General features: G+C 43.4%; 2 protein-coding genes and 1 long non-coding RNA gene across 21 annotated transcripts; 2 read left to right on the forward strand and 1 right to left on the reverse strand.

The window, feature by feature from the left end:
• Window positions 1-109,503: 109,503 nt before the first annotated feature.
• OSMR (oncostatin M receptor) lies at window positions 109,504-149,880 on the forward strand. Of its 5 annotated transcripts, none has more exons than XR_006739730.1 (19): window positions 109,505-109,617; window positions 117,991-118,079; window positions 123,037-123,191; window positions 125,631-125,802; window positions 127,974-128,249; window positions 129,774-129,903; window positions 130,695-130,840; window positions 131,682-131,824; window positions 132,109-132,265; window positions 135,332-135,408; window positions 136,915-137,155; window positions 139,145-139,330; window positions 140,150-140,254; window positions 141,146-141,319; window positions 142,202-142,372; window positions 144,581-144,662; window positions 147,135-147,207; window positions 147,429-148,672; window positions 148,703-149,880. XR_006739730.1 is itself a non-coding variant. In XM_045571544.1 (19 exons), the coding sequence occupies exons 3-19, from the start codon at window positions 118,004-118,006 to the stop codon at window positions 147,945-147,947; spliced, it is 2,883 nt and encodes a 960-aa protein (XP_045427500.1). In that variant the 5' UTR covers window positions 109,576-109,617; window positions 117,703-117,802; window positions 117,991-118,003; the 3' UTR covers window positions 147,948-149,880. The 5 variants fall into 5 exon arrangements, 4 of the variants coding, with proteins under 4 accessions (XP_045427502.1, XP_036266846.1, XP_045427500.1 ...); XM_045571544.1 differs by adding an exon at window positions 117,703-117,802 and having other exon boundaries at window positions 109,576-109,617; window positions 147,429-149,880; XM_045571546.1 differs by having other exon boundaries at window positions 109,504-109,617; window positions 132,112-132,265; window positions 147,429-149,880.
• Window positions 121,668-122,825, forward strand: LOC123651194. The gene is made up of 2 exons (XR_006739731.1): window positions 121,668-122,075; window positions 122,768-122,825. It is a non-coding gene; the product is annotated as an uncharacterized LOC123651194 (long non-coding RNA).
• Window positions 149,881-151,438: 1,558 nt separating the features above from the next.
• RICTOR (RPTOR independent companion of MTOR complex 2) lies at window positions 151,439-238,370 on the reverse strand. 15 transcript variants are annotated; one of them, XM_036410944.2, is made up of 40 exons: window positions 238,254-238,304; window positions 238,050-238,097; window positions 216,916-216,951; window positions 216,205-216,302; window positions 204,707-204,771; window positions 203,399-203,530; window positions 200,904-200,967; window positions 196,045-196,171; window positions 194,561-194,730; window positions 190,210-190,277; window positions 188,057-188,124; window positions 186,425-186,507; window positions 184,171-184,258; window positions 183,572-183,662; window positions 183,395-183,461; window positions 183,179-183,259; window positions 181,063-181,163; window positions 179,234-179,399; window positions 178,851-178,952; window positions 178,679-178,725; window positions 176,389-176,524; window positions 175,786-175,985; window positions 175,494-175,620; window positions 174,936-175,100; window positions 174,717-174,793; window positions 174,245-174,323; window positions 172,819-172,928; window positions 172,266-172,353; window positions 171,447-171,539; window positions 170,794-170,900; window positions 169,833-170,062; window positions 167,540-168,548; window positions 167,181-167,252; window positions 164,164-164,341; window positions 161,676-161,760; window positions 160,682-160,915; window positions 159,134-159,289; window positions 158,696-158,819; window positions 155,862-156,000; window positions 151,439-155,745 (listed from the first exon to the last, which is right to left on the reverse strand). In XM_036410944.2, exons 3-40 carry the CDS (start codon window positions 216,920-216,922, stop codon window positions 155,671-155,673), a joined length of 5,109 nt encoding a protein of 1,702 aa, XP_036266837.1. In that variant the 5' UTR covers window positions 216,923-216,951; window positions 238,050-238,097; window positions 238,254-238,304; the 3' UTR covers window positions 151,439-155,670. The 15 variants fall into 15 exon arrangements, 14 of the variants coding, with proteins under 14 accessions (XP_036266837.1, XP_036266833.1, XP_036266836.1 ...); XM_036410940.2 differs by lacking the exon at window positions 216,916-216,951 and having other exon boundaries at window positions 238,254-238,370; XM_036410943.2 differs by lacking the exons at window positions 183,179-183,259; window positions 216,916-216,951 and having other exon boundaries at window positions 238,254-238,370.
• Between the last annotated feature and the right edge of the window lie 5,423 nt (window positions 238,371-243,793).

Consider the following 243,793-nt stretch of genomic DNA (forward strand, 5'->3'; position numbering starts at 1 on the left):
CCCAGAGACTATAAGCAATGTGTGGTAGGTCTTGGGCTTAATATTTGTATCCCCAATAACAGACACGGTGCCTGGCCCATTGCGGGTGTTCAGTGAAGGCAAAAATGAGTTAAACACAGTCCTCTCTATCTTGCTGCACTCAGGTGAATTTCGCCATCATCGTCTCTACCTGGACAACCATCATTTCTTACAAGTCTCCATCCTGATTATTTCATCTCCCAGCTCTGACCCTTCTATCTTCCTCCTTAAAGGGCCATTGCTCCCCAATTCTGATCTGGTCCCTCAGGGGGCAGGTGCCTATGGAAGCAGGGAATTTATATTGTGCTTATAAATGGTGTGAGGCAGAAAACTAGCCTATAAAATGGAACCCAGACTCCTCATCATGGTTCCAAAATGCCATGTGATCTGGTTCCTCTTCAAACCTCCAAACAGCTTTGGACCGGGCCATTCCAAATTTCCGCTTTTGCATCTGAGCTCTCCTGCATTCATGTCTCTGCTAGGAAGGCATGTTATGAAGTCTTGGATTCCTTTCTTTCACACAATCCTCACCCTTCAAGGTCCATCTGAAGTGCCACCTCCTCTGTGACACCCTCCTTGACCCTCTCCATGTTGCCAGGATGCTATGTGTCTATTACTCTTCCACTTATGGTCCAAACTGCTATTCCAATTACCACATTTCATATTGATGCCATTCTGTGCCACGTTATGGAGTGAGATGTTGACATCACCACCTCACATGGGTAAAAAATCCTTCATGAAGATGGCAGGTGTTCATCTCATTCATTTTTGTTGTGTTCCCCCTGCTCACTCCCTCCTCTAGCCCTGAACACTTGGCACAGTTCTTTTTTTTTCTTTTTTCTTTTTAAAAAAATATATTTTATTGATTTTTTACAGAGAGGAAGGGAGAGAGAGAGAGAGCTAGAAACGTCGATGAGAGAGAAGGTGTGAGAGAAACATCGGCCAGCTGCCTCTTGCACACCCCCTACCGAGGATGTGCCCGCAGCCAACGTACATGCCCCTGACTAGAATCGAACCCGGGACCTTTCTGTCCACAGACCGACGTTCTACCACTGAGCCAAACCGGTTTTGGCTGGCACAGTTCTTGACTGTCAATATTTGTGGATCCAACGTGCATTTTCTCAGGGTAAGCAGCTCTTCCTTAGCTCACAGTTACGGGAACTCACCATTCCCTCCCGTTGTGAATGCCAGTTCTCTGAGCCTCTTGCTTCTTCCTTTCCTCCTACCATTGACCTTTGGCCTTATCTCAACTTGAATCCCCAATTCTTCACATTTCATATTTCCTTGCTAGAACTTTCCTTTGCTGGGAAAGAAACATTTACCCTAATCACTTTGGGAGTTATTTTAGCATGCTCAAGATGTCCTCCATCTTATTCTGCTGGGTGTCTCAGACCCTGTACCTGCTTTTTATAAGAAGGCAGCCACCCCCCCCCCCCCATGTACCTGCCCTCATATGTTGAGCCATTAATGCCTCTCTCTCCACCTCTGCCCTCTCCCTGCCCTCATCTCATGTTTAGATCTCGACGCTTTAGAACTTCTTATCCTCCATCCCCCATTCTAAGGTTATCTCCTCAACACAAGAATGGAAGCTGACTCCTCTCTCTGATTAAAAACCTCGCCCATGCCGAAGCCAGTTTGGCTCAGTGGAAGAGCATCGGCCTGGGGACTGAAGGGTCCCGGGTTCGATTCTGGTCAAGGGCATGTACATTGGTTGCTGGCACATCCCCAGTTGGGGGTGTGCAGGAGGCAGCTGGTCGATGTTTCTCTCTCATCGACGTTTCTAACTCTCTATCCCTCTCAATTCCTCTCTGTGTAAAATTAATAAAATATATTAAAAAAAAAAGAAAAAGATAAATATCTATAAAAAAATAAAATAAAATAAAAACCTCGCCCAGATAAAACTCTGGCCCTAGCATTACATCCTCCTCCAGAACTAGTGTCACTGCTGCCTTTGATCACATTTATTTTACAGCATCCATAAAGCAATAAAAGATTTCAATCCGCACACTGTGCAAACAGTTGGCTGCAGCCAGCCATAACTTATGAAGATAAAACTGGCTCCTGGGCTATTAGATGAGGTGGGTGGTAGCGGACGCTTCTCCCGGGCTTGTCCTGTCCTCCCACCTTCTTCCTAATGGTTCCTCTGTTGCCTGGTGCTTTGTGTTTGCTCTTGCAATGTGCTTCCTCTCCATTTGGATTCTAAGTGGGCCTTCCTTTCCCTTTCACGCTCTTTAATTGCCTCTGCCCTGCACACCCTGGTCTGCACTGAGGTCTCAGGTCCCTTCTCGGTGCGGTCACTAGATTTCATGGGCCCATTTACTGCCCTGTGTCCGCAGAGGGAGAACAGCGTGGAGGGCCAGAGTTCTGGCTGGGCGTCAGCCTGCATTTGGGTGCTCTGCTCTGCCACATTGTGAAATCACGGGCAAGTCCTTTAACATCTCTGAGCCTCACTTTCCTCATCTGTGAAGCAGGGGCAACAGGAGTACTTGGTTCATAATGAGCAGTGACACTAGCTGTCACTGTCTTCGACAATTTGACTCCATCACTTCGGCAGCTATATAGATTCTTATTCAATCACCCACAACCACCACCATGCTTTAAACTGGTGTGTATGTGTCTGGCATGGGTTGTCATTGGCAAAGAAAAAAAAAAATAGTAGGTTGTACAACTATCCCTGTTTTGAACCATTTGGCCCAAGAACGCAGGGGTATGTTAGATTTCGGGGCCGATTTAAAAACTTCGAAGCCCCCCAGAATGCTTGTAGAGTCTGTACCTATTTTGCAAAGATCCCCTGAGAGTATAGTGGGCCACCTTAGTGCCCACGAGCAGCAGGATTGGGGGGTGGGGGAGTGGAAAGATCCAGAACTCTTCTCACCCAGTCTTCCAGGAACAAACAGCTCTAACTTTCAGGGGAATCCCACAATCCATCAAAGCCCTCACAGTGGGCCCAGAATAAGCACAGAGCTGGACAACATGTGTCCCCAGCCAATTTCCCAAGGACCCGGATGCGAGGTCTTCCATTTGGAGAGGAAAAAGCCCAATTCAGAAGGTCAGGTGACCTGGCATCTGAGCTGTGTAACCCCCAGCAAGTGAACTGCCCTCTCTGGACCTCGGTTTCCTGATCTGTGGAGGAGATTGGTCTCAGGAGCCTGAGCTAGCTGATTAGGAAGATCTCCATCCTGAGCATCTGTGATTCCACAGGAAGCTGTTCCTCAGCCAGGCTAGGCCAGTGCCCCAGTGCAGCAAAGACTTCAAGGATCTTCTCTAACTCACAAAGCACGTGCACCATTCTTACTTTAGAAAATATTGCCAACTAGAGAGGGGCTCCTGCTCCCTGACAAGGACGCTGTTTGTCTGCACGTGTCCCGTGCAGCCTCCGGGCCAGTGTGTGCTGGGATGCTGTGCCCACGCACGCCTTCCTCCCAGAAGCTGACCACGCTCAGCTTGGGAGCAAAGCTTTCTATTTATTTCTTTTCCCAGCGCTTACCTGCCATTTGCAGTGTGCCAGGCACTGTTCTAAGACTATTCATTTAAGGTCCGTAACCATATGAACAGAGAGTTTTTATTATCCCCAACTGAGGCACAGAGAGGTTAAGTAAGTGGCTCAAGTCGCACAGCCAGTGGGTAGCTGAGCCAGCTCTTAACCCTGCACTGGGCCGCTGCTGTCAGCTCCAGGCACGTGGAAGGAGCAGTGGGCACCCCAGACACCCAGCTCTGACTCCCTGCCCACCTGGCTTCCCGATTTGGCTGTTGCCAGTTTCTAGGGGCGATCACAGCGAATCTCTTCGCAGACCCTTGCTTGACCTGCAGGGGCAGTGGTGTCTGGAAGAGGCTCTATTCCTACAGCTGAAATGCGGGTCGCAGCCTCACTCTGCCTTTACTGCTTCTGAGGCTGCAGGTACCTGAGGCTCAGCGACAGAGGAAACCCTGAGACCACGAGTGGTGAAGTGCCTTGGAAATTATAACACAAAAGACAGATTAAGGGAAAACTGGCAGCATCCAATCCGCTGCATGTCCTAGTCCTTGACTATATACACTGGTGGAACTGATGGCAGATACACACACTTGTATCTGAACTGATGGCAGACAGAAGCCAAATGGGAATTAGGAGAGCACACTGGGGGTGGGGGGGGAGGTGGGGGGGAGGGGTCCCGGAGGCAGCTATCTCCCTTCATCTTGAGAGAAACTCAATCCTACTCCCCTGGGCCTCTGTACCAGCCAAATGACCTGCTCTCAACAGGCACCTTTCCCTCCGAGACGCTCAGAAGCAGGATGCGCTGCATCCCACGTGTGTATCCTGTGGAGCCGGGTGGTGAGTGGGCCAAGCACAGGCCTGAGCTCTGGGCAAGGCCGTGCGGTCAGTAGGGAGTGGTGTGTCACCGAGGCCAGCAATTCCCTCGGGCTGCCCTGTGAGCTTGGTGACAAAGGCTAAAATTGGTGCCAGGCAGAGCCAAGCTTTAGCTAACCCTAAAGAAGAGCTGTCCAATACCTCTCCCTTTTTATCCCTGAAACCAGAAGCTTCAAATCAGTAACCCCTGACTCACCCCAGGTCTGAGGGTAAGGCCAGCCCGGAGGTCCCTCCTGATGCCAGGGGTGAGCTCGCGGGCCAGAGCTGGGCTCGGGCGGGGCCCGGGCTTTGGGCACGCAGCTCCCGCGAGGCTCCGCTCCACTGACTCAAAAGAACGAGTCTCTCAATGTGGGCAGTGTCCCCTTTTCAATGAAAAAAACATTTCTTGAATAATAAAATAAACATGTCCCGCTGGCTGAGAGGAATCCCTGCGAGCTTCCAGGAACCAACATTCCCCGGCTCTTGTTCATGTTCAGAAGGGAAGCCGGGCCGGGCGCAATAGTGGGGACTTGTCGAGCCACATCTGGTCTGTGTAAGGTTACGGAGTGGGCCCAGTGGGGCAGCGAGGGCTGCTGCAAAACCACAGGAGACTCAAGGAAGAGAAAGTGTGGGATTGAGGTGAGAAAGGCACAGTCAGCACCAATGAGTCCCCAAATATTTTTATAGGAAGGTTGCACACACACACACACACACACACACAAAGAAAAACACATACACACAACTCTCCCCAAACTCCCCACAAGCCCAAACAAAGCTGCAGTGTGTCCCCATTTACCGCAGCCTGGTCATCACACCCTCCAGCACGTTTACAGTTAGGCTGGGACCAGAGGGGGAGGCACTTCCTATAAACAAAGGCTGTCCCCTCCTCCCTGCTCCTGCCCTTCCCTCTCGGCACAACTAGGAGGTCAAGCACCCGCTTAACCTTTTGTATTCATTAACATTTGGCTCCCTTTTGCAAATGAGGAGCCAGAGTTAAAGGACACGTAAAAATGACCAAAATGACCCTTGGAACTCATGAAGGAATGCTTGCAAGCAGGCCGAGGGCACCCACCTAGCCCCAAAGCTGGGTCTGTGCACAGAGCCGGGGTGGACCCCGGCTGTAGGACCGGAGGTGTGGCTCTCCGGAGATCCCAGCATCACTTTGCCCACCAGAGCCCGAAGCGAGGGGCTACAGTCTTGGAAGACAGTGTTCAGTGCGAGAGATGGTGGAAACTCAGAATTCTACCCACAGCCAGACAGGGGGAAGAGAATTGGATATCCCTTCCGAACCCATCCTTCTCTTCCCAGCCTTTGCTCCCCAAGAGGGAGACTTCTCAGTCCATTTTCCCTCCTGTTTATTTTATGTAAGTTTCCCCTAACCCCAGAGTTGAGCTCATTTCCCTTTGCCTCCCCACTTCCCACCATCCCTGTAAGCTCTTATGTCCTCGATCTCTCACAAGGAATGACACGGCTCTGGTTTGGCACTTCATAGATCATCTCTAGTTGTCCCCTTTGTTATATCCACATCTCTCTCTCTCTCTCTCTCTCTCTCTCTCTCTCTCTCTCTCTCTCTCCCCCCCCTCCCCCCCTTCCCTCTCTCCCCCCCCCCCTCCCTCCCTCCCTCTGCTATGCTTGAGTTCAGTTGCATCCATACATTTCTCTACCACAAGCCATTGGCACCCATCTTTCACTTTCCCGTCTGCCTTATTCTTTGCCTCTTTGGTGCATCTTGTCTCACAGGCCCTCACAGGTACTGGGAACCCTCTCCACCTCTCCAGCAACTCATGGACTCCACAGGAGCTGGTCATACAGCTGCTGTCTTACCATCTGTCACCCCACAAGGCAGAGGATTTTGTTGTGATGAGTATTTCGTGCTTCTGTGTGATTATAAATTGTGCTTCCTTCAGAAGACTGTATGGCAGTGACTGTCCATCTATAGCATGTTGAAGTATCACTTGGACACTCAGTAAAACAGATTTTGGTTGCCACCCAAAGGAACTCTTGGTGTGAGGTTGGCCTAGAAACCTAAGCTGGAAGACAGCACCTTGAGAAAGTTACTCTCAAGCTATTCCATGTAGAGCAGGTCTGGGTCACCCATGGTATCAAACTACTGAGCCACCAGCTGATTGAATAAAATGACTGGGATTTCCATTCTAAACTGGTCTTCTAAATCAGCCTGCCTTACCCTGCAGGGTTAAGAATTGTTACCTGGGCCCCTCCAAGACAAATGACTGCCACAAAACACAGCAGGAAAATCCCTCAGATTCCAAGCTAATTGACAGAGATTCCAGAGATAGCTAGTAAATACTTCTTCCTTCTCTATTGAGGATCAGCAAGAACAATCGTTGGCTCTCAGCCCACCCAGCAAATATCATTCCGCCCTAGAGTTCTCTGCAACCTTTCAGCGTCTTACTACATCTATGAGAATAGAATTTCTCTAAAACAGAGTTCCAAGCCTAAAAGAGCAAATTTTATGGTACCTGGAGGCAGACCATTCAGATGTTTTAAGTTCATTTGGCATGGCTGAAAGAACTCTCACATTTGCAAAAATATCAAAGTTCATTTTTGCCTCCAAAGAGCTGAAATATAGCTCTGTTTTCAAACTCTAATGAATTTGGCATGAATACTATTTCACAAAATGTGATTTTTTTTTAAGACTAAAAAAAAAAGGAGTGTGAACTAATGTAATAACAGATTTCAGAATGCCAGAATGCTGGAACTTAAACAATGCTGGACATTACCTATTACAGACACAATTTTTAAAGGCAAGAAAACCAAGGAACAAAACAACAATAAAAACCATAGTTCCCAAAGATTACATTATCCCTGGTGGAGGGTTTAAGGAAAATATAAACAAATTACTCATAGGACAATATAACGTAAAATACTTTTAATGGGGCAAGATGTTCTATGAATACAAGGTGTCATAGAGATTGTGACAGAAGGAATGACAGACTTGGAAATGGAAGACATGAGTCCAATGTAGCCATCTTGGCCATGTAAGAACTTCAAGATCCTGGGTAAATCATGACTGAGCTTAGTGTCTTCATCAAGGTGATAACATGGGTTGTTTTAAGGATGAAGTGAAGCACTGCATGGGTAAGTACATTATAAACTCTCAAATTCTATTAGCTCAGTGAAAATACTCATAGAGTTGCACCCAGATGGCCTGCTTAGAGGTAAGTCTTCGTGTCCCCTTACTTTAGTCCCTCTGCCTAATCACCAAAGTCTAAATCCTGGTTGTTTGTGGCCTTTTTGTTTTCTCTGATCCAATTCTGTCCACAAACAAACAAACAAACAAACAAACAAAAACATAGAGCACCCTTGGCTCAATGATGCCCATTTCCAGTCTGGATCCAGAACAGAAGTACAAGTGGATTGCTTCCATTTCTGTCTCCCAACACCTAACACAGTTCCCCAACCTACAACAGTTCTTCAGTGCTTATCAGATTGTACTGAAGGGAAAGAACAGAATGGGAGGGAATGAAGCGCAGAGACACACCTCTCCCCCCGTGTCACATGGGAGTGAGGGTGGGGACTACATATTTTCGCCATATTTTCTCATAGAATTCCCTCAATTCAGCCTTCTGGCTCCAATACTTGTTATCATTGTGGCCTTTTAGACAAGTTACATAGCCTTGGTCTCATCATGTGTAAAATGAAGATAAAAACCTGCCCTCCTTCAGTGTTCTTGTGAGGTGTGTGCAAATGAGAACTCATCATGGCACATTACCTATTACAATATTACCACTATTAGCGCCTAAGTGTGACTCCAAAGCCCTTGCTTTGTGCTGCCTTCCCTCCTCTGCTCCTCCTCCTCCTCCTCTTGGACCTTTCCTCACTGGCAGGCCTCCCGTTGCCCTTGGCAGCACTTCTGATCCCAGTAACCTGCATCAGAATGATTTGAGGTTCTACCCATATGGGTGGAGTCAGACTTTCTGGAGCCAAGGCTCAGGAATCTGCATTTTCACAAGCGGCCCAGCTGCTTCTTCTGTACCCGAGGAGATCAGAGCCACTGAGCCAGGCTGTCCACTGCTGCCCCTCCACTGCTCAGTCCTCCCCACCATCGCCCCTTCTCCCTGGAAGTGGCCCGAATCCATCTTGCCACACATCCTCCCCCCCAACCCTGTACACCCCCATCTGCTCTTCCAGGACCAGAAACACAAGACTGATGCCAGCTCACTGTGTGCACTCACCATTCCAATTCTCTTTGATTAATGGCTTATTGAAGTAATGGCCCATCTTGCCTGAGAGGCGGGCCCATCAGAGAAGGTGTGGGGGTGGGGGAGAAGGGGCAGGAGAGGCAGAAGGTTAGGCTACATCCATTCCATACGCAAGACCCACCAGGTACAAAGATGCAACAACTGACCACCTAGGACACATGTGTCAAACACAAGGCCCGCGGGCCAAATCCGTCCCGCCAGGCCTTGCAATGTGGCCCGCACCGCGCTGTCATCACTGCACTCCGCTGCGTTTCCATCACAATGACAGTTTATGACTGTTCAGTAAACCATTCGGCCCGAGATTTAGGCTGGATTTTAGATTTTGGCCCCTTCTCTGATTGAGTTCGACATCCCTAACCTAGGAAATCGCCGTCTGCACCAGCACCACGCCCACAACGAGAACCCAGCAGAGCAAGCAAACAGAGGAGGAGAAAGGAAATCAGTATTGTTTGTGTTCGAGTTTTATCTTCTCTCACAAGCACAGTGGATCCCTTTCAGAGAGGAGGCCAGGTGTCCTTTACCATCTGCTTTCACTTAACCCAGCTCTGCAGAGATCAGTCAACCAACCGCTCAACCCCAACCCATGCCTCCACCGGAGCGCTTCCACCCTGCCCCTCAGGGGCTGCGAACACTGATCCTGAGAGCGGAACCCCATGGCTCACAACATTTCTGGTTTTCTTATCATGATGATTTCTTTCTTTGCTCAGTTTTCCTCTTAAAAGTGGACTTAATCTCTGGTTATGTAAACAACTCCAGATACTCTAATTCCTGAGAGGATATCAAAGCTCTGCACTTGAGTAGGGGAAGGACTTGAGGGGGTGGGGAAGAATGGAAGGAAAACAAGGATTAATTATTAAACGCGGGATTCTAGAATTCACATGCCATTTGTCACTTTGCCTCTCTGAGTGCTCTATCCCCATTAGAGGCGGTAAGAGACAGGCTTCTCACCCTGGCAAATTGGCTTAATTATGTTTTCTCTCTCCTGCAGTGGGTAGGTTTCCATGGACTGGCTCAAAAATGCACTTCCTCTGGGTGTGTCCGCTTCGGACGGGAATGCATTGGCCCTGCCTGCTATGATCTGCTGCAATTTCATATTTTACAAACCGGACTTGGAAACACTTAACAGAAAGCAACATGCAAACAGGTGTGAATAATATGCTAATCAGCTCTACCACCCAGAATCCTAGGAATTCTGTAATAACAGAGCGGAGACCCTGCTTGCTTCAGGCGTCTTCAAACTACGGCCCGCGGGCCACATGCGGCCCGCAGAGGAGCCTGATCCGGCCCGCCAGGTTTTTTGGGCAGTGAGCGCAGCCGAGGTGTTACAGTAGGAATCAGTAGTTCATATAGTCCGGCCTTCCAGCTCTCTGAGGGACCGTGATCTGGCCCCCACTTTAAAAAGTTTGAAGACGCCTGCCTAAACTCTATTTTGCTAGCTGGAGCTTGGGGTAGGGGAGCAATTCAGGGCCGGGGAGTCCAAGGAGATATGAGGTGATAGAAATAAGACATCCCTGATGTCCTCACTGTTCATATGAGGGCAGGTCCTGATGTACCCACCACATTTTCCATGCTGTTGAATCCCTGGAACACGTTTAATGTTATTATCACAGAGGGTTCAGACCATGGGTGTTCTGACTCAGGGCTTGGAAATCCAGTCTTTGCAATCAGAGGTGTTGTCCTCCTGGCACTGAGCCCAGGTGGGAACAACCCAGGAAAGTCATGTCCCACAGCCCTTCTTAGAACTTGGGAGAGTCACCTATGTCAGAGGCCAAATTATCCCCAGACACCATCTAACCCACCTCTCCCATTTTACAGATGGGAAAACTGAGGCCCAATGGCCCAGTGTCACCATACTACAGTGAGCTGGCGGCTACACAGAGGTAAGAATGGGGCCCTCTGAGTTCAAGAACCACCATGTCGCTCTTTAAGAGTTTACAAAGACTAGAGATGATGTGAACACATTTTATGAAGTCATCATCATCTTAAAGAAGAGAGAGACAAAGGGGGTAAGGCAAAGAAGGAAGCTGCATCTAGTAGGGGGCAAGGAGCACAGTGGTCTGACTTCAGGCTGTGAGAGAAGACACAATATGGATCAGTCACAAGGTTGATGTGTGCACTTGAAACTCACCCGACCGTGCTAAGCCTCGGCCCTCTTCCTTAGAACAGAGCTAAGTGCCTACTTCTCAGGGTTGTGTAAGGATTACAGGGGATAATGCACACACAGGCCCTGGCACGCACATGCACACACACACACACACACACACACACACACACACAGTGCTTCATAAGTGTTGGCTCTTGTTATAATAACCCTGGTGCAGACATCCAAGGACTGGATAAACTGCCAAGCCATCAGTCCTGGGAGGCCTGTCCTTAAGGCAAACTTCCTCCCTGCCAGCTCCTCTCTTCCAGCCCTGGCTCCTGGCTGCCCAGCCCGCCCCCACACCTCCAACCCAAGGACAATCATGACAATCTTAGCACTCAGCTCCACGCACCTTTCCAGAAGGGTGGCAAGGCACAGGTCAGAAATGGAGCTGCCAGCGGCCCTGGGGTACAGGGTGCTGGGAAGGAACAGGACATGGAGAGGAAGGAGAGCACCCGCAGGGTCCCCTTCAGCTGCTCTCGCACTGCTGGGGGCGGGACTAGGCAGAGAGGAGAGGGAGTGTGAATGGCCAAATCGCTTTCCCCTTTCCTCCCATAAGCCATCGGGCGGCCTGGGGGAGTGTGGAGGCTTAAATTCTCCTCCCAGGCCCATTAAAGCCATGTCCCAAAACACTGGTTCAAGTGGCATTCTAATCACTGACTCTGTCCTTGGTCGCTGTACAGCGACTATTAATATTTATAAAGCTGACCCGGGTTCCACAGAGAACAGAGCAAGTCACATTCATGTAATTTTCATGAGAAATACATCTGATCTGCGCCTCTGAAATTCGGCCACACGTCCTTTGTGCATCTGAACCCACACGCCTTGGTTCCCATCTCTACCCGAAAACCCTGTGCACTCTGCTCCCTGACCCCAGCTCTGCACTTTTCCTTTCGAGTCCCCATTTATCTTCTTGCGAAACACGCGCCCGAGAGGACAACAGGATACCATTTTCTCAGGACAATATTTGTTTTGCAGAGTGTATTCCTGACACTGGACACCACCCAGCTGCCGGGACCCTGGAGGCGGAGAGGCTGAGGTTCTGCCGCTGCAGTTCAAACCCCAGAGCACAGCGGGCCGTCTCAGTTTCAGAGAAGTCATTCTGTCTTTTTCCTGCCTGGACGCTGTAGCTGACCCCCCCAGAGATAAGAACAAACAGAATGTGTTCTGTCTCTCCCCAGATCGCTGCCTCGGCATCTACTCCCACTGCAAGCTTTTCAGTGTTTGACCGACACGTTTGTGAACACCCCCCAGTGGACTGGGAGAGTTTGGTTTCATCTCCAAGAAAACTGGCGTTAAAATAGACCTTTTCCCAGCAATAATAATCTCATTTACGATAAATTATTCTATTCTCAGTGACTCGGAGGAGCAGGAGAGCTTTTATGTAACAGAGAAGCCATTGGTTTCCGAATAGGGTAATGCACATTTCCATATTTTTCTCATCCTTAATGCAGGGCCCACTGACAGTATTGGAAGAGAATGTCTTTTTAAAGCAAATTTATGGCAAATGTGCCGCCCGCGCCATGGCGGGGCGCCCTGGGGAAGGGAGCAGGGCAGGAATGTTCGAATTCGCATTGACGCGCATAAAAGAGTGACCCCGACAGAGAAAGACATGTTCCTGGGCAAACTGAGAAGAGGCGGGAGACCCGATTCCATTTGGGCCCCATCCTTCACTTTGCGGGCCGTACCGAGTTACTGTCATGCTTCATGTCTCCCGTCGGAGATGGGGGGCGGAGGGGAGAGCAGAGGCTGGGAAAACCTGGATGATGCTAGGAAGAGAGTGAAGTCAGAGCCTTTGCGTGTTGCCTGGGAAGAGGGCTGCTTTGAAAAGGCAGAGCATCGGAAGCAGGTAGAATGGTCTCTGCCAGAAGTTTGACTATTTTCATGTTCTCAGTGTTCCGTCCAGAGCTGAGTGTTTGGACGCCATCTATCTGAAAAGCCGCTGTGATGGGGGTTCTTGATTGGGAAGCTGGTGTCAGGGTAAGGAGCGGGGGATAGGGTCAGATCCAAAACATACATGTCCCTGGTTCTGTGACTCTTGGGGCAGAGCCCGTTCTGAGAAATCTCCTTGGGGGTGTGATTCAGATACGCGGCTTGATTAAAAACTACTGCATCGGTATAAGTGTGAGAGTTAACCTCAGCCACCTACACTTATTACAAGAGATAAGAAAACATGTTCTTGAATAAACCATCTTGCACTTCTGGGAGAAGAAGCCAGCTCTCATGGATAGCTTTCTGGTGTCCTTTTAATAAAACAGTCTATGCAGCCGAAACCGGTTTGGCTCAGTGGTAGAGCGTCGGTCTGCGGACTGAAGGGTCCCGGGTTCGATTCTGGTCAAGGGCATGTACTTTGGTTGCGGGCATACCCCCGGTAGGGGTGTGTAAGAGGCAGCTGGTCGATGTTTCTCTCTCATCGACGTTTCTAGCTCTCTATCTTCCTCTCTGTAAAAAATCAATAAAATATATTTTTAAAAAATAAAACAGTCTATGCATTTTCTGTGCATTAGTATTATTTATCTATAAGGGATTTCTATTGCTGGCAGTTAGTTCAAAGTGGATAAATACAACAGGGCTGGGTGAGGAGTCTACAGAGTGGGGACCTAATTTTAGTTATGGTCGGATGAACTGTTTTGGCCTCAGAGAGGTCACCCAACACCCTTTTAAGCACCTAAAAAGCAGAGAACAAACATAACAAGAGGAAAAGTAATAGTCAGTATGGGGATGACTAACAGCAAGAGCTGGAGGAAGTAACACATGCACTGCCTTTGTCCTATGTGCCAGGCACTGTGTTACAGGCTCACACTGTTAGAATGGACACCTGGAATAGCAACTGTCTAAGGATGCTGGGACCATGAGGACCAACGGCTTAGATGTACTCTCACATGGTAGCTAGTAGCCGTGGGTAGTTTTAGTTTGGCCAGTGTTTATGAAGATGTGCTGTAAGTGTAAACCACACACTAGATTCTAAAGGCTTAGTACAAATAAAAAGAATCTAAGTGATGCCAGTTAAGGTGGTGACCAAATTCCCTGGAGTCATTTTCAGGACAGCCCAAGGACCTGGGACCATAAAGAAAGCAGAGTAAGCAGGTAGCGTGGAGTGGGTCTGCACTGGATGACTTGGTAAGAAATCCTGGTACAATATAGCTACTTAGGGTGTGGGCTCCGGAGACCATCTGCCTGGGTTTGAGTCTCAGATCAACCACTTCCTAATTGTGTGTCTAAAAGCACAGTTTCCCCAGCAATACTAGTAAAATTGCTTAATCCTAGAAGCCACCTCAAAGAATTGTGAGAATTCAATGAGATGCATGGAAAGTGCTTACTAACTATGCATAGTGAGTCCAGCAATTTGTATTGGCTGTTGTAGGATAAAGTTCTAGCATCTGGCTCATCCCCCTCACCACAGTCTTTCTTCCATTGGTAGAAAGAATCCTTGGGTTTGAAGTCTAGCTACTTTGAAATGTAGAATTACTCCAGAGCAGTGGTCACCAACTGGTGGTCTGTGGACCACTGGTGGGTCCATGAGGTCCAAAAGGTTAGCAACTGCTGCTCCAGAGCAAGCCAGCTCTGTGCTGGGGCAGAGGGGAATGAAAGAAAAGGGCTGCAACCTTGGGCCTTGTTCCTCAGGAGATGAGAGGAATTTGAGCTACTTGAGGACGTCTCCTGGATACTTAGTGCAAGAAGTTGGGGTGAGTGTGGCCTCCCCATGCCCATGGTAAAGGAAGAATCCTTTGCCCTGCATGGGCAAGCCATCTCTCTAGGAAAGAGGACGCACCAGGTCCCCAGGAGATCTGATGGGCACAGCTCCAATAGCCTGGCAGAGCCAGCTGGGAAGTAGGAACTGTGCAGCAGGTGCCAGGGTGGCTGGGCCAGTACGAAGGGTAGAGGCAGAATGGGAGAGTTTCTGCTCATAGTGGTCAAGGAGTGGCATGGTCTCAGGCCACAGGGGAGGAGAAACAGGGAACTTCTGGAAGCTTCTTTAGTGGAAATTCATTCTTTACAATGCATACCCCTCCACTGCCTGTCCCTGGAAGGGATGTTTAGAAGCTAGCATGACTTAAGTGTGATTTTCCTCGACTTGGTATACCTCCTCAGTGTTCCTCTAAAGCACAGGCCAAGATGACCACAGGGAGGACATGTTACTAGTGGTTTGATAACATGTCCTCCCTGTGATTGGCCAATGGAAACCAATAGCACTTCAGAATGTGAGCGTTGGCTGCTTTGTGGCATTGTGGGAGTCAAGTGGGAGTTCACCTTGAATTGGAACTAAGGAGAAAGGGAGTTTGGGGCCAGAATTGTCTTTCCATCTTTCCTGTTTCTCCACCAAAGATCACATGTGACAGGCAGCTTGGACACAGCCGAGAGAAGCAGGCAGGCGCCTGGACATTACTGGCATGGATTATAACACCCCATCGAGGAAGAGATTCTCTATCACAACAGGGAGGCTCAAATTAGTCAGAGTCTTGGAGCTGTCTTCTGATAAGTGAAATGTAATCAATTATGATAACTTCTTTTGGGCTGCTACATGTCTTGTTCCTTTCCTTTTGTTTACTCTGGATTACCACTGAGGTCAAGTGCGAAGTTGTTGATCTCACCCCAACTGCCCAGGATCCATGAGCACATCTGCGGCCCAGGACACAGCACGCAGATGGCCAGCTGTAAAATGTGGTGCTAAGTGAACCAAACCACTGAGGAGACACAATCTGGCAATAACCTTCAGCCAGGAGAATGTGATTTGTGTTTGTTAAAGTGACATTTTAGAAAGAGATATGACAATCTGGAATGTTGAAGCAACTTCAGTTCTCTGACATTGCTGGTGGGAATGTAAATAAATAACAACCACTTTAGAGAAGTGGCCCTATCTCTTAAGGCTGAACATGTAAATACATTATGCTCCAGCAATTCCACTCCAGTGACTATGCCTAATGGAACCATATGCACGCACGCATGCACACACCAAGGCTCCTGTACAAGAATGCTCATAGCACCCAGCCGGTGTGGCTCAATTGGTTGACCTTCATCCCATGCACCAGTCATCTGTTAGATTCCTGATCGGGGCACATGCCTGGGTTGCAGGCTTAATCCCCAGTAGGAGACATGCAGGAGGCACCAGTCAATGTTTCTATTTCTCTCCCCCAACCCACCTTCCTCTCTCTGAAAAATCAATAAAAACATATTAAAAAAAAAAAAAAAAAAGAATGCTTACGGCCACACTATTCAAAAAGCCAATCTGTAGACACCTCTTTTGCACAACTTCAAAATCCGCTGGGCCCCACCTCTGCTGTCACTACTGATTTCCTACTGGTTTCAGCTTCTAGCAGGTGCAATGAGTAATGTCTTGCCTGCACCACACACATCAGACTTCCTGCAATGCTGCTTCTCCGACTTGGGATTTCCCTGGAAAACTTACGCATGCATGACCTGGCAGAACAGGGGAATGTGTTCTCAGAGGAATGCAGGTGGGACCATCCTTGGCCAATGGGCAATGGAAAGAGGATTCTACCCGCTGTTTCCCCTGGTGAGTAGTTCTGAGATGCATTTCCCCCATCCCTCTTAGAAGATGCTGGTAGGACTGAACACAGCTAATCGCAGTGGTGAACTTAGCACATCCACATGCTGGCCTCCCGCGCCTCTCTTGTCACTCTCCATGGCTGGCACACCTGCTCCCAGGAAAAACATCTCCAAATAAAGCGCCTGTCACCAGGCACACTTCTGTCTCGGGCTCTCCTTTTGGGGAAATCCAGGCTAAAATAGCTCAATTTGGCAAAACCACTCAATGGCAAAATGAGTAACTAAAGTGTGGAATATTTATAAAAAGACTGTGGAACTCATCCACAAACATAATGTTGAATCAGAGAAGCTAGCTTCCATTGATTCAAAGTTCAGAAACAGGCACAATCCCAGTGGGAAGAAGTCGGGAGAGGCTGCCTTTGGGGAGGAAGGGGCAGGACTTGGGAGCGGCTCTCGGGGCTTCTGGGCATTCTGGCGATCTTCTCTCTCCTGAACTGGACGCTGTTGAGTGGTCCTCACTTTAGGAGACCTCCTTGGGCTGGGCTTTCAGGGTTGGCACATTTGTGTTATACCTGGGTTTTAGGAGTTCAGAACGAAGAGATAGTGAAGACTGACCCTTTTCCCTCACTCAACCACAATGTGCAAGCTTGCGCCAGGAGGAGAGCCATTGTTACCCTCAGTCTGTGACCAGAGATGCAATTCCAGCTCCTTCCCTAGCCAGGAGGCAACATGACTAAGTGAAGATGGCCCAGCAGGACTGTGCTTTTCTAAACAGGGTGCGTTCTCTTTAGTTTGAGCCAGGGAAGGGTGGTAAATGGGCACTCAAAAAAAAAAAAAAAAAAAAGCAAGGAAGCAAGCAACAAAAGGAGGGAGGGAAAGATGGAGGAAAAAAGGAAAGGAGATGAAGGAAGGAGAGGAGAAGGAAGGCAGATGGAAGGAAGGAAGGGGGAAAGAAGGAAGGAAGGAAAGAAAAGAAGGAGGAAGGAAGAAAAGAGAGAAAAGAAGGGAGGTCCAGGTCGGACAGGGAAGGAAAGAAAAGGATAAATAAAAACCCTAGTTTATAGTTCGGCCAATACCTATGGTATAAATAATCACTATGGCTGATTTAAGACTATCAACTATTTAACAATTGTCTCACAACCTTTCTGAGCACTTTGCAATCAACTTCTGTGAGCCAGGCTGAGCTGGCCCCAGCACACCGCCAGCTCTAGCTGCCATGTGTGAAAATGGTGCAGTGTATCCTTATCTTGGAATTTTTCAAAAGAAGCCAGAAATCTGGATTTGTATGTGAAGAAAACTGATATTTAAATGATATCGACTGGTTCAAATTTTTCAAAAACACCTTATAAACCAAGAAAACAACCCCCATCTGCGAATTAGATTTGACCTCATAGAATGTCAGCTTTTGACCTGTGGTCTGCAGACCAAGTCCTTAAGCACCGACACTCTCGCAGCCTCCCTGATGCAGCATGGCCCTCGCACGGAGCCGGGGCTCATTCTGAGTGGCAGGATGGTGCAGTGAGTAGAGCTCTACCTGGGGGTGGGAAAGCTGGGATCCAGTCCCAGCTTTACTATGGAACGTGCTTTAGTTATACTTGGGCCTCAGTTTCCCCATCTGTTTTAGAATGCCTTCTGAAGAGGTTCTTCTCAGAGCAGAACTCCCAGGTTTAGATAATGACCATAAAGGCATGCCAGGCTTGCCTTTGGGATGAGACAACCTTGCCAATGTGGCAAAAATACTTCGGGGCCAGGTCGCTGGGCTGACATGGCAGGCGAGCAGGTCACTGCTTCTCTTTCCACTGCCACCCCTGCCCATCAGAGAGCATGTGAGGCCATTGGTCTAACGATGCCACTGGCTGCGGGGAGTCCTGTCCTGAGGCGCCGCAGAACGCAGACTCCTCGATTCCCAGGGACAACACGTCCACGTTCCTGAAGGGAAACGGGACAGCAGGAAGGTCTGAGCCTTGAGTCTGTCAGGCCTGGGCTTGCAGCCTGGCTCTGCCACGTACTGACCAGGGACTTCACCCTCATGCTCTGAGATCCTCCCTCGCAGGGATGGTAAGGAGCAGCATCAGCTGTTTAAAAGGTCTAACACAGCTTCTGGCACCTAGTGCCCAATCAATGCTCATCACCATTATCATCATCATGATTGATCAAGGCATCTATTTAGAGGTGCTGGACAGCTGACGGCCCAGATCGTCATTAAAATTTCATCTTCTGTCTCCTTGTGTTTCGTTTGGTCTCTGTTACTCTGTTATTTTAGATTTGCAGCCAGAGCTAATATTTCTGCACGATCCAGACAGGTCTGGACACGGATGTTCTGATCGAATCCAAATTTATGAGCCCGGGAATGCTCCCTGGGAGACGCTGCTATGTATCCTGCTGGAGAAATTAAAAAACCAGTCCCAACCAGCTTCAAACTTTAAATATCTGAGGAGAAAATTAGGTGGTTTAATCTGTGCTATTAATTTATTTTAAAGTAATACATATAAGTTTCTTGAAGGCAGGATCAGTAACTACATCAGAGTTTGAGATAAAGAGAAAAACCAGCCATACCAAGCCTGTTTTCACTTAAAATGTGGCTATTTTGTTCACGGAGCATTTTTTCATTGGTCTTGGTTTTTTAAGTATTGCATTAGTGTGTTATATTGATCACTGCATGCTCTGGCATCCTTTACATTTTGTACTTCCTCTCCTCGTCCCCACCCTGCTCACAGTCCTGTGACTGCCCAAAGCCAACAGCCTCTTCATAAAAGCCTTTTTAATGTTTTTTGAGAATTTCTAGTCGCATGCACTCAGGATTGTGACTCAGGCCTCCTCCGATAATGAGCGAGCTGTCAGGAAGCCCGGGTCCAGCTTTAACCTGACGGTGAGAAATCACTTGCGTACAGTTCCAGGCGTCTCTGAGACTCTCTCTTTCACTTTAAAATAAAGGCGCACACATGCATAGATATCACAAGGTTGGAACACTAAATGCTGACTAAAATACTCCTTTTGACCTCTGAGTGTTTTTGGCATCCCCGGTGAAGTGATGGTAAAATGGCACACACACACAAAAAAGGCAAGGAAGCAAGCAAGAGAAGGAGGAGGGAGGGAAAGGGAGGCGGAAAGGGAGGAAGAAAGGGAGGAAGGAAGAAGGGTAGAGGGAAGAAAAGAAAGGAGAGGCCGGCAGGGAAGGAAAGGAGAAATAAAAGCCCTAATTTGTAGGCTGGCCAACATGTAAGGAGCATCAATGCATACAACTGTGTTCACAGCAGCTGCCTCCACTGTATTCACAGACTGCCCTGGCCAGGACACAGACCATCTGGAAGGCTGGACAATTAGGCGGGGAGGCCACTCCGCAAAGGCCCAGCGCTGATGATGCTGCAGGAGAGCCTGCTGTCACAGCCGCAGGGCCTGCCTCAACTTCCGCACACCCATGTCCTCTGTCACCCTCCTCAGAGGTCTCCCCTCCCTACACTGAACTCTGCAAACTTCTAATCGAAGTCTTGCATGGGCATCCGAGGAGGCCCCCGCCTCTCTCCGTTCGCAAAGGAATGTGGAAAAATGAACTCCTGGCACTTCCTGGGGAAATGGAACCATAAATCTGATGAGTTTCAAGCCGAGGGGGGGTTCTGGAAAGTGCCGGGCAGCTGTGTGGCATGACGGACGTCCACTGCAAAGCGGGGGTTTTGCAGGCGCAGGCCGCATCCACGGGGATCCGCGCGCACACGGGGCGAGGGGTTACATGGACACTAGGAGAATCGCCTCCCGGTTCCCTGCAGGCATGCTCCAAGCCACCCTCTTCCCTGCCCCCCCCCCCCTCCCGGAAGCGGACGTGTTTGTGAGAACTCGGGCTGAGATGCTCAGGGCATCGCTCCCGATGTCCCCATCATCCCCTCACACCCTCTGATTTCCCCATTTCCTTACCGTAATCGGGCAACAACGTGCCGGGCCGGCCCCACGGGAGGCTCTCTGGACGTATTAAGTCTGAAAACGCTCGGGAAGTGCATCTGCGAAGGCCTGCAGCCAACTGTCATCACGGTCAGCTTACAGCACTCTCGCAGGCAGCAAAATATTTTCAAGTTCCCAGATCCTGGCCCCCGCCCATCCCTTTATTTCCACTTACCTAGCCTGGCTGGCTCCTCCGTAGAGGCCTCACAAAAGCAAAATAAATCTCCCGCCTGTCTCCTTTCTGTAGATTACAGGCCCGGCACCAGCACAAGGAGGTGTGCTGTGAAACGAAGCAGTTCCTGGGAGCGCTCCCTCCTCCGGAGGAATCAGTCAGGCTCTCTCTCCAGAGCTTCCCCCTCTGCTTCTGAGAACTGCCCGCTGGCACAGCCCCTCACCTTCACCAGAACGGACTTCTCACGCCCTGCTCTTGTGTGAAACTTGTGGCTGCTTCACTGTGGGTGTGTACGTGTGTTTATGTGTGCACGTGTGCATGTAGGTGCGTGTGTCTGTGTTATATTGTGACTTGATGGACATTGGGGACCAGGACACATCTCTGCCTTTCTGCCAACAGTGACTCGAACAAATGCAGCTAATGAATATTTTTGGAAGTGACTTCTAGTTCTTAGGCAATGATTTTTCTTTGCCTTTTCCTTCCTTTCATCATAAATTAGATGTCTTTTTCCCCACAAAAACAATGTAATAAGGGCTGATTATACCCTTAGGGTAACAGCACAAATGGCCATTCAATTAATAGTATCGGTGAAAATGGCTTATCACAAAGGAAATACATAAGTAAGTCCTCTTTAAAACACTACCGAAAAAATATAAACAAGAATCCTAGGGAAGAAGTTGCTTTGGAAAATTCTGGAACCGGCGCATGCCTGGAACTCAATGAGCAGCAGGTACTTCAGGGAGAAGGAGGCAATGGAAGCATCCCGGGGCTGCTTAGCGGCTCGACCTACACAGCTCTGGCAAACCAGGAGACGCCAACTTTGGTTTCGTTTCATCTAATTTCACTCCCAACAAAAAGGGAGTTAAATCAGTACAACTATTTTTAGGTTTATTAGACTTAACACAGCTTGTCTTTTGGCTCACAGATGAGACCAAGAAAGAAAGAAAAACACATTTCAGCGTAAAAGGCAAGAGTTGGAAGAAAGTGGGAAGACATCAAAGTGCATGTTTCATGACATGCAAGAAAGAAATGAGCTGGCATGGAATTAGTGGAAGTAGGGAAGTTCTTATAACCCTTCTGTTGAGTGTGTGGCTCTTCCTAGAGTCAGCGGGGCCCGATCACTTGAGCCATACAGAACGTGGGCAGTGAGAAGAGCGTGGGCTGTGATATGCATTCTTGACTGGATCCTTCTGGCTACTGTGTTAGTTGGGGGTCAAGACTGGAAAGTGAGCAATGGACTGGCAGCAGCAGGAGAGGCAGTAGAAGTGGTCATTTGGATACGTTTTTAGGGTTGAACCATTGAGATTAGCTGATGGTTGGTGGCACCTTTAGCCTTGTGGGTTAGTTACCAATAGGAGAGTAGAAGGTAAAGTAAGGAGGAAGCTCTTTGGCTGGGGTATATGGAAGATGTAGAGCTCTGAATTGTCCTACGTTGACTCCCTGTGGCCTACCTGCAGGGGGTGAGTGGAGGGAGCTTCAGGATGCTTGACCAGACTCATCTCCTGGCACAATAGGAGAGAAGATTCATCACTCTAGACTTTCATTCAACAAATAGCATTTATTGCATGCCTACTGTGTACCAAGCACAATGCTGACTCGTTACAAGCTGGTTAACAAGGATCCTGACCCCATGGAGCTAACCCACTAGCTACTCAATTGCTTTATGGATATGAGTATAACATCTCTGTGCATAATTTGTACTTTCTTTCTTCTACTCAATTTTTCTCAAATGCTTTCCTTTCTCTGAGGTCTATTTTCACCTGTCAAAGCCCTCTCAGGTTCAGCTGTGGGCTTCCTTCTTCATGAAAACTTCTTGATTTCCTATCTTCAATTTTAAAGCCCTTTTGATACCTTTCCTATAGTACTCATTATTCTATAATAGAATATACTTTTTATATACATGACTTTCCTCTCTTACTAAACAGTAAATTCACTGAACATGAGTCTTGCCACTCACCTGTTCATTGCCCATAGCACATACTTGATAATCAGGAAGTTACAAAAGAAAGAATAAATACATCTTCCTAAAGGAGAGAGTGCAAAAATAGAAGTGCAGAGAGTCAAGGGCTTATGCAGTTTGATGGGGGTAGAAGCAAAGGGAATTCAGAGGAAAGACAGAGAAAGAGCAGTGAGGAAAGAGCAGATGAAGGAAGAAACAGTGCCAAGGAGGGGAAGAGCAGTCACCAAGTGAGTCTCTGCCAGGAGAGGGGTGCTGGGTACCAATGACAGCACACTGGGTGATGGGACAGAGGCCAACTTGCAGGAGGCTAACAAATAAATGCTGTAAATGTGACTGTGACCAAATTAGCTGAATTTCACTATATTACTATTATCTGCAGGAGTTAATTGCCATTCAATACATTTCTATTCTCAGGGTCCAGGGCAGGACACAGAATCTACTGCAGGCATTTCAGTCTGGAAATGCTGCAGAAGCAGAAGTCAGGGAGCTGCCAATAGACTTTTGGTTTCAAGATCAACGCGACTTTTGGTCATATCCAGAGAACAGGCTGCTGCTGCTACTGCTGCTGCTGCTATTGCGATGCCCACCACTGCTGCTGCCTCAAGCAACCACCTCGCCCTGTGAAGCTGGGACCTGCTGTTCTAACACTCAGAACAGTTGGAGTTGACCCATTGACCAACGCCTAGAGGACAGCCTCTGCTTCACATCTTCCATCCAAATCCCATGCAAAGGCAGCTCCCAGGAAGACCCTAATTCTCATGTAGAGCCCCAGCTGCAAGGAAGCCTTGGAAGAGTCATTTTCATCCTTCCAGCCTCTCCACATTAATGGAGGGCAAAATGGGGGTTGAGAATACTCATCCAAACATGTCCCACAGCATCCCAAGTGGCCAGCTGAGAGGTGAGAGCTACTGCCATGTTACTATCCCTTGGAGTGACAGTTGGCTGTGCAGGAAGTCTTTCCTACCTCCTGCCTCCTACTTCAGAATTCATGTCTCCCTCCTGTGCGATTTCACAAAATGTTTTTCTTATAATATTGATTACATTCACCTAGAGTATGCTGCTCTTCCTCGCCAGAGTACACATATAAAGGCTTGTGTCTTAGTCTGTTCATGCTGCTCTAACAAAAATCCCATAAACTGGATGGCTTATAAGTAACTGAAACTTATTTTTCACAGTTCTGTAGACTAGGAAACCCAAGATCATGATGCTGGCAGGTTTGGTGTCTGATGAGATCCAGCTCCCTTACTGATGTCTGTCCTCTTGCTGTGACCTTACATGGAGAAAGGAACAAGGAAGCTCTCTGGGATCTCTTCGATAAGAGCATGAATTTCATTAAGGAGTGCTCTGCCCTCATGCCATAATCACCTCCCAATGGCCTGATCTCCTAATACCATTACCTTGGGGATTAAGTGCTAACATATACCCTGTTTCCTCGAAAATAAGACAGCGTCTTATATTAATTTTTGCTCCCAAAGATGCGCTAGGTCTTATTTTCAGGGGATGTCTTATTTTTCCATGGAGAAGAATACGGTACACCTTTATTGTTAAATAAAAATAAAGGAAATTTATTACCTGTATACGGTACGGTAGTACGGTAGTTGTCAACACAAACCAGACAAATTGTGAATCCCACAGTACCAAGAATTTACTCATTTATTCAATGACAATCATGTCATCATCTTCTGGAACATCATCCTAACAATCCAATTCCTGAATTTCCTGGTGAATTTCTTGTGTCTCCATTTTTTTTCAGAATCAGTGGACCAAATCTCTCATGTTTAGCCTAGGGGGGCCTTATTTTTTGGGGGGATGCCTTATATTTCACTCAGAAGGAAACCTGTAAGTAGATCTTATTTTCGGAGGATGTCTTATTTTCTGGGGAGACGCAAACACTAAGGCCATCACAGCTTGGAATGGAGTTTAGTCATAGATAGTTCTCTGTTATTATTAATGCTAGAGACCCAGTGCACAAAAATCATGAGTGGGTATGGTCCCTCCAGTATGTGCCCCAACTGAGTATCAAACCTGAAACCTAGGCATGTGCCTTGACCTGGAATCAAACTCAAAACCTTTTAGGTATAAGGGATGATACTCCAACTAACTGAGCCAGGGCTGAACAGTACCTTCTTACATAATTTGTAAGCATTTTTCCAATTCCTTGGCAAACTGTCATAATCCTAAATGTCACAAAATACCCATTCTTTTTTTCTCTTTAATAGTCTATATTTCAGAGGAGTTTTATGTTCACAGCAAAATTTAGCATAAAGTACAGAGTTCCCATATATCTCTCCCCAGCACATGCACAGCCTCCGCCACTATCACCCTCCAGCAACACAACAGTATATTTGTTCTAATACATGAACCTACATTGACACATCATAGTTACCCAAAGTCCACGGTTTACATTAGAGTTCACTCTTGGGGTTATACATTTGATGGGGTTTGGCAAAGGAATCCACTGGCATAGCATGGATACAAGCAGCTCTACTGTTCTAAAAGTCTTCTGTACTCCACCTATTCATCCCTCCCTCCCCTCAGCCCCTGGAAACCATTGATCTTTTTACTGTCTTCCTAGTTTTGCCTTTTCCAGAATGTTAAGTAGCTGGAAGCATATACTATACAGTCATTTTAGACTGGCTTCTTTCACTTCGTAATATGCATGTACATTTCCTCCGTGGCTTTCATGGCTCAGTTTTTCTTAGTGCTGAATAATATTCCCTTGTTTGGATGTGCCACAGTTTACTTATCCACTCTCCTACGTAGGGCCTTTTGGGTGCTTCCAAATTTGGAAATTATCAATAATGCTGCCACAAAAACCCATGTGCAGGTTTTTGTGTGGACATAAGTTTTCGGTTCCTTTGAGTACATACCAAAGAATGCAACCTCTGGATCGTATGTAAGAGTAGGTTGAGTTTTGTAAGAAACTGCCAAAATCTCTCTGCACCATTTTGTATTCTTATCAGCAATGAATAAACATTCCTGCTACACACACACACTCACACACACACACACACACACACACACACACACACAGACTTTCCTCACACCATTCCTCCTGCCCCCATGAACATGCTTCTGGGAAAATAACTAGGAGCACTACTTTACAAAATAAAAAAAAAAAGTGAGGACATGTATTTTAATGCTTAATTTTCCCTGAGTGACCTGAAGGTTATCAGACCTCATGGCCCCAGGGAGGGACCGACTCCGGGCTGCCAGCGGCTGACTGGCTGAGCAGGATCTGCGGCCACACAGCTGCTCCTTGCTCGGCATTTGGGGGAGCATTGCTAAAGATTGATGGAGGCTTTATTGAAATCAACATCCACTCTTTTGTCCCATGCAAGGCCTTGATTTGGCTGCCAATATTTTTCAAATTAGTTTATGATGAGTTGCTACAACACCCTTTTAGCAAGCTGAATTCTATTTACTGAACACTAGATGAAAACTGTATCCTGGAGATCAACTATGTTGAATGTACACTCTTTAGCCTCCTGTGCGGCTGCCCAGGACGGCCTTCAGCATGTGGAGGACACGGAGCGAGCCCTTGGGGAGCAGAAGCCAGTGCCCTGGCGGGGAGCTGGGCTCTGGTGCCTGGACATCCGCACGGCTGCCCTTTGAGGAGCAGCAGTATGGCATTTTGTGCATTTCAAGAGCGCCCAAGGCATTTCCTTAGTGCCATGGGACCCGCTGATAAGGCACTGACGGCTGAATTAGGAGACACGGCCCAGACGATTTGGTTCTCTCTCTAAGGGAGGTGTCCACTTGGCCGGTGGGTAAGTGGAGTTCCCGCTGGCAGTGGCCATCCAGTACTGAGGGCTCTTGACATCTCCTTCCCATGGGAATCTAGAGCAGAGGCGAGGCCCCGGGGAGGGCTGCTGTGAGAGCGGGCTTTTGTCTTAGGGGAGAGACTGTCCCAGAGGTGGGGAAGGAAATCTGGAGCCATTCAGGCAGACAGAAGGGAGGCCCAGTGGGCCCATGGATTCCCACGCCAGCCAATCCACTTTCCTGTGCCAGTGCTACCCCCACCCCCTCATTTGTCTCCTCAGATCAATGCCAACGCCGGGGGGACAGGGGGGCCTCTTCCCGCCTGCTTGTCTCGGGTTGAGTTGTGAAGCTCCTCCAGGCCTCTCTGTAGCAGACATTCATCCCCTTGGCTGGAGGAGCATGGCTCCCGGGAAGCCGTGTGGGCCCAGAGCCAGGGCGCTGAGGAGGAGGCAAGTTGGACCGAGAAAGAACTGGGTCCCATGGCAACCCATCAGGCTGTGCTAGCTCAGAGCTGCCCCACCAAGGCCTTGAATTATTCATCAGCTTTCACAGAGAAACAACAGGCAGAGGCGGCTCATCTTCTCCAGAACGGACTGTCCTACTCTTTGACCTTGAAATTCACCATGGGCATCCTGAACTCTCCCATGCACGTTGGGGAGGGAAAGCAAAGTACCCCCCCATCTTCCCTCTCTGGACCGGCCGGGCCCTGCTGATTCGCGTCTCTTCCTACTTAATCGTTCACACCGAGCTTTGTGGCTTCCTCTTCTCTCTGACTATCAGGCCAGGCAGGTTCCCAGGCCTCCCCTTGGATGACCTTGACATTCAAATAGGCACCAGGAACTGGGACAGAAGCCCTGCTAACACTAGGGCCACGCTCAGTCCCCAGACTTTCCTGGGCCCAGACTCCTGGGCTGGACAGCCCCTTCTCAGAACAGAATTGGGAGGAACAGAAGGGACTTTGTCCCCATCATCGCTGAACTTAAAGCCTCCTCCAGCCCCACCCCCTCTCTTTCCACCCGAGTCCTTGACTCCTACTTCACCAAGGAAATAGGATCCATCAGGCAGACCCTGCTTTCCTCCTCTGTCTGGACAGTCACCCACATAGGCCCCCACTGCCTTCACACCATCACCTCCTCCTTTCCTCTAAAAGCATGCCTGCCCCCAGCTGTGCCCTCTGCCTGAAAGCTCTGCCCCTGTGCTAACACCCTGTTCGCTGGAGTCCAGTCCCCCTCGGAGGCAGTGTGGCGTGCTAACCAGGGAGCCACAGGCTCGGGGCCAGCACTGGCATTGCCACCTGCCCATCATGTGACTCGAGCTGGGGCAGCTGCCCTCAGACTGGGTGGTTAGACATCATCCGGGTCTCTGTTAATCAGGGGTGCTGCTGTCCCTGCACCCTCACTAATGGGAGCATCTGCCAAACAGAAGTCTTAGAGCAAAGCCTTACTGACAATCAGGCATGGAACTGTCACCCCAATCCATTTTTGTAAGCTTGGTCGGCCCTGCTCCATATCAGAAACTCCACCAAGCACCTTGATGAAAGAGTCACTTCAAGGTCAATGAGACAAGACTGACAGCAGGCCCAGCCAGCAAGAAAGGGGAGCGATTTGGGGAACAGTCTTCGAGGAAGTGTAGTAGCAAAGAGGGCAGACCTCTCCCTGTGCCTCGGTTTCCTCATTTTGACAAATGGCAACAATAATGATATCTACCTTATGGGGTGTTAGGAGGATTAAATGTGTTAATACACATAAACCCTTTAACATGGAGCTAGGCACACAGTAAGCACTCAGTAAATGTAGTATTACATTTCTCTGAACTCATCCATCCCCATCAACCCACAGAATTTCTACCTAGATCTGCCTTTCCCTCAGGTCTGCCCTCTTTGCTACTACACTTCCTTGAAGACTAAATTTCACTGTATGTCTCTATCAATCAATTCTACCGCAGCTTTCCACTTAATTCTATCTTTTCATCATAGTTTCTTATTTAATTCCTCAAACACTTGTTAATGTGCTGTGTGTAGTGTAAGGCTGGTGGTTAAGGATATATTGGACAAAATGTGACTCTTTAGACACTCATAATAGAGTTAGAGAAAAGAATGCATAACTGTAAATTTCTTGAAGGCCAGAGCCTCATCTTAAAATGTGATTTTAAAGCAGAGGTAGGACTGGTCATTTGTCACAGATGGAAATGACTCACTACCTCAGTAGAACACGCATCAACATCTTAATATTCCTAAGAGTATTGACTTTTAAATTAGGGAAGACCGAGCAGTGCAGAATTCTCTCAATTTAAGGACATTTTATGTTTGTCATCAAATACTTTCCCATGCCTTAAAGTCCAACAAAAAGCAAAAATCCCATCAAATAACCATTTTAGTAAAAGTTAACATTTTCTCTGAGCAGTAGCAGAATCAGTTATTGTCTAACTTGAATGTAAGAGCCATTTCTGGGACTCCACTGGGAATGTTCTCGGTATAGGGGCAATGGGTCAGAGTCTAGTCAGTATCTGGGCTAAGCTCTTGAGTTAGTTACTGTGCACCTCCCAGCAAGCTCAGAAAGCAACCCCAAGATTCCATGGGAAGGTCCCTTCCAGGGTATGGTAGGAAGGTCCATCTAAGTCAGTGGTCGACAAACTCATTAGTCAACAGAGCCAAATATCAACAGTACAATGATTGAAATTACTTTTGAGAGCCAAATTTTTTAAACTTAAACTTCTTCTAACACCACTTCTTCAAAATAGACTCATCCAGGCCGTGGTATTTTGTAGAAGAGCCACACTCAGGAGCCAAAGAGTTGCCTGTGCTCAAGAAAGTGTTTAAGAGTATCAAAATTGCAGCATTAATGTTTTGCCTTAGGAATCTGAGCGCATTTGGTGTTTTATATGTGGGGACATTTAGGATAATTTGATCTATTTGAGTTATAAATAAGTCAGTGTTGAAATTTCAGTTTAAAATGTTAATTAAGTAACAATAATTTAGATTCTTGATTTCAAATAGAAATCTCACTGTTTTATACAGTATTGAAACGTCTAAGAAAAATTAAGCTTCACCACACTGATAAGATTGTGGCTTGTTCATTCTTTAAGAGGTTATTTGTATGCTCAGAATTTTTTTTTAAAGCCCAACAACTAAGGTACTAAGGTACTTAAAAAGAGAATCAGATCCAGAGACATAGAAGCACTGAACAAACCATTCAATCACAGAGGGAAGGCAGGAAAAGGTGAGGGTGGGAAGATGGGGGTAAGAGATCAACCAAAGGACTTGTATGCCTGCACATAAGCATTACCAGTGGACACAGACAGTAGGGGGGTGAAGGCATTTGCTGGGAGTTGGGGGGAGTGGCCAGGAGAAGTCAATGGGAGGAAAACAAGACATATGTAATACTTCAAGTAATAAAGAATTTAAATTAAAAAGAGAGAGAGCCGAAACTGGTTTGGCTCAGTGGATAGAGCGTCGGCCTGCGGACTGAAAGGTCCCGGGTTCGATTCCGGTCAAGGGCATGTAACGTGCTTGCGGGCACATCCCCAGTGGGGAGTGTGCAAGAGGCAGCTGATTGGTGTTTCTCTCTCATCCATGTTTCTAACTCTCTATCCCTATCTCTTCCTCTCTGTAAAAAATCAATAAAATATATTTTTAAAAAATAAATAAAAAATAAAAAGAGAGAGAATCAAATGTATTACATTTGTACACACAGTTTAAAACATTTCAAGTAGTTTAACTGAATGTGTAACTGATGCAACCTATCAATCTAAGGCCTTCGAAAAGGATTTTTAAACTGTGCTAGATTTACAGATCTTCAACTATTTACAAGGAGAATTGAAGACGGAAGACTGGAGTTTCAGATGTGTAGCTTGATGAGTGTCCCAGCTGGAGTCCAGGAGATGAGGCAGACAGAGCCTGCGGCTCCCACCCGGGGTCCCTGTCAGTCCAGAGGAGCCTGCTGCCTGCCAGCCTGCCGCCCTCACTGCTCCCGTGGCACCTGCTGCTGGCCCAGCCGACCTTTCGGCCTTGCCAATCTTCCTGACATCAGTGGCCCTGCCTTCTCATAGTAAAGGGCCCCTCCTGCCCTGCTTGGGGAAGAGAGAGGCAACAGCTAAAGGGGATGGATGAGCCTCTGCCCCCAGGAAACTGGAGGGCGGTAAGCAATCCCATGAGTTTCATTGCTGCGGCCAGCGGTTCATCTGCTAAGTGCCCTGGGAGGGGTGGTGTGTAGGTAGGTGTGTGGGGTTCCTCCTGGTCTGTGTGGGCTCTCTGGGGCCCCCTCTCTCCCACCCTATAAAACAGCCTCTGAAACATATTCCGAGGCAGCCATTCTCAAACATGCTGGTCTCAGGACTCTTTAGCATTTTAAAAACTATTCAAAGTCCCAAACAGCTTTCATTACATCTGCCAGGTCGTATCTACTGGGAGAAAAATTAAACGCAGGAAAATCTTGAAAACATACGAATTCCAAAGCACACATTCCATTTGTCACCAGAGCAGAGATGTCATCGAATGTCATGGAGCTCTGGAAAATTCCACAGTCCGCTGGAAGGAAACCAGAACATGTCACCCCAAAATGTGCCTCTTTGGCATAAAAATTATTTTGAGCTGAAGGCAATTAGGAAGCAGTAGGCCCAGAAAAAGCTCTCCCTTTTCTGCCTGAAGGCAGGGACCGAAACCTCCTTTGACCACTGGCGAATTCCTCAGCCCAGAGAGTCTGCAAGCACACCGGGTCCAGCTGCCCTCTGCTCCCAGTGGCTTATTCACCATCCCGCTCCTTGCCCAGTCCTCTGTTCATCGGCTCTTCACAGATGTATAGTTGCTTTGTCTAAAAGGTTTACTGGTAAAAGCTTCCCACTCTAGGTGCTTTTAAGGCTTTGTTCTCTCGTGTAGGAGCCAGTGTGCATGGAGACATTCAGTATAACGTGTAAGCTTTTCCCCTGCTAATGTGTCTGGGTGAGTTTGATTTTGAGACCCAGCCAGGGAACCTACCCTAACAAGGCTGACGACAACTCCTTCCCGTCCTACGCGCTCTTAGAGGATAAACATGTAGAAAAACCGAGTGTCTCTCCCTGGGACACTGTGTTGACCTCTCACCTTGAGGACCACGGTGACAGCCTCCCATCATGAAGGCAATGTTCCGTTTCATGAAGAAAAAAAAAAAAAAGCAAAAGAGAAGGTTGTTATTTTAACTTTTAACTGGAGATGCCACTCCACACTCGCTTGCTGTCTCTGTGGCCTCAGAGCTGTGCGGACCACAGGCGGAGAGAGTCCGAGAAGTCCATTCCCACTTGCCAGCAGGCTGTCTACCCAGGCCTCAGGGGGTCTCTCTCGCCAGGCCGGGCCCACAGTCAGCTCCAAGACACAGCCTGTCCTTGTGAGACCTGGGCAGCCACGCAGCATGAGTTCTGGAGCCGCCGGGAACTGGCTCTTATTTAGACCCCAGAACTCAGTGTACCTTCTGCCCAAACAGCCTTCGCTGGCAAACATCTTAAGAAGTGGTGAGTCTGGAGAGCTGCAGGAGAGGAGAGCGAGAGGGCCCAGCAGGCAGCGCCAGCAGATGCTGATGTCAGGAGAGGGGTGAGCCATCACCACAACAGGGCACGGAGAGCCTCCATCTCTGCTGGGAGCCCGAGCACACGGCAGCCCAAGTCCCGTTCCCTGGGGGGCCCGGGGCGCTAGGCCATGAAGGCTGTAGGATGGTCCATGTCTCCTACATGCGCCATCATGCACTTTCAACATCACATCTTGTCACTCAAATGCGGCTTCACCAAGATGCTAGCGTCGGGGGGCTGGTTGGCTCCCCCAGGCCATGTCCCACTCCCTCACTAGCAGAGCTGTGACTGCTATAGAAGGAATGGCGGGTACACTTACAGCCAGGACTCAGGAGTCCAGTCACACCCAAGCAGGCACTCTAGAGGGTAAGCGTGTCCCACCCAGGGTCTCTCTGCTTCGGATTCCTCGGAAAGCCAGTCAAGACAGCACTCAGCAAGGCAGAGGCAGCCCGGAAACGACGATGGACCTCCCACACCATCTCCTCCCCCCGCCACCCCAAATCAGAAGAGCAGACACCACCTTCCCACCTCCTCCCCTTTCTGCATTCATCTCCCCCACACACGTGCTCATCCTGCAAAATGCTTTGTTCCCGGATCTCCTGGCATTTTGGAAAAACTAGGTATCGGCCTCACATATTTTTAAGTCCACATATAAGATTTCTATTGCAAGTTTAAGTCATTGATAAATATGTAATTTCTGACATGTTCACTTAACATTATGAAATCACTAGATTAAATGTGTTGAATACCCGCCTTCATCTCTCCAACAAGCTCTTTAACATGACCAGCTCTGTAACAGCCAGACATGTCATTTATTATTCCTTCTGGCACTCACATTTCCAGCCACGTTACCCACAGAATCTTAACACAACATACTTTTAAGCTCAGCAATTTTTTATTGATCACTATATCATAATTCTCAGCAGAAACATATGTATTATAAGCTGAAATTTTACATATTGCATTTTTTCTAGATTGAATATGATTATTAGTTCAAAATTGAAAAAGTTAAGATTTCTTCTCATCATAAAACTCTATATGTTAATCAATATTCTAGATTGACTTATCATTACAATTTACATTACTATGTAATTGGATAAAATAAAGTAATTATAAAATTTTAAAATAATTATTACACATAAAAAAAGAAAACTAGTTTTTAAAAAAAGATTAGCTTGTTTATCATGGATGAATACTGCTTATTGTGAGAATAAGATGATATTTTGTGGAAATTACCAGCACCAAATGTGTGGAAAAGTTGAAGCAAGCAGGAGAATGCTACCCACATTTAAGAAACAAATATGGATTTATAATACTCAACAACCTTTTGTCATAAGCTGAAGGAATCTTTCCCATGAGTCAGAGTCAATGTCTGAGACAGTATTCCATATAATTTACTTTAATTTGAAACTAGAATCTTAATCCTTCACCCCCTACTACTTGAAATCAACACAGAGAATGTACTTGAGATGGAGACATCCTCTCTATTTCAAGTTGCCCCTCTGTGAGGCGCTTGGTGGACTGTGAGCCAGTGCTGACAGGCGGTCCTTGCCTTTGAAAGGGGCAGTGGAGGGCACTGCGCAGAGAGATGGGGATGAGGACCAGTGGGACACCAGGCTGTGCCTCGGAGGGATCAGTGTTAGGAATGAGGAAACTGGTTCTAGAAACTGATTCTATAAGCATCACGCACACCACATGCTCCCTGATGGGACTGTGTGGGCCCTAACTGTGAGTTGCTCTAGGTCGTGGCCAGCAAACTCATTAATCAACAGAACCAAATATTCACAGGACAACAATTGAAATGTCTTTTGACAGCCACATTTTTAAAATTTAAACTTCTTTAATGCCACTTCTTCAAAACAGACTCGCCCAGGCCATGGTATTTTGTGGAAGAACCACACTCAAGGGGCCAAAGAGCCACATGTGGCTCCCAAGCCGCGGATTGTTGACCACTGTTCTAGGGCAACCTCTGTCCATCCTCTGTCCCTTCACCACACCTACCCCAATGTTCATTTCATCAAGCAAAAGATCTAAAGCCCCCTCCCCTTCCCCCACTTCAATAGGCAACTGAGAGCCACTTCCTCCAAGTGCCAATTGCTCATTTCTTCTTCTCCCTCTCTCCCACCTGCAAGCTTCCAGCACATACATTCTCCATCCCAGGGACCTTGGATCTTGGTCACAGTAAGACATGTGTGAGATCTGATGTGTTGAGAAGGTCTGATGTGTTGCACTTGTCAGTGAACATGTCAGAAATTACAGATGTGTTGCACTCTGAAGGCAGACACTTCCTAAAGGCCTGGCCCTGGTTGGTGGAGGAGGTGCAAACACTCCTATCTACTGTTCGGCATCCTTTCTGCACCCTTCCCCTCCCCCGGAGCCAATTCAGCAGGTCAGGGTTTCTATACACAGCAAGCTGCAAGTGCCCACCACGCAGACCAGAAATGCCTTGAACAGAACCTCAGCCTGAGGGGCAGAGCTAACTTTGGCCTCTAGCTCAGAAGGCTCTCCACAGCCCAGCTTCTAGAGGGAAATAGGAAGGGGGCGGGTTTCTCCAATATGGTCAAGACATAGCATAGATTGAGAAGGTACAGGGTGAGCAGCTCGGGTATAAGAACTGAAGACCCAGCCTGGCCCACATGGCTCCATGGCTGAGCATCCATCGACCTATGAACCAGGAGGTCACGGTGCGATTCCCGGTCAGGGCACATGAATGGGTTATGGGCTTGATCCCCAGTGTGGGGTGTGCAAGAGGCAGCCAATCACTCATCACTGATGTGCTCACATCTCTCTCCCTTTTCTTCTCCCTCCCTGAAATAAATAAAAAATAAAACAAGTAGCCAAAGCCGTTTTGACTCAGAGAATGGAGTCTCAGCCTGCGGACTGAGGGGTCCCAGGTTCGATTCCGGTATGTACCTTGCTTGCTTCCGGGCACATCCCCAGTGGGGGTTGTGCAGGAGGCAGCTGATCGATGTTTCTCTCTCATCGATGTTTCTGGCTCTCTATCCCTCTTCCTTCCTCTCTGTAAAAAATCAATAAAACATATTTTAAAAGATAAATAAAACAAGTAAATAAAAAAAGAACCAAGGACCCAGCGGACCCACCTCACCACACCCACTTGTTTCTGCCGCTTCACAAGAACAGGATTTGGAAAGGAGACAGAAGGTACAGCCAAGCCTACTTTCCATGACAAAGGCGAAGAAGAGAGACTTAGGCCTTATCTCTAAGCAGCAAAATGAGACTGCCTTGGCAGCCTCCCCATCTTTGCCAGACTCCACTTCTTCCCCCCACCCCAACTCTCTGAGCAGGGATGGTTAGGCTGAGGGGCCTCCCTCCTGGCAACCCTGGAGGAGGAACGCCCAAGCACCTAGGTCCCCCGCGGTTCCTCTGACTCACAAATCCTGGGGTTCCTCCTTTCCAAGAGATAGCCTGGCAATTCCAGGCGTGTCCAGAACATTCCAGAGGTGGAGTGCTGGATCTGTTGGGTGCTTCTGTGGCTGTAAAAGAACTAACTCCTTTATCATGCTATGGAGGTGTGGTTAGTAGGCTGCCTCATAAGGCCACTAGCCACATTATAGCATATTATGTTAAACAAAACGTGGATGACTTCTGTGGAGTAGCAGACTATTTCCATGTACTGAGCATGAGAAGTACATAGTTGCTCCAAATTCACACAGCCCAGGTCTGACAGAGAGGAATGGTGAACTCGGTCTCTTTACCTGATTCCAAGGCCACAGTTGTCCTGGGTTTCACTCTGCCTCTCAGCTCCTAGTCCAGGCCTGCCATCTCCGGGCCCCCTCCTACCTCTCAGCCTCCTTTTCCTTCTACCAGGTAAGAACCAAATATAATACATAATAGTCAACATGGCACAACCGAGACACTACGGACCTGAACACATTCCTGCTGTCCTACCTAGGTCCATATTGCCCTCTCAACCTTGACATCCACCCCTGCCCCATTCCCTGGCATTTTGTCACTCCTCCTATTGCCTCCTGTATGATCCTATTGCTTCCCTCTATGGCAGGACAGGGTTCTTCCCAACCAAACCCTCTCTCTTAGAACCCTGTTTCCTCTCCAGGAAGGATATAAAAGCAGACAATGCAGCTGACGCTTGGTGAAGGTAAGAAGACAGACAGCATTCCCATTAACAGAATAATACACTGGGATAATGCAATTAGCCCACATCAGCAAGAGCAAGTGGGAAATTTTATTTTTATTTGGTCAGACAATTGTTGGCTGACTAAATGATGCACTCTGAAGCTCAACCAGGAAAGATGGTTTTGCATGCCTATGTCTTGTTATAAGCAGGAACCAGAGTAGAAGGGGCAGGGGGAGGGCAGTGAAGGCAAAAGACAGAGAAGACCTGGGGAGGGACCTAGAGGGAGAGCGGGGCTGCTCCGGAGCCCCACCTGAGGTGGCCCCACCACGGGCTGAGAGGTAACCTAATGTTAACTCTACACTCTACAACTAGAACAGACCTCACATGAGAACAATTAACTTGGGTAAATTAACAAAGGAAAAAGGATCGCTCTATTTAGATGTTAAATGGAAATTAAAACCATGAGGCGCCATTTGTCAACTAAATTCTAGAGAAGAAAGAAAAAGGATAAAACTCAATGGTCCGTCTCCAGGAATAGGTGGGCCAACAGCACTGTTACGCACGGGTGCAACTCTGCTAGCTCACCTGCCTCAGTGTCTCCATACCACTGCCCAGTGGTCCAACTCCGAAAGCCTGGAAGACACATCATAGCCAACAAACTCAAAAGTCAAAGTTATGAAGACGATGAAATCCAAAACTGCCCAAATAAGGGGGAATGGTAAATGATGACATAGTAATTTGATGGAGAACCGTTAGCCATTTACAATAATATGTGACAAATATTATTGTCACATATTATTGTAAAATAATATGTGACAATAATATAAAAATACCATGGGATAATTTGCAAACATGCTTGTAAAATAATTTTAAATAAAACAATACTTTAGGGAGCTGAATATGCATGGGGACGACAGCTGTCACATTCTGGCTTCCTGCCCAGTCCTGTGCTTTAGTGGGTTCAACACATCCATACTGCTCCCAGATCTGTCCACTGCAAACCCCTCTCCCAGATCTGCCCACCGCAAATTCTGTTCTCCCCCTTTGTCTCCACCCTTACAGAAATGATCTCTTCCTCCTCCCTTCTCCCTTTTTTTCCTCCCTCCCTCCTCTTCCTTCCTCTTTCTTTTCCTCCTCCTTCCCCTCCTTCCTCCTCCCTTCTCCTCCACTCTTCTCCCTCTTCCTCCTCTCTTCTCTTCCTCTTCTTCTTCTTCCTCCTCCTCTTTCTTTCTTTCCTTACTGGATTTTGGGGTTTGGGGGTTTCACAAGGCAGTTCCCAATTGAACATCTCAGGTAAACAAAAGGGCTTCTATGAATCTTAAGAATACTGTTCCTAAACAGAGAGGCCAGTCACAGAAAGAATTATAAATGTGGTTTTGGAGCATGTAGTGGGCTTAAGTGAAAATACTATAGCACCCAGAACATTTTAAAGAGAGCCGTACTGAACATAAAACATAGAAACATCTGTAACAGGCAAAACTATGGAGACGGTAAAAAGGTCAGTAGTTGGCGGCCGGGGTTGGGGGGCGGTCGGGAGAGATGAACCAATAAACCGCACTGCATGGAGGGTTTTTAATACTCTGTCTGATACCACAATGATGGTTCCAGCCATTACACACACACACACACACACACACACACACACAAACCAGAGAACCTACAAACCCAATAAAGAATGTTAACATAAACTATGATCTTAGGTGATTATGAGAAACAGGTTCAGAAAGCTACTTGGGAGCCAACACAGGCTATTTCTTATGGAAAAGGAAGGTTGTCTCAGAAGGCAGAGCCAAGAGCCATGACAGAGGTGCCAAGAGCAACGGAGAACAATGGATCAGGGCCCTGCCGGGCTGCATCCTGCTCTCAGAAGAGGAGGACTGGGCCACATGTGCCTGGCAGGACTCCAGAACTTTCTGAACCCATGCCCACCATGTGTCTTCCTTTAGGTTCCTTTTTGAATGGAAGTATTTACTACCATTGTCCTATCCCTGTCTCCCATTGTTTGTCGAACATGTGCAGAGCATGCAACTTGTCTCATTTATAGGTTTCTGGGTCCAGAGGAGCCACAGCCAAGGAACTGCCTAACCCCCATTTGGAATTAATAGAAATCATAGGATCTGAGCCTCTGAACCTGGTGCTATAGTTGAATGAGATTTGCAGGGGTCCTTGGAGGAGGGGATATATTTTATATATGAAAGGCGCATTAACAATTGGAACTGTGGGGAAGGCTGTGGCTTACTTTCGTGGTCACAGCCACCAGTGATTCATATCTTTAGGGAGCCATTGCCCAGGATGACTTTGGGGTTAGCCATGTGACTTACTTTGGCCAATCAGACGTCAGCAAAGGTAATGCAAACAGAGGCTTGAAGAGACATGTGCTCATTGGAGCTTTCCCTCTCTGCTGCTCCTGTGGAGTCTTCCCACGACCATATGGTGGAGCTCAATTTGGCCAAATGGAGGATGAGAGATCACATGGAGAGAGGCCCCACACTGTCCCAGCTATCCTGGCTGAGGTCTCAAAGATTTGAGTGAGTCCTACTCCAGCCCAGCTAGTCCAGACTACAGGAAGCATCCAGTGATCCCAGAGAATCATGTTCATTGCATCAAGTCATTGAGTTTTAAGCTGGCTTTTAAACAGCTAATAAAAGAAGTCTTAAAGGGGGTAAGTCCAGCATATGAATGATGGGGGGAGGTGTTACTGAGGTAGAGAAACCTCTGGGAAGAATGGACCCAGATGTACAGTTTCCCAAGACAAATGAAAGTTTATTCACAGAGAGAAACCATGCTATGGTCCATGGGGAGCCAGGATGAAGAAGAAAATTCCAGAAGTCAAGTCCAATGGGAAAGTATGGAGCATGAGCAATACATTTGTGAGTCTGTGGGATTAAGAAGAGGCAAACTGGTGGGAGGAATGAATGGGTCAGGATAAGAGATTCAGAAATAAAGCTTTAAACAAGAGAAAGACACAGGCCCTCTTACAAAGCAACTAACAGGAAATTAGCATTATGTACAATAGAAATGCTAAAACAGAATCTATGACGGTGTGACCCTGAAATCTGCATGCTTAACAAGCTCCCCAGACATTTTTTTTTTAAATCCTCACTTGAGGATATATATTATATATATATATATATATTATTGATTCTTAAAGTGGAAGAGACAGAAAGGCAAAGAGAAACATCAATGTGAGAGAAACACATTGATTGGTTGCCTCCTGCATGACCCCAGACCAGGGCTGAGGAGGAGCCTGCAATGAAGGTATGTGCCCTTGACTTCATACAAAACTGGGACCTTTCAGTCTGCAGGCCAAGGCTCTATCCACTGAGCCAAACTAGCTAGGACTCCAGGAATCCTTAAACCATAATTTCTTTTCAGTGAACCCCCTGCTGGAAGGGCTAAACTTTGTTATGTTGCCAAAGTTCCCGTTACACCCTTTGCTTGATCACCTCACACATAACCGAGGATAATCAGCATTATTAAATCTAGGTGCACCTTAGAATTATCTGGAAAACCTTAAAAAGGATACATAGCCTAGGCTCTACTGCACATGAGTTCAATATGAATCTCTGGAAGTGGCATCTAGCCATCAGTATTTTTAAAACTTTCCAGATGATTGGATGATGCAGTGAAGGAAGACTCTGGAAGAGTTGATGTAATCCCTAAGCCAAGAGCCCATCAGGTTTCTGAGAAATGAGTAATAAATCTCTCTAAACTTCCTCATTTTCATGTATTTTGCGATTGATCACAAGGATATTAAACTAAAAGAGCAATGCTAGGAATTTGGTGACTAATGGCTAGCTCTGAGTCAAAAATGAAATAGCACTTATTTTCATGATGTAATCCAAGCCAAGCGAACATTAACTCAGACCCTATGAACCAGTGAATGTGATTCTCCGGAGAGTGTGAAGTCAAATTATCTATGAAAAGTTATTTTGCTTAATCTGTTAAACAAGATTTTTATTAAAATGTCCAAACTATTAAAAAAAAAAAAAAAAAAAAAAAAAAAGACCTGGTTATAGAAGTGAGTAAAGCCAACCTGATATGTGAGACAATAAGGAGTAGTGGGGAGCTGTGACAGTCAAATGTGCCGAGCTAGGTGGGAGGAACTTTTGCACCAATCAAATGTAAAAAGAACTGAAGGGCAAAATATGAATGCCTGAGTCATAATAGAAATCATTTTAATAGGGAAGTGAACATAAGTATAGCATTGCAACAGTTAAGGGGGGGCAGGGAAGGTTTTAAGGAAGGGATGGCCACTGAGCCAAACTGGCGAGGGCTAAAATAATTTTAACGTATTTTGAACCTTTCCAATTGAAATGACTTCATTTGCAAATATGTTACAAATATAGTACAAGACTTTGTGTACTCTTTTACTTAAATTAATTAATATTTTTTAATCCTTACCTGAAAATATGTTATTGATTTTAGAAAAAGAAGAAGAGACTGAAAGAGAGAGAGGACATCAATGTGAGAAATACCAATCATTGCTTCCTGTACCCACAAAGGATTACAATTGCAACCTAGGTATGTGCCCTGACCGGGAATCAAACCTACAATCTTCGTGGTGTACAGAAAGACACTCAACCAACTGAGCCACTTGGGCAGGTTATGTGTGCTCTTCACCCAGATTCTCCAAATGTTAACATCTACCAAAAGCTCTGTAAAATAATCAAAATCTGGATATTTTTCTCATAAAATGCTTTTATGTAATTTATAGATCTTATTCAAATATCACCTAATGTTGTTTTTCTGGTTCAAGACCTAATCCAGGATCACACTTCGCATTTTGTTGTTATGTATCCCTAGTTTCCTTTCATTTGGAATTATTTGTTTTCATCTTTTATGACCTTGTCATTTGTGAAGATTGTTGTTCAGTTATTTTGAAGAATGGTCCTCAATTTGGATTTGCCTGACATTTGCTCATGATTTTAAATTCAGGCTACATATTTTTAGAACAAATACCACAAAGCGATGATGTATCCATCTGAGTGCATCGTGACTAGAGACATATGATGATGACTTAGACCATTAAAGTGATGAAAACTTTGATCAATAAATTAAGGTGGTGCCTGGCATGTTTCTTTATTATAATGTCGCTACTTTCCCCTTTGCAATTAAAAAGAAACTTCTGAAGATGTAACTGGAGAGCCATCCAAGTGAAGAGGGACTGGCTCTCCCCTCCTTGGTCCTTGTCATGCTCGTGATAAAGAATTCAGATGGGTGACAGAAAGCAGTGTTAAAGCAAAACAAACAAATTTATTAAGGATACACTTGTCATAAAGCACAAGCGGGCAACTCAGCTAATCTGAGTGCCCCACCTGGTAGAGCTTCAAGATTGTTATACTTTCCCCCCTTACAGGTTTCAAGGTTCCCCTGCCAGAGAGACTAGGTTTCAAAGTCGCCCTTTTACGTTGTTGTGAACTTTCCCAGAATTTATGAGAACATCTGGTGACTTTATCTTGGCAAGTTCCAAGACTGCTGACTTCTTTGCTCTTTGCTCGGTGGTTGAGGTAAACTCCTCTTTTTTTCTTCCCCTCCACCCCCTTCCTCTCCTCCTGCCCTAGCAGCTATTGATCTTGCTTAATACAGAGATACTTTGAGACTATTAAATATCCTGTTTCTCATCATAACTTGTCCACTATTTTTAGCATTTATTGATGAATCTTATTACTGTGGTAGTTGCCAAATAGTCAAAATGGCTCCAACTGTTCCTGTCTTTACATCTTCATCCTCTGATTCTGAGAGGAAGAGCAGAAAAAATAACTTCAATATTAGGATTGCATGCCAGTGTCCCAAGGTTTACCCTGATTGGACTGTTTAGGTTACATGACTATCCTAAACCAATGATGAATGGGATATGTTTGGCCTACACCAACCAGTGCCCACACCATGGGTAATTGAAAACAGCATACCCTTAGAAAGAGAAATGCGTATTCTGGATAGAAAATTAATAACCCATAACCAGGCCTTTTCAAATAAATTTGTTACCTGCTTTTTAAAAATAACTGCATGTTACCTTTCTTTAAAAACAGTACAGTCTCTACATGAAATGATCTTATTTTTAGGTCTCTCTTTGGATAATGTAAAGCTCCATGAGAATAGGGACCTTATTTGTCTTGTTCATTTCCCTTGTAAGACAATGCCTGGCATTCAATAAATATTTTCTTAATGGATGAATGAACACATTGTGTTTATCTCGCATCTCTGAGACCTTCCAGCATAATGTCCCAAACCTCTAGGGCATGAATAGTTCATTTGAGATGCTTGGGCTTACAGCTTCACAGCTGGTAGATGGGTGTCCAAAACCTGAACTCAGACTTGCTGACTCCACACATTGTGTATTCCCAACTATTCCAAGCTGCTCCAATGTGTTAAAATAAGCCCTCAGAGTTTTAGCACAGCTGTGTTCAGAATGCATGTAGGAAACACATAAAATATGATGACAGCTAATGTCCAAATAATAATTTGGAAGATTAACAGGAGCCTTAAAAATGAATTGATATTTTGCTTTTCTGATCTGGCGCCATCAACATACTCCAAGTTAAAATCATATCCTGCCTAATAATATATGGGAGAACGGGACTGATCTGTTGCTGGTTAGTTTCTCATTTCGCTATGGTAATAATATAAGCACAATCCAATGTTGTTTATTGAATGTTGCCTTTATTGAAAATAAACCCTTTTTGTCTGATACTGTTAGTAGAGAGACCTGGTCAACAGAAAAGAGAACTAACATTAACTAATTGTCTGCCATGAGGTAGGTACTTCACTCATTCATTCACTTGCATCTGTTCATTTGTATCGACTCACTGAATGCTTACTGAGTACCTTCCATGTGGCAGGTATCATACCAGGGGCTGGGGACACAGCATTTAGCACAGGTTAGGGAGACATTGTAGTGTATTGGTTAAGATAATGAACTCTTTAGTTAGAAAGATCTGGTTATTTTCATTTCTATCTGGTCACTATCCTCATCTTGCCTTAAAATTAGTAGAGAAAACAAACATAAGTTTACACTTAATTTCCCCCAAAATGCTCTGAGATAAGTGTTATTTCTCCCATTTTATGAGCAAGGAAATTGAGAATTTCAATAGTTTGTTCAAGCCCTCAATTAGTGAGTAAACTAGACAAAATTCAAAGGTATCTGAGTCAAAAGCCCATGTTCTCTCCAATGATCTGGGTGAGAAATTGACAGACAGTTGGTTTTCAACCCTTGAGAGCTTTCAGACCGTTGGTTTTCAACCCTTGAGAGCTTTCATAAATTACCAAAACCCAGGACTCATGCTCAAATGCAATTAACTCAGACTCTCAGGGTCAAGTCTCCCCAGGAGAGTCTAATGGGTCTGATTCTTCCATGTACAGCAGCAATTGTCAGAATGAAACAGGTGTTGTAAAAACAGGGACATTCCAGAACTTTCCTCCACTGGGGCTCATGGTCATCACTGTGCACTTTAGGGGAAAGGTTGATTCAGGTCGCATTCCCTTTGCCCAAAGCCACCGCCCTGGGGTTATGAGATGCAGTGGACTGTCTATATGGCATCCCCAGGAACTGCATGAGGGCTGGTGTACGAGGGTGGTGGGAATCCAGTCTCCCTCCTCGACATTGAGTTGACAGATAGCAGCATCCTTCACACACAGAGGAAGGAGCAGCCTGGGATATGTCCCAAACAAATGCAGCTGTTCCTTGTTTCTGGAGAGGAGGCCAATAACATTTTGTTCCTTGGGGTTCTCAAGAATGAAAATGTGTGCATAGCTATAAAAACAAGCAAACCCATAGGGATAATTATCATACTAACCGACATGTCATACTTACTTAAGTAAATTAAGTGATAATATATATTTAGGTCTGTATCCTCTTACGGACTTTATATTGAGATGCACTACAAAGAGAGGAAGAATAGTTCATTGGTCACTGAGTACTCTCTGCCATTCTTCAGTCACTCAGCGTCAAGCAGCTCCCCAGACCAGGTTATTTCAAAGACACATCTCAGAGTCTAGTCCCCATAAATGGAACCTTCTCCTCTCCTATTTGCTCCTCCTAGCAATTCTGTGGAATATGTGGTCAAGTAATCCCATCTCCATTCTACAGAGTTGGAAACTGAGGCTTAGAAAGGTAAAGCAACTTGTTCAGAGACCAGAAAATGCAGTCTATTTTCGGGCATATATCTCATGATTTTCACATGTGCGGTAGCCACAAGGGACAAGTGGCTCCTGCATTGGACAGTGCAGGTCTAGAATATCTCAAGGCAACTTGTTAGACTGATGTACTTACTACATAAAATCAGTTTGATGATGCGTTTTCATTATTTGAGGTTTAATTTGCACAAAGATGGATTCTGATTTAACACGAAAGGTAGGGTTTTGTTGGGTAAGACAGTAGAGTTTTTTTTTTTATAGAATTCTGCTATTGCCAGATACTGTGTTTGGCTCTGGGAGAATGGGGGTGAGAAAACACAGAGCCCTGGAAGCCTCTGAGTAGAGATGTTAAGAAAAGAATAATGATCTATCTGAAATTCTGGGAATATAATTCTAACTGGGAGCTCTTGGGAATTCAGGGAGAGACATTGCATGATGAAGATAATTTAGAATTAAAAATCAGCAAGTATTGAAGCTCCTATTATGAACTCTGCAACTCTCATGGGTTGTGGGTGATACGATGAGCATAAAATAGATGTTAAGGATCTATAAGACTGATATATAAAAGAGCTGTCTTGGTTTTGGTCCTCCCAGTGTTCCCCATGAAGACAAGGATTTGAACTTAAGTCATTTATTTTAGAGGCAATCTCATAAAGCCTGATAAAGGAGTAATAAGTGAGACAGAGAAGGGCAGCAAGCCAATACAGGACGCATAAATGAGCTAGTGAGTACTATAGACAAGTGGCACTCCACACAACTGAGGATGCTCCAAGGGGACGTGTGAAATGGCCTCAGAATCCACTCACTGAGAGGCGCAGGAGCTGGGGTATTTACTGCCAACCCAACCCCTCATGGGTTAAGAGTGTCTTCTATGGCATTGCCTCCTGGCACTTCTGACCCACATGCCCTTGGGCTGAGCTCACTCCTGCTTCTAGGAAACACCCCAGGAAAGGAAGGAAGGAAGGAACCGGAAGCTATGGGTGTGCACGGGAACTATCAAAGACAATTCTGCAGCAGGGATCCAACAGTGTCTGCAATGACCATTAACACTCCTAAGTGCCTACCATACCAGACAATGTTCTAAGCACTTTACATGTATTAACTCATGCAGCTGTATGAGGTAGGTACCTATTACTATCCCCATTTTTAAAAGGAGAAAACTAAGGCACAGAGTGGTTATGTAATTTTCTCAAGGTCCTTTAATTCAGAAGGAACCGAGCCAGGCTCTGGGCTTGATGTCTTAATCACTGTGCTCTTAGTTACAAATACCAGGGATTCTCTTAAAATCAAACCCGCCTTTCAGAGAAAGGCTCCCCAGTCATGCTTTACAAATACTATGCCTTATATTTCAACAGAAAGCTTGCCTTTCAAGGTCTCAATTTTACATTCTGGACCATCCACCCAGCTCTTAACTTCCAAATGCCCACAGAGTAAGTGAGAGAGAGCTCTTTAAATCCACAACTAAACTAGATCATGCTATCAAAGATAGAGGTCGGCCAAGGTATGTGTAATAGAAATAGAAGAATATTTTTATATGGCAAAGATCAAGACTCCAAAACTGTTCATAAAACCACAGGAGGCAGAGACACCTCGCTCTCCAGTCCTTCCTCAGATAACTGAAATGTCAATGGGCTGGACTCTCCGGGAACAAATTCACTTCTCCGTCCACGGATCTCCATCCTTCTCTCTTGGGGTCTCTACTCCTCTCACTTTGATGGTATCTCAGTCTTATCTATTCTATAGTTAGTCAAGATCAAGGATATCTCGTTTTCAGGTACTAAAAAGACCAGTTTATTTAATCCAAAACTTTAATCTTTCATGTATTTCAAAGTTTCTCTCCTCCCTCAACACAGGCCTGACCTGGGATCAAATACTTGAGTTAAGGAAGGGTGGAGGGTATTGATCAGTTATTCACCCTAAAATTCCTCCTCTCTCCCCATCCCCCAACTTACTCTGATGCTTTGAACTCCTCCAGAACCAGGGCAAGGGGAGAAAGGAGAGGAATGGGGGCAAACAGCCTCATCTGACCAGCACTGTAGCAATATGGAGGTGGTGGCTTCTACATGGCAAACCTTGGCCTTTTTTTCATCCAGCCCTTTAGTGGGTTTTTTTGTGACCTCCTTGCTGGGGACATCTGCCTGAGAGAAATAATGCCTTCCAGCTGGCCATTCAGGATGCCCTCACTCCTAACTCCATAACAGCTGACCCACCGATCTCTTCCAGCTGGTTTGTATAGTCTCTGCGAGCAGACCCCTTGGGTGGGGTCATTTCAAGGCAACCAGCACCTGGCTTTCATCTGAGATGACCCCTCTGTCCTATGGATGACAGAATGACCCCCGCCCTTGCCACCAGAGAAGGAAATGTTATTTGCTCTCCCTTCTGCCCTCTCTCTTCATGCTATTACTGGGAACAATCCCATCAATCTTTTCCCCTTGGACTTCTGCTGACTCTAAGCCCTCCCAGCTGTGTCGCACACCTGTCAAACTTTCCCAGGAATTCTCTCTGAACCCAGGGCAACCTCGGATTTCTGCAGTTATGGTGGGTGAGTGGGCAAGACTTAGTCTCATCTCCTGGCCAACACCCCAAACGCCCTACCTTCTCCTACCTCCCATCACACGTTTCGTTTGAGTAGGAGTGTTCTGGGTTCAGAAAAATCCTCTCTCACTAACCTCCTTTCGGTATTGTGACGGCCTTTTCCATTTGCAGGTGAAGGTGGGAGTTGCATGGTGGGTGGCAAAATTGGTTCCATCCTCTCATGGGACCAGTCAGTTTCAGAGCCTGAGCCGAGAGGACCATCTGATTTCCTCTGGCCACCTCTCTGGGCTGGCTTAACTGCAGTCACATGGACAGTAATCATATTATGTCAAGATTAGAGGCTGGTGCATGAAATTTGTGCACCGGTAGGGCCCCTATGCCTGGCCGGTTATCAGGGCCAATCAGGGCCTTCTGGCTGCCAGCTCAGGGCCTCCATTCCCCAGATGCCGGCTGCTGGCAGGGACCTTCCTTTGTTCAGTGCTGCCTCCTGGTGATCAGCACACATCATAGAGAGCAATCAAACTCCTGGTCTCTCGGGCAAACTCAGGAGGGGACACTTTGCATATTGGCTTTTTATGATATATATATATATAGATGTCTTCCAACATTCAGATTTCACATTCATAAGCTTAAGCTTTTGTTTGCTGTGTTTTTCTAACCATAGGACAATTCCTAAAATTGCTTGAAAAGTGGGGGAAATACCTTTCTTTCTTCTAGGGTGTATGGAAAAATCAGCCAGGTATAACCCAGAAAAGCATTCCAGGACCCTTAGTTCCATCAGCATCCCAATCATTTCCCAGTAGGAAAGTCTTAACAAAAGTGTGCTGGGAACACAAGCTTTGGAAAGCAGCCCCTGCCTCCTGCAGTGCTCAGCCTCAGAAGAAACGTAAGCAAGCCGAATCCCCACTCGACATAATTGCTATTTCTATTCCTGGGGGAAGAGAGGGAGGGAAGTACCCAGAGAATATAGTTTCAAATGCTTAGGGAAAATTCAAATTCAGAGAAATCTCTCTCTCTCTGCTATTATAAAATCTCCTCCATTTGAACAGGGTGATCTCTAAGCCTTTCTTTCCATCATGTTTTCTTCTTAGGAGAATGTGTGTGAACCATTATGGCTGTAAAACTACAGGACCGGACACTGATCCTTGCAGGACTTTTTGCTGGAAGAGAACAAGGGCTTCGGTTCCCTGGCAGAGTCATCCTACTCAGCCTTAGATTTTCCTGTCCACGTGCAGCCAAGCCTTGTGCTTTGCTGGGTAGAAGGTCCGGGTCAGTCTTCATGGAAGATTTAGGCACAGCAACCCAGACTCAGGGGGCACCCTGCAGTTCCCAGAGTCCCTGTCAGACAGGCTTCTGCCTGGCCAGGGAGCAGCCCTCTCCATGGACTGGCACTGCCCCGACTCCCACCCCCACCGACTCACCTCTCTCCCAGAGCCAGAGCTTCTGGCCTGGGCCCGGAGGGTGGCAGGATGCCCAGGCCGAGGGACAAACCTTCCCCGCCCCCATGTTCTCACATGACATCAGTGGGCACAAGAAGTGCTAAAGTACAGGAGGCTGCTTTAATGGCTGTGATTTAGTCTCTCTGCCATCAAATAAAATAAAAGCATGCCTTCAGCCGAAACCGGTTTGGCTCAATGGTAGAGCGTCGGTCTGCAGACTGAAAGGTTCCGGGTTCGATTCTGGTCTAGGGCATGTACATTGGTTGTGGGCCCATCCCCACTAGGGGGTTTGCAAGAGGCAGCTGGTCGATGTTCCTCTCTCATCGACGTTTCTGACTATCTCTCTCCCTTCCTCTCTGTGGAAAATCAATAAAATATAATTTTTTAAATAAAATAAAATAAATAAAAGCATGCCTTCAAACAATATGCTCCCTTAATAATATTGAACAGAATACTACGGAACAGCGGCTATAGCTCTGGTACCCAGCTCAGCACCTTCCTTCCAAGCGCTGTGCCGGGTGTTAGCTCACTGGGGCCTGAGGCCCATGGGGGAGATGGCACTAGTATTCTGCCTCCCTCCTCCCCCCGTGAAGCCATGGAAATGGCCAGTCACTGGACGTGACCTGCCTGAGTCACAAAGCTGGTTACTTTCAGGGTCTGCACTGAAAGTCAGGCTTCTTCCTGCTCAGAGACCTTGAGGAGAAGAATGCTGCTTAGCAATTTAAAAAGCGGTTATTTCCTGATTATGGAAGTAAATTGTATTCGTCAGAAAATTGGAAAGATGCAGAAAGCACTAGGAAGGAAAGAAAAATCACCCAGATTCCTAGGTACAATGAATATCCTGCCTGCTGTTGGCATTTGGATGTGCAAGCTCACACGTGCCGTTTTAAATGGGTTCATACTTGTGCATGTTATTTTTTAGTGAAGTTTCTTTCATTATCTTTATAATGGCAAATGCTGTTATAGAAGACCCAACACAGCAAAGCCATCCCATAATCCCACTCACGGAAAGGCCAGCACCAGAGAGAAGTCTCATTGGATTTGACACTTAGAAAGCCCATAATGCTGCAGTGTGTCTCTCAGGAAAGGGGAAGATGATGCAGGGAAAATGAAGGAAACCACATCCTGACATTATCCTTAGTGAGAATCTAGCCTGATTTGTTTTGAATGAATATCTCTTTATTTCTGCTTCCCTGCTCATAAATATAGGCAAGCGTTTCCAATTAATTTTACAAGAATATTTTCAGGGTCAATAATAATGGCATTGGCCTGGCTGGTGTGGCTCAGTGGTTAAGTATCAACCTATGAACCAGGAGGTCACAGTTTGATTTCTGGTCGGGGCACATGCCCAGGTTGCAGGCTCGATGCCCAGTGTGGGATGTGCAGGAGGCAGCCAATCAATGACTCTCTCTCACCATTGATGTTTCTGTCTGTCTCTCTCCCTCTCCTTTCCTCTCTGAAATCAATAAAATACATTTTAAAAAATAATAACAGTATGACATCGGTTGGGAATTGTAAATGCTCTGAAAGAAATCAATAGTCTCCAGGCCATGAGCACGCTCAGTTAGTTCGAGTTTCTCCTTGCCAGGCCAGACCACACGGAATCTGGGCTCCCTGACAATAGGAGAAGGTGGTTTGGCCAGAGATACACACTCCAGCTCGATCTCGGCCAGAGCATGAAAGGAGCTGATCGCGGAGAATGTGGAAGCTCACGTTCCTCTGCACAGTCAGACCCACCGCAGCCACACCCATGCCAGGTGCTCTGGCCTCAGCGGGGAGCAGCGCTTTCTCCTAGGGCCTTGGCACTGGCTTTTTTTTGGGATCCTTTTGCTTCCTGTTTGGTTTGCTGATGAATCGCTCAGGTGCCTTGGAAGTGGCAGCTAGGGTGCGGAATGGCTCGCCATCTGGCTCCCTCACTCTCTTAATGCCATGGCTGCCCCTATGCAAACGGAGCAGACACAACGGCCTAAGTAGGCAGCCCAGCGGTGGCAGCACTGAGCATGGGAGACCGGGAAGTGTGATGCAACACAACATGACGTCTCCCTGTATCGCATAAAACAGGTGCATTTTTCTATCATGGCTGCAAAGAGGTCCCTAGAATTAAGTAATCAGGGGTGTGCCACCTAGATGACACAAAACAAACCAAACCAATCAAACCAACGAGACAGTAAGTGCCCTGACGATGGGTGTCAACTCACGTTTATATCATGTGATCCTCACGCAATGTGCCTCCCAGGACGGTGCCTCCTCCCGCACCTCCATGCGCCAGGCTAATGGCACCACTCTTTCCCGTCGCCCCTAAGCCAAGTTCCTTTCTCTTTCTCACTTCCCAGGGCTAATGGATTACCAAGCCATGCGGATTCTATTTTATAACTATGTCTCAAATCCTCTACTCTGTCCCTGCCCACTTCACCACGGTCCACGCTGCTGCCTCTCTCACCCAGCCCACTACTAACCCTTCCTGGGTCCCATTCCCACTCTCCCTGTGCCCCCAGCAGAGCGATTCTCTGGAAACGCGGATCTGACGGTGTGACTCCTCCACGGGAAACATGCCAATGGCCTCCCCTGGTTCCTTTAATGAAACATAATTTCCATGCAGAAAAGTCACTCTTTGGAGTGTATGCAGATTTTGACAGACACACACAGCCATGTAACCACCGCAGCACTCAAAATATAGAACAGTTTTGTGTTATTTTGGTGATAAAAACAAACAAACAAAAAACAGCTGTTGGAAAAACTCAGAGCTGCTGTGTGGAAGGAAGTTTCATTTCACTGGGTAAATACCTGGATTCCTGTTTCGGGGGCTGCCAGGCAGCTTTCCCCAGTGGCTGTACTGTGTTGCAGCCCTGCATTACGGGAGGGAGTCCAAGCTCCATCTGCGGCCCGCAGGGCCCGGCACACCTGCCTCTGCCTGCCTCTCCGTCCACAGCTCTCTCCATCACCCGCCCTTCCCACACGCTCTCCTGCAGCCCCACTCGCCTTCTTCCACTTGTGACAAGCTTTTGCTAATCTCCAGGACTTCCCACAAGCTGGCTTCTGTGCATTCCCCCTCTTTACCCAAACAACTTCTTTATCTCACCAACTTACACATCATCTTTGCCAGGACGCTTTCCCTGAACCCAGTTAGGTTCTCCCATGCTTTTCCCTCATTCAGTCATTTAACAAACATTCGATAAATAACACCCAGCGTCCTGATTTGTGCTCCAGTAATAGGGAGATAGCCCTGAATGAAAGAGTCACAAGTCCAAGCTCCATCAAGCTGGCAGACCATGGGCATTAACCAACAAAACAAATACATGCCAGAATGTCAAGTGCAAAACAATAATAAAGCAGATAGGATAGCTGCCTGACACCTCTGTGCAAAGGGGATGAGATACATGAGCCGCTCCACAAATACCTGGGGAAGGGCATTTCCAGGCTGAGAGAGCAGCAAGGACGAGGATGTCAGGAGAGGAGAGAGGATGGTCTGGAGAGGCGTGGTGTGCTCCGGAAGCAGCTTGGAGACCTGTGGTGAGAACACGGAGCTGAGAAGAGGTGAGGAAGAGAAAGCCAGCCCATAGCACCTCCATCACATCACGGTGGTGTCTGTCACACCGCCCACTGTCCGCCTGTCTGTCCCTCTTAACAGCGTGCTCTTCAAGGCCCAGGTCTCTGTTCATTCTGTCTACAACTAATTGCAAGCACTTAGCTCTGTGCTTGCTGTGTGGTAGGTTCTTAGCAAATATCTGAACGAATGAATGAGTGGATGGATGAGTAATATGGAGCATCTTGACTGATGACTAATCCCTGAGAAGATGGCACGCGCCCATATCACCAGGGGAGAAAAGGAGGTTCAGATTGCTTTAATGGCGTTGCCAGAGGGAGGGATGGGTAGCGTGACTGGAACAGAGTCTCCTCGTGATCACAGCTCCCTCTCACTCTATCTGCACTATCTGCCAGATCCAAGAAGCAACCGGCCCTAACATCCAAACACCTACCTGCACATGCTCATTCTCTATCCACCCAATAACCTTGAATTTGAAAGAATATCTTTAGACCATCCTTTAGGGCAGCAGTTGGGAGGGGAGAAAGGAAGGGAGGGGAGACTTAAAACCTACAATTTGTTTTTTTAATTTGATGAACAGAATGTCTTAAAAAAAACTGGGAAATATAGTCTTAAAAATTGAAATTTCACTCGCCTGCTGTGGCTGGCGTGGCTCAGTGGTTGAGCATTGATTAATGAATGCACCAGGAGTTCACGGTTCGATTCCAGTCAGAGCACATGCCTGTTTGCACCTCAATCCCCAGTTGATCAATGATTCTCTCTCATCATTGATGTTCCTATCTCTCACTTCTTCTCCCTTCCTCTCTGAAATTATATATACATATATTTTTTTAATTGACATTATTTGCTTATCTGAAAACAATCTGAAGATATTGCAATGCTGGATCTGCAGTCTCCATGGAAAACCTCTCAGAGCAGAATAGAGCCTGCCTGTTAAGCATCTGTGCCCTTCCGATTTGCCACAGCCCTCCCTATTCCGGTGCTTGTACCTCTCCACGTCACTGGTTTAGGTTACTAGCCTAGACCAGTGGTCGGCAAACTCATTAGTCAACAGAGCCAAATAACAACAGTACAACGATTGAAATTTCTTTTGAGAGCCAAATTTTTAAACTTAAACTTCTTCTAACGCCACTTCTTCAAAATAGACTCGCCCAGACTGTGGTATTTTGTGGAAGAGCCACACTCCAGGGGCTTGCCTACCACAGGCCCACAGTTTGCTGACCACAGGCCTAGAGGATGATGAAGTGGTTTCAGTCAGGGCCATGGTTTAGGGAGTTTGGAGACTGCGCAGTCCCCTATGTACTCCATTTCTCTTTCCGGCAGTTAGGTGCTTGAATTCAGAAGGGAGTGGCTGTCTAGAGCAGCCTACGAATCAGGGCGTCAGGAAGCCTGAGGGGTGCCCCAAAAGGTTGCATGCAGCAGAGGAGGTTCTACGAGGGATGCAGTGAGGACAGCGTTGATGGCTGCCTTTCCCACCCAGCTCCGGGCACGGGACTCATTGTCATAGGAGCTCAGAGTCACAGCTTAGCGTCTCTCCTGAGCACAAGCCTATCTGGCTGCAGTGCCGCTGGCTGGGCCCTTGCCTTCCCCCTCAGCTATTTACCTCGGTGCTCCAGCCACCATAGATGGTCTAGAATCCAGCCATCGCCAACCTTTCGGACCTCATGGACCACCAGTGATTCGCGCACCACTGGTTGGAGACCCCTGGCTGGTCTCGATTACTGTTTGATTGAAGACATTGACGCATATCAGGCAGTGCTGATTTGATTACAGCCTGGCTTGGGAGAGCTCTAGAAGAGAGCTTGAAGCCATTTTCCATGGCGTATTACGCAGTTCAGGCTCTACCACAGATCCTGGCATAGTCGCTGAAGAGTTGTGAAGATGAATGAACCTTGGGCAACAAACATCTCCTCCTCCTTCATTTATTAAGTGAGGGGTTTCCACGTGACTCATCCTAAGGACTCACGGAGTGCTGAAATCCTATAGGTCTACGGATGTCTAAATAGTTCCTTGCAAAGTAGAGGTCAGCAATAAAGAGCAGGGGCCTCATGCATTTCCTGGGCACAGTGAAGCAGATTTTAATGATGGCAGGAAACTCGCAAGGAAGGCTCGGAGTTGCCCCTGCTGGGCTGCAGTGATGCCATTAGTCACAGCTGTGCTTCTCAGCACTGGCGTCAGAGCGCATATATCAGGAGTCTGCGTTTTGCATATCAGTGGGGTTTACTTGCCAAAATGAATTCATTAAAATTTGCCTCCAGAACTCAGAAACGCGTCTGAATGGGTGTGATATACAGGTGAGGCCGGCCTGCACAGACTGGCTGGGAGACAGGCTGCCTGGCGAGTGTGGTTTAGCATGCAACCAGAGGCCCCTGGCCTGGTCCTTTTCCTCCGTGAGCCTGCGATGGTGCCGAAAGCCTCTACATTTGTCACACCTGTGAGGTAAGCTTGATGTTCCCCAGCTGCTCCAATGAGAGAGAAGGATTTTAAATCAAAACATTTGCCTTTGTTACCCTGTTCTGAGCATCCTTTTCTCAAACAGCAATGACGACGCTTGCAATCTATTCTTTTTTTTTTTAAATATATTTTATTGATTTTTTACAGAGAGGAAGGGAGAGAGATAGAGAGCCAGAAACGTCGATGAGAGAGGAACATCGACCAGCCGCCTCCTGCACAACCCCTACCGGGGATGTGCCCACAGCCAACGTACATGCCCTTGACCGGAATCGAACCCGGGACCTTTCAGTCCGTAGACCGACGCTCTACCACTGAGCCAAACCGGTTTCGGCTGCAATCTATTCTTGAGGAACCTGAACCAAGCACTTGGCGCTGCTGAGTGTGGGATCCAGAAAACCTCCTACGTGGCAGGTGGTCTTGGCAAGAGCAGAGAGCACACAACCCTAAGGGGCTGCAAACCCAGACCTGCTGATGCTAGGTTTTCTTTTTAAAGGTACATCTGACACACAGCAGAGTGCACGATCTTACCCACCCTCATGCACTCAGATGCAGAACATTTCCAGCAGCTCCCCCCGGCCCCCCTTCACCCCCAGGTGAATTCCCAGCCTCCCTCCCCTGAAAAAGGACCGCAACCCGAATGCTTAGCTTTTTGGCTCTTTCTCTAGGTAAGCGCGAGGAGGAAGAAAACAGTCTAAGTCTTAGACTCTGAGACAAAAACTATGGGAGGGGGAGGGAGCTAGTCAATAGGAGGGAACTGACCCTGCAGAAACACCAGGGTTTGTCCCCAGGTGCCAGCAGCCCCGAAAACACACCCAGCTCCTGCCCCGAAGAGGGGATGGAGGGGGGGGGGCAGGCAGGGACAGCCATCAGCGTCTCCAGAGCATGAAGACGCCAGCGAGCAGAGATCACGGCAGGAGCTCAGGTCCTGCATTTTAAGCAGTCTGGTCTCTCCCAGTGCCGGGAATCCCAGTCTCTAACAAGAAAACGAATGCTGACAAGTGAAAAGGAGATGTATTTGCTGGCACAGAGTCAATGGGGTGCGGCTCCCACGGGAAGTTTCAAACCCACTTTCTAATTCTTTGTTTAGCTACCACGATTCTTCCCAGCACCAGCGCTGTGTTTTTACTCTGCTCGGTTCCAATCGCGCTTCTCCCGCTGTCTGCCCTGTACTGGGGGAGGCTGGCGGGGAATGCTAGCAGGGCCTCTGGCTTCTGGACAGCATCGTTTCCCTTCACTTTCAGAGAGCTCTTCTGTCAAGTGTTAACTGGCAGCTTGTATTTGATTGTTCTTATCAGCTCTTCTTGAAACATGCAGCATCCTATCTACAGATCTGAAGTCCTGAGCAGTTGGCAGGCTTAGGGGACACACCTCAGGGAAACCCTGTGACTTAACTAACCTGCAGGCAACTGTGAAGATGACGAGATAGGAATGGAGGTTTCTGCTTTGGAGAAAGAAGAGGAAACTTTTTCCAAGGGAAAGAAGGCTGAAGGAAGAGGGAGGAAGGGGAAAAAAGCACAAAGAGTGGGGGAAGACAAGAAGAAGGGGAAAGGGAAGAAATAGAAAAAAAAGGAAAAAAAAGAACATGGTGGGAGAGAGGGAAACAGTGAGACAACAAGGAGGGAAGAGAGAGGGAGAAAGGAAGAAAAATTTAGAGAAGTCAGGGAAGCAGTGAGAAGAGGTAGTTCAGACTTCCAGAGGACAAGAGAGGACAGGTTAATTATTTATGAAAATTGTCTACAATAAATAATTAGCTAAATACTGCCAAGCATCCACCTCAATAGGTGCCTAGAGAAAACGAGACACCTAACATTGCAAGTATTAAATATTGTGGAAGACCCTGAGCTCACACCCACCCATGAACAATACTGAATATACAGCTACATATAGAGCAATTCCTCCTGAAAAATGACGGAAGCTGGTAGCTTCTGCACAATACCCAAGAGAGAAAAGAGAGGTAGCAGGTCGCGTAGAGAATTGGGGGTGCGGGGGGGCAGGGAGGGGCTGCGGGAGGGTGCTGCAGGAACACTCAGAATCTCAGGATCTGCAGGAACTCTCTAAGATCAGAAGTTCCTGTAGGTGCTTTGTTTATGTTCCCTCTCCATCTGCTCAGCATGAAGGGATCTCTGTCAAAATGCTCTGGCTGACCTGTAAGGTGCCATGGGCCACCCCAACCAGAGCCCACTCCAGCCCCAGACAGCTGGACTTCCAGGACACACCACACCAACATGCCGTGGGCCACCCTGCACCAGGCCTACTCCTACCTGGCCAGCAGCTGCGCAGGGTGCCCCAGGCATGACACTCACTCTCTCAGGCTCTAGCAGCCAGCCAAGCCACCCCGTACATTCAGTCTACACACAAGTTGCTCATACACAGGCCACTCCTTCAAGATCGAAGAGATAGCTGTTTTGTACAATTCATTTTGTACAAACACAGGAAGTCAAACAAAATGAGAAGACAGAGGAATGTGTTCCAAATAAAGAAACAAGACAAATGAATCCAGAAAAAAAAAAAAAAAATCTAATGCAGTGGAGATAAGTAATTAGCCTGATAAAGAATTCAAAGTAGCTGAAACCGGTTTGGCTCAGTGGATAGAATGTCGGTCTGTGGACTGAAAGGTCCCGGGTTTGATTCCGGTTAAGGGCATGTACATTGATTGTGGGCACATCCCCGGTGGGGGGTGTGCAGGAGTCAGCTGGTCGATGTTTCTCTCTCATCAATCTTTCTAACTCTCTATTCCTCTCCTTTCCTCTCTGTAAAAAATCAATAAAATATATCTTTTTTTAAAAAAAGAATTCAAAGTAGCCATCCTAGAATGCTCACCAAACTTCGAGTACAATAGGGCAGTGTTTTTCAACCTTTTTTGGGCAAAGGCACACTTGTTTCATGAAAAAAATCACGAGGCACACCACCATTAGAAAATGTTAAAAAATTTAACTCTGTGCCTATATTGACTATATATAAAGTAATTCTCTTGAATAGGAATCAAATAAACACAAAGAAAGTATTTTATAATTACTTTATTATGAAATATTAAGTAAACAAAATAGTGAAAAATTATAAAATTCTTGTCTTGTCTGCACCTATGGCACACCAGGCAACATCTCGCGGCACACGCCGCGGAACAGCAGTTGAAAAACGCTGCAATAGGGAATGTCAGTGAGAACTTCAATAAAGGCTTAGCAAATAAAAGAAGGAGCCAATCATAGCTGAAGAATACAATATCTGAAATGAAAAATACACAAGAGCGAATCAGCAGCAGGTTAGATAATACACAGAGCAAGCAGAACGGTCCAAGGCTGTCCACGCTCTTCTCTGCAACCCAACCGGACTGGCTTCTCTTGCTGTCAGCAACTTCGCTAAAACGGACAGTCTGTGTTTTCAGAACATTCTACCTAAGGAAAGCATGCAATGCATCTTAAGAAAAGCTCTATATGAACTGCTTAGCATTCTTGCTTCATATTTATCGCGGATAAACCTTCCATTGAAACTGAGCTCCCCAGAAAGGTGTCTCGTTGCTCCTCCAGGAGTTCTAGAGAACCCACACTTTCCGTGTGTGTGTGTGTGTGTGTGTGTGTGTGTGTGTGTGTGATTACGTTAGGGCCGGCCTCTGATGCCTGCTAAATGGTAGGTCTGTTCGGCCAGGGGGCAATTTAGCATGATGCTTTTTAGCATTTACTTACCCTTGAATAGCATCCCTTGCTAGTCAAAAGATCCCCACACTTTAAAAAATTAAACCTTTACACATGAAGAGACTTAAAGCACATAAAAATAGTGGCTCAAATGCATAATGATATTCTATTTGCATTTTTCTTACATTTATAAACATAAATGTGCTTCTATCATCAAAGTTAGAATTCTGAAACTAGTCATCTAAGTTCAAATATTAGAAAACCTATTTTTAAAAAAAGGAATTTTAGTGAACTAGAAAAACTAGAAATTAGGTAACTTTAGTTTCAGTACTTTCTTATTCACTAAATTGATATTATTATGTCATTTATTTATTTATTTATTTATTTATTTATTTATTCCTTAATTCCATAAATGTTTTATTGAACACTTAGTATGTGCCAGACTCTACTAACCTCTCAGGATACAGAGAGAAAAAGTTCATTCCGAATCATCCTGTACTTCCTCTCAGAATGTCACTAAATTGTGTCTAATTACTTCAAAACTTACTTTGTTAACATCTGTTTCCCCACTTAGACTATAATCTCTGCAATAGGAGCAACTGTGCTATTGTTCATCGTTCTTTCTCCATCAGTTAATCCAATACATGCCTGATGGCATTTACTCAGCAAATATTCTTCAAATGAATGTGTTTATCATAAGTTAACAGTTACATAGCATTTACATCTATTACCTCATTTATTGTTCACAACAATCCTATGAGGTAGGTCTTGTTTTCCCCATTTTAAGGTCAAGGAAACCGAGAAGTGAAAAAAACTTGCCATAAGTCACTTAGCACAAGGGGAATTCAAATCCAGACAGTCTATGTCAGGACCCATGTTCGTATCCACCATACTATCCTGACTATGAATGTATCTATAAGTGAATTAAGGAATGAGTGAATGAATGGTTGAATTTAAGTAGTTCATAGGCTCTGGGCTTTAAGTTTATTGATTTCAACATGAGGAGGGGTTGGACAGCGCTCCAAACCTTTCCACCAAAGTTTAGCACAAGTTCTTTGTTTGTTTAAATATTTTTATTAATTTCACAGAGGAAGGGAGATGGAAATAGAAACATCAATAGAATTATTGATTGGCTGGATCCTGCACACCCCATACTGGGGATAGAGTCCGAAATCTGTGCGTATACCCTGACCAGGGATCAAACCATGACCTCCTGGTACATAGGTCACCAGCCAGGCTAGTACTAGTTCTTTTAATTAATCACTTCAGCAGATTATCATTAAGTGCTCTCCATTTGTCATTTTAAATGTCCTACCTAATGTACAGGAATGGCTGGGACTTGTGGCTGTATACTCTTTAGATTAGCAAGCATGTCAAACTCAATGGCTAACACTGGGCTGATAAACAAGGCATGTGGCCCATGGGCTGTGAGTTTGACATGCTTGCTCTAGAATGTCCTTGCACTGCTGTTCCTGTCACTCGTGTTGCATCATTTCCAAACATGTTGGTGGCTTTTGCACTTATTACAATTCTAGAATTTAATTCAGTATCATTGAAATGCACAGAATCTAATTCCAAAAAGAAGCAGAGCTGCTGTTTCTATGAAAACTATACAATTTAGCTGGTATATATGCAAGAATGGATTCTTGTCTATACGTTTGAAATCTTTCAAAATAAATAGTAAATGCTGGAAAAGTAAGTTTAAAACTTTGGAAATATTTAACAAATGCAAATCACTTGCATCTGGAAATTGCTTCTGAATAATGTATGAAAGAGACAATAGTCAAAAATTATAACACATCTTGAAGGACTTTCCACTTAGATGGCTTTGTTGGTGGCTTTACATTCTCCCACAGACCAGGCACTTAGTGATATTAGACAGAAAGAAACTCCAATCAATGAACTCACTCTCATAGAAATTGCCTTAGGCTAACATCAAAAGATAAGGGAATGAATATACATTTATATGTCTTACATGCAATACATTATAAGGTAAAACATTTCAGGCAAGTATGCATCATCTAGGATTCTCCTGCTTAATCAACATTGAATGTATGTACACAGGGTGCAGGAAACTTCTCCTGTGTTTCATCCTAAAGTTTATATGAATTTTGCACCTCGTTCCGCAGTAGAGATTAATGCTGTTCACTAAATATTTCTAGCTCTCTGACCACATGGAGGAGTGCACTTCCCTGACTCTGTGAAGATAGGTGGGCCTACATGACATGCTTTGGCCAATGAAGTGTGTGCGGAAATGACATCTGCCACTTTCAGATCCAGTCCATGATTTACTCTAGCTGTCTTTCCCTCCGCTAGACAAAAGGCAAAGTTCTACAGAGTCTGCCTTATGAACCTGGATCCTGAATGAGGACAGAGTGGAACACAGGCCCAGCTGACCCTCGTGGGCATGTCGCATGAATGAAAAATAAGTTTTGTTGTTTTAAATCAATGAGATTGAAAATTGTTGTTGCCACAGCATAATCTGATTTATGGTGACTAATATGTGTTTCATGATATATTAGTACTTGTTTAAATATGCAAATATATCCCACTCCAAATTTCAGGATACACTTAGTACTCCAGAGAGACACACCACATTTATCTAGTGACTCTGTACGCTGTCTCCACTTTCTCCCATGGGAGAGGCACAAAACCAGATGTCTGTTGGATTCCTTCAAATGCTCATATTATGTCATCCTTTGTGCATGAGGAGAGAGCAGGCACCCATGACGGCTGTGCCTCTGTCACTTGACTAAACCAAATACAATTAAATTAATCTGATTAGAGAGCTGTTATACCTAATTTTGGAGCAATTGATTAGATTTTCATGGAGTGAATCTGATTTGGTTGTTATTGCTTCAGTTGTCTTAATGAGGGAATTGGATTGCACAGCGATCCCACTGATTGTTTTCGCAACTGGCCTGCCAACAGTTGGCCATTTAGCCAGCACCACAGTATGACCCTGGGACAGGATGTGACATTAATTCACTTGCATGCTAAATTCAAGCTGTTTTTCCTGCAAGCTGCTACGTGTCAAGTACGGTCACATAATTAAAAGTGTCAGCTGTAAATATTTAAAATGGACAATGTCCCCTGTATACATGCCACACCAAGAGCTCTAAATATTTTATGATGCTATAAACTTTGATCGGGTCAAGCTTCAATTTGAAACTATGTGCAGACCTCTACTTCCCCGAAGGGCTTCATTCCAACATTCCTTAGGATCAAAAACTGGTCGTTACTTGTTCTTAAAAAGATTCTGGTTCCACCGATTCAAAATGAAACCACTCATGCAATGGTGGAGGAAAGGACTGTAGGCTCCAGGAGGCCAGTCCCTTGTCTGCTCCATTCATTGCTGTGTACACTGAAACAAGATCTGGGCTGGCTGGCGATGCTTAACGATACTGGATGAATAAATGAATGAGCAATGTACTAATGATTGAGAAGCACCAGTATTTCCTTAGTTCAGCTATTTCTCAGAAGCGAAGGAACTGTTCTTCTGAGCCTATGAAGCAATGTCGCTACATGGCTAAGTGCTTTGGGTTTGTACAATAGTTGAGTTTGAATTGAATTTCTGATCTTGTCATTGCAGCATGCTGTATTTTCCAAAGGTGGTCACAACAGTACCTCCCATTCCACACAATCTCTGCAATATGAGCTTTCTACACCCCCAGCATGAGGTAGTTGGTTTCTATGGTATTGAATCTGGGTGAGCTCAGGGACTGGTATGAGCAATACAGCTGGGGATGTACCTACCAGTTATAGACTTAGACCTTACCTGGCCTGGCAGTTTCTGTCTTCTGCCTCTTGGAAACCAAGCATCAGGTGAAAAACAGAAACCCTTGAAATAACAAGGTTTTAATTGGTCCATAGCATGGATGATGAAACACGGAAAAGGGGTACATTTTGAGAGCAAATGGGTAGGTTGGACATGCTGCATCTGTTTTGCCTTTGGGACACACAACTTGAGCATGGAGTTGGTTAGACAGTTTTGGAACTTAAAAAGAGGTTTATGTATTGAAGTTGTAGTTGTTTCCATTTTTAAATGGAATCTTATCTCATTTCAGTCAACCCAATAAGCAAAACAAGGCAAGTGTTCTCACTCATGTTCCTTTTACCGATGAGAAAACTGCCATCTTGGCTTAAGAACTTGACTTAGACAGTTGATGTCATCAGAAACAGCAAAGCCGAAGTAGCAACTTGGTTTTCTCTCTCTGGGGCTTTTGGTGAATTGCATAGGTTAAGATTAAGGAGAATGCAGCTTGATTTTCTAAAGCTGGGGCTTGCGCAGTCATGGAGCCTATAAAATTCACCGAAAATAAACCCAGAAACACGAGGATAGCCTGGACTCCAAGGTCAACAGAAGCTAATCTGATACGCTAAGAAACTGATCAGGTGCCACTGCAGCTCTGTAGCTAACGGATCAGCACCGCATCTCACCAAATTAAATTAAAACTGCCTCCCCGTAAAATTAAAATTGTCCCTGTCTGGTGCAGGGCCAGCCTGCAGGCTCAGGACGGTGGCGGTGCCCCTTAGAGAATGGCCAATGTGACCAGCGTGCTTTCCCGGTCTGTGGGCTCATGGTCCCCCTCCCTCCGGGCAGCACCGCTATGAAATACGCGCCATCGTTTGTCACCGCTCTTCCTTTTGCCTCCACCCGAGACAGGCGTTCTGGCATGTTTAGTGTGTCATTAATTTTAGTTATGCTCTGAACATGGAGTGAGGAGGTCTCCCGGGTGACTGACAGTGTTTAGACAAGTCCAATTAAGTCTCTCGTGTTTGGAGGATCTTGGGAAGATAAATAAATCACTGAACTTTCACGATGAGCACAGCCGTCTGGCAATGGGCGCTTCTCCGGGGACAGCGGTGCGGGCCCATGTCAGGGGGAGGGTGGAGCCAGCTGAGCGAGCCGTGCTGGGACCAGCTTCCCAGTCACGGATGACCTCGGCGGAGCATCAGGTCAGCTCTGTTCGCACGTCACCCCTCCCCACCCCTGGGCGCCCGTGCCAGCTGCTCTCTGGGTGAAACTGTGGCCTGAAGACATTTGCTTCACTGTTCCCCACGCGGGCTTGTGGTGAGGAGGCCGTGCCCAAAAGCGATGGATAATTCTGGGACCAACACACCTGGGCCCCACTGTTCTATGCCCAGGGCCTCCACACCCCTCTGCCCCTCAAGTCCTGTCTTCCCAGGACGCCTTCCTACCCCAGGTGCAAGCAGCGAGCTAGTTCTTTCTGGATTCTCCCCTGGAGCAGTGACCCATCCTCCCACATCCCTCTGCCCTCTGCCTCCCTCCGCCCTGAGGGCATCTGTGAATGAAGCTCACGAAGATCTCAGAAGCCATTAGGAAGGTGTAGGAAATGGATATGCAAAATAGTTACTGAATGGCACTAAAAACTCCTGTTCATTTTCCTGTGTGTACCCTCCCATTATCCCCAGTCACTGGCTGAGGGCTGCCTCTGAGGAGGGGACTGGGGGCGATTCCTGAGCGGGACTCCTGGGACCCTTCCTGCTGGGGTGGAGGGGGACCTGGAGGCCCATCAGAGCATCCGCTGTGCGGCTGTGCACACTGTTCTGGAGCTTCGCTGGGACACCCAAGACTCCAGCCTGGAGATCACTCCTTCGTAATAGTTAGATTGGTCCTATTCTTCTTCATTTTTAAAAAAGTTTTAGTGGGTGTTTTTTTTTAATCTTTTTAAAAAATATACTATATTTTATTCATTTTTTACAGAGAGGAAGGAAGAGAGATAGTGAGTTAGAAGTGTTGATGAGAGAGAAACATTAATCAGCTGCCTCTTACGCACCCCCTACTGGGGATGTGCCCGCAACTAAGGTGCATGCCCTGGACCGGAATCGAACCTGGGACCTTTCAGTCCGCAGGCCGATGCTCTATCCACTGAGCCAAACTGGTTTGGGCTTAATCTTTATTGTTAAAAGTATTACATAGGTCCTCTATTTCCCCCTCTTCCAGCCTGCTCCCACCCCCACCCCCGACTCTCCCCACCCCATGGTCTGTGTCCACAGGTTATGCATATATGCACTCCAGTACAAGTTCATTGGTTTGATCCTGTTCTTTTTAACGGCTGCATAGTACTCCACCTGAAGATGCACCATAGTCTCTATCATCATTCCCGTTAATGGGCGCTCTGGGTGTTTCCAGCTCTTCGTGGTCAGAAACCACCCTGCAGGTTGAATTGGCTTCCAGCTTCTGGGAATGAAGGAAGGAGTCCCTCCCAGAGGACCAGACATGGCACAAAAGCAGCTCCCCTCAGTCCCTGGAGAGCGGACGGAGCACACAGACTCCTGTTGCAGGGAAGGGTGCTCAGGAGGGGTGCGCTACCATGAGAGTTCCCCATTTCTGTGGCTTTTCGTCTGGCATTGATGTGTTCATTTGGCATTTTGGCACCCATTGGTGAGGGCACCGGTGGGAAAACCCACAGCCTTTCTGGTCAGTGGAATCAGAAAAGGGAAGCTGGGAAATGGTTGCAGAAGGGAGTGGAGGGATCCTGGCAGGGAAGAGAAAGGAGACGGAGAAAGGCCTTGCACCTGCCTGCCCGGTCTCAGGCAGCCTGTGAACCACGGCCACAGCCGGCTGGGGCGTGTGTGTGTGTGTGTGTGTGTGTGTGTGTGTGTGTGTGTGTGTGTGAAGCAGCTCAGCTAAAGCAAACGACTGGAGTCAAGACCAGACCTGCTGCCCACAGAAACACACTGCAGTTCCAGCCTCGCCGAGAAAACGGCCTGCTGCGGCGAAGGAAATAACGCACATTCTAGAAAAGTAAGGAAACATGGGGTCTCCGTGACTCCACATTCACAGCACACACGATACCTTCCAAAACGACCTGACATGTGAAGAATGAAGAAAACGAAGCACATTTTCAAAAGAAAAGAAACTGAAACACATCTGACACTGAGATGAACCCGATGTGGAAATGAACTGGTATTGTCAGAGCAGCTGTTTTGACTAACCTTGGTAAAATAAAGCAAAATGTGCACTCTGTGAATGAAAACATAGAAAAACTCAGGAGAGGTATTCAAACAACAACAAAAATGTGGAAGCTCCAAATCTAGAAAATACAGTGTCTGAACATTTTAAATGACTGAATGAACTTAATAACTAAATGGATATGTTTTAAAAAGTAAGTAAACTAGAAAATAAATAAAATAAACAGGAAGAAAAAAAGATTGGAAAACTGAACAAGAGACTTCTCAGATAGTTTCAAATGGTTCAACACACAGTGAGTTTCAGAAGAAAATAGAGAAGACAAAATACTTGAAGTAATAACAGCCAAAAGTTTCCCAAATTTGTTGAAAAACAGAAATTTACACATTCAAGATGCTTTGTCAACACCAATTAGACACTAACATTGAAATGCATCAAACTACTGAGCCAAAGATAAAAAAAAAAAAAAAGCCTTCAAAACAGCAAAAGAGAAATGATGCATTTTTATATTAGGGAACAGAATGGAATTAGGAAGTGAACTCTTATCAGAATCCATGGAAGCCAGAAAAAAAAGTGGGAAAATGTCTTTATAAAGGAGAAAAAAGGACTTAGCAAAAGTATCCTTCAAAGATGAAGACAAAATAAAAACAATTCCAGATACAAGAGACTTTGTTTCCAGCAGTCCCAGACTATAAGAAATGCTAAGGGAAGCTTCTTAGGCTGAAGAGAAAAGATTCTGGATAGAAATTCTGGTCTTCAGAAAAGAATGAACAGCATAAAATGGTACAAATAAATAAATGGGGAAATGGAAAAAATTTTCTTTTTGTCCCTCTTAATTTTAAAAAATTTTAAAGCAGAAAAGAATGACATTGTATTGTGAGATTTATAATGACATTTTATTGTGACATTTATAACAGAGGGGTGGCTACAATTCTATGTATTTGTAAGATTTCCATATTTTACACAGTTACCATGTTAACTGTGAAAAATTAAGAATATATGTTATAATCACTGGTCAACAATTAAGAAAAACGCAAAACTAAAAAGGCAATACAAAAATTTAAGCAGAATTTTAAATACTCAAATATTTATGGTAGACATACCTAACATATTAATAATTACATTAGATATTAATGGATTAAACAATTCAGTAGACAGAGATTGTCAGAATGGATATTGGAAACTACCATCTTTAAGAGACATACTTTAAATGTGAAGATACAAACTCAAAGTAAATGAATGGAAATATATGCTCATTACCCCCCACCCCCACCCCCTCTCTTCCCTACACACACAATTCAAATAGAAAGCATAAGAATGCTGCAGTGGCCAAATGAATATCAGACAGACAAAATAGATTTCAAGATATGAGTTGAATCGTGTTCCTCGAATGTGAATGTGACCTTTTTGGAAATGGGGTCTTTGCTGATGCAATCAAGGAGGTCATTGAGGATTAGGATAGACCTGAATCCAATGATGAGTGTCCTTATTAAGAAGAGAAAAACTTGGACACAGAGACAGACAGGGAGAAGAAGGCTGTATGAAGACATACCGTATTTTTTGGACCATAAGACGCACTTTTTTCCCCCCAGAAGTGGGGGGAAAAAAGTCCCTGCGTCTTATGGTCCAAATATAGCCTACACATATACTTTAAAAAAAAGTTTTTTTACTTACCCGGCTCTGTGTGGTCTCTGTGTGCTTGCCCGGCTCTAAAATGGTTCTAAATGCTGCTGTTTACTTTACAGGGTTGATTACATGTGTTTATGACTGTGATGTTGGGTTTTAATGCACATAAAATATTTTAGGACACTATTTGTTTCAGAATCTTTTTTTTCTTCATTTCCCTTCTCTAAAAACTGGTGCGTCTTATGGTCCGGAGCATCTTATGGTCCGAAAAATACGGTAGTCGGAGACTGGATTGACACATCCACAAGCTAAGGAACTCCAAGTCCTGCAGGCAACCATCAGAAGCTGAAGAGGCAAAGGATCCTCCTTTTCATCAGCAGAGGGAGCTGGCCCTGCCAATACCATGATTTTGGACTTCTAGCCTCCAGAACTGAGAGCGAATGCATTTATTGTGTTTTAAGACCCAAAGTTTGCGATGCTTTTTTAAATAGCAGTCCTAGGCAACTAACAGACAAAACCAAAAGTATTATCACAGATAAAAGGGATTTTTTTTTTTCATTTTAATAAAAGGATCAATTCATAAGGAAGGCATAGCTATCAGAAATGTGTAACTAAAAAGATATACAAAATATATGAGGTAAAAACTGACAACTCCACAATCTTAGAGATTTTATCAATCTTCTCTCAGAAATTAATAGAATAACCAGATTAAAAAATCAGCAAAGACATAGAAGATCTGTAAAAACACCACCAACCACATATAAAGGAAACCGCACATAAAGGAAAGAAATGCTATTATTGTAGCTTTGGAACATTCTTTTCTGCTCTTTCTGCAATTTTCCTGATATCCTCAATTATAGTCCTCATGTTTCTTCTGATATGAACATGTTTATTCTATTTCTCAAATTTGTGGTTACAAATGTTTTTGCTTTTAAAAAATATCTTTTGTCTTACATCAGTTATGCAGCTTTTTTCTCTCTTTCTTCTTGATCAGTCATTGTAAACTTTATTTCTCTTATCAACTATCTCTCCCACACATTGATATTTTCTGTTTTGTTCATGTTTCTTCTTGTAGAGTTCTGGTTTCCTTATATAATAAAATAATAACAGCCAACACTTCTAAATGCTCTAACTATAGTCCGTCTTAAAGTCACTTGCCACAACACTATAACAAAGTACTATGATTATTCCCATTTTATTGGTCAGGACATTTAGGCATCGAGAAATTAAGTAACTTCCTCCAGGTCACAGAGCCAGCAAATGGTGGAAGCATTTCTCACCACGAAGTTGAATCCTAGCTATGCTCTTAACTATTGGGCAACCTGTCTCTCTAGATTGCCAAATTAAATATATTGATTCCTTTTGAATAATAATTTCTCTTTTATTTCCTCTTTATCAGTGTCCTCATGTTCAAATATTCAATAGTTTGCTCATTCTATTAGTTATATTTTCCTTCATCAAATTACTTTCATGATAACACCTTTATCATCATAAAATTTATCTTTCTAAGCCTTCTGTAGTGAACTGAAAAATGCGCCCCCCCTTAAAAAAAAAAAAAAAGATATTCATGTCCTAATCTCTGGAACCTGTGAATGTTGTTTTATATGACAAAATCTTGGCAAGTGTGCTTAGGTTTAGGATCTTCGGTTGGGAAGGTTATCCTGAGTTACCGGGGTGAGCACTCAATGTAATCCCATGCATCCTGGAGAGAGAAGCAGGGGCAGATTTAATATACACGGGGAGGAGGAAGTATTGCGAAGACAGATCAGACAAGGATTTGGAGATTGAAGTGATGTTGCCACAAGCCAAGGAATGTCAGCAGTGACCTGAAGCTTGGAAAAGCAAGGAACAGATTCAGAAGCACTGCTCACACCTAGATTTCTTCCTAGTGACACTGATTTCTGACTTCTAGCCTCCTGCTAATTTCTTTTGTTTTAAGCCACCTAGTTTGTGGTAATTTGCAACCACAAGAAACTAATACACCGTTTCTCTCAGCTACACCATTAAAACCTTTTCCTTGTTGCCTTCTTCCAGGAAGAGAGATACTTTTATTCTTTCATTTAAAAAAAAAATATTAGCTATAGACGCACGGTGTGCTAGGCTGTAGGGATAAACGTAAAATCGACAGTGTGTATTCTGAAAGACCTTAGGTCAATGTTGGGCAGTGTTGGGCAGGGTATTTTCAAATAAAACACTTTAAAGGAAGTAGCATGAGACAGAGAAAGGCTGTACAATCACACGGGAGGGGTGTGAATCTGAGAAGACTATGCTTGGCTTCCTCGAAGAGGTAACTCTCACCTAAGGCTTGCCTGGGAAGTAAGGATGAACCAGGCAAAGGGTGGTGTTCCAGGCAGAAGGAACAGCATGTGCAAAGGCAGCGATTACTTCACCCTCAGGTCCTTTGCCTCTGAAGGCACCCTTATTTTCCTTCAATTAACTGCTAAGGCCTGCACAATGTATTTTCTTCTGTGCCATGTTTCTTAATAATTTAAAGGATAAAACATACTTTTAACATAACCGGTTTCCTTGCTTTCTCTTCTGACAACAGTCTTCAGGAGGAGACCCAGCAGCTGAGGGTTGGAGATGGGAGTCCCAGTTGCCCTTTCCATGGTCACCTGCCCACTTGTATGCAGTCTTGCCTCCGCAGCCCATGAGTTTCTCGATAGAACACACAGGACAACAGACATGGGCATGACCCCTATGCGTGACCTTCAGAAACTGACTTTTAATTTGCAGTGTTCCCAAAGCCTCCGGAAGCCTCTGTCTAATGTTTCTGCCTCTGTTTAAGAAGCCTTAGCCATCTCTAACAATGGCATGACCTCACCATCCGGCTAGATCGTTAACTCGCCATGGGCAGGAACCGACCCTTCAGCTCGCTGCTATTTGCCCCTGCTCTCCAGCCAGAAACTGCACATAGAAGGTGAAGGGGGAAATGTGTATGAACAGCTGTGTTTTCTTTCTTTCTTTCTTGCCTTTATTGTGTGTGTGTATGTGTGTTTGAGAGAGAGAGAGAAAGAGAGAGAAAGAGAGAGAGAGAAAGGGAGGAAGGTGAGAAAGACAGACAGAAACCCATATTTAGGTCCACGTTCTTTACAGTTCTTAACCTCATGAGATCCTTTATCAATGTCTACTGATATTTCTCCACTAACCTCATCAACATCATTATAACAATGATTATCTGTGATCTATTCAAAGAGCAAGAACGCAATTGCGCACTGTGCCTTCTGTGAGCTTGGAGCCTGCCCAGCGGTTTCGAAGGTCACAGGAAGCATTTAATAATAATGAGCTCAAGAACTCACACACACTTTACATCTTCTCTCCCAACTGAAGGCGGCCGGGGTGGACGCAGAGGTTCGGGAAATGGCTGCTGTGCAGAGAAAATGGTGTCACCTCCGAGCACAGCTGAATATATAGAGCGAACCCCCTCTCCTCCTCAGTTTCACAAACATTGGGTTGGCTGAGCTCTCCAGCGGCCCAGCCCTGCTCCAGAAGGCCTTTGTTTATCTTTTCGAGGACAATTAAGTGACAGGAATGTGTAATGGAGTGGAGGCAGCCAAAACAAACAGCTCTGGGTAAACACTGTGTAAAAGTGGCTATTGTTGCTGGTGTGTCTGCAAGAGTCAGAAACCACTTGCTAATAGTTTAATTCCATTTCTCTGCAGACTGGCCGATCCTATTGCAGAAGAGGGACCCTGTGGTCTGCTGGGGAGAGGGGAGCCTGGCCAGCCCCACATTTCACAGCATAGCTGAGCCACTGACTCATGGGCTCCCCGGCTGACCCTCTGGGGGCTTGTTGGAAAATTTGATAAGGAGTGAGGCTGGACTGAAAATCATTTGTGGTGCAGCTGATTTTCTTGACTACAGGGTAGAGTCTGAGATGGCCTGGGCTGACTGAGAACAGCCCTGAGGCAGCCCTGAGGGCTGTGATTGGTCAAGGTAAGCCTCACACCATGCAGGGAGAGTCCAGGCTGGGGAGGGTATCCCAGGAAGAAGAGGAAAGGCCCTCTGCAGAATCAATACGTGAGTCTTTCCAGTCTCCATCCACATCCAGCCTCAGCCAGTCATCACATTTCCCCATAAAATGGACCATGACTGGATCTTACCTGAGTCTGGAGTCCCCAGCTCCCCGGCACACAGTGACTGCACTGCCCCGTGCTCCCTCCCTCCCGGATCTCAGAATCTGTGGGGACTTTGTGTGAGACCAGCGATGCTGAGACAGGGATGAAGGGGAGGGAAATAAAGAGCAAGCCATTCCTGGGTCTGCAAAGGGGAGAGAGTGTAGTAAAATGCATGCACCCGAATGGAAAGATGACTGGTTGAAATTTGGTGAGTTGCGTTAAAGGAGAGAACAATGTGAGGAAGGAATGTTTATCTCAAAGAACACTGACATTTGGTTTTGCCATCAGGTTTCTGAAAGAGTAATGGCACCCCGGGGAGCGAGGCCTCAGATCCAGGGCCTGGGCCTGACAGCCTTTTCCTCCTGCAGGACTGGCCTCGGAAGGTGAAACTTCTGATAAAGCCTACAAAAGCCCCACGGGAGTTTCCAAATGGCCTGGGAACCCGATAAACTGTGTGAAATGAGCTCCCAAGGCCAACCATAGCTGATTTGTGCTTAAAATGCCTTTTACCATGAACAGGTCGAAGGAGAATGGCTTTGGAGAAATAAGCATGAGGAAGGGACCAGAAGTAACCCGACAGCCATGGCTGTTTGCTGTACGAACTGTTCACAGATCCTCAGACAGCATCTGAGTTGAGAACATTTCCCCCTTCATCCTATCACGGATGAAACTGCCTAATCTGTCAGAGTGGCTGAAAAGTCACTTTGAGTACCCCACAGGAGTCTGTCCTCTGCCTGGGGATTCTGGACATCACTTTCAGGGCCTGCCTGGCTCAAAGTTTAAAGCCCTTGAGGTCTCCCACAGGAGGAGTACTTGGTTCTACCACTGACTCCCAAGAGCCAAGAGAAAAACATCACTATCATCTTGGGGTGCTTGAGATGAATGGAAGAGGGGAGGACTGCGAATGAGAAGAAGATAAAATCAGAGGAAGCTTAAAGAATAAAGACTTCAGAGTAAAACTTTGAACCTAACTTACCTGAGTAGAGAGGTTGGGATAACAGAGGACTTCCTATGAACCCTGCATTCACACGATTACAACTACCAGTCATTCATCCATTCATTTTGTAAAGTTCCTGATTGTCATCTGCTTGCGGAGCATTGCCGTAGGTATTGAACAGGATTCGGAAATGAGAAGCAACATGATCATCTGAGAAACGTAACCTTTGAGCACCTACTCAAAATATACATCATAATATACACAAGCCAAACTAGTAATTCAGTGTGATATGGGCATTTTTATTTAAAAAGAGAGATCACTTATTTTATTTATTTTTAATAAAATATGTTTTTATTGATTTCAGAAAAGAGAGGGGGAGAGAGATAGAAACATAAATGATGGGAGAGAATCAATGATCAGCTGCCTCCTGCATGCTCTACGCTGGGGTTCGAGCCCACAACCTGGGTATGTAGCCTTGACCGAAATCAAACCCATGACCTTTCAGTCCGCAGGATGGCGCTCTATCTGCCGAGCTAAACCTGCTAGGGCAAGATCACTTATTTTAATAAGATTGAATTGGGATCGATGCCCCTAAGTATGGAATTTGAGCCATCTTCTAGAATAAGAAAGAACAGGACTATTCACAACAAAAAGAAGAGCATAAATAAGAGACCAGAAGTCTGATAATGCAAAGTGTTTCTGTAGACAATGGCTTCTATATACAGCAAGGTCCATTTAGGGGAATGTAAGATATAAGATTCATAAGAAGCCTTGAATGATAGACTTTGCCCTATAGACAATGGGAATATTTGAGGGTTGGAGTCACCCCTTTATTCATTCATTCAACAAGGATTGCTGGAGTATGCTATATGTACCAGGTCCTTTACCTGAGTTAATGGGCAGTGGGAAGCTCATGGGCAGAGAGGTTGGTGTCTATGTTGAGAAGCTTGTATTCTAAATTATGGATGGTTGGAATGACAGCTGACTGGATGTGCAGATGGCTCCAGGCGCTGTGCACACCAAACGCTGCTGACACCCAGAAGAGGCAAAGAGCCAACTCTCCTGTGTTTTAGGAGCAAGGAAGCCTTTCCCAGAAGGTGCAGAGTGGACACCCCCTGACACTTCTTTGAACAGAACCGGGCCACCTGGCCATTCCTGGGTCCCTGGGAAGGGAATGGAGTTGCCTAACTGGTTGGTTAGTCACTTAGGTAGGTACTGGTGAGGAAATCTGCATGGCGACTGGTCTGAGCAGGAGTTACTGCCAGGCTGCTAGTTAGCAAGTTTCAAAGGCCTAGACTTGTTTTATGTATGGTGGTAAAAATAGTTTTGAAAGTAGGATGCAAGAGATATTTTGAGGAGAGAGTAGCCATTAATTGAATGTGGGGGAGGGGAGGGACAAGTGAAAGGAGGAAGAGGTTTCGAGGTTGAATGGCTCCTCAGAATTTATCTATAGCAACAACAGAAAGATGGGGAGCCACTTACTAGTTCCAGAAAGTTGGGAACTGTTCCCAGACTTCAAGTTCAGTTGTGGTTAACAATGAACAAACAAACAAATCCCAAAGTAACCAGCAGAATGCAGGACTCGGAGCATTTTATTATGTGGCAAGACATGGGTGAGCTCAGCTAAGAAGAACACACACAACAAATTCTTCGCATGGCTTACGACCACTTCATCTCCCAGAAGGTTGAAGAAGCGATAAGGAGGACCTGAATTTTGAGCAGCTGCAACAAACTAGTTAAGAAAAGAACAAGCAGGCAGGACATAGTAGCTTAGACTTCAGGAAAGAGGAGGGACAGCACCAGCTGTTGGCTTTCAACATTAGGAGGCTGGATCCTCTGAGTTCAGAGAAGACACAGAAGGTGGGCGGCTCCTTGGAAGGCATTCTGATTACAATCCCACCCAACACAGATGGCCCAGGACTGGGAGGGGTGGTTACAAGAAGTTAAGTGGCTCCCTGAGATGCTCTCTGATGACACCAAATTTTAGAAGAATATGCATTAAAAGATGGAATGAGTCACCATCACAAGGTGCATATAACATTGGCTATGAAGGCAGATAGGATGAGGGATAAGTCCTGGCACTGACTCTTGGTAGCTGTGTGGCCTTAGACAAGTTGCATAACTGAGCTGTGCCTTCTTTATCCATCTTTAAACTTTCTTCCCCTTCTCATCTCCTCCCGTCTTTCTTTTTCTTTTCCCTGTGTCAGGTTATAGGACTGATGCTCACTGGCCTGAGAGAACTGAAGATCCATCCAAGAGAAGAGCTGGCCTGGTGCCTGGTAGGTGTAAATGAGACCTATCAGGTGGGCCTGGCTGAATTTATCTGGGAGCTAGGAGGATGTGGGTAGGTAGGGCGAGGGGGGGAGCGGGGGGGGGGGGGGGGGGGGGATGGAAACACTGCTCCTTGTGTTTAAGGAAGTTTGGCCATGGGAGGGGAACTGAATTCCAAATTTCAAAAAATGCATCAATATGGATGCCCCTAAGTATGGAATTTGAGCCATCTTCTAGAATAAGTTATTAAGGGAGATTTGAGCAGGAGATTTAGAGAGCCAAGACTAGACCTATATTATTGTCTCCTCTCACAGGGTTACTACACCAAGTATCAATAAGTAATGTTGTAGACACAGTGGGTCTGGATGTCATGAGGCAGTTGACAATGTTTCTTATGAGATACTTGTGGGAAAATAGAGACTGTGGTCTGGGGGCAGAGATTCATGTGGCTTCCTGACTAGCTGGACCACCAGAGGCAAAGGATGCTGAGGAATGGTCCACACCAACCTGGAGGGGACCTGAGGCTAGTGTCCAGGGAAACGTCACCCAGTAAGGACACGGTTGGCAGGAGACCTCAGCCTTATCTGATTTCTATCCTTAAGGGAGAATGTTTTATGTTGCATGTGTAAGTGAAAAATAACTTTAAAGTTTGTAAATATTTTAATAAAATATTTCAATATAATATTAAATTTTTTAATTATTAAAAGAATATAATTTTAATAATAAAATATCCTTTTTTTATTCCCCCATCTTTGTCAAGAATAATTCAATCATCTAAGTTCCTTGTGTTGAATTGATTGCAAAATGGTTTTAATTATTTACCTTATCCTGTGTACATATCCTTGGCAAAGACCTTGCAGCATCTCCCATGAAGACCTGTCCCTTTACCTTGCATGAAGTGGTCTGGAAACTTCCATGACTAATATAATGGAGCAGAAGTGATTGCATGCCATTCCAAACCCAGGTCTTAAGTGGATGTGCGTGTTTCCTCTTTCTTTCTGCTCCCAGTGTATAAACAAGCTCGGGCTACTGATGTATGATAAGAAACACATCGTCTGGCACCCAGCCCACAGCCAGGAACCTGCCAGCAAGTGTGTGAGGCCACCCAAGACCAGCCCTGTCTGCCCTAACCACTTATACCTGAGCAAGCCCCGTCAACATCACACAGACTGGGCCAGTCCTGCCGAACTTCCCAGCCGATTGCTGACTCATGAGCATTAATAAAAGCGTACTGTCTACATCACTGGCTTTTGGGGTGGTTTATTACATGGCAACAGCCAACTGTACTAGCCCATACAAACTAGTCCCTCTTTCTCTGTCTTAACTGCTCTGACACTCATGTTCTTTGCATCAGCCACCCTTGAACAAACCATTGTGTCAATTTCACAGCTTTGCAAAAGCAAAACCTCTACCTGGTCTCCCCACCTCAACCATCCTTCTTCACCTGGCTGACCCTACTCATCCTTGGAAACTCATCTCAGGCACCCTGTTTCCCAGGAAGCATTCCAGAGCTCCTTTCTCCAAACCTCTTCCCACCTCTTGTTGAGTGCCTCTGCTATTCCCTGATAGGCCTTCTCTGGGCCTTAACAACAGCTCTTGTCTTAGGTTACATTATCTATTCACTCAGCCTTCTACTCGCTGCACTCTGAATTCCTTGTAGGTAGGATCTTGTCCTTTATCTGTTATTCCAACAACTAGCACAAGTCCTCACAAGTTGTCAGTGATCTCAAAATGTTTAATGATATGAATTAAATGGAGCGAAAGAGAATTTAGCCTTGAAAAAAAGATATGAATTAAATGAGAGAAAAAGAATTTAGCCTCTAAAAGATAAGATACATAGGGATGAACAAAGTTAATAAATACACTATTAGCTTGGGAACAGCTATAGGTTGTCAGTCAGATCTTCCTTGGTCCAGAGGAACCAATTGATACATTTAGGCTTCTTAATCCATCTACCCCTAGCAGGTAATGTGTTTTTCATTCTCAAGGAAGATTTTACCACCATGAAAACCCTTTTATCTGTAAAGGATGGCTGAAGAGACACACTGAGCAGTCATGAGAATTTCATGACAGAATGGTGGGCACTGTGGGCTCACTGCCTTCTGCCATGCCCCCAGGGGAACACAGGGAGCTGTCCTGCAGAAATACACAAAGCAAATGCTGAAGAGCAACTACTATATGCCAGGCACTGTTCTAGGCAGGGGTGAGTCTGCCGGAAACAAACCCGACAGAATCCCTGCTTTTGTGAAACTCACATTTAGTAGGGTCCAGGAAACAAAGATGATAGGCAATGAGAGAGGGAGGGGGAGAGAATGGCTGTTTCCTGGCAAGACCCTGAGAATGGAAACCAACGGCCTGTGGGTTCTGTGAAGACCCCTCATAATCCTCCAATAAAGTTCCCGCTTGCTTATGCCAGTTGGAATTGGACTCAGTTACTTGCAACCTCGGTTACTTAACTCAGACTCCGTAGGAAATGCATTTGACTCCGTAGCCACTCCCTTCACCACCGCGTTGGGTCTGGGTCAGGGAGGAAGGGGACTTGGGGAGATCAGTAGGTCAGATGCCAGTGGAAGAGAATGAGGACACGTCCCTTGCCATCTGCCCTGTGCCAGGCCTCAGGCTCTGGGGCTCGGGCCTTCCAGTTTCCACACTAAGGAAGGCCTCGAAAAGCTGCTTCCCCCAATACTTGGCGCGGCCGGGCAAAGGTTACATGATAGGCCGCATTTTATGCTCTCTACCGCATCCAGGTATTATGATTATTTCATATTTCTCCATCACCGGGCGATAAGCAAGGAAGCACATTATCTACTCAGGCTTACAATAATAAATAAAATCACTCCAAAACAAGGAAAAACCCTCCTTCCCCAGGGGCTCAGCGGGGAGAGGTGAGTCAAACAATGCAGGACAGAAATATGGCCTGGGACGGGTTCAGGAAGTCCTAACAGACCGTGGTGCAGCGGGCCGGGCTGCCAGGGGCTTTTGGAGAGAGCAAAGGAAAAGCCATTTGGACGGCGATCAGGCTGGTGTGCAGGGCAGAGGGGCGCAGGTCCTAGGACAGCGTGCACCCAATCCTCCGAGGAGCCTCTGTTCTTTGGGCTTTAACTTTGGAATCGTCAGCATATTAAGTAAGAGGAGGGAGAAAGAGTCTTAACAATTTTATAAGAGCACCTCGCCATTTCGCCAAATCCGCTTTTATTTTAATGACTCCTTGCAGGGAGATGCAGACCTTCCCTCTTTCCACTCGCTGATTAATTTCCTGTTGACTCTGAAGGTAACTGAAGACCTTTGGATGAAGCAGGAATAGCCTTCATGCGAGTGATTCTCGGTTGGGGACTGGGTGACTTGGGGCCAGCCTGGGGGGGGCCTCCTTCGAGCTCTGGGTGGGCGGGTGGTTTTGGTTTTGTTGATTTACAATATGTCCACCAACAAGCCATTAACAAAGAGTCCTTCTTCTCCCTCTCCCAGTGTCAACCGCGTGTGTTCCGCGCCGGAGCCCAGCGCGAAGCTAAGTTATGAAATTGGCTCTTTCTGACCCATCCTCCCACCCAGTCCCTTCCTGTGACTTTTCCCATCATTGGGATCCTTCCTCTGTCCATGCTGAAGTTCCTCAATTTCATGCATTTCACAAGTTATCATAGCCTGCTGAAAAGAAAACACTTTTCTATGAGTCACGTTCACTTGGATATGAGTTGAAGTCAGATGGCTTCTCCTCTGGGCACCATAGACTGACCCCTGCATCTGAAGGGCACGGAGGTTAAAGGGGAAAAGCAGTGGCTGGTTGTTGAAAGACTCCACTCTACTCTGGCCTTTCTGCAAAAGGGTGGGTTTTGGGGGCTGGGTTCTTCACTTCCTAGTCTTCATTTTTCTTTAAAAAAAAAAAAAAAATGCTATTAACACCAGAAAATTCACTAAACATAATTTCTAAGCTTCATCCTGCTCTTAAAGCTGTGCATTCTGGTGGTAGAAGAGGGTATTTGAGTAAAACTGGAGCACCGCTGGTCATCAAGCCAATCACATTGTGTTCTTCCTCCTTTTTAATATTATTATTATTATATTTTTATTGATTTCAGAGAGGAAGGGAGAGGGAAAGAGAGAGATAGAAACATCAGTGATGAGAGAGAATCATTGATCAGGTGCCTCCTGAACGCACTACACTGGGCATCAAGCCCCCAAACCCGGCATGTACCCTTACCAGGAATCGAACTGTGACCTTCTGGTTCATGGGTCAATGCTCAACCACTGAGCCACACTGGCTGGGCTATTCCACCTCCTTCACCGCAAGGCCAGGAGTTCTGAAATCGCTGGGAACTCACTGCCAGGACTTCAAGCCAGGAGAGCTACATTCGTTATTCTAAGTGTCTACTCAAACCTAAAAGACCTGATAGCCACTTAGTAAGTCCTGTGCCCAGGGCACCTCCAGGACCATTTCGCCAGCCTTTCTCGCTGCAGTGGGACAGAACAGTAAGATTCTGGAAACCGGGGACTCCATGCTCCTCAGACTGGGGACCCATTGAGGGCCCAGAGAACACCAAGGAGAAGATGCGTCTTCCAGGCCCTGCCCAGGAAAAGGAGCTACTCTACCTCACCTTTCTCTGCTCCTCAACATCTATGTAGATTAGGGGGTCCCCATTCCATGTCTCTGTGTTTCTCTGGGGAGACCACATTGTGTGCCTTCTTCTCTCCTCTTCCAGTCATTTTTTAAAAGCTCTCATTGATTAGACTTTTTTATGTTCCAGGCTGGACACTTGGTCCACTGACCCAACATCACATATAACCCTCTGAGGCTAGTCCAGTGGTCGGCAAACCATGGCTTGCGAGCCACATACCACTCTTTGGCCCCTTAAGTGTGGCTCTTCCACTAAATACCACTGCCTGGGCAAGTCTGCCTGGGCGAGTCTATTTTGAAAAGTGGCATTAGAAGAAGTTTAAGTTTAAAAAATTTGACTCTAAAAAGAAATTTCAATCGTTGTACTGTTGATATTTTGGCTCTGTTGACTGATGAGTTTGCCGACCACTGGGCTAGTCCTTTAATTAGCTCCACTTTACAGAGGTGGAAACGAAGACCTGGAGAGATGAAGTCAATTGGTCAACGTGACACAGATAATGAACTACACATGTGAGACCCAGACACACGCCTTCCGACCCAGAGTCCATGGAACTAGACTGTGAGCCCATTTCACTGCCCAACCCCTGAAGCATCCTTTCTCCGAAATGCTTACCACCTGCCACTCACCATCTGAGGGCAGAGCTCTCCCCAACCAGTACCGGCACCACCTCCACTGCCTCCTTGACAAAAGGCATCCCCTCCCAAAGCTACAAGACTTGACAGAATCATCGGGTGAAGAACTGCCAGACTTGTTAACATCAAGGAAAACGAGAGTTTGGTATCAAAACTCCTAAAGGAGGAATAGCTCCCTGCAACTAGGATGGAGATGGCAGCAGCTGTATCACGGGTATCAGGCCGTGGAGCACATCTGTCTAAGCCACATGTGTCAAACACAAGGCCCGCGGGCCAAATCCGTCCCGCCAGGCCTTGCAATGTGGTCCGCACCGCGCTGTCATCACTGCACTCCGCTGCGTTTCCATCACAATGACAGTTTATGACTGTTCAGTAAACCATTCGGCCCGCGATTTAGGCTGGATTTTAGATTTTGGCCCCTTCTCTGATTGAGTTCGACACCCCTAAGCCATCATCAAGCTAGGAAAATCATTCTTCCTTGCCTCCCTGCCCCAGTGAGGGGAAAAAATAGGCAGCCGAGGGCTCAGCAGAAAGGTACTGAGCAGCCTGATGCTCAGAGCTGCCCTAATGCAGCCATTCTTCAACTCTCCTTACCCTTATTGGTCCTAAAACTCCTTTCCACTCTGCGAAGGTCTAAGTTAAGTGTACATTATGGTCTTTTTGTTTGTTGGATCACTGGCAACCTGACTGCAGGGATGATTTCCATTCTCTCATATGCACCTGCATGGGCCTAGGATGCTTCCACTTCCCATGAGCCTTCAAAAAGGCTAAGGCCAAGGTCCTAGCATTAGAAACACAGACAGTACCTGAAAGGATGTTGGCGATGTTGCCGTACCTTCCCTGCCCAAAAGGTACATACAGGCTGGGGCAAAAGTGGGTCTACGGTCGTGAGTACACACAACACAGTTTGTTCTTGTATTATTATTTATTAACTAGAGGCCCTGTTCATGAAATTCATGCACTGGTGGGTGGAGGGGGGGAGTCCCTCAGCCCAGCCTGTACCTTCTCTAATCTGGGACCCACTGTGGCATCAGGCCTAAACCAGCAGTAGGATATCCTTCTCACAATCCGGGACTGCTGGCTCCTAATCCTGCCTGCCTGATTGACCCTAACTGTGTCTGCCTGCCAGCCTGATAACCCCCTAATTGCTTTTCATTGATCTGATTAACACCTAACTTCTCCCCTGTCAACCTGATTGTCTCCAACAGCCCTCACCTGCCAGCCAGTCCCCCCAACTGCCCTCCCCTGCTGTCCTTATCTTACCCCCAATTGCCCTCCCTTGCCAGCCTAATCTTGCCCCCAACTTCCCTCCCCTGGTGGCCTGATGGCTCCCCAACTGCCCTCCCCTGCCAGCCTGGTCACTCCCAACTACCCTCCCTTGCCAACCTGGTTGCCCCAAACTGCCCTCCCCTGCAGGCCTAGTCCCCCCCCAACTGGCCTCCTCTGCCAGCCAATTTGGTTCTGATTAGTTGGGTTCTATGTCAGTCAGCGTCAAAAGTTCTGCCTCCTAGGCAGCCATTGGCTCCTCAAAGTTGACCCAGATTTGGTTCTGATTGATCAGTTTCTATACCACTCAGTGTCTCTGAGCCTATCGATTGGGCCTGATCAGAAAGGCACGGCTGATCAACAGCCCCTGTAAAGGCCTGGAGAGAAATGGAGGCACAGCTGCTGACCAGGCCCAGAAAGAGAGAGAAAGCAAATGCTGATCAAGAGCAGTCACAGAGGCTACAGATCAGACCCTGCCTCTCTCTTCAGGCCTCTGTCTGGGTCCAATTCATAGCTCCCTCTGCAGTCAGTACTAGGTCACTGTGCCTGCAGCCATAGCAGTCAGTACTGGGTCACCAGTCCCTCTGCAGTCAGTACTGGGTCACTGTGCCTGCAGCCATAGCAGTCAGTACTGGGTCACTGTGCCTGCAGCCATAGCAGTCAGGACTGATTGCAAGACTGACTTCCGGTTGGTTGAGCCTCCCAGTCACTGTGGATGTAATGGGCCCAGGGATTTTATATATTAGGATGATTGTATCATTTTCCATACGAATGACTGTAAACTTACCCTTATCTACCCTGTATATTTTCTAAATTATAACAGGAGATTTTTTTAAAAAGTCAGTTACTTGTCCTCCATTCCTTGTGATATTTCCAAAATACAATGAAAGAAACTTGGAGGTCTCTGAAGACAACTGAGAGCTGGGCAGGCTTGTCCTGATTGCAAAGCCCCTGCTGCTGGGACTGAGACCTGGTCCCTGATCAGGCAGGGAACAAGCCGTGCAGCTGCACTTTCAACAAGTCTGGGCCTCGTGGTACACGGTAAACATGACTCAGGTTTTCTTGGCTTCTTCTTTCCTTTCAGCAAACCTGTCATCTTCATAAAAACAATATCACATGCAAATGGGACTTTCCAGTGTTTTCCAATGGATCGGGAGCTGGTCCTCAGCTTCTCACCAAAACCTGACTTTTCTTCTCCCTGTATCCGTGGTGGGCCCTCAGCACCCTGCCAGGCACAAAGTGGAGAGGAATTCTTCTCATGTTTCCTGGGTCCTTGGGAACAGCCCAAATTGCCCCAATCTTTAGGGATTTACCCCAACCGGACATGTTATCTGATATGATAGTCATCTCTCCTCACCCTAATACACCCTGTCAAACGTGCAATCACATATGAAAAGATGCTCAATGTCTCATCGGAGAAACGCAAATTAAAACGACAATGAGGTATCACCTCACATCTGTCAGAATGCAGATCATCAATCAATCAATAAACAACAGGTGCTGGCGAGGATGTGGAGGAAAAGGAACCCCTGTGCACTGGTGGTGGGAAAACAGGCTGGTGCAGCCACTGTGGAGAACAGTATGGGGTTTCCTCAAAACAGTAACCATGGAGCTGCCTTGTGACCCAGCAATCCCACTTCTGGGAACAGATCCGAAGAAACCCGAAACACTAAGGCAAAAGGATGTATACACCCCAATGTTCATTGCAGCGTTATTTACAATAGCCAAGATCTGGCAGCAGCCCACAGCCCCATCAGCAGATGAGTGATAAAAAAAGCTGTGGTACATTTGCACCATGGAATACCACGCAGCTGTGAAATAGAAGGATCTCTTACCCTGGCGACAGCATGGAGAGCACTATGCTAAGTGAAATAAGCCAGTCAGAGAAAGACAAGTATCACATGATCTCCTTTATATGTGGGATCTAATGAACAAAATAAACTAGCAAACAAAGTAGAAACAGACTCCTAGGTACAGAGAACAGACTGACAGCTGTCAGAGGGGAGGGAGGTTGGGAGGAAGTGGAAAAGGTGAAGAAAATCCCTCATAGATGCATACCTCTTTGAGACAAAGGCAGCTACGCCGCTGGTACTGCAAACCAGCAGAGGCCCTCACCCCCTCCCTCCGGGACCATGAATAATACATGAGCGTTTTCAGGAATTGCTGGAAGTATGATGCCCACCCTACTCTTTCCAGATTTCCTGGAAGAATCCTGATTTCTTTCAGACAAATAAGTCCATTAAGCAGGTAATGAAATTTGCTTTGATTTGGAGACTTTTGTAAAGGTTTCTCGTCCATCAGACCATTCAGCAGGAAGGCTCCCCTTGCGCCGGGCCTTGCATGGCAGGGGTCTGTTTGGAAACCTGGGGCTGCAGCCCACGTACAGAGGGACCTGAGCAAGGGGAGAGCAGCCTGAGCAGGCGGGTGAGGCAGGTCTCCGGCTCCTCCCACTCTCACCTGGCCCCAAGGAGGGTGAATATCGACACTCCCCTGGAGCCCACGATCACAGGAACATCCTTTTTTCTTCCCACTAAGCAAATCTCATGCTGCCTTTTGGAGAAGATCAATATGACTCATCTTCCTTTTTTCCTTCCTTTTTCCTTTCTTTTTGTCTTTCTTTCTTTTCAGGAAGAGAGAGAGAGAGAGAGAGAGAGAGAGAGAGGGAGGGAGGGAGGGAGGGAGGGAGGGAGGGAGGGAGGGAGAGAGAGAGAGAGAGAGAGAGAGAGAGAGAGAGAGAGAGAGACATGATGAGAGAGAATCCTTGATCCGCTGCCTCCTGCAGGCCCCCTACTGGGAATCGAGCCCACTACCCAGGCATGTGCCCTTGACCAGAATCGAACCTGGGACCCTTCAGTCCACAGGCCGACGCTCTATCCACTGAGCCAAACCAGCCAGGGCAATCTGCCTCATCTTTCCTTCTGAGGGTTACATGAGGACCTGCCACAGGTACCAAATTCAACGGAGTCACCAGGGCTCCGTTGCCAGATGTGCCCACTCAGTCACACCGACGGCCCAGAGGGCCTACGGAACTAGACTCCCAAATGCCACCCAACAGCGGGGCCCCCCCAGATCAGCAGGGGGAGGGGTCTCCCTGCGGCTCCCTCACGGTTTCCCCTGAGCCCCTGGCCCCCTCTGGCCTCCTCCTCTCATTCTTCCCTCCCTCCCTCCCCCGCCCCTCATGTCCTGTCTGGTCAAGTGTGGGAGCGGGATTCCTCTCATCCTGAGGCCTTGGCGGAGTGAGGATCTCACCAACAATGCCGGCCAGAGCGTGCTGCGTCCCCCACCCTTCCTTCCTGTCACCTTCCGATTTATTTCCTGCAAGCCATGACCCTTCCTAGGGAACATTAATTAGCCGCGATGCTTTTTTATTAGAGTTCTAGGAAAGTGATAGCCGTATGACTCACCCTTCACAGCTTAAAACAGTCTTCACTATTTTTTTTTTAAATAATTTTATAAATTGATTTCAGAGAGGAAGGGAGAGGGGAAGAAACATCGATGATGAGAGAGAATTATCGACCGGCTGCCTCCTGCATGCCCCCTACTGGGGACTGAGCCCACAACCTGGGCATGTGCCCTTGACCGGAATCAAACCTGGGACCTTTCAGTCCATAGGCCAATGCTCTATCCACTGAGCCAAACCAGCTAGGGCAGTTTTCACTATATTTGGCAGAGGCAGATGAGTGTTTGGCTTGGTGCTTACTGTATGGATTTACGACCATCTGTAAGCATTCTGGCTGGGGTGGGGGAGGCAGACCAGCACTGCGTCTAATGAGGCTGTGCCATATCACTAAATCTCCGAGTGAAACCAGATGGGCTGCAATATCTTCGCATGATCTCATAAATGGCTTTATTTAGGACTACGGCAGATTTCCTCAACAATGTTAGTTTTAAGAAATTATATCCTACCACCCTGCTTAATAGGAGAGTGGTTTTACAAACTATACTGTTATCTAAGGAATTTTATAATCTATAGAATCGTGAGCTTGTTAAACAAACTATGTAAATGTGTGTGGCCAGCCTAAATGAACGTAGGCCTAAATCCATCAAAGTCTAGATAGACCATAATTTAATTAAAAGTTGAAAGCGTGACTCACGGCCTGAAATGGACTGATGTTTACTGCCAAGAGCATTGTCGCTACAACAGATGAATGACGGGCAAGGGGTCCTTCAGGGCTGAAACAGACGGAGGCATCAGATGGACACAGCTGCCTGGCCGCTGTGGCTCAGTGACCATCCATGAACCAGGAGGTCACTGTTCCATTTCTCATCGGGGCCCAGGCCCAGGTTTTGGGCTTGATCCCCAGTGTGGGGCGTGCAGGAGGCAGCCGATCATCATTGATGCTTTTCTCTCTCGTCCCTTCCTCTCTCCAAAATCACTTGAAAAAAAATAAAAAATAAAAAAAAGGATGGACACAGCGTGGGAAGTGTTCCTTTAATTGCTCGGCTACGTGCCTGTAGGGCAGTTTCAGAATAAGCAAGCCCACATGCAGTCATGGAAGGCCAGAGCTGTGCATTTTCATGCTGGGCTCTTCTTGCTCTAGCTTTGGGTTTTTATGTTTCTCCTTGCCTTCTGGTAAGGAGATGTCTCTTCTTTTCAGGCTAGGGCTCACCTTGCACAGATGCCTTTTGTGCAGTATCTTCTCCTTCCGCTGCCTCTGAGCCACGGCCTGTCCCTGGCGGCCCTGGGGCTCAGTGCGCTGAAGTGGGGCTGCTCATGAGGACCCCCTGGAGTAGATGCAGGTGACCCTCTGCCTGGCCAAGGCCTCTCTTCAGCCAGGGGTCCCCAACAAGGACTCGTGCCCACTGTCAGGGCCCCGAGGCATGAAGCAGAAGGCACGCAGGCAGGAGTGTGGGGACCGAAGCTCCGGCACCCAGCAGGCCGGCAGGGGTGAGACTGGGGAGCTGGGACAGGAAGTGGAGCCAGGCTCTCCTGGGAACCTGAGGGCACCAGCCCCGCGTCTGACAGAGGAGCCGTGGCCCCACCACCAGGCTAAGGAGGGGCGTTTGTCTCCATCCTAGCTCTCCGCTGACCCCTTGCAGCCCGCCTGCCCGCCCCGCCCGTGACTGGCTCCACCCGGGGTTCACTGAACCATGGATTCTCTCTCCGGCTTTTCCAATTAGATCCTTGCCACCACCTGTGTGGTTTAAGGAGCGCCTTCAATGCCTCTGGCAAAGGAGTTGGTAATTTGGGAGTTTCGGCCTCTGGCAGGGAGTCCACAGGCTTCTCTTCAGGCAGAGGCCCTCTGGGGTCCTCCAGACCAGCAGCTGCCAACCTTTCAGGCCTCAAGGACCACCGGTGGTTGCCGACCTCTGATCCAGACCTCATAGGGCTCTGGCCCTGCGTGGCCCCAGGCCAGGGCCAGTTCCCCCAAGACCAGCTGGCTCTCTGAGCTGCCGGGATGGAGAAAGGTGATCCCATGCCCCAGAGAGGCTGGGACACCCGGGGCTCCGGGGCAGGACGGGGCCGGGATTCCCCCCCTGCTGGCCATGCCTGCCCGGGAGGTTAGGAGGAGCCGGTGCAAACCTTTCAGCTACTGTCCTTCCTTTCCTTCTTCAACAAGAGCTTCCTCCCTGAACTCAACAGAGATGTAATGTTTAGGATCCAGTTTAAGATTCCCCAGAATTTTCCTCAAGAATAGACAAAACCCAGGGCCTAAAACCCTCCTCACTGCCAGCTGGGATCCATGAGGAAGGTAAACGAGGATGGAGCAGGGAGGAATCAGCTCCCAAAAATGACAGTGGAAAGAGTGCCTGACCAACTTTTTTTTTTTTTTTTTAATATATTTTTATTGATTTCACAAAGGAAGAGGGAGAGAGAGAGAAACATCAATGATGAGAGAGAATTGTTGATTGGCTGCCTCCTGCACATTCCCTCTCTGGGTATCGAGCCCACAACCCTGGGGTCAAACCTGGGATCCTTCAGTCCACAGGCCGACACCATCCACTGAGCCAAACCAGCTGGGGCCTGACCACCTTCTGAGCAGTGGGAGCTGAAAGCTTCTCTCTGCATCCCAGGCTCCCACAGACAGCGCGGGCCGTGCGTTAGCCTGCAGCGCCACCTAGCAGAGCCAGAGGGCACTGCAGGAAACCCGCTGGAGGTTTAGGTTTCTTTGTTTTTGTTTCTTCCACAAGCAGACAAGGGGGTTTCCATTCCAGTCAGAGTTCTGGGAAGTGGGGTTTGTGTAAAACCCTCTTGCACCTGATGGGAAACATGCATTAGCGTCTAATGAGAAGACGTGGCCACAGGCAATAGCAATCAAACCGTAGGAGGCCAGGACTGCAGCTCTCCGAGCTGGCGCTTCTCCCCGGCCACGGGACTGCAGTTTTGCTTCAAGAATAACTTGATTTTGTCGATTTTGGAACTGACAGAGAATGACCCTTTCTCCTGGGTTCTTCCCTTTGCCCCGTCTCCTTTCCTCTCCCAGGCAGAACTATGTCTGGAGGATGCCAGGAAGCCTGGCGGACCAGCGGCTCACCAGGGGCCGGGTCTCTGGGCAACCTGGGAGACTGCAGTCACAGGGCATTCTGCTGGCTTCACGATATCGCTGTTTCCCTCTGAGTTCAGCAAAGTGAGCCAGGGCTTCCCCTGCTCCCTCAAACCCAGCCCCAGGAGGAAACACCTGCCATGGCTGCGGAAGCTGCAGCTGAGCAAGAACCAGGTGCACCCTCCCCACCAGGGACACCACATCACCCTCCCCACCAGGGACACCACATCACCCTCCCCATCAGACACACCACATCACCCTCCCCACCAGGGACACCACATCACCCTCCCCACCAGGGACACCACATCATCCTCCCCACCAGACACACCACATCACCCCCTCCATCAGGGACACCACACCACCCTCCACCCTCCCCATTAGGGACACCACATCACCCTCCCCATCAGACACACCACATCACCCTCCCCACCAGAGACACCACATCACCCTCCCCACCAGGGACACCACATCACCCTCTCCATCAGGGACACCACATCACCCTCTCCATCAGGGACACCACACCACCCTCCCTACCAGGGACATGGCTCTCCCTATCAGAGACACCACATCACCCTCCCCACCAGGGACAGCACATCACCCTCCCACCAGAGACACCACATCACCCTCCCCATCAGGGACCTGGCCCTCCCATCAGGGACACCAACCTCACTCACCATCATGGACACGGCCCCGCCCAGGCTGAAGCAGCCCTTCCCACACATATGGGTAAAGCTCTGAGGAAAACAGACACTCAAGGATGCATCTAAGTTTCCAGGCAAAAGCTAATTTTCACCTGATGATGTTTTTCCCATTGATTTTAGAGAGAGTAGGAGGGAGGGGGAGAGACAGAGAGAGGCACATCAACTGGTTGCCGCATACATGAGCCCCAAGAGGGGCTGGGGGTCCAGCTGCACCCAAGTCTGAGGCAGGCGCCCTAGAGCAGCAAAAGCTGTTTTGATGACCATGTTGGGAAGAGGTAGTCTTCGCCTATAAAGGGTCAGGATCGTGTAGAGGTTGTGCCCGTGGACTCTGGAGCCAAAAGCCTGGGTCCGTGTTTGCTGCTCTGTCACTTAAGCTCTGCCTAAGCTTTCTATTCAGTGAGGATAATTCTAGCCCAGTGGTTAACAAACTACTGTTCAAGAGCCACATGTGGCTCTTTGGCCCCTTGAGTGTGGCTCTTCCACAAAATACCACGGCCTGGGCGAGTCTATTTTGAACAAGCGGCATTAGAAGAAGTTTAAGTTTAAAAAATTCAGCTCTCAAAAGAAATGTCAGTCGTTGAACTGTTGATATTTGGCTCTGTTGACTAATGAGTTTGCCGACCATGGTTCTAGCCTATTCCACAGGGTTTTGGTGAATGTTAAATGAGAGAAACCATATCAGATGCTTAGAAGGCCTGGCACGTGGAGTTTGATTACCCTGGCATTTAAAGGAACAAAACCGAGCTTCCTTGTTCGCTAATAAACCAGCTGCCCTTGTCCTGCTCCCCCTTCCCCCCCCCTCCCCAAGGCAGTCTTCATTCCTAACACAGCAGGCTGTGCCCCTCCCCGGAGCCAGGTGCAGGGCAGACTTGGGATCTCCCCACATCAGCAGCAGGAATGGGAGGAGGCAGACAGCTTTCCAAACTTCTTTTAGGATGAAGCACGCCCAAAAGTTTAAAGACCACGGATCTGAATGCCGCTCAGCTGATGCCATCCGCGCAGTGACAACGGGGTTGCTTGTTTTCACCTGCCGTTCTGGCCGATCTGACCGCTCTCCGCACCCCAGGCCACCCCAGGCCACCCCTATGGCCACGAGGCCTCCCTCATGTTTCAGCCATTAGATCGTAAGTTTCTCGAGTGCCGGGAGCCTGCCTGGCCGCTCTGTGCCCCCAAACAACCACAAACGCGTGTAATTTGGGGTTAAACACCGAGACAGTTTGGAGAGGGGTGTCTTTTCTGGGTCACGTGAACGTGACCAGAGTCAGATATATTAGTCCGCTGGATTGACACTATAGCCAAATGAGAACACGTTTTCCCTTCTGGAACATCTCTTAAGGGTCAGCCTGGTCTATTGTCACTGACTGAGCCATGATTGTCTTCAATCAGTGCCTCACCAGAATCAAATTACAAAGCAGCGTTAGGAATGGCCTACTTCCTAGGAAGTGGCAACCACGGGTGTCCTTTCCCGCAAGGTGAGGGCCTTAAGTGTTTACCAGAAAGCCTTCAGCGCGGTGCATAATGCCGAGGAAACAGCACTCTGTCTTTAGAAGACATGGGTGCACACCAACACACGAGACTTTCAAAGGTGGAGCCGTGTCCCTGAACTTTGCTGACAAGATAAATGAGGTTGTGCTCCGGCCTCGGGTGGGAAAGACGGCTTGAGGAGTTTCATACGCTAGTACTTCTAGGCCTTTTTTTATTCAGTGTGGCATTTTTTATTTAGTTCTAACTGAACTGATTATATATATATATATATATATATATATATATATATATATATAAATTTAAGAGCAGATTAGTCTATACTCTATTTTTTATTCTCATCCTGCAGCCATAGTGCAGCATCACACTCTCACCTGAATTGAATCAACAGTCTGTGACCAACCATTCTTAACTCTACAAATGGGATGACATGAATAGATATAAAAGGCTTCCTTGGCTGCTATATTATACTACCGTGTTTCCCCGAAAATAAGACATCCCTGAAAATAAGACCTAGCGCAACTTTGGGAGAAAAAATTAATATAAGACACTGCCTTATTTTCGGGGAAACAGGGTAGTGGCCTGGTGCACAAAACTCATGCACATTGAAAGGGGAACCCAGAGTCAAGTCCCTGCACACCCACCTGTGTCTCAAAATTGCATGAGACCTAGACCCGGCTGCGCCCCCAATTAGGCTAGATCCACACCCGGCCAGTCTCACCCTTGTCAAGCCCCCCCGGGGGGGAGGGTGTAGCCTCAGGTCCCTGCTGTTTACTCCGTAAGGCTCCTTAAAGGAACTTGGCCTCAGCTGTGGGTGCAGCCATCTTTGTGATGGAGTGATAGTCAATCAGCATATTCCCTCTTTATTAGATAGGATTATTAGATAGGATAGCTTTTGCCTCCGGGTCTAAATGCAATGTTTCATCCTAAGCATACCCAGAAACACAATCTTCATTGGTTTGTAGTGATGTGCTTATGTCATACAATTGCAATATCTTAGGGAACAGCTCTTTTTTATTTTCTTGTTAATCCTCATCCAAGGATATTTTTTCCATTGATTTTTTATATATATATATATATATAAATTTTATTGATTTTTTTTACAGAGAGGAAGAGAGAGGGATAGAAACATCGATGAGAGAGAATCATCGATCAGCTGACTCTGGGGATGTGCCTAAAACCAAGGTACATGTCCTTGCCCGGAATCGAACCCAGGACCCTTCAGTCCGCAGGCCGATGCTCCATCCACTGAGCCAAACCAGTTTTGGCTTTTTCCATTGATTTTTAAAGAAAGTGGAAGGGAAGGAGAGAGAGAGAAACATCAATGTGAGAGAGACACACATTGATTGGTTACCTCTCGCATGAGCCCTGACCAGGGCCAGGGATCAAACTGCAGCCTGGGTACATGCCCTTGATCCGGAATTGAATCCAAGACCCTTTGTCCCATGGGCTGATGCTCTAACCACTGATCACCCCAGCCAGGGCGGGAACAGCTCTTTAAGTGAGAACTCTGGGCATGGCGATTGGAGTGCAGGCTCTCCTTCCATGCTATTATTGGATACGGTTATACTGGAGTTGGGCAGACAATGCCTTCATGCTCCTCCATATCAAACTAACTCCCTGCCTCTGATATGTACCAATGATGTAACGAAGAATAATGCTGCACTAATGATCTATTGCTCTGCAAAATGTGATCAAGTATATATGCACACATGCATGAAGATACATGACTTTGTGAATTCAATATCATTCCAATTAAATTCTCTGGGCTTTGGAGAAACTTGGCAGGCTGGTTCTAAAATGTATATGAAAGAGCAAAGAACAAAAAACAGACAAGACATTCAAAAAGAAGAACCATATGGGAGACGTTACTTCCCAGATACTAAGTTATTCTGGGGATAAAATAATTAGGATAGTGTGGGATTGGTGAGAACACATACAGATGGACCAGTGCAGCAGCCCAGAAACAGGTCTATCCATGTACAAAAATCTAATTGGTTTTTTCTAGAGCTGACTTTGCAGATGCCTCGAGGAAATAATCTTCCCCCCCCGCCCCCCAATATATGAGTATAAAGAAAAAGAATTACCCAAATATTTAAAAAATAAAATTGAACCCTTCCCACCACACAGGAAAAACAATTTTTACTGTATTAAAAACTTAGATGTAAAAGCAGAATAACAAAATGTATTAAAGGTTAATAAGGGAAATTATTTTTCTGGTTTATAAAGATTTCTTTGAAAAAATATTTGCTATAAATGAAATTATTCTTAAAATGAGATAAACTATATTGTTTACATTCCTTAAAAGGCACCATAATGAAAGAAAAAACTGAGTTGGAAATTGGGAGAAGTTATTTGCAACACAAAGAATTAATCTCCAGAATATATGAAGAACTGCTATAAATCAATAAAAGACAATCCAACTGATAAATGGGCAAAAGTGGTAAAAGTGTATTTCATAGAAGAGAATGAAATGAACAAATATACATGAAAATGCTCAATCTTACTAGAACACTAGTGGCCTGATGCATGAAATTTGTGCACGAGAGAGGGGTTGTCCCTCAGCCTGGCCTGCACCTTCTGCAATCTGGGATGTCCAGGGGATGTCCAACAATCCGGGACTGCTGGCTCCTAACCACTCACCTGCCTGCCTACCTTCCTGATCGCCCCTAACCACTCTGCCTGCCAGCCTACTCGCCCCCAACTGCCCCCCCCTGCTGGCCTGCTCACCAACTGCCCCCCCCACTTCACTCTCACCCCCCCACCAGCCTGCTCACCCTTAACTGCCCTCCCCTCCTGACCTGATCGCCCCTAACAACCTCTGCCTTGGCCCCGCCACCATGGCTTTGTCAAGAAGGACATCCAGAAGGTCTCCTGGTCTAATTAGCATATTACCCTTTTATTAGTATAGATTAAAACAACTATACAAATGAAAACCACAGTAATCAGATACCATTTTATACTTAAACACACAAGAAGTAAGAACCCTGATAACAACAAATGTTACTGAAAATTCACAGAGTTATACCACTTTGCAAAATAACTTGGCATCAGTAAGTTATAAAAGTAGCTAAACTTCCTGACTCAGAATTTCCACCCCAAGTTCTGTAGAAACACTCTTGCACGTGTACTAAGAGACATGTAGAATGATGTTTATTGCAGCACACTGTATGCAAAATAATTTAGACCAGACCAAGTGTTATTAAACAATAGAATAAATAAATAAATTGCGGTATTTTCACAATGAATGCATCAGTGAACAAATAAAAGAGATACACATAACAGATGGAATTTGGAAAGGAAATACTGAGTTTAAAAAAAGCAAGTAGTGGAAGAATATATGTAGAATGATTTCATTTATATAACATGCAAGAACATGCAGAACTAAACAATATATTCTTTGGGGATATAAAATTACAAGGTAGAGCTATAAAGAAAAGGAAAGGGATGATGGGAAGAAAAATGTAGTTATTTCTGCTGGGGAGGAGGGGGGAAGAGGAAGAGAGGAGGAGGAAAAAAGGGCTTTGAAGACTTTCAGGATAAGGGCATGCTCTTTGCTAAAGTGGGTTGTCAGTAATGGATCTTTGTTGTGTTCTTTTTATTAAAGCTCCTTCCATTTTACTAGATTTCATTAGTTTTTAGATATGTTTTTATTGAATTAAGAGAGAGGAAGGGAGATGGGGAGAGGAATATCAATGATGAGAATCATTGATTGGCTGCCTCCTGCATGCCCCCTACTGGGGATCAAACCTAAAACCTGGGCATGTGCCCTGACCTGGAATCCAACTGTGGCCTCCTGGTTCATGATTCGATGCTCAACCACTGAGCCACACAGGCTGGGACAATTTCACTAGTTCTTATATGTACTGTGTGTGTGTAGTTCTATCAAGTTTCATCTCATGCATAGATTCATGCAATCACCACCACAATCAAGATACAAAGTTGGAGTACTTTGAGTATAGGTGTTAGTTCACAGAAACATATTAAAAAGACCGTACGCTGTAACCAAGTGGGATTTATCACAGGGATGTAAGGCCAGTACAATATTCTCAAATCAATAAACATGTTGCATCACATACACAAAATAGAAGACAAAAATCAAATGATGATATCAATATGTGGAGAACATTTGACAAAATCCAACACCCATTTTTGATAAAAACTCTCAGCAAAGTGGGAATAGAGGGAGTATATCTCAACATGATACAGGCCATCTATGACAAACCTACAGCAAACATCATACTCCATGGGCAAAAACTAAAAGCATTTCCCCTAAGAGCAGGAACAAGAAGGAATGTCTGCTCTCACCGTTCTTATTCAACACTAGAGGCCTGATGCATGATATTTGTGTATGCCTTCCTTCCCCCGGCTGCTGGCACGGGCTTCCCTCACAGCCCTGGCTTCATCCAGAAGGTCCTCCGGTCTAATTAGCATATTATGCTTTTATTATTATAGATAGTACTGGAAGTCCTAGCCATAGCGATCAGACAAGAAGACAAATAAAAGGCATCCAAATTGGAAAGAGGAAGTAATACTCTCATTATTCAAAGGTGACATGATATTGTACATAGAAAACCCTAAAGACTCCACCAAAAAAAACCTACTAGATTTTAAAGATGAATTTGGAATGTAGCAGGGTACAAAATCACCACCCCAAAATTGATGGCTTTTTTTATACACCAATAAAGAATTCCCAGAAAGAGAAACCAAACAAACAATCCCATTTACTACTGCAACAACAAAAAAATAAGATACTTAAGAATAAACTTAACCAAGGAGGTAAAAAACTTGTACTCAGAAAACTACAGGATGTTGAAAAAAGAGATGGAGGAAGATATAAACAAGCGGAAGAATATACCATGTTCATGGATTGGTAGGATTAACATAATTAAAATGTCCACACTACGCAAGGCAATCTATAGATTCAATGTAATCCCTATTAAAATATCAACAGCATATTTCACAGATAAAAAGCAAATGTCCAAAAATTTATATGAAACCAAAAAAGACCCTGAATAGCTGCAACAATCTTGAGAAAGAAGAATAAAGCTGGAGGAATCACAATACCGGACATCAAGTTATACTACAAACCACTATAGTCAAAACAGCCTCATACTGGCACAGAACAGAGATCCCAGAAATGTACCCAAGCCATTATTCTCAGTTAATATTTGACAAAGGAGGCAAGAGCATACAATGGAGTCAAGACAGTCTCTTCAATAAATGGTGTTGGCAATATTGGACAGATACATGCAAAAAAATGAAACTAGACCACCAATTTACACCATACACAAGAATAAACTCAAAGTGAATAAAAGGCTTAAATGTAAGTCTGGAAACCATAAAAATCCTAGAGGAAACTATAGGCAGCAAAATCTCAGACATCTCTCATAGCATTATGTTTACAGATACATCTCCTAAGACAAATGAAACTAAGGAGAAAATAAACAAATGGGACAAAATCAAAATAAAAGGTTTTATGTCAGAGAAAGACAAGTATCACATGATCGCACTTCTATGTGGAATCTAAGTAACAAAATAAATTGATGATTGGAGTGGATCCAGAGACAAGGAAGCATGGAACAAAGTGTGAAACTTCTGAGGGAAGGAGGGGGGAGGGTGGTGGGTGGGAGGTGCTCAACCAAAGACTTTATATGCATATATGCAGAACCCATAGACACAGATAATAGGGTGATAAGGGCCTGGGGTGGGGGCAGGGGCGGGCTGGAGGGGTCAGTGGGGGAAAAAGGGGACGTATATAATACTTTCAATAATAAATATTTTTAAAAATATATAAATAAAAACTAACAATAAAAAAATAAAAGATACAAAGCTGTTCTATCTCCACAAAGAAGCCTGATAGTCACACTCTCCCCAACCCGTAACCCCTGGCAACCACTTGTCTGTTTTTATCACTATAGTTTTGTTTACCCTATACGTATTTTTAATGTCCTTTTGCATTTATTTAATTTTTTGTTTACTCAGTTTCAGAAGGAAAATGCTTAATACATATAACGGTGATTCCCATCATCAATCATGAGCCCACGGCGGGTGTGTGTGGGAAATATTCCCGCACCTGCTTAACTGCAGGCACTTCACATTCACCCCAACTCACACTGCTCACCCCTTCCTACCAGACCAAGGGGAGAGATGTGCCTTTCTCCTCCTCAGAGGGCCATCTTAGAATCCGAAGACCGCCCTGCCTTCCCCAACCTGCCCCTCCCCTTGATGGCCAGCATTGCATCGGGTAACTTAGGACAGGCTCTGTCTCAGACCTGTGGCTGGCCCAGCATGGGGAAAGCTTGCCAGACACACCAGCACAGACGGAGAAATGCCAGATACACAGAGCCATCTGATCTTGCCCAACAGCCTAACACATGAGGCGTGCTTTCCCGGCCCCATCCCGTGCCCGGGCCGGCTGGCTCCCCTGAAGCAGAGGCCTGGCCGATTCCACTCGGTTCTGGCCGCTCCACGCAGAACCAAAGGCTCTCGTCCACCTGAACCCGTCTCACTGCCTGCCTCTCCCAGAACCTACCCACTGTTCTCTGATGCGCCTCCGTGCCTCCGTCCAGCTTCCTGGGGATAAAGCCTTCCCCCAGTCTATTTTTATGTGAAAACAAGCAAAGCTGTTCCTCATTGGGCTATTAGCATTCTCCTTGATCTTTCAAACCTGGTTCAAAATCTCTGCCCCCCCCCCCCTTTTTTTTCTAGTTTGGTGTGTTTTGTTTCGCTTCCACTTTGAAGTGCTCACCCAGACATGCACAGGCAGACCCTGTTTGGGCCACAATTGGTTTTTGGAATCTTCCTCACAGAGGGGATCCTGTTTCCTCCAGAGAGCAATGGGTAACTGGAGGCTGCGTTCCTGAAGGAAGGCAGGCCACGGTGAATTACAGTGTGCTCCTGAGGATCCATCCGCTCGTGGGATCGGAAATGCAGGTTGTGGACACATAAACCTGGGAGCCCCTGGATGTAACCAAGTTAGCCCCCCACCCCTGCCCCGCCAAGAATGCTCAGATCTTGTCGGGGTGACCCGCAGACCGTTTCAGGGGAGAAAGGGAGGCTTCTGCAGGCAGGAGACTTGAGTGCATCACCACCACCACATTAAAGCACGTAGGTGACAATCATGTACCTTTTCACCATTATTACATTCATGGCATGGCCGTTACGAGAGCATTGGATGGCCGTTACAATGGGCTCCCTTGCTTTTTACTCAAGTTTCTTCCACAAGCATCGATCTCAAGAGCACTCCCCTGCAAATGAGTTCCAAACAACTCAGCCTGGGATGAGTGAGACAGTTCTTTAGATCTCCTTATAGGAAACAGCCCTTCCCTTCCATGTGTATGGAGAGAGAGAGAGAGAGAGAGAGAGAGAGAGAGAGAGAGAGAGAGAGAGAGAGAGAGAGAGAGAGAGAGAGAGAGACTTTAAGGAATTGACTCACAATTGTGGGAGATGGCAAATCTGGAATCTGTAGGGGAAAGCAACAGGTTGGAGATTTAGTTAAGCGTTGATACGTTGCAGCCTTGAGTATGAAATTCCAGCAGACGTTCTATGTTGCTGTCTAGAGGTAGCGGTTCCTTCTTCTTAGGAGACCTGTCTCCATTTTGAGAAAGCCCTTAAGTGATTGAATAAGGCTTACTCCCTTTTTCTTTTTTAAATATATTGTATTGAGTTTTTAGAGAGAGGGATAGAGAGTTAGAAACATCGATGACAGAGAAACATCGATCAGCTGCCCCTTGCACACCCTCTATTGGGGATGTGCCGGCAACCAAGGTACATGCCCTTGAGTGGAATTGAATCTGGGACCTTTCAGTCCGCTGGCCGACACTCTATCCACTGAAGTATACTGGTTTAAAAGCTAATCAGACCTGAAAGATACCTTCACAGCAACATCTAGAATGGATTTGACCAAGCCAAGCTGACACACAAAATTAAATTAATTTGCTTGGACTATACACTCAGTAGAGAATGGTGAGGAATGGTGAGAAAAGAAACAGACAATAACCAGCTCTGAATATGCATTACTTTTTCTTTTTTAATGTCAACAAAATGTCACTGCCACCAATCCAAAGTGAACAGAAACTTATAATCTGGGGCGCAGTACATGAGTAAATTTTATTCAAATAAATAATTTACAAACCTGAGAAAACAGCTCTGGTGGAAACCTAAAGCGAACCAGAGATGAAGGGGAAGCTAGCTTATCTAAAGTGTCTATGTTGGTCCCTGATTGGTCCATTTTTCACAGCCTATTTGGTCCAAATAACACTGTTCTGATTGGTTAAAACCTCAAGCTCTGATTGGTTAGTAACTGTGCAAATGAGGGTATAGTTGAGAAAGAAGCTCTAGTCTCAACTAAAGGGCAGCTCTCAGTCAATTGGTCAAAGTAGGATTGCAGGAACTCCTTTATAAGGTTGGGTTCAGGCCTCAAGAACCCAGTGCAGGCTGCTTAGCAGCTCCGTCTGCAGCTTTTCCCTGGAATGCTGGGTGTGGGAGGCCTCTGTAGGCAATGGCTGCTAGGTTCCAATCATGAATTCGGGCCATTGAATTTGGGCCTTTTTCGCAGGTATATTCCTTCTCGGGTTCAACAATACACAAATAACAGTCTGTTATAAACAGCTTTTTATACCTTACTTTATTCACATTTTATAGCTTGGAGATGTTTTCATATTAGTATATGGCTTCCTCATTCTTCTTTTCTGACGTATAGTATTCCATGTTGGGGTTGTGCAATAGTCTATGTAACCAGCTCACTGCTTAGAAGCGTTTATAGGTTTCCCTGAGCTTTTGCAATTACAAACAGTGATGAGGCAGATACTGCTGAAATACCTCACTGGCCTCTGTGCAGGGATGATAAATTCCCCAAAGTATAATCACTGGGGAAATTAGTAGAAACATATTGTCAAATTGCACTTTGTAGGGTCTCATCAATTTATACTCTTTTTTTTTAATTATATTATTACTGATTTTAGAGGGGGGGGGGAGGAGAGAGAGAGAGAGAGAGGGAGAGAGAGATCAATGAGAGAGAATCATTTATCAGCTGCCTCCTGCAAAACCAAAACTGGGGATTAAGCCCATGACCTGGGTATGTGCCCTGATGGTAAATTGAACCATGACCTCCTGGTTCATAGGTCGATGCTCATCTACTGAGCCACACCATCTGGGCTCAATTTATACTCTTAATCAAAATATATGGTCCATGTCCAATATAAAATGTTATTGAACTTTTGGATCTGTCAATTATCTCACTAAAACATGGTATTTCTACATTTTAACTCATATAAATCTGAAGTTAGTACATCAAAGATTTTAACAAGAGATCTTAAAATACGTATCTGTAGAATGGGATGCCAATACATCAAAATCTTGTGAGATTTTTCTGAGAATCATTGCAAGTAAGATGCTTAGCATAATGTCTGACATGTGGTAAACATTCAGTAATTATTTGCTTGCTGGATATTTGATGCCCAGAAGGAACCAATTATGGTGATTTTTGTCCTCCCAAAAAAAGAAATGGGGATGGCTCTATGGGAAAATCAAGTAAAGAAAAACTGTAGGCTTACTGAGAGACTATCTTCTAGGTGTTTTTACATAAAACATACAATGGACATCATTTTGCATATTCTTTTCATATAAATAATATACAATATATAATTAAAGTATCGCCAGTGCCCTAGCTCTGGGTCAACCCTTGTTTGGACCTTAGCTCTCTCTTTCGGGGTTAGTGTCAGGGACAGTGTAAAGATCAGTTTGCCAGGGAGTGGGGTAGAGAAGAGGATTTTTAGGGGAATAGAAATACTTCGTATGAGACTACAATGGTGGATACATGTCATTATACATCTGTCCAAACTGATAGAATGCACAACACCAAGAAGGAGCCCTAATGTACACTATGGACTCTGGTGATTATGATGTATCAGTGCAGGTTCATCACCTAAAACCAATGTACCACTCTGCGGGGCTGGGGTGGAGATGGTAATGGGGGAGGTTATGCATGTGTGGGGACAGGGAGTATACTAGTATGGGAAATCCCTGTATTTTCCTCTACTTTGCTGCTCTATAAAAAAAATAAAGTCTTAAAAAATTACCTAAGGGATTTAGCTGTTGTCAGGCAGCCCTTTCCCCTCCCATCCCACCCTCCGCGGAACAAAGGAGAAGCCATCAGCACAGCTCCCACTCTTGTGTCCAATTCCGGAGGGTGGGGCCCCAGGAGCTCCTACAGTGGCAGGACCGGAAGTCACCCCTGGAAACGGGGCCACAGGCCTTGCTGTCCTCTGCTGACAACACTGGGGAGTAGCTGGGGGCTCCTTTGCGTCTGTTTACATTTTTAAAAAGGATTGGCCCAAGCTTCCTCTTTCTCTGCTCACTAAAATGATTTTCCATGGAAAGACTGGCCTGGTGCTGACAATCCCATATAAAGGAACATTTTCCACTGACACTGCCTAAGACAGTGGTTTTCAACCTTTTGCATCTCATGGCAAACAAACTACATAAAATTCTATGGCACACCTGGCAACTTCTTCATAATTTCTGAGCAGCTAACTGCAATAGAGGTCAAATAATTTTAAAGAAAAATAAGAGCCCTAGCCAGTTTTGCTCAGTGGATAGAGTATCGGCCTGCAGACCAAAGGGTCCCTGGTTTGATTCCGGTCAAGGGCATGTACCTGGGTTGCAGGCTCCTCCCTGGCCCAGGCCATGGTCCAAGCTCATGCAGGAGGCAACTCATCAATGTATTTATCTCTGACTTTCCCTCTCTCTTCCACTCTCCCTAAAAATCAATGGAAAAATATTCTCAGGTGAAGATTAACCAAAAAAAGGAAAACAGGAAAAAAAGTATACTATGTCAGAGGAAATTTGCAGTAATGATTTTTTTGTTGGTTGTTATTTTGTGTTTTTTTTAATTAGTGAGCAAGCCATCAATGCTTAGAGATGAATCAGAAATGCTACTCATCATCCTGAACCTCTTCAACTATATGCTCACGTTGATACACACACCATCACCACCACCTTATTTTCAACTCGAGGCCTGGTGCATGACATTCATGCACTCGGAGGGAGGAGGGAGTCCCTCAGCCTGGCCTGCACCCTTTTGCTGTCCGGGAGCCCTCGGTGGATGTCCGTCTGACTGTGGGGAGCGGGCCTAAGCCGTCAATCGGACATCCTTAGAGCTGCTGTGGAGGCAGGAGAGGCTCCCACCACCGCCACTGCACTCACCAGCTGTGAACCTGGCTTCTGACTGAGGGGCGTTTCCCTGTGGGAGCTCCTACATTGCCTCCTGGTGGTCAGTGTGTGTCATAGCGACTGGTCATTTCCCTGTTCTGTCGGTTTGCATATTACCCTTTTACTAGATAGGATAAACCCTTGGGTAATGGTGATGATGTCAGTATTCAATACCTTGGGCTTTAAACATCTGAAACCTGTTGAAGAGGCATTGACAGAAGCCAGAGCTGGAAACTTCCATTGGATGGCTGGCTGGTGAAACCACTGTAAAAATATGTCTGAATGTACACGTAGAAAAGAAAGTTGATTTGCAGGAAAATTTAAGGCGAAGATATTTTAACTAATCAATGGGGAAAACAATTTTTGCAAAATAGATAATTCTCTAGAAAATTATTCAAGAGCAGAAATAGGAAGCATTTAACAAACTGGCAGCTGAGCAGAATGTGGAAACCTCTTGTCTTGAACTCATTTAACTAAAGAGAATCAAGCTGTCCCGATTAAAGTGAGAGGCTGAAGGGACAGGTGCAGTGCCTAGCTCTGGAGATGAATACCTCTGTGGTTTACAGGTTTTGACACTCACAGAAGAGGTTGTGTGATTAAACTGTATCCTACCAAACACACCCAACCAATCGAATCATTGAATGTTCTCTTTAACAGCAATGTACACCTTACACTTATTTCATGTATAATATTGATCCTGACAATATTAAGTTTTATAAAATATTAATTCCTTTCTCCTCCTTGTGGAGGACAAATGCACTCCCCTATCCCACTGACTCAGGGGCTTGGCCAAGTGTCTCGCTTTGGACAACAAAACGTGAGCGGGGGTGCCAAGAGCAGCTCTGAATGTGCTGGGGTGACCTGGCTTCTCCCTTAGGCTTCTGGGGTCTGCCAGGGAGGAACATACCCCGGGCAACTGTCTATCCAGAAGAATGTGAGGACACAGAGCAAATCTGAACACAATTATGACCTATCACCAGAGCCTGAAGCAGAACCATGAGCAACACACACACGTATACTCACTGAACTTTGTGGTTTGTTATGCAGCATTAATGCACCAGTGGCTGACCAACACAGAAATCATCTACATACACGAACTTGAAACTTGAAAGCAGGGCCATTTTTTAAAGCAGTACCCCTTAACCTACCTCAAGGTTGTCAACTTCTTCAAGAATCTATAATGTCTCTCAGAAACCAGTGTGGCTCAGTGGATAGAGCATCGGTCTGTGGACTGAAAGGTCCCAGGTTCAATTCCGGTCAGGGGCATGTACATTGGTTGTGGGCACATCCCCAGTAGGGGGTGTGCAAGAGGCAGCTGGTTGATGTTTCTCTCTCATCAATGTTTCTAACTCTCTATCCCTCTCCCTTCCTCTCCATAAAAACTCAATAAAATACATATTTTTTTTAAAAAAGAATCTATAATGTCTTGATCAGATTCTTCTCCAAGCTTTTGTGCATCCACCTTTACTTTACCAGGTCTCCATGTGAGGCTATCTGATTGGCAGAATCTAAAACACGTCCAGAACTCTAGCTGCATAGCCTTTGAAACCCCGGAAAAAGTTGCGATGGGATCCGAGGGAGAAATCCTACTCTTTCTGATGTGGAGGAGGAATGGAGGGAGGAAATGAGAAGATAAAACCAGAGAGCATTAAGAGAACCCAGTGTCATAATAATGATGAGAATATGAAGAAGCAAATTATTGATCACATGAGTAAATGATGCAGAGGAACACCATGTAAAAATGTAGAGAATCTACTGACTTGGACAATAATGATGTCCTGGAGACCAGAACAGGGACTGTCCGTAGGGATGGTGACCAGGTGAGATGGTAGAGACAATGAGTCCTAAGTTGGCCCTCTTATAGAAGCTTGTTTGGCCAGGGGAGAGACGGATGTGCTCTTGAGTAATAGTGAATTTCCCCTCACTATGGGACTGGTAAACTCCATCTGCCAGGGACCCACTAGAAATAGTCTCATCTCCCTCTTTGTCATTTTTTTTTTTTTCATTGCCTTCTTATTATTCCCTGGGCCCGCGGTCTTCTTTTTGGGTCTCCTAAGTTTTCTTGTGAGTCAGCAAAGATTTCCTTTGCATTTGCCGGTTGTCGGATTGTCACAGCCCACAGCATCTGCAGACTTGCCTTTGACCCCCGGGGTAGGAAGGCTTAAAGCAGGTATGTACTTCAAGGAGCCTGTTCTCTAAAAAAAAAAAAAAAAAAGGCCACTAGAGGGCTCTGTAGGGCCTCTCTCCTTGCTGTGAGCTGGCAGTCTGTGAGCGGTTGGGAGCTGTACAAGGCCTGCGGAGGGACTGAATACAGTTCTGTCACACAGGTTAGGAGGGGAAGATGGAGAGTCCGACAGCAGAGGCCTTGCTGGCCCACCACCCACTTTATTTCTGTTGCGGGCATTACTCTCCGGCAAAGGGGCTTCTTAGAAGCTCAATTTCTCACGATAGTAAACATACATTTAAAATTTTGCTAATGTTGATGTAAGAAGCATCCAAACCTGTAGAGAATTTTTACGAGTTTGCTTAAGCCAAACTGATGACAACTGCCGGAAAGCAAAATCTCGACGAACTGAGAAAATGCTCCGGAGAAGTTTGTTTTGTTTTTTAATTGCTTTAATTAAAGGTATTGGGGTGACATTAGTTAATAAGGTTATGTAGGTTCCAAGTGTGCATTCCTCTGACACATGATCTGTGTAGTGCATGTGTGCCACCCAGAGTCACACCGTCTTCCGTCGCCATATATTTGACCCTTTTCTCCCTGAGCGTGTCAGGTATAGTGTGTGGCTCCTTTTCCGTTCACATTAATATAGTCTAACTAATCTATACTCCCATCAACAGCATTTGAGAGCTCACTGTGCAGCCACACCCTCAGTAACATTGAACTTGGTCCATCTTGTCAATTTTACCAAAATGATGAATTATTAAAAATACATATTGATAAAAAATTTAAAAATTAAAAAAATAATAAATAAATAAAAAATACATATTGAGCCCTGGCTGGTGTGGCTCAGACAGCTGGAGTGTTGTCCTGTGCACCAAAAGGTGACAATTAAATTCCCGGTCAGGAACATACCCAGGTTTGAGGTTCTATCCCTCGTTGGGGCATGCGATCGATGTTTCTTTCTCACATTAGTATTTCTCTTACTTCTCATCTCATTATTTTAATCATTGGAGGTATTTTAATTTTTTTTATCAAATAATATATTTATGTGGGTAAAAATTCAAAGAATATAAAAGGATAGAGTTAAAACTCTCCCGTGTCCCCTGACCACCCAGTTCTCTTTCCCAGCTGCAAATGGCTCTGTCTCTTCTATATCGAGATTATCATTGATTATAAGTTGAGCATAAAAATCAAAATAAGTAACAAATTAGGCTCCTTCTGAATCAAGGAACACAGTCTTTGATTTTTTTAAATTATTACTTTTTAAAAATTAAAAGAACTCATGATAAAAAACAACAACAAACTAATCTGCACAGACAGGTATGAAATAAAAAGCACAAGCCTCCCATACACACCAGACCCTTTCCTCACCTTCTCCCCAAGAACAACCACAGCTGCGGGTTTCTTATAGTCCTACTCAAAACACATCCATGTCTACATCCCACAAATACCACCAAACAGATGCACAGCAAACATACATTTCCGATTCTTTCTTTTTTTTCCACTTAATTATATATCTTGGACATATTTGCATAACAACACATAGATTGTCTTCCTTCTTTTGATTTTTATTTATGAACCATAAAAAGTTTTCAGTCTTCTACTAGAAGAACTTTAGGTTGTTACTACAGTATTTCCACGAAAATAAGACATCCTCCAAAAATAAGACCTAACGCATGGAAAGATAAGACATCCCCTGAAAATAAGACCTAGCGCAACTTTGGGAGAAAAAATTAATATAAGACACTGTCTTATTTTTGGGGAAATAGGGTAGTTTGTTGTTATTACACACAATGCTCTTTTTTTTTTAACACCTCCCTACTTCCCCAACAATGTTTTTCTAATGAGCATCTGAACATGTGTATTATAATTTTGCTCCTATGAATCCAAGCCTAAATTTTTAGTCAAGTGAATATTCCTCTCCCCCCCCCCCCCTGCAATAACAAAGGGTTTGCCAGTGTGTGTTTCTCTGCATCTGGAAGGGTTCAGGAATCTGGAGAAGTGCTGTGTGTAAATTAATCAAGAGTCCAGAGACTAAACATAATTTTGGAAGGCATTTGGGGGTCCAGCAGAGCTTGGCTAAAGAAACCAAGTTCTCTCTCATCTCAGGACCCCTTGCTTTTTATTAACACAAATTGTCCTAAGGCAGGTAGATATACACATGAAAGGCCAGGGTTTAGTATACAGAATCCATTGTCAAATTGGAATAACTGCCTACAGCTAGCTGTTCAGGTGTTTGGGCAGAGGGGGAAATGACATATAGACTGAAATGCCCTCAGCTTCTGGCAGAAAGAATCATTTATGCATCCTTTTCAGGTTTGGGGAAATGCCCTTAGCCACTTCCAGATGATTTAGCCCTGCTGACATGCTGGAATTGGCTTCTGGCAGTGGGTGGGCATTTTTAAGAGAAACTGTCTATTATTATCCTTTTTAAAAGCATTTAAACCTTCATCTTTAGGTATGTTCTAATAAATTCTAGGAAGACAAGTTCTTATAATTATTTTTGCTATAAGCTCTAATGACATTGATTTAATAACACTTCTCTCCATCTTGGGTGTTTCATCTTATTCTAGTTTAACTTGGTTATTTTGTGTTGAATCTGAATAAACATTTCTCCCTGGCCTGTTCCACAAAGAATGCCATGGAAGTGAATTACCAGCACCTCATGCCAGGGGGACTAAGCACCATCTGATCATATTTGATAATGGACAAAATAATTGCTATTCTGTTAGAACTGGATGAAAGAGGCTGCTTTTAAGAAGCTAAGATTGACGATAAAAGGGAGTGCCTTTAGGAGGTTTTCCGTTTAATCTAGATGAAATTAGTTTAAGCACAAATGGAATGAGAAAGATAAAGACATAGCTTACTGTAACTTACCTCAAATAAATTTTGTTTTTGGCATGTGAACAAAGTTCAGAGGAAGTTCAAAGACAGGTAAATAGTAGAAATGAAGGATACATGTTGTAACCCAGAGAGCAGACACTAAAAGTCCTGCAAAGAGGGATAATGAAAATTCATAAGGAAGATTAAAATGAAATTCTAAAAGAATTAAAATGTAAAAGAAGGCAGAAAAGAAAGATAAGAATCAAATAAAAAGAGGAAACAAAACAGAAAATATATACAATAGTAAAATGATAGATTAAACTCAACCACGTCAATAATTACCTTGAACATCAGTGTGCTCAGCACTTCCTATCACGTTAAAATGCTGATTGTCAGAATGAATTTTTAAAGACTGCCACCTACATGCTGTCTCTAAGTGACGCTATTTAAATATAGATAAAAATTAGCAAATAGTTTTTAAAAATCCCCAAAGTTCCCATCTAATTCTTCCCCAAAGTACTTCCCCCCACACTGGATTAATGTCCTATTCTTTAGTATTAACTTCTGCACTCATATTTATTAATTCCCATAACCATAGGCCAAGAGAAGCAAACAAACACTTAGTTAACATTCCCCCTAAAGCCCATGGGGAGAAACTAAGTAAAAGATCCAAAAAGGTTCTCCCCATTGCCTGGTTTTGGATGATTTCTGGAACCAGATAGGAACACAGTTACAATATCTAGGAGATGGAGAAATGTGGAAAATCAATCAATCAATCAATCAATCAGTCAGTCAGTCAATCTTCAGATAATACCCACTTCAAGCAAGAAACTCCTTTAGAACTCTTAAGGATGACATTATACCTCATTTTATTTACTTTATAGATATTGGAGGGGAGCAATTCATAATTAAGTAATTCTAGGAAATCCCCTGAAATTATTAAATGTGAAAGTTTCATGCAATTCCTGGCTCCCCTCCATCTTTTTTCTTTTTTTTGATGGAGGGGAAGGGAGGAGGAAGAACATTTGGAAGTGATAGATGTCTCTTAGCTAATCAAGCTTTCCGATATATCTTAGATTTTAAAGTTTTCCAAAGGCCTACTTTGTTTTTCACAATGCAAAATAACATTTTTATTTCATTAAGTTCTCTTAAAAATATTGCCAGTATTACCAGTAATCATAATCACAGCATCATGTTTAAATGATTTAATGTAAAAATGATTCTTTAAATTATTGATTGTGCTAATACACCAAAAACAAAAACAAAACAAAAAATTATAGAGAATTCTTATCCCTGAGGGCAACTGTAAGTCATTATCCATTACTTACTTGAAACCACTTTCTTCAGAAAACTCCCAATTCCTTCACATGTGTTCTTGTGCAATATTAGTTACCAAATGCTGCAAAACATATACAGACTAGAGGCCCGGTGCATGAACATTCATGCACTGGAGGGGGGTCACAAAGCCTGGCCTGCCCGCTCTCATAGTTCGGAAGCCCTCAGGAGGTGACCCAGTGATCAGGAAAATGTGACACCTCCATCACACCTCTGCTGCTGCCACTGCCAACAGTGCAAGCCGTAGCCGGTCTTGGTTACCTGAGCCTCAGTTGGCTCTGGGAGGCTGGGGGACTGAGGGGACTGGGGGACTCCAGAGGCAGGCATGCAGCAAGGCCAGGCCTGGGCTGGCCCAGCCTTGCTGTGCATCTGCAGCTCCGGAGATGCCATCTTGTGGCTATGGGCGCCGCTATCTTTGAGGGTGGGACAGTCAGTTAGCATATTCCCTTCTTATTGGCTGTGGGTGCCACCATCTTTGCGATGGTGTGAGGGTCAATTAGCATAGTCCCTCTTTATTAGATAGGATATTCATAGAAGTTGAACAAATAGAATCACAATAGCTTATTTCATATATCCATACTTACACCTATATCTATATCCATATCTGTATCTATATAATGTTACAATGACAATTTTATAACTATTTTCCTTCTGAGAAGTTGGAAAGGGTAGGGATATATCCCCCTGAGGCCTCCCCTATAATAGTTACACACAAGACTTTCCCATGGAAGACGGAAGGTGATGGGAAATGGACAGGATTATTCCCAGGTTTTTAACTTTGGTATCTAAATGAAAGGTTGAGCCATTCTCATAAAAAGAGAATCAAATGGGGGAAAGTGAGGGAGAGTCCCAACTTGGACCTGTTGAGTTTGATGCACAAGTAATTGGTCCAGAGTAAAGAGGAGATAATTGCACTGGAAAGGAAGAATCTGGGGTTATCAAAAGCACAAGTGATCACTGAAATCAAGACGGTGAATGTGGTCATTCAGGAGCCTGTGGGTCAGAGGAGAACATCAAGGATGGAGGCCTGGGACACACCAACACCCAAGGGACAAGTAGAGAACAAGAAGCCCAAGGAGAGGTGACAGAGAATGGGGAAAGCAGAGAGAGCTGTGCCACTGACATCAAAGCAAGAGAGAACATCAGTGTCAACTGAAGCAGAATAAATATGAGTTTTCCCAACATAACCTTGTCCGTGAAGGGCATATCAGCCTTTATCTTAATAAGCTGTTGGTATTTCTCATCTTTTTCATATCAGCTATTTTCAGGCTAATTTTAAAAAGTAACCTTTGGACTATGTATCACATACATATTTTGCTAGGGGCGCTGTTACAAATTACCACAGATTTAGTGGCTTAAAAATTACAGAAATTTGCCCAGCCAGTGTGGCTTGGTGGTTGAGAGTCAACCTATGAACCAGGAGGTCATAGTTCAATGCCCAGTCAGGGCACGTGCCTGGGTTACAGGCTTGACCCCTGGTGTGGGGCGTGCGAGAGGCAGCTAGCTGATCAAGATTTTCATCATTGATGCTTCTATCTTTCTCTCCCTCTCCCTTCCTCTCTAAAGTCAATAAAATTACATATATATATATATATATATATATATATATATATATATATATATGTTTAAAAAAGGAAATTAGAATGGTGTACACAATAATTGGATTTTCTGTGGGCACCTGTTGGAGGAGGTCACTGAAAGGAGGTGACGTCCACCTGACCCGGAACCGGACCTAGGCCGTCAGAGGCTCCTCATCTCTCGCTCTGGCCTGGGAATGTATGTCCCCTGTTTCCTTACCAGAAGCCTTCGGAGGGCGCCTTCCCTAGAGACAGTATTACTGAGCCCATCTGGATGGTCTGCTTTACGGAACGCACTGGGGCCTCTGTGGGAACTCATTAGATCCTGGCGGAAGGGTGTGGGGAGGAAACCCTCTGGGCCACTCAGAGCACTCTCCTGGGTAAGTGTCCTCACTTATGAGAACGGCCACTCTCCCATCCGGGGCATGGAGCCAGCTTCTGACTTCACCCCGCATCTCCCCGGGTTTGCCACCAACAACACGGAACTGTTTTGCACCTTAGCTTCCTCCTGTGGTAATCTGAGCCCAAAGTAAGTTACCGCTCCTTTTGCAGACACTGTTCCCTCTCAGTACTGTTTATCTGGCATCTCATCTTCTTGGGGAGGTACCCCTCCCCCTGAACTATTCTACCAAGAAGATAGTCTGTTTTGTTTTTGTGTTTTGTTTTTCTCAGCGAAAGACAGACTCAGAAAGCCTTTCTAACCCGCTGGGGCCTGGCTCGCCCATTTCCACAGCCATGCAGATGGCTAGACAAGGGGCTCCCTAAAACTCTGGAGGTAACGGGAGGGGTGGCCAAGGCCACACATGTATTTACACAAAAGCACCTTTTCTTCGCCATCATCAAATATTTACAATGTGCCGTAGTAGTCTTCATGGCACAGGTAAGTGCACTCAGACATAAAAGAAGGAGTCTTTCCGTGCGAGACACTGGGGAAGAGCAAAAAGTATGGGCAGACACAAAAGTGACATCTGGAAAAGTTGTGACATGACTTGGAGCCATTTGTCAATTCAAGAAGTCACTCTGAGGCATGATTCCCTGCAATCCCTCTCCATCACTTGGTCCCCCTCAAACCCCACAGCCCCTGCCTTCCCTCAGTGATACTTTCCAGGGTCCCCAGACCCCGGGCAGAGCAGGCTCAGCTGACCAGGCACAGCGACCAAGACGGCGACCCCGGAGACCATACCCAGACTGTCCTCCTCGGAACCAGGCTGTCCTCCCCGGGCCCAGGCTGCCTAGAAGCAGCAGAATTAGGGACTCCACACGAGCTCCAAAGTCGATGGGGCTTTCCACAGAGCATCATACCGTCTAAGTACTTCATCTAAGTATGACTCCACTCAGACGAGGTGCCTAAAAGTACACTAATGTTCCGTCGCGCATCCTGACTGTGAGATGTGGGTCTCCGGCATGGACTGTTGGGAGGAAAGGCGGGCCACAGGGGCGCCCAGGGCTCTGTGGGTGGCTGGTTTCTGGGCTGTGGAGGACGGTTCTAGAGGGACAGGACCAGGCGCTGAGCAATCCGCTCACACACAGTTCTCTGAGCGCCAAACCCAGGCCAGGCTCTGCCAGGGGGAGCCACAGGTGGCCACGGGCTCCCTCCTCCCGCTCCCCGGAGTCCTCGCGGGCCTGCCGCCTTCCCCAGAGCCCCGCCGAGGGCACAGGGCTGTGGTCCCCAACGTTCCCCCCAGACCCTCCCCTTCTTCCCACCCGCGCCCGCCCGCCGCCAAGTCCCGGCTGCACCTCGCCGCGCGCAGGGTCCCGTCCTCCCACGGGGCCGGGAGGCGAATTCCTGCGGGTCCCAGGGGTGCCAGGAGCGCCGGCAAGACGGGAAATTGCAAAAGTCCTCGGCCTCGGCCCTCCCCCGCCGTTTTCCCGTAACTCCCGCCCTTCCCTCCGCGCCCGGGCCGCGGCTGATTCATAGCCCGGGCGCCCGGCCGCCTCCCCGGCCTCCCCACCGCGGTGCGCCCGCCGCCCGCCGCCCGCCGCCATCCAGGACCGTCCGGCTCCGGAGCCTCCTCCCGCCGCCGCGGGGTGAGTACCGCCCTCGGGGCCCCTCGGACCGCGGGCCCGGCCGGGACAGTGGCACCGCTCGCCGCCCCCTCGATGCCCCCGCGGGCGCCCCGGTCCGCTCCGCGGGGCAACCGGGCGCCGGGGTCCGCGCCGCTGGCCGCCCGCCTGGTGCGCGGCGCCGAAGGACCGATTCTGTCCGGAGCGCTCGCTGCGGGCCCCCGGGCTCCGGCCCCGCGTCCACGGTCCCATCCCACGGCCGTCCTCCCGTTAAACTTCCCTCCACCCGCTCCCGCCCGGCCTCTCTCCGCCCGCCGCCCGGGGCGCTCCGGGGGTCCCCAACCCGGACAGCTGGTCCCTCCGAGGGACTGATGGATGATTGATTGATTTTCCAAATTTCTCCATCTCCTGAAGATTGTAACTGTGCTCCCTTCGGGTTCCAGAAATCTTCCAACACCAGGCCATGGGGAGAACTTGTTTGGATCTTTTACTTTGTTTCTCCCACGGGCTTTGTGACTCCTGGCTGCCGGCGGGAGGCGCGCACGCAGGTGGAGGCGGCCCAGCGCTGGGTGATGGGATGCCCTGGCTGGGCGCACCCCTCTCCTGCTGACGGCACCGAGTGGTCAGGACGGGCAGCAGGGGCGCCCCTCACCCCCTGAACAGACAGTCCTGGGGACGGAGGGATTGGGAAACTTGTTCAGGCACAGAGCTGGCTGTGGCGGCGCTGACATCGCTGAACCCAGGTCTTCGTTCCTGACTCAGAGATTCATTTCCTGGGAATCCTTCATCCACCCTCCCACACACCCATTCATCCCTCCCGCTCGCCTGCCCCGTGGCGGGAGGCCAGGTGCCACAGAGAAATGCCATTTGGTAGCCGCCAAGTTTGAAGACCCTGAGTGAACAAGCTGTTCTCCAGTCAAGAGGAACAGAGGTAGGGGTGGGTGTAAACGGGCAGGAAAGCGTTGGATAAGGTGCAGTTAATTGGGGATTAAAGGAAAGGGGCTTTAGGGCTTATTCCCCGGGCCCAAAAACCACTTTGGGACTTGGGTCCGGTTATGTAATCGCCTTAGCCTCAGTTTCCTTGCCTGCACCGTACCAATGGCCCCTGCTTCCTAGGGGCCAGGCACTGTTCTAAGTATTTTACATTCGCTTGCTCACTTAATCCTCGCCACTGCGGGAGGTACTAGTTTTGTCCTCCTGTGGCCACACCGCCAGCAGGTGGCAGAGGCAATTTTTGGCTGTGGAGTTTGCTTATCACCACCTTGCGGTGCCTCAGACTTGGGCCCTTTTATAGGACGGGCCAGGGCTGGTGTTTCATTGTTCTTCACTCTGTCTCTCTCTCGGGCAGTTTTAAAATGCGCCCAGAGACCCTTGAGGCTGAAGGGCTTCCAGCGGTCATAGCAGCCAGAGGTTTCTAAATTTAGTTGTGCCTCAGAGTCATCTGGGGACCCTCAGAGCACTGGATGCACTCCCAGAGTCCTCTGGGCATGCCCAGTGTGCTGTCTCCCCCGGTAGCATCCAGTTCTGTTAGGATGCCTGCGGTGGCAGGGAGCTCACCACCTGACATGTCCTTGCTGGACAGAGCTAATTCCCGGCTGTCACTTGCCTCCTTGTGATTCACATGTCGGCCCCAGTTCTGCCTCCTGTCGTCCCAGCAAATGTGCCTACACTCCCGTCACCTTCCTTCAGTCTGGAAGACCAGGACCAGCCACGGGGATGCACGGAGGTGTTCCAGTCTCTGGTCTTGAAAAAGGAACTGAAGCGGGAGAGCCATGTACTGTGGTTTTGAGAAGGGCCAGGATGGAAATGTGTCTGACAAGAGGAAGCCGTGTGCTCTCCGTGGGAACTGGGCTGGGCAGCGCTGGCTCGGGTAGAAGGAAATCTTAGTGTCATCTGGCTCCCGGTCCGGAACGGTGAGCCCTGGCCCTCCCTCCCTGGGGGAGGAAGTCCTCCTGGTTGGAAAATATACGTGAAATAAGGCAAGAAGCTTGGGAGCAACAGCCCTCCCTTGAAGCAGGCTTCCTCGTAGCTACACAAGGCGAGAGTTTCTTCTCCCACAGCTGTGTCCTGGGTTTCCCGGCGGCATTCCCTCCTTTCTCTGAGTTCTACTGGTTTCCAGCGTTTATTTACTCCAGGTTGTCTGCTCTTTTATTTTTACATTTTTAAAGTAATACAGCCCTGGCCAGTGTGGCTCGGTGGGTAGGTATCCCATGCTCTGAAAGTTGCCAATTTGATCCTCACTCAGGGCACATGCCTGGGGTGTGGGCTCCAATAGGGCAAGGGGCATGCAGGAGGCAGCACATTGATGTTTCGATCTCACACAGATCTCTCTCTCTCTCTCTTAATCTTGATATAATTAATATCTTTTAATATCTTGATACAATTAATATCTTGATAATATCTTTTAATAAAAAATACAAAAAATGAAATAGATTCTAATTCAAGCAACAGAGAAGTAAATGAGATGAAATGTACAAGTACCATCAGCACTTCTATTCCCATGCAGAAGCGGGAAGGCTAAGTTTGGAAAACTCCTGTGTTTTCACATGTGTACATGAGATCTTCCTGTACATTGTGCAACTTTTTCGCTCCCAAGTCTTAGAGATCTTCCCACAGCTGTAAGCACCTCTGTTGGTAATGCTACATGACACTCAAAAGTAGAAGTACCCTTTCTCCACCCTTCCCCTTATCAATGGTCCTTTAAAGTCCTTCCGCTTAGCAACAGTGCTTCCGGGGACACTCATGCATCTTGGGGTTAGCCTGAGGATTTCTCGAGATTAGAATCCTAAGAACTATTCTTGCATCAAAGGGTTTGTGCCCTTTTTCACTTGATCGATACAATCCTTCAAATTTCACCACTGCCCCCCGCATGACTACTAATTCAAACTTGATGCATGACAATTTGCTTCCCTCATTCTTCCTAATATTAGCTGTGATCGTTTTCAATTTCAACTTTCAAATCTGGTGAACAGTGAAACCGAAGAAGGCATCCATCTTGTCGAGCAGCCATCACCCACCATCCTTTTCCAGAATTCTTCTCATCTTGCAAAACTGAAATCTCTATACCCATTAAACAGTAACTCCCCAATCCACCCCACCACCTCACCCACTAGCAACCACCATTCTGTATTCTGTCTCCATGAATTTGACTACTGGGTATTTCATCTAAATGGAGTCATACAGCAGTTGCCTTTTTGTGACTTGTTTGTTTCTCTTAGCAAAATGCCATCAAGGTTCATCCAAGTATCAGCACTTTCTTCCTTTTAACACTGACCAATATTCCATTGTGCATCTATGCCACATTTTGGTTATCCAGAATACTTTTAATTACTAGAGGCCTCGTGCATGAAATACATGCATGGGTGTGTGTATGTGTGCGTGGGAGTGGGGGTGTGATCCTCAGACCAGCCTGCACCCTCTCACAATTCAGGACTCCTCTGGGGATGTCTGACTGCCAGTTTAGGCCTGATACCTGTGGGATTGGGCTTAAACCCACAGTTGGATATCCCTCTCACAATCCAGGACTGCTGGCTCCTAACTGCTGGCCAGCCTGCCTGCCTGCCTGATCACCCCTAACTATTCACCTGCCTGCCTTAATACCCCTAACCACTCTGCCTGCCTGCTTGATCACCGCTAACTCCTCTGCCTGCCTGATTGCCCCTAATCACTCACCTACCTGCCTGATCACCCCTAACTGCTCACCTACCTACCTAATTGCCCCTAACCACCTCTGCCTTGACCCCCGGAGCCCTTGGCTTCATCCAGAAGGACGTTTGAAATGACATCCAGAAGGTTGTTCAGCTGTCCGGTCTAATTAGCATATTACATTTTTATTATTATAAATGTTTTGCTGCACAGAAGTTTTAAATGTCTATGTAATCAACTCTATAATCTCATTATTTCTGTGCTTTGTCCAGTTTAGGAAGGTCTTCACCTAAAAATTTATTTAAAAAATTATCTTGTCTTCTAATACAGTATTTTAGGTTTTTACATTTGGATTTTTATATTTACAAAAATATCATATTTTTGTAGAAGGTGAAAAATTAGGGTTAATATTTTTCTCTAGAGTTCTGGGCAGTTAACCTAATAAAATTTATTAATTCATCCATCTTTTTCCCCACTCACTTGAAATTCTGTTTTTATGGTGAAATAAATTCTGATTTATACAAGGGTCTGTTTCATAACTTATTTCTGTTTCACTGATCTTTTTTTTATACTTTCTATGTCAGTATTTCCCTCTGTTAAATTCTATAGCTTTTACAGGGTGTCTTCCCAAAATGGATACACACTTTAACAGCTGACAACTCAATTTTGAAAGTGAAATGTATTTTAATAAACACTACCTCTATGGTTATTCAAAGTGTATGTATACCTTTTTTGGAGGGACACCGTATATTTGTACCTATTTTTAAAAATTTTGAAAGGTCTCTTGTACATTTTCTCTTTTTATTAAACTTTATAGATAGCTTGCCAAGTTTAATAAAATCCCGTTGGGATTTTTCTTAGTATTTTCTTGGATTTATCATTGTTAGTAAAGTATATGATATGCCTTTGTGTACATTCTGGAATGAGCTCTAAGCCTGGAGGAAGCAGCGTGGTGTGGGTGGGGCTGCCCTTTGGGGAGTGACACACCTGGTTTCCAGCTTGTGTTACTATGTCAACCTCTGTCAGAGTTACTTTAACCTCCTTAGCCTCAATGTCCTCATATGTGTGTGGAGATAAAGTCAGAGTCCCTTTCATAGGACTGTTTTGAGAACAAATGCATGTAAATCACTCTGCAAAGTGCCTGGCAGAGACTTAGCTTCCCATGTGCTAGCTGGGATTGTTACCATAGCAGGAAATGGTAAACATTTTCCATTATAAATCGATAGTCTCCGAGGAGACAGAAGTGTGCCGTAAACATTGAATATATCATGTTTCTCAAACTTCAGTGAATCGCTTGGGCAGCTTGTTGAAGTACAGGTTTTTGTTCAGTAGGCCTAAGATCTGACCTAATATTTGCATTTTTAATAGGCTCATGGGTGATGTCAGTGCTCCTGGTCTTTTGTCCACCTTTAGAGTATACAGTCTTCCCCTGATAGTTATGATTATTCTGGTAGCAGTAGTATTTCCTATGAGGATAAGTGTGATGAACAGGAAATATAAATTGCTCTCTTTTAGTTATAATATATGCTAAAGAACTACATTATAGTTGTTTCCTTTCTTCCTCTTTCCCTTCCTTCCTTCCTTCCTTCCTTCCTTCCTTCCTTCCTTCCTTCCTTCCTTCCTTCCTTTATCATCTTCCTCCTTCCCTCCCTCCTCCTCCTCCTCCTCCTCCTCCCCCCCTTCTTCCTCCTCCTCCTCCAAGAAAAGAGGGTTAGTGAGAACACTGAATATAACAGCAAGTTCTACTCTTAGATCTGAAATCTTTGATTGAAGGTTGTGGTTGGAGGAGTCCCACGTTGGGCCGAAAAGGCTTGTCTTGAGTGGAAGCAGCTGGGGGGTGAGGGCTTGGTGTGAATGTGCAGATGGTTCAGCGGTGCAGCCCGGAGGCTGAGTCAGCAGGGCTCCTGTGGGGGGTCCTCCTGAAGGCACACCCAGGCACAGCAGCACAGTCACCACACTTCTCTTCCAGAGATGGTTTCCTGTGCACTCCCGTCCTTGCTTTTCCATGTGGTACATTTTGGACATTCTTCCATGTCAGTTCATGTATTACTTCATTCTTTGTAACAGTTTCAGAGTATTCCTTTGTAAAAATGAATAATTATATATTATACCAGAGGCCTGGTGCATGAAAGTCATGCAGTTGGTGGGGGCCCTCAGACTGGCCTGCGCCCTTTCAAAGTCTGTGAGCCCTCGGGGGATGTCCGACTGACGGCTTCGTGGGGAGCGGGCCTAAGCCGGCAGTTGGACATCCTTAGTGCTGCTGTGGAGGTGGGAGAGGCTCCTGCCACCACCGCTGTGCTCACTAGATGTGGTGTTGTCATATGCCAAGGCTGTTTGCAAGAAAGGGCCACGCTGTTCACCCAGCACACGTGCGGATGTGCCCCTGGAGAGAGAGGCCGCAGTATGAAACCCAGGAGTGACACAAATACAGATGCCACACTGATCACCTGCTTTAAAGACACTAGTGCTCTAGCTGGACCAACAACCAGCAGAACAGCAGCTTCAACATTTAGGGAGAAGGGTCCCCATCCTTATTATGTAAGAAGCCCTTAGAAGTCAAGAGAAAGAAAAGACAGGCACCCGTGCAGGAAACCTGGCAAAGCGCATGAACATGTAATTCACATAAAAGAAGGAACTATTAAGAACCAAAGGAGAAGAAAGGAAAACCGGACACTATCCCTGATAATTAAATAAATGAAAATTAAACCAGCAATCGTGTATGTCTCTGAGTAGTGTTCTATTGGGAAGTTCAAAAACATTCTTGAAATCTAGCGTGGGTTGGCGTTTGAAGAAGCAGGCATTGTTACTCACTAATGGTCAAAAAGTATAAGTTTATCACTGTCAATCTGGCACTATCTAATAAAATTTTAGTATGCATTACCTTTATTCAGAAAGATTATTTGTAAAGTCTTGTGCTATAGATAGTATGTGTGTGTGGACTTTGTAAGTAGAGACTTTAGAGAGCCATGGGTGGTCTGTCGGCCAAATGCAAGGAGCAGAGAGCCGTGCTTCAAAGAATGTGGACAAAGCTTGTCGTCTCTACGGACTTCCGCTTCCGTTGCCATTGGGCTCAGCTCACCTGTAGGCAGGTTTGACAGCAGTGGAGTATGTAATGTTTGGTTTACCCGGTCTTCACTGTTTATTCCATTTACCTGTAAATACTATTCAAAAATCACTAGAGCCCGGCGGTGGCCCCCAGTGGTTGAGCATCAGCCTATGAACCTGGAGGTCATGCTTCGATGCCTGGTCAAGAGCACATGTCTGAGTTGTGGACTCCGTCCCTATTAAGGGATGTGCAGGAGGCAATTGATTGATTCTCTCTCATCATTGATGTTTCTCTCTCTCCCTCTCCCTTCCTCTGAAATCAATAAAATATATATTTTAACTAGAGAGTGTGGGTAATGAGAATTGGTGGTCTGTTCATTGACTCTCCAGAGTTTGCTGAAAGCCCGGCGGCCAGACAGAGGCGGATTCTGACCCTGCACTGTCCCAGTGCTTCTATCCATGATGAGTCAGATGTGAAGGAGAAAAGGGAAAGTCAGTGCTTCCTCTAACACACTTATGACTGAAGTAAGAGCACACTGACCTCTCGGTATCACCCAGGCTCGCCCTCGTGCCCTGATTAGCCTGTGGTCAGAGGCCCTGGTGAATTAAGACACTCTGTGGCCGCAGTTAAAACCCTCTCCGAAGGCCAGGGGAACAGGAACTTGTTAGGAACAGTGAAGCGCAGTCTCCGTAGGTGGAATGTGTTCGCTCTTCCCAGGTGTGACTTTACTGAGGGAGGCGGGGAAGCAGACAGTGAGTTCCTGATAAGTAGTTCAAATTCAGCCCTGTTGAGACTGGACTTCATTCTTTCTAACCAGTAGGTCTTTTATATTTGACTTCTGTTTCCCTGCTTTGCCCTTCTTTAAAATATATATATATATATATATATATATATATATATATATACACACATACATATATATATATATATATATATATATGTGTGTGTGTGTGTGTGTGTGTGTGTGTGTGTGTGTATGTCATTTTTTTTTAATGATTTCAGAGGGGAGGGAAAGAGAGAGAAACATCAATGATGAGAGAGAGCCATTGATTGGCTGCCTCCTGCATGCCCCCTACTGGGGATCGAGCCCACAACCCAGGCACGTGCCCTTGACTGGAATTGAACCCGGGACCCCACAATCCACAGGCCTACGCTCTATCCACTGAGCCAAACTGGTTAGGGCTGCTTTGCCCTTCTTGGAAGAAATTGGTGGGTAAGTTAGCTCCTGCCACAGAGTGTGAGTGGCAGACAGCATTGCTCTCCAGTCTGGGATCAGCTGGTGATGGCTGGGTGTGGTGGGCCTCTGGGTGAGCTGGGCTGGACTGGCCCAGCTGGGGTGACTCAGCTCTGCTTCCTGGTTGCTCATTCTCTTCCTGGGTCCAGTGGGCTAGCCCTGAAATGTTCTTCTCATGCCAAAGGTGGGAAGGAAGAAGAGCAAGCAGAAATCATATGTCTCTCTGGGCCTCGCCTCCAAAAGCACCCCATCCCTCTGGCCTCATTCTGGCCAGAGCAAGTCACGTGAGTGGGGACACATGCCCTTCTTGTTGCGTGGGAATCCAGAGTCACATGACAATGGGTGTGGGCACAGGGAGGAGAGAAGAATGGCCACTTTAATGAATGCCATCCTCTACCACTGTTGGCTCAGAGAAACTCGCCCGAGCCAAAATTACATACAATTTTCTTTCCTTGTGGTTTATGTTTTTCAGGAAGCCAGGATCTATGGCGCCCGTGGCAGTCTTTCAGGCAGCATTCCTCTTGGCATGGCTGCCTCTGAGCACTTACCAGAGCCAAGCAGGTAAGTGGCAAGCACAGTCAAGAGAACAATCACACAGACAAAAGGAGATAATTGGCTGCCTCGAAAGAGAGTTGCACAATTCTCTTTTCTTTGGAAATTGCATGGAACTGGTGAGCAACCAGTTACCTTAATCATGAGCTGCCTGATCTTGATGACTCATCTTACTGAGCCACCCTTGACCCTGAGCTCCTGGCCATGGGGCCTTTGCCAGGACACCTAACCCTGCACAACTTCACGGCTGATGCGTTGGAAATGGCCATCACCAGAGTGAGCTCTCTGCACCTCGCTGCTGCGGAGAGGCAGGGAGCTGCCCGGCGCTGGCCACCAAGTCAGAACACGCCTGTGCCCCTCGGCCACGTTCACCCAGAAGCTGTGAGCTGCCAGACAGCCCTGCTCCGTGCTGAAATGCTCTGTGTGGATTTAAGAAAAGCGTTTGTCACTTAGCTACTTCCCCGGGGAGGGTACTTTGAAATACATTAACTTTATAAACAGAGTCAGTAGGAACTCAATTCCTCTAAAATGTTTATGGGCGCTCGTTGAAGCAGTTTGAAGGCGGATTCTTTGGGCTGAGAGCATTTCCGTTGGTTTGTAAAGTGTGTGTTGCTTCCTCCTGTATTTTACAAAGCTCTGATTGTTCTGTTTGTGAGCTTACTTTTCTCTGCACGCCCTCCTAAGACAGAGGAAGGCACATGCTCTCTGTCACTGCCCTGGCAGCTCCTGTCCATGGATTCATGAAGAAGACATTGGCGGGAAATATCCATAGAATTCTGCAATTTTCCCTTAAAACTGCATGAAAAGATATTTGGAAATTTTAGAAAGGGAGATTTTGTTCTGATGAGAACTCCGTAGGTGGCTCTGTCTTCTGTCTGAGGGTCTTTAGGTCTGGCTTGAGTTCTTTCAGCTTCAGAGCATGTGGAGAAATGCCACTTTCGAGGCTTGTTAAAAATCATAGTCTGACTGTGGGTGTCTGTCTTCCCTAATCTGGAGTGAACAGTAGGAACCAGGAATTCTTATCTGTAGTATGTCTCCCCCTCCCCCTACCTCACGAATATCTCAGGGTGACCCAGCTGGCCCAGGTAACCTCCGGAGAGTCCCAGGCACTTAGCCAAGCCTCTGCACCACACTTCCCTGGCAAGTTCATTATCTGACCCCGGCTATTCGCTGTGTGCCTTCTCCTCACAGACCTCTGCTCTCTGCTCCCTCTCCACTCCCATTGTTTAGACCAGAAGTGCGCATGCCTGTTCCTCTCCCACCAGCCGCGTTTCTGCCTCCAGCTTTCTCAGCCGGGCATGCCCGCATTGCTAAGGAATCCTGTGTTCGTCCTCACCTGCACTGCTTGCATTTCTCGCCTCCATTTCTGCTGCATCTGACCCAGTACCTACTAAGGCTCCCACTCATGCTAGTGTCCTCCCACCGGATCACCCACCATCTCTGGTGTGAGCCTCCTTTTCAGATAAAGTAGCTTCTCCTGGACAGAGGGCAGGGCCAAGGCTTACTGCATTAGCCCTAGCCCCGGGCTCATGTCTGCATCACCAGAGACCAGGATGGAAGCCTCTGGATGTGTTTTCTTCCAGTCTCCTGTGTGTCTGTACACAGAGACAGAAGTAAAGATGTAAATGTGTAGGCTTTTTATAGAAGTGAAACTATGCTATTTATACTGGGAATATTTATACTTAAGTGTGTGTGTGTATATATCCTATCTAATTAAAGAGTAATATGCAAATTGACCATCACTCCAACACAAAAGATGGCTGCCCCCATGTGGTCACAGATGGCTGCCCCTATGTGGCCACAAGATGGTCACCACAAGATGGCCAGCAGGGGAGGGGAGTTGGAGGAAACCAGGCCTGCAAGGGAGAACAGTTAAGGGCAAACAGGCTGGCAGGGGACATACACCCCCTGTGCATGAATTTCATGTACCGGGCTTCTAATATATAATATTAGAGTACATATACTTATGTTAAATATATATACTTATTAAAGCACATAGAGTATAGAGTATATATTATGTATAGCTTAAGTATGTATACTGGGGAAATATATTCTATACAGCAGGGGGGAAAGTAGGCTTACAGTTGTTTGAATGGAAAAATATATAGTACAAGAGTAAATAATAGAAAAATAAACTCTGTTGCATGTACTCACAGCTGTAGGCCTACTTTTGCCCATCCCTGTATACTTATGAGTATACGTACTTTAATACAGTATATCCTTATTAAGATGATTAACTTAACATACAATGAGTTTTTACCTTTGAGCTTAAATGTTCTTCTAGAAATCACATTATATTAAATGGCTGCATCCCATTCTGTGAATGGACCATGGTTTATTTCCTTAAGTGATGTCGGGACCAGCCAGACAGAGAGACTGCTTGGGAAGGTGGGAGGAGCGGCTGTGATTGAACCAGGTCAGTCTGATTCCCAAGCCTGCCGTTCTGGCCGTACTCCAGGGCAGCGTTAGGGAAAGAGCACTGGGCCCAGGGCCAAGGGCCAAGGACCTTGAGTTCTGGTCAAGTTGTGCGGTTTTGGGAAAGTCACTTCCTTTTTTTTTTTTTCAAACCTCAATTTCCTCTTCTGAAAAACAATGAAATTTGACTTAATCTCTAAATCCCTTTAGCTCTCAGACTTCACCTTGGCCTTTCCCACTCTTTACCCAGGAAGTCCTAGATAGCTTTTGACCACATTTACTTTGACTGATTGATGTCTCTCTAGTATTTGAGTCACTCAGCACTTGCTGATGCATATGCCAGTCTACGGACTTCCCCTTCCGTCTAACACATCATCCAGTAGCTTTCTAGAGTTTCCAGAACTAAAGCTGATACTGGTAGTGAACTGGCTCAGTCAGCAGCCAGTCACTGAGTGTCTGTGCTGGGATAGGTGTGGTAATGGTCTTGGCTTCACTGAGCTGAGTAAGTCTTGGTCTCACCCCTGTTTAGCTCGCAGTCTATGGAGAGACAAAGACACAACAGACTTTGACAGCGCCTGTGATCAGTGCTCAAACAAGGGCCTCTTGAAGCAGCCACGGGGAGCAGAGAGCACCGGGCAGGACTCATCGAGGTGTTAGTGAGGAATGGCTTGTCAGGCACCGGAGACCTGGTGGAGATCCTGGATCTCTGCCATTTGAGATCAACAGGGGCTATGAGTAAGACATTATGCCAAATGCTGGGGACAAGAGTCCATCCAAAGACACATAAGCATCAACCTCCATCCTTCAGGGAATTTGAATCTAGAGTGAGACCAACAACAACAAACAGGAAAAATGAAACGAGGGCTCGTAAAAATGGGGGCATTTTGCATGCACTCTGCTTTCTCTGGTGCCATTGGCTCCACAAGGATTAAAATCATGCCTCCCCCTCCCCACCCAGTTCCATAAGAGGCCAGCTCTTTCATCTTGCTGAGTCTCCTTTTAATTAGAAGAATGAATGCTTAGAAGGTATGTAACTCCCCCCCTCAGGGCCTATGCTGGGGACAAGATTCCATCTAAAGACACATAAGCATCAACCTCCGTCCTTCAGGGAATTTGAACCAGGTCAGTCTGAACTGGCTGTTTCCTGAGCCCACTGGCCTCTGCAGGTATGATTCGTGTTTGAAACTCTATTCTTTCACAGACTCAGTTACACCACTAACCTCTCTAAACCAGCAGTCTCTCATTATTTCAAGGCTCGTTCCTTGAGCTAGGAACCTCGTCACGATTATTTCACACCAAATGCCTCCTATGTTGCTGGTGCTGCTCTCCTCCAAAAAGTTCAGTAAATTCGTGCCAGAGGTGTTTTAAGTTCTGTGCATTGAAATGAGCTATTTCCCACTTCATAGCTATATAATAAACAACAAAATATTGACTTTGAAAACAAGCTTTCATTTTTGATTTCCAGAAATATGACATGGATAGCAACTAGTCCTGTTGTTCAGCCTTGCTGTAAAATTCCAAGCCAGTTATATTGTCCAATGATGTGTCCTTTATTGTTAAATAAATCTGTGCAATTTGTTTAATTTAGTTGTTATTTACTAGAGGCCCAGCCTGCAATTGAAATCACTTAATAGGAGTAGGATTGAACAGGAGAGGAGGCGCCCTGCCTCCCGCCGTGTGAGGAGGCACCCCAAGGGAGGCTGGGACCTGCGCCTGACTCACAGCATCCCTGGTCCTCCTCCTGTCCAGTTATGACCCGTTACAGCACCCCAACCTAATTTTCATATTACCTCTTTGAGGTAATAGACTAGTGGCCTAGTGAATGAAATTCTTGCATGGAGGGGTGTGTCCCTCAGCCCAGCCTGCACCCTCTCCAATCTGGGACCCCTACTGGATCAGGCTAAACAGGCAGTCGGACATCCCTCTCATAATCCAGAACTGCTGGCTACAACTGTTCACTTGCCTGCCTTCCTGATTGCCCCTAACCACTTATGCCTGCCAGCCTGACCACCCCCTAACCATTCCCCTGCCAGCCTGATTAATGTCTAACTGCTCCCCTGCCAGTCTGTTTGCCCCTAACTGCTCTCCCTTGCAGGCGTGGTCACCCCTAACTGCCCTCTCCTGCAGGCTTGATTGCCCTCAACTGCCCTCCCTGCAGGCTTGGTCCCTCCCAACTGTCCTCCCTGCTGGCCATCTTGTGGCGACCATCTTGTGTCCACATGGGGGCAGCCATCTTGTGTGTTGGAGTGATGGTCAATTTGCATATTATTTTTATTAGATAGGATTGTTTGTATTATTTGTTTCACTGTTTATCAATATATTAACTTGCTGTGTATCATTGATCAAGCAAATCATCTCATTCACGTAAGTCTTACTTTCTTAATCTCCAAATGATTTCTAAACTCCCAGCTTTTCAAGGTGTCTGACTTTAGGATGCTCATATGAGCTGTACCTTTCAAAGCTGAACACATGATGTTGAACAATATGGACCTGTGGCTGTTCAATCCTACTCCTATTAAGTGTCATTTTGTGTCTCGTTTTGGTCTTTCAGTCTTGTCCGAACCTTTATCGCTGAGTGTGCACGTCAATCTCACAGAGCAGAGTTTGAAAATAGAATGGAGTGTCCATAACCTGACTCATCCGGAATTACAGATGGCTTTTCAGATCGAAATCAGTAGAATTAACAAATCCAATGTCATCTGGGTGGTAAGTTTTGTTTTGACTCTATATTTTAAAAGTCCTTTTCTGGTGTCATGAGTTTTCCTTTATAATATACAGAAAACCCCAGGATGGAAACACATTAGCAACTCAAAACAGCGTTCCTAAACAGCCGCATTTTTGTGTTTTTAGTGAAGAAGATCGGGGACAAAGTGAAATGTGACAATTTGGTTGGGCAGGTTGGATGGGATGCATGAATAGCTCACGTCTTCCGCCCTGCTGGGCCCCTCAGAAGTGTTAGGTCAGTCCCAGTGAGTACTGACTCCCAGTCTATGAAGATCAACCAGCTTAGTCCTCTTCCGGTTCCACCAGAGATTTTGTAAACGAGATGTCATTTTGGCAACTTTTTCTTGCCAGTGTGGCTTCCAGTCAGTCTTTGCTTGCGCTGTGCTGACAGGTAGGAAGAATGAGTCTGGCGCCTTCGTGTTCTGGCCGGAAAGCACTCCATGGCGGCCTTGGTTACATCCCAGGTGGCTTTTCCGGTAACAAATTACGAGAAGAAAATCCTGGTGCCGCACTTTTGCTTTTGCATTTATTTGCATAGATTTTGCCTTGGTCTTGATTCCTATCACGGTTGTGTCTGATTTGCCTGATGCTTCCTGGTCTAGTGCAGCGGGCACTTTGGTGGTTTCTTTCAATGGTCCTTGATGGTCTGGGCCACCTACATAACCTGTTGGTGCCACTGTTCCCTCATTGTCGGGGGGGGAGGGGGGGGGAAGAGGACGGTGGGATGTTTTCTCGTTGGAGGGGAGTGGAGGAGCTGCCTGGAGAGAAGGCAGACACAGGACATGTCGTTGCTGGGACCTCCATCTACTCAGTGCAGGGCCACTCCTCTAGGGCCGTGGAGGTCTGGGTCCTGGGCTCTTGGGGAGGGAAGGCCTCAGCATTTGCCAGCTCCAGGCTGTGCGCCATGCCATTGCCCCCCCCCCAAAACACACACACACTGCAGGGGTGCCACTGGACGCAGGGCCTTGGACGCAGACTCGGTTTCCCCAGGGAGCGCCAGGGGGTTGTTGCCTCCATCTCCCAGCGGTGGGGCCAGAATGCAGGTGTCTGGAGGCCCGCTGCATGGACGCCTGGAGCCCCGGTGTGTGGAGATAGCAGCACCCCCCCCCTCCCCCCTTGGGGCCAGGAGCCAGGAGCACAGCCACAGGCGGATGCAGCAGCTCGCACAGCGTTAGGAGAGCAATCAGAGGAAAGAGCATGGAAGGCTTCCTGAAGCGGTTGGGGGGGGGGGGGGCGGCGCTGAGCCCACACGGAGGTGGGAAAACAGCGAGTTATTCCAGAACGGGGTGGGCCGCTGTGCCCAGAGAGGATTCCTGCAGGGGGAGGCGGGTGGGGGTAGATTGCAGAGGGCCTGGAATGACGGGTGAGGTGCAGAGCAGTCCCGGAAGCCCAGTGACTTAGAGCAGAAAGTCCCAGTGTCTCAGGAAGCTGAAGACGGAGGCTGTGCGGGATGACCAGCTGCAGTCCTGGGTGGGCGAGCCTCCTGTGGAGCAGTGCGGGCCAGTCCTGGTGGCTGACATCTCTGGGAACTAAGAGTTGACAGATGGAGCTTGAGGGAGGGGATATGGGCCATGTGGCCACCATCTCTGAGAAGAGAAGGGACAAAAATCTAGGGGGACACGGGGAGCCATCTGTTGATCTTTGGGAGACCTTTGAGCTCCCGGCTCCATGAGAATTGTTTTCCCTACCGAGACTTGGCTGAGTGATCAGGCCCTGGCCTAAAAGGAACACGAAACCATCCCCATCCATCTCGCTTACCTGGAAAAGCTCGACTCAAGTAATTCTCTACTAGTGGGCAGTTTTCTTAGCAGGCCCTGTGTGTCCAGCACCGTGAGCACTGCATCTCTGGTCTCTCCCTCCAGACTTGAGCTGCTTCCATTTCCTCTCACTTGCTCCACTCGGGCCCCCTGGAGTGGGAGATCCAGAGCGGTGGGAGCCGAGGTTTTTGTTTTTGTTTTTGTTTTTTTAATATATATATATATATATATATATATATATATATATATATATATATATATATTTATTTCTTCCATAGAGGAAGGGGGAGGAATAGAGAGTTAGAAACATCGATGAGAGAGAAACATCGATCAGCTGCCTCCTGCATACTCCCCACTGGGACTGTGCCTGCAACCAAGGTACAAGCCCTTGACCGGAATCGAACCTGGGACCCTTAAGTCTGCAGGCTGATGCTCTATCCATTGAGCCAAACCAGTCAGGGTTGGGAGCTGAGTCTTTGAGGAGCAAGAGGCTCTTGGCCATTCCTCGCTGAGTGGTCGGAGCAGGGGGAGCTGGCTGGGAAGGATGGCGGGTCCGGCTCATGCTGTGGAGTTGCGAGGGGTGGGGTATGCTTTGGGATAAGTCCAGGCAAGCCCTTTCCCAGGACAGCGTGGCTGCATTCCCAACTGTTTCTCCCTCTTCCAGGAGAACTACACCACCACTGCGCAGCAGAACCAGACCCTGCGCCGGATGTGGAAATCCGAGCTGCCTCTGGAATGTGCCACGCACTTTGTAAGGATACGGGGGAAGGATGAAGATCCTCGGATGCTCCAGCGGAGGGTCTGGAGCAGCTGGAGCTCATGGGTGAAGGCAGAGGGTAAGAAGTGAGGTGATGCCCTAGTTGTTTGGCTCAATGGATAGAGAGTTGGCCTGTGGACTGAAAGGTCCCAGGTTCGATACAGTCAAGGGCACATGCCTGGACTGCAGGCTCATCCCCATTGGCGGGGGTTGGGGAGAGAGTGTATAAAAGACAGCCGATCAATGATTCTCTCTCTCCTTTCCTCTCTGAAATCAATAAAAATGTTTAAGAAAAAAAAAAAAAAAAGAAGTGAGGCGATGAAAGAGTGAGTTTAATGTAATACCATTTGGGGATCAATAGCCCAGTGTGAAGGTCCTCTGTGAGGCACTCGGAGGACACCAGTCATTTCCTTTGGCTCCCAGTGGAACTAACAAGCTTACTTCCCATTGGAGCGAACAAGCTGGGTGTTGGCTCCAGGAGAGAGATGTCCGAGATTGGGCCTCTGAATCTATCCATTGAAATAATTATGCAAATCCAGACCATTTTTATTTAATTTCTAAATGTGTATGGAAGGCTAAGGGAACCAAGCAGAACACAAGCTGTACATGTTTGTATTGGAACGACACACACAATGTGTGTGCAGATCTGCCACTGGGTCTTTGGTGCAGTCACAGGCAACATGGAAATCAATGACGGTGATTGTTTTCCAATAAAACTTTATTTACAAAAACAGATGGTGGGCTGGCATTGACCCCATGGTTAGTTTGCCAGTACCTTTAACGAAGAGAGAAGGGAGGGACATATGGAAAAATGAAAGCAATTTTTTAGTAATGAGACTGTAAATAACACTTTAAATATCACTTAATTTTGATAATTTAACTTTGTTGTAATTAAAATTTACAGTGGGTATGCCACCATTTCTTATGATTCAGCTAAGCAATGTCATTTGGTTCTCTCAACTATATATCCTGCCAAGTTATCTGGAATGCCGACCCACAGAACCATTTCTTTGTTAAGTGTTTATGCCGGTCTATGAACTCAAATGGATAACACATTAACCCATGAGTAGCCTACGGGTTAGTTTAATACTAAATAATAGAATTAAATCTACATTCTTGTCACTGTTTTAAGCACTATACACACTGAGTCCTCACGCCTGCACATCTGCACATCTGTCAGCTTCATAGGTGAGGAGACTCACTGTGTTACAAAAACCCAGACAAGGTCATCAGTCCACGAAGGGGTGTAGCCATATTCCAACCCAGACCACTGAGGCCCAGAAACCCAGAAACCATTGCATCCTACAGCAATTAAAAAAAAAAAACAGTAATGAGAATGAACTTTATAAACAACATCTATTTTGATTTAAAAAAAATACACTATATTTCTCCAAACTATTATCTCCAAACTAACTCAAGATAAAGGGGAAACCCTGATTATTCCTAACCCCCAATGCACTGGTTCCCAACCATGGTCACACGTTACAATCACCTGGGGACCGTAAAGCACACCCACGCTAGGCACTCCGCACGGGTGACATAGCGATGGAAACTGGGGTGCCTCCCAGGCCAGCGGAGGGACTGGGGTGGGCTTGGGAGTGGGGGGAGGGACTCTGAGCAGTGGTAAGCGCAGGCAGCTCTCCAGGGAGGCCAGCTGTGAGGGCCGGTGGGGAGCGCGCTGCTGCTGCTGCTTACAATGGGAAAGCCAGGAGCTCTTACATGCAGGTGGCTTTACACAGGGAGGGGCTGGTGCACAGGGAGATGGCTGAGAGGCTGGCATTTCCGAGGAGGCAGGAGGCAATGTGGGGCCAGTCCAGGTTAGAGATTGTGCAGGACACGGCTGTGGGGCTGGCCAGACCTAACGTGTGTGGCTGTGGCTTTGCTCCTCAAGTGAACTTGGGCTCCGTCCTGCCTAACCTCTGGCTGGGAAGGGGGAAGATGGCCTGAGGTAATGGACATACCACTCAAGACAAGGCCTCCCACCCGCCAGGGGCACGGCGCAGGCCATGGTCACCCCCATGAGCAATGACCCAGCAGTCCTCAGAGGCCACAGTACAGGGGTCTGGACACTGGGAGCCTGGCACCTGGGACTGTGTTGTGTGCACCCACATTCCTAGGTTTGCTGTGGAGATGGAGGCCCCTGTCTCCTCCAGAGGCAGAGCAGCTAGCATCACTGCGGAGAGCGAGACGGGAGGGGCCGTTTGGATTCTGGGTCTCTTTCTCACCGCGATGTCTTCTCTCCTCTTGCAGCTCAGAGTTTGCTTGGACCAGAGCCGCTGCTCGTTTTCCCCAAAGAGAAGCAGGTGGAGGAGGGCTCCGATGTCACCCTCTGCTACGTCTCCCGGCACCCCCAGAGTCATGTAGTCTGTAAGTTGAATGGCATCCTGGTCCCCGGAGAGCAGCTGGACCCACACGTGTCCGTGGTCACCTTGAGGAGCATTTCCTTTGTTTCGAAAACGGGGTCCAACTTCTTCTGCGAGGAAGACAGGAACCACACCCAACCGGGCCTCGCCATCTTTGTCACCAGTAAGCATGTGCCATGTCCCCGCCCTCTCCCCACCTCCTGAGGAACCGGGTCCCCTTCACCAGAGCACGGTCCACATTTCCCCTCGTGGTCCAGTTTCCCTGGCCTCCCCAGTCTCCCAGGAGGGACTGGGGAAGGGAACCCTGGAGCAATCCCAGCAGGACTTCCTGCCACGCCTGGTCCTTGCTGGCATTGGATGCTGGAAACCAAGAATGTTAGGGGAGAGAGCTCAGGTCATGACCTGAAGACATCCCCATTGCCTTCGCCCCAAGGCAGCGGGGTTGGGGTCCAGGTACTGGGGTTGACTCCCATGCTGGGCCTGCCAGGTGGACCAAATTCATTCCTTCCTTCCTTCCTTCCTTCCTTCCTCCTTCCCTTCCCCCCCCCCTCCCTCCCTCCCTCCCTCCCTCCCTCTCTCTCTCTCTTTCTTTTTAAATGTACCACCTATTTTATTTAAGAATTTTTAAATTCCAGCTCATTTTTTAAAAATTACTGATTTTAGAGAGGGGAAGGGAGAGAGAGAGAAACACCGATTTGTTGCCCCCCCCCCCCTATTTATGCATTTATTGGTTGATACTTGTCTGTGCTCCGAATTTCTTAGCCTCTCTGAGCTGGAGTCTGCCCCTGGGGAGGGGGCGATGACAGCTGTGAGAGGATTAGTGAAGCGGAGGGGCTGGCCCTGGGCTGCTGGCTGCACACAGTAGGGGCTCAGCACGCAAGGCCATCACTCCCATCACCCGGTGGGCGGCCGCGGGAGGAGGGAGCACTGGGCTTTCCGTAGCTCTGTGTGCACACGTCGTCCATCCCGCGGCTCCTCTGTTCTGTCTTGAGCCGGCTGTTCCCTCACATCAGGGCAAGCTCTGCCGCTGCACCCTTGCCGCTTCCCTGACAAGGCCTCCCGGCTCCTGGGCTCCCGGGCCCTTGGTTTGTGCTCCTCGGCCTGGCCTCTTCGGTTGGGTGGGCAGCATTCTGGCGCTCTCAGCTCCCGGCTGCTGGTAGCAGGTTTACCAAATCTGACCCATTTCCTGGCAGCCCAGGGGTAACCCCAGGCTCTCTGTCAGCCCCGGCTTCCTTCCAAAATACAGCACCAGGCCACTCTGACTTGCTTCTTTCACTCTTTCACTACCTTGCTCTGTGGCTGAGCAGCCCTAAAGGAGCGCCTAGCAGTAGGCCCGGGCGTGCAGCATCCATCCAACACACTCGGGGCTGCAAGCAGCACACAGGCCATCCGTACCCATGATTCCCATCATACCCACCCATGCCCATGATGCCCACCTGTGCCCACAATGCCCTCTCGTGCCCACAATGCCCAACTGTGCCCACGATGTATGGAAAACCAAGGGGGGGAGGGAGGAGACGGGCCAACATGATGCGGTGCCGGAGTGTGACTGTTGGGGCCGCCTGCGTGCTCCTGGAACACGTCCACGCGAGGCGCCCTTTGGCTGTGAGACCCACGCAGACCTCCGCATTGTGTTTGCCTCTGACTCACGAGGCCTCCGTCTGTCTGTCTTTCCTTCCGGGGACAGAAGTGCTGGAGGAGCCCAAGGGCTTCTCCTGTGAGACCCGGGACTTGAAGACTCTGAACTGCACATGGGACCCTGGGAGCAACATTGACTCTTGGAAATTCCCCTGCCAACGCTACACTTTATTTGAATCGTAAGTGAGCCCTCCTTACATTATTGACAGATCCGGCCTCGTTTGAGTCCTGGTGACAACACATCAAAGGCCGGGGTTTAGATGTTGCGCAGATTTGAACAGATGTTTTAAAGCCGCCCTGCCAGTCCTAGCAGGTCTGAGCTGGTTGCCGTGCCCAGCGCATCAGACCCGAGTGCCGTCAAAGGGAAGTGTAGCGTCAAAATGACAAGACAGACCATGAATGGTTCATCTTTTTTTTTTTTTTTAAATTTCTTTATTTATTAAGGTATCACATATTTGTCCTCATCCCCCCATTCTTATCCCCCACTCCTCCCCATGCATGTCCCTACCTCCCTGTTGTCTTTGACCACTGGTTAGGCTCACATGTGTGCACACAAGTCCTTTGGTTGATCGCTCCCCTTTATCCCCACCCTCCCCTACACTCCCTCTGAGGTCCGACAGTCTGACCCATGCCTCCTTGTCTCTGGGTGAATGGTTCATCTTGATGTGAAGATACTTCCATCCTTTTTAGTCAGAGTTCCAGCTGTGTCTACCTCACGTCCAGCTTTTTAAGACGATCCGAAGGGAATGAAGGGGGTCTCCCAGGAGTCGGTGGCTCCGCCCCCTATTTCACCCCAAAAGCCGAACTTGCGGAAGCAGTGTTTCGGCAGCGGGGGGTGGGTGGTGATGGATGGACGGACGCGCTCATGGGGAACACGGTTGTAAAGCCACTGAGCATCCCCGAGGGAGCCCGGGGTGCACTTCCTCCTGGACTGGAGCCTAAACCCTGGGACTGTGGTTTTGTTTTTTAGATTTTCCGGGGGAAAAAAATCCTGTAAAGACAAACACTGGTGTTCTTGGCAAGTAGACTCACAAGAAACATACAACTTCACACTCCAGGCTGAAAACTGCTTCCGGAAGAGGAATGTCACTCTCCTCTTCCAACTGGCGCACCGAGGTGAGGCCAGAGCTGCCGCGGCCATGGGTGTCTCTGTTTGGCACAGGGCGGGGTGGTGAATGTGTCACATCCTAAGCGAAAGTTACCCTTTAAGGTAGGGGTGTCGAACTCAATCAGAGAAGGGGCCAAAATCTAAAATCCAGCCTAAATCGCGGGCCGAATGGTTTACTGAACAGTCATAAACTGTCATTGTGATGGAAACGCAGCGGAGTGCAGTGATGACAGTGCGGTGCGGGCCACATTGCAAGGCCTGGCGGGACGGATTTGGCCCGCGGGCCTTGTGTTTGACACATGTGCTTTAAGGCCTCTCTTCGTGGACACATGCATGGCCCACGGTCCCCTCTTACTGGTTGGTTTGAAAATGTAAAAGCACCTGTGAGCTTACCCCTCAACCACACAATGAGGACGGTGATGACGCGTTATTCGTGTCAGTTCGGTCATTCTGCTCATTCCGGTTCCTGTTTTGGCCAGACTCTGTGTTCTGTTACGTTCTCCCCACGGACTGCTTCTTCGCGTTCAGACGCCCCTCCTCCATCTGCCCAGTTTATTTAGTTGTAGGAGTCCTCAGGTAGTTTCTTTTTGTATTCCGTTCAGAATGTCTAACGTAATCCGTGACAGAGAAAGGTTGCAGTTGGCTTACTCCATCCTGGCTGCAAGTCTGGTTTTGTTTCCCATTTTCTCAAAAATAAACGAAAACTACTCACTGAATAAATAAAGGAGGAAAGACCTGCTTATGTACCAAAACCTTCTGGATCTGTGCTTGAACTCTTTTCACGTTGTGTCCTTATTCTCTCCCTTTTATTTATTTATTTGTTTGTTTATTTATATATTTTATTGGCAGTTCACCCGATGACTCCCTTTAAGGTAGCCCTGAAAAGCGTAAGCGCCACAAATGCCATCCTGACCTGGACGGTACATCCCCTGAGGAATAATTTCACGCTTTTGTGTCAGGTGGAGCTCCACAGCGAAGGACGAGTGGTACAAGTAAGGACTCTGCTTACTACTCTGTTTTCAGAAACCCCTCTGTGCCCAGGTCAGAGAGAGACCGAGGAGGAGAGTCTCTCTACACTCTTACTCTCTGTGGGTGCCAGTGGTGTGGGTGGTAAGGGTTGGAAAGGGTCCATGAAATTCATCGTAGACTCTCTGAAGGGGGCCGTAGAGGTTTTCCTTCCCAAAGAAGCAGTCTCAGGCCAGCTCAGGCTGTGACTGCTGGGGTTGGCTTTGCAGAGGAGAACGCTTGCCCACCGGTCTTTGTCTTTCCTATCAAGCAGCACAATGTTTCCACCTGGGGGAACGGTCAGTACTCCTTCCGCGGCCTGGCCCCCGCCACAGAGTACACGGCCCGAGTGCGCTGCGCCGCAGCCCAGCACTTCTGGAAATGGAGCAAGTGGGCCAACCAGGAGGAGTTCAGCACTCCCCAAGCTGGTACGTCCCAACCCCGGGCGGTCCACGCAGGGATCCACACTGACTGGTGGGAGGTGGCTGTCTTCTCTGAGAGCTCTTGTTCGTACCAAACGCTAAGGGGAAAATACCACAAAAGAGGCGGGTGCTATCTTCAAAAAGAAAAAGAAGCCGGCCCTCGATGGTTTGGCTCAGTGGATAGAGTGTCGGCCTGTGGACTGACGGGGCCCACGTTTGATTCCGGTCCAGGGCACATGCCCAGGTTGTGGGCTTGATCCCCAGTGGGGCCCATGTAGGAGGCAGCCGATCAATGATTCTCTCTCATCATTGATGTTTTCTATCTCTCTTTCCCTCTCCCATCCTCTCTGAAGTCAATAAAAACATATTTTAAAAAAGAACAAAAGATAAAGAAGCTGAATTAACTGGCTAATGAGATCTGAGTGGGAAGACATCCACTTGGAACATTTGTTGATGTTATTTCTACGCTCTGCTTTCTCTCTCATCTTTGTTTGCGCCAAAGTGGCTTCTCGGCTCCTGGCATGGCTGGGTTCCCGCTGGACTGGGGACAGTGTTAATTAGTAGGGACTTTCAACTCAGGACCAGCAAACACGGCGTCCGGGCCAAGGAGAGCACTGGTCTCAGGCCAAATAACTCTAGGCCAAGTTTGGAAATATAATGAAACTTGATTATGATTGATGAGTCATTGGTTCAGCCACAGCAAGCAGAGCCCCCTCTGTCATGCCCTCAGGGGCCGTTTCCTCAATATGCAAGATCAGAGAGTTTTTCTCCCAAATGACTATGTGTCAGAGCTCAAATAGGCCTCAGCTGACTGGAGGGCCCAGCCCTACTTCAAGGTAATGAAGTACTACCATTGCCCAGTTTACTGAGGAAGCAACTTGTGCCCACAGAGCAGAGACTTGCCTAGTTTTTAAAGTTAATGAATGGCTGAGAAATAATAGTAGTAATAATAATAACAATCCTATATAATAATATGCAAATTGTCCCCCCAGGAGTTCGACCGCTGGTTATAACATGCACTGACCACCAGTGGGTGGCACAGAATGAAGGAAGGCGGCCGGCAGCTGGCAGCTAGAGAAAGGAAGGTCTCAAATGGCCCCGATTGTCAGCCAGGCCTAGGGACCCTACCTGTGCACAAGTTTCATGCACTGGGCTTCTAATAATAATAATAATAATAATAATAGTAATAGTAATAATAATAATGGCTGACATTTATTGAGTATGTAATATGTGCCAGGCACAGCTCAAAGCTCTATCAGTGTTTTATTCTCTTAGCCCTCACAACCTGCAGTCGGCACTATTGCTGTCCTTACCGTATAGATGTGGACACTGAGGTTCAGAATGTAATGAACTGGCCTGTCCAGCGGCTGGGCTGTGGCTGCACCTCACAGCCAGGCAGGCCAACTGCAGAGCCTGCCCGCGCCCGGAGCCGGATTCCACAAGTTCTGTCTCCTGCTATTGTTACTGCAACCTTGAGACCTGGCTATTTTAGGGCCAGAGGAAGGGTTGCATGTACTTATTTTAGTCCATCTTATTGTTCATGTTTGAAGGCAGGCAGAGCTGTTTCTGTTTCACCTGAGGAGACTAAGTTTACAGCAGTGACTCTAATTGAGGGGGGGGGGGGGGGGGCACACTGCCTGCGTCAGAATCTATGCACAGGGCTGGCCATTGGTCACACTCAGCAGGCCCCTCGTCTTGTCTGGGGTTCTGCCCATTCCCACACTCCCTGGGACCCCAATAATTTCCCTACGTGTGTAGATTTCTCAAGGGTCCCCCTGCTGCAGAAAGCCCTGAGAATAATATGGCATATTCCTCCATTGTATTTTATTAAAGAATGTCTACTTGAATTAGGTGCTTTTTTTGGCTTGTTTTTTGCAAATTTATTCCAACATTATAATTAAACAAGTGCAAAATGAAAATGGAAAAAAAAAAAGTTTTTACTAAATTGTGTTTATTTTAGATTATCATCTAATAAACCTGAAAATACTAACTTAGCTTTTGATGATGACAAGGAATTAGATAAAACTACTGATGGCAAATTCATGCTTTGTTTTTTAACCTCTGAGAGCATGTTGGAGAATGCTGGAAAGCTTGAGCTTGTGTGCATTATAATCACACCTCAGCATAATCACAAATTATGTTGACATATGTGGAGTGCTATTAACTGTGCTGCCATGGTCTCTTCTTCTTTTTTAAAAAATATATTTTAATTTTTTACAGAGAGGAAGGGAGAGGGATAGAGAGCTAGAAATATCGATGAGAGAGAAACATCAACCAGCTGCCTCCTGCACAACCCCTACTGGGGATGTGCCCTTGACCAGAACCGAACCTGGGACTCTTCAGTCCGCAGGCCAATGCTCTATCCACTGAGCCAAACCGGTTTCGGCCATGGTCTCTACTTTTAAACACTAGTTTATGAACCAGCTAAGATTTTGCATTGAACTTGGGCCCCCCGTTGGGCCTGAGTATTTGATTTTGATTTAACGTTGGCTTCTCCAGTGGCTTCCTTAGCAAATTAAAACCGGCTTCAGTGGAGCCCAGCCGGTGTGGGAATTTACCTTCATAAGCCCCTAGACTAGGGGTGTCGAACTCAATCAGAGAAGGGGCCAAAATCTAAAATCCAGCCTAAATCGCGGGCCGAATGGTTTACTGAACAGTCATAAACTGTCATTGTGATGGAAACGCAGCGGAGTGCAGTGATGACAGCGCGGTGCGGGCCACATTGCAAGGCCTGGCGGGACGGATTTGGCCCGCGGGCCTTGTGTTTGACACATGTGCCCTAGACTTAGGAGGACAAAATAATCCCAAAATTCTTTGGTGGCTTCCAGAAGCTAAGGCTTGGAGTTCATAAAGGGCTTCCAGTGTGATGTCCTATTCAGATACAGAAGACCTTCTGTTAAGCACCTACTACGTGTGCCTAGTGAAGCATGGACAGGGGGCCGTGGATAAATGGGCAGGAAAGTCACAAAGAGTGAGAAAGGGAAGCCTCCCAGATAGCCGTCGTCATCGGAAGCTGGAATGTACGGTTCTGCACTCGCATTGTGACCCAGGAATTTTCTTGGTTTGTTCCAGCACCCTCCACAGCTCCTGATGTCTGGAGAAGCGTGAGGCCGACGCTGGGATCTTGTAACGTCACTTTATTCTGGAAGGTGAGAGGCAAAGGACCAGCTCTTCTGGGCCCGTCTTTCACGGGACACAAAGCAGACTTGGGTGCAGTCTTCCAATGCAGGGAACTTAGGGGGGTCCGTACCGTGAATGAGGCAGGCCTCGCCCAGTGGGGGAACCCCGCTCCACACCCATGTGGCTAATGCTTGCACTGCTCTGTCCTTGACCTTGACCGCCCACTGCACAGATGACCATTCTCATTGTCAGGACCTGCCTCTCTGTAGCCTCTACTCGGCCCCCTCCAACTTGTGCAGACCCCAGGGCACAGTGTTATCAGACTTTGAATGCCAGGTCCTTGAGTCTCAATGTGGTGGAAATAAGCACTGACCTCAGTCCAAGCTCAAGCGGACAGTTTATGGAAAGAGCTGTGTGCAAGGGAGCCGAGCTCCCCGAGGAAGCTTATGGAGGGCCCTGGGGGAGGGGGCGGTTGGGAGTGAGGTTGAGGTCCATTGTCCCTCAATGCTCATCTGGCAGAGGCTGAGCTCTGGAGTCACAAGATGTTTTCCCTGGTCAGCGGCCCGCCCAGAGGCCTGTAAAGTGATGCTGTGCAAATGTCCCAATTGCCATTTCATTGACAAAGCAACTGTTCTGCAGGCCAGGATGTTAAGAACAGATGTGACTGTGCATTCTTCCCGCTGAAGGTGTGGTTAGGTAATTTCAGGGACGGAATTTCATTGAAAGCATGGAGTCCCGGTCAGGCCTCTGAGGGGGGTTCTTTAGACCAAGTTCAAGTTCAGCATCATGCCGTAAGTGTAACTGGAGAAGCACATTGATCGCCATACTTCAAAGTTACGATGATTTGAGTAGTCACAGCATGTATGTTTAAAATGTATGAGTCAAGCTGAAACACTGTAATATAATACACTCTATGGTGCCCTTTGACCTTGATGAATATGCCCCTGGCCACCCAGAAGGCCAGGTCTGTGTTCGGATCTTTCAGGTCCCCAAGGGTTGATACCAATGTGTGGCCACTCTGAGAGAGCCAGCCACACCCACACCCACCGCTCTCTTCCCACCTCCTCTCTGGCCTCTCTGCCTCAAGCCCTGTGTGCACACATGTGGACATGCCAGTCCACATGTCCACATGCTGTCCACCCGCTCTCAGGTCTAGGGGGCACCATCGGTCCTTGGGAGGGTAGGCTGAGGGGCAGGCCCTGGGAGTGGGCTTGGGACTAGGTGAGCAGGGAATTCTCTGCCACTGGGGAGTCTTCTAGGAGCGGCTGTGGCCCTGGGGAAGGGGTACACAGCTGCAGGGGGTGGGGGGTGAGGACAGAGTTGGGTTCTCTGCCGGGGCTCACCTGGTGAAAGTCTGGGCTTAGGGTTATTTTCTCTGTTAAACTGTAATTTGTTGGTGTGTGTGTGTGTGTGTGTGTGTGTGTGTGTGTGTGTGTGGTGTGTGTGTAGGCATTTGAGGGAGAAAAGGTGAAGAAGTCAGTGTGCAAACTCCTTCCAGAGGGAAGCCCGTTTTGAAACGAGTGTCCATGTTGCAGCCACTGTCCAGGGCGCAGGCCCACGGGAAGATCCAGTTTTACACCGTAGCCACGGAACGCCTGCACACACCCTCCAGCTCCCAGCTCTTTCCCATCCCCGCTCCGGCCAACGGCACAGAACTCAGCCTCGACGGCTGCTCACACCGAATCCGCGTCACGGCCAGCAACGGGGCAGGCACGTCCCCCGCGTCTGTGATGGTCATCGCCGGGGACCTGGGGGACCCCTGGAACCCCGGGAACCGTGAGTGGTGCTTTGTTGCCTTGTATCCTCTGGGAGCACGTTGGGGATGTCACGGGTAGAGATGGGCGAGTCGGAAAAACAGTCACTTGGGGCGACAGAACGTCCAGCGACCACAGCATTGCCGTTCCCCTTTGGTCCGGGCGTGGCCGTGGGCTCCCAGGACAGTCCTCCTCTGTGGGGAGAACTTCAGCCATGGCTCGGGCCATTTCTGCCCTGGCGACTCTTCAGCAAACTGGGGAAATCATCCCAGATTTACTCAAATAAATACACCACCAACCAACAGTCCTAACGGAGAGGGGGAGGTGGTGTACACGTGGCTCGCGGCTTATGAAGGATGGGTTGCAGGTATGATGTTATGAACTATGTTGTCAGTCTTTGCCGCCTGTAAAGAGCCCAGGAACATTCCAGAGACAGGAAGAGCCAGGATCATATCTCCAGAGTAACCGTGGGGACTGGCTCCTCCCCTCCCCCCACCCTTCCCCCGTGAAAGGAGAAGGTGGGAACAACCCTACATGTAAAATCAGTGATGACACCGATTTCCCTCTCGGGAGAGCTGGGAATGGGGGTTGGTGCACTGACCCCCCGGGAACACTCTGTGTGTGATGCATGCTTGAACGAACATTATACAGTTGACATCCGGGGTCACCCGTGAACCTGGCAACCCTGCCACTACTATGACACCCTCAGACCCTGCTTACGGGGTGAGGTCAGGTGGTATTAATGTATCATTCAATTGGGCTTAAATTGGGGTTACGTGGGCTAGATTAGAGGGTGGTGGTGTTTCGTTTTGTTTTAAGAACTGTGCATTACATCAAGAAAGAGGACATAGGATCATGGCGCAGAAGAAAACCAAGGAGTTATTTAACATAAGCTTTGCCTGCCAAGACCAGCACTTAGCAGAGGAAATGACTGTCTACAACATTCTGTTGGCATCAGGCCCAGGACAGGAAAAGCAGGCATTCCATTCCGCTGGGCAGGGGAGGCGAAAGAAAAGGAAGGTGGCCTCGCACGAGGCCCAGCACAGACACTGCTGGGTGCTGCTGTCTGTCTTGGGGTTCCCACCATTCCTTCCTTCCCCGTGCTCCAGCCTTCAGACCCTCCCCGCCCTCCCTCCATGGGGCTCTCTCCAGCTCCCCTGTGTTCGCATTCTTGTCACTGAGTGGGTAAAGACACAGGCGGACTCTGAGACAGACCAAGGAGGTGACCCCCGTGTCCGCCTCTCCCTCCCCTCCTCAAACAGTCTTGTAATTGTAAAGAAGCAGCTTGATAAGAGCTGTGATTCCAAATCCCGGGGGAGATCTCAGGGTGAAGGAGTGACGTGAAAAATGCTGCTTGCGTGGGAGACACGTTGTGTCTTTGCTGAAGGGAGAGGGAAGCCCTGTCGGCGGGGTACAGGCAAGGCCCTTTGCCTTGTGCCAGGGCTGCAGGGTCCTTTGGGCGCCCCGGCTGGGTAGTCACACGGTGCCCTGGCAAAGTTAGCAGCACCATGCTTTCCCATAATGCTCAGCGGTAGGTAGGATAGTCAGATGAAATACAGGACGCCTGGAGAAACGGGAACTGCAGGCAAACAGAGTACATGTTGAATGTTCGTCTGCACCATGCAGTATGTGGTCCACAGGGGTTGAGTTTCTGGGCAGCTGCCGGCGGGCTCACTCTTTGATGGGGAACTGGTCCTGTCGGATGGAAGCTGAGACCACTGCCTGGGAACAGGGCAGGCTGTGCAGTCCACCCTGGGGAATGAGGGCATTCCCACCCGCAGGATGCAGGGCGATCCTGCTTTAAGTCGATAGGACTGGTAGTCCATTAGGACCATGTTACCTTTTCCCCAATTGTCAGACCTCACAAAGACTACCGGGCACATAAACTATGTTGAGGTGACAGCCTTGGCCATGAGGAGTGTGCACATCCTTGCGTAGCTCTACTTAATACATATCTCAATGGTCTTTTCTCTTTCTGTCCTCACTGCAATTCCCACCCCTCGCATCTCAGAAACAGCGGAGGTGAAAGAAGAAAGAGCTCAAGGCACAGGGGACGGAGTCTCCATGTCCTGGAAGCCGCCACCTGGCGATGTCCTTGGCTACGTGGTGGAATGGTGTGACGGCCCCCGGGAGTCGCCCTGCGATCTCCGGTGGGAAAGCCTGGGCCCCAATGCCACCAGCACCGTCATCAAGTCAGGTGAGAACCTTCCACGTCACCACGCTGTCCCACCCGCCTTGCAGCGCGATCGGCGAGGATGTCTGGACCATCTCGAAGAAGAGAGCGTTCACAAACCAAAGAAGTGTGTGGCTTTGGGAGACATTTAGGACAGTGATTGGCATCGACCATCTCCCCCTTCAACTTTAGTGGAACATACAGAACTTGCCTCCCACATTGGACTTGTAATTTTAAGACTCCTTTCTTAGCAAAATCAATAGGTTTGTGGCTTGAGCAGGGGTTGGTAGCGCCATCTGCTGGACTCGAGGTGAAAATGTGGGAAATGTCTGGGTGCAGAGTGTAATAGAGGCCAGGAGGGCATTCATCAGCCCTTGGGGAATGAGGAGGTGAGGTTCCCCTTGGCTAGAGAATGTAAGTGGCAAGGTGGGCACTGCAGGTGGATTGCAGTGTGGGGGGAAAGCGAGGAGGGGGACGCAGAGCCTTCCAGACACGGCTCTCCTGGGCAGAGAGAAGGCACGTCCCTGGTGGGCTTTGCAGTCACAGGAGGGCTGGTGGCGGCTCTCTGTCTGGTCGAATTCTGCATGGTGCCATGCACACATGTCATGCACACGTGTGTGAGAGCTCTTCCTCCAGGCCTGATGCAGAGAACAGGCCCACGGGCTTGTCTGGAGACCATGAGGGACTCCGAGGCCAGTGGGGGGAGGGCAGGCAATGGGACGAAGGGCAGCATCCCCGAGGAGACTACTAAGGGGACAACTTCCGCTTTCCTTCTCCTTTTTAGCAGGAAAGAGAAGGTCACTCTGCACTGTTAGTGAAAATCTGTTGATTTTTCTTCTCCAGATGCTTTCCGACCAGGGGTCAAATACAACTTCAGGATCTATGGGATTTCTCCGGAAAGGATGGCCTATTTGCTGGAGAGGAAGACAGGATACTCCCAGGAACTAGGTGAGCGGAAAGCTTGTGATGTGCCCAGGGCAGGCTTGATCAGAACAATCCAGAGGCTCAGCTTGGGGTGTAGGAAGATTCCAACACCGTGCCTAAGTTCAGTGTCTTCTTCACTGTGGTCATTGCATTCCTAACAGATTATTTTAAAATCATACTAACATGAGACACTTTCACTGAACACAATGTACAAATGCTTTGCAAAAAAAAGGGCAAAGCCATTGCTCATTTTCCCAGAGTTCCTATTTCTTTGCACAGAGAGACTGTTTGCAGTTAACATGGCGCCTGCCCTGTGCAGGTGGACTTATGTCACTGAAAGGACCACAGCCAACCCCAGAGGCTGCGTGGGGGGGGGGGGGGGAGGACCTGAGGGGTCTCACCTTTTTCTCTAGAAGACTCGTGCCCTGGCATCATTCGGGAGAGCTGGGAAGAGTCTGAGCACCTTCTTGTTGAAGCCTCCCCTTTCCCAGATGTAGAAACAGGTGCCCAGAGAAACGCAACACAAGGCCACACAGCAAAAAGAGAATAAGGCCTTTTTAGGAAACCGTCTGTTCCCGAATTCTAGATGCAGCTGCCCTGGCACAGCATGGTTTAGAACTGCGTGGGTCTGCTTACATGAGGGTTGTTTTTTTCCCCCAATAAATACACAGTCAGGCCTCCACATCCCTGGGCTTGCCATCACAGATTCCCAACTTAATATTGGAAAATAGGGTTTCCGATCCGTCTTTGGTTGAACCCACAGACATGGAGTGCCAACCATACGCACGGTTCTACACCACACACCGCGCTGTATAAGGGGCTTGAGCCTCCTCCGAGGATGTTATCTGCGGGGGTCCTGGGACACTTAGAGAATATTTCCCAATCCTGACTCTTCTTACCCCGCTTCCTTCCCAGCTCCTGCGGACAACCCTCGCGTGACCGTGAACAACCTGACCTCCCACTCCTTCACCCTGAGTTGGGAGGATTACGCCGCCGACGCCCAGCCTGGCTTCATCCGAGGCTACCGCGTCCACCTGCGATCCCAGGCGGAGCAGTGCCTCCCGGGCTTCACGAAGGCGCTCCTCCCAGGTGACATGCGTGTTCGTCTACCCTGGTAACATGTCACTGTTTAAAATCACGGGTCAGGCTGCCATCTGACGGTGTCTGTTCTTGCAGGTCATGTTCTTAAGCACGTTCAGAGGTGGACAGGATGATGGGGGCCAATATTTTAACTTAAAAACCACGTGGCCTGATATTTTTAGAAGCACTCGAAGTCCCGCCATCTCCTTAAGAAATCCTGCCACGAAGGAAACTTCCTTGCTAACCCCCTTTCCTTTTGCCCTTTGACCTTGTTAAAGGTTATTTAGTGTTTTGGTTTTTTTTTTTAATTATTTTTTCAATTACAGTTGGCATTCAGTATCTATATATAAACGCCTAAGGAACTGAACAACTGAATGATGGGTTGACTGACTGTTTGCTATGATGTGCACTACCACCGGGGGCAGATGCTCAATGCAGGAGCTGCCCTGAGGTGGTCAGTGCACTCCCACAGCAGGAGCACTGCTCAGCTGACCGATGGGTGCCAGATGCAGGGCTCACGGCTGGCTGCTGCAGCCCGGAGACCACAGGGGAGTGACAGTGAACTTACTGAGTGGTGGCGGACGCGGGCACAGTGGGTGTGGGATGAGTGGGAGCAGCCCAGTGCCCGGCCTAGGCTCGGGCTCCTCCCCAGCCACCTGCAGCTTCGTGCACTACTACATGTGTGTGTAAGTCTCTGGCAAGGGCTTGGCACCTGTTACAGAACTGCTCTCCCCTGACCACCAGCATCTCTTGCCTCGTGGATGCTTGGCCTTCCTTATCAACTCCTGAAAATGTCCCTGCGTGGTGAAGTTATGAAAATGTTCACAGTGCTATGTCAACAGGAGTGTTAGTGCCAGCTCTCTCACACGCTCCATGTTTTTCACACCACAGATAACACCGCATGCTGCAAACATGACATCGACAACCCAGAGCAAAAGACGTTTCTGGTGAAGAACCTGCAGCCAGAGTCCTTCTACGAGTTCCTGGTCACTCCGCACACGAGGGCCGGCGAGGGCCCTGCCCAGGCCTTCACCAATGTCATCACCACCCGTGACCAGCACCGTGAGTGTCCCTGGGCAAGGCCGCTGCCTCCCCGAGCGCGGGAACCGCCCCAGCACACACACGCCCGGCTCTGTCCGGACCCGGAGCTCTCTGTCTCTGGACCAGACTGTTTCGCAGAAAACGTTCCAGAATTGCCCCACAGAAACCGCTGAGTGGGCTGATCAGACTGATCGTGGCCTGACCTGCTCCTGCCTCTCTCCTGCCCCCGGCGCTGCTCTGGCGCTCAGGCCTGCCAGTTTGAAAGCCGCAGATGGCTCAGTGCTGGCTGAGGGGCAGCGCACAAGTCCATGGGGGGAAGGCGGTGGTGTGTTCCCCGCGCTGGGCTCAAGGCAGGCTGGCCTTTGAGCTGGTCTCACCTGGTGGTGAGCTAATTGCTTTCCTGGACTGGCCTCTCCGGGGGCGATGAGAGGCAGGTGTGATGAGTGGCAGGTGCAGTTGGGCAAGAAGTATGTGCTCCCAAACGGGTGTTTGCAGATTTGGTGGGAAGAGAGTGAGATAAAGAGATCCATATTTTCAGCCCTGGCTGGTTTGGCTCAGTAAGTAGAGCGTCAGCCTGTGGACCACGGGGTCCTGGGTTCAATTCTGGTCAAGGGCACGTACCTTGGTTACAGGCTCTTCCTGGCCCAGGCTCTAGTCAGGACTCCTGTAGGAGGCAACTAATCAATGTATTTCTTACATCGATGTTTCTCTCTGCCTTTTTCTCTCTCTCCCATTCTCTCCCCCCCCAAAAAAAAAAAATCAATGGAAAAATGTCCTTGAGTGAGGATTAAAAAAAAAGAGAGAGAGGGAGGGATCCATATTTTCAAAATGCTTTGGCCCAAAAGATGAAGAACGAAGGAAGCAGAATGGTAGGAGCCAATGAATGGTAAATAGGGGTCCCCTGGCAAAGCCTAGCCTGCACCCACCAGGAAGGGGGGGGGCAGACGGATGGAGGAAGGAGAAAGCAGGTGCAGCAGGGGGCACAGAGGTCCAGGCGGGAGGTGTTTCTGGAGAAACTCCTCCAGGAAAGACAAATGGGCCGAGATGCCTGCCTGGCATGACCAGCTGTCCCAGGTGCCAGGACCCTTTGCTGAAGGTGGGGCTATGGGACAGGATGGGCTCCTCGGGTGGAAGTGCTGCCTGCGGGCCCTGACGGGTGATGGGGACACTTGACTGCAGGGGCAGCTTGGAGCATTCACTGCCGCCACGAAACATGGCCCATGTGTCTACAGGACACGGGAACACGGCCATTGCCTCCAAGTCAGATCATGGAACATGGCCCAAGTGTCTAAGGCAGGTCACAGGACCATGGCCCACGTCTCTAAGCCAGATCATGGAACATGGCCCAAGAGTCTAAGGCAGGTCATGGAACATGGCCCATGTGTCTAAGGCAGATCACAGGACCATGGCCCACGTTTCTAAGCCAGATGCAGAGTTTAGTCAGTGAGGCACACTCCTCTTGCCATTTGGAGTTAATTTCTAATTTATTTTCAGGCTATTTTTCTTCTCTCTCTGGTATTTACTTGGCCGGTAGAAGTGTGTGTGTACACACCCATATATGACATATATAACTCTTTCTATCTCAAGTGTACTTTCTGCTTTCACTAATCTCCCTTCTTTGGCTACACCTCTTTAGCCTTGGCTGTGACAACTTATTAAATTGATTATTCTTGGAAAGCAAATAAGTTGCTGCCAAGTTGCAGCAACGAGAGTGCCATTCTGCCGTCACAAGAGTGGCATGGATGCCTCCCAGATGCCCTGCTGAGTGACAAAGCTCAGGCCTGCCCCGCCTGTCTGATTCCACGCAGAGCACAGAGGCACGTGTGTTGTGCTACTGAAGACAAGGCAGCGGTCCCCTGGGAGGGAGGGGCTGTGTGGGGACACCAGGGAGCTTTCTGGGAGCTGGTAATGTTCCTTTTCTTCTTTGGGGTACTGGTCACCGGGGTGTGTTCAGTTTGTGGAAATTCATCCAGTGAAAAGTCTAGCAAACCAGTCTGAGGTTTGGACACTGCTATGGTCAGGTCCCCAGGCTTGCTCTCAGTTACATTTAAAAAGTCCGTGATTTAACCCAATTCTGAGCCAGCTGGAGTCGCCAAAGGGGAACAAGGTGCTTTTAGTGGTGAGAAATAATAAACACATAAAGTTACTCTCAACCTTAAATGTATCTTTTTTTTTTTTCTTTGAGGAGGGAAAATACTCATTTAAAATATCGCCTTCTTTCTCTTTCAGCCCGTGTTCTGATCCGCATCCTCCTCCCCATGGTTTTCCCCCTCCTGTTCCTCACCATCCTGTGCTACGTGAAGAGTCAGTGGTATGTGTGTAGGGGGGGTGATCCAGGAAGAGAGTCAGGGAAAACTCTGGAAAGAAGTCTGAGAAACAGAAACCACACCAATAATATGAGGAATAGGCTGGAAAGGAAAAGGACAGAGGAGGCTATGAGGAAAGTTGAAAAAATGTTCAACATTTTGCTTTTAGGGTCAATATACAATATAAAGGAAACAATAACCATTTAAAAGGTGAAAGTCTTGTTCAATAACAGCAGCTAATGTTTGTATGTCACTCACTATGCAGTTAGCCGTGCTCTAAGTCAAGCATGTCAAACTTGCGGCCCACGGGCCATATGCAGCCCACAACAAATATTTTTATGGGCCAGCCAATACAACAGTATGTAAGAGACATTTTAATAACTTAATTTTTACAGTATCCTATTATACATAATCTATGTATATGGCTAAGTTGCCTGTCTGTTTATCCAATTGTCCGACCGACTGACCGGCCAGTACATATGACATATGACTGCACTAGCAATTTAGAAATAAATGTTGACTCACACATGCACAATACATATAAAACTCTAGCTGGTGCCAATTGCATATGTGTTGTTGTTGTTGTTGTTGTTTTTAACATATTTTATTGATTTCTTACAGAGAGGAAGGGAGAGGGAGAGAGTTAGAAACATCAATGAGAGAGAGATATCGGTCAGCTGCCTCCTGTACAGCCCCTACTGGGGATGTGCCTGCAACCAAGGTACATGCCCTTGACTAGAATCGAACCTGGGGCCCTTCAGTCTGCAGGCCCATGCTCTATCCACTGAGCCAAACTGGTTAGGGCTGCCCACGTGTGTTTGGATCTGTCATTGTCAATCATGAATTTGGTTGATTCTGTTGACATTCTGAAGCTGAAAGAAAGTGGCAACATCGACAGAATATGTCTGAAGACCAACTATTGGCATAACTGTCCCCATCTGATACTGGCCTCCCATTTAAATTAATTCAAAGACAGTTTCCCGTGATGCTAGCATTTACAATGACTATTAATAAGTCACAAGGACAAACTCTAGACCATCGTACATCATGACCGCCAGTGGTCCATGGACCACAGGGTGCGACTGCTCCTCTAGAGAGAGTAGGAATAGTCCTACCTGGACCCGTTTTCAGACATGGTCAGCTATATGCTGTTTTCCATTGAGTTCGAAGAGTGTATGATGTTAAAGTCATAAATACTTAACCACAAGGGAAATCAGTCAAGCATTCTGAAAGTGTTTTTACTCAATGTGTTATTTAGAGAGAATTAGAATGAGTTTAATCAATTTATCAGTCATTGTTTTTATCATTGTTTTTATATCATGTTTTTATGTCATTTTTTATATCATGTCTTTGTTGTTGTTATGTCATGTTGTTTATTAGTCAATTTATATATTATTTTCACATACATTTTACTAATTTTCTTTCATCTCTGACACTTCTACTATAGAGAAAGGGTAAATGGCAATATTAAAATATTTCTTAAAATTGTTTCCCTTTCAATGTATACAAATCCGTGCACTGGGTACTAGTTATTAATAACAAACTACATTTGCTAATGACTGTTTCCTATAATTGTGCTGTATTCATGTCCTTTATGTGCCTTATGGCAGGTGCACCATTGCTCTACACTAATATCAGCAGAGAATATTTTGGCAGCTGATTGCCACATCATTAATCTTGGACTGACCTGTTTAGTGTGAACAACATAAAATATTTTGCTTTCAGAGAACAAGAAAAATAGGTTTATTTGTTTTGTTTTGTTTTTTTAATTTTATTCATTTTCCACAGAGAGGAAGAGAGAGCTAGAAATGTTGATGAGAGAGAAACATCAACCAGCTGCCTCCTGTACACCCCCTACCGGGGATGTGCCCACAACCAACGTACATGCCCTTGACCGGAATCGAACCTGGGACCTTTCAGTCCACAGACCAACGCTCTATCCACTGAGCCAAACTGGTTTCGGTGAAAAATAGGTTTATTTGTGTTACGCTTATTAATTTGTGCAGTTTTTCAGTGTCTGGTAAGTTAATGTTCAAGAAAAAAATATTAATTTTTATAAAATGTTCTAGTATTTTATGTTAACAGTAACCCATTTATTTCAGCCCTTTGTATTCAACATGTCTCTATTGAAATAAACCTGCATTTCTATGAAAATTGAAGCTTTTGTTATTTTACGACCCACACACACTTAAACCTTATTTGTTTGGCCCATGTTTGCCTTTGAGTTTGACATGCTTGACCTAAGTGCTCACACATCACAACTCACTCAGCCTCACTGCCCATCTGTGCACCAGCACTGTCTCCATGGAACTGGCGAGGACGATGAAGGTAGTACACGAGGATTAAGCTGGCCCAAGGTCTCTGTCAGTGAGCCACAGAGCAAGGTTACCACCCAGGAACCTGACTTCAGAGTTCTCACTCCTAACTGTTCGGACACATTCCAGCAAGACTCAGTCTCCTTTGCTCTGCTTTTCTAGGATTAAGGAGACGTGCTTTCCTGACATTCCAGACCCGTACAAGAGCAGCGTCCTGTCCTTACTGAAGCCCAAGGTAACGCTGGGGATGGCATGGACACTCCGGCCTGGGGAACTCCAGCCCCGGCTGGGCTGTAGCACCCGTACTTCCCGGGGCGAAGGGTTGGGGGGGGTGGGGGGGTGATGCCCTGCTACCCTCCAGTGAGCACTGACCAGGGGGGACCAGAACAGCGGCGGCTCCGCCGCCTCCCACAGACGAACGCCCGCATCCCGCTGCCTGTCCATGTTTCCTGCCAGGAGAGCCCCCACCCGTCCATCATGAGTGTCCGTGACTGCGTCCCCGACGCGCTGGAGGTGGTGAACAAGGCGGCCAGGAGGTCGCTGGCAGAAGTGGAGTGCCCGAAGCACGACTACCTTCACCTCCTGCCCACCGGGAGCTCCGCGGGCCCGGGCCCCGGCATCTGCTTCGAGAACCTGACCTACAACCAGGCAGCCCCCGGCGCTGGGCCCTGTGGCCCCTCTCCGGGGCAGGGAGGCCTGCTGGCCGCACCTGGGGGTTTGCTGAGGTCCCCGAGCTATGTGAACTCCCCGGGGGGACCCCCAGCCGAAGAGGCCCCTCTGAATTATGTGTCCCAGGTGGCTCCCCCGACGTCTGGACACGAGGACAGCCCCCCAACACCCCTCCTGGAGCTCGCACCCCGCTCCGAGTACAGAACTCAAATGGCCGTGCCCCCGGGCCTTGCCTCGCCCTCCCCGGAGGAGAAGAGCCATCTCTGCGCCGTGAGCCTTCCGGACGCAGGCGGACACGGCCGCTAGCCGTCCGTCCCGGCCTCACCGGCACGCTGCTTCCCACGCCAGAGAAGCGTGGCCTGCCCCCCATCGCCAGGCCCCGTGGGCAGACCAGTGGGCAGACAGACCACTGCCATGGCGCCGGGTTTCCAAGCTCAGAGGCCACGAGGCTTCCTCCCCCCTCCAGCAGGCTTGCTGTGGGAACGCCCGCATCCCGCCTGGTGGGCGCGGGCAGCGGCTTACCTGGCAGCTGCGTGGCCCAGGCTCGCCCTGTGGCCGCGCCCTGGCCCCCCGCGCAGGGCAGACCCCTCCTCGCAGTCCTGGGCAGCGTGGCTGCGGTCCTGGGATCCTGCCTTTAATGAGAAAGTTACAGAAGTTCCGCCCCCACGTGCCCTCACTTAAGGGAGGAGGAAGCAGACTGAGTCTTTAATTGGAAAGGCCGCAGAGGTTTCTTTCCTAGAGCCAGTGTTTACCAAAGTCCGTGTTTCCTTAGTGTAGGCGGGCAGTGAAGATGTCACAGGTGTCTGAGACCGGCCCAGCGTGGCCTTGTCTGGCAGTGACAACAACTGGCCGTGCATGGGCACAGTGAAACCCTCCCGGGGGCACAGGGAGACCCTCCCGGGGGCACAGTGAGAGGGGGCAGTGAGACCCTCCCGGGGGCACAGGGAGACCCTTTCGGGGGCACAGTGAGACCCTTCCGGGGGCACAGGGAGACCCTCCCGGGGGCACAGGGAGACCCTCCCGGGGGCACAGTGAGAATCCTCCCGGGGGCACAGTGAGAGGGGGCAGTGAGACCCTCCCGGGGGCACAGGGAGACCCTCCGGGGGGCACAGTGAGAGGGGGCAGTGAGACCCTCTCGGGGCACAGGGAGACCCTCCCGGGGCACAGGGAGACCCTCCCGGAGGCACAGAGAGACCCTCCCGGGGCACAGGGAGACCCTCCCGGGGGCACAGGGAGACCCTCCCGGGGGCACAGGGAGACCCTCCCGAAGGCACAGAGAGACCCTCCCGGGGCACAGGGAGACCCTCCCGGGGGCACAGGCCCTGGCTAACAGCTGAGACAGGGCACACATCGGTAAGACCCCGCACCTGTCCTCTCACCACCGTCAGGGACTGGCAGGGGCTCCTGGTGTCAGGATCTCAGCACGCCCACGTCGCGGACAATGGCCTGCCACCGGGGCTTGTGGATGACTACCTCAGGGAGGGGAAAGCTAGCCATTGAGCAGTTCTGTTTCCTTGCCCTGGCTCCGCTTTTCTTTTAAGAACTGCCAGGTGTGTGGCCTGTTCCTTTAGCATCCTTTGGCCTGATCAGCAGGGGGTCAGGGCCACGGGCCCCGCCCTCTCATCTCCCTATTGTCTGCATTAGTAAGGGGAGCGGCACGCTGGGCCCCGGAGGCAGAGCCAGCTCCTGGAGGCTCAGCAGCCCCTCTCCTTGAGCCTGTGTGTGCGCAGCAGCATGCGGGTGCTCCGAGCTCCAGCTCCTTCCTCTGCCTCCTGCCTGCCAGCCGCAATGTTGACTGGTCACGTTTCTAAACAAGCACACCTGGGGCTGCCTCTGGTACCCCAGGAGGTCGCTGGCAGAAGTGGAGCGCTCCACTCCGCAAGGGGGAGGAGAGGACCCACCTGGAGCCCGGGGGCTGTCAGCTGGCCGAGGCGCCTGCACACACCAGGGCTTCTGCGCGGCTCCGCAGCAGGCCCCTCGCATGTGGCTAAGCCCTTTCCTAACGCCCTACCAACAAGCACCTCCGTTAGCAATGTCGAGAGGACTTCGGGTTCAGTATTGTCATCGTTTACTCTCGTGTTCCCCTGTCATACGTGATTGTACAAGTCCACAGAAATGTCAGGGACAGTGACGACTGACTTGCAAACTGTGTCTTTCCTAGAGAGTTTCTTAAGAAATAATGCATGACCTGGAAGTCGTTTCGTTGTAACAAGCTCTCATTAAAGGATTTCACCACTGTGTTAGTCAATGAAATAGAAATCTAACGACCAGTCTAGCTCATAAACCACCCAGGAGCTTATGTGCATGCCCGGATGCCACTCTGGCCCTCTGGCAGGAGGCCTGGCGTCTGTCCGTCCACCAGGCATGCATTCAGATGCACAACGCAGCTTTGAGACTCCCTGGCCTGTCAAATGAAGGCAACTTTCTGAACCATAACAACACACCTATAGCAAATGCTAGGCTAATAACAACCACTGGCTTACAGTTTCACTGTAACTACAGCTCTGGCTATAAACATTCCTCTCCCATGTTCATGACCAAATCTCCTGGGTTGCAGACCATTATGGCGAGGACCAGAAGGCCATGACTGGGACCCATACTGGAAGCCAGTGCCTATTCCTTAACTGGAGTCCAATTAACCAGGTTAGTCCTGAGCGCCATTTCATCATCCCGTGGTCCCACCCTTGCCCCAATCCCACCTGGGCTAATAGCACCCCCTGGGGACCACACCATGCCTGAGCACCCAGACCTACATCCAGGTCCCAATCCATCATGGCAGGGCCAAGTAGGCACTCCTGGGGCCCAGGCCACAAACTGGAACACAGAGTTGTATCAGGGGACAAGATCTCTATGCCGAACAACTATTCCACAATCCAGATGCTCAGGTGAGGTACCAGACCGCTGGGAGGCTCAGACTTTCCTCCGGGCCATAACTGTCCTCAGAGGACCCAGACCTCCACCTGGGGCTCACACCTACTTCTGGGACCCAGAGTATCAAGGCGAGGCCTCACACACAGAATCCAGACTGTATCCCGGGTGTACTTTTCAATTTGTAACCCAGACCACCCTTTCCATAACCCAGAGGTCTGGGTGAGGTACCAGACCGCGCCCAGGGGCCCAGAAGTCCCTCCCTCACCCCAAAGGCCCTCCCAGGACCCAGAACCCCGTTGGCCTAACTCCTGATCGCAGTCCTTTAAGGCGAGGACCAGAAGGCCATTTCTGGGAACCATATTGGCAGCCAGTGCCTATCCCTTAATTGGAGTCCAATTAACCAGGTTAGTCCTGACCACCATTTCATCATCCTGAGGTCCTGTCCTGCCCCAAACCTCCCACCTGGGCCCATGGTGCCCCCTGGGGCTCACACCTACATCCAGGTCCCAATCCATCATGGCAGGGCCAAGTAGGCACTCCTGGGGCCCAGGCCACAAACTGGAACACAGAGCTGTATCAGGGGACAAGATCTCTATGCCGAACATGAACAACTATTCCTTAACCAAGATGTTCAGTGAGGTACTAGACAGTACCGGGTCTCAGACTTCCCTCCGGGCCCGAACTGTCTTCAGAGGACCAAGACCTCCACCTGTGGCTCACACTTGGCATCAGGACCCAGACTGTCATGGCAGGGCGGAGAAGATTATCCCCGTGCCCAGGCCTCAAACACAGAATCCAGACTGCATCCTGGATGTAATCTTCAATTTGTAACCCAGACTACCATTTCTGTAACCCAGATGTCCAGGTGAGGTACCAGGTACATATTTCAAATCAACACTGTTTTAAAATTTCAAACAAAACACAAGTTTAAGAATTTTAAGTACATTTTATTAAGAATGTATCCCTTTGATAAGATTATGCTTCAGGAGGCTTTTAATGCCCTTGACATAAACTGTACACATTATACAAAAACAAGAAAACCACAAAAAAAAAAAAAAAAAATCAAGGTGAGCAAAACCACTTATTTAAATTATACACAACTCAATGAAATATTCTTACGGAAAATATATAAATACTTTTTCTTTCTATGTTACAGTTATACAATATAAATCATATTTCAATGTCTGTTCAGTGACCTACAAACACCAGAACCTCCAAATATGTAGCAGCGTATTACTAAATTAAAAAAATTAGAAGAAAGTCCATGTGGTCAGGGAGCATTAATCTGAGATTTTTTTCACAATCCCTTACCACTTTTCAAAGCTAATTTACACCATTTGTTTTACAATGCAGCGTCAGAGTTTCTGACAGGCCAGTACTGGAACAGTTTCCAACTATTATCTATGAAAATTTTTTATCTCCCCCCAACTCTGCCCCCAAACTTTGCATTTTGTGCTAAATCAACCATTTTAGTGGCAAAATTACAAGGTATACTTTTTTTTGGCATAAATTATATTTTAAAATTAAATATTTTATTTTTAAAAAATCAAACAAAATGTGCAATTTATGCATGCTGTGGCATAGCTATTCACCTACGTTACAAAAACACTCCAGAGGGGGGGAATCTGCATTCTGTGTGCGTCATACAAACCTACCACGAATGAAACACACTCTGGGCACCTGGGACTGAGAGAAATCAATCGTCTCCTAGAAAGGTTCAGATTCCCATGTCTCAAACGCTACTGCTGCTTTCACTGGCTTGCTTTCATCACGAAACCCTCAATGAAGGACTGCTGTAATAATGAATTTCCTGAATGGCAGACAAGGGAGACCTTTCCCAATTTACAGTTTGGAAAATCTGAAATGTTTGTTCTTGTAAAACTCTGGCAAGTAACTCTGCCTTTTCTTTTCTGCCATGTTTTAAAGGGCTGTGAATCTGAGATGAAACTGGAAGCACAGGACAAAGGGAAAACCTTACTCCCAAAGGACCCTTTTCCAAGGTGGTTTACACAGCTCATCTCATACAAAATCAGCACCTCACTCTGACCATGCAAAAATACTTGCAGTTATAATTTGGATGACAATTTGGTTTTTATTGCTTAAGCATCTGTGCTTAATGTGGGATCAAAGGCATCCTCTGAATAGAATGAACACTTGTATATAAATAGCAGTAGACAGATCTAAATATGCATGGACATCCCATTGTTGAGCACTCTGCCGTTGTAATATGCCCTGGAAAACTCAGGTTAATTGTTTAGAGCTCTGGATAAAAGAGCTGAAAACTATTAAAGACACCATTTTAAAAGGACTTTCACACACATCAGAGTAACTAGTATGTGCATACCCACCTCCAAAGAACCTTTTTTAATGTCACTGTCTTACAGGATGTCCAAATGCTACCAATCTTCATTAAAAATTCTTTTATCAGGGAGAAGAAACTTTCCCCCTCAAACCTACCTAAGCATAAACAGGAAATAAAAATGTAAGAAATTTTAGATAACATTTAGCTACGAATAGCAATTTCTAATTTCCTTTATTTAGTATGTGAAGCTAAAATCTGTTCTTAAAAAAAATTCAATAAAAAATAATTTACTTTACAATTAGAAATTCAGTTTACAAGCAGCACAACTGTCCAAATTCCTCCAAATTATCAGTAATTACCAATAGTACAGATTTATATGGACTAAGATCAATCCTAAAATCTTGAAAAACTATAGTATTGACATTATTTTGGTATTTTTTAGTCTGGTACTATCTATCATTTATAGATGATTTTCGCAATTACTTATATTACCACTGACCCCATTACTAACCTGTTCTGCTACAATTAATAATTTTTAAACACCTAAGGTAATCACTTGGCACTGCATGTGAACATTTTTCATCATTAATGTCTAGTTTTATACAAACAAGTACTCAAAGAGAACATATTAGACCTGTCAGTGAAACATGGATAAACCATGTAATACCACACATTTAAGTACATTTGTTCCTTAAATTACTGATAACCAAAAAGCTCCGAGTGTCTCCCCAAACTAAGTGCTATAGGCAAATATTAGGATGAATACATACAAGTCTTTCAAAGTAATTATAAAAAACAAAACAGTTCAGACTAACAGTAATGAGACTTCATGTCAGGTCAGATGAGTGAGGTGGGGCCCCGGGAGGGGGATGATGTATGTGACAAAAAAGAATTACCTTCTGAGGGGTTAAACCACAGATTTTATACTCTCTACTAATCCTGAGGTAGTGTTTAAAACGAATGTCTAAAATAGGTTAATCCCATCGTGAAGATCACTGTATTACTGCCTTTGGAGTCTTAACCACTGTCTGGTCTAGTATGGCTAACATCTGGTTCTCTGGAAAGCAGTTTAATCACTCAAGACCAAAGACCAAGGTGACAGGGCAAATTATTGTCAACATTTAAATGAACATTTGAGTTAAGGAAAAGTTAAAGTATGAAAAGGTATGTTGTATCTTCCACTGGATTTGAGAGGAAGTCTGAAGAACCGCTTTTTAACAGACTCAGTCCAGCCCGTGTCTGCTTCATAGCATGTCACTTGCTACACAGTGCACATGAGAACAGTTCGGGAAGTGCAGTCAGAGGTGTTCTAAAGTAAGATGAAATGTTTCATCCCAATGGGAGCTTTCAGTGCCAGTTGGTTAAAAAAAAAAAAAAAAGGATCTCTGTGAGTCTGCTTTCTGGTTCACAGGGTTCTGTACAGAGATCTCAGAGATCAAGCCCATTGTAAAAAGGATCTGTGACATAAGAAAACATTAATCAATGTATTAGGACTATGTCAAAGCTGATGTGTGACTGTAAAAATGGTATACACAAATTAATTAAAAAAGGGTCCTAATTAGTCCAGCTGGAGTTTTTTTCTATTTATATATAGACCTCAAAAAAAAAAAAATCCTTGCATTTACAAGCATTCTACTGATGATTGGCCATGCTATTTTTATATACAAATTTGCATATATGTTTAATTTCTGTTAGACATATACAAATTAAACACACAAACAAAACCTTGTCCTTGTCAACTTAATTTCACAACTGTGACCAAGGCAGTTACTGTACTCATAAACTAACCAATCACTGCATTTAGTTTGTGCAAAACAAGAACACTGATATAAAAATTAAATTACTGCTGCTTTAAAATTTGGTACTTAAGGCTTTTCACTACAATTTTTAATCACAATAACAGTGTCATTAATAATTTTTAAAAGGAAATATGGCTTTTCTTTTCCCATGGAATGTGTAGTAAATTGTAAGCAAACTTAACTTTTCCTTAAAGTATCATTTAATGCTCTCTTTTGCTTTAGGTCTGCATAAATAGTGCTTATTCAAGTTCTTGTTTAAAATGGTAATGTGGGAAGAGGATGAAAACGGCAGTCCACTGTACACATATATATGCACTCTAGAAGTGAGAAACGGCTGAACTGTAAAATGATTTTCTGATTTTAATCAGGAACTGTAGTGAAAAACCTTAAATTGGTTCAAATAGCCTATAATGACCTTGGAACAAAACCGAAGAGGAGGAAAACAAATAAACAACTTTATGAAAATCTAAGAACATAAAAATAAGTTACAAGTCCCAAGTCGCTGAGGCTCTTCTCTCGCTCTGAGGTTACAAAGCTCTGATGTAGTGTTACGGACTAGGAAAAGTTTCCTCTCACACCAGCAGTTACAGCACAAACCACTGCGGTGACGGGTGAGGCCTCGGGAGTCACTGACTCCTGGTTTCCATAAATTAGTTAACAAACAAGGCATAGTTTTATTTGCCCTAAAAAAGGACTCAGAAATAACTGTGTGAAGGGTGCCTCTGAGTGTCCTATTATTGTCCCACTGTTGTTATGCATGTATAATGAAAACAGAAAACCTCTGTAGGTATTCAGTGCTTGGCTCTTGCATACAATGGTAACTAAAACGTTTAAAACTGTTGTAATGAACGATGAGCCCCCAGAGGGTTCCGGGGGGGAGAGGATGTTTGCTCAGGGAAGTCGGGCAGTTCCACTGCTCCTGCGCCGCACTGCTGGCACAGTGCACAGCAGACGCTCCTGTCCCTGCCGCCCCGTCGGCGGCGCTGTCAGCATGCTGACGAACTGCACAATGTGAATGTGTGACTAGCATCTGCCTGCATACATCCTGCGCAGGAGGTCAGGACTCTGCCGATGGATCCACCACAGGTTGCTGTGGAGGCACTGCCAGCACAGCCTCTGCTTCTTCGTGCATCTAGGGAAGAGGTGGTCCAGTTTAATGACCGTCTAGTATATGCACAGACATCATCTCTCTTTTAAAGACAGAACTGGTTTTGAAAGATAAATTTCGGAAGTACAAATTCTACTTACTTGTGAAAACTGTACATCTTGAAATAGTTCTTGTATGAATCTCCGACATTGCAGTCTAAACGTGCAGTGTGCCAGCAAATGGGAAACCTCCGAGTAAAGGCAGATGTCGTCAAATGTCTGTGGGTACTTCTCCTTAATTCTGCAATGAAAGGCAAGACTATGGGAGAAAACCGGAACAACTACTTTTGTCCCAGAGTACCTCTGCTCAAATATTCTTTCCCCAGATATCAACGATTAGATGGCACATCAGGGTGATGGCATACGAATAGAAAATATTAAATATTCCTACTTCACACTTATCGGGTCTAGTAATAATTAATGTCGTGGTTAAAATCTTGCTTGGCGTCGACTTGTATTGACATAACCTTCAAACACGTGGTATCTACAGAACGTGTGAAGTGCAATTAACAAGTTTTGCTTGAAAAAGTTTGTGTTTGGTTTGGTTTTTGTTGCAAAACTAGGGCTAAGAAGATGGCGGATGAAGAGCATATTCGGCACTGCATGCTTTACGAGTTCCAATTAGGAAGAAAAGCAAGTGAGGCTGCAAAAAACATCTGTAGTGCTCTTGGTCAAGATGCAGTTAGCGCCAGAAAATGCCAGCGTTGGTTTGAGAAATTTTGCGAGAGAAATTTTTCGTTAGATGACAAGAGTGGTCGAGGCCGTGTGTCCAATTTTGATCAAGAAGCTCTTCAAGCTCTTTTGGTGCAAAATCCTCAAATTACCCAACAAGAGCTTGCGACAACTTTAAATTGTTCACAAAAAACAATTTCCAATCAATTGCGTGCACTTGGCAAAGTCCAAAAGTTTGGAAAATGGGTTCCTCATGAGTTGCCCGACAACAACCGTAATCAAAGAGTCACAATTTGCAGTTCGCCCTCTCTTGTCAAAACCGTTCGCCGATTTTAGAGCAAATTGTTACCGGAGATGAACAATGGGTGCTGTATGTTAATTTGAAAAGGCGGCCTCAATGGTTGGACAAAAATGAGGCTCTGCAGCCCACGCCAAAACCTGACTTGCATGCGAAAAAAGTGATGTTGTGTGTTTGGAGGAATTTTAAAGGAATTCTTCATTATGAACTTTTACCATCTAACCAAACCATTACAAGTGCAGTGTATAGTGCCCAATTGGAAAGGTTAGCCCAAGCTTTAAGAGAAAAAGAACCCGCGCTGATTAGTCGGAAGGGCGTAATTCTTCACCACGATATCGCACGACCGCATACTGCAAGAATCACTGCTGAAAAACTGCGCCAGTTGGAATGGGAAGTTCTCCCTCAACCTGCATATTCTCCTGATATTGCCCCTTCCGATTACCATTTGTTTCGTTCTTTGCAAAACTTTCTTCTTGGAAAAAAATTTAATAATGAAGAATGCCTCAAAAATGCATTGACCGAATTTTTTGCATCAAAATCACAAGAATTTTACAACAGAGGGATTAAAATGCTTCCTGAGCGTTGGGCACAAGTAGTAGAAAACAACGGCAACTATATTGTTGATTAAATTTTGTTGTATTGTTTAAATAAATTCGATTTAAAAAAGTATTAGAAAACGACATTAATTATTACTAGACCTAATAAATGAGATAACTTACATTTTGAGTTATCTCTCAAAATAAACAAAACCCAAATGTTTAGGAATACTTTTTCACTGGCATGAGAAAATGCAGAATTTATTTATCAGTCTAGGATGACTCAAATATTTTCAAAATTAATGTTTTAAATAGAATTGTTTTTGTGATTTTTTTTTTTTTAAGTTAGACTGAAGTTATTGATGCCCTTGACTGAGCTATCTGCATCTTTCAACTTTTAAACAGTGGCTCTCGAGGCCAGCACCTGAGAATCAGTGGTGGGTGGACCAGGCAGCAACCAGCTCAGGGCCAGGACTCTAGAGCAGCGTTTTTCAACTGCTGTTCCGCGGCACATGTTGCCTGGTGTGCCGTAGGTGCAGACAAGACAAGAATTTTATAATTTTTCACTATTTTGTTTACTTAATATTTCATAATAAAGTAATTATAAAATACTTTCTTTGTGTTTATTTGATTCCTATTCAAGAGAATTACTTTATATATAGTCAATATAGGCAAAGAGTTAAATTTTTTAACATTTTCTAATGGTGGTGTGCCTTGTGATTTTTTTCATGAAACAAGTGTGCCTTTGCCCAAAAAAGGTTGAAAAACACTGCTCTAGAGCCCAGACCAGCCTGCAGGGGGCGCCTGGCAGCTGCATTACTGTTGTGGTTAAAGCCTCCAAGGAGACCCTGAGTGTTTCTCTTTTGAGGAACACTGTTTTAAGTTGTACAAACCCAAAATGGTGAATACACAATCTTCTACCACGTTGCTGTGACTTAGAAAAACAACAAAAATTTTGGGGCTCATGATTCCTTTACTTTCTTAAAAATTATTAAAGACCCCCAAAAGATTATTTTGTGTGTGGGTTATGGTCATAAATAATTATCATGTTAGAAATTAAAGAAACTTTCAAAGTATTTATTAATTCACTAAAGAAATAAGCCCATTACATGTTAACATCAATACATATATTTTAATAAAAAAAATAATTAGACTTTCCAAAACTAGCAAAGAAAAAGTAGCATTATTTTACATTCCCACCGATCTCTTTCAAGTCTGGCTGAGAGAAGACAGTGGGGCTCACACACTTTCTTCTGCTGCAGTCTGTTATCACATGTCATTTGGTTGAAGTACATGAAGAAAATCTAGCCTCACACAGATATGCCATGCTGAGAACTATTGATATAAGCTACCTTTTGAAGTATTTCAAGTATCTTTTTCACAATAAAAATCCGAACAAAAAAAGAATACTCAGGTTGGTATTAACTTACGTTAAAAGCCCAGTTTCATGACATTTAGTTGAAACTGAACTACTCAAGTTAATGACTAATCTTAGGACTTCTTTCCGAAGGAGTATACGGCACATTGGTGTATCATCTGGAATCGTTTTAACACCTGAAAAGAAGATTAAAATGTTATCTATATCACAATAGAAAATGTTGTAAGTAATGGAATCTGTTAAACTTTACCTAAAAATTTAAAACTGAGATAAACTGCACGTACTCTGATCATTTGGGAATGAAATTCTTTCTAATGAAAGGAGACAACTAAGAGGGCACATATATGTGTTAACACAGGTAAGTGCAATAGGTGGCTACACAGGCCTCACTAAAATGGATGTAATAGTTCTGAGACAATTTAACATTATTTAGAAACAACAACAAACTTAGTTTTATTAGCAATGCTGGAATTTGAATCTAACAACTTACCTAGCAGCAATTCTGTGCTTTTGGTGCTGCTGGCTGAGCCTTCTTGAGACACGCCGTCACTACATCCAGAAATCCCTGAGAATTTAGAGGGAACCACTTCTAAGGGATTATGGAGAGTCTGCTCGCACCAATCAGAATATGGAATGTCTTGAAGATCTGAAGAAGAAGATCAGTTATTTCTATTAAAGTGTCGCAATAGTTTAACTTTTGTGCTTGCATTGTATACCACAGAGGAGATGCTTCCTTATAATTTCTGTCCAGTTTCTAACAATTATGTTTCATAGTAAAGATTTTCAAAGTAGACTACTCAGATAATGAAATTTGTTAAATTCTCAAGAAATAATACATACAGTTTTACTTAAAAATTCAAATAAAGATATCCTAATATATAAAGAGCCAGGGACCGGTCACAACCTAAATGACTGGATGGATGACCAAACACCAGGCCAGGGTCCTGGCCGGTGTGGCAGCAATTAGTCCTGGGTCCTGGCCGCCCACGGCATGGCGGCAGGTGGAAGCTGTGGGAACGGAGCCATTCTGCCATCGAAGTGGCTTCTTGGTCCCTATCCCCGGCTCACAGGCTCCAGGAACTGGAGCCATGCTGCGATCCGAATGGCCTCTTGGTTCTCCCCATCAGCCTGCAAGCCTGGGGAACCAGAGCCATGCTGTGATGGGACTGGACTCTACCCGAGGGGTCCTGGATTGTGAGAGTGTGCAGGCTGGGCTGAGAGACTGCGCCCCCAAGTGCACAAATTTTAGCATAAAAAGCACCTTATCTACCCCTCTCCCATCCCTCCCAATCCCAAACTAAATATCACTCTTCACAGAAAAATACAGTGAAAAGTCTGTATGTAATTTCAGATTTTGTGCTACTATAAATTAATCTTTCTTGTTTCTTTGGGTGTAAAGTGGAATTATACTATGTGTATTGTTCTATGACTTCCTTCCTGCCCCCCATTTAATAATTACCAATTAAAGAACCATACTTCCCTGGCTTATCACTACTATAATTGAACTATCAGAACTTATGAGATTAGAGAGGAAGGAGTGTCATTATCTAACTCAGATAAAACACTCCTGATACTTAGGATGGGGTGGACTTACTAAATAGAAGTGGGCTTGTGTATAAACTTGCATGTGTGTAAGAGAGGGAAGAACAAGAAGAAACAGCAGGGAAATACTGAAAAGGGGAACAATTTGTTCAAAACTTCATGTCAGTCAGTAAGAGTATATCAACTGTAAAAGAAGAGAATGGTGAAAAAGACACTAGTGAGGGCACACAGAGAGTCTTGTGTACTGGGAGTGAATACACAGTGAAGAACTTTCAAGAAATTAATCCCAAGTAACAGTTTAAAAGTAAACTAGAAGGGGCCAAAATTGGAGAGTAAAATACCACTCCAACAGGGAGGTGCTGAGTGACCGCACTAAGGCTGAGGGCGTGAGAATGCAGTGTGAGGGATGCCGGATAGAGAGGGCTGGGGGATGATCTGTGTGTGACTGGAGCAGATTCAAATTCGTGAATTCATCCAGAAGGACGTACTCACTCACCTGAATGACTACATATTGCACTTAGTTGGTTACTGGGTTGAAAACCCAGAATTTGAACACAGACACAGTACAGGCAGTTATCATCTGTGTGCTCTTGTAGCCCAGTGTCTTCCGTGCTCTCTAGGAACAGAGAAGCATCTGAATGGATTGAGTTCATTATTTCCGTAAGGCTCATCTGCTGCCGCAGCAAGTGGAAAGAGTTCTTTACCAGCCCTCCAGTGCCAGATGAAAGGCCTGCGCACAAGTAAACAAACACACCGGTAAAGACGGCATCCGTGAGCCTTCCTCCAAGTGCCTTAACTTATGTGACAGTTTACAGGAGGGAGGCTAGGGGAGAAAACCAGAACTCTTTTTACCACTCAAAACTGGGAAAAGAATAATTTGCTTTAATTAGGAAACTAATGTGAAGTCAGCAAATGATATGTTTCTATTACTTTAATATGGTACGAAATAGAAAATAAATTGTACAATTAAGACATCGTTTCAATTATCCTCAGTTTTTTCATAAAGAAAAGTAATTCTGAGTCTAAAGTGGTACTTATTTAAAATCAATAATCAAAATTATAAAGCCTTAAACCTATGGCTGATATGCATATATTTATTAAAATATGATAGGCCATAATAAAGATAATGTAATATGTAATTACATTTTTATCTCTCTCTATCCTTTGTCCAAATGGCTATTTCTTAGACCTACCTATGATGATTAGTGTTACAAAATTTTCATGTATTATTTTTTAAAAACAGAAATAACTGACCTAGTTCTTATCTTCTTAGAGGCTGGGCACTTAATTGGGAAAACATTTTCTTATGTCCATAACACACAAAAAATGTGGTTTAATTTTAAATGGAGTCAAACAATTACTTCGGTATATATGGTCCAAAAGTAAGTATACCTGAATTTGTAGTCATCCTACCGAAAACAACATTGTTTTACATTTCTTTTTCTTTTTAATACAAAGAGAAGTCTCATGAGGACAAAATCATGAATTACCTCCTGCTTCATGAACAAACACTCTTGCACCTCGATCATCAATTGGAGGTATGGTTTTAGTCTGAAAATAGGGAATATCCTTTACCTAAACCAGATATAAATCATGGTAAGTTCAGCTATAAAAACAAGTCCACTTTATGAAGAGTAGCAAAACCAAATGAAATGCACTTTAAATGGAATTACTATAGCACATGAACCTACAACAAAAAGTTTAATGAAGAAACTAAAATTACCAAAACTTGAGAAAATAACAAATAACTCTTAAAGTTCTTATCTAGTCTTGGTTATTTAAATGGATATCAAAGTAATTATTTTAGAATTTATCCAAAATGTCTTTAGACATCTAAGCAAATGTGTATTTTTTTAAAAGTGTTTTTACTGATTTCACAGAAGGAGACATAAACTTCAATGATGTGAGAGAATCACTGATCCACTGCTTCCTGGACGCCCCCCACTGGGGATCGAGCCTCAGCCTGGTCATGTGCCCTGACTGGGAACTGAACCATGACCTCCTGGTTCATAGCTCGACGCTCAACCCCTGAATCACACTGGCCGGGCCAAATGTGTATTATTTAGTTCTGTCTACCAGCTAGGTACTGTGAGTATCTCATGGGATACAGGCCACCTTAAATGATTGGGTACAACATGTGCTGTCCTGTGTGACAAAATTAGGATCAAGGCTTAAAAAACAAGGAATATATTGTGTACTTCATACTTATACAATATTACACGTCAGTTATATCTCAATTTTTAAGAAGCTAACAGAAACAAGTCAAATGTGACTAAAAGGCAAGGGTAGAAATTCACTAAATTTCTACAAAGAATCATAATATATAAAAACCCAGGGTATATAACATCCAAAACGATCGAAGGCTCAACAGACCTGAAGTCAGTGCTGGGTTGCTGTGGCGACCCAGTATTGACTACTTGGCTGTGGGAGCCCGGACCCAGCACTGGCTGCCGAGGGAGCTGCGGATCAGCATTAGCCTCTCTTTCGCTCTGGGCCTGGCCCACAGCCGGGCCTCTTTCTCTCAGGCCTCTGCTGGGGCTGCTGATTAGCCCTGCCTCTCTGATCAGGCCCGTTGATAGGCCTGGAGACACTGATTTGCATAGATACTAACTAACCAGAATCAAATCTGGGTGAAGTGTAAGGAGCCAATGGCTGCCTAGGAGGTGGAGCTTTTGACGCTGACCAGCATAGAAACTGACCAATCAGAACCTAATCTGGTTGAACTGCGAAGGCAGAACCTAAGGTGGGGGCTGAGGAGTTTTAAGGACAACAGCTGTTTGGTGTAAGGTGTAAGGAAGTGATTCAATTTTTTAATGACCAGTTTGGCAGTATAGTGCATATGGCTGGCTATCAGTCCAAATATAGAAATTATGTATTGTTGTCTGCCAAGAGCATCTCCTCCTGATGAAAAAGCCCCCCCGCCCCCCATTTAAACAATCCTATCCTATATGATCTATTTATACTACTAAAAGGGCAATATGCTAATTATAATAGATCGGGTCAACCAGCATCTTCTGGATGTCCGACTTCCTTCTGGACAAAGCCATGGTGGTGGGGACTGAGGCAGAGGCTGTTAGGGGTGATCAGGTCAGTAGGGTAGGGCAGTTAGGGGCAATCAGGCTGGCAGGCAGAGAGGTTAGGGGTGGTCAGACAGGAAGGCAGAGAGGTTAGAGGCAATCAGGCAGAGGCAGTTAGGGGCAATCAGTCCCAGATAATAAGAAGGATGTCCAACCACTAGATTAGGCCCGATCCCACAGGGTCCCTGATTGGAGAGGGTGCAGGTTGGTCTGAGGGAATGCCGCCTCCCCACCCTCATTCACAAATTCGTGCAGCAGGCCACTAGTCTATTAAATAAAAGCCCAGAGACCCTTATGGTGGAATGACCAGAATGACTTGTCATGTGATACGCACTGACCATCAGGGAGCAGATACTCAATGCAGGAGCTGCTCCCTGATGGTCAGTGTGCTCCCACAGTGGGAGTGCTGCTCAGCCAGAAGCTGGGCTCATGGCTAGCGAGTGCAGCGGCAGTGGCGGGAGTCTCTCCCACATCTGCTAAGAAGTAGCGAGCTAAGTGGTAAGGAGCGAGTAGGCAGGCAGTAAGGAGCAAGCAGTGGGCAGTTAGGAGTGAGCAGGTGGTTGGTTAGGAGCAAGGAGTCCCAGATTGCAACAGGACACAGGCCAAGCTGAGGGACTCCCCTCACCCCCCCCCCCCCCCAAATTTCGTGCATTGGGCCTCTAGTATACTGATAAGAAAATGAACAAAATGCCAATTTATCATTAAGGGATCAGAAGGAAGGGTAGTGTTCTAGGGACTTGGAGATACTAAATAAGAATATGTAACAGGTGAGAAAGGTTAAATAATTTTCATAAAATTCCTTTAAACTGCTTTAAAAATCACTTTCTCCAAATAGTATTCACTCTATAATTTCTAGCAAGGAGGAAACCAACTGATAAGAAAACAAGAGGATTTGGGATACCTGGAATATATCGTTGATGTCTACAGGAAGAGCAAGACCAATATAGTCATCTGAGCTCCCATACGTCGCACTGGACACCATGGACCTCACTGAGGAGGATCGCTGCAGGGTATTTTGGTTAATAGGACTCAATAAATCTTCTTTATCTAACGAAGCATAACTTAAAGCTTTCATGAACCTATAATACCATAAAAATCACTTGCATTAGTGTTCTGATTTATAATATTAGCCATTAGAAAATTTATTTTCACATATTCACAAAAAATAAGTAGCTAATAGCTAGTCAAATACTAAACAGGGCCATCTTATTTACTGAGAACATATAAATACTTGAAGATATTTAGCTGTTATAAATTGATAGGAAAAAGGTTATCAGTAATGTTGACTGTTATCAAAAACAATATTATGGTCCTCCAGATATAAACTCTTTTTAATATTATTTTTATGAAAATAAGAATAATTTCTCATCTTTTTTTGAATGGTAATTATTTCAATGCTTTATCAACATAAAATTCATGTAGCACAGCAGACACAAAATAGCAAAATTGGTATCATTTGTAATTACAATATAGCCTTATATGAAATAATATTTCCTCAATGTATTCCTTACAAGTGATTCCATTAACAAATATGGCCTACTGATATGTACCTCTCTCAGATTCTTATTCATGCAAAAGACATGCTAAAATATTTACTAGGGATCTGCTTTGTATCGATTCATGCTATCCATTATACCACAGGTATCAGTATCCTACTCTTCTACTTTTTTAAAGAAAATGAACAAAAGAAAAATGTTCTCAGCCTGGATCCCAAGGCATTATTTTAAAGTAAATTTATAGTTATCGTCACTGTTTTCATTGTCTCTGAATTAACCAAATAGGAAGACTAATACCAACCCGATTTTTTTCCTCCATGGAACCGGTACAAAGTAAATTCTCAATACAGTATGAAGTATAAATGAAATACTTGATGAACATGAGCTCTGCTATGCCTTCACGCCTTTGCATAAGCTGTTCCTGTTTCTCTTGACTGCTTATTCTCATTTTTATTATTTCTCTCCCAAGAAATATCTTCTCACCTATTCATTCTTTATGCCAATGACTTGGCATTTTACTCTAGGAAATTTCCAAATCTTCTCCTGTTCTTACAGAGAATTCTATTTAATAAAGATGAAATATGCAAATTGACCATATGCTGTTACAGATGACAGCACTAATGGTCACAAGATGGTGGCGCCCAGTCCCCTTAGCCGTGCCGGAGTCCCCCAGTCCTTTCAGTCCCACTGGAAGTGGGGAGGGTTGCAGGTGCGCAGTGCGGCCAGATGTGCCCTCAGCCCTCCAGCCTCCCAGGGTTGGCCCCAGGCACAGGCAAGCCTTGGATGGCGGCTGCCCAGCCGCCCAGGGCCGCCCGAGGCTCAGATAACCAGGGCCGGCCGACTGAGGCTTGCGCTGCTGGCAGTGGCAGAGGTGTGATGAGGGCGTCGCCTTGCCCTCCCGTCCGTCCCTGAGGGCTCCCGGACTATGAGAGAGGGCAGGCTGGGCTGAGGGACACCTCCTTCAGTGCATGAATTTTCATGTACTGGGCTTCTAGTATAGAAAATAAGATCCTAAGAACCCAGAGTGGTTAGAGAATAAGCAACTTGGGATAAATGTCTTTCTGGTTTATTTTTTGAATATGTAAGCACTACAACTTTTTATCTATGCTTTATTCAACTTGGATAGAAATGCTTGCTTCAATAAGATACAATGAACCTAAACAGTCAGTTCAGAGTTAACAGAACTCGCGTCACTGTTGACCTATAAGATGGTGGTTCTCCTAGTACTCATTTTGTGGCACTGTGTTCCTTACTGCCTCTGGCTGAATGCTACCAGGCTGCAGTGGTCTTTGACATTTTCTGGTAGTAAGTATTAAAGTTTCCTCTTCTGCCACCAATTTTATCAGCTGACCTTTCCTGTTACAGTGTGCCTCAATAGAAACTTCTAGTTGTTGTTTCTATGGGCCTGAAAACCAGACATACTAGCTGTTTGAATAAATATTAACAAACTTTGAATGTAAGTCAGAGGCACCTCCTTGGAATAAAATTCATGAACATTTACTGCTTAGGTTTATACTGGTGAGCTGTTGAGAGGTTTTCTGGCTCTGTTCTGAATTGATGAGGTTGCCAAAGCCAGTGTGTTCCAGGTAAATGAGCCACTACTGCATAATTTATGAAATTCTACAAGAGATATAATTATGTGCTATCAAGAACTCCATCTACTAAATATATTAGCATTACTGAAACAAAACTGCTTAATAACAACTTCTTAATGTGATTAATATTTTGGTTATATAAGAATTAAATGGATTATATTAAAAAATGATTACTGCCGAAACTGGTCTGGCTCAGTGGATAGAACGTTGGCCTGAGGACTGAAAGGTCCCAGGTTCGATTCCGGTCAAGGGCATGTACCTTGGTTGTGACTACATCCCCAGTAGGGGATGTGCAGAAGGCAGCTGGTCGATGTCTCTCTCATCAATGTTTCTAGCTCTCTATCTCTCTCCCTTCCTCTCTGTAAAAAAAATCAATAAAATATATTTTTAAAAAAATGATTACCAACGCTGATAATGACAGCTAATTTTTATTGGCAACTTAATATATGCCAGGTAATATTCTTAATACTTAACAATTCTTAAATAAATGCAATTGAATAATCTGAAACTAAAAAAGTTTTATAAGTATTTGGCCCAACAAAAATAGGTAAATAAATTTTTGCAATAATGAAATTTAACACTGCACACCTAAACTATTTACTTTCACCAGCTTGCTATATAATCTTTAGATATGACATAGAAATCCTCTAAATGTTCTTGAGCACAGGCGAGTTGTTATTGCTGAATCCTGAAAGGCCAAGTAATTTTTTATGTAAATTAGGTTCCGACTTGATAATACCAGCTACTTAAACTGAAAATAATTCCCCTAAAATTTTCAGTTATTTAAAAAAGAAGAGGTCAACTTTTGGAGCCTTAAATTGACCTACCTGAAAAAGTTGTTTGTTATTGTAGGTCTTAAGCTCCTGATTCCCCCGACATGCTTCTTTTTAAAATCGATCCTTGCAGAAGCGAGAATAAAAAAAAAAAAGCTTGTGACTTGTTTGTCCTTGAAAAGCATGTATGTTTACTTTCAGGGCCTAAATGAGTCTCTTTTCCCCCCTCGCAGCTGCAAGAATCCATTTCAAATCATATCGGGTAACTAGGAGCTTACAGCCTACCATAGTAAACAATGGTAATAGGTCAGTTTGGAGGCTTTTATGTAGAAGTAAAACCTAACCAGTGCTTTCCATTTAAGTCTGTTACAATGCAACCATTACTGTTCATTTTTAAATGCATATTTACTCACCTGCTTGGTGTTAACCTGGACTCGAAGCTGTTGGCCTTCATGGTGATGGTATCAGTAAACAGCACATCTTTTGCTGGAGATGCCAAAGCTTCAGAATGAGACAGAGATGGATGCATCCTTTGTTGCTGTAACCTTTTCAGCGTAGCGTAGCCAAAGGCATCTCTGGAACTTGTGTAACTGAAGTTACAGTCTGCTAGACTTTTAATCGTAGCGATAGAGGGTGCTTTAAGGGACTGTGCTCTTCTGGGAAGTGTATGAGAAGAACCCGGAGGCACCAGGGATACTGAGTTTGACTTGGAGAGAGATAGATGGTTAGACTGTGGCGTCAAATAGTGGCTCGTCTTAACAGTTTTAGTACTTACCACAGTACTCATACTTCCACAGTCTGTGTCCACAGTCGTAGCATCCACACCGACTGTCTCTCGGGAAGGGCTTGAGCTCATTGAACTTATGCCACTTGTTGTAGTGTCTGTATTGAAACTTTGGCTACGCATCTTCATATGCGAGCTCGTTGAACTTTCCACAACTAATCTCTCTCGGCTTGTGTTTTCTCTGTGATTCTCTGTACCAAGACCCTTAGTGAATTTTAAGTCGTTCTCTCCAATACTTGGAGTACTGCCAGTGTCTTCTATGTGCCTATTCCCCACAAATGAAGTTTCTAATTGTAATGTTTTCTGTACTGTGGATATGGGTGCAAAATCATCACTCTGAATGAAGTCAACACTGGGGTCCGTAAGCGTTCTGATCCGCCTGTTGCTTGTCTTGTTTTCAGATGACAGTTTCCCTCCTTTTGGATCACTGCTACTACGATGTTTTTTATTAGGCAAAGTAAGAGAATTTAGAATACGGTTCTTCACAAGTTTGCTAGACCCAAAGAAAGGAAATGAATTTTTATCCTTTACAGGTCCAGGCCGATCAAAAAAGGATGGCTCTGCGTCCTCACTGATGTCAAGGAAGAACGTACTAGTGGAGCTGCTGCCAAACCGGTCGTCCTCCATTATGAACATACCTGCAACCAAAGGACTGATTAATAAAAGTACATAAAAATGACAAGCAAAGTAGTGGTACCGAGTAGTGACATGTTTCAGAAAATTGATTTTTAACAGTTGAAAAAGGAAAACATTGTCAAAAATGAAGGGTTAAATTTATCTCTTCCCTCAAAAATGAACATGTGAATATATCCATTAACACAAATATTATGAGTGAATAATAGCTGTATCTGAAAAATGAATTTAAAAAAGTATGTAAATGAAGAAGGCTGGCAAATACACATTTATTTAGTAGATTACATGACAACCAAAAAAGCGGAATGGTTCTTCTGGCATGTGGCTTATTATTTTGCCGGAAGCCAGTTCCAGCATGTCATAATTGCTAAAGTTTCATCAAAAGGTTGATGGAACTTGGGGACTCATCAAGGGCTGAGTCACATATGTTATCACCTGTTGGGAACAGCTGAAGGCATTTCCCTAAACCTGAAAAGGATGCATAAAATCATTGCTTGTTGCCAGACAGCTCAGGGCATCTTAATCTACATGTTACTGCTTCCTCTTGGCCAAACACTTCTCCAATCTGACAATGGATTTGTGTATTAAACCCTGGCCTTTGAAGTGTATATCTACCTCACCTTAGAACAAATCCTATCTAATAAAGACGAAATATGCAAATTGACCATAACTCAGACATGACAAAGATGGAGGTGCCCAGAGCTAAAAAGGAGGGAATATGCAAATTGACACGGCAAGACAAGAGCCAGAAGGCAGCTCTGGCTCAAGTACAGGCAGAAAAGCGGCTCCGGGCTGGAGCAAAGGTGGTGCCAGCAGGCAGAAGGCAGGCCTATTCCTGCACAAATCTTTGTGCTTCGAGCCTCTAGTTGTGTTAATAAAAAGTAAGGGGTCCTACGAAGAAAAGAACTTGGTTCCTTTAGCTAAGTCTTCTCTGACTCCCTATAATGCCTTTCAAAATTATGTTTCGTCTCTGGACTCTTGATTAATTTACACACAGCCCCTGCTCCAGATTGCTGAACCCTTGTAGATGCTGGATCAAGACCCCAGTGTTATTTAACTCTGAAAGTAGGATTTTTCCAAAGGCTATTGAGAAAAAGGAAGGGGAGAAAATAATGTAGGTTGTGACTATACACTGTTGTGAAAAGATATGCATTCTTCAAGAGGCTACTATTGCAATATTCCCTTAGAAAAAAGTAAATTAGAAATGGAACAAATACACAGATTTTGATATTCAAATACAAATGTTAACTGGCTAACTTATATTTATAGGAATATGTCACAATACTCACTTGATGGTGCAGACTCACTCTCACTGTTATGTCTAGAGCTGGTTGACTCTGAATTCAAACTCAAGGTGCTTGGGATAGATGAGAGTTCATTACAGAGCTGATCCACATCATCTGGAACCACTGGCCACAGATGTTTGCGACTGTGCCTTACAGCATCCCAGTTGTGACATTTTAGAATATCACAGCCTTGTTTGGTTTTGGCTATGAGTCCAAGCACATACACGCAGGTCCTATATGTAAAAGATGTAGTAATAACAGTTTAATTCCAAACTGAGATTTCCTAAAGCTATCACAAAGCATTAGTTGGCTATGTGTACATCCTATTTTTCTTCAAAAGCCATTAAAAACTGTTGAGCTTGTGGAAAAATGTATTAAAATGAGTTAGGGGTAAATTAGAAGCAACAAATAACATAAAAACTTCCCTCATAAAAATACTAATTATAATGAAATAATTAACAAGAATATAATGCAATAAAAAAACACCTATATTAGCTTTTCTGACATAAATTTGAAATATCTGGATAACTGGACCACTGGGATATTAGGCACACACTACACTTCACTGTTTATTTGCAAGGTAAACTGTAATGAGGAAAACAGAATAGTAATATAACAAGGAGCTCCTTAAGGTGCTTAACTTAATGCATTTAAAAATCTATCATTAGGACTCCCAGTGAATTAACAGTTCTAATGAACTACTTTGAATCAGTGAAATGCTCTTCCCTTAAACCAATTAGTGAAGAACAATTTATAATAATAAAAGTATAATATGCTAATTAGACTGGACGTCCTTCCATATGAAGCAGGGGCTGTGAGGGAAGCCCGGGTCCCAGGTGCCAGAGGGACGCTGGTGCAAGCAGTGGGGGAAGGAAGGCCTACTCTTGCATGCATTTCGTGCATCGGACCTCTTGCATATCATACACTAGAAAGACTTCTGAGTTGAATGATGGAAAGTTCTTACCCTCTGATAGAAAGAACCTCACACTGTTTTGCAAGTTTTAGTATATCTGGAATCACATTTTCTTCCTGCAGCAAATTGAGACCCCAATTTGATGAGCCAATATTTCCCTGAAAGAAAAGAATTCACTTATATCCAATTTAATACAAGAGATTTGGAAAGCAAGCCCTAGCTGGTTTGGTTCAGTGGATAGAATGCTAGACTGTGGAATTAAGGGTTCTGGGTTTGATTCTGATCAAGGGCACATGCTTGGGTTGTGGGCTCAGTCCCCGGTAGGAAGCATGCAAGAGGCAGCTGATCAATGATTCTTCCTCATCAATGATGTTTCTATCTCTCTCTCCCTCTCCCTTCCTCTCTGAAATCAATAAAAATATATTTTAAAAAAGAAAGATTTGGAAAGATAGAAAAAAGAGAAAAATTTCATCTGATCTATGAGGAAAAACATGTGAAATAAACCTCAAATAAAAAACTTTAGGAATTAATGTTTGATTTCCCTTAACAAGAGAACTAATAGTTTAGTCATCTATTTTCCAGCTAAAATTTAATATTGGCCATAGAATATAACGTTCCATATAAAATAATTTTTATTTATAATTAATGGGAAAATTATAAAAATAAAACATTATGAAAATTTTATAGAAGTGTTTATTACAAACCAAGGCCCAAAGAGATGCTTTCAGTTTTTTAATTTCTTCCCATTTATCTAAATCTGGTGCACGAACGCTGTGACAGAGCTCTGAAATAACATTCTGGAGAAAGGAAAACAAAACAAAACACCCACGTAAGAAACAATTGTTTTCAATGTATTTTCTTATTACGTCTGAAAACCTATTTAAGGTTTGTCTTCAGTAAACCTTGCATATTTAAAATTCTAAAATAATTTTATGTAAAATTTCTTAAGAAAAAGCATGGACTTTCAGCTAATATTCTAGAATTAACATACATTAGCCATGTGGAATTGATACTTAGTATTACAAAAACGTTAATCATAATTATCATTATTTTAAATAGAAAATTAATTTAAAAAATTAATTTAAAAAAATTTATAATACTATATAGATGATAGTACACTGAGCCAACCATTTACTTTGGTGCTCACCAAAGATAATGAAATCTGTCATCAGATTCAGTTTAATTTCCCAATAAAAGGAATGAAGAAACTCATTTCTTTAGAATGTTTTTACTAAGACAATATCCCCCAAAACACTATAAAGAAAAAACTCAGATCTTCACTGGTTACAGATTTTATGTGACAAATTAGATTTGCAAAAGGTGACACATAAATCAAGGAATTGTGTGCAATATGTCTAAGGATTATGAACACAGATTACCTGAATCCATTACAAGATGGACACTTTAAGAGCAATAATGCCACCGACCTTAATTTTGAAAAATTTTTGCAAAAATAATACTTAATAATGCTAAGATTTTTTCCCTACTTTGTAGCTACTTAAATAAGCAGACTGTGTTTTTACCTGTACTTCCAACAAATGACAGCCTGTTTTGTGGTGTACCAGTTGTCCGTAAAGGTGTACAGGCAGGTAGACATGAGGACGCTGTAATCTAGTATAATAAAGATTATTAATATATCTATTGGTTCATTTAAAATATGCTAATTAAAACAATTACTAATAACAGTGTACTAGTATTAGACAGATATAATTATTAGATATAGCTCCCCAGCATAAATAAAAATATGGAGGTGGAAAGGCATGATTACTTCTCTAGAAAAATAATAGTTTATCTGGTCTCAAAGTAATAGTAAGAGAGTTGAGAATGGAAAGATAGACTAGTAATGGTAAGGACATGAAGGGAATTTGAATGCTTTATATATAAGGGTATTCTCAGTATGCTAGGAATGCCACTGGAATTTTTGAGCAATCAATGCCATCCTGTAAGAACATTTTTGTCAGTATAAGAAATAGAATATCCAAATACTCGGAAAATTTTAGAAATTAATGTTTACAAAATGGTTTTAAATTTTATATTTGAAGACCAGTAATAAATTATTCCATTAACTGATGGTACCTTTGGTTACTCCGACGAACATAGTTATCACCATCAATTGGCTTCCGATAAGTAGTAAGTGCTTCATTAAGTTGTTCCTCAATCAAATCAACATATTTTGAATTATATTCCTAGAAGATAATATTGTTTTAATTGTATATAGTTTTATAAATTCACTAAATTTATGTTAGATACCTAGGTAAATCTTAAGAGCATAAACATGAAAAAAATAAATATCTGTTTAAGAAATTTAAGACATTTTTGAAAAGGGTAGAACAAAGTACTATAAATGTAAATGTTGTAGCATACCCAAAATATTTTCGCTTATACTCCTCTGACCCCATTTTCAATCAATGGGGTACACACTAGTAAGTTAATAATTTTTTAATCTTATTTCAATCCTTTCCCCATTAAAAAATAGCTTAATATTAAACACTGAAGATATTCACTAGAAATTTTAAAAAGAAAATTAACTGAGTTCTATTGTTTTAACAATTTTTGATAAGAAATAAATATCTTTCCCCACTGATGTAAATCAGGTTAAAAGTAAAAAATGTTTTCAACTTAAACATTTAGTCAATCACATTGCCATCTTTACTGCAAAAGATCTTCACTTCAAAGTGCTTAAAAAAATTGGTAGAACCTCTTTAGAAGCAATTTAACAGTATTTATCAAAAATTTAAATTCACATATATTTTAACTCCATCATTATGTTTTTAGAACTTTATCCAATAGACATACTTACAAAAGTATGGAAAGATATACAGGGTATTCCCCAAAACTGTACACACACTGTAACAGCTGATAGCTCAATTTTGAAACTGAAATGTATTTTAATAAACACATTTACTGTCTTTATCATACAAAGTATGTGGGTACATTTTGGGGGGACACCTGACATATACAAGAATATTCAGCAAACACTGTTCACAAAAACTAAAACACTAGTAACAATTTAAATACCCATCAATACCAGAGTGGTTATAAAAACAGATAACCCTGGCTGATATGGCTCAGGTGACTGGAGTGCATGGAAGGGTCTAGGTTCAATCCTTGGTCAAGGCATGTAAAGAAGGCAACCAATTGATGTTTCTCTCTCACACTGACGTTTTTCTCTCTAAAACCAATAAAAACATACCCTCAGGTGAAGATTTTAAAAAGTTAAGGTACATTCATATAGTAATATATTATGTAGGCCCTGAAATGAACTAAATTTAAATAGAATATACACAAAATCAATAGTTCAACATCAAATAACTGTAGCTTAAAAAAGGATAAATACAAACACAAATAATTACATATAATTTAAGATCTGATTTCACACAAAATTTGAATATTTAACATCTTTAGTTTCAAAATATTGATGATATAATAAAAACCTCCAAGTTCACCAATCTTTCCTCCAAGTTAATACATACAAATGGAACCTTATTCAATAGAAAGTTACCTTGTGCCACTTTTCCAATTGTTTTGCTACATAACCCCTTTCATTCAGATAGGAAAACCCTTTGGGAATGGAAAGAAATCTGAAAATGAAAACAATTGATAGTTTAACATTGAATCTGACTGACAAAACACGTTAAAGGCTAAAATATGTCAAACAAAAACATGTTTAGGAACAGCTCCTACCTAAAACAAAAAGGTCAATTATTATTGATTGTAACTTCAAATACAAGTACATTTTCACAATCTTTGTAAAAAATACATGAATCTAATCACACTAGAGAAAATATCGTGAAATGCATGAGACACAGAATGTAAAAGAAACACTAAAGATTTAAAGGGTGTCCAAGGTCCTAAAGTAGCCCCTCTCACACGCTTACAGCTGAACTCCTTTTAGGTTGGAATCCAGCTTTGACATATACCACCAGAGAACACAAAGAAAACAGAACTACAAGAAAGACTGATTTAAAACTTACCTCAGAAGGAGAAGCAAACCTTTGTCCCCAAGGTGGGATAAAGCTGGCTTCATCTGAATAAGAGCATGAAGATTGGCCTAAAATAAATAATAAGGCAAATTGAAAAATCGCATAGTATATTCTCTATTTTTAAAACACCTATAATATACACATTATAATTTCATAGTTTGTATTAAAATTGATGTCTGCATATATTATTAGAAAACAATGAAGCATCACCTTGTCTTCACAGGCTTCATCGAGGATATCAAGAGCTTCAGAAGAAATTGTTTTGTTTTTATCATGCAGCTGGGTCACTAGTAATTCAATTCCCCAGTTATTGAAGAATTCAACATTAGCTCTCAATAATACTCTTAAATGTTTGGTTGCATACAGCCTACAGGCCTGTAGAGACAAATGAAAACATTTTTTAACAAAACCCACAGACTTCACCACGAAGAGCCTCTCTGACTTTGTTTTGGGACAGTTCTGCTACTTGAAAAGGGCAAAAAAACTGGAATTGATTATCTAGTTCTTGTATGAATATTTTTTCAGCGCTAGTAAAATACTTCTGTTCCCATCTAGCTGCTTTTTCCCTTTAAAAATATGAATACTGGATAGAGTTCTTTGGAAGAACTAAAATTTTACAGTAAGCTCAAATTCCATCCCATATCCTTTCAATTTATAATTAATCTTAAAGTTTAAAAAGGAATTAACTGACTAAAGTCTGTGAATCAATAAAGTATCTGGTTATTTAAAAAACAAACAAACAACCATATCACTGTCTGTTACACTCACGTCAGTGGCTGCAGTTAGGATCTTGGAGAGGATGACTCTGGCCAGCCCGTCTCTGCTGTAATCCAAGCTGGAAACAGTCAGTTTTAGCAGGTGATCTTGGTTTTTCAAGGAGCAAAGATTAAGGAGACTAAAACAAACAAACACACAACCCAGAATAAAAATAATGAAGTTTATTAGAAATTATTGTATCAATTTGTTAATTCACTAAACATTTTTAAATTCCTAATATGAACAGGCTTTTCTAAAAGAAATCATTTAGTGACAAGTGAAAACAGAACGGGGAGATGCTCACCACTGAAATACGCTGCATTTTTCCAGCATTTTGACTCCATGAGGGTGGCAAGAAAGTGTTCCAATAAATAAAAAGTAGTGTTGACTAAGGGTAGTCAGTAAGCCATTATTTTGAAGACTTCTTTCAGGTTTCATTCCAGAGGAGGCATTGAGCCACTGAACAATATCTTTTACTAGATCTTCTAAGTACCCCTGCCCATCCTAAAAGCAAATACATTGTGACACTTAGAAAAGCAGTTAGTACCCATAATTAGAACAATTAACTTTAATCAAGTCCAAAAAATTTAATAATGATGAAGTTACAAATAATAGATTATCAATGGCCTGAGTACCTTATTGTTTTTAATAGAAAATGTAACATTGTTGTACTTAATCCCATTAAATACAATGCTACATGAAGATGGTGTTATTTTCCATTTTACAAGGAGTAAACCAGTTTTTCTAGAAGGCAAATTACTTGCCCAAAGTCACAAAACTAGCAGGATTCAAATTTAGGTCTGTGCTCATTCCCTATGTGTCTAAATAGTTTATGCATATTCAGAAGTAAAAGGGAACAAATACAATAAAAACATTTGCTCTGGAAAATATTCAAAGTGCTTATTACCTCTTCGGACTCAAGAAGAAATTCTGTAAACTGGCAGCCCACGACCGTAAGCTGCTTCGACTTGGCAAAACCCAGGTCCAGGTTGGCATATAACTTACTGCTGGGCTTGTAAAAGTAAAGTAGTCTTCGTACAAATCTAAGATCAAAATGAAATTAGCAGCCAATAAACCAAGCAATTATTTTAGAATCTTAACCATAACTTATGAAATACTAGGTTTTGAATGTTTTATGTCTAAATCATTGGGTGATGGGCACATATGCAATACCCAGAACTTGTAACAGAAACCCACACCTGCAACCTGTATGTTCATGTTGACCAATGTTACCCCACCAATTTAATGAATAAAAAAGCAAGCAAACAGACCACTGAGGTAAATGACAATTTAACAAGCACATTTGGTACATTATTCACACACACACCCCAAAAAACAACCCCCAAAACCCTTTATTTTAAAGAATATCTTTGTAGAATAAGGACTTTATAGTGAGATGCCTGAAAGAAATTGGGAAAAGGAAGGTGCTAGCAGGAAAAATGCAGATATATAGCATGGCTAGAAGATAAGGTTGGATAAACAGCCACCTGGACATGAATTTTCTTCTATGGTATTTTATGAAGAACTTTGTACGATGGCTCTATAAATTAATCTTATACTAGGTAATTTTAAGTATGTTATCACACTGGTTTTGTCTCCTCCCGCCACCCCCCCACACACACACAATTAGGCAAAAAGCCAAGTATAAAAGCTGCAAGTAAATTTTAGGTTACTGAAGTTATAAAGCAATGAACATAATTTCTGATGTTTCAATGTTCTTATTTTCAACATTACATTCTAAGCTTTCATTTAATTTAGTTCAACTAATTTCATTCACTATAATCTAATCTAATCTATGTGCCAGTTACAGAAGTGGGAGAAACAGTTAATGAGACATCTCTGTTCTCAGGGAGTATAAAAAATTAGTGCTATGCTTCTTTATTCCAATGTGGTTTATATAGTCTACATATTTCACATATTTTAATGCAAATATTAAATTAAAATCACAATTAAAAAACATGAAGTAAAGGCCCCCTTTACTTCTCCAAGAAGATTAGTGGCTGGTTACCCACCTCAGAGGCAGTAAAACGCAAGGCAGTGCTAGAGAAGAGCACAGGAGCTGAAGTGCTGAATTTGCTATGACATGAGTGTGTCTTGGGGAAGGTGTGGAGTATTAACCTAATTAAGGGGAGTGTAAAGAGGACGAAGAAGGGCTAACCCTCCAAAGGCAGATGGGAACAGAAGTGAAATATTAATAATGGCCCTCATTTTGGGAGGGAAACATTGTATGTCCTTATTATGCCATTTCATACATTAGGATTAAGATTACTACATTGTTGATATTATCCAATTTGAGAAACTTTTATATTAAGTACTTCATTTGCTCTAAAACTAAAACCACAATGTAAATAACTAGAAAAAAAATTAGCTCTAGCTGATTTGGCTCAATGGATAGAGCATCAGCCTGTGGACTGAAAGGTCCCAGGTTTGATTCCAGTCAAGGGCACACGCCTGGATTGCAGGCTTGATCCCCAGTAGGGGGCATGCAAGAGGCAGCCAATCAATGATTCTCTCTCATCATTAATGTTTCTCTTTCTCTTTCTCTCTCTCTCTCTCTCTCTCTCTCTCTCTCTCTCTCTCTCTCTCTCTCTCTCTCTCCTCCCTTCCTCTCTAAAATCAATAAAATATGTTAAAAAAAAAAAAAGGAAATTAACTGATGCTTTCTGGTTATAAGACTATGTACGGATAAAAATGTATAAAAAAATGGCCCCGGATTAACATTTTTTCCACTTTATGATGGGGGAAGGGGGTATACACATTCGGTAGAAACTGTACTTTAAATTTTGAATTGTGAACTTTCCCCAGGCTGGTGATACATGGTACAATACTCTCTCCTGAGGCTGGGCAGTGGCAGCAAGCTGCTGCTCCTCGGCAGGTATGTGATCATGAAGGTAAACAACCAATACTCTACAGTACACTGTGCTGCCAGAGTTTTTTTATATATAGTGTTCTGAACACGTTCAAGGTAGGCTAAGCTCTGATGTATGTTCAGTAGGTGTTATAATGCACTCTGGTCTTTCAACTTACGATGGGTTTATAGGCACGTAACTCCATTGGAAGCTGAGGAACATCTGTATGTCTGTGTACAATACAATGTACATATGCATCTTCAAAGCACCAATTATTATTTTACCAAGTAGTAGGTATAATTTAAAGCTAAGTTCTCTACTGTTAAAAGCAAAATAGTTCTTACATACCTATGTAACTGTTCATCTTTATAGTTTCTTAGATTTACATTTGGCCACTAGAAAAACAGAATGTTTACATTATAAAAGTATTTACCAATTACCAAACATATAATTATAATGAATTACAATGAATAATAAAATGAAGACAATCACACTATCACCAAAAAGTATTCCATAATACCTTAAGAATGGTCCCTATAAGATTCCAATTCCATTCGAGATTCTCTTTATGTTGAAGGACTTGGCTATCTCTAAGGTTCATTAAAAGAGCCTCCTCTGTATCCTAGAACCATAAGAAATAAGGAAAACTAAGGCAAATTGTCTCACATCAGAAAACTAAGTTTAAAATTTAAAAACAAAAGAAAATATTTTTCATTTTAAAATGAATTATCGAATGTTTTTACTTCTAAAGTTATAAAAACACAACTCTAAACTGCCTAGTCATTATAAAACTTGGAAGCCATCTGGAAATCCATATGTATGAATAAAACTGTATACTAAAACCCAAGCAAGTATGTGATACTTAAGGAAACCAAGTTAAAGATTGTGATTTCTTTTCAGTACCTTAAGAACAAATATATCTTTCTGAACTCTGAGATATTGATCCCGTTTTTGATGTGTTGCAATTGCTTTCTGAATAATGTGATCTAAATGAAGGCTGTAAGGCTTAGGTCCTCGTTTCTTCATTTCATGGAAGCGTTTTAAACAGTTCAAGGCTGCACTGGCTCTCCTAATGAGAAAAAAGATTCAATTAACACTATAGCAAGCTAGCATAATTTTAAAGAGATCACATTTCAGTAAATCATTCTATTAAAACACATAAATTCAAGGATAGAAATGATCACTATAAAGTAAATTATCTAATCAAATTTGGAACCACAAAGAAAAAAAATCAAGAACACTGGAAGACATTAATGGCCATAAAAATTTAAGGCTTTGGGAAAAGCACATTTTCTCATCATGAAACTACTAAAATAAAAGCTGAAAGTTACCCTTTCACATGTAAGCCTACCGTCAGGATCAAAATGGTCCCTAATGTCCCAAGTTTATAATTCAACTTCAGTTTGTTAGTAGTATTTTCGATGACAGAATTAAAATCAATAAATAGAATATTATTTATAGTGAGACCCACATGTATTCTTCTGAATAAAGCCAATTAAACTTTTGAGACTCCTATATAATAAAAGCCTAGGAGGCGTGATACCCTCACACGACATCTTCACAAGATGGCTGGCAGGGGAGGGCAGTGGGTGTGACCAGACCTGCAGGGGAGGGCAGTTGGGTGTGACCAGACCTGCAGCTGAAGGTGACCAGGCTTGCAGTGGAGGGCAGTTGGGGGCAACCAGGCCTGCAGGGGAGGGCAGTTAGGGACTACCAAGCCTGCAGGGGAAGGAAGCTGGGGGTGATCAGGCCTGTAGGAGAGGGCAGCTGGGGGTGACTAGGCCTGCAGGAGAAGGCAGTTGGGGGCAATCGGGCCAGCAGGGGAGCAGTTAGGTGTCAATCAGGCTGACTGGGGAGTGGTTAGGGGTTGATAACACTGGCAGGCAAAAGCAGTTTAGGGGCAATCAGGCAGGCAAGCAGGCAAGCGGTTAGAAGCCAGCAGTCCAGGAGTATGAGAGAGATGTCCGACATTCCCCCCATGCATGAATTTCATGCACTGGGCCTCTAGTGTATTATAAATGTGAACAAAATTTCATAGTTCTCAACAACTATGAAGTACATTTCACTAATATTATATAAAATATGAGGTCCAAATATATAGATGATTGAGGTTGTAACCAGAAAACAAATAAAAAAGATACCCTTGGCCTAGACATAATCTTTACCAAATGAAAAAATTTGCACTAGCACTTCCCAGTCAAGTTTCTTTACCTTGTCTTATTTTATTATTAGCACTGGAATTTCAGCAGAGTTATAGTTTTATCATACTTTTATTTATGGATTCTGTTTGCAATATCTCTTTCAGAGTTTAGCTTACTTCATGCCTATAATAAGGATTTCTAAATTCCAACATTAATTTAACCCCACATATAATATACATTGTTAATTTTTGTGCTTTATTAATTTGAAATAATTTAGATATTTGTTAAATAGCCTGAATTGCTGCTCAAAACATAAAAAAGTCCAAAAAGTCACAACCAATGTTTTGGTGATCTAGTAAAGTCTACGTTCTTGTCCAAGAACATGCTAGAAATATGCTAGAAAAAGTTTGTATTGTGGCCTACAATACAAAGTATTAAATAAAACTATTAATTTCTCCCTTATCTGTAAGGCTTCCCTAAAAGAATTTCCAAGCATACCTCACACACACTACCTTTTAAAAAGAGGAGGTTATCTAAATGGTGGGTATTAAAGGTGACAGGCACAAACTTTGCCAGAGCTCTGATACTTACAGTCTCTTTTCCTTAGGGATATCAAAAGATGCTGCCATATTCATTAGGGTTGGCAGGCAGTGCAAATGATGGCTATGTGAATGAGGAAGAATTGTGTTTGCCTAAAATGAAACATAACATTTTGTGAGAACTGAGAAATATAATATTTTATGTTCTAGATTAGTGGTTGCCAACCGGTGGTCCATGGACCACTAGTGGTCCGTGAGGTCTGAAAGGTTGGCGACCACTGTTCTAGATTATCCACAGATATAAAGCTAAAGACTCTGAAGTTTTGCTCATGAAATTAACTTACTGATTTACTTTCCAATATTTATAATTTTTACCTACTTTCAATGAGAATTTGTAACAAATAGACTCACATTACATTAACAAAACTGTAAGTTTCATAAATTTTTTATTATAATATTAAATTCTAATTTTTAAGTGGTAGATTATTAAACTCAATTCTTAAATGACCTAAAAAACAATGTATCAAAACTTAGATCCAGAGCTATAATGTTACATTAAAAATAATATTTAAAATTTTAGATGCAATATAACTTGAGTTGACTTCTTAAGTTTTAAAAATCATTATCAGCTGAAACCGGTTTGGCTCAATGGATAGAGTGTCGGCTTGGGGACTGAAGGGACCCGGGTTCGATTCCGGTCAAGGGCATGTGCCTTGGTTACGGGCATATCCCCAGTGGGGGGGTGTGCAAGAGGCAGCTGATCGATGGCTCTCTCTCATCGATGTTTCTAACTCTCTATCTCTCTCCCTTCCTCTCTGTACAAAATCAATAAAATATATTTTTTTAAAAAATCATTATCAAAGAAGTTTGCTTCATATTCTGACAGTATTTAAAATAAGAAACTTATTAACTCTTGCTTTCCAAATAAAACTCCCCCACTCAATCTGCTTTTATCAATGAAGATAACTAAATTATTTAAATGTGGAAGTCAAACTATATAAGAATAATAAACAATGAACTAATAACACTGCTATGGTACTCAAAATTACCAGCTTTTATATTTCAAGAGAATCATGGAATTCTGATGTATATGTAAAAGGAACAGATGAAATGTATACAAGTGGTTTCTTTACATAAAAGCAAATAAATCTGGATATTGATATGCTTACAGGAAATATCTTAAGAATTAATAATAATCAAATATGAGAACCTGCAATATTATTTAATTCTTTCATAGATTGGCTAGAGAATAGAGTAGCAAGAAGCTAATAAATAAATGATAAACAAGAAAGTTATCATTCAACTCTTTAGTTCTCTTTACTTCACTCACACAAGCTAGCTGCTATATGGAAACAAACAAACAAACAAACAAACAAACTGGGGTCAGCTGATGTGGCTCAGTTGTTGAGCATCAACCCATGCACCAGGAGGTCACTGGGTCAATTCCCAGTCAGGGCACATGCCAGGATTGCAGACTCGGTCCCCAGCAGGGCTGTGCAGGAGGCAGCTGATTGATGATGTTTCTCTCTCTCATTAATGTTTCTATCTCTTCCTCTTCCTTCCCCTCTCTAAAATCAATAGAAACAAATAAAACAACAACAACTGGGATGTGGGGGTGTTAAAACAACAAAAACAAAAAAATATATTACCAATAACAACAAATAAAATACATAATTTTGGAAGATTTGCATAGGATTTCTTCTTCCTTAATGAGTTGAAAATGGTTCTTTTTATTTATTAATTAAAAGGTGACCTGTAAATGAGAATTCCTATCTTACCATCAAAGTCCTCTCCATTGCTGGGAGAAAGGAATGAATGGTCAGATCACTTTCCTAGCTCCTTTTTTCCAGATGTTACTGATATCACAATATCACGGGGAAAAATAAAAAAAGATTCCCACCCTGTGAACCTCAACCTTCAAGTTGACAGAGAAGACTATGTTCAAACAAGGCAGTTATATTTAGAAATTTTGCAGTTTTCTAAAATTCAGGCACTGAGTACCATATTGCATTCTAGCTGATTGAAGTAATATCTATAGTTTTTTAATTCCTAAAGATAGAAAGTCTTTCTAAGAGCGATTAAGATCTGTAGCACTCAAGTTGTTAATGTTGAAAGTTAGTATAAGCTATTAATGATATGAGGCATACTATTAATATGTAAAAGCTTACCATATGTAAAAGCTCTCCTAAAAGGATGGTAGCTCTAACTGAGATATGGTCATCGCTGTTTGTTATCACTTCAACCAAACCCTTTAAAAATAAAAATAGAAGACCATAATTGCAAAACAGTATACATGAACATATTTATGCATCATGTCTGTTGCTCTGAAAGAATTTTGCTAGTAAAAATAAAATAACTATTTTAATAGTGTTTATAAGTCTTACCTCTAAAAGTCCATTACGAATAAATGCGGAGAGTACCAGTGCCAAATAATTATCCATGAGGTCTGGCCTTAATAAACACAGCACAAAAACAGTTTCACTAATATTCATATGTTACATAATTTATTATAAAAACAGTAATCATAATAAATTTGAACCATTTTGGTATCTAAATTCTACCTGGATCTGGCACGATGAGGAAGAATAGTTTTTGCTTCAGCTGCTACAAAGCCATCTGAGAGCCTCCAACTGTCTTGGAATCTACCTGGATCTAAAATAATTAAAAATAAGTAGTTAAGGAGAAAATTAAACAAGCGTATATAATACCAGCTAGCTAGGCTATAAATAATCTTTTTAAATGTTGGTTAGGAAAAAAAAGACTAAAAAAAACATACAGAAAAAAATGATTTATATAAATGTCCAGAAATCTATTTTGGGACTAGGGTCATTTGTCTAAAATAAGAATTAGATCATATAATTTGAGAATTATATAGGTTTCTTATTGTCTCCTTGTCTTTTCTTGGTCCATATTTTAATTAATTTCACTGCTCATTTGAAGAGCTAGGATGACAGAGAAAAAGCTAAAAATTTCCTATTTTTCGAAATTTATTGGAGGTTTTACTTTTATATTAATTTCATGCCACTGTATAATGCAATAAGAAAAGAAAATTATACTCAATATTTAGTTGAGTACTTTTTCTTTGAGGGCTTGTCTCCATTATGTTGCCATTTCAAAAATTATAACATTTTAATAGATGCAGATGCACCTCGATACTTACCTACACTGAGCAGCGCTTCTATGAACTCTTCAGTCACCACAGGCAGAGGAAGACGAAATATGTCATATAGTACTTCGAGCAGACCTCGCTGCAAGTGAAAATACAGTTCATTAACTTTTATGGAGAAAACAATCTTTGCTTAAAGATGTACTGAATGTTCTATTCAAAAAATAATAAATAAATAAATAAATAAATAAATAACTGATAAAAACAGAATAGGCTATATTACTCTCTACGTGGGTTCATTTTTTGACTTTGGCGGACAAAGAATCCGGAGGATTCTAGTCCAAAAATTCCTTTTCAAAATGGTGTATGGGCCAGGAATTTCTCCGTCAGTCAACCCTCTTCATGTCGAACAGAGAATTTAGGATTTCAAGCCCTTGTTCCTGACCTTCTAGGATGCCTTAGTACCATCCTTATGGACACGGATATTCCCAAACCCAGAATAACTAATGGTCATCTTTCCTTGAGTCAGTGTTACAACTGAAGTCTGTTGAAATGCTTTTTAAAACTTGAGTGAAGCTCTTTCTAGGGACAATGTAGGCTTCCATGTCAATGACATGTCTATCCAAGATGCTCATCATGCACTGTGGCTGGGGACAGCCAAAATGATCCATGAAGCAGCTGGCTTCATAGCTCAGGTGATTATCCTGAACCATCAAGGTCAAATCAGTGCTGGTTAAGCACCTGTGCTGACTGTTTGCAAGTTTGCTGATTAAACCTGTGAGAAGAAGACTGACTGTCATTCTAGGAAGAAGCTGGAATATCGCCCTAAATTACAGAAATCTGTTGGTACTGTCATCATTGCTGTGGTTCCTGGCAAGCCCAGGTGTGTTGAGAGCTCCTCCTCTGGGTCATTTTGCTGCTCAGGATATGAGACAGACAGTTGCTGTGGGTGTATTCAAAGCAGTGGGCCAGAAGGCTGCGGGAGCTGGCAGTCACCAAGTCTGCCAGAGATGGCAGGATCTCAGAAGGCTACCTGAATATTGCCACTAACACCTGACACCCAGTCTTTTTTTTTTTTTTTTTTTTAATGTGGCTATTTTTAAATATATATATTTTATTGATTTTTTACAGAGAGGAAGGGAGAGAGATAAGAGTTAGAAACATCGATGTGAGAGAGTCATAGATCAGCTGCCTCTTGCACACCCTCTACCGGGGATATGCCCGCAACCAAGGTACGTGCCCTTGACCGAAATCGAACCCGGGACCCTTCAGTCCCCAAGCCGACGTTCTATCCATTGAGCCAAACCGGTTTCCGCCTGACACCCAGTCTTAATCAGCATTGGAAGGAAGAACAGTCTCAGAACTGTTGTTTCTACTGACCATGTATGTTTAATAGTTTATTAAAATGATTAATGATAATGCATTGATAACCTTCAGAAGGAAGGGAAAATATTTGTGGACCATTTTTTTCTGAAAGGGGGGGGCTTTAAATTATTTTTAAAATTCTTACTTTTTAATAAAAACCACTTGACTAACCATTTGTCACACAATTTTGAGACCCATAAAACAGTTTATTGAGAGAAAAAACAACACAGAATATATTTCAGAAAACCACTATCAGGCCTATATTAGATAAAAAATAGCTATTAAATGCTTACTAAAAACAAAATTTTATCTCTTCAATAAATCTTTAGTAACTCCATTATACACATGAAGACACAGGTTTAAAGGTTAAAAGTAATATGCCCGCCCAGCAGGCATGGCTCAGTGGTTGAGCATCAACCTATGAACCAGGAGGTCATAGTTTGATTACCAGTCAAGCCCTTAGGGGGCTTGATACCTAGGAGGGGGTGTGCTGAAGGCAGCTGCCAATCAATGATTCTCTCTCATCACTCATCTTTCTCTTTCTCTCTCTCATACACACACACACACACACACACACACACACACACACACACACTCACTCTCTCTCTCTCTCTCTCTCTCTCTCTCTCTCTCTCTCTCTTTCCCTTCTTCTATGATCTATGAAATCAATAAAAATGTTTTTAAAAAGTAATATTCCCAAGGTCATAGAACTGTAAGTAAAACTAGTAGTCAAACCTCAATCAGCCAGACTCCAAAAACTATGTTCCTTCATCACTGCTGAGTAAGAAGACAACTAAACTGCCCCAACCTCTAGATGCCTGCTTCTGGATCTTTCCTCCTCTAACCACATCCATTCCCAACATCACCAGAAATAACCTTTTTACAATTACTTTCCTCTATTAAAAGTCCAAAAAATGAAACAATCAGAATAACTTTTACAAACCCTTATTTCCATATTTGGTATGCAAAGTACTCCAATTAGAGATTGAATCCCAGAGTTTCCAGGTTTACATAAATTAATAATACCTAAAGTATAAAAAGAAAAATATCATTGACTTAAATTTCAAAAAAAAATTAGTAATCTATATTTTCTCTTTGAATTTGGGTTCAAAATTATTTGCTTACATCATCAAAATGGTACTTCTCATGATGTTTGATGTAATGTGAGAGATTACAGATTATGATACAGTCTCATAGATCATACTCTGCACTAATCAGGAAAATGGGTGTTTGCATCTCATGAAGCAACGGTGTTTTGGAGTTCATTTGTTGATCAATTTGGATTTTGAAATATATATATATATATATAAAATAATGTTACAAATATACAAAAGCTTATAACTCATGAACATTACCACAGTGTCTAAATACTATTTAGGAAATTATTTTTGTGAGAAAAATGTTTTCAGAGTTCTAACTTGTGATGCCGGTATTTCTTTTCTTATTTCAATAGGAGGGTTGAAGACTCTCATCCGTCTAAGTTTCTAATGATGGATTAGTTTGTAAGGGCTAAGGACAAACTGAAGCACGGCAGAGATAATGTTAAGAGATGCAAGGGAATAGAATGGCAGAGCTTAGAGCCGGGAAGTAAGGAGAATGAGAGGGTAATAGCTAGGCTGTCCTGGTAGCAAGGATAGAATTCATGTGTTGGTAAGTCAGAAACAGCTCTAATGGAAAGGAAGTTGAAGGATGGCAAAAGATGACAGTTCTAGCTATTGGAAACAAAGTTATAGTGAGTTCTAGGGTAAGGGAAGTGATAGTTAAACTTGGCAGAAGGACTGTGTTGGTTTCTTTGTTAAAATAGTGCGTTGAGGCTGGTTAAGTATAAAAAACAATGTGTGATCGTTGGGCCCTCATAAATACCTACTAGTTTATCCACGAGGGTAAAGGGAAATAGGCAGTCATGAGGACACTGCATGAATAGATGAATAGAGATTTTACCAAAGCACTGAGAGGTAGGGGAAGTCACTGAATACATACTGGCTAGGGGCCAATGGCTGGGATAGTAATTTGTATGGAAAGATATCTTAGCATTACCTAGGTACACAGATATGTTTAGGAAAATTTTCTTGTTCTGTTTACTGCTACACTCCTTTGTATGCTATTCCTTAAATTATTCTACAAAGTCAAGAAGGAAGAAGGTATTTATTAATATATAATAGCACACTTAGTGATGGTATTATTTTAAGAAATATGTTTGCTTTCTATTCCACAGAAAGATAAAGCATGCTTACTCCCTCTTCTCAAGAAATGTAAGACTACTAATGGCCTACGTCTTGCTTATTTGGTATTAATGATATTTTATATTGTACTTTTAGGTAAAATACTTTAGTTATAAGTACAGCTATATATATATATATATATGTATATATATATATATATATTACATATATATATCTCACATTTAATTTTTTAAATTTCCCAGGTAATCATAGACTTAGAAATAGTCAATTTTAATAATTCTGTACAAATTCTTTTAGCTCTAAAAATAACATGTAAGTTAAGACTAGATTAACATCTACATTAGATGCTGCAATAATAACTTAACATTTGAAAACAGAGTCAGGTAACTTACCTGCCCATGACCGGAATGTTGCTATGATTCCCATTTTACTGGCTAGAAACCTTGCTTCTCTGTCTTCTCTGTGTGTGGTAGTAGACGGGGAGGAAAGAGAGAGTCAAAGAAATATGTTAAAATAAAAAGTGAATTTTTCCTGGTACTGAAACAGAATATGCGCTATCATTAGTTAACAATTAAGTATTTACATAGGAAATAAAACTTGTTAAAAAAAACGAAAATCAGATCTACCTCAAAGCAAATTACCTAATTACATGGGAAATTCCCTCTCCAATTTAAGATTCACAACATGGTTTAAAATAAGTTATAAATTTTGACTTTTCTATTTAGTTCTACATTTCCTGCTCTTTTGAAAAATATTCTTAGAGAGCTCATTAACACCTTTAACTGAGCACTGGAGACAACACCAGCCTGCTTAGTAAGCATTTCTCTATGGAAGCTGCCCCTCAGGAGAGAAAATTACCACGTAAACCTCTTTTATCAGTTGTATTCAAGTTGCTTTAAAATTTTTACCCAAACTTATTTGAGCATTTCCAACAAGTAAGCTCAACAACCTATTCACTGAAATGTTATTAAATAACTGGACAGTGCTAATATCAACAACTTTTCTTCTTTGTAATTGTGCATCCAATCATCTCACTTGTTCCTATCCATGGAATAGTTTATGACAAGGATTTGAGCAATTCTTGCTATATTTGAAGATAGAGGGAATCATGTGGCAAAGAAAGAGGGCGATTTCTAGAAGCTGAGAGTAGGCCCTAGCTGACAGCAAGGAAACAGAGTCCTAAGTTGTTGAACAGCAAGAAAGTGAATTCTGCCAACAATCTGAGTGAGGTTGAAATGGATTTTTCACTGCAACCTCCAGATAAGAGCCATACCTGACTTCTGAGTTACTGAATTGTGAGCTAATAAAATGATGTTATTTTAACCTGCTACACATTGGTAGTGATTTGTCACAAAGCAATAGAAAATGCTTATGCTCTCCATCAATAGACAGAATGTCCAAGAGTCATTTAAAAAGCCAAGAAAGGGGCTTAAAAATCCTGAATTCAAAATTTAGCAAAAACAGATTTGAGAAGTCTTGAAGAGAGAACATCTTAGCTCAGGACATGATATGTTAGGGTGTGCTAAGTCAACAGTGATAAAGGTGATTAGAGATATAAAACCACTGTTTTAAATTCAGGAGAAAAATGAAAAAGAATAAAAATATCCCTATTTCACAGTGTTCCAAACTTAGTGAGGAATTTTAATAGCGACATTTCAAAATAAGTGAGTATGTCTGCTAGGAAACATCTCATAGCATATTTACTGGAATTGTGTCATTTGCAAAATCTTTATATACAGTACATTATTTGACCCCTGAATCAGTTTAATTAAAAAGTTATTCTAGAATATCTAGTGAACTATGTGCTTTTCTCTCCCAAAAGACCCTAAAAATTATCCTGTCTCATTTCTAGAAAATAATCTTCACTCTATCTTCTTTTATTTCCCTTTGAACCTTACTCTCAAAATTCTACCTAAAGTATCTTCCTGTTTACTCAATTTGTTAAGGAAGCTCTTCATTTCATCTCCCTTATTTCATTCTTTTAGTCTCTCAATGTAATTATGTTAAAAATATATACAATAAAAAAACCCAAAGATTTATGTTTCTACTGCAGCCTAACTTACTTCTTAAGAAAGTTCTCACCCAAGGATATGGGATATATTTTTAGAGAGAGGAAGGAAGAAGAGGAGAGGGAGAGAGAAATAAGACAGAGACAGAGACAGAGAAACATTGATTGGTTGACTCCTGTACACACCCCAACCAGGATCAAACCCGCAACCCAAGTTTGTGCCCTGACAAGGAATCAAATCCACAATCTTTTGGTGCACAGCATGATGCTCCAAACAACTGTGCCACCAGCCAGGGCATAACTACATTTTTTAAAATAAGAAATTAACTCTAAGTCTTTAAATTGTCCAAAGCCTACTTTTAATTTTTTAAAAAGTAATAAATACTGTTAATTACATTAGCAGAGACAATAAAACTCCGTGAAATAATACATTTACTCAAACCCACACTGTTCTGGCTCTACATGCAATCAAACAAATTTAAAACTTTAACAGCAAGGCATACCATCTTTAAAGTTATATGAACCTGTGATACTTACTTGAGCTGTCCTTCAGCCGTATCTGGACTATGTCTGTAGTGAAAATCAGTATAGGGTGCTAAAATTCGCTAATAAAGAGAAAAGCAGGAAGAAAAAAAGTGTCCTTATTATAAAATGCATTACTTTTATAACAAGCTAAAATTAATTCTACTTCTCTATATCCTTAATTGGGTATACTGTTCAAGAAACTTATTTCTTTAAATTCATCATCAACAAATATACTTGAGTACTTTTTTTAATTCAGTTTTGAGAAACTGAATTTTTGAAATATTAAATTGATGTATCACAGGAATGTATGATTTGATGGATTTTCTCAAACTGAGCGCTCTCCTTTATCCAGCATCAGATGAAGAAAACATCAGCCCCCTCAAAACCTCCTTACCTCCCTATGTACTCACAAGTTACTACTGACGCCAAAATTACTATCCTGACCTCTAACACTGTGACATAGTTTTGCCTAATTTCGAACATTATTTAAATGGTTTTACTTCATAAATTAATTCTCCTCTTGTTACTAGTATAGTATAAAGAAATATAAGCTATTTTTGTGTATTGTCCCTGGAGTTAGCAACTCTGCTATAAAATCACTCATTTTAGTACTTTAACCACTCTATCTCATTTTCTAAAGTCTTTCCCTGCCTATATTCCACAATTGATCTGAATTTTATTTTTAAATAATTTAAAATACAGAAGACATCACTTATATTGTTTTTTACAATCAGTATTTTTTTTTATATTTAGTCATATAAGTACTTTTTCCTTCATCCATTTCCTTGTTTGTCTTAGATCATTTACCTTCTGATTGAGAATTCCCTCTAGCCATTCTTTCTTTGTGTTTCATTTTTAAGCAATAAATATTTATTATCTCACACTAGAGGCCTGGTGCAAGAAAATTCATGCACTGGAGGGGGGGGGGTGGTCCTTAGCCCAGCCTCCCCCTCTCACAGTCCGGGAGCCCTCAGGGGGCGGGAGGTGACCTAGCAATCAGGGGAAGGCGATGCCCTCGTCACACCTCTGCCGCAGCTACTGCTGGCAGTGCAAGCCTCAGCCAGCCCTGAGTGGCTGAGTAGCCACCATCCCAGGCTTGCCTGCACCTTGGGCTGGGCAGCTGTTATCCAAGACTTGTCTGTGCTTTGGGCCAGCCCTAGGTGGCTGGGTATCTGCCATCTGAGGCTTGCCTGTGCCTCAGGCCAGCCATGGGGGCTGAGGGGATTGGGTGCCACCATCTTTGAGGGCTTGACAGTCAATTAGCATATTTCCTCCTTACTGGCTGTGGGTGCTGCCATCTTTGTGAGGGTGTAATTGTCAATTAGCATATTCCCTCTTTATTAGATAGGATAGGATATGTTTCTGTAGGTTAAGGCTACTGATCAGCTTTTCCTGATCACCAATGAGATGAATTGAGCCTATGTTGCCATTTGATAAACTATAGCGAGTACACTTTGGTTTTCCTATGCCTACAGTATGGCCTTCCAGTGCTTTCAATAGAGAGCCTGACAAGTATTTTTCTCCTTACAGTTTATTTTTTCTTCAGTTTTAAACAAAGAATTTTAGCTCTCCATCCAGGATGGCTTTATATTTGGGGAAATGTCAAGAACAGGAATCAGCTATGAAATGTCCAATGTTGTCACTTTAGTAACACACAAATGTCAAATGCTCCTCCTGTTTTTCTGATCCCAGCAAAAACCCATGTGGATTTTCAGCTAGTAATTCTATCCTGATCAGTAAGTAGACCCGGGAAAGAAGGCAACTGCATAAGCAGTGTATACTACTTCTTAAAGGCCTTTCGTGGTCTGCTCAGGGCCCCTTCTCCTAGCCTTTGCATCCTATGCACTAGAGGCTGCAGCATATTCCACTGTGCTTTCCTCAGGTTTAACATGGGTGCTTCTACTTTGCATAGATTCTCATTTCAGCAAATGTCTGGAGGGTAAGAGACTCGGTGGACTTTTCTCATCCCCAGGTTTGTCATGCCATGACCCCTAGGACTGCCAAGTAATCTGGTTTTCAATCTAGGCTTTGGTCCTATTTTTAGTTGCTAGTCTGTGCTCAATATGCAAGTGCTACCAAGGACATCTATGGATCTTCAGGAAAACGTGCCAAGTATCTTCCTTCCTTCCCTGGTCCTTGTGGCTTTCACAGCTCAATACTGCACTAAATGACGATTTCCACAAATGCCCAGCTTTTCTTGTTTTCCATAGCAGATACTATAAACTACTCTATCCCACTCTGAATTATAGTTTAATAAATTTTTTTAATTTACTATAAAATTACAATTAACTTACAACCTTTACAGAGTATCTATTCTATTAACATTAATATATTAACTCTACATTTTTTTTCCTGAGATCAAAACATATTATCATACATAGAGTATAAACAGAAGCCAGAGCAAATTTAAAAAAGGGTTTCTAATAGGATTAAGATTTGGGCCTAACAACAGACAGTAGCACTGAAAAAAAAAATTTTGTATGTAGGAAAGGGAACTTGTTATCAATATACAGTGAAAATTGATAAAAATATAAAAATGAGGACAATATTCTCTTTGCTGTAGTTTCTACAATGAAGATGATAAAAACGATGATGATAATGATGATGATGTTGAGTACCATTCAAAGCAACCAGAATTATTTATTTTGTGCCAAGTACTAAATAAAATATTTTATGTAGATTAGAATATATGAGAAGTACCTGAAAATAATGCCTAACTCGTTATAAGCTTTACATTAGTATTAGCTGCTGTTATTATTACTGCTACTGCTGCTGCTACCACTATTATTATAGTACTTACTAGAGGCCCAGTGCATGAAATCTGTGCACTTGGGGGGAGGGGCAGAGAGGGTCCCTCAGTTGGGAATGCAAGAGGGTGCAGGCCAGGCTGAGGGATTCCACCAGTCCACAGGGCACCAGGGAGGGATGCAGGAGGGCTCCAGGGCATGTCCAGCTCAGTCCTGATCAGCTGGACCCCAGTAGCAAGCTAACCTGCCAGTCGGAGCGTCTGCCCCCCTGGTGGTTAGTGCACGTCATAGCGACTGGTGGACTGTCTGCCCTCTAGTGGTCAGTGCATGTCACAGAGAGCAGCTGAACGGCCTTACATATCATTAGCATATTTTGCTTTGATTGGTTGAACAGTCGATCAGACGACTGAACACACTTAGCATATTAGGCTTTTATTATATAGGATTCTTCACAACTTTTCAAAGTATAAACCATGACCTTCATTTTACCTAGGAATAAATGGGCCCAGAACAGGCTAATAAGTAGCCCCAAATCATAAAGCTAGCAGGTCATACAGCAAAAAATCAAGATCTGTACAGCCCAAAGTCTATGTGCTCAATCACTGTGCTACTCTGAGGGATCTTGTTAAGGAAAAAATAAACTAATTTTGTGGTTTTAAAGAACAAGATAGAAGCAAAGACATAGCCATCTACTTACACATCTAACATATTATTTGAAGCTTTTTTCACTTTGGGCTTTTTAATCTGCTTTACAATTAAAAAGAAAAAGGCCTACATATATTATCTTCCTTAACTGTAATAATCTTGCCAATCTTAAAATTATAGATTTTTAAAAATATAACACACACAAAAGAATGTAAAGCTATACATACAGTAAAATATAAAAAATGCCAGTCTATTCCCATTGGACTACCTATAGAAATGCATTTAAAATCACATATAAAGAAAAATATTGTACTTAAATTTGTTGGTATAATATAAGCTAATGTCAATGTTATAATCTAAAATGTTTTTAATATCCCTAAGAGAAACAAAACTAACATTTAAGACAAGCTTTCATATAAAATGAGTTAGAGAGACAAACTAGGGAACAATAAATCTTTTATACCTGGCATAATTTCAACCCCAATACAAACAAATCATGAGTTTAAACTTACTCTAAATTATATCTGTAATGAACAACCATGTAGTATGTTCACATAAATAAACTATTAGAATATAGTTTGTGGTAATTCTGTTCTAACCTCCACTATATCCTTTATTATAAAAGATTAATTATTTTAGTCTAACTAAAAAAAACAATGAATTAGTAAAAAAAAAAATTTTTAATGTATTCTATTTCTTTCAAGTATATATGGTCATTAGTTACTAACAAGTGCTCCTAAGCTCAGAGACTTTTAGCAAGGTTTAGATAAATAAATGGTATATTTTTAGCAAGACCTATTCACAAACAATTAACATATTAAAATCTTTAGCTATAGAATATTGCTGGGAATAAGCCAGTATTAGTAAATTTAGGTTTGATAATGCTGTGCTGCATCTACTTACTTTAAAATTGCAAAGTAAGAGTTGAATTTAGTCATTTTAAAACTAGAAAAGAATATTCAAGTTCCTACCTCTAATTCTACATCAGCTCGCACATATTGTCGGGTCTTTGGATGATTAAGGAGGTGCAAAATTGTAGTAATGAGGGCCTCATTTATTCGACTTAATTGGCAATCGATCACGTTTTTCAAGATGGTGTTTAGTCCACCTCGAAGGGCCACCACCTCTGGATTCTGAAGTGCTAAAATAAAAAAGAAAAACTTAATTTATTATATAGGGGATAATTAATAAAAAATAAGTCTGAAACTGGGGCTTTTATTTTAAAACAATCTCCTTTCTGACTCGAAAAATTCTCTAGTCAAAGACATTTAAAAAGGCATATGGATAAGATGTATCTAATAAGAATCACTGAATATACTTCCCAAAATTCTGATTTTAATTTTTATGACTGAATTTTTTGATATCCTTCATTCATTTTTCACTGGAATGGTTTTTCTTTCTTATTAATTGCAAAGACTTTTTTACACAGTGGGAATATTAGTCTTTTATCTATTTCAAATCATTTATCAGATTTGTAACTTTACTTTAGATTTTAAACTCAGATTTTAAGCTCAGGTACTACTCCTTTACTTCAAAGATCAGGCCATCTCCATGTATGCTATGAGTGCACAAATGTGACGTTGAACTTTTTCAATATGTAGTTTGGCCATGCATGTATTTCTTTGAGAATCGTCTATTTTCCCTATTGACCTGTATATAAATAAGTTATTTACTTATCATGCTTGTTAATTTTTTTTCTTTGTTCACTGTAGGATGTTTTCTTGCCTTCTTACAATAAAATCTGTAGCTGCTGAAATCTGATTTTCTTTGTAATTCAAAATTCCTGTTTCTTACAATGATCAGTAAATATTCATCCACTTTTCTCTTTTCCCCATTTAACTCATTATTTTTTTAAAAAATTTTTTATTGATTTCAGAGAGGAAGGGAGAGGGAGAGGGAGAGATAGAAACATCAATGATGGAAGAAACTCACTGATAAGTTGCTTCCTGCATACTCTCTACTGGGGATTGAGCCCACAACTCAGGCATGTATTCTTGAATCGAACCTGGGACCTTTCAGTCTGCAGGCCGACACACTATCCATTGAGCCAAACCAGCTAGGGCATCCCATTTAACTCTTTTTGCATTTAGAATTCCTTTTTATTTTTAAATGTATGATGGATTATTTATTGCTTTTAACTCACACCATGATATTAAGATATAGTATGGTTAGCTAATGTTTGAAAGTTGGACTTTAAGATATTTTATTTTAATTACCAGAATTCGGACAATTCTTATGTACTAAATTTCATGATGAGAAAAACTTTAAAAGTTCTAGTGTTAAGGTCACTTAGGAATTATTTGTTAAATAGCAAGTCCTCTATTATCCTATCAAGAATGTGTCCTACTTTTTCATAGCTTTGTACTAATAACTAAAGAATTAATGTGTTAAAGACATTAAAGAATGTTACATATTCTTTCTAAAATACTACATTTTTATTATTCAAAATTCTAACCTAGTTCACAGATAATAGCAATGCATGCTCGGACCATTCTGTCTCTTTCTTGAAGTCCATCATTTCCAACTGCTATTAATGAGTTGGCCACAGAGCTAGGAAACAAGGAAGCATTCACAGTAATCATCTGTAACAGGGAGAAATCAGAAAAAGAAGTTACTTACTTCATATTACATTTTTAAACCTACTTTGCTTGGTTTGAGGTTAAGATTAGAGTTTTTATAAGATTCAGGCATCAATTTTAATCTTCTGATTTATATGAACATTTCAAATAATTAATGCAACTAATAATTGATGCAACGATGTTAATATCATTACAATAAAAAATGTATTGCTTTTTTCTCTGATAGTCCAGATCATAAATTAGTTGACCAACAAGATTTAATGTTTCTGAGATACTAAGCTCCTCAGAAATAGAATCTACATTTCAAACACTTCTCGATACCTAGACATAGTATATTAGTGGGGACACCACCTGTCAACACACTCTGTACTAGTGCATTCCTGACTTCCTTCTCCATGTACCTATTTACCTCATTATTTCTCATCCTCATCAAACTCACTGATGTAGCTCCCCATTCTTTCTCACTTTGCTGTAATTTATATCTTATAATCTTCCTATCTGTAACCATCATCTGTTGCTATTCTAAAAGGCAAAATTAATGATCTGTAATCTATTTTTAGTATTTCAAATATTACAATAGAAAAAGTACATATCTGGTAATAAACTTTGGATGAATCTCACTTTAAGTGAAAACTATAATTGGCAATAACATTTGGAAAACTGAAAATAGATAACATGTATCTTCAGTTTGGAAAACAGAAAAAAAAAACTATGTAGTTAATGACTGTTTAATAAATAAAGACTATTTGGTAGATGAAGTACTTCAAAATAAATTCCTGAAGTGGAAGTAGAAGAATATGCTTTTTTACTTGGGTGGTAATAAAATATTGGGGATAATTAACCAGCCCTAGATATTACTGCATTTATAATTCTGTTGAAAAATAAGACTTGTACTATGAAACAATTAGAGGATGCAATATACCGTATTTTTCGGACCATAAGACGCACTTTTTTTCCCCAGAAGTGGGGGGGAAAAGTCCCTGCGTCTTATGATCCAAATATAGCCTACACATATACTTTAAAAAAAAAGGTTTTTTACTTGCCCGGCTCTGTGTGGTCTCTGTGTGCTTGCCCGGCTCTAAAATGGTTCTAAATGCTGCTGTTTACTTTACAGGGTTGATTACATGTGTTTATGACTGTGATGTTGGGTTTTAATGCACATAAAATATTTTAGGACACTATTTGTTTCAGAATCTTTTTTTCTTCATTTCCCTTCTCTAAAAACTGGTGCGTCTTATGGTCCGGAGCGTCTTATGGTCCGAAAAATACGGTAACTAAATTAAAGATACCAAGTTAAATCCTATAAAGGGTCAAAGGAAAGATCTGTATTGGCTAGAGTACCTATACATGATTTATGTTACTTAGGAAGCATTATGCAGTATTACAAGGTTCAAATGAAATAAGATACTGTTCCACTACCATAAAATAAAGATTTCTAATAACTATAGAATCTACAAAATTCTCACATTCATTTCTTAATCAGTATTTTCTATTCATCAGAAATGTTGGAGGAAAGAAAAGGGAAAGGAAGTATAGAAAACTGATCGTTCTAGATGACAAAATTCTAACTTATGATATTAATTTGTATTTTAATATTTATTGGTCTATGAAGCTCATGTGCTATGAAAAAGAATACCTTAATTCATTTTTTTTTCAAATGAAATCTCTCTTATTTTCCAGGGAAATATATGCAAAGAAACTCTTCAATTCTGTGCAAATCAGAAAATATTTTTCTCAAAAATCAACGAGTACACAATAAAGAAAAAGTCATATAATTCATCTCTCTTTAAAGAAAATTTTAATAACGCTTTTAGGCATGATAGGACAAACAGATATACACACATTAAAGAGTAGGTAATAATTTGTAAACTTCTTTAAAGGAATTAGAAAGACAGAGTTCCCTAAGGGAAATATCTAAAATTTGAGCTAAGATTGAAAGATGAATATAATGTAGAAAATGGTAAAAATTAATAGAAAGAATAAGAAAAAAATAATGATCTTAACAGTGGCAAATAGCAGCTTGTCCACATTCATCCTATTCCTATATAATAAAAGGGTAATATGCAAATTGACCAAATGGCAGACTGGCCCCAAAAATAAGACAGTGTCTTATATTAATTTTTGCTCCCAAAGATGCGCTAGGTCTTATTTTCAGGGGATGTCTTATTTTTCCATGAAGAAGAATACGGTACACATTTATTGTTAATTGAAAATAAAGGAAATTTATTACCTGTATACTGTACGGTAGTACAGTAGTTGTCAACACAAACCAGACAAACTGTGAATCCTACAGTATCAAGAATTTACTCATTTATTCAATGACAATCATGTCATCATCATAACAATCCAATTCCTGAATTTCCTGGTGAATTTCTTTTGACTCCATTTCTTTCAGAATCAGTGGACCAAATCTCTCATGTTTAGCCTAGGGGGGCCTTATTTTCGGGGGGATGCCTTATATTTCACTCAGAAGGAAACCTGTAAGTAGGCCTTATTTTCAGAGGATGTCTTATTTTCAGGGAAACACTGACTACCTGGGGGCAGATGCTCAATGCAGCAGCTGCCCCCTAGTGGTCAGTGCACTCCTACAGGGGGAGTGATGCTCAATCCTACAGGGGGAGTGATGCTTAGCCACAAGCCCAGCCGAGGGCTGGTGAGCGCAGCAGTAGTGGCAGAAGCCTCTTCTGCCTCCATGGCAGCACTAAGGATGTTCGACTGACAGCTTAGGCCCACTCCCCAGGGGAAGGGGGCCTAAGCCATCAGTCAGACATCCCCCGAGGGCTCTGGACTGCTTAAGGGTGCAGGTCAAGCTGAGCTCCCCCCCCCCCCCCCAATTCCCCAAATGCATGAATGTTGTTTACCGGGCCTCTAGTAATGACATAATGAGACAGGTCATAATTGGTTGGACCAAATGTTGGCTCTGAATGCCAAAGTAAGAAGATAGTACATAATACCAAAAATAATTGTGGGCCAAAGAGGTTGGCAATCCAAAGAACTAAGTTCTTGCACTGGATATGCCAATATCTTGCTGTGACTCAAAGGCAAATAATCCCTCTAAATGAATCTCTTTTCAATTGTAAAAACACAAAACAGAAACACACACACACATACACACAAACCCCTGATATAGTACTCTCTTATTAGATGCACTAATAAATTATATATAAAGAAAATGATGAGTTATAATTTGAATTACAATTTAAAGAAAAGCAATAGTTGGCCAGTGAAAAAGCTAGATTGAAAATCAAAGAGATAAGAAAGGACTGTCTGGACTGGAGAGACAAGGAGAAAAAATCCCAGACATTGAAAAAGAAACAAGGAAACAAACAAGAACCTTCTGAATGATTGAAAGAAGTGAAAGTGAAGGAAAAGTAAATATGAGTATTCCTTAATTACTCATAGAGCAGTTATCCTAAAGCAATATTTTTATTTTTAAAACTAAAATACTTTTACAAAAAAATTAAAATTTTTTTGCATGCATACAAAAAATCCTCAGCAATTATATTATCATTAATTTCTACTAGCTCAATTGCCAAGATGTTTCTGAAAAATAGAAATGTTTGCTTTGGTTGTTAAAAGTACTAATGAAATTATAGTTCCTCAGGCCAATAGAGTCCACTATTCATTCAGCAAGTGTGTTTTCCCTTTAAATGCTTTTAGCTCAACCAAGGAGAAACCCCGTCAGGACTCTTCCTCTGAGCTTGTAGTCCTCCATCAGGTACAAACAATTTTCCTGCTCTTGGATTCACAAACGGTATCTGCCACAAATTACTGTGTACCTCAGAAGATAATTTTGTTATGGACTTATTAAATTGTTTTCAAAGTCTGTTTACTGGCCATTTTATAAATTTGTAACCTGTACAAAAATATTTACAAAACTGAAATGAAATGTTCTTTAAATAATTTTTAAAACTGAATTTAATTGCTTGAATCCATTTGGAGTTGTCTTTTTTTCTGAATGCAATTTCTAAGGCAACAATTCTCAAAGTGTGGTCCGGGAAACTAAGGGTCCAACCGAGGACATTTTCAGGGATTCTACAAAGGTAAAACTGTTTTCATATTAAATCAAACATGATACTTTAAGATGAAAATGATGGAATTATTTCACAAGCTATGTCCTAACAAAGTTAACTCTCAGTTCCCTGTTCCTCTGCCCTTAGGGCATCACATTACATGTAAGAACAAAAATTTCTTGAACGCTTCACACTAGAAGCGTATGGATGAACCGTAACAAATAATCTTGTAGAAGTTGAGACTTTGACCTTTTATCATACACAATGGCCTGAATTCTTATTGCAACTGCCTATAAATTGCATCCAAATTTATCTTCAAAATAACTACTGTAATATAACTATTTGTGGCATCCATTTAATAACATTAATTCCAAGCATACATTTAAAAGAAAAATCAAGGGAAGAAATAGTCTTCTTTCTCAACAATATATCAAAGCATTAATTTCATGTGCATATCTACTAAAGAGAGAAATACTCTTTACAATAAACATTTTATTAAAAACATTGCTCTAGTTATACCTAGTCACATACAATAATTATACAAATATTTTTCACCTCCAAGTTTCATAAATCTATTTAACTCATGTATAATCTTAAAAATGTTTACTGAGAATTTAGCTTTAAATTTTAATAAGATTTCATAAAATAGTCTAAATCTAAAAATGCAAAATACTTAACATGGAAACCATAAATCTGTCTTTACTCTTAGATATGGAACATACCTTTCTGACTAATCGAAGTGCTTGTGTCCTCTCTACCTCATTGCTCTGCTGTATGTCAATGCACCTAAATAATACACAAAATAATTATTGATAAAAATCTTATTAACAATTTTTTATAAAACAATACCACTAAATCAGACCCACATTCATAATGTCAATATGGTATTTAAAACGTTTAATACAGCTGAATTTGTAGTACCAGCTGATATTTAATTAGCTTACTGAAAGGTCCCGAGTATTTTCTGGTTAAGGAAGGGCATGTACCTTAGTTGCGGGCACATCCCCAGTGGGGGGTGTGCAAAAGGCAGCTGATCGATGATTCTCTCATCGATGTTTCTAACTCTCTATCCCTCTCTCTCCCCCTCTCTGTAAAAAATCAATAAAAATGAAAAAAAAAATTGTCACAAAATATTAGGAAATCAAATTCAGTTATACATGAAAAGGATAAGTCATCATGAAAAAGTGATATTTTCTTCAGAAATGCAAACAAAAAACAGAAAAAAATCATTTGAAAGCCTATTGCAAGTTTCATAAAATAACGGTGAAATACTTAACTCTTTTAGTCTGAGTTAAGGAGCAAAACAAAGTTTTCCACCATTTCTAGTGAGTGCAATATTCTAGCCAATGCAATAAGGAAAGAAAAATGAAGACATAAAGATTGGAAAGGGAAACTAAAATGGTCATCACTTGCAATTAATACTTCTGCTAGAAATTCTAAAATAATTTTAAAAACAATTAGAATCGGTTGAAACTGTTTTTTGGCTCAATGGATAAGAGCGTCGGCTTGGTGACTGAAGGGTCCCAGGTTCGATTCCGGTCAAGGGCATGTACCTTGGTTGCGGGCATATCCCCAGTAGGGGGTGTGCAAGAGGCAGCTGATTGATGACTCTCTCTCATCGATGTTTCTAACTTTCTATCTCTCTCCCTTCCTCTCTGTACAAAATCAATAAAATATATATACATATTTAAAAAAAACAATTAGAATCAAAATGAATTGATTAAATAAAAATATATAAATCATTAAAATATACCTTAAATAAACCTAACAATTATATGCAAGACAGATGCACAGAAAACTACAAAATGTTGTTGAGAGAAATTAAAGTTCCAAATAATTAAAGGTTTGGAAGATACAAAATTATTAAGATGTCAACTCATCCCAAATTAACCTAGAGATTTAATATAATTATTACTAAAATCCCAGAAACTTTTATGGAAATGGTCAAGATAATTACAAAATTCATATGGGAAAGCAGAACCCAAAATAGTCAATATAATCTTGAAGAAACACAGTTGAAGGACTTATATTAACAGGTATCAATAATTATCAAACTACAGTCATTAAAACTGTAAGAAACTGGGGCAAGAATGGATAAATAGATCAATTAATGAGAATAAAGAATGCAAAATAGATTCATATTTATCTGATACCTGATTTATAAGAGTGGCACTAATCTAGATGTGAAAAAAAAACTTTTCAACAAATTCTGCTCATATTTATTTGATAAAAATAAAAATGGCCATTACCTACTAAAATATATTAAAGAATAAATTTTTAGGAGAAAACATAGAATACCTTCTTCAAAAGAGACCTAAAGCATTAAGCTATAAAACAAACAACCTCTATATTGAATTTTATTAAGAAAAGTAAAAGGCAGGATGATTTGAAAAAAATATTCTTAATATGCACACCTGAAAGGAGTCATAAACGTAAGATATCAAGAACACCTACACAACAAGATAGGTAACTGAATTTACAAATGAGCAAAAGACAAGGAGGATACCCAAATATAAAAGGTGCTTCACCTCACTACCCACATAGGAAAATGCAAATTAAAACCACAAAGAGAATTCACAATGAAAACCTCAATCAAAAGGGTATAATTAAAGACTGAAAATAGCAGGTGCTGATAAGATGTGGAGAGACTGGAACTCTGAAAAATTGTTGCTAAGAATGTAAATCAGGGCAATCATGTTGGAAAACTGTTGGCAATATCTATTAAAACTGAATATACATAAACTTTATGACCCAGCAATTCCACTACTACATATGTATATAGCTGAGAGAAATGAGTGCATATACTAGTATATGCCCAGAATTATATAGAATGTTATATAGAATGTTTAGGGATGCTTTATCCAAAATAGCTAAACACTGAAAACGAGTCAGAAAATCATCAACAGAATGGTCTAACTGTGGTCTATTCATAACAGTAATTTGCAATATATGATTTTTAAGAACAGGAAAAACTAGTCTATAATGAGAAAAGCCTGAACAATGTTTATTACCGGTACTGGTTGGAGACACAAGGAAACTTGACTGGGATGCTGAAAGGGTTCTATACCTTATTCGGAATAACCAGGAACTTGGTTGTCTATATCTGCAAAAATTATCAGGCTTTACACTAAAAATTTGTAGTTTATGATAGGTATGCTAAAACTTAACACACAATTTTTAAAACATATAAAAACATAGTTAGCTCCCAGAAAATTACCTGGCTATTAAATAGTCCACTTTTAACTTAAGCACCTTCTGCAGAACAGTGGAGTCTTGGATGAGATATCGAAGAGCTCGGAGACCTGCTGCCCGCACTTCTTTTGCTTCATTCAATAAAGCCAACCTCAAGCTGTTTGAAAACAGACAAAAAGTTTTGCTGTACAAGTCTTAAATACGCATAAAACTGTGGTACCAAATTCTTCCTCAATTGAAATAAGCAAAACCACTATTTATTTACACATATAAAAATGATTTTGCTGTAAGCCATGGAACTTTACCACTGATTTTTTAAAAATTTCTTTACTGATTAAGTTATTATATATGTGTCCTCATCCCCCACATTTTTTCATGTGTGCTTCCTTGGTACATTCTCACCAATCAAGAAAATGTTGAATTTTGTCCTATCTTCTGTAGTTTATTTTACATAAACAACAGGACATTAAATATGCCTTTTTCAAGTTGTCACACATATGCCACTATAATCTACTTCCCTCTATCTGCCTACCTGCTTCCTCTCCTCTAAAGAAACCATTGTGCTTAAACCAATAAGTAAAAATATTTTATAATGACAGTTGGTACAGATTATATCATTTTAATTCCTAACCATACCAAAAAGATGGTTATACTATTACTAGAGGCCTGGTGCATGAATTTTTGCATAGGTGGGGTCTGGCTGGCCTGCCTCGGCAAGGAGGAGGAGCCATGGGCAGTTGGCCAGCTGGGTCCCGACCCCTATTGGGCTGGGGAAGGCCAATTGGGGGCTGGGCTGCCTGAGGGTTGGGGGGTGGGGGAGAAGGATGATCGGAGCCCAGATCAGGCTGGTTGGCTGCTGCAGTGGGCATCATAGCCACTGGTAGTTCTGGTTGTTCTAATCGTCTGGTTGCTGGGCATATATGTGTGTGTGTGTGTGTGTATGCATATATATGTATATATGTATATAAATGTATATATATATATATACACGCAAGCGCGCGTGCGCGCGTACACACACACACACACACACACACACACATATATATAAATATTATGCCTCTATTAGCGGGCATGAGCAAATCAAGTTTACCATCTGAAAGTTTAAATTGCAGAAGTCCAGGTATTTTTCAACATTAGCTTTAGTTCTTTATATTTTATAATTACAAAATATTAGAACAGGATAACAAACAAAAAAATTTTGGAAATCCTGAATTTTTCTAATGTTCAAACAACTGTTTCTACAAGATCAAATATGATATTTTAAAGTATCCTAATTTTAATTTAAAATTACTAAAATTGACTAATACTAAAATCCAGGAGAGAAGAAACTTACCAAATTATAATATCCTCATAGTTAAAACCCAATTTGTCTTCACTGTGGCCAATATCACAAAGAAGCTGTCAGAAAAACAAAACAAATATGTATTTATTATATATTTTTGTCTATATACATTATTCCTTTAGATTGAAAAATAAAATACTTTTAATAAAATTTTTTAATGATTCTATAGTTGAAGGATACAGATTTCTATCGCCTGCCGGGTAATAGAAACCACTGAGCACTGACCCAGGAACCAAAAGGTCACTGGTTCAATTCACAGTCAGGGCACATGTCTGAATTGCAGGCTTGGTCCCCAGTTGGGGGTTATGCAGGAAGCAGCCAATATATGATGTTTATCTCTCATCAATATTTCTAGCTTTATTCCTCTCCCTCTCAAAATCAATTAAAAAACATATTTTTTTTAGAAAAGCAAGAAATTGTTCTTGAATATAATTATACTAGATAAGAAAAGATACTGGTAATGGGATTACAAACTGAAAATATTTTGTGGAATAAACTGAAAAAATGCATCAGGATCAGAAAGTACTTTTGATGATTTATATTAAAATAATCTAAAACATAAAGCACAATATGCTCAGGACATTATTTACAGTAGTAAGGAACTGGAAACCAACATTCACAAAGGAGGAATTTTATGCGGCTGTTAACATCAAAAAGGAAAGTACAAGCCTAAGTGATTTATTTTCTTCTTTGCTTTTCTGTATTTTATAAATGTTTACAATAAATATATATTACTTACATTATATATGTGTGTGTGTGTGTCTGTATCTCAACAGTAACATTGACAATTAATCTTACCATCCCTAGAAAGCTAGGTAATGTTTTTGTAAATGAGGACAACTTAGGCTAACAGGTCATGACTTTCTTGAGGCCACAAAGCTAGTAAGTGGTAAAGCCAGAAATCAGAGTAAACCAGTTAGAGTCCAGAGTTCACAGTGAAAAATATTACTACAATTTTGTGTGAAATTATTTACACAAGGAGAGGGGAGCAAAGTTGGATATTAAAAAAGGAATACCTACATATTACCATCTCTCTTCATTTCTCGAGCTTCAAAAGTGATATGAACCAACTCTGGAGAACCTCACTCTGGCTACTCATTTTATATGAATAGAAAATAAAGTTAGCCGAAACCGGTTTGGCTTAGTGGTAGAGCATCGGTCTGCGGACTGAAAGGTCCCAGGTTAGATTCCAGTCAAGGGCATGTACCTTGGTTGCGAGCACATCCCCGGTAGGGGGTGTGCAAGAGGCAGCTGGTCGATGTTTCTCTCTCATCGATGTTTCTAGCTCTCTCTCTCCTTTCCTCTATGTAAAATATCAATAAAAAAATATTAAAAATAAATAGTTAACTATCATTTGTTAACTAAAAACACACATACAAAATGTGCCCATTTCCAAGGATTAGAACGTACATACACACAAATACACTTATCACTATTAAAAACAATTTAGTATGCCGTGGCCAGTGTTGCTCAATGGTTATACTGTTGGAATGAACACCAATGGGTCCCAGATTCAATTCCCACTCAAGGGCACATACATGGGCTTTAGTTTTGATCCCTGGCCCTGGCCTGGTCTGGTACATGTGAGAAGCAACTAATCAATGTGAGGTGTCTCTCTCTTACATGGATGTTTCCCTCCCTCTCTCCTTCCCTCCCATGCACTCTAAGAATCAATGGGAAAAATATCCTCTGGTGAGGATTAACAAAATAATAATTTAGTATTTACTTGAGATTTCTTAAATATTTCATATTACTAGCATTGTCACTATATGGTACTATCCTATTTAGTAAAGAGGGGATATGAAAATCGACTGTCACACTGCCACAAAGATGGCGGCACCCATAGTGGTGCCCAGTCCTCTCAGCCCCGCCAGAGTCCCCCAGTCCTTTCAGCCCAGCTACAAGGGGTAGAGGAGGAGAGGCAGGTGCATGGTCCGGCCAGAACCGCCCTAAGTCCCCCAGCCATCCAAGGCCGGGCTGAGGCACAGGCAAGCTTCAGATGGTGGCTGCCCAGTTGCACAGGCCAGCGGAGGCTAAGGTAACCAGGGTCAGCCGAGGCTTGTGCTGCTGGCAGTGGCAGCAGCATGGGTTTGATGGTGGCAATGCCGTCCCCTGATCACTGAGTCACCTCCCACTCCCTGAGGGCTCCCGGACTGTAAGAGGGGCAGCTGGGCTAAGGGACCCCCCTCCAGTGCATGAATTTTTATGCATGGGCCTCTAGTCTATATTTATAAAAGGCTAATATGCAAAGTGTCCCTCCAACCATCTGACCAGTCACTATGACGCACACTGACCACCAGAGAGTAGATGCCCAATGCAGGAGCTGCCATTATGTGCACTGGCTGTTTACAAAGAAACAGGCACCACAGACATGGCACTGACAGAGCAACACTGGGCTTCACCCAAGTGGGACACAGGCCCTGCCCTACCCTGGAGCGACAACCCACCAAATCACAGCCAACGCTGCCAAGACCCCATGGTGCCAAATGCGGCCCACAGCCCAGCCCAGTCTGGAAATGATTGCTGTGGGGGCCGCTAATGACATCATGGAGCAACGCCCAGCTTTCTCTCCCTAGCGACTAGGCTCCTTAGTTTCACAGCCCAGGAACATGACTTGCTTTATAACCAGGTGCAAATGTCTGTGCCTCATCCCATGTGATCCTCACAGAAGTCCTGGAGTAAGTAGATAGGAGATTCAGTAGAATCCTATTTTCTTTTCATTAGCCGAAAAATGGATATTTTATTTTACTTATTTTTAAAATATATTTTATTGATTTTTTACAGAGAGGAAGAGAAATAGAGAGTTAGAAACACCGATGAGAGAGAATCATCAATCAGCTGCCTCTTGCACACCTCCTACTGGGGATGTGCCCCCAGCCAAGACACATGCCCTTGACCGGAATTGAACCTTTCAGTCCTTCAGTGCGCCGGCGGACGCTCTATTCACTGAGCCAAACTGGTTTCGACTGAAAAATCGATATTTTAGAAAGTTTAGAAACTCAATCCAACTGAAAAGAAGAAATCGTGGACCACAAAAATGACTTGTTTTCTCGCTGAGCAGAATATAGTCAAACACTGCTGCAGTCAATATTTTACCCTTTTGTTCTCCCTGCATGGCCTACAATAAAAATCTGCTTCCTGTTGATATTTACTGTTATGTTGCTGACAATTACCTGAAAGAGAAGTTGGGATGCCTTAATGGGCTGTTAAAAGTTTAGCTAAATCAAAAAACAGGTCTAATTAAGCAAGCTTGTTATATATATATATATACACACACACACACACACACACACACACACACACACAAGGCTAAGTTGATTTGTGCATGTGTGATACATATAAAGCTCTCACTGGCACCCGTTGGACATGTGTGTTTTGATCTATCATTGTTGATCATGGATTTGGTTGACACATTATAGAGAAAGGGTGAATAGCGATATTAAAATATTTCTTCTAATTAATTTCCTTTCAATGTGCACAAGTTCGTGCACTGGGCTACTAGTATATTAATAAAAAAGAAAAATCAGAACTGTTTATGATTATAATCATGGTGTTACTACTTAGATCTTGGACATACACTTAATTCATAAACTTCATAGAAAAATGAAGCAAAGAATTTGTTATATAAAACATTTGAGCTTTTAAAATGGGAAAAGTTACTTTCTTAAAACAATGATTTATATATTTATCAACTAAATTTCTGAAGAGGCAATATTTGCATTCTTCTTCCACAGCAGTAATGGATGTTAAAATTAAATACTCTGAAATCCGAAAAGTAAATATACAAAAGGTGCCAGGGTTCTTGTTCCGGCATTAAGGAGGGTTCAGCAATCTGGAGAAAGGCTGTGTGTAACTAAAGTAAGAGTCCAGAAACGAAAGGTAATTTTGAAAGGCACTGGGGGTCTGAGGAGCCTAGCTGAAGAAACCAAATTCCCCTTGCTTTTCGTTAACACAAATTGTCCTAAGGCAAGGTGGAGATATACACTTCAAAGGGTAAGGTTTCTCTACAGAGTCCATTGTCAGACTGGGGAATAGCCTATGTCTGTTCAGGTGTTTGGACAGTAGGAGGCAATAACATGTAGATTAAGATGCCCTGAGCTGTCTTGCAGCAAACAATTTAATGCATTCTTTTCAGGTTTGGGGAAATGCTTTTAGCCATTCTCAACAGGCGATAACATATGTGATTCAGCCCTTTTTGAGTCCCCAAGTTCCATTAACCTTTCAATGAAACTCTTGCAATTATGACATGCTGGAACTGGATTCTGGCAAAAATTCGTATGCTGTCAAGTGTTGGTTTCGCCTCTAAGAGTACTTGGTCCGCATTTCCTGAATTATCTTTTTCACACTTGCCAGACAGATTAGATTCAGAGAACATACCGTATTTTTCGGACCATAAGACGCACCTTTTTCCCCCCAGAAGTGGGGGGAAAAAGTCCCTGCATCTTATGGTCCAAATATAGCCTACACATATACTTTAAAAAAAAAAGGGTTTTTTTACTTGCCCGGCTCTGTGTGGTCTCTGTGTGCTTGCCCGGCTCTAAAATGGTTCTAAATGCTGCTGTTTACTTTACAGGGTTGATTACATGTGTTTATGACTGTGATGTTGGGTTTTAATGCACATAAAATATTTTAGGACACTATTTGTTTCAGAATCTTTTTTTCTTCATTTCCCTTCTCTAAAAACTGGTGCGTCTTATGGTCCGGAGCGTCTTATGGTCCGAAAAATACGGTAATTTCCAAATTACCCATCTTCTCACATCACCAAATATATGACTGCTCACCATTTTACATTTTTTCTAGTTAGCAGTTTTGGTGGAAAAGTAAAACAAAATTCAAAGTTATTACTATGATCTCATAAATCATAATTTGGAAAGTATTTAGAAAGAAGTATTTTCTGCTATATACTTAATATCAAAACATTTTAATTGCAAGAAACATTTCTGAGGAAAATGTCTACTCAATTTACAATGAAACAGCATATTTGTCATAATCCATGTCTATTTTTCAGTGACAACAATAGATGCTAGGGCTATGCTTTTAATGGTGGCTAAGTAATGCTTTCAAGACTATAGAAGGATTTATTAATCAGTCTCAAATTAAAATACATCTTCTGAATTAGAATTACCCCTGAGACTAAATTTTCTACACATACATAATTTACATATAGCAGAAATAAATTAAAAGATATTAAGAGTCTGACTTTCAATTATTAAAGAAACAATGTTTACTTTTCATCAGCAGGAATTCACCTAGGTATATTAAGATTCAAAATATAACAATTATTTTAATACAAAATTCTTGTAGTGACTGACTCACTACCTTACTAATTACCACCTAATTTAAATAACCAAACCCTAAAGTACAAATCAAGCCCTTTAATTCTTACTCCAGAAAAGAGGCAGGTAGAAATAGCAAGTAAAGCACTGAATTGGTGAGTTTAAGCAATGGGACTTTCAGCTTTCCTTACCTACTGATTGAATTACTAATTAATCCTTAATCTTTAGTAACAATTTCTTCAGTATCGTAGCCATTGTAAGTAATTTCCTTTCTCCTGTATAAGTTCTTGAAATGTAACATTGCCTGCCCTATCACTGAAGTTTGTTATATTAAGAATAAATTACCAATTATGATTAGAAGCCAGTAAAGACCTTGCAAAATCTAAGAATTCTTGGCATGATAGTCACTTAATATGCAAAATTATTAAACATCACTCAACACTTTTCACTGGGGTTCTGTTGCTCCCTATTCCATGTGTTTATGTGACTAGCAGTCACAATGCCTAGCTGAATGTGACCAAAGAGGATCAGAGTTCATCAGGAGACACAAAGAGAAGGCTACCCTCTCTATTTTTATGGCTGTAAAGATGCTGTATCTCTGTCATTTGGAAATTGTCTGAGAATAAAACTAACCTAAAAGAAAGGAGAGCTGAAAAAATGGAGAGACAGGACAATTACCATTGTTCAACCCCCGGGTTTTTTGCCTAAAATTAGGATCCAACATTTGGTATTCTTTATCATGAAAGCAAATAACTTTTTACTTTAGCTCAGTTGAATTATGTTTCTTCAATTTGTAAGTTATAAACAACTTAAGCATTCAATATCAAAAGTCTAAAATTACAAACATAACTGTTAAATTTAATATTTATATAGGCAAAACAACCCAATAAATTCAATGAAAATAAAAAATAGAAGTCTAAACCCATCTCTAGATAATAAAAAATGATACTAAATTTTAAAAACATAATAATCAGTTAAAATTAGGCAGTTAAATGCTATTGCAATTTTACTCATATTGCTCTGAAGGATAAATGAATGGTTCTAAATAAGCAACAGATAGAATAAACTCAAACTTTTAAACATCTTATCAGAGTAAAATTCCATAGCATGTCCTTTTCAGAGGCCAATTTAGAAGTTAATTTTAAAATAAAAAGTATAAATGCTCTTGACTAAGAAATCATACTTCAAAAATTCTATCTTATACAAATATAGCTATAAAAAAAGTATATATATGTTTATAGTAAAGGAAAGGACTCTATGGTATATTGGGAAGTAGGAAAAGGCAAGTTGCAAATCCATATATCTCATTAAAAAACCTTTGTGTACACACATAAAATAGTAAATAAACTAAGCACTATATTAAATACTTCTTTTTAAGTTTTTTAATTCATACACACACATTTACAATTATACCAGAGAAGGATAAATACTTTCTAAGGGTTCCCTCCGGAGAATGGTATTTTTGTCAGAGTGGTGAGATGGATGAGAAGCATGTGAAAAAGGATTTGCACTTTTTACTAAATATTGTTCTGTAGCATTTTAATACTTTACATTTGGCTTAACTATTTTTGAAGCTTTTAAAAACAGAACAAAATAAAGATTCCTTTGCAGGCTTTAATATAAATATATGAGATTAAATATAGAAAAAGAACTTTAAGAGTATAAAAGCTGAAATACTTTCATCTTTAAAAACAGGTCTTTATGAGCATGTTGATAGTTTTAAAAATAGAATACTAAGATTATATTCATCAGCAGTCTGTTATACACATTACTTTATCTAGTGAAATGATGTCAGGAGGCAAGCATGGCTGTGTGACATTCACATGGTTATAGGATCACATCGCTAACACCCTCTTCTCTCTCTTCAGACCTTAAAAGGAGGTTTAAAATTCTAGAGATGAAGTCTACACCATACAACATTTTAGCCTGATGATCTAATTAATTTAATCCTAAAAGCTATGCTTACACTTAACCAAACAAATGCTAAAACAACAAAAACTCATATTTAAAAGGCAAAATTTTCCTAACGTAATATATAATACCTTTAAACAAACACTTGTTATGTGCCAAGCTTTGGAAGAGGTATATAAGAGTAGAAAATAAATATTAGCTATAACATATGTTTAAGAAATATAGTTTAATAAGCAGTAACCAAATAATAAAAGAACAGATAAAATTTAGTAGACACATATATAACCTGTTATGAGAATACAGAGAACTAATTAACAAGCTTCCTGGCATCATAATTATTTTTCTCTTTTTCTTTTTTTCTTAGTCTTTAGAGCTATTCTTAGGAGATTTCTGAGAATTTCTACATTTTACTCTATAAGGAAATAACTTTTTAGGAATACCAGGTCTGAAATATATATTATTATCATGACAAATATTGATAATATATTTATTAATCTAGCTCTCCAACAAAATGGAATTCAAAGACACACTATTTTATGATTAAATTCAGTAAGCATTTATTTTATGCTAGGCATTTAGAGAAAATTTATAGACATTTATTTACATTTATTTACAGCAGTGGTTAATTCTTTCAGAATCCTAGTTGTCAAAAGTTGTGAAAGGACATATCTAGGTGTCAACCTAATTATATGACAGAAACCATGAATTCAAACAGGACATAAACCTCTATTAATATTTTTAATAGTTAAATCTAAGCAAGTGGTAAAGACTTATTAGAGCTGAGTGAAAAATGGTAAATAAAACTGGAAATTTAATAGAAGGGGAGGAACCCAGGAGATGCAATTTGTAACCCTGGAAAAACTTCAGGTCTTAAAGACTTGGCATTATCTGATTAGAACAGTGAAGGAAGGTATTGGGTCTAGTAATAATTAATGTCGTTTTTAAACATTCGTTTAAAATCTTGCTTGGCGTTGACTTATATTGACATAACTTTCAAACACGTGGTATCTACAGAACGTGTGAAGTGCAATTAACAAGTTTTGCTTGAAAAAGTTTGTGTTTGGTTTGGTTTTTGTTGCAAAACTAGGGCTAAGAAGATGGCGGATGAAGAGCATATTCGGCACTGCATGCTTACGAGTTCCAATTAGGAAGAAAAGCAAGTGAGGCTGCAAAAAACATCTGTAGTGCTCTTGGTCAAGATGCAGTTAGCGCCAGAAAATGCCAGTGTTGGTTTGAGAAATTTCGCGAGGGAAATTTTTCGTTAGATGACCAGAGTGGTCGAGGCCGTGTGTCCAATTTTGATCAAGAAGCTCTTCAAGCTCTTTTGGTGCAAAATCCTCAAATTACCCAACAAGAGCTTGCGGCAACTTTAAATTGTTCACAAAAAAACAATTTCCAATCAGTTGCGTGCACTTGGCAAAGTCCAAAAGTTTGGAAAATGGGTTCCTCATGAGTTGACCGACAACAACCATAATCAAAGAGTCACAATTTGCAGTTCGCTCCTCTCTCGTCAAAACCGTTTGCCGTTTTTAGAGCAAATTGTTACCGGAGATGAAGAATGGGTGCTGTATGTTAATTTGAAAAGGCGGCCTCAATGATTGGACAAAAATGAGGCTCTGCAGCCCACGCCAAAACCTGACTTGCATGCGAAAAAAGTGATGTTGTGTGTTTGGTGGAATTTTAAAGGAATTCTTCATTATGAACTTTTACCATCTAACCAAACCATTACAAGTGCAGTGTATAGTGCCCAATTGGAAAGGTTAGCCCAAGCTTTAAGAGAAAAAGAACCCGCGCTGAATAATCGGAAGGGCGTAATTCTTCACCACAATAACGCACGACCGCATACTGCAAGAATCACTGCTGAAAAACTGCGCCAGTTGGAATGGGAAGTTCTCCCTCAACCTGCATATTCTCCTGATATTGCCCCTTCCGATTACCATTTGTTTCGTTCTTTGCAAAACTTTCTTCTTGGAAAAAAATTTAATAATGAAGAATGCCTCAAAAATGCATTGACCGAATTTTTTGCATCAAAATCACAAGAATTTTACAACAGAGGGATTAAAATGCTTCCTGAGCGTTGGGCACAAGTAGTAGAAAACAACGGCAACTATATTGTTGATTAAATTTTGTTGTATTGTTTAAATAAATTCGATTTTAAAAAGTATTAGAAAACGACATTAATTATTACTAGACCTAATATTTGGAGACTTTTCATCACATTCATAAAAATAAAAACATACATAGGGATATGTTTGAAATTCCCTTCTCAAGCACCTAGTCAGTGTTCTTGAAAGTTGTTAATAAAAAAATCACTTTCTCATCTCTCACATAAAATAAGTTTTTCATGTTATATAAAAATAAATGCCAGAATATTCCAAAACTTCATTAAAAACACACACAAATGTACTTGCTCCCCTATGAAAAAAAACTAACCTATTTTTTATTTACCGCACAACACATATTGACAAAACAATTTTGCTACATAGTAACTATATACTTATCCCATTTTACTTCTATAAAATCAAACCGAATCCAAGCCATCGTCTAATTACTAGATAGCAATAAATAAATAAATAAATAAATAAATAAATAAAGATTTTAGAGGGTTAAAACAGTGCTGTTCAAACTTTAATATACACAGAAATTCACCAGAGAATCTTTATTAAAAACAAAGATTTGATTCTGGTTCTGTGTGACTGATTCTGATTCTGATTCTGGGGCTGGAAATAGTGCATTTCAAACAAGCTCCAATGTGAAGCCAATGCTGCTGGTCTGTTATCCTTACAGTTAAAATTGAGCAGAACAACTTATATTTAGTAAACTAAAATGGAAAAATAAAGTTTTCCGAAAGAATCCATTCTGGTTTATATTTATGGCATCACCTCAAATAATAGGCATTTCAATGTTTCCAAAAGTTGGCTCTCCAGGATTACCAAACTCAAAAACATACCAATCCATTAAACTCAGAATCTTGGCTGCTAATAGAAATCAAGTCAATATTTATTTGGGATGAGGGCCCCTGCATTTATCTTAGGCTCTGAGATCCAGACAGTGGGAATGAAGTATCAGGGAAAGAGAGAGGAAGTTCTAGTATTTTTCTGAGGATTATGATTATGTCTGTAAAATGCAATGCACACATACTTATGTGCAAACATATTTATCATATATCATCAAATAAAAATAAGTATAAAAAGGCAAAAATAATACATCACTATGTGTGAATAATAGTGAAAACTGGATTATGGATTTCTCAGTGATTTTTTTTCTTTATTCTTTTCTGAACCCACCAAATTTTCCACAAGCATTTGAATAATACTTCCATTATTCAAATACACTTTTAAATTAGAAATCACATGATAAAACCCTAAGAAGCATTAGAGGAAAGCACTAATACTGGGAGAATACTCAAGAATTCTTACACACCCATGAAAATCACTTATGGTGTCAAATAAGCCAAAGGAAAATCGTTTGGGCAAAAATAAAAAAGATTCCAAGACAATTTTATAGAAAAGATTCCTTTATTAACTTTTGGATTGAGAATATGTTTATATATTTTCAGAAAACTACTCCAAGACCATGGGGATTCCTGCAACAGAGAGGAGTTGTCAGATCTGCTCCAGCCACGAAGACAAGCGGGGAACAGTCCAGATATGGAAGACGCTGAGGACGCCCGGCCACGCTAGCAGTCAGCAGCTGTGTGTTGCTGCAGGTTGCCCAGGACCAAACCAGAGAGGGTCAGACCTGCATTTCCACCATCTGTCCATTATCCAAATATCATTGCTGACATGCACATATAAGGAACTATTTGACATTGAAACTGGGTCTCAGAACTGTTGGCCATTGAAATTAGGATTCAAACGTTTTTTGCTATTATATGTTTATTTCTAGTCTGCAGTTGCAAGATTTTTTAAAGAGAAGAAATGGGGAAAAAAATAGTTATAGAGCTAAAGAACCATTGAACAGACTGTCAAACTATAGCGGGAAGGCAAGGAAGGTTGGGGGGGGGGTGGCGGCTGTAAGAGATCAATCGAATGACTTGCATGCATGCATATAAACATAACCAATGGATACAAGACACGGGGGGGGGGGGGGGGAGGTGAAGGCATATGCAGGGGTCGGGGGGTCGGGGAGGCTGGGAGGAGGTCAAGCGGGGGGGAAAAAGGAAATATATGTACTACTATTTGTAATGCTTCAAACAAACAAACAAAAAAAATTCTTATTAATGATAATTAGGAAGCATCCAGTAAGCATAATAAGGAACAAAGAATTGTAGATGGTAATATTAATATTCAAGTTACTTACCTTAGTAAAGTTATTCAAATGGCCCAGCTTTCTCATATTTGAAACCCCTTGCAATTTGGCCACATTTTGGAGAATCTCCCTTAAGTTATCAGAAGGTTCTAGAAGAAAAGACAGATAATTTAAAGGAGTATTTTCCTAATCAAATACTTAAACATACAGTATTAAAATATCACAACTTTGGCTTTTAATTTAAATTCTTACTCTCCATCTCAAATCCATCACCCAGGTCACATCAAAGTCCATGTGGACGAGTCATCCAATGACCTTCACATTTATATCCACTCATATCTATGGTCCAATTCTGTGGGTCATAATCTGGTTTTATTCAATCACTAAATCTTAAATTGCAACATCCCAAATTTCACTTCTAGCTACAATACAGAAATGGACATAAAAAACACTATCCTATTTGAACTACAAAAAAACTGTACAAAATATAGGAAACTATAGTTCAAGAGACTGGGCATCAGCAAGTAAAGAAAAAATGAGCCCTAAGAAATGAGAAACAAACAAGTGTGCTCTACAACAGTCCCAGTTTACTGCCTAATCTATGCAGTCTGCAGTCTTGCTGCTAGGAGAAACCTAGGCAAAATGAGTTGAAGAGAGAGAGCTCATCTTGCAAAAGGACCCCTCAAGTAGCAGTATAGCAATGGTTGGTGCATGTATGTGAGTGAGGAAATTACCACTCAAAAGAATTAAAGGGAAGAGTACCTTGCATTCATACAGGACAGGGAGCTGTGCTTGTTCCTAAAACCAAATTGAGAAGTCTTAGCTCAGTGTGGGTAAAAATCAGATGTAGACTAAACATTTCTTTGATCCCATTTAACAAATCTTCAAATATGAAAGCTTTAAACTGATTCCAAGTAACTAAACTATGTTTCAGATCAAGAAGATTTTAGGCAGAGAGAAAATATGAAGCATATAACAGGACAAAATTTACAATGTTTATCATCCAATCAAAAATTATCAGGCATGCATGGCAAAAAAGCAGGAAAACATGATCCATACTGAGCTCAAAAAACAAAACAAAACACCAATCAACTGAAAATGCCCAGAACAGACATGTTAGTGCTAGCAGAAAAGGACAATAAAACCGTTTTTATAACTGTAGTCTATATGTTCAAAAACTTAGGTAGAAGAGGCATGAAAGGTTTATAAATGCTCTCAAACTATGGATAGGAATAACAGTCTTTATGGAAGGTAAGAACTGTAAACTTGGAAGACAAAGCAACAGAAAAATAACCAAAATATAACAAAAAGAGAGAAAAAGAGCATCAGTGAACTATGGGGACTTCAGGCAGCTTAGTATAATTAAAATATGTGTAACTAGTCCTCAAAGGAAAGAAATAGGGGATATAATTATTTTTTTTTAAGTAACAGATTAAAACTTTCCAAATTTGATAAAAATAAGCCAATAAATCCAAGAAGCTCAACCAATACCAAACACAAGAAACATAAAGAAAACTAGACCAAGCTACAACTTAAATCAAATTGCTCAATATCACTGGGGGGGGGGGGGGGGGGGGGGGGAAGAAGAAGAAAAAAAAAACTCTTAAAAACAAAGAAATTAAAAAATAAGACAAATTACAGAGAAAATAAAATGATGACAGCTGATTTCTTGTGGGACAAGCAAGTGAGAAGATAGTAGAACAACATATTTAAAATATTTAAATTAAAAAATGATATGACATGTATAAAAACCATTCTTAGCCCACCTGCTCCAAAACAGGCCACAAGCAAATATGCCCCATGGTCAGCAGTTTGCTAACCACTGGTAGAGACGGTCGATTTCTTCAGGCTGCCATACACTATTTCTCTATTAATATACTCAGCATTATATTTGTTTGAAAGAAAACAAAAACACAATCTAAAAAGAAATTGTATTACATTGCAGATATGTTAGGGTAAAAGCCATTATGACTTCCTTTGAAATTTTTACATAAACCTAATATCAAGGAATTATTTGTTCTGAATTAGTGTTTTCCTCAGCAAATGGAACTGTTTGCACTGTCCTATTTTACATTTAGCTTGCATCTGCTCACATTCTGTTCCACTGGGTGTTAGCCATGACCAACACAAATTGATCATTCATTTAATCTTAGAGCACCTCCTATAAATTTTGGATGTTTTTTAACTCTAATAAGATTCTACCTCCTTAAAATTAGTGACTGAGAGTATCTTAAAAGTGAAATGAAAACAGCTCATCATTGGATGGGATCACATCTCATTAAAAAGAATTGCAAGGTCACTATTACAGGTGAGGCAATGATGTTCAAATGATTTAACTAGATATGAAAACTTTATAAAAACTTTACAATAACTTTTAAGGTAATTTAGAACCTGCAGCAATTTTCAGTCAGAATTAAGGTTCTTTAGAGCCATTGCAAATTTTACCTAGTGGAAATATACACTGAGTGGACAGATACTGAGTGGACAGATACGTTGGGCCACCTTTTGCCTTCAATACTGCAGCGATTCTTCTTGGCATTGACTCCACGAGATGCTGAAAGGTGATGTGAGGAATCTGACACCATGCCTGATGAATAGCACTGTCCAGTTCTGTGAGATTTGATGGCTGTGAAACCAGCAGCCTGATGGCTCTTTTAACTTCGTCCCATAAATGCTCAGTTGGATTGAGATCTGCTGATTGTGGGGGCCAGCTAAGCAAGGTAAAGTATTCCTCATGTTCTTGAAATCACTCCTGCACAATACGAGGGCCGGGGTATGGCACATTGTTTGGTTGGAAGAAGCCATCTCCATTGGGATACGCCATCAACATGATCTGATGAACTTGATCAGCAATGATACTTAGGTATGTAGTGCTATTCAGACATAGTTCCACAAGAATTAAAGGTCCCAAATCATGCCAGGAAAACATGCCCCAAACCATAACACTGCCCCCACCAGCTTGAAGGGTTGTACTCATGCATGTGGGGTGCATGCTTTCATGCTGCTTCCACTAAATTCTCACTCTGCCATCTGCATGATGCAACTGGAAACGTGATTCATCGGACCACATGGCTTTTTTCCAATACTCGACTGTCCAATCCTTGTGTTCCTGTGCGAATTGGAGATGTTTTATCTTGGTAACTGCAGAGAGCAAAGGTGTTCGAACAGGCCTTCGGCTTCCACATCCCATACAATGCAGTGTACGGCAAATTTGCCTACAAATGTCAGGTAGTCATAATAATCTGGCCACTCAGTGTATAACTTAACCATTTTACATCAATTTTTAATTAGGATGTCAGGCACCAAACAAAAGATTGCACTAAAGTGATGACTCTTACTACAATGTAATGATCTAACAGGATAGTTAAGATGATTAGTCTGAAAAGATAGATACTTCATAAAGTCTTGCAAGTTTTAATTATTGCCTGTTTTCTAGGTATGAACTAATTGCAGGGTGTGCGTTTTTTCAAGTACAAATCATGTAACAACCATCTTACATGATCATATTCAAAATAAAATCTCATATCTGAGTTCATTCATTAAGTATTAACTGAAAAACTATTATGTCAGGAATGTTTTTGGTAGTAGGAATACATCAATAATCAAGGAAAATCCTTCTTTAACAAACCTTACATACAAGTGAAAGAAAAAGAATAACCAACACAATAAAAAAAAAAACTAAAAAAAACAAACATGTACACACTTTAAAAACTGACAGGTAGTAAGAAGCCAGCACTGGACCAAATGTTTGTCTAATGAATAATAATATAAAATGAAGCTAATATACTAGAATACAGATGTTATCATTGTCAATACAAATCAAATGAACCAGCCTTTCAACTTCCTTTCCCTCCTCACCCCCACTTTATATAATCCTACTAGAGGCCCAGTGCATGACATTCGTGCCCTGGGTGGGGGTCTCTCAGCCCGGCCTGTGCCCTCCATATAATAAAAGCCTAATATGCTAAGTGTCCGGTAGACTAGTCAGTCTTTCAACCAATCAAAGCATAATATGCTAATGATATGCTAAGGCTGCTTAACCACTCACTATGACGTGCACTGACCACCATGGGGTAGATGCTCCAACTAGTAGGTTAGCTTGCTGCTGGGGTCTGGCTGATCGGGACTGAACAAGATGGGTTGGACACACCCTGGAACCCTCGCACGGTTCCTGCTTGGTTGGCCAACCTCCTATGTCCCTCCCGAAGTCCTAATAGTGCACCAGTGGGGTCCTTCGGCCTGGCCTGTACCCTCTCACAATCCAGGACCCTTTGGGGGATGTCCAAGAGCCAGTTTCAGCCCGATCCCACAGGCCAGGCTGAGGAACCCCACTGGTACACAAATTCGTGCACTGGGCCTCTAGTTAATTATAGTAATTATAGGACACACATACCTCATCTTCCCTCCCCCCCCCCCTCTTATGGAAGAATTTCAAGGTTTCTTCATGATATATTAATTCAAAAGAGTATTAGGGCCATTTTAGACATGAAATACTATAATGCTCATGTGCTACAATGCCCCCATGGTAATGAAATGAGATATCCCTAGTTTCTTCCTTACTGGAGTCGGTAAACATTTCCTATAATGGTCCACTGAGTATTTTATTAGAATTTGCTGGTCATAAGGTCTCATTGCAATTACTCAACTTGCAGTTGTATCAAGAAAGCGATCATAGAAAATACATAAATGAATAAATATGGGCTATGTTTCAATAAAAAGAGCTTGGTTCAAGAGCTGTAGTTTGCCAAATCCTATGCTAGATAGTCGTAACTTAGACCAAGAAAAGTAGTGAACAAGCTGAGATCAATGTGGCTTTTACTGGGACAGGGGAAATGGGAGGAAAAAAAAGAAATTTAAGCAGAGTTTATCTATTTCTTCCTACTCTATTTAATGTTTCCAATTTAGCTTCTCTGAAACTGCCCCAATTATAGGGCTTTGTGAGAAGTCTAAAGCACAATTGAGATAATCTACTAGGACATCCTCTGAACCCTTGAAGTTTAGGAAACCCACAGCTGCATAAGGGGAAAGGAAAAAGAAACTGCCTCGCTGGCTATGATGACCAACCTTACAAATGCAAGGAAGCAAAGCACAAAAGAACTACTAGAATTCTAATGGCTCCTTTTCCTCTTATTGTGTAACTCCTTAATTCCTGATGCATCTCTCTGGATGTAATAAAATAACTGAAGTCAACGCTAAGTATGTAGCAATTTAATACCTTATAAACACACACACACATATACATATATATAGAGATACACACACACACACACAGAAAACCAAGAAGAAACTACAGAAAATAAACCTTTTGTCTATATGTATCTATAGACACATACACACAAATACACAATTGTCCCTCTGCATTAAGTCTCTTTGTATGTGCACATGTGTGTACACACACTCACATATATGTATATATGTATAAAAATGAATTTATTTTCAAATATTTTCAAAGCATGCTGCTCTGAAGCATACTGTAATATATTAATATCTTTACCTGTTAATAAATGTACAACATATAATTGATTTTTAAATAACTTAAGGTTCAAGTGTACATAGTAAATTAAGGTCCACAACTACTGGCATATAGCTATTAGGGAGTAATGGAAAGAAAGACAATTTTGGAATGAAAAAGAACTGCATTCAAATGTAACTTTTTCATCTATAATCAATGTAACTTTGACTACAAACCATGAAACCTGATGGGCATCCATTTTCTTATATATATAGTGAAAATTATAATTACCTATGATGAAACCACTGTTACAAGATACAAGGAAAACGTTTGTCTCTGAAACAATTCACCAAGTAAACAAACCTTACAAAAGATTAGAACACTATGCCTAAAGGCTGAGGCAACTGTGATCCACACCCAGCCTGCTAGCATTATTTAGAAGTCAGACATTTTGCTTGCACAGCTACTTTCCTGTTTCTGTTTTTCTCTATGAAACATAACTATTTATAGTCCAGATCACTTCTTTGACAGGTGGCTTCTAGAAATATATTTAAGGGCTTTCCTCTCATCTATATATATAAAACCCTAATATGCAAATAGACCGAACGGCACAACTGGACAACCGGTCACTATGACGTGCACTCTCCACAAGGGGCCGCACGTGCCACATGGTGGGCATCGGCCACAGCAGGACTGGGGAGCAGGTGAGCGGGTTTGCTAGACCAAGGCGGGGCACCACTTGCTGTCACGGAATGAGCCTCTGGTGGTTACTGAAAATTCTTTGCTCCCGTGCGCTGGCCAGGCTTGCACCAGCTACTGGCCCGGATCGTCTCTCAGGGCTTCTTGCCCTGCTCCCAGGAGATGATCAGGACTGGGAGCCACCTCTTGCACCCGTTGCCGGTGATGGCCCTGCTCACATCTGCTGCTGGCACTGGAGCCACCACTCTCACCCAGCTGATGCTGGTCCCAATCGCTCAGTGTTGTCAGCAGGTGCCAGTGGTAGGTGCCAGCCCCGGTCACCCCTGAGGGCTTCTTCACCTCCTCCTGCTCCTGAGGGGTGATTGGGGCAGTAGCCTCTGCTTGCATTCACTAATGGCACCAGCCCCAATTGCTCCTCGCCTTCAGTGAGTGCGAGGGGGGGGAAGGAGGAGGTTACCAAGACAGGCTCCTGTGCCCACTGCAGCCTCGCAGCCCACAGTTCCTTTCAAAGTGCATGAATTCATGCACTGGGCCCCTAATAAATAAAAGAGGTAAAGGTACAAATAAATTAATAAAAGAGTAAAGGGTATAATTACACTCAATTTGCATGTGGGTTAGAAATCTAAAAAATGCTTATTACAATGTTATTTTCTAATCCTTCCATTTATATTCTTCTTTTTATATATATATATACTTTACTGATTTTTCACAGAGAGGAAGAAAGAGGAATAGTCAGAAACATGGATGAGAGAGAAACATCAATCAGCTACCTCCTGCACACCTTCTACCGGGGATATGCCCGCAACCAAGGCACATGCCCTTGACTGGAATCGAACCTGGGACCCTTCAGTCCACAGGCCGACGCTCTATCCACTGAGCCAAACCAGTTTTGGCTAAGTTGTATTCTCCTTTTTTAAAATTTTTTAATTAAATTATTATCTCTGTATCATTTGTATTCTTGATTCCATATCTTATTATTTTATTCCAATACTTCTACCATTAATTATTCTCTATTTCTCATTGATTTCAGTCTTACTTTAACAAAAGGCTTCTGCCTGGTTTCCCATTTTTGAAGTGATGTCACTCCTTTCTTTTACCAATCTCTCTTGAGATTCAAGTTAATTCTTACTTCATCATCTCCTAATCTCCATCGATCAGGTGTCTAAGTCACTCCACTAAAGTTGTTGCTCTTGAGTTTACAGAGCAATGCAAAGACTTCTTCTCAGTTATTCAAACGGCTGATTTTTCCATTATAGTACTGGCTAATGTGAACCCTGTCTTCTCTACTTTGGCTTCTATAATTACACAATCTTGATCCTCTTCATACCCATTTCTCAATGTCACCTTTAAAATTTTGTATTCCCTCCTCCTCTTTCATATCCTTTAGCATTACCTAAAGCTCTATCCTTTGCCCTTGGGTTTCTCTTTTCACTGTCTCCATAAACTCTAACATATTCAATTTTTTTATCCTTATCCGAGAATATTTTTCCATTGATTTTTAGAGTGAAAGAGAAGAAGGAGAGAGACATATACACACATATCCACTGGTTGCCTCCTGGACAGGACCCAATCCGGAGCAGGGTATGAACACTCAACCAAGGTATGGTGCTTTTGACCAGGAATCGAACCTGAGACCCTTCAGTCCTCAGGTGGAAGCTCTATCCACTGAGCCAAACCAGCCAGGAATAATATATTGAATCTTAATCTTTGAGTAAATAGTTCTTTAAAGTTTCAATTCTGTATGTTTGGTGGTCTGTTTACGTCAAGTGTAATATGTCTTGTAATCATAGTAATTCACCCTTTAAAAACACACATACACACTTTCAAAAAATTCCTTCCTCGGGCAATAGTAGCCACATCTGGGTCCTGGGTAGTTACCAAATAGTACTGAAACATCTTAGCACATGTATCTTAAGCACCTCTTTTAAAAGAAGAATGTAATTTTTTTCCTTTTCAATTGATTTCAGAGAGGAGGAGGAGGGAGGAAAAGAGGGAGGAAGGGAAGGAGACTTCGATGTGTGAGAGAGAAACATGTCTAAAAGAAGATCAAACCATTCAATCACCAGCAAAGGTAGAGTACCCAGGCCCAAGTAAAGGTCAATAAAATGTGTCAACTGTGAACAAATTATACCAATATTATAAGAAAAGTAACATACACTATACTGAAGAAGCCCAAAGAAAGAAGATGCTCAATGCTGATGGGAAACTAAGATAGACTTTCTGGAAAACTTGTTACTGGTTACAATGAAGAAAGTGGATTGGGAAAGAGTAGAAGTAAAATAGGAAAAGTAGTTAGGAAAGGCAATGCAATCATACAGAAAAGGAAATGAGAGCCCGAATAAAGTCACGGCAACAGAAATGGGGGAAAAAAGATTTTGCAGTTTTTTCAAAGATAAAATCATTATCATCATTGTAAATGTGATGTGAATAATAAGGACAAGGAATAAGGCTAGGGTGTCTCCTGGGTATCTGATTTGGCCCCATTAAAGTACTGCTCTTAATCTAGATAGGAAATGTAAAAAGATGCTTAGAATATGGGTGTCTGATTTGGTCGCATTAAAGTACTACTCTTAACCTAAATGGGAAATACAGAAAGATTTTTAGAATAAGAGAATTATTAAGTTTAAAACAGAAAAGTCTGATATACACGACTACATGGTTAAGTTTTGAGTAAGCAGTAAATAAATTGATCTGAAAACCTCAAACTAAAACACAAATTGATAGTCATTTATTCAGCCAAATTGTTATTTATCAAACACAATACAATATGCTGGGGCTATTCTAGGCACTGAGGATACAATGGTAAACAAAACAAAGGAGTCTTTTTAAGGAGCAAGTCCATCGGGCTCCAAACCCCATCCTCTTATAAGGCTTCACTGCTAGACTGTCTCTGTATCATGCAATTAACATGTTATTATATGTTCTTTTGTCCATATTAGTCATATTTGTACCTTATTATCTACTTTTATATTATCACATTACCCATATTGTATAAAAATATACCAATTCTATCAAGTCACATCTCACCTTCCTTGAATTATGCTATGAGGTAATTACCTATCTGAAAAACAGCCAGCATGTAAAAACAAGCACTCCAAGAGATGGCAATAAAAACTGAAACTGTGTGTCATCACCAATTTTATTCACAACAGATCGTATATATTATTTATAGTAGCACTCCTCAACTCTTAAGTCCTTATAATGACAACCTATTTCTCTTTATTTTTCATTCAGATGAACAAGGCCAGGTATATAGTTTTCATTTTGTAACACAGTAAAAGTAAAAAAAAATAAAGAATTAAAAGACTGCTAAATATAGAAACAATAATTGCAATGTAAATGATAGCTGAGAACAATGTAATAGGACGTAAGATTAAAAAGAGCAATCCAAAGTTACATAAATTATTAATAAATAATAAATAATGATGACCCTAGCCAAAAAGTTAAAATATAATTGATATTTTCTTCTTAAAGAAATATGTAATAGTTCTAGAAATAACTGTATTCAAAATGTTTAAAAGGTCTACTTCATAGCTCAGCCAGTAACTTACTTCCTGAGTACTGCAAATAAAGTCCTACAATATATAGAATACTCATTTAGTTACTAATTATTCCAACATCATGGGCGACCTGACTTCATTTTAAGAAAGACTGTAAAGGATTAAGTACATGAGATTTAGAATCAAAAACAATAAACAGGATCTGAATTCTACCTCTCTTTCTTACTGCCAAGTGACCTGGGCTAGTTAGGCTGCCTCTGGGGCCCATTTCCTTCATAGGGACATTAATATTTTTTCCTTGGTATACAGGAAGATTAAATTAGGTAATTTAAGTAATGTTTTTAACTCAGTACCCAACATATAATAAGGGTCAAAATATGGTAGCTGCTGTTTTTGTAATAAAAAACCATATAAACTAGAAAAAATACCAGACACACTGGTGGTTCTCAATGAATACTTGGTGATCAGCCAATAAAATGAGAGTAAAGGGTAAGAGTCTGTCCTTTATCGCATACAGCAGTGTACAGATTACACCTACTGCAATTCTATTTTCCCTCAGTTCTACTTTTTATTTGTAAAGACTTCTAAAATAAAAGAATAAAAGAACTGTTTCAAAGGGAAGAACTAGAACCAATTACTGAAAAATTATTCTTTCATTAAATTTTTGGTTAACTTGATATGAGTTTTATTAACAAGCATAGCTATTCAACAAAGAAACAAACCATTTTGAATAAGATACTTATCAGTGAAAGGTCTAAATAATGAATGACATGCCAGATACTATGGAGAACATTCCTGTTTTGAATAGGAGTACTAATAAAATAATTTCTAAATTAGCTTCCAAATATGCTTAAAAATAGGCATAATATTTACAGACACACTTATGTCTCCCAATACACTCATGTTCAATTACCACAGGTGAATGTTTAGTGGCATGTAATTACTTGACTTTAAAACAATTACACTTTTCTATGGTACTTTACAACATAGACATAATTACTGAAGTAAGTAAAAAAGTTTTCCTAGGACTCAAAAATAAAGTCTAAGCTTTTAAAATAAACAAAAAAGTAAAAACCTATTAGAAAAAAACAAAAGACAACTGCAACAATTTATCCAAATGTCTTAATCTTTTTATTTCCTTTTGAAAAATATCCAGTATCTTTTAATATTTCTTTTATTTTGCTAAGTAAAACAATAATCTATACTTATGTATTCAAAACAATGTTGATACATGAACACATACTAAATTCTCCCCAAGGGAAAAAAATACTATTTTAAGGTTTTTAAAATACACAAAGTGATTTAAACATTTTTAAACTATGCCAATATAAAATTTAACTCATTAAAGTTATAAAATCTTAGGTTAAAAATTATTCTTATACTAGAGGCCCAGTGCACAAAATTCATGCACTGGAGGGGAAGGGGGTCCCTCAGCCAGCCTGCGCCCTCTTGCTCCCTACCACCCGCCTGCCTGCACCTTACCGCCCGGCTGGCTGCTCTTTGGCGCTGTGCAGAGGTGTGAGAAGCTCCTGCCCCCGCTGCTGCTGCTGCTGCTGCTGCACTCTCCAGCCATGAGCCCAGCTTCTGGCTGCGCTGTGCTCCCTGTGACAGCGCACTGACCCCCGGGGACAGCTCCTGCGTTGAGCATCTGCTCCCTGGGGGTCAGTGTGCATAATGACTGGTCGTTCTGGTCGTCCCACCTTAATGGTCGCTTAGGCCTTTATTATACAGATTACACATGAAGTCTGACCTGCTCTGTACCACATTAAGCATGCCATTCAAAAATAGCACTAGAAATTACAACCTAATAAAATAAAACCACATCGTTTTAAATAAACGATAAAGTAGGAAATAGTTATTTGTATATGATTAAAAACTTATCTACCTGTGCTAAAGAAAAAGTCACACTATTCCACTTGCCTGGCCACACACAAAAACTGCCATGTAGCGAAACGTTAGTTTACAGCTCACCTACCTCCAACCACTGGAGTCTTCTCACTTTTTTTGGTAACTCAATTCCCCTCAGTTTCTTTCTCTTTCTTTTTTTTTCCCCCTTAGGGGAGAGGATTGATGGCGATGGTGGAGTGGTGAAGGTGAGGGAATGTATTATACAGAATTATGAATAGAAAACGGGGCAATTACAACTTCTAGTATATGAGGGATTAACATTAAGCATGGAAATAATTTAGCAATATTATTTTAAGATGTGATTTCTCAGAGTCAGAAACTACTGATAAAAATATTATGTGCATACATCTAAAAACACTTAAATATACTTTTATCAGGCAAGCTATTCCTTCCTAGTCATTAAAAGTAAATTACTTGAAAATCATCTTTACTGGTTTCTGAGGCTTTTCACTCTATTTTTTATAAGAAATACATGAAATTACATTGGACTGTGAACTAGTTTACTAAATCCCTGCAAGTAGCAATTCAGCCCTCACTTTGCTACTTTAAGAGAGCAATAACTTCCCAAACACTGTTGATCTTTTATCCAAATAACTAAAGGGCTGGGTAAGGTGTCTAGATTTGGCAATGAAATATTCCATGTTTAATCAAGATAATCTTAAATTAAAATATTTTATAACACTGTCAGGTCACATGTTTGAATTTTTAGATTAAAAACACAATAATTTTAGTGTAAAAATAACAAAAGCACTTGTAGTCTCTGCACACATATATATAAAAGCCAAGCCACCAGAACGACCGGAACAACACACCAACCTCCCGCAGTCCCTCCCCCTGGTTGGTCCCAATGGCCCCGATCAGGGCAGGCCAGACCCTACCCACACACAAATTCATGCACTGGGCCTCTAGTCTAGAAATAAGTTTGGTAACAAATGTAGAGCCTTTAGAGCATGCAATATTAATGAAAGCAGAGGAGACACATATACTACAAAACAATGGAAGAAAAAAATCATTTATGCTTGGTTTTGGAACGCAGCCAAGCATTTATATAATCATAATCAAAAGCACACAATTACTGCACAATATGCCTAAAACCTCTCAGTCCAGCATTACCTTCAAAGATCAAAAAGACTAGTTTAAAACATAATGTCTTCAGTAGTTAAGAGATTTACATGCAAAACTCAACAACATTTTCTCAACATCTTTTCTTCAAATACTGAATATGCCAGAATATGTTAGTTCACAAATTAAGCTATTGAATATATGACTTTTTAAACATGATCCAGAACTCTCACTATTCAAGACCTTTTATGCACAGGTCTTACAGATATCAACCTTCTATGAGGCCTTCACTCTAGATCATTCCTTACCTATCTCCCATTTTTGTCTAAATTTCTCCAGCTTTTGATCCCTTTATAAAGATAATTGGCAGGTGCTTCATATACTGCTGTCTTAAACTATGCCCTGATTCAGGAATATCCCAACTATAATATAAACTCCTTAATGCCAAAAATTATGCCTTCCTGATTTATAATAACAGTTACTAACCTAATTTTCTATAATAATCTATAATAATAAAAGCATAATATGCTAATTAGACCAGATGTCCTTCTGGACAAAGTGGGGCTGTGAGGCCTGAGGCAGCTACAGCGCCAGGGTGGGGCTGAGCCCCTTGAAGAAATTTCGTGCATTAGGCCTCTAGTATAATATATTCATCAAAAATATGTTGACTGGCTGAAAGCGGTTTGGCTCAGTGGATAGAGCATCTGCCTGCGGACTGAAAGGTCCCAGGTTCGACTCCAGTCAAGGGAATGTACCTTGGTTGCGGGCACATCCCCAGTAGTGGGTGTGCAAGAGGCAACTGATCGATGTTTCTCTCTCATCCATGTTTCTAATTCTCTATCCCTCTCCCTTCCTCTCTGTAAAAAAATCAATTTAAAAAAAATATATTTATATAAAAAATATGTTGACTGACATTAACAAACAAATCCAAATTCTTTAACATATTAGGGTAAAAAAAAGTATTAAAGGAATCAGATTCTTTATAATTCAAGTAATTAAGGTTAAAACTCCTTTCTATATTTCTTCTGACTCTTTAAAAATGTTGTTAGATCTTTTACATTTTATAAAATATATTTTATTATATTTTATATAAAAGGCATTGTTACCAAGTACATTGTTCAGTTTATGCAATCTTCTGACTACATGACTTTGTAAAAGGAATTTCAAGAATGTACTTTGGCTTGGGTTTTCTTTGAACCCTATGACTTTGAAAGTATGAATATTATATTTGGCTAGTTTTAAATAATTATTTTCAATTTAGTTTGGCATCTGCATAATTTTATAAGTACATTCATCATACAGATATAATTTTAAAGTAGCTATTTAGCTTTAACCTGGCCACACTAACAAAAAAGCACAGGTAATACAAAACAATGGATGATCCAAAAAGCACAGCCAACTCTCAATTATTCATATGTAGTTTACCTAATAAATATTTCAGCCTGTTTACTTCCACTATTTAATAGTATTTGTTTAATAAAAATTGATGTTATTAATTCAAATAAAAAATTTACCAATTTACGGTAGGAAAGAATATAAAAGATTCCCAAGGCACATATAAGTAATGCTGTTTAGAATATACATTTAGCACTCTTCCACCATTTATTCCACCAACTTTTTATTATGTGCAGGTAACTGAGAGTGGACTGTATGTAGCTTGGTGATAGTCAGTGGTACAGATACACAGGCATGCAAACCATTCACTCACCCCACAGTGCTTTTCACAGCCCTATTTTCAGTAGCCTGAGACCTGGGAGGAGGAGGCAGCAAGTCACTGCAGATGATCACTTAAAAGGAAATTGAGAGTTGACTATAATTTACATTTAAAGCGCTATGAAATAGCATCACTCCTACATATACTAGTACTCATTACTTTCATAGGAATACCCCTCACAGTGACTTAACAGGGCTATGAATGCTTTCTCTTTAACCTTTCAATATCCCAGAAACAAAGTGATATCTGAGAATCACAAAGACAGAAAGCAAAAGTGCTACAAATGTAAAGTGGTATGCATTTCAAAGGTTAGGAAACTGATACCTGAGAGGTTAAGTAAGCAACTCAGTCACCCTCAGATTAAGGAGAGCCTAACTCAGTTCTCCTAACCCCAACTGCAATGCTAGTCTCTCTTTCCCTTAAACCCAAAACCCTCCTCTTGGCTTCAGAGAACTTGCTAATTTTCTTCTCTTCTGTTGAACCCTTTCTTCGTACTGACCCGTCCACCAGGGGGTATTACACTTTCATCAATTTATCCTCTAACACTCGAATGCTCAGCTCTTTCTCCATTTACCTTGTTCCCGTTCTCAAAGCCTTATGTAGGGAATAACCAGATCACAAGTTCAGAACTACTACTAAAACTTCCATTTCAGTATCTGCTGCTATCTCTCACACATCTCTGATAGAGTCAATCACCTTAAACCCAAGAGCAAGGGACTCATTTTCATCCCTCCCAAAATGATTTCTCCATTTCATGGCACCATCAATTTCACTGTCCCTTAGGATTGCAAACTTAAAATGCTCTTTCACATCTGATCTCTTCAATACAGTACATGCTACTCCTGCTCCTTTACTCTCCATTCTTCCATTTAATTAATGCTTCAGTTATTATCATATGATAGATGCTGGGGAAGAAGTGTGATATCCAGTGAAAGAAAAAGAACTGGACAAAGAACTTTAAATAAGATAATGGTAAGTGATATTTAGAAAGGAACAATCAGAGATATGGAAGAGTAAAGGAGGAAGCATAAATTCCCACTGGGATGGCTAGTAAGGATTTCCAGAAGTGGCATGTGACCTAGACCTTAACCTAGGAGTTTGATAAATAGTGCTGCAAATGGACTTCTAGGCAGAGGAAACAACCTATGCAAGGTCAAGTAAATAGAAACTGCATGTCATGTGCAAAGATTAAGTCCTCTTTGACTAACACAATGATCCTCAACTAGGGCATAACAGAATCTTCAATAGGAAAAGTGAGGAAAGGAGAGGGGGGTGCTACTAGCAAATCTCCCCAATCCCTGTGTATAGGGAAGGGAGGGAGTGTATTCCTTAAGTGCAACTATGCAGAGAGGTAGTAGAGAATAATATGGTTAAGACAGTACAAAAGAACATTTTTAAATAAATCATCAAAGGCCTTCAATGCCACGCTAAGAAATTTGGATTCTACTCTGAGTAAAAATAGGCCTGAGAAGTTTAAATGGGAGATTGTGTGTATGTGTTTTGTTTTGTTATTTAAGGGAATCGGATCTAGATTTCAGGGACATAATCCTGGCAATTGTACAGCAGAGTAGTTAAAACAGGTGAAAGAAAGATGATTTTTACTATCATCCAAATGAAATAATGAGGATGGGAACTAGATCAGCGATAAAGGAATAGGAGATTGGATTCAGTCGATAGCTCAGAGGCAAACTGGAGGAACTTCCCACCTGAACACAGAGGAAGAACACTAGGCCTCTAGCTTGAATACCAGAGAGTGGTGGTGGTGGTAACTAGAAAATGAAAAGAGACATGCTCTCGGGTGCAACGTTTCCCACATCAGGACTCTAGGGTGGTTACTCCACACAGATGATAATGTTTTGCAAGCTTAGAAGAAAAAGTCTGAATAAAAATGTGGTTATCACAAGATCTCAATTTGTGGAATTTTGAAGTCATGAGTGAAAAGGCTGCTCAGGGAAGCAGCACCAATAGTAGAGAGAAAAAGACCAGAAAGAGAAGAACCTTAGGGCTGGCTTGCTTGAAAAGTTGGAAGATCAGCCAGTAAAGAGAAGCAACAGCATAAAAGGTAAGAAAATAATAAAGAGAATATTTTACAAAAAGTCAAGCAAGGAAAATATAGTTGCTACAGTGCATGATACATTTAGTCACTAGCCCTGTGACCCGGGCTGAATTACCTGAGTTCAAAACCCCTATCAACTGTAAATTAGGAATAATAAGAGTACTTCAAAAGGCTGTTGATGATTAAGTGAGATAAATTATTTAATATAGTACTACTACTAATAGATTGGGGAACTTAATGCCAAAACCGGTTTGGCTCAGTGGTAGAGTGTCCGTCTGCGGACTGAAAGGTCCCGGGTTTGATTCCGGTCAAGGGCATGTACATTGGTTGCGGGCACATCCCCGGTAGGGGGTGTGCAAGAGGCAGCTGGTCGATGTTTCTCATCGACGTTTCTAGCTCTCTATCCCTCTCTCCTCCTCTCTGTAAAAAATCAATAAAATATATTAAAAAATATATAGATTGGGAAACTTAAAAATGCCAATTAATTTTACATCAGATTAAGACACTATTTTCATTATAGGGGTAGAGCAAGACTACAGTGGTTAAGAAAGAAAGCTATGGCTGAAACCAGTTTGGCTCAGAGGATAGAGCTTCTGCTGAAAGGTGCTGGGTTCGATTCAGGTCAAGGGCATGTACCTTGGTTGCAGGCACATCCCCAGTAGGGGGTGTGCAAGAGGCAGCTGATTGGTGATTCTCTCTCATCGATGTTTCTAACTCTCTATTCCTCTTTCTTCCTCTCTGTCAAAAAATCTATAAAATATATTTAAAAAAGAAAGCTATGGAGTGAGGATAAACTATTCTGTCTGTAGAGCCCACAGTAACTGTTTTGTAACCTGTGTCTTTATCTTTCACATCTCTCAACATCATCCCATACCCAGTGTAGTACCTGACCCATGTGAAAGATACAAAAATGTTGAACATGAGAAAACTAAGCCAATAGGAAAGCAGACAAAGCAGCAAGAAATCTTAGTATATAGAGAATATTAAACATTATTAGAAGCATAAAGTAGAGATGCTTTCTTCTGACTCAGAAAAACAGAACTATGGGTGAAATGAAACATAAAGGGAAGACAAGGGAACACGTATCAGACAGCTTCTACTTTCGTAACAAAGCAGTAAAAGTTCTCTGCACAGAGTAGGAGGATTACAAAGTCGATCTGGAACCTGAAGAATAAATTAGGTGATTCTCCATTCCAATATATATTCCACTTCATTTATGTCTCCGACGTCCTAGTTCAGCCCCCCATCACCTCTCAGATGGTAACACTGGTCTCCTAGGCAGCTCCTCTTCCTAGATTTCCCACTTGACTTTCCCAAGGTGGAGAGCCCATGTTTCCTTCCACTCTGTCCACAACTGTTCTCACAACAAGCCAACCCTTCTGTGAAGCCTTCTCTGATCCCCTACCAACCAGATCGTTAATCATTCCCTCCTCTGGGCTACTTCTGTTCCTGAAACAGTTTGATCACTTCATTTATTGTTCCATATTGTAAACACTTCTTCATGTCTGTTCCAGTAAACTCTGAAAAAGGGAGAACCATCTTCCTCATCTTTATTCCTCTGGCACTTAATTCAGCATTTAGTATATAAAAAGCATCCAGTCAATATCTGTTTTGTCTAACTGAAGTGAGTAAATAACATGAGTAAGCTTAACTAGAAATTAGAAAACAAAAAGTGATTGCTCAAAGCATCATTCAAAAAACCTTACTACTTTTGTAAGTTTTAAACAGCTAAAATAATTTTTTTTTTAATTTTTACTAATGGGAAAGTAAAAGAGTTGAATAAACAAAAAAAACCTTAATACTTTTAAATAAATTATATTCTCATAATTACATTTGAATATAAGTGTGCCCATGTCCTCAGAATTCCCTGTGAATATGATAATTAAATTATACTAGGAAGGGCTTACACAGGAAAAATACTGTCTTTTTAGTACCAGGAAGAGATGCACAACTGCAATGACAAAAAATACACTATACTTGCAGTAGAAGTAGCTAAGGGAAGTATATGGGTTTCAAAATAGATTTTGACATGTAAATCATTTGGCATGACTATTTAATGATATCAATAGCAAATAACAGGGATTTTCACAAATTAAATAGGGTAGTTGTCCAGACAAAACTGAAAGCAACAATTAACCAGTAAATTGCCCATACAATGAAATTCCTAAACGAGGTTGAAATTAATCCATCAACATCTTTCAACAGAATCTTAAAACTCTCCAATGCCTCAAGAAGCTTGAAAGACTAGCCAAAAAAAAATAAAAAAAATAAAATAAAAAAAAATATATATATATATATATATTATATATATATATATATATATATATATATATATATATATATATATATAACTAAAAAATTTTCTGGAGTCAAGGAGAAAAATTCTAAGGTTCTATAAATTAAATATCATATTTTACCTTAAGTTCATTAATAGACTGCTCTTAATTTATACCTAAATTACTGGTAATTTCACATTACTTTTTTATAGTTGTTATATTCAAGAACTCTACTTCATTTATATCCAATTTAATGACTCGGGGGGGGGGGGGGGGGGGGGAAAGGCTCATCTGGCATGGCTCAATTGTTGAGTGTCTTACCTATGAACCAGGAGGTCATGGTTTGATTCCTGGGCAGAGCATATGCCTGGGTTGCAGGCTCCATCCCCAGTGTGGGGGGTGCAGGAGGCAAGTGCAGTGTGGGGGATGGGGGGGTGCAGGAGAACCAGTGATTCTCATCATTGATGTTTCTATCTCTTTCTCCCTCTCCTTTCCTCTCTGGAATCAACATATTTTTTTTAAAAAAAGATGCCGAAACCAGTTTGGCTCAGTGGATAGAGCGTCGGTCTGCAGACTGAAAGGTCCCGGGTTCAATTCCGGTCAAGGGCATGTACATTGGTTGAGGGCACATCCCTGGTAATGGGGTGTGCAAGAGGCAGCTGGTTGACGTTTCTCTCTCATCGACGTTTCTAGCTCTCTATCTCTCTCTCTTCCTCTCTGTAAAAAAATAATAAAATATATTAAAAAAGAGAGAGAGAGAGAGAACTTCATTACTCTAATTCCTTATAAGCAAGTTTGTAACATTCAAAACAATCATTTTAAATATTTTAAATGTGTATGAATAATTTTGATAGGAGGGCAACTAACATTTAGTTAGCATTACTCACAAAGTATCAGGTCCTGGCCTGAGTACTCTAAGCACTAGTCTTTTACTTCTCACATTCTAATAACTCTTTGAAATTATTTTTTTTTTGAGATGAAGATACCAAGAGTTAAGTAAGGTCAAATAACTTCTCCCAAATCACCTAACTATTAAGTATCACAACTGAGATTACAACCCAGAACTATCTGACTGTACAGTCTGCTCTCTTTTCCTAAAGGAATTACAATGACCATGACCTTTATTTTATAATGAATTTTGTTAGATAGCCACACAATGACTTTCTCAAAGGTTACATTAAAAAAATCAGAATGAGAGCAAACATTGCCTCACCATTATAAATAGATATCTTTGGTTACCTAAATTTTAAACATACTGTAATCCAACCACAAACAGCTGCCCTTCAGCTGCAATCCAGTGTCCCACAGTTCTGGTAATATTCTCAAAATATTACCAAATTGTAATTCCTCATAACCTTTCTTCATGTTAGACCCACAAGCCTTCTGGTTAACAATGAAATGTTTCTCAGAACAGCAATTTCTTAAACAATAGTGTCACTACCCAATGAATCTCAGATTACTTTTTTCTTATTCTAAACTTTCTTAGGATTCAGGAATACAGTTCTCATATAATCTCTCACTGTTAGCTATATATTGTTTTTGCAATCAGTTTCAATAGGCTGTGTATATTTCTTTACAAACTGAAGTACATTTTGTCAGAGCGAGCAGAAATAGCATTTTTGCACTTATTGAATTACCTAGAAACCCCAATGAACATAAGTGTTTACTAAATGTTCAGGAAATAATAGTATTTTAAATAGTAAATGTACTGCGTTATCTGTTTATCTGAGTAAAACTGAAGTAAACCAAAGGTATCAAACCAAATTTGTGTTGCACACAGCTCTTTTACAACCCCAAATTCTGACACCTGCCAGAGAAACCACTCCACAGGAACTCTGCAAACTCAGTTAAAGCACAACGATAACTTATTTCTAGCACCACATCCAAGCAGGATTTCAAGACACAAAGTCTAATAAATGACCTTTTCACCTCTATCTAAAGCATTCAAATCAGTGATTTATCTAAATCACTAATAAACTACATCTGTTACAGAACTAAATGCTACTTTTTGAGCCCTGTGGGAATTTTGCTTATTTTGCTAGGAAATTTAAAAAAAAAAAAAAAAATCTTTCCCCACATATATGAAGTCCCTGAACTTCCAGAATAAAAAAGTTACAAAAATGTACCCTGGTGGCTAAACTTGAAAAGTAGCCTCTCGGTTTATAAAACAGCAATCTTACATTATGCTATGCAAAAACGAATTAGAAACGAGCTGTGCCTTCAACAGCCTCAACCATGAGCCCACGTCTAATACCGTGGATAACAGCATGTCCCTACCACGCAGGTTCAAGTTGTTTTTTTTAAATTTTATACGACGTGTGTGTGTGTGTGTGTGTGTGTGTGTGTGTGTGTGTGTGTAACTTCCCAGGGTGTTTTTCAGATCTCAAAAAAGAAACTGACTCTGCAGCTGAGCCGGGTTGCACTCTAAGGACGCTGCTGCGGCCGGTGTGAAAGGAGAGAACTTGTTAATGAGACCAAATCCTGTTTACGGTGGCGGAGAGCAGAAAAAACACCCTGCACACACTGTACACCCGCGGCCACTGCCCCGGGCCCGGCCGGAGGCGGGACCCGGGCTTTGAAAGCGCCGGCCGCGCTCCCGCCGCGCCGAGGGGTAAACAAACCCGCGGCCGCCAAGGGTAAACAATGAACCTGCGGCCGGGCCGGGCCGGGCCGGGCCGGGGCGGCGGGAGGCGGGAGGCGGGAGGCCGGGCAGCAGGAGGGGCGCTCCTCCCGCGCCGATCGGCGACCGCTCGGTTCTCCAGCCGGTGGCCGGCGCGGCTCCCCGGGGCGGTGGGCGAGGAGGTCCCGGCGTGCGGGCGGGCGGCGAGGACCGACAGGTCCCGCTTCTGCTCGGGGGCCGGGAAGGCAGGATGTGGTCGCTCTCCCCTCCGACATCCTCCCGCAGCCTCAGCAACAGCCTCCGCCGCCCGCCCGCCCGCCCGCCGTCCGGGGCGCCGGGACCGCGGGGGCCCCGAGGAGGCGGCCGGCGGCGCCTAGTCCCGCGCGGGTGTCCCCGGCGCCCGCAGCGCCCAGGCCCCGGAGCCGCGGCGCCCGGGGCGAGGGGAGCGGGCGCCCCGGGAAGGGGGATGGGTCCGTGAGGCGCCCCGGGCTGGGCTCCCGCACCCGCCGCTCCCGCGCGGTCCGGCCCCCGGCCCCCAGCCGCACCCTCTCCCCGCCCGCACCCCCGCCCCCGCCCGCACCGCGCCCCGGCCCGCGCCGGCCGCGTTACCTCGGGTCAGGTCCAGCGGGACGTTCTCCTCGCCGCTGTCATTCCGCCCTGCGCGAAACACACACACAGCCCGGTTAGCACCGGGCAGGCCGGCGGCGGCCGCCCCGCCCCGCTCCGCCCGCGCCCCGCTCGCCCCGCAGCCCGGGGCCGGGGGGGCGGGCAGGGGCTGGGGAGCGGCGGGAGTCGGGGCTGCCGCGGGCTTACCTCGTATTCGGAGGTTCTTCAGCGAGCGGCCGCGGCCGATCGCCGCCATATTGACGGGTTTCAGTCACAACACCGGAAACCTCGCCCAATCGCGCGAGAACCCGTCCCCTCCCGCGCGCCGCGCCGCCCCTCGCGGCCTCGGCCCCGCCCCCGCGGCCTCGGCCCCGCCCCTCCGCGGCGGCGGGCGGGTGCCTGGCGGGCGGCGGGCGTCCGCCGTCTCTGCGCCCGTTCGGGGTCTGCATGCCGCCGGCGGCTCGTGCATCCTCCCCTCCGGCAGCCGGTCGTGGCGGAGACGCGCCCGGCCCCCCGGGTGCAGGTCTGCGGGGAGGAGGCGCTTCCCACGCGGGGAATCCCAGGGATGCTTCCCCTCCGGCCGCCCGGGGAGCCGCGGTCAGCGCCCGGCGGGCTGGGAGGAGGCCACCTGCTGACCCGTCCTGCGCCACTCTCCCGCTGGCTTGCAAAGCGCGGGCATGGGATGGACGACCCGCCCACCCGCCGCCGCCACTACCCCTTTATCCATCCATTAAAATTATTTGTATTCAAAACAAAAACAAAAGGCTGCTCGCGATTCATCATTTCCCTTCCGAAAGTCCCTCTGCTCCAACCCGGTGAACACGGAACAAAGTTTGTTTTCCACCTTCGCCGCGGCCGCCGTGCAGAGCAGCCAGGCTTCGATGTGCAAAGCCACGCGCGGCGGGAGCTCGCACCCGGGGAAGCGGGCGGGGCGTGGCCGCTGGGCTGCAGCGCGGGGTGGGCGGCCGGGCGGGGGTGGGGGGTCCCGGGGTCCCCCCGCGGATGCCCGGAGGCCGGGCAGGGGTTTCCTCTCCGCGGGGACGGAGAGCCTCAGAGGGCCGTGTCCGGGTGTTCTGCAGGGGCAGCTGCTGGATCAGAGCTAACATAACTGTGGTGGATGCATATTTTTTAATGTGTGAGCTCAACAATTGCTAACGCGGGAGAGTTTCATTCTGGAGACCGCGTTAGCTCATTCATGCACACGCACCTGGCCCCTGGCCCAGCAACGTTCTTATTTCAACTAGATTCACTTTAAAGACAGGCTGAGCTTGTGGTTGCCTCCTAGTCTTCAACCCTTGTCTTGCTTGACTCCTGAGACGGAAAGGTAGGTAACTGGCAGCGGAAAGTTTGCCTTCACCACCTCTCTGTGCCAGCGTCCAGTTCATGCCAAGCCCGGCACAAGTCCATGTTCCATAGATGACCCGCTGGTGGAGTAAGTGCCCGGATTGCTTTGTTCCAACCCCCATCTTGCTTAAAAAACGCATGCCGATATTGGAGATACTAATTGCAGTCGTTAATGACAGTGAACAATTGGAAACACTCACCTGAGCAAAGGTAGGGGTGGTGATGCTAAGTCAAGAGAGAGATTATGAAATTCCCATTTTTATAAACATTTAAAATACATACCAAATTAAAAGTGTGCTTTATAAAATATTTTTTAAAATCTCAGAAGATACACATGAAAAGGTTAAATGGCTTTTTCCCCTTAGTAGTGGTGGAACTACATATATATATAGTTTTTGTTCTTCTTTGGTGGTCTGTGATTTTACAATGTCCTATAATTAATAGATGTCCATTGTGCATGGAAAGCTTTAAAAAGAAAAAGGAAAGCAGTATGGAGTAAAGTATCAGGAAAATAAACTAGGAACCCTGTTTCCTGCGGATACCCCCCTCTGTAGGCTTCAGCTCTTTTCTTATTACATATGCATCAGATATCTGACACTGATACTGCACTTGCATTCAAGGATGCAACAAAATCAGAGTATTTTTTTAAAAATATCCCCTGACATCACCAGGAATAATTTTAATCACAACAAACTTGCTCTCTGGCTCTCTCTCTCTCTCTCTCAGCATTTAAGTCTTGGTGCAAATGATTTGTTCTAGTTAGGTTCTAAGGGGAAAATCACAAATCTTGAGGTCTGGCTAAAAATGTGTTTCAACCCTCTTTGTATCACCACATTTCACCATTTTAGAAGAGTTGAAATCAATGGAAATTCTACCAGATTCTTTGAATTGTTCCCATTTTCAAACTGCCTTTCTTATCTCTATCTATTCTAAGTGAACTCCTTCCTAATACAATTTAACTTTCTTTTATCTTTCAGTCTTTCCTAAAAGTCGAGTAATCCAATTTTACATTACGTAGTGTGCAGAAGAGCCCGAATTTAACAGCCTTTCATCATTATAACTTGTATGCTCCTGTTTAAAGATCATAATTCAACTACTCCAGCTCTTGCGGAAGAAAAGAAAATTATTCCTCTCCAATCTTACAATGAAACTAGGTTTTCCTCTGTTACTGTTTCAGTCACTTGAATGGCTGTGTTCTCCACAATTGTTTTTAAGATGAATGGCATTTCTGGGCAAACAAACAAAACAAGTACTTAGTGTTTGCAAATGACTCTCTAAGAAGCAGGAGTTTAGGTAAATGTTAGTAAGGAATACACTTCACAATGTTGTGTTTGCTTTTTAAACAGCAGCACTACATTATTGACCCTGGTCTGCTTGTTATTTCTTAAAAAATCTCTAAGTTATCCTCCATGCTTGCCAATTTCTAGCCATTCCTCTTTTTGAAACTTGTTTTTCTTCCTTTTTCATTTTTGCCCACTCCTGTGTCTTACTCATTTTGTTTACTTCTTACTACTTCTCCAATTTTCTGGGTCATTTTCATTCTACTCTGGTCATTGAGAATGTGACTTCCTCTTCTTCGTTTTCATTTCCCAGCTAGGTTTCATTTGCTGTGTGAATGAATGCTTTTTCTCATAGTATTAGTCATTGATAAAAAATGTTATATGAGATTAGGCCCCAGGACCACACCTCGGAGAGATAACTGCTTGATTCAGAAGATATAATGACTCCATTGATAGTCACTGCCTGGGTTCTATTTTCCATCCCACTGCACACAGCCAATAATTCTGGTTTATAAACCAAGTTTTATTGGCTTCAGATAAAGTGGTAACACTGAACAGAAACAAAGTCTCCCCAAGATCTTAGTTCCCTTTATCTATCTGCCCTCTTACACAGGCCAGCTGAAGATAAAGCAAGTCAAAAGCCACCTTTGATCAGTCCCTTTTTGGGTGCTTTCTCTCCAAGAGTTAAACCACACGTTTAACATCCAGATAAAGGCCATTAAAATGACATGCAATGGGCAGGGTTGTTGATAAAGATCCAGCCTTGGCCATAGCAGGAAGGAGCCTGCCATGGTTGTTCCTTAAATTTTCCATCTGTCACAAAATCCCCTTTACATTTTAGTTTTAAATTACGTAAGGTATAAAGGACCTATAGAAACAGTAGTAAATGAAGGAAAGCCTATGTTTGGGTAAGAAGATACATATACGTATCAAATAAAATCCGGAAGGGTATGCACTAAAAATTTCAAGTGATTTTCTTTGGTTGGTAGAATGTTGAGTGATTTTGAAATGTCTTTCTTTTCCCCCCTTTTATTGTCCTAAAATAAATTTTTACTTGTGTCATTTTTTAAGAAAAATATTTTAGAGAAATTTTGTTGGGGATGTTAAATCACAACATGTATCTTTGATTATAATGATTTGTTCAGTAATGGACCTATCCAAGTTGTTTGTGCATCTTATTAAAAAAAATTGTCCACATTCTCCAATGCATCTATGTTTGCATTTTCATTAAGTAAAACATGAATATGAAGAAAATGGTTGAAAATAATTTTTAATGCTATGTTACTAATGGCACAAATAAAAGCAATGGAACTAAATATATTTCATTAGTTTTTAAATTACTTGTTAAATATTTTTAAATCCAGCAAACTCAAAAGTTTCATTTTAGGAAAAGTTTATTTGGATGTTGGGATTTAGTAGCTGAAACCCCACAAAATACAAAGAAAGAATGGGAGAACTACTCTATTGACTGTAGTTTCTAAGTCATTAACACTCGTTTTTCAATTCCATCCATCAAAGGTTTTTTATGTAATCTGGCTAATAAATGTCTATCTTTTTTAATGTCAGTCTGTTTCATAGCCAACTGGAAGGCATAACTTTAAAACATTTTAACAAATTGTTTTAAAACTCTTAATCTAGAGAATTTTAAGCAGCTTAGAAAAATATTTCCAAGATTTTTAAATATGTAAATATAGAGCCATTCCATTTATATTTTTGTTTCAGAAAAAAAATCACAAAACTGTGGTAATGTATTCAAATATCTATTTCTAAATGCTCTCTGTAGCACATTCCTTTTTATAAGTAATATCTTCCTTCGTTATTGTTATCACATTTACTTTGAAGGGAAAGATTAATATTTTTTAAAATAAGCCACCAGCCATCATGAAAAAAGTTTGCCACTAAATAAATATCAAACATGTACACAGTATGGAAGATTTTCATAGTCATTCCCCTTCTCTTTTCAACGTGTGTCAAAATTAAATTGTATTTTAAAGGTCTTTATTGTTTAAAACTATCACATGTGGCACTATCTTCGTTCTTCTGTGAATCCCCCCAATTCTTAAATTTCACATATAGCAACTGCTTCCTCGATTTTTCATAAAATACTACTTTTATTTAAGAAGCCATTTTCTGATAACAATGCACATTCCTTGGTACATACTCCCTTTGGTGGCACAGAAGAAAAGAAGTTATTTGTGTATTTCGTTACTGAACAGAATTTAGCAAACATCATAAGCTGAGACAAGTGTAGAAGCTCTATTTTTCACCTACCTGTACAGAAAAACTTCTAGAATACCTATTTGTTCAAGTACCCTTTTCTTCAGATCTTCCGCTTATTTTTTTTTTCTTTTCCTGTTTCCATCTTAGTTGACAAATGGGACTACATTTTAATTTTGTCAACAAATTTTTTTCTTGTTTTTACCCCCAGACTTTTCAGCATAGTGAGAAATGCGACTATATTGTCCCCTGACATGTACCTTTTTGTCTGTTACCAAAAAGAAGTCTCTTTTTGCAAAGTAATGGATTCACTATGCATGGCTTTTAACATCACTGAAAAGAGATATAGAAAATTATATGATATAGCTTTATCTTATCATTAGCCAACATCTCAAAGAACAATTCAATTTTTCAAAATCTGGCTGACCCTGTTATATCTGATTAAATTATTGTGGCTTTTTTTGTGTGCAATGATTTTGATAAAGTGCTAATTCCAGCGGTAGAAGCATGTGATCTTTCACATTTTAAAACATTGTGCTTGTGTTTTCATTATTTTATATACATGCAGTTTTATTGCAAGGTTCTATTTAATCCATGTGTCTGTTTTGAGAAGGAGGCTATAAATCACTCCTTAAGTCCACTTCCTGGACACAATATATGGCCCCATGCCCAAGAGGGAAGGATTCCTGACAGAGTGTTCTGAGCTCCTCTGAACTACAGAATTCCCAGTCTTCCCTCAGGATACCTTATATGATGCATATTTTTTTGGTTAAGAAACATCCCAAACTCCTCCATCAAAAAAAGTCACTAAAAGTTAAGGGACAGTGAGCACATGGAAAACTAGAAAAGCAGAGCTGTCTAGAGGACCAGGGTCAACAGCACACCTGAGATCTGGCCAGGACCAGG

Source organism: Pipistrellus kuhlii, unplaced genomic scaffold, assembly GCF_014108245.1.
Source record: "Pipistrellus kuhlii isolate mPipKuh1 unplaced genomic scaffold, mPipKuh1.p scaffold_m20_p_4, whole genome shotgun sequence".
Taxonomy (NCBI): domain Eukaryota; kingdom Metazoa; phylum Chordata; class Mammalia; order Chiroptera; family Vespertilionidae; genus Pipistrellus; species Pipistrellus kuhlii.

Bases quoted from the DNA above. Each gene is read 5' to 3' on its own strand.
- RICTOR (XM_036410940.2), bottom strand. From the start codon at position 238,302: ATGGCGGCGATCGGCCGCGGCCGCTCGCTGAAGAACCTCCGAATACGA. The intron at 204,772-216,204 runs GTAAGTAACTTG...TTTTTCTGACAG, and splicing joins ATTTGAATAACTTTACTAAG to CTTCTTTGTGATATTGGCCA. The intron at 184,259-186,424 runs GTTTGTAAAAGT...TTTCACTTGCAG, and splicing joins TACCAAATATGGAAATAAGG to CGAGGTCTGCTCGAAGTACT.
- OSMR (XM_036410953.2), top strand. From the start codon at position 118,004: ATGGCGCCCGTGGCAGTCTTTCAGGCAGCATTCCTCTTGGCATGGCTG. The intron at 129,904-130,694 runs GTAAGTGAGCCC...TTTGTTTTTTAG, and splicing joins CGCTACACTTTATTTGAATC to ATTTTCCGGGGGAAAAAAAT. The intron at 141,320-142,201 runs GTGACATGCGTG...TTCACACCACAG, and splicing joins CACGAAGGCGCTCCTCCCAG to ATAACACCGCATGCTGCAAA.